This window comes from Trichoplusia ni, chromosome 17, assembly GCF_003590095.1.
Source record: "Trichoplusia ni isolate ovarian cell line Hi5 chromosome 17, tn1, whole genome shotgun sequence".
NCBI classification, from domain to species: domain Eukaryota; kingdom Metazoa; phylum Arthropoda; class Insecta; order Lepidoptera; family Noctuidae; genus Trichoplusia; species Trichoplusia ni.
The window spans coordinates 7,982,853-8,211,756 of record NC_039494.1 but is presented as its reverse complement, the minus strand read 5'-3'; the positions used below and the strand labels follow the sequence as shown (position 1 = coordinate 8,211,756).

Genomic DNA, 228,904 nt, shown 5'->3' with positions numbered 1-228,904 from the left:
TAGGAGAAATATTTGCATGATTCGCACAATCATTTCTGTGTCTGGCTGTGCCAAGATAGGAATCTTGAAGTTACGTGGAGGCCAATGAGCCGAACTCACTATCATGCCATTGGGTCAGTCCATTAATAAGGACATTTATGATTTCTCTGCTGTGACTATAACTACTTGACTGTGGTTGAGGTCACCACGCCAAACCCACTGAGCGCGACGTGTCGAGTTCAATCATCGCGTAGAACAAACATTTGTGTGATCCACGAACGCTTGTCCCGAGTCTGGGTGTCTTTGTGCATGTGACTTGAATGTTTGTGAAATTAGCGACACAAGGATTAAATTTCTTAATGAGTCTTTTATTTAACAGACATACTTTACGACTTTAAAACTACACAATACGTTCTATAACAACAGTTATTGTACAACAGCTATTCTGTAACTTACGAATCGTTTCCACCTCATCATCGCGTTTTAATTGTAGAGTCGTGTGAACAATGGCGCTTATTCCTTTTAACTTGTTACATAGTTAATAGTCTAGACGAAGTTTTTAAACAGGATTTTTTTAACTAAACCCAAAAGAAATACCAGCTTTTTATTTAGTGTGAAAGGAAATTTGCTTTCAGATATTTCAACGTGGTTTAAAAAACGCAGCGGACTCGCAGTGATTTAAGAATTCTAGTTATACTTTATATTTAAAAATCGGTATTAGTTATTCAAAAGTTGTATAAGTATTACTACCAAACAGACAAATCCTAAAAAAAATTGGCTAGTAAAATAGTTCTCTGGTTATAACAGGAACTAGGTTCATTATTTTGAAGTCACCTATTATCTATTGCTATCCTTTTCTAGGAATAGGAAAGCAATATATTTTTTTTGAAATCAACGCCATTGTTTTTCATTATGAATACTATGTCTTGTTGCCTTAGAAAGTATTAAGTTTTCTATACAGTGTACGTATCAGAAGAATATAATTATTATTTCAGATAAATCTTTGTTACATGTATGGTCAAAGAAAAATATTACAATTAAATCATTATTTTAGGGTAATTCACACAAAAAGTGCAGTAGCCAGCAGAGTCTTACTAATCATATTACAAATCATATTGATTCTTATCTACTTGAATTAAGGTTCATAATTAATTTTCCCAGCTGTGGACCTTATACAGGCTGATAATATTTAATTACACTAGCTGACGCAGAAAACATGGTTCAGCCAGGTAAAAAATAAGAATGATCGTATAAGATTGAAAACTTAGGTTTGAATGTATTTTTAACGTAAACAGCAAAAATGGACCAAAAACTAATATTCGGGGACATGAATATAGACGAACGATTCTCAGATCTACCAAATTTCATGTCAATCGGACGAGACGTTTCGAAAAAGTGTAAATACAAAAAACGCGACAAATATAATATCAGAAGCTGAAGGAGAGCTGCAGGCTTCTGTTCTTGAAGTGAGAATTGACCCTTATACTAATTAGTACCAATATTTAAGGTTGCCAATTAATATAATAGGTACATATACAATAAATAAATACCTACAAGAACTGACATACTCCAATAGGGTTGTCAGTCCAGAAATCATGTTTCATATATAATTTTTGAAATATTGTTTTTCTACATTATATTTTGATTCTAAACCATATGACTACTTTCATAAAGACTAGTTTTAAATAATAGAATACATATTTTTTTGTTAAATGCGTCGTTTGTTAGGCATTTTTAATTTTATTGTTATTAATTTGTTCGTTTTAGAGATCAGAAATGTTTTTACAACATTCCTATTATTTTAAAATAACTGTTTACCTGGATACAAGTCACACATCTCCTCGCTAACGCTGACGAATCCCTCAAATGTATTGAACTGACAAGTCAAAGTCACATCACTTGTCGAAGCGGAATGTCATTCACATACATTTGAAGTTTTCCATTCTAATGCGATGTGACATTGTCTAGGCTTCCAGAATCGTTCTGTGGAAGCGAGATGGCATTCTACAGCTTGTATATTGGCATCTCCCTTCCTCAAAAACACAAAAAGAAATCAATCTGTTGACTTTAGAAATCATTATTTTCGTCTACTTTTAAAATACTTTCAAAACTCATCTTACTTGTCTAATCTTGTGTCTTCCATCTCTTTCTGACTGTTTAATTATAGCGGCATCCTTTTTACACTTGTCACTGCAATATATATCCATCTCTTTCTCTCTTACGGTTGTATTATAAAAGCTTCATTGTCACACTCGGCTACTGTATTACGTAGCCTTTTCTTCCTCAAAGGTTCAATATAGTGTCATCTCTGTCTGTCTTACGGCTAGTATTATAGTGGTGTCTCTTTCCTCCATTGGAAGGCGTTTGTTTTGACAGCTGGGTTGGCGGAACTCGCGCTCGCTGCGATAGCAACGCCCGTCCGACGTATGTTGGCTGCGGCACTGTCTGTTAAAGTAAAACATGATATAATATATATATATATATATAGCCACCCTATATGGGCACCCCCGATAAATACGCGTGAGTAAACCGTTACATCATTTAATAATGAATCAGTCTCACGATAGTTATCATAAAAAAATATTGATGATGACTGGGTATGAAAAGAAAAAATCACATTAGTCCCTCAGTTAGATAATTGAAAAGTATGAGACACGTATTTTTTTATTTTTCAGAAAAACTACAATTGACAAAGATTAACTGCTTTAAAGTTTAGGAGAGGGGGCTTGTGACGTAACGATAGAGTACAATTTATACTCAATGGTGACGTCACGCGTAAGATTCATTCACTGTAATTTCTTCAATTTATGTATGTTTGCGGGACAAATTAAAAAATACGTATCCATTATTATACAAAAAACTGCAAGACGGACACTGCGAAAAAAAAATGTCATCATCCCTATTGTGGTACATAAGGCGGCAGTAATGCCTCATTATCAACCTGTCAAACTTTTCGTCAAATGGAAGATTTGACAGTTTACTTATTTATTCATTTAATACAATATGCAGGACTAACGGCTATACAAATCTTGAATAGCTATAATTTAGTTTACAAAAATCCAATTATAAGTCATTACTTTTAGAAACAACAGTACCTACAGTGTGAACCAACAATTTTATTAAAACTACTACATAGCTATTTAGAAATAATCATACTTCACAACTTACATACAACGCCATCTAGCCTCAAACTAAGCATAGTTTGTATTATGAGTGTCTACACAACTGATAAACATACTTATATATTTCTAAATACATATATAATATAGATAAATTACATCCAGACACAGAACAAATGATCGTGCTCATCACACAAACATTTGCCCTGGGCGGGAATCGAACCCACGACCTCCGATATAGCAGTCAGGGTCACTAACCACTAGACCAACAGGCCAGTCAAAAGTTCAAATATTAAGCTACGCAACTAATACGTACCGAGACCATTCCTGACGTTGGCAACCAATCTCATCGCTGGATTCGTCACTATGCCGTTCCTTTTGCCTTTGCTATATGAAAAATAAAAGAATACATATTATAAATTATCTTAACATGGCACTAACGATTCTGAAAATCATATAATTTTAAAGTTCTATAGTAATTGTATTCTAGCGTCGTTGTGATCTAACGATTTGGTCACTGGCTTCTATTACACATAGTAGGCAATTCGAAACCAGTTTATGTTATGTCTAAATTATTCTTCAATAAAGAAAATTGTTTTTATTCTTGCATTTGATTTTAAAATAACAATAATGCGTTCAGTTATAGGATTGGTAATTTGTAATATTAAGAATAGTATTCAAACCTATACTTCATTAGTTGAAGTATTTAAAAAAGGTAAACAAAATTGGTGTGACTTTTTATCTATATACTAATATATAAAGCTGAAGAGTTTGTTTGTTTGTTTGAACGCGCTAATCTCAGGAACTACTGGTCCAAATTGAAAAATTCTTTTTGTGTTGAATAGACCATTTATCGAGGAAGGCTTTAGGCTATAAACCATCACGCTGCGACAAATAGGAGCGAAGATACAATGGAAAATGTGAAAAAAACAGGGCCGGTATAAATCATAACTTATATCTTCTACCCACGGGGACAAAGTCGCGGGCAACAGCTAGTAAATATATAAACGACTGATTCATTTCAGTGGTAAAAAAAAGATTTTTTTTTTGTTTTACATTACTTTTCTGTCGCATTCTATTTTTTAACTTATATCTTAGACTAAAAGAAACAATATAGTTTACCCCTTTTAAAGTAACCTTAACAAAAATGAAATATAGCTAAAATGTCAAATAAATATTATTAAGTACTGGCATTTATTACACTTTTATTAAACTAGATGTATAAATTATTAATATTATGGAATTCGTTACTGACTTATAAAGATATATCCTATCAAATCACATAAAATCAAAACCTTAAACCGTTAATAATAAGCTTTAAACTACGGTTAAAACACGAAGTTTAAAGTCAACTGTTAGTTACCGTGCACCCACCACCAGTTAGCGTAATTAGTTAGCTTGCTAAGCTTCAGTTAATGATATGGGTTAAGTTAACTATGGTATTAGAGCTTATACATATTGAATTTAGTTAATATTGACTGGAGGCTTAAGTAAATAAACACGGCCTAGGCGCAATATATTGGCACTATTAAACCATTGATCTTTAGCCATAAAAAAATAAAAAATAAATGAATAAATAAATGCGGACAACATCACATACATTGTTCTGAACCCAAAGTAAGTTGCTGAAGCACTTGTGTTATGGAATTCAGATACAACGAAGGTACCACAAACACCCAGACCCGAGACAATGTAGAAATAAGAATTCTTACATTGACCCGACCGGGGATCGAACCCGGGACCTCAGACGTCTAGCGACACCTTGAAACCGGTGCGTACGCCACTCGACCACGGAGGTCGTTAGTGCATAAATACTGGTTACATAATAAAAACCTAAACGTCCCGTATGCATTATGCCAAGTCATTATTATTCGGCAGTATTATTATGCTAATACTAGTTTTCAACAACAAAAATATAATAAATGATTTTCTGAATGCCAAATGGGGTAGTTAGTACCTTAACATAATACTGTAACGTTATTTAATTTTAAGATAATCTTAAATATCTGCCTGTTAAGGTATATTTGTCTGAGGTTTCAGAACTATGTAACATACATACAAACAAGTTTTAAGAATGTAGTGCTTGTATTTGCCTACTCTGAACCTAGTTGACAATTTATTATCTTCTTTTCATGTATTGTATATTTTTATATAAGCAGATGATGATGTATGATGCCAGGTCCTATCCGCCAGCCGCGTAGCCAATCCCAGCTGTATTTACATCGAGGTGTAACTGTTAGTGGACTAAACTATATAAGAATTATCAATGCGCAAGAGTTGAAAATTACGGACCTACAAATCTAACTTAGGGGTATTTTTAGGGTTCCGTATCTAAAGGGTAAAAAGAGAACTGTATTACTGAGATACCGTTGTCTGTACGTCTATCTAGACTCTTTTGAAATTTACGCAGATGATATATTTCTGTTACCGCAATAATCAAGATTGAGATTAAACAGCGTTGATATGGTAATAAATAAATTTGTGATAACTTCAAGTCAATTAAGTTATCTCAAATTGTTATCCCTTGATTTGTTATTCTTTAGCATATTTGTACAGAACCCTCAGGGTTGCGACTCCGACTCGCACTTGGCTGGCTTTATCAATGACCATATTTTCATATTTTAATTATTTTTGTCTATTTACTGCAAACTTTTAAATACTTGAATGACAGTTAAGATCTCACTGTCAGTCTACTGTTAATTAACTTACCGACAGTTTGATAAAACATATCCCATTGCGTCTAACTGTTCTAACTCGGCAAAGATACACAGACCTTGGTATAAGTAGACAAAAATATGAAGCACAAATATACCAAGCTATAATATAAACCACTGCAAATTTAATTAAAATCGGTTGAGCAGTTTAGGATTCTGTCGCGGGCATACAACGTGTGGGGTAATCCCACTAATATTATAAAGGCGAAAGTTTGTGAGTGTGTATTAACACATAGGCTACGATTTATTACGAGAAAATATCTTATTTCCGAACCACGCGGACGAAGTCGCGGGTAACAGCTAGTTTTAATATAAATTGAGGTTACTTCTATAGCATACATAAGCGTACGCGAAATTCATGTAAGTATATAGAGATTATACTTCTATTGCTTATTACAAGGGTTTACAGCTATCTACCGACTCCTAATCACATGTTAATCACAGTACGGAACCCAGTCCTCACTACAGTTACACCTCTGAAGCGTGGACTCACGTTTTCTTAAATATCCGGCCTTTCGCGCGCCCGATACTGCCCATTATGCGGTTGCACGCAACGCGACCCATCGCTTTCCACACCTCGCTATGTTACATACATATATACTTTACTTTTGGTGTTATGCTAATGTTTAAATTTGGTATTTGAATATTCGGCTTTGGGTATTCGGTTTTGTAAATATTGTGATAGAAGTAAATTGATACAGACACTTTGATTTTTCTTATCTTAGATGGTCAAAACTTAATAAAATAAAACTAAACTGTTTAAAATACTACTTGTAAAACAGAATTTATCTTCATTTTCCGATAAAATTGGGGGCTTCGAAACAAATTTGACCAGTTTTTTTTTTCATTTTGGTAGGACCTATTTCCTTTTGACATTGAGCACAGCATCTATTGCCACGGTCTCTTGTACAGATTTAAACATGAATATTTATTCATAATAATTGTCAAAGCCTAAAGCTGAATATTCCACCAATATTACATAAGTATACTTTAAGAATATTTAAATAATATAAAACAGTGCTTAACTTTATTTAAAAACCACTTACTTTTACACCATTTACTTAAACATTCTTAATTCCAATAAGTTAGCTTTTAAGGCACACAAATGCATTAATTTCTGAGATTTTTGCTTACATTTAGTTTAACAAGACAACACCAACTATTCAATTTAAGCTGATATTCAGCCTGTATAGAAACTATATGGTTATTAAATAGGCCAAAAGTTTAATTTACCATATCTCTTTTTCTTTCCTATCGTATGGTTGATGTACCACCTGGGACCCAATTCTACTATTTACAACGGCCGATGAATTAATGGAAATTGTTTTAAATTGACACTATTTGTTAATCGTAAGCATTTTTCCAAGACAGTAATCGGAAATTCAGTACGGGCTGGAACATTGACGGTGAATAACATCAATTTCCAATGTTTGCAAAATGCTTAAGAGAATAGGAATATGTAGTTTCAAATTTACTCCAATTGCCATTACTTCATCGGTCATTGTAAATAGCAGAATAGGGGCCCTGGTGTCAGAGTGTAACTCGCTCATAGTCCTCTAACGTGACGCAACGTTAGAGGTTAACATCTTTGTGTAATACCTCCATGAATGAAATACATACATAGGTGCGAACTGGGATTTAAACCTTCTACTTTGACTTGGTTTATCTAAGGGTCAATTAAATGTTTATTCCAAATGTATGGGCATTTAAAAAAGAAAACACCGTTGAGAACAGTGCAGGAAAACATCGGTAGGGGAGCGACACAACTGATAACTTATCAAGAGTCACACTTTTTACAGCTTAAACTCTGACACCAGAGCACAGTATGTATTTAGTATAGTTTACGTGCTTAAATGATAGCTTTTCAAGTTCATAAGTTCATGGTATAGCTATATCTCACCTCTCCCTCTCCTGCGGCGGCTTGCTGTCCCGTCCTAGTATGATCCTCATGTGAGTGTCTCTGTTGAAGTGTGTGTCAGTCAACACCGGCTGTACTGCTGTCAAACTGGGAGGCTGTGATCCTGTGGAGAGATGATCAAGAATTATGAGATAATTTATTGTAAGACAAATAAATGAGGAGAACAGGCCTGATTGGGTAAAGAGAAACGAAAAAGCATTACGTACACCGTGACGGAAGCATTTTTTATTTTTCGTATGTATTTGTAGTTAAACTCTTCCGAAACGGCTAGACCGATTCTTATGAAATATTTTGTGCATATTGGGTATGCTTTAGAATCGGACAATCTAGTTTTTATCCTCTTAAGTGATTCTTTTTTCATTCGCATATAACGTTTCTTTCAACACCATGGCTTACCAAAGTTTGCTAGGGTAGCAAGTATTAAAAAAGCCTTAATACCGGATTGATCGAAAGGTTTTAGTGTGGGAGTCCTTAATTACTGTACAAAGATACTTCTAGTAATAAAAACAAATATATTTTTTTGTCTAATACCAGTATCCGCACTCACCGAACAGCAGATGCGGCTGCGTGGGGCTGGTGAGGTCGCTGACGGGCGTGCGCGGCGGCGACGCGTACAGCGGGCTGGCGGAGCCGCGCCGCGAGCCGCGCGACCACAGCCCCAGCTCCGCGTCGCGCTCGTTGGCCGCGTAACTCCTGCACACACGTATAGTTATGGTTGGCGCTCTTTGGGGGAGGCCTACGTTCAGCAGTGGACGGCAATAGAGAGAGAGTGTGAGAGTAACCGGCACGGATCTTGAGCGCTGACCTTCACCTAGAAGTGATTTTTTGTGTCCCTTTTGCGGTATGAGAGGCGCGGGGCGGACTACAGCGTAGTGACTCTCCCGCAGCGCATCGCGTCGTAGCTGTCATGAGGGATTCGTTGAAATTCGTTCTTTCAAAATCAAGATCAAAAGTTTTTATTTCAAATAGGCCGTTTCTCAGGCACTTTTAAAACGTTACATTACTGACTCTAGTTGCACGGTTCCAAAGTGTCATTCTTATGGAGAAGAACCTACAAGAAACTCCATAAGTTACTCTTTTCAAAATAAAATATTATAGTAACATTTTACATTATAATAAATGTCTGCAAGTTCTTTGCTGCAGTTGCATACACCTCAAGACGACGAGTACGCACAATGGATTGGCGTTTTATTTTACGATGCGCAAAGCGATCCCTACACTTTCGCGGAGCGCTCAAGATTTGTGCCGGTAACTATACATTCACCAATCCATACAGCTATTATAAATGTATGAAACGACGACGACGACAATGACGACCTTTTTTTCTAAAACATTGTTTTTTTTTTTTTAAGATGATGAAATACAAAAATAAATAGTATAAAAAATACAAAGATACACTTTTTGCTTCAAATTTTGAGAGCAATTTTAACGACTAAGCAAAATTTATTTATAGAAATGATACCCCGCGTAAATTTCGTGTTTCTAATATTTGTGTATCTAATATTATTGATTAGAATACCTGAAAGACACTGCAACAATAAAGCGAAATATTAAGACAAGCAGCCCAGCCTGCCCAGCAGTGGGCACACAGACTGGTAGTCCTATACCCACTAACCTTAGCTTGGAGTCCTTCTCGACGGCGTGGTTTTCTGGTATCTCGTTGTGTTCGGGTATGTCGCGTCGGCCGCGCCCACAGCGCGCCACTTGTTGGGCAAACGAGAGAGAGAGGTGCGCGCGGTTTGCCTGGACAAACAATATTATTGAAATTATAATGTGAAAAGAGCGTGCGAATAGGGTATTTGATTAAATCTAATAATATAAAACAGTTTAGCCCATCGGCCCATACCATAGCCCAACCCATAATATATAAAGCTGAAGAGTTTGTTTGAACGCGCTAATATCAGGATCTACTTCAATAGAGCATTCATCGAGGAAGGTTTTAGGCTATATACCATCACGATGCGACTAAAAGGAGCGAAGATACAATGGAAAATGTGAAAAAAAAAACAGGGAAAATTATTCATTTTCGAGGGCTTCCGTTCAAAAATTCCTAACTTATATCTTCTAACCTCGCGGACGAAGTCGCGGGCAACAGCTAGTATATTATAAGTCGTACCTTTTCATGAGTATTATCATTGCCCTCTTGGTGTGAATGCGAGCGCGCCGAACCGCCCGTCATGTTCGACGACGATTTAGTTGAGTTGGAACTGTGCACGCTGCGGCGTTTGTATTCCGGTGAGCCTGGGGGAGAGAGAGAGATAGATAGATACAGTTCTGGTGAGAGAGGGATAGAGTTATGTTAGTTGTAATTTGAGAGAGAGAGGGTTTTCTAACGAGGTGCAAGCGAAAGAGTTTATATTTAAAGACGGTTTTCTGCTTCCAATACACTTTTTTATTATTACTTAAAAACGACTCCAGATGAATGGAATTTTATTCTTGTTTTGCGGAGGTTTTACACCGGAGACCCCCGGAATCCGAACAAGCATTCGTGGTTCACACAAACACTTATCGTACTGGGTTTGGCAAGGTGACCCCAACCATTACTAATCTCCATGGGAGAAAAAATATTTAATTCTTCTACTTTTGTCTTCTTCTGGTGTGTGTTGACACTATAAATAAGTTGTAGTTTTTATGAAATGCATTAAAAAATGTTCAACTTATTTACAATAGGGATGATGACTGAGAAAAGTATGAGACACGCATTATTTCCTTTTTCAGAAAAACTAGAATTGACAAAGATTAACTGCTTTAAAATTTAGGAGAGGCTTGTGACGTAACGATAGAGTAAAATTTATACTCAATGGTGACGTCACGCGTAAGTTTCATTCACAGTAATTTGGTCAATTTATGTTTGCGGGACAAATTAAAAAATACGTATCCATTATTACACAAAATAACTACAAGACGGAAAAAAATTGTCATCATCCCTATTACATCAAAGGATCTCAACAACTACACTTGAAGCAAATTTTGTACACTAGGCACATACCATCACACATCACATATAACTCACCGGCACTGGGCGGGCGGGGCACGGCGTCCTGCGCGAGGGCGGGCGCGGGGGCGGGGCCGGGGGCGGGGCCGGGGGCGGGGCCGGGCGCGGCGGGGGCGGAGGGCGCCGCCCAACGCTCCAGCAGGCGGCAGATGTTCGCGTGGCCCGCTCGCCAAGCTACTTTAGCTGGGGTCCGACCTGTATGTATAAGATAGACGATTTTAATTGCAGTCTGAATAATTGTCGTAATCTGGCAGTAGAAATTCAGTAAAAGAAAGCAGAATTTTAATTTCAGTAAAACTGCTACAATGATGTTGGATGCTGCCCAGGTAATTGGGTTGAGGAGGTCAGATAGGCAGTCGCTTGTTGTAAAACACTGGTACTTAGCTGAATCCGGTTAGACTGGAAGCCGACCCCAACATAGTTGGGAAAAAGACTAGGCTAGGATGAGTAGGATGCAGGTGGCAATGAACCGGTCGCGCTGGAGAACGTTTGGAGGAGCCTATATCAGCAGTGGACTGCTACAGGCTGAGATGATGATGATGATGAATGGACAGAGGAAACAGCTCACCACAATGATCAGCCTGTAGCGGATCAGCTCCATGCTGTAATAACCACAGCACACACTCCTCGTGACCTTCCTGAGCTGCGATACCTGGACAGACAGACAAAAATGCTGTCAGAAACTTATGCAGATATAACTCTGTGCAACGCGCAAACAATGCACATGGCGAAGTTTGATATGTCACACGGACTCGTCAAATAACGAATCTCATTGATTATGATGCGTCACGTAATATGGGTCATCGATCACAGAAGCCATCTCTCATGCGTCACGTCTCTCATGCGTCATGATGGGTTTAGTCAAATATCACATGTGACATGGCATCACTTCTTGGGGTCACATAGTTCTTGGCTCTCATGGGGCACCAAGTCACATCAGTCATGATTGACATGTATAACATAGGTAACATGGATCATGAGTAAACATTGTCTATAAGTCACAAGCTATACAAAACCCATATGCGACACCGTGTGGATTTACATATCACACGGCCCATTTTCTACGCAATGGGTCACATTATTCTTCTAGCATTCACCAAGTGGCGTGGCCCGAACACAATGTAGTTTCATGGGTCTCATGGGAAACATGGGTCATGGGTCATGGGTCACAAGTCACATGGGTCATGGGTCACTCACCAAGCGGCGTAGCCCCTTGCGTACACACGGCGGACGGGTCCGCCCCCCTCCTTAACAACGCGCGCAGCACGTGAGCGCGGCCGCGCCAGGCGGCGGCGTGCAGGGCGGTGCGCAGGCAGCGGTCGCGCCCGTCCACCGCCGCGCCGCCCACCTTCAGCAGCAGGTTCACCATGTCCGTGTGGCCCTGCCAGGCGGACACGTGCAGGGGCGTGCGACCCTGCGGAACAACATTAAACGGACACGTTAAAGCGCGCTCTACACTCTCCCGCGATTCTTGCTGTGAATTCACGCCGTGCGGGAACGGCGCAACGCGTGAACATGAACGCGCGAAACCATCTAAACACGCGTTACGCGGCCTTTCGCGACGCGAGTGTAGAGCGCCCTTTACATATGTGTAACAAGATCAAATTTAAAATTTAAAAATCCTCCGACAATAGAAACGTTTACTCCCCCACAACTTTTAAAAGCAGCCGATTTCGAATATCTTACCTCGCTATCAGTAGTATCAACGTTGACAGAGCAATGTGTGAGCAGATATCGCGCCATGGCCATGCGATTGTCTAACGCCAGCACGTACAGTGTGCTACGCCGGTCCGCGTCTAGAGCGTCGGGGTCCGCCCCGCGGCTGTGGAGGGCTGCCACTGTGTCTATGTGACCTTCTAGAGCTGCCAGTCTGGGGATAGGTAGGTAGAGTTAGATATTTTCGAAAATTTAGAGACAAAAGTATGGTAAAAGGTTGAATAGAGGCAGTCAATGGAATATTGGTAATGTGCATTAAGATACCAATGTTATAAATTTCAATTTACTTAAATAAATAATAACCAAAGTTGTTGTGATTCTATGCTTGGTTATGTACGCACGAGATGCAGGGCAAACTAACAATTTTCTTTTTCTTGTACTTTCTAAATTATTCAATGACTAACAGTGAAGGAGAACATCGTGAGAAAACCTGAATTTCAAATATTAAAACCTGAAATCACCCTGAGCTAGTGTGGTGATCAATGCTGAAACCTTCCATAATAAAAGAGACCTGTGTTCAACAGCTGAACTCATATTAGCTGTTATTTATTACAAAAAACTAAATAAAAAGATAAAGACATTCAAATGGCCAAACGCTATTGCCCAGCAGTGGGCTACGTGGGCACTACAGCCTGGTCTCACCTGAAGGCGGTCTTCCCGTCGTGCGCCCGCTGGTCTACCCTCGCATCCCACTGGTCTACTAGCAGCTCGACCAGTCTACTGTGACCCTCCTGGGCGGCCAGCATGAGGGGGCCCTTGCCATCGTTGTCGGCTTCGTCGACTTTTGCGCCGGCTTCGAGTAGAGCTTCGCATACTTCTATGTGACCTGGTCAGAGGAGATAAAATTATTAACTCCCGCAATTTAGAAATTTATTTTTTGTGTCGCGGGGCGTTTTACAAACTTTCAAGTCACATACACAAAGACACAAAGACTCAGGACAAGCACTTGTCAATCACACAAAAGCTTCTCGAATCGAACCCGCAACCGATGAGGGTTTGGCGTGGTGTCCTCAACCACTCGGCTATCGGTGCAGAGATTGTCGAACTGTTTTTATATGACTGGGTGACTGTGCATGGTTGTGCTGTGCACATATCACTAACAATGTATAACTCGTCATGTGCACTGCACTATGCACAGACGTACAACAGAAAACAGCGAAGCAGTGCGTGCATTTATCATAATTTAACATAATAATGAGACTAGATGGAATGGCCCTTTACTCTCGAATGAAAAATACGTATTCAATATAAGGGCAAACCTGTCTAATGGACTACATATCTATTTATTTTTTTTTGTCAAAGACGCTATTGCGAACTAAAATCAAAAATTAAACCGCGATAAAATCCGTAGAAGTAGTTTCATTTCAGCGAAAATATTATTTTAAAGAATTTTCATATTTTATTGCCCATAAATATACACTTAGACAATACGTTCTTGAAAAGTACTATCAAAGGCAAACTTAACCCAGAGCATTGTAAGCTATGTTAATTGACAAAATATCGCCATCAAACAACTCTTACAAACAATTAACCTACTTTACAATACAAGGACATAATTCTAGCATATTCACCTTCGAAAGCGGCATAATGTAGAGGCGTCCAACCAGAGTTGTCTCGATGGTGTTCGTCTAGACCTCGGTCTAGGAGCTGGCGGACCACTTCAACGTTACCTGGAAAGTATAAAGTTATTAGAACATCTGTTTTTACGACTATTATTGATAACTGATGAAGGATTGAAAAGAAAGCCTCCCACGTTAAGGAACTAAATCCTTGTGTAGCGGCGGGTTTCACAAACATACAAGTCACATGCACACAGACAGCCAGATTCAGGACAAGCATTTTCAATTAATCAAAATTATCATTTTCCATTTGTAGCGGGCGGGCACGCGTACAACAGCGACATTAAAAACGAATTCCTGTTAAAAATCGAGGTTCTCTCGGAATGCCCCTCTTGAGCACGGGCACCTTGAGCGGCGGCCACGCTGAGCACGGTCCTGCCGTCGGCGTCCATGTTGTCGACGCAGGCCCCCCCTCACCTTGAGCGGCGGCCACGCTGAGCACGGTCCTGCCGTCGGCGTCCATGTTGTCGACGCAGGCCCCCCCTCACCTTGAGCGGCGGCCACGCTGAGCACGGTCCTGCCGTCGGCGTCCATGTTGTCGACGCAGGCCCCCCCCCTGAGCGCGCCACGCTGAGCACGGTCCTGCCGTCGGCGTCCATGTTGTCGACGCAGGCCCCCCTCACCTTGAGCGGCGGCCACGCTGAGCACGGTCCTGCCGTCGGCGTCCATGTTGTCGACGCAGGCCCCCCCTCACCTTGAGCGGCGGCCACGCTGAGCACGGTCCTGCCGTCGGCGTCCATGTTGTCGACGCAGCCCCCCCTCACCTTGAGCGGCGGCCACGCTGAGCACGGTCCTGCCGTCGGCGTCCATGTTGTCGACGCAGGCCCCCCCTCACCTTGAGCGGCGGCCACGCTGAGCACGGTCCTGCCGTCGGCGTCCATGTTGTCGACGCAGGCCCCCCCTCACCTTGAGCGGCGGCCACGCTGAGCACGGTCCTGCCGTCGGCGTCCATGTTGTCGACGCAGGCCCCCCCTCACCTTGAGCGGCGGCCACGCTGAGCACGGTCCTGCCGTCGGCGTCCATGTTGTCGACGCAGGCCCCCCCTCACCTTGAGCGGCGGCCACGCTGAGCACGGTCCTGCCGTCGGCGTCCATGTTGTCGACGCAGGCCCCCCCTCACCTTGAGCGGCGGCCACGCTGAGCACGGTCCTGCCGTCGGCGTCCATGTTGTCGACGCAGGCCCCCCCTCACCTTGAGCGGCGGCCACGCTGAGCACGGTCCTGCCGTCGGCGTCCATGTTGTCGACGCAGGCCCCCCTCACCTTGAGCGGCGGCCACGCTGAGCACGGTCCTGCCGTCGGCGTCCATGTTGTCGACGCAGGCCCCCCCTCACCTTGAGCGGCGGCCACGCTGAGCACGGTCCTGCCGTCGGCGTCCATGTTGTCGACGCAGGCCCCCCCTCACCTTGAGCGGCGGCCACGCTGAGCACGGTCCTGCCGTCGGCGTCCATGTTGTCGACGCAGGCCCCCCTCACCTTGAGCGGCGGCCACGCTGAGCACGGTCCTGCCGTCGGCGTCCATGTTGTCGACGCCAGGCCCCCCCTCACCTTGAGCGGCGGCCACGCTGAGCACGGTCCTGCCGTCGGCGTCCATGTTGTCGACGCAGGCCCCCCCTCACCTTGAGCGGCGGCCACGCTGAGCACGGTCCTGCCGTCGGCGTCCATGTTGTCGACGCAGGCCCCCCCTCACCTTGAGCGGCGGCCACGCTGAGCACGGTCCTGCCGTCGGCGTCCATGTTGTCGACGCAGGCCCCCCCTCACCTTGAGCGGCGGCCACGCTGAGCACGGTCCTGCCGTCGGCGTCCATGTTGTCGACGCAGGCCCCCCCTCACCTTGAGCGGCGGCCACGCTGAGCACGGTCCTGCCGTCGGCGTCCATGTTGTCGACGCAGGCCCCCCTCACCTTGAGCGGCGGCCACGCTGAGCACGGTCCTGCCGTCGGCGTCCATGTTGTCGACGCAGGCCCCCCCTCACCTTGAGCGGCGGCCACGCTGAGCACGGTCCTGCCGTCGGCGTCCATGTTGTCGACGCAGGCCCCCCAGAACAGCAGCAGGCGCAGCGCCCGCGCGTGTCCGGCGGCGGCGGCGGCCCACAGCGCGGTGCGGCCGGCCGCGTCCACTGCCTCCACGTCGGCCTCGGCCTCCAGGAGGAGCTCGCAGATCTCACTGGGGACGGGGAACATGGATTTCAGTCTTAACTAATCCTAGCCGACAGTACTGCCAGAAAGGTACTTAAAAAGAAAATAAAAATAACTATATACCTACATAAACGCTATAATATAGTACTCACGTATGTCCCTCAAAAGCCGCGACTAATAAAGGCGTGGCTTTATCCCGGTCAGCCCGCGACACGTCTGCGCCCCGCTCTATTAGTTGTTGCGCACAGCCCAGACCACCTGCGCATAACGCAGCTACCGATAGGGCTGTGCGACCTGCAATAAAGATTGAACTGTTACACTGTTACTATTTAAAATGAAAATGTTGAATATCCTGGATTTGTTTGCACAAGATGCGGGTACGATTCCAACGCAGGCAGTAAAGCCTAGTAGGGCAGATGTCTGCTGAGGCAGCCGGATTGTCCGAAAAGGTTACCGTGGACAGTGGATGGGTGGGTTTTAGTCAGTGAAAGTCTGACATTCCCTTCCACTCAACCCAAAGCGGACGGAATCATGGGATGATTTCCGATCGGAAAAAAGAAAAAAGGCCACCGAAAGCTCGGCGTCTGGAAGCCCGCGCCGGCGGATGCCAGCGGTTGGTGCATGAAGGATTGCGACGCATTGCCATACACCGACATAAAAACGACTCCCGCAGAAACAAATTAAATCCATGTGTTTCACAAACATACAAATCACGTGCTCAACAACACCCAGACTCAGAACAAGCATTCGTGGATCATACAATTGCTTATCATACACGGGGATTGAACCCGCGACACGACACGCATAGTGGGTTTGCTGTGACCTGAAGCATTCAGCTATCAGTGACGTCAGCCGTGTTTGAGGCTGACGAGTACTCGGCCTCGTCGCCTCATACTAGGGTCACAACCGAAGTGCGACCCCCATCGTGCGTCTACGAGTCGATACCCTACCCTACTAAAATAAAAGGTCAAATATCTGTGTTGTATCCTCACCATCATCATCAGCGTGGTCTATCTGGGCGCCGGCGTCGAGTAACGCTCGCACGATCTCGGCGTGTCCCATGTACGCAGCCGCGATCAGAGGGGTGCGACCCTCCGCGTCCGCCCGGTCGGGGTCGGCCCCGGCAGCGAGCAAGCGGGAGACCACCGCCTCGTGGCCGGACCAGGCTGCCGCTCTGAGGGGTGGAGGAGGTAAAGGAATTAGGATTTGATACAATCTACTTCTGCAGGTAGAATTACTGGTATCTATACCAATAATTCTACCTGACCAAGGTTATAGGCGAATAGCTATTGGACTTCAAGGCTATTTTGTGGTTAAAGTATTATATTGTATATTAATTGAATCACTGCTGCAATTCCATGGTGTACAATAAAGAAAATTCATATTCTAGATCTATATTTTTTTATAATATGTCCACTGCTGGGCAAAGACCTCCCAAAAATCCTTCCCTAATTCTCTGGTTTGGGCACATGCCAAACCAGCTCGCCTTTAATATAAAAATAAAAATAAAAATCGTTTTTAAACGTCAAATATCTGCAGTAAAGTTACGACGATTTTTTATGCATTTTCAGTTAATTATCATAAGGTGAGTCACATAATTAAAGAATTTCTACCATTTTAAGTACTAAGCTAAATAGTACCGGAACAATCAAACTTTTATCGAATGTAACTATTTATGTTTAAACTAAAGTGGCATAAAAAAGTGTAGTATTCTCACCTCAAGGCCGTCCTGTTATCAGCATCCACGCAGTCGACATCACACCCGAACTCTAGCAGAACTTCCACCACCTACGACGAAAATAGAAGCGGTATTTAGTAAAGTATTAATAATACTCGATATTGTTCGCGGCTTCACCCGCTTGATGAAAACTGTGTTAAACAAACATGCTATCAGCTTTTGGGTCAAATTTCATATGACTCGGCCCAGCCAACAAACGTACAAACTCAAATATGTTGGCACTCTTGATATTAGTGCGATAATAAAAAACATGAATTCAGTAACATGAAATCAATGAAATGGATCTTTCGGGAGGACAGCATATTATATGCGACAGCGGTTTCAATTTAATCAAGTTTTCTCAGTTAATCTCAGGGGAAAAATACACTTGTTCGCAGAATAAGACTCGTAAACCCCAGTAAAATTGACTTTATAATTTTACTTTATAAATTTATAAAATAGTAACATCTCTAGTTTCTTGCTGGTTGTCCTCCATAAGAATGCCATTTTGGCACTAGAGCGAATGCTGTTATGTTTTGAGCTTGGAAAACGGTCTACTTGAAATGAAAACTTTTGATTTTAATTTTGACTTAATGCTTATCATCACCCCTCCCACCTTCCTGTCGACTGACCTCGGTATGTCCGGCCCAGGCGGCGGCCCGCAGCGGGCTCCAGCCGTCCCCGTCGGCGGCGTCGGGGCGGGCGCCGGCGCGCAGCAGCAGCAGCGCGGCGCCCGCGCGGCCGCCGCGCGCCGCCCCGTGCAGGGCCGTGCCGCCCGACGCGTCCGCCGCCTCCACCAGCTGCGGGTAGCGCTGCGGAACCACGCGGACTCAGTAAGCCAGTAACGGCATTTAACTAATGTGAGTGTCTGGATCGCGACACTGAGGCTAAACATTAATAAAACGGTTGAGTTCCAAGGCAGTTAATCGTCCCCCTGGAACACACCGAACTTAAGTGTTTCGGTGGTTTTCGTTGGTTTCATTGTAGATCCTGGCTTACAGGAGTTGCAATGACGGGCATGTGTGGCGGGCTAAAACGGTTGAGTGAAGAAAAAAATATGACAGCTTAACCTCGATAACCAGAAATTCAACATTTGTGAATTACAATTCATATTTAAATAAAAATCGCAACCTCAAACAGGACTCGAACCTACAACTCAAGGCAATACTTTGTTACTTTTCAAGTATCTTATTGCAAATAAATATAATCCAACTGGCATTCAGTCAGCGCTTCCTGCGTATTTAAATGATAAAAAAATCTTTAAAAATATTGACTAGCTATCACAGTTCATGCGATTTAGATTGGTAAAAGGACGAATAGACATGCATAGAACAGCTTCAATGACATTAACACTCTATGATTGAAAGTTCATCTATATTTTTCCCTACCCTCTCCCCAATTCATCCATACCTTCAACAGTGCAGCCAGCATTTCCTCGTCCCCCTTGGCCGCCAGCTCGTGAACAGCGTTCGGGTCTAACGGCACGGCATCCTCCTGTTCTTCCGCTGTCTCGTTGTTGTTGTCGTTTTCCAGAGGCTGGTCTGATAACTGGAGACAAAGAGCTTATTGAAAATGACGTTTTTTAAGCTGTAAAATGGATTACTTGGAAAAAGTAAAGAGATATGAACATCCTTTTAGTAAGAGTGGTAGAAATAAAAGCAAATCCAAACTATAATTTTTGCTTTTCTCTTAACGTGGACGGGTCTGTTGGTCTAGTGGTTAGTGGACCTGATAACTATATCGGGGGTCTTAGGTTCGATTCCCACCCATGATAAAATGTTCGCGTGATTGTGCATGCGCATCAATTGCGATCACCTGACAAGTTTCGGACCCCACAATTTTTTGTTGGGTCCTTACTCACTCAAGTTGACGCGACAGCAGGGTCGCTACAGACAGAAGACGTGTCTCCTCCTTGTATATCTTTCTGATATTGGAGACGTGGATTCCTTCAAGCTGTGACTCACCATATCCTCTCCATCGGCCTCTGGGGGCACGGAGTCAGCTCGACTCAGCTCTAGCAGCGCGCGCAGCACACGGCGGTCGCGCGGCCAGCGCGTGCTAGTATCACCCGCTATCAACTCGGGCATTATAGTCTCCAACGTCGTTGGTTCCACTGTAGGTGAGGAAATTAAATTAATAAATTTAAAAACCCACGTTTTTAAAATGTCTTTATAATTAAAATTTTATCAAAATCGGTCAAGTCGTTTTAATAGTTGTAAATTGCATTGTCATCGGGTTTGAAACTACCCCGAAATTTTCAGCCTGCTAGCTTATCGGGAAGGGCCTCAAAATTGAGTTGCAAAAATCCAGTTGGAACGACAAACAAACATATAAACAAGAAAGAGGGTGTATAAAAACGTGGGAAAATATAACTCTTCGGGGAAATGAAAAAGGAAATGCTGTGTATACTCTATCCGTTGTAAGAGGGACTTTTTGACAGATCTATAATTGATCAATCGGTAACGAGCATACGTGAGACGTATCGCGGGTTCGAGCCCCGCTTAGGACAAGCGTTTGCTTGAACCCGCCCGCTACATAAAATCGGGATATCCTATGTCTTAGTACAGGTAATAAACTATCTATGTTGCAAGTTTCGTTTAAATCCGTTTAACGGCTTTCGCGTGAAAGAGTAACAACCTTCCATACATACAAACTTTCGCTTTTATAATATTAGTATCATAATGTTTTCTTGTAGATTTAAAATAACTCACCTATAGTCAGCTCATTAAAATGACAATAATATAAATAATGCATCTTCTCAATACTCGACATGAACTGTTCATACACGGCCATTTTTAACCGACTTCCAAAACGAGGAAGTTCTCAATTCGTTTGGTATGTTTCCGTCACACAAGTCACCAAATAAACACAACTTAAAGTTCACTTTTTAACACATAATTCTTAGGCTTCCTATACAGGCAAAAGAGTAGACTTACTAGGTCGTTCCGTTCATTAATTTCTAGATTTGTTTTCCAAAAAATTAAGACACTTAGATTTAACTATACCCATCGTTTTTCGATTTTGACAGGGTCTTTTTTGCACTCTGTTATTAGTATATAAGTTTTATTTCATATTCATAGTAAGTCTTATATTGTTTTAAAATTTAAATATTACATAAAGAGCTATGTATGATTTTATACTTAAATCACTCAACACTTAGATATATTATATTCATTTACAAGTATGTATCTTTAATTTAATCACTCAAATCATTTTCACCAGTCATACACAAGGCGATTTAAACTCTGACACCAGGTTATACATCAACCATACGTTAAAAAAAAACATCAAATTTGATGGCACTTTAAAAACACCTCATAATTCACAAAAACTAAACTACACAACCACACACTTTTTAACCAACTTCAAAAAAAGTCAATACGACCGTTTAATATGCTTTTTATATATTTTCGCGCATACTAGATATATTAAAGTCACATAACCCATATATTCCAACAAAATATTACCTAATAATTTAACACAATTTTGCCTCATAATAAATACTGATTTAAAATTCCATATTTGTCACACGCATAGTGCCCAACTACACAAGTCATACTGATCGGAGGAAGGCATATTCGATTTATTTTTCCTAATAACCAATCATTTATAAAATGGCCGTTATTTGTATGAGGCTAAGGACTATTATTGTTATTGATAAGAGTATTATAGTCATTTGATTGTATTGTCTGTACGTAATTAGCTAATTGTTTTTAAAGTTTACTTATTAGGTAATTGGTGGGTGCTTAATGACGTGGTTTATTATGAATTAAGTTTATGAGAAAAATAAATTTTGATAGTGACTTCCTAAGGCCAACAATCGCAAACGAGGTAGGCTAAAGGGAGAAAAAATAAAGTGAAAGAGATAAGAAAATTATTTAAAATTCGTCAAAACCTGGTTGACGGAGGTGATGTGATGATTTAGTCCGATAAGTGGCGTGCACGTGACCAGAAATAGCGAAACATAGAGAGGTTTAGAAGGATATAGGCAATTGCCCAGCAGTGGGATTTAATAAATTACCTATCTATAAAGAAAAAGGGATATATGCTGCATAGGTGCAATAATTGAATAAGCAATTATGCCCACTACCAGTGTTTGATGAAGTGCTGTAAGTTTAATCTCCGCATTGTGAGTGTAATTTAAACTCCCCCCCCCCCCCCAGTAATCGACTCTGGCAAACCCGCGCGGCAAGTGTTAAGTTTACTCAAATAAAATCTAAATTAATTAACAGGAAAACCCGGGATCAAAAACATACTTTTTTTACAATAAAAACAGCGCAGGATACGATAATAAAATTATATAGAAGTATAACAATCATTTATTACGGGGAACAGCGCTAGGTCAGTCACATTGTTCCGATATGATAAACGTATAGTTTTTGTGCTAAATACTTTATCTAATCTTGTTTCGCATCTATTACTGTTCGTGTATTATTACACATTGTTTTTTCTGAGATAGATTAAGTTCTAAAGGTTGTCTTAATCTGTATTATTGTGGAAGTGTGTCCAAACACCAAACAAGGATAGAAGAAATATCACCACGCCAACGTGTGCGCAACGTGTGCGCAACGTGTGCGCAACGTGTCGCGGATTCGATCTACGCGTAGAACAAGCGTTTATGTGATATACGAATTATTGTCCTAAGTCTGGGTGTCTTTGTGCATATGATTTGAATGTTCGTGAAACTCCCCACGACACGAGAAAATATTTTAATAATTCTTTATTGCGGGATTAATCCCCCTAAATAATATGAAATCGAATTATACTGAACCAACTGTTTCGAAGCATTAAATTATCAATATCCGCCTAGAAAGCGTTATGCTTATATTAAAGTAGCTTCTCTCATATAAAATTCAATTCTCGGGTCGCGGGGGTTTCATAATAACTCAAGTCACATGCACAAAGACACCCAGACTGAGGACAAGCATTAGTGGATCACACAAACGTTTGTCCTACGCGGGGATCGAAACCGTGACACATCACGCACAGTAAGTTTAACGTGGTGACCTCAACCACTCAACTATCCGCGCAGTTAGGTACTTCAAGCCCCTATTAGAATAAATACCTGAATTAAATTATATAATCACTATCTAACTTTGTATCTGTATGTGTATTTATCTCTTTACTACTGCAAACAATCTCCACCACGTGCAAAATAATTCGTGTCAAAATAAAGGTGTGGCGAAACAATAACGTTATAATCAACGTCTGCAATCTGTGCACTAAATAACATAACATTGGTAGCGATAAGTCGTAGTATTAATACATGCATATTATAAAACGTGTTAGCACAGAAGTCATTTTACTGCATAATCACTCCTATGCATAAAAATCTATTTTATTCAACTTTAACTTTAATAACTTTGATTTGCACAAAATGTAAAGAAAGAAAGACTCCCAGAAACAGAAACATACAGGTGTGTCATTATTTTCTTAATAGAATATACTTTATAGCTCAAAACGTATGTATTTTTTTTTCAGCCATTACTTTCCCACTACAGGGCAAGGCCTCCCTTAGATTCTTCCACTCTGTCGGATTTGATAAAGATGTACAGTTACATAGTGCCACAATGGACGGTCTTATCGTTAAAATCGATTAGGGTTGTCTGTAAAAGATCACTTTTAGAAAGACTTAATACAAAAGGAACAACATTCGTGCAAAATATCCGATGATTCCTGGGAAACCCTGAATGTGTGTATGATACTCCAAATACACCTAAAAGACTGGACCATTTTCCATGTTTTTTTCTAGGAATTAGACTGGCAACTTGCGTGAATTAGATCCACAAAATATTCTTATTTTAAAGAAGAATGATATCATTTTATCATACTTTGTTTAATCGCTTAATCGCTCTCAATACCACACACGAACAACGTCGGCTTTGCTAGTAATAATATAACAATGACTATAGAACAATGGCATTTAACCGCAATTAATATTTTTTTCTAATTATTAAACGTCACATTCTGAGTAATTATTTAAAAGTCAAATGACGTTAATTTCAGTGTAATAATGACTTATTTAGAGCATTGGAAAACACATTTTGAGATTTAGTTGACTGGTAACTTGTTGTAACTCTTTGAATTTTAGACTTTACACGGATAGATATAATGTCGAAATTCGTTATTAATTGCGTTGAAACCGTCTGTTTAAATCTTGTGGTATACCTCTTAACAATATAGCCTCTATTTCAATGACAATAAGATCTAAAATTTATACTAGTGTCATTGTTGCATGGTATATTTAACAGGAAACTAACAATGATAAAGAAATGCAACATATATACATATAATATGTATAAGGCAATGCAAGCCTGTCCGAAAGTCGGCTGACGTCACAACTTTGACGTCATAAGGAGTATGAACATTGTCCGTCCGTTATCGAATAGTCCGTGCCTGTTAATGAGATACTTAAATACAGGTTTATCTTGGTGTGTCTAAAAGCAATAAAAAAAATATCGTATAAAAATTGCAGAAAGATGTACCGAAAAAATAAATATGAGTTGGTTATGTTGACAAATTATATACATTCCATTTTATCCTATATAACCATAAACTGCCATTGAAATTTAATATTACTCTCATAACAACAATATTTCCTACTACATTAATTAATTATAACACATCCAAAAATAGCCACATCACACAATATAAAGGGAAAAAACATTAACCATAATATTTCATCAATCAACTTGAATTGTTAATAACGCGTTAATTATTTTCAATACCTAAGGCTTTTTCCGTATTAGAGTTCAAAGTTCAGGAATATGTATAAGGTAAAAATATTAAAAGCTTGCTTTTGCCCGCGGGAAATGATGCCACGGGGACATAAAATCGGGATAAAAACTATCCTATACTGGCTAGACTCACAGGATAATTTTTAAATGAGATTTGTTTTTAGAAATTTATAAATGAAAATAAGTCTCTTCGTTGAGTGTTACCGAACCTATTAAAGGTTCGGTAACACTCAACGAAGAGACATCTCGGTGTAACTTTTGTGAGTGTGTTTGTTATCTTATCAGCCCCAAAAGGCTGGACCGAAGCCGATGAAATTTGGTAAAGAGATAGCTGACACATTAAGTTAACACATAGGCTTCTTTAATGCGACTGCGTTAAAGTAGCCCAGTGCTGGCGAAGCCACGAGCTACAGCTAGTGCTTGGACTGTTGGTCTAGTGGTTAGTGACCCTAACTGCTATAACGAAGGTCGTGGGTTCGATTCTCAAACAGGACGAATATGTTTATGTGATGAGCATAAACTTTATTATTTATACAGTACTATAATATATACATACATGATGTTGAGTCCTTGCTTTCGGATTCGGGATCACATTCCTTTTCATCGGGCTTCGATTCTTGTTTCTGTAACAAATTGTAATTGTGATAATATTACCTAGTTTTCAAAGCTTTTGACTGTATTCATTACGTGCGTAGGTAACATTTTAAAGAGCAATAAAACAGAAAAAGTTTTCATTTTACTGCAACCGGATTGTAATCTCAAAAACCCATTAATTTGTAAACAGATCGCTGTCCGGGTAGGACTGTACAAGCAAATTCAAATACAATGGTTCATGAGATACAGCTTGATGACAGAGGGCCAAACTTCATAGCCAACTTAACGGGGTTCTGTTTACACCATTAAGTACGGAACCCTATCAGCTAGTCTAATAAATTAATATACGTACATCGTCCTCGTTAGCCTGTAGAACGTGTTCCGTATCTCGCCTCAGAGCTGACTCCACATCACATCCGGAGTCCAGCACCCACAGCAGGATCAGCGTGTGCAGGTCTATCTCGTTCTCGGGCTGTTCACTGATGACAAACGTACATACAAATTACAATAACGTACGTGACAAATCATCTTTAAGACTGGGAGGTTGTGATTGATACTCTCACTGGATAATAGGATTACTATATCCCATTTTCCAATGATTTTTCTCATCTCTCTCATACTAAAATAACTCTCTTTATTAAGAAATAGTCAAATATTATTTCAGTGAGCTTTCATTCCAGTGCATTTGCAGACATTCTTCACCAATTCCAGCCCCTACAACTTTTAAAAGGGGCGACCGATTTTTATCGAACACGTCTTAAAACATTTGCTTATAATTCACCTTGAATATAAAATAAGGGAGCTAAGATGCCACGGACACGAAGAAAGACACGTCAAAAATCTTAAAATTGTAGTTTTAGCGCCCGACGCAAAAAGAGAGGTACTCTTCTTGCATCAGGAGGTAAAAATATGAATACTCGAATATTTCGAACGTGCTACTGTCAACATAAAGTTAATTATAATTGATATGCGAATACTTACGTCTTAGTTTTCTTCTGCGACGTCAAATACTGCTCTAAGCTCGTCATATGATACACATAATTGTGTATCTCTAAAGCGCTTAATCTGAAAAAAAAATGTATTGAAATATATTTTTCGTATTATCCGTCACATTTGAGTTGCGGTTTTATACACGGACTTGTAGTACACAAGATGCGGGTTCGATCCTAACGCAGACAAAGTACCAATGTGACTTTAAAATGGGAGTGCTCGACGACCTCCGTGGTCGAGTGGCGTACGCACCGGTTTCAAGGTGTCGCTAGCTCTGAGGTCCCGGGTTCGATCCCCGGGCGGGTCAATGTAAAAATTCACATTTCTACATCGTCTCGGGTCTGGGTGTTTGTGGTACCTTCATTGTATCTGAATTCCATAACACAAGTGCTTTAGCAACTTACTTTGGGTTCAGAACAATGTATGTGATGTTGTCCGCATTTATTTATTTATTTTTTTATATAAATTTATATCTACTTTCATGCGTAGGTGAAGGTCAGCGCTCAAGGTCCGTGCCGGTAACTATATCATGTGATAGTGGTTTCCTAGGTTTAGGCGAATGTTAGATTTTAGTTGGCGACGTTTCGACACCTTTGCTTGTACATATGAATCTGCCCGTGTCCATGATACCTGCAAAGGTGCCGAAACGTCGGGATACGTCGGGTAACGTCGGGTACAATAGGGATGATGACTGGGTATAAAAAGAAAAAATCTCATTAGTCCCTCAGTTAGATAATTGAAAAGTATGAGATAATATTTTTTCCTTTTTCAGAAAAATTAGATTTGACAAAGATTAACTACTTTAAAGTTTAGGAGAGGGGGCTTGTGACGTAACGATATGGTAAAATGTATACTCAATCGTGACGTCACGCGTAAGTTTCATTCACTGTAATTTGGTAAATTTATGTTTGCGGGACAAATTAAAAAATACGTATCCATTATTATAAAAAAAACTACAAGACGGACACTGCAAAAAAATTGTCATCATCCCTCTTAAACTGCGATAATACCCATAAAAGTAGTTTTAGCCCTAGTTCAGACATGCGGCAACCGCGCGTTCACGAATCGCTCTGTTTGAAACCGCAAAATTGTGATGCTATTAGACACCGGAAGTTATATGCGATCCTGTGCGAGGATAACGTCAGTTTGAAAATGGAGGTCAACTCAATAGTAATAGGAATGCGCGGGAGCACCGCGATTTTATTTCCTAGTGGTTGGGTTGCGGTAACCGTCTGGTAAATGTCTGAACAATACTTAATGACACATACAAATAAGACCCGCGCGATTTCTATGCGATTCTAAATTCGCGCGGTTCCCGCCGTTTCTGGACTAGCCTCTATTTGTATACATTATAACTAGCTTTTCGCCCGCGGCTTCGCCTGCATCGAGGTCGGTTATATCGCGTTTACAAGAGAACTCTTCAAAAGTCCGGGATAAAAACTATCCTATGTTCTTTCTCAAGACATAGAGTTGACTCTATCCCTGTACCAAACTTTATTAAAATCAATTCAGTGGTTTAGTCATAAAAGCGTGTCAGACAGACAGACAGAGTTAGTTTCGCATTCATACCTCCTGGCGTCGAGCGTGTAGTACATGGCGAGCGCGGCGTGGCCGTCGTGCGCGCCGCACAGGTAGCGCCGCGTGCAGTGCTTCACGTCCAGCAGCCACGTCGCGAACGAGTGGTGGAACAGCCACAGGAAGCCCGTCGCCCGCTCCATCACCAGGATCCTGGCGGACGGGCATGTACTACATGTGTCAGGAATTCACAGGTTGTTACATTTGTTATACGTTTAAGTTATAACGGTATTTGAAATCTAGACACGTGGTAGCGTGTTAAGCCAAGTTCAAGTAACAGATCACGAGCAACACCATGTGTAAATTGCAAAAAATGCGCAACATTTAATTTTTTTTAAATACTTTTGGCACGAAAGCGAAACAGACAGATCTACTTTTGCATTTATTATATTAGTTTGGATACTATGGTTAATTTATATACAATCATCACATACTTTGTCGAATCAAGACCAATATTTTTTTTTAACCACAATCAACCTAATCTTTAAACATTTCATAAAAACAATTACACAAAACTATGAAAAGACTGTAAAACCTTACCTTCTCAATAAATGCAATCTTCTGTTGAAATCTTCTCTCGTGACGCTGTACTCCTTGGTCAGAAGACACTTGTAGAGCATCTCCTCTGTGACCCCACAGCGAGCTGCCAGCAACACGTCCAGAAGGAGACGGACCTATACGGGAGAAAGAGATGACATTACTCACGAGATTTTTTAAGATACGTATAATTTTATTCGTAATTAAACAGAGGCAGGAATAAACAGCTTTCTTGAAACACCAACAGTTTTTGTTTATTCGTCCCACTGTTTCCCACAGCTGGGCAAAGGCCCAAACCATTCTATAATTCTCTATCCTGGGGCATTTAAAACCAGCCTATGCGGGAATGCGTTAAGATCGTTAAAAGACCGCTTCGACACCGAATGTAAGCACAAATAAAATGATTCTTCTTCCACATCCTCCTACTAATTTCGAAAACGCAACAGTCCCTACAATTTAAAAACTCTCTTACTTGAACGTTCGGTCAATTACTCTATCAATGTCACTGACTTAATGTTCAATTATTTCCATCACTTTTTTTACACACTTCACATTTACACTTCTCTAATTTATTTATTAATACTTCTTACACAAACAAGTACAATGATAGACTTATTGCCAGAGGCATTCTCCACCAGGCTATAAAAATATCTTATCTTTCATTGTATATAAGACCTAATATAAAGTAATAATTAAACCAGTTGCTATACCTTAGTAAACCGCCTTCCGTGGAACAATCTCTGCGCCAGCCACAGATACAGTCCGTTCAGCGTGCCCGGGATCTCGCGGATTTCTCGAAGAGCTATGAAACCATCAGCAACGCCATCTAGTACCTGGTGACGAAACATTATTTATAGTTATTAAAACTTTTACGCACAATTGTGATACATAAGGCGGGCTTTATGTCGCGAGGCATTATCTATCAGTCAGTCAACCCATTTAATGTTAGTGAGCTAAATTTCTCATGAACAGGCGAATTGTTCATTACCGGTGTACTGTTTTTCACTAATATATTTTCGTAAGACATTTTCAAGTAAATTACAAATACTTGGTTTTATGAATATGAATTGTGAAGGAGCATATATAAGTACACGTATAAGACAACTATTGTGAATTCAAAACCCAACTTAGCCAGTATATAGTTGCAAATCAATCACTTATGGGGAAATGATTGCATTGGATGGGGGAATTTGTTTATTTATATTGTCTGTACATGTCAAATTTATTGTTCTCAAGTAAGTGAAATTGTATGTTTTTATTTAGCATAAAGTTTCTTTAAACCTAAACCTAATTCAAAAAGAAACTAATGCGTGATAAACTTAAACCTGAACCCACGACCTTTGAATCAACAGTCCGACTCTTACCACTGAGCTATCACTATTATCGCTCTTGAATATCACTAACCTTCTCCAAATAAAGCAGACATCCATCGCTCTTGATCCTGAGATGGTCGAGAGCCGCAGCCGCCGCCGCCGCGGCTGTGGAATCGCTTGATACCCGCGCCCTGCATACAAAAAAGAAATTCCTCATCATCATCATCATCATTATTATTCTTTGCTCCAGAACAATACATAGAACTTTCCAAAAAACCACGACGGTTTGTATGTAATGCCTCACAAGTATGAAACGTTTATAAAGTCAAACAATCATGACATTTAAAGTGTGTCGGAGGAACTTACGTTTTTGAAATTCTTTTTTCACAACATTTTGTTACCCATCAATGAGCTATAGATATTTTTAAACTCGAGTAGTATTTACAAACCTGAGTCTGGGTTCCGTATCCAATCGCGCCAACACGTAACGCTGGACATCAGCCGACACGTGAGCTCGCTGCAACTCGTCGAGGGTGATCTTGCGAAACCCTAAAAAACAAAATAGTGATATTTAAAACAATATATCTTAATTATTAACGTTATTTAGGCGATCCCACTCTCTCGGGGGAGGAAATGGGTAGTGTCAGACTCTTACTGACTAAACCTGAACCGCCGTGCTACGTTATACGCGTTTTTGTGTCAGTGTATGGCAATGCGTTGCAATCCTATTAATCATACACCGATCGCGGGCACGAGAAAGGGGCGGCCTACGCCCAGCAGAGGGAGAATAAAGACTGTGGATGATGATGATTATGATGATGATTTATTGATTTCGCCTGCTGGTGTAGTTGTCCTGCAGCTGTGAGCAGTTCCCTGGCCTGACCTGTGAACATCCTGGTGAGGGCCCGGCAGTGCTTCCTGGCGGTGCAGACGAGCAGCAGCCAGTGCGGGAACAGGTGCTGGTGGCGCGCCAGCAGGCTGCACACGCTCAGCGAGCCCTCGCACGCGGGCCGCTCCGAGCCTGGGCGGGGGGGGACACTCATCAGAACATTATACTAATCGCCTTCCATTTTTTCCATTTGGTAAACAAAATCAAACTAAGATGGCGTTCGTCTTGACAGAAGATGTTGTCAAGACGAACGCCATCTCAGTCTGCCCGTGACCATGATACCTGGCACCTGCAAAGGTGTCGAAACGTCGGGAACTAAAATCTAAAATTAAACCGCGATAAAATCCGTAAATGTAGTTTCATTTCAATGTCTAACATTCGCGGAAGCCTGAGAAACCACTATACTAATATTATAAAGAGGAAAGATTTTTTTGTTTGACATGAATAGGCTTCGAAACTACTGGTCCGATAAGAAAAATTGTTTCACTGTTGAGAAGCTGTATTATCCTCGCTGAACATAGGCTATAATTTATTTCAAAAATAGGGTTCCGTAAGAAAATTTCGATATTTTATCCCAAGTTGTCATAATTTATATTTTTCTAACCACGCGGACGAAGTTGCGGGCAACAGCTAGTCATTAAATAAATAGATGTATTCTTACCGCCCGTAATACCTTCGTCTATAGCGTCGACCAACAAGAACAGGCACTGTTTGGGCGGGTCGATCTCCAGCAGTGGGAATAACAGGGCCTTCTTGAAGCATTCGTCAGGATTCTTCTCCAAGTTCTGAGGTAGCAACGCCTGAGAAACAATAAAACATTAAACTATATATCAAATCGAAAATGATCTCACGGGAACATAAAATCCAGATAAAAACTATCCCATGTGTTAATCATCGGCCTAGCCTTTCCCCAACTATATTGGGGTCGGCTTCCAGTCTAACTGGATTCAGCTAAGTACCAGTGTTTTACAAGGAGCGACTGCCTATCTGACCTCCTCAACCCAGTTACCTGGGCAACACGATTCCCCTTGGTTAGACTGGTTGTCAGACTTTTCAAGCTTCTGACTACCTGTAACGACTGTCAAAGATGTTGGAATAACAGCCGGGACCCACAATTTAACGTGCATTCCGAAACACGGGAGGAACTAGGAGAATTATCGTATGTGTTAATCTTGGTTATTAACTACCCCTGTATTAAGTTCCGTCTAAATCCGTTCAGTGGTTTTTTCGTGAAAGAGGAACAAATATCGATACATACAAACTTTCGCGTTTATAATATTAGTAGGATATCACAGGCAATCTTCTAAATATATGTAAGTGGAAGCTGTCTGATTGATTTATCAACGCAGGGCCAAAACTATATTTTATAGTGTCAGCAACTAAGAAATATATATTTGGAAATACACCCCCTCTTTGAGAACTTATTCGAACAAAATTCAGTACAGAAGTACTTCGGCGAAAGTAAATTAAACATAAATGTAGTTTTTCGAAAATTATACCCTTTCGGGGTAAAACGGTGATGAAGGCCATTTGAAATTTCTTTGATTTAAAAGGTTTTTCAATCAATTTTGCATGCACATTCTCCAGTAGCACAAAGAGAATACGTGCAAAATATTTTTACAAAAAACTTTGGTTAAAGGGGTGGCAGGGAGAAGTTAGTTTGAAAGTTTTCAATTACAAAATACGAAATTTATGGGTTTTTTAAAATTTACTTTTTGACTGAATACTCTCGCTCCGGCATTTTACACTTATAATGTATAAGTCAGTCAAAATCAATGTACTAATATTCTTAATGAGAAATAAATGTCTTAAACAAGAAAAACAATCTCACCTGTTGTATTTCAGGCTCGGACAACAGCTTATCATAATACGCATTCGCTATCAACGTCCTTGGACTGATCGGGAGACTAGGTATAGGCGGGGGAACATCCTCTTTCTTCTCCAACTTCTCCACCTTCTCCGTGACCTTCTCCGCGTCTTCCCCGTGGAGAATGTTCTGGTATTCGGGCAGTTCTTCCTTGGGTGTAGAAGGCCGGTCTTGCTTCTTGGCCGGAGAAGACTCGGCCGAACGGAGATCGCTTTTGTTCGGATATCTGAAATTGTAGTAGCCGTGTGTATTCGAGGTTTAGTTTTTGATGGGTTATGTGCTTTTTCTAGCATCGTTGTGATAAGAAATAATAATAATAAATGCGGACAACATCATATACATTGTTCTGAACCCAAAGTAAGTTGCTAAAGCATTTAAATAGGATTATGGAATTCAGAAACAACGAAGGTCCCACAAACACCCAGACCCAAGACCATGGAGAAATGTGAATTTTTACATTGACCCGACCGGGGATCAAACCCGGGACCTCAGAGCTAGCGACACCTTGAAACCAGTGCGTACGCCACTCGACCACGGAGGTCGGAAAATGAAATGATATTGGGAGAATTTGGAAAGTAATAGTTATGTAATGTAAAATGTTATTTACAGTAGGTTTGATTAAATGCGGGAGCCACTTATTATATTATTTATTAAGTATTTTTTTAGCACGACTCCCGCACTAACAACTTTTATCCTTGCGTCGAGGGGTCCTCACAAACAATCAAGTCACATGCACAAGGACACCCAGACTCATATTATACTAGCTGACCCAGCAAACGTTGTTTTGCCTAATAAATTATTTCTAGTTGTATGTATTTTTAATGCCACATTATAAAAAAATAGTTCAAAAATTAAAGAACAAAAAATAAGGGTGAACAGCCCTTATCAGTTAGGGGTATGAAAAATAGATAGTAACCAATTCTCAGACCTACTGAATACGCGTATAAAACTTTGTAAAAATCGGCAAAGCCTTTTCGAAGGATTACGGTAACTAACAACGTGGCATGGAAATTTTATATATTAGATATTGATCCACAAAATACCTGAAATTAGCAACAGGAATCCTCGACTTGGGCGGACTGTTCTCAATCTTCTTATCATCGCCGGAGCTATCCTTCTGCTCCGTCGACAGACTCTTCTGTAACGCATTACCCTTCTTTTCCGACAGCGGTTCAGAGGACTGGCGTAGCAAGCGAGAGTTTCTGATCTCTTTCGATTGGCGTTGAGAAATGTTTCTTAGGAATAGGTTTTCGTGGTTCTCGTAGAGGCGAAAGTCGTCGTCAGATATGAAGGGGTTCGTGGGCTTGGCTGATGATCTTGGCATTATTTCTGGGAGCTGTTGGTTAAGGATTTTATATTTGGTGATTTGTTTTTTTAGGTTAAGGTATATTTAAACTTATAGTGTTTAAACAGACTTTGTTCATACCGCTCTTTGGGATATCTTAGAACAGTTTTTTTTTTAATTTGAAAAAAACTGGTTTTTTTATTTATTATTTGGTACACAAATTTTAGGTATATGTTAGTTTGTTTCTGAACATTAATATATCCAATGCATCTGCTAATTATGAGTATAATTTGGTTTGGTCATTATTTAAATGATTGTGAATTATAGTCTTTAGGTAATAAATCTGTTTTTTTTTATCCTATTCTGATTTCTAATACTAGTCCCCTCACATCATCAGCTTTGCTAAGCGGCGCGTCTGCATGTATCTCCGTGTAGTCGTCCCTCTCGCGCACGCGGTCGATGGTGCGCGTGCGACGGGGACAGACGCCGCCATCTTCTTCGTCTGAGCGCTGGTCTGTGGAGCAAAACATCAAGAAATTAAATGAAATCATTTAATGTAAGTAGGATATATCATCACTTTTACATGTCTTTTTTTGAGAAGGCTGGAGTCGACATTTCCTATCTGACAACCCGGAGAAGAAATGTCGAAACAAACTCAAGATCATATCAAAGTTAGTATTAAGTTAAGTTTTGCGTACCTGTGTACAACTTTAATTATTAATGCATGCAGAGTTTGCCTTTAAGTAATTGTGGCACAGTCTCCACTGTACTTGCTTTTTTTACATATGTAGCTAGTGTATACAATTGTTGGTAAACCAATAAAGATAAAATAAATAAATTACAAAAACGTTAAATTTTGGAGGGCAAGAGAGATAACTTGAACTAATATTGCTTACTGCTCTCCTGGTACCAACCCCATGATCCATAGATGCCTCCTTTTCTGTTATCGACCTCAAGACTTATAAAATCCCTGTTGGTATATGACCCTCAAAACGACTAATAAATAACTAATACCTGCAGTTGTTACCACATGAATACAGCCTACTCTTCCAATAACTTATACGAGTGAATACCCGACACATATGAAGAACTGACCTTCGCTATCCAGCAGCGGCTTGGAGCTTTCCTCTCCATCATCGCCGAGTTCACGAAACCGGTTGATCAGTCTCTCCTCGTCAGAGTTTCGCCTGAAAAATGACAGAGTTTCATAATTCGTTTCTAATTGTGGTTTCTTAAAGTAGTATTCTTTATTTCAGTATTAACAAAAGTACTAATGCCAAATTACTTATTATGACTAAACTGTTACAGTATCTGCATTGGCATCGAAGGTAAAACTTTTAATAGGGTATTTGACAAAAAAAACACTATTGAGTGCGATAGAAAGACTTAAAAATATTGGATACGTATTTTTACTGTACCTCGTAAGCAAAAAATTAAGAGGATATAGTGAAATTAACTCGTTCACACTTAAGTTCTTTTTGCCTTTTTAAATATGTGATAAAATGAAAAATACGTATTGAATATTTTTTTTAAATCTGTCTGACGGACTAAACAGAATCAAGTAATATATTTAGGGCCTGTTTTACCACCACCACATAGGTTTCCGTTAAATTACTTGACAGATATTTTTCATACAAAGAATGAGAAATTTCTCAATTTATCTGCTAGATAGCGGATCTGTGATTGTGAAACAGGCGTTTAACGGAATACCCTATTTGTAATACGACTAAACTATCACTACCGTCCTCTTCTCCATAGAATAGGACTTCCTCGCTCAACATCCGTGCCGGTAACTAGACCATTCTAGTTCCCGGCACGGATGTTGAGCGCTGACCTTGACCTGTGCAGAAGTGATTTTTTGTGTCCCTTTTGCGGTATGAAGTGAGGCGCGCGGCGGACTACAGTGCAGTGATTGTCCCGCAGCGCATCGCATCATAGCGGGCATGAGGGAGTCGATCTTTGATGCCGTTGTTCGGCTAATTCAATTGATTGGCGTTTTATTTTGTCATTCCCCACTCTTCCACCGAGCGCTCAAGATCCTTGCCGGTAACTATATGATGATGATGATGTACCTGTGGCTGTGCGGCGTGTGGCCGCCGGCGGGCGACAGCCCCGCGTCGGGCCGGCCGCGCCGCGACGAGTGGCTCAGCAGCTGCATCGCCAGCGAGCGGACGAACTCGCCCGGGCGGAGGCTGCTCTCGGAGGAACTCTGGTAATGGACACGATTTATATTAATGAGTAGTTCTTGAACGCAGTCCCACGCGGTTCAAACCGAAAATGATCAAACGGGAACACAAAATCGGGATAAAAACTATCGTATGTGTTAATCCTGGTTATAAACTATTTGTGTACAAAGTTAGGTCGAAAATCCTTTCAATGGTTTTTTTTTTCAATTTCGTGAAAGAGGTACATACATCCATACATTCTAACTTACGCGTTTATAATGTTAGTAGGATATTTTCCAGGACCTAAGCTCTTATGTGTTACCTGTAAGAAGTGCCTGGCTAGCAGCCGCCTGTTGAGCGCACGCTGCTGCCGGGCCTGCGCGCCCTGGCCGGGCTCGCTCAACTCCTGGCAGAGCGCTGTCTTACCGCTACCGGCATCGCCTGGAACCAAACACAATATGTATGAAGAACATTCCGAGATTTTTTTTGGATGGGTATCATTAAATGACTCCCGCTTTGGGTTGCGCGGGAGGGAGTGCCAGACTTCTACTGACTAAAACCCACTTATGTTCTTTCCTTTGCCGTCCGTGTACCAGGGCTGTGGCCGAAACGTGTTTCGGACGAGCAAAATTTAATGAAGGACAAACATTTACCAATTAACTGACAAAACTCACGAGCTTTGACAAAAATTCTTCTTCCTATGCTTTAATATGGAAGGACTCTTTCCTTTCAAAAACTTAGATCGCCAGAAAAACCTCATGGTAATAACAATAAATCATTTTCTAATCAGGCTACTAAGGCTTATAGATATACCTTACAGACTAACATAGATATTTTATACAACAGTTGTTTGTACATATAGTTTAAAATTATGTTTCTTGTACTCCGACTTAGTGCGTTTATAATGTTCAAACTTACCCAATATAAGCGCCCCGCAGGTCTTGCTGACCGGCCTTTGCTCCAGACAGTGCGCTATCTTCTGGAAGGCCCACTCGCGGCAGAAGAACCTTCTCTTGTCGGTAGATATGCTCGTCTCCGACATCCGGTGAGCGGAGGTCGACTTGCGGACAGGGCGGTCTTTGTCGAGAGCGCGGGAGGCGATCGGGGAAAGAGGTGTGCCTGGAAACAGGGTTAAACATATAAATAGAAAATTGTATATAGGGAGACAAATTATAGATTTGGGGGAGGCCTTTGGCCAGCAGTGGGAATCCATACATAATGTCAAGTGCAAATAAACAAAAAATGGTTCAACCTTCATGGCGTTTTGATGAGCAGGAGTTTATGAGAATGACCATATAGGTACCTATTTTACACTTTATCTATCAGAACAGAATCAACTTAAACAAAATTTTGCATAATGTGACTTTGAATAACAAAAAAAGAAAAGAGATGAAAGCTTGCATAGGCCTTTTCTTCGATAAAAAAAAAAACATTAAATTGTGTCAGAAAGAGAATATGACATAGAAGACAACAATACAAAAAACAAGCCTTGATCAAAAACAAGTCAATCAAAAAGGGAAACCTCCAAATCACTACTTCAAACAAGACTTCGCACCAAACATTATAAGCTCCCAGTTAACTTGAACCGTATAATTGGCATCACGATTAAGGTTTAACCGGCAGACAGACGGCCCGAGAAGCTCGCGCTAACTCAATTAACCCGATTCCCGACTGAATCGGGGATTATAACCGTCTCGCTAACCGCAGAACAAGGAAGTTTGGAATGTGATTATGATTTTAACTTTCACGGTGCTTTATGTCAAACTTGTTAGGGGGATAGTTGTGGAGATACGCGTGAGGAGGGAGAGTTATGGACAGTTTTAGACTACATAAGGCTGACGGGATGAAGTGGTAGTTGCAAAAATGTAGTTATTAACTATTTTGCACTGATGATTGCACGGATAGCTGGTGCACTGCGCAACGTGTCGTGAATTCGATCCCCGCGTGGGTCAAGTATTTGTGTGATACAAGAGTGCTTGTTTATGGATTTAACTTGAATATTTCAGAAACCCCTGCGACACAAGGAATCCATTCTTAAGTGAGGCTTCATAAAAAGCTTTGGCAAAGATAAATAACAATTTAATCATCACTAAAAAAATATACGAATATTCTTTTTTATTTAGGCATTCCCTAGACATAAATTTCTCTCAAAGAACTTATTTTACCGCAAAGAACAAAAAACAATTGGTTATTTAATGTTACCATCAAAATCAAATGGATCCCTCTCCCGTTCTCTATCCCTGTCCCTCTCGCGGCGATGCTCCCTAGCACCGTCCCTGTCTTTCTCGGGGAAGCCGCGATGCCGGTCAGTCGGGGTCCGATCGTGGCCGCGGGCAGTCGCCACATCGTTTAGTGGAAGAGATCTGAAATCAAACGAATGGACCGATTTAGATTCACTTGCAATGGTTATAGTATTACGAGCTTTTTGATCAAGAAAATATATCCGGTGAATTAGAAAAATCTTTAGAGTATTAAAAAAATGATTGCCAATTTTATTTTTTCCGTAGCAATGTTGTTTAACCTGCTTTTTAGTACCTAATTGTAGTAATTGTTATTTATAGCGGCAACAATAAAGCATAATCTAAAAATATACAAATCTCTAGCTATTACGGTTTCTACGATCCATGCTGGGGACAAACGGAAGTACACGCCAAAGCAATAGGGCTCCGTTTTAACCTTTAGTTAAGAAACCCTAAAAAATACACATCCAAAATGATAATCTTAAATATTATCCTAAGATCGAAATGAAATTTAATTGTTCAGATTCGATAATACTGCTTATACTAGTAGCTTCCGTCTCATGAACCCAGGGTCACAGGTCTGTTTCCTACCGTCGAATATTTGTTGACCAAACACTCGTTCGTGCCAAACGAAACTGTTTGTTATTTTGTGGCTTCAAGGTCATATTAGAATGTCCTGTTGGAATTATGAATATTGAAATGAAGGGATTCCGTTTATTTTATTCGTTTTTATAGTCTTCTACAGAAATTTTTCAGGAAAGTAGGAAGGCTTTTTGGCTAGCTATGGGACCACATTAGTTTGTGAGTGTGGAGGCCATGGGATCGATTCCTACCCAGGACAAATGTTTTGTGTAGGGAGCGCTAAAAAAATAACCTTAATTAACAAAGAAGACAACTAAGTAATAATTACCTTAAATTAACTCGATGTTCAGCCTGCCTGACAGCAGAATGCCGATGCTGCTGCTGCCGTATACTGACTTGGTACTGCCTTAGGTACGCTTCCACCTTGCCCTCGCTCGCCTCATTCCGCACCCTCCTCGTCCTTCCCGAGTCCTCCTTGCTCCTCCGCGCTTCCCTATCCCGCGGCTCCTTCTTCTCTTTACCCTCAACGGGAGTACTCATGGCGAAGTTCCCCCCGTTGTTAAAATTCAACGGATCGAAGTCGCTTCGCTGAGAATTCTGGGTCTTCGCTGCTTTCGAATTTTTCGCCCGGTACTGTGATTTTGGGACTACCTGGCTGTATATAGGTATTTGATTCGACATCCTTAACTCTAACTTTGGTTCGAAAATATACTTTTCCTTTGCGTATTTTTTCAAAAATTTCTAATAGAGGTAGGACCCTAATGAGTTACTTTGGTTTCTTGCTAATTGAGACTATGACTACAGGAACGCGGGTTTTTTGTTCTATATTAATAAAATAGGCCTATTTTGATTGGCTGCTTTTTATCACAAGAGTGTTGAGGTTCGTTCAGGTCATTATGCATGACCCTGTTTCGTTTTTAATTTCTGTAAAGTGCCGTTGGCTTTCTTTTGTGACGCCATTTTGCCATTGCGAAGGTTGACGGGAATAGCTGTAACAAAAGAGAGGAAAAGATTAATTTAAATAAGGTGTACAATACATTACCATTTTTTGGACAAGAAATGTGATTAAGGGGAACAATACTTCGGACAACAATTCAACATAGATACCTCGCGAGGGATGTGACTCTACAATAGTTTCTCTAAGTTCATCAAGCCGCACACAGAATTATATTGTTAAAGTGGTTCTATTGGACTTGAATACGCAGCTAAAGCAAAACCAGCCTTAATAACATCTGGAAATTCCACACTCATAATATTATCGTGTGCAAAACAATTCAACTTTCAAACGACTTCTGTTTGAAAGGTCAAAACCCAAGACACGGCCACAAACCCTTGAACTATTGTTCTGAACGTACCTCAACTTTAAATCAAATTATTAATTCTAAAAAGTTTAATACCCATTTAAAAGTTTTGAATTTTATAATGATAGGAGAATTAATTCAAGAATAACTTTTATCTAAAGAATAAATATGGCCTTAAGACATATTTTCTATAGAAAAGCTGTCAAAACGTCAAACATATCCGTCGAATAAAAGTTATCTGGCGATTGAAAAATCAGCCCTTAGTATTATATTGGGATAGCATAAAAATCGCATTCTGTTTCACAATGTCATTGTAAATAATAATTTATAATTTCGACAGATAAATTAGAAGAGGACAGTACAAATCATTTCTCAGCGACGTTAAATAACGTTTTATCAGGTCTCGGGTCTAGTCTGGATGAGGCTAGCACAGGACCGTAGAAATTGGCACGAGAAAGGGGAGGCCTATGCCCAGCAGTGGGAGGATAAAGGCTGTGGATGATGATTATCAGGGATATTGCAAAATTATTAGTATCGCATTACACCAGAAAGTTCACCAAAAGCTCTGTTAACGTCTTAAAGTATATAATTCCAGTATAAATAAACATAATAATATGACATATCGTATATCAAAGAGACCCCACAACATCAAAAGTAGCGCGATGGCTTCAACCGAATGAGCACTTAAGTAGTAATTATCATGTAATATAATAGCTTCTTGTTTCGATTACGATGGCAAATTAAAAGCTTATTGATAATAATTATGAATTTTAATTAAAGACTCATGATATGTCAGTTATAACGACCACCTTTTAAGGATCAGTTGAGGACCGCACACGAGTGGGAATTGAAGTAAATATTATTAATAAGCAGCGAATTATTGAAACTTAAATCTCATCAAATGTTACTTATATAAAGATTTCTTTGAAAACTAAAATGCCCAATCTATCACGTTAACTCCTTAACTTGTAAATTCTCATCATAATCGGTATAGTCGATTGGAGCTTTTAAACGAATGAGTTCCTGTAGTCCTATTTTTTTTTTAAGTTTGGCAGGTCAAACTTTAGACAAACTATCGCGAAGTCTGTGGTACTGCGTTAGAAACGTCCATAAGAATCCAAAAAACACGCTCACGCAATCAATAACGCTGTCAATGCACGCGAGTTAATATGAAAACCAAGTTCTGACATATCTGATTAACTAACTATTAAAAACGAATCCATTACATCTTAGAGAGAGCGAAGCCGCGTGCAAAAGCTAGTGCTCCACATAACATCCTCACATACCCCACATCCAAGAAAGCTTATGAAAGCAAAACAAAAGCAAGTTGATGAGGCGAGCTAACGAGGACGGTGTTGCACTTCCTGACGTATAAACCGGCTCTTTTTATACCTCAAACTATTAAAGACTCATTTCCTAGACCTCTTTCAAAAGTAGATTACGGGTAGATAGGTCATATCTTGGTAATTAAGCTGACGAATTGTGTTTGGGATTGAATTTTATGTGAAGTGGGGTGGACGGTGGACGGATAGCCGAGTAATTGAGGCTACCACGCCGAATCCAGAGGGCGCGTCGTGTTGCGTCTTCTAACCCAGTATAAGACGAGATTTAGTAATCTACAAATGCTGGTCTGGATGCTTTTGTGCATGTGACTGTGTAATATTTGTGAAACCGCGTTAGAGAATTATAATAATGGAAAGTGAACATTCAGATATAACGCCGACAAAAATCGATAAGAGTGGAGCACAGATAGGTACTATAGGCTCTATAAGAAAGACGGCATAGGTTTAATCCGGTAAACTGGAAACAAATCCCAGCTATACTGATAGCTTAGTAAACTGGCTAAAAACGGTAAATGATGTACGAAGTTAATATTTGCGGGGCGAAATTCCACTAGCTGAACGAGTATTGCAGAACTTTACATATTACAAGCATGGACCTTGACTTCTTCTGGCTATCCAGAGTGACGGTGTACCTAGTGTAGGCCCGAAAGCGATTCTATCCGATGTCACAGCCGTTAACATGAGTCTTAAGTAGAGAGTAAAAAGTTTTCATTACGTGACATGCTGCCTTTATACTTGTCAAGTGGGATATGGAGACAAATAGTCATTTAAGAACATCACTTTTCCTAGTACTATTCATGCATACGGCAGTCCAGTCAGCAAACACCAGATTTTCATAAATTAATTCCCCAATTTAAAATTTTAACGCTAAAACCACTCGCCGGGCTCGCAAAGGGTAAAGGGCACTTCCTTCCCAAATTATCGATAACAGGAAACCCTTAATGCATTAGACCCGAAATTTTAATTACTCTTATCAAATTCAAAAGTGACTTTAAACGATGGAGATAAGGTGGATTTTCGCTTGGGGTGAACCGCAGTATTTTTAAAACAAAAGGAGCTTAGTGAATTTATTTTTTTCGAGACTTTGGGGCGCGTAATTGAGATTATAACTTTAAGCCAAGGTTGCTAAGGGTTGCAGATTCGATCACGGTGATAGGCAAAATGAAAAGCATTTTATTTACTTGATATTTTTAGCACGTGCTGGAGAAATTCAGAACGGTCAAACAATTTTTTTTTGGAACCACACCTTTATTACAGACCTAATTTACATAATACTACCACTACTAAAATTAAAAATATAATACTACACTTCACTACCCCATTCATGTTATCACTCCATAAATAAACTAGATTATGACATAAAACGCCGTAACTTGAGTTAAACGGTTATTATGCAGCACCCCGCCTCGCTAACCAGCTGACTTCACTGAAATATTCAGCGACTCTGCTACGCTCGCTGTGTCGGCAAATACTGTCACAATTCTGCGTTAGAATAAATAAAATTCATGTTTGTTTCTACTGTATTTTGAGGTTATATTATATAACGTCCTGACTAGATCATCACACAACTTTCGCAGAGGAAGACTATTTTTTTCATGTCCTTCAAATGGACACCAGTCAAATGGGAGTCGCACTTACGATACCGAGGGTTCGCTAACCAGCTGTCGAACGAGCTTAGTTCCAACTTAAGCCGCTGCACGAATTCGCCCTTGTGTCGATTTCCAGAACACCAACTCCTATGAAACTCGAATTCAGAAACTCGATTCTGTCGGCAGTAACCCTACTGAGCATGAGGTAAAATCATACAAAGTTGTATACTTAAAAGTAGTAGTTTATACTTTAAACTTTAGTAAGTACTAAAGTTTAAAGTATAAACTTTCACTACCCAAAAGTTTTAAAAGACTCGACCGATTTTTACCAAGGCTGTTTAAGAACATACGCACATAATTCACATTTTATACAAAAATAACTAATTCGAAATAGTCCCTTCGAAAGCTGTGTTGCTTAAGATACCCCACTTTTTGCGTAGAAGATTAACAAAAGCTGTTCTGAACTGAAGAAGCCGACCCCAACATAGTTGGGAAAAGGCTAGGCCGATGATGTTCTGAACTCCGATCTACATCACACATTTCCGGTCTGGTTCATCTTCTCTTAGTCCCAATTTCCAGAATTTGGAACATTCAGAGCACATGATACAGAGTCAGATCCCCAACGGGCTTCTCGTTACATAAATAATACCTTACCGACCCGACGCCTCGTACACACATTCAATATTCAGTTAACGAATACTACATAGACCGGTCTCTAACCGTTTTATTAGGGCTTTTAGTAAACTTGTGTTAATTCTGAGCTGTTTTATGTTTAACTTAGTTTTAAGTTGTGGACTAGTTGGGGTGAACAAATTCGTATGTAACTTTGTGTGGGGACTGTTTTAATTGGGAAATTGCTTTAGTATTGTCCTTGTTATACCTAAAGTAATGAAAGGACAGGGATCGAGTTAGAAAACTTTATTAAACAACTTTTTGGTTACCTAATGAGGATTTTTTTCATTTAATTAATTGAATTAAGGAATAGAAAAAGGGGGGCATTGCACCTGCAATAATTTGTTTCTAGTCAGAATATTGTAGTGCAGTTTTTCCCACGTTTTTTATTAACTTACTTTCTTGTTTGTTTGTCGTTTCGGTTGGATTTTAGCAACTCTATTTTGAGGCGCTTCACAATAAGCAACCAGGGTTTAATTTTCAGGGTAGCTTCAAACCCAATGACAATGCATTGATGATGAACTCCAGTAGTAACATTGAACTATATGAAATCCTGGAATGTTCATATCACTTGACACAGCAGAGGTAGGACAAAGGCTGTGGGTGATGATGATGAAAACACCAATGTGAAGTACGAAGTAATTAAAAATTGTATGAACAAAAATCTATTGAAAAAAAGTGTCATTCTAAATACCATAATCCAGTTTTTATAACGCCATTCATCTACATAAGTCAGAAAGCTCACATTACAACATTACACAATAAAGATGATTCACTCAATTACGCGCAGACGTTTTTTATTACCAACATTATAAAAACCATGTCGTGAGTCATATAATAAGGTTATTATGATATAATTGCAGTTTGACGTCCCACGGTACGATTATAATTATCTATCAAGATTGTGTTGCAATAGACGTGGAGGGAATAAAACATGATGGGTTTAAAAGAAACTGCAATTTTAAACTGGGTGTCTTTGTGCATGTGACTTGTACGTGAAACCCCCCGCGACAGCAGGATTCAATTCCTTAAATCGGGAATATTTTTTCCTTTTAATAATTGAATCCTAAACTGGCAGCATTCACGCCTCTTGCAATAGGCTTTTTTCTAGGTACTTATAAGCCAATCATTCATTTAATCAACTCCTAACCCACAGCTGGACATAGGCTTCCCTTAACTTCGCCATAATACAAATGACACTTACACATAATAACCCTTTATATTTGTAAAACAATTTTCAAGTGGACTCAGATATAGCCGCACAAAGAAAGCTACTTATTAAAAAAATGTATAGAAGATTCTCTAGTAATAATTTCCTTATTCTTACGCACTTTCACCTCCCCATAAACTTTTTAAATCGACTCCAACCATGTTTTATAAAGTGTAGCCTAAGAATACTCGCACATCATATAGCCATTCGAAAGCTATGATGACGAAGACAGACACGTCAAACTTATAACATCCCGCTTTTCGGACTAGGGATTAAAAAGAGAAACTATCAACAGCCTGTCACATCAGCCTATCTAACAGTTGAAATCCAGAAAATATGATGTTTTCAGAGGACTACTTGGGTTCAGCATTGAAGAGAATTGATGCCGGAATATAATATCTCTCTTATCTTTCGCCAGGGACTCATCTTGCACCTGAAACGGTAACGGTTACGATAACTTTTAAAGGCTTACCCAAACGGGCAATAAGGTCTAAATTTTGTATAAACTTCAACGAGATTACTAGCAATAGGGTTGCTAACAGAGACTGATAAATAAATACAAGTTGATGATTATGATTTAACGACATATCGTTATTGTTAAGAGGATGCTATAAAAATGTGTCTAGACTAGAGGCCTTGGCAAAGTTCAAATAGGTTACTTAAACACTTAATATTTGTAGTGGCTGACTCTCTAGTAGTGTTAACTGGGATCTAAAAGGACGAAACAGAGGGAAATAATTAGTCTATAAATAACCTGAATAAATCAAATCAATAAGGACAAAGATTGGCACAATCAAATTAAAAAATAAATAATAATAAATGAATGCGGACAACATCACATACATTGTTCTGAACCCAAAGTAAGTTGCTAAAGCACTTGTGTTATGGAATTCAGATACAACGAAGGTACCACAAACACCCAGACCCGAGACAATGTAGAAATGTGAATTTTTACATTGACCCGACCGGGGATCGAACCCGGGACCTCAGAGCTAGCGACACCTTGAAACCGGTGCGTACGCCACTCGACCACGGAGGTCGTCAAAAAGTTTTTATTACATATAGGGCTTTTTGCAGGCCTTTTTTTAAAGGGACAATGATGACTCTAGATGCACAGTTCCAAAATGTCATTCCTATGGAGAAGAACCGGCAAGAAACTCTTCGAACTCCGGCCCAACACACTGAATTCTAACACTGAAACTATTTATTTGTATCCAATCCTGTACTTATGTGGTGCAATAAAGAATATTCTATCTATCTATCTATTATAGAACCCATATTATAATAACTCTGGATCACAAATTGACAACAAACAAACATACGGGTTGACGTCAAAGTATCCAGGAAGGTCGTTAATGTATCATAATAATTATCTCACGGCGGATGTTTGGACGACGTGGAAATTAATTACAATCATCAAACTCGGTGTATTTACTGAAAACTCTGGAAATAGTTCGAGGTGAAATATGGCAAGGTATTTCAGTATTGTAAGCCGTCAAAATAAGGTGACTGTAAGCTGATGCAAGATCTTTAGATTTAAAAGCATCATAATACAGAAAGTTTTGATATACGATATTTTTTTTAAGAAACGACCCTCTCACGTTTCTTAAGCATTCAAGTCACTCACAACTCAGTCATGACCGAATTGGGGATCGAACCCGCAACACGTCGTGCACAGTGGGTTTAGCGCAGTGACCTAAACCTCTCGGCTGACTCTGCAGACAATATGGATCGTGATTGTATAAAAAGACCCCAAGATTGTTTACCTTTTAAGTATCTAAACAAATAGAATGTGTTTAATTCAGTTTTGACTGGACAAATGACTTGCTTTTGAGATCTATGACCAAAACATACTCCAAGATCGGATTTTTCACAATATTTCCTTGTATCAAACACATCGATTACCACAAGACAGAAGAAATACATTCCAAAAAGGTTTTATGCTATCCCAAATGTACCTACATCATTGGTAAATATAAACCCAAAATAATTTACATCAGAACTCGTGCATACGCGCAGATGAAAAACCAAATTGGGAGTGGTTTAATTTGTCAAAAGTGCAAGGCCTATCTTTTACGTAGATATGCATAATAGGTCCAAAATATATAGCCTTAGCCCACCCACAATGACGCATATACTGGTATAATAAGTTGCAATAAAAACTATATTTATACGACTGAGATATTTTTGGGACAGCATCATTATTTTAACCTTTAGGTATTTTAACCCAAATATTTAAACTGTGACGTTATGCGACATTTTCAATCTATGTATCATCGTTTTTGGTAACGACAAAAACTGGTCAAGCACGAGTCGAATTGCAACAATGAAGAGACCTTGCAAATAAGCTCAATTTGACATCAAATTTAGTGATGACTACTCATTGCTCAACCTCGAGTGTTATTTCCATTATTAGTTTTAACAAGAACAGCGGCAACAAAGACACAGCTTTGGAGATAATTTCAACTGTCTAGCTATTAAGGTTCATGATATACAACTAGGTGGCAGACGGCCTGGCACACAGCAGAGTAATAATAGTAATATGATTCCGTTTTCACACTTTGACAACGGAACTCTAGAGGAATTTAGGAACTCTAAATATCAAACTCAGACTTAAGACAGCGATCTAAAATCCAAGTATATTTCCAGTTACATTCACTGGTAACAGGCTCAGATACCAATTTTTTTGAAAACCAAACATTCAGCCGTCGCAACATATCACAGGTCCAGCTCAACCATTAAATGTTAACCAAACATATGTACATAATTTTAGGTATTAAGGCTACAGTCATGACCTTATTCGCGGCCCACGCTCCCATAAATTATGAGGCGGGCTTAAATATTAGACTTTAACAATACAACGCTTAGCCAGGCTGATGTGTCAATTGGCTTAAAGTTCAACATAATTTTACGTTTGTTTATTTTGGGCCCAGTTGCTTTAAAGGGCTTTGGTACTTTAAGTAAATCTTGTACAATTTATTTTTAAACAATTCGAGAAAAAAGTTTAATTATTGTTTCGAAAGTCCCAAAACACTTATTTAGGGTGTTGCGTTCATAAAGTATGGTAAAAGTATCAATCTTGGTAAACTCAATATGGCTTCTGCATCTGACAGCCTTGGGGTAATACATCTTGTGAATATTCTTATACTTTTACTTAATTAAATAATTTATAATTAATTCTGATGTCTGATATTTTGAGGTTAAACTCAAAGTGCAGGAAAAACAAAATCAGATCCAAAAGCATTTGGACAATAAACCACTTCACAAATCAATGTAATACAATCAGTAATAGTTTACCGTTTACAGTAAACCATATTAAGTAATTACCAGATAATAACTAACTCTCAAATAGTCGAGTCCCGCATAATCGATCAAAACACGAAACGAGTGTAATTGATAGTACATGCGGGTACTATCAAGTAGAAAATGGCTCAGTCTTTTTCGTCTTTGTCACAATTTCCTGACGCATTGTTTACTTATAAATAGGCCACCAGCCTGTAGCTGTATTGGTTGGTCGATGATAGCCGGTCTCGATTACTTAATGCTATAAGAACATGTGGTGAAGAGACTACATGTGTATGAACAAGTATAAACTGAGATTCGGGATGAGTGCATCAAGGGACCGACAAGACAAAAAGCGAGTTGGCAAGAGGTGGCTCTTAAGACAGGCAACTCGGAAAATTAGGGATTAGGCTGTCCTAGCCTCAGTTTGATCTTAGCCATAAAGCAAAGTGAAAGAAGAAACACACTCCTGTTAGGTGTGTTTTAATAAGTAAAAGTCTGACACGTTCCTTCCGCTCAAACCAAAGTGGGAAGAGTTATTTAATGATTTCCCTCTCATTGCAATATATGCAAAACTTTCAGATAATTCACGTCGTCCTTCGGGAGACCTTCAATCACTCGCTTAATCTTCTGAAAACGTGTTTTCATAAAACTTATATAAATAAACGCAACTATCTTCAAAAATGTTCATCATACGTTTCGTATCAAATTATCATCGTCGGAACATGGTACATAAACTTTATTACGAGGTATATAAAACTAAAAAATAGTATCTAACCTAAACCTAACTCTTCTTAAAACTAGTCATGCAAGTTACTTAAAACTTGGAACTAAGCTGTGTAAGCAAACAAAATACGTCATATGGCAAAACTGTCCTTGCAAGTCTATCCTAAAATCACCATAAATCGTACCACTAGCTTAACTACGCCTCTCGCCACAATCGCGTATCTATTAACCAGCTACGTCGAATTTCGAAACATGTTTCATTCCAAAAATCTACGCGTCGTTGCTTCCTCAATTTCCCCTGGATACCACCTACCCTCGTTAACATACCAGATATTAGCATCAAAATTACGAGACTTCGGCTCGCCTACGACATTCATACTTTATTTTAGGGCTGCCAAATAAATTCTACTTACTTAACTACCTTCGTAAAAGTTGGGAAGTAAAATTAGGAAGTCAAGTTATTGGAAATATGGTAAGAAGTATTTTTGGGTAGGTAAATTAGAGGAAAATACTTAAAAAAAATATAACAATTAAAAACGTGTCTGATAAAAGCCTCAACTTTTCTAATTCGGATTTCAACATTTCGCAAGGTTTAAAACGAAGGTTTGTTTTTAAAACTAGGTCAATATTCCATAGCACGAGATTTTTTGTGATTTTTAGAAGGATCATTTCCTAAATTCAAAAAATAAATGTTAGACAAAGAAGCATTGGGGAAGCAAAATATAAATCTTACTTATACAACAATCAACATTGCCATGAAAATTGTGTAGTATTTCATCTGAACTTAAGCACAATCTCCATAAATCGAAATCAATTAAGCAATTCAATCCCAAAAATCTGTCTGACCTCAATCTAACATCGAATATAGAATATCTTATTTTATATTAAACAGTTAAACGTTTAGCATCGATAATGCAATAGCTAGCAGTTGTGCATTTGAGCGCATTTCTCTGTTTAGCCCAATTTCCGACTACCGAAATAGATTTGATGTATTAGATGAACAAACATCCCATTTCAGTTTTGTTTTAGTATGGATTTTTTTTGTTTGTTTGATTTATGAATGTACTAGCTTTTCGCCCGCGTCGATGTCGGTTATATCGCGTTTCTAAGAGAACTCTTCAAAAGTCCGGGATAAAAACTATCCTATGTTCTTTCTCAAGGTCAACTCTATCTCTGTACCAAATTTCATAAAAATCAGTTCAGTGGTTTAGACGTGAAAGCGTAACAGACAGACAGACAGAGTTAGTAGGGATACTAGTAATGAAGGGGCGTCAGTCCATCCGTCTGTCTGCCCTTCCGTCTATCTGTGGTATCATAGCTCCTAAACGGATTCAGCGATTTCAATTTACTTAGTTTTATATTAAAACTGAATTATGTGCAAGTGGATACATATTTAATAAAAATCGCTACTAGATCTCAGCCTTTGCAATTCAGCCAAAATTATGTATCATGTGACAAAATGCTGAAAGCTGGGTCTCGTTGGATGCAGGAGGCAATGAACCGGTCGCGCTGGAGAACGTATGGAGAGGCCTATGTCAAGCAGGGGACAGCTATAGGCTGAGATGATGATGATGATGTGAAAAAACTGCTTTTCAATATAAATAGAAGCATTTGACAGCCCTACTAACAAGTATAGTTCGCAAATAAACACATTGCTACGACAACACGTTATAAATATAGTTCGGTATGCGCTCGTAAACCTTACGCGATGGGACCCCACGCGGCGATCCGTTTGCATTCATAATATTATCACCAATAGTTATTGTTTCGTAAAAGTATCGTGAGAGAGATACACTTGTATTGTAAATGATTGGTGTGAAGCGGTAGTATTATATGATATCATAATTCACAACTTTCACACAACGCCATCTAGTAACAAAATACGAGACAACTGATAAACATACTTAACGGGCACCCATCAGCGGACCGACCGTATCAAGCGTCGCTTAACTTGCGATCGATCAACTTGTGCAGTTGTAGCTTAGCCACGAGCTGAGGAGAAAAAAGCTAAACTATTTTATGAAGACATTATGTAATGAACTAAACGTTTTGTGATCGCGTGAAAGGTCCCGGGTTCGACGCCCGCCAAGGACCCCCCGCAGCGACTCCAGAAGACGGATTATGAGTAACGTTGATTGATCGCCTAATTTACATGGGTCTGTCATTATAACCTTGTTAGAATCAACTGGGCTTGAAGGTCGGTAAACGCGTGAATAAATCACATTTAAGTTATTGGTTAATCAAATTGATTTAAGGCCGAAAATGTATTGAGGAAGAATTACGAATAACTGGCGACAGACCGGTTCCTTACTGAGAAAAACAAAAATTAGAAATTAAAAATTTATCTGGATTTTCATCTGCTGTTATAGAGGTAACAGAAATACATAATCTGAAAAAAATCAGCTGTCTAGCTATTACGGTTCTTGAGACGCAAAAGACCTACACATCTTACGATACCTACGTCTAAAGGTAATATTTTTGGGGATCTGGAAGAAGATACCGTCAACCGCCTTGTAGGTATTTGCATTGCACTTTCAGAACACACAAACCATAATAATATTACTTTAAGACTTGGTGGTAGACCCTCAGTACAGAAGGACAATCGGACAGACAGCAGACACTTAGTTACAGAACCCTTTTACTAAGCTCCTTTGGGTACGGACGCTTGAATATCAATAGCAATTGATAAATCTCGCAAAACTCCCTATTTCTCTGACATCGTGAATTCGACAGGCGATTTAAACGCAGGCGGAGCCACGATCAATAACCAGTAACGATAATACAAACAGTCGTACTTTCTACAAAGACGAAAATCTCTGCAGAAATAAACACAAAATCATTAAAGTAAATTAACCCTTTCACAAAAAAAACGATTAAAAATAACGACCCAATTGTAAAGAAAATAGGCCAGCTCTGACCACATTAAGCCTCTCTTTAAATCCCATAGAGGCAGTAATATGAAATTAAAAACACAATAGATCCTGACAATGGAGTAAGCAACAAAGCCATGGGCTTCAATTATGTAAAGGCGCGTTCAGATTGCGCTAGACCTATGACGTAATAAAAGGTTTTTTTTAATTAAAAACGACATTTTCTGTAAGGAATTTAATCCTAATGTTTTGGGGCTATCGCAAACATTCAAGATACCTCGGCTCAGAAAAAAGGATTTTCAGACCACATAAATACTGTCCTAAACGCGATTTAGTTATCCGTATAATTAGAAATGACGCAAGAAGTTCCGACTACGAAGGTGCAGCGTCCAAATTTCGTTGTCCAAATCATGGTGATCTTCTATTATTAACTAGCTGTTGTCGACGACTCTGCTCGTTACAAATTGAAAATGATTTCGCGGTAAAATTGAATGGGGATAAAAACTCAATTAAAGAATAATCGACTACACTGTTAGTTAGCCTAGCAGCATACCAAGTGTAATAGGCATACATACCAGTAATGTAATTTTATCATGTATCTTTTATATCTTCTCTGTATGTATTGCTGTTGGTGTACCTAATAAATAAATAAATAAATAAAAGTGTCGCAGGCAGAGTACTGAAAAGAAAAACATCGTGAGGAAACCTGGACTCCAAATTTTGGCATCCGAAATCGCCAATCCGCAATGAGCTAGCGTGGCGATCAATGCTCAAACCTTCCGTATACGGGAAGAGGCCTGTGCCCAGCAGTGGGACCCATATAGGCTGGTATTAAAATATTTGCAATCATTACTTTTTACAAAATTACATTTTTTTGGAAGAATATTCACACCTCTATTGTATTTTGTACCTGTAAAATTGTGTAAGTTTTGGTTGAATAAATAAATAAATATATTTAAGGGACAATTTCGCGAGACACCATCTAAACGCACCTTTAGGGTTCTCATTTCCATCCTAGATCCGGGTGAGTCACGGTTCAAGGTGATTCCATTATCGTTCACCGGCCTAGCCGTACTTAACGTGGCAACCCTGATGGTTCAATAAAGGTTACTGATTGGACGGCCCTGCGCGATTACGGTTCCGTACCCAAAAGTTAAAAATGGATGCCTATTTCTGGGATTACTCTGTCTGTCCATGTCATCAGGTTGTATCTCATGAATCGTGATGGCAAGTCAATTTTCACAGACGAGTTATTTTGGTGCTAAAAAACAAATAATCGAAATCAAAATTGAAGTAAAGCAACGTGCATAAATTTTGGTTTGATGGGTGATCATATGTATGGACCCCTACCTACACTAGTGGCACAGTACTAACATAACGCGAAAGTTTGTATTTATGAATGTTTGTTACTCGTTTACGCAAAAAACACTGAACAGGTTTAGACGAAACTTTGTAGACAGATCGTTTTTAACCTGGATTAACACATAGTATAGATTATATCCCGATTTCATGTTTCCGTGGGATCATTTTTGATCTGTAGTGGGCCAACAGCTAGTTTACAATATTTAATTGAATAAATTGACTACAGCCTATGAAAGGTCCCTTCAAATACAACACACTCATTAATAATATCGGTTTCTTCTATATTAGGCCTATTCTAAAACAGTGGCTGTTATTCCTATAACATTACATCATAACAACCTGCTAAAATAATACCCATCGCAATAGAAAATCAATTATAAGTCAGTACAAAGAAAAACAAACTCTATTTCACCAAGTTACTGATAAAAATCCCTTGTCACGTTGGGGTTATAAAAAGAGACAATGGTCGTTTGAAAAATAATACTATTCATATTTTGTTCAGAGACTTTGTCCGCGTGGATGTCGATAACGGAAAACATCATCCTCCTAGCCTAATCCCAACTACGTTGTGGTCGGCTGCCAGTCTAACCGGATGCAGCTAGTTACCAGTGTTTTACAAGGAGCGCCTGCCTGTCCGACCTCCTCAACCAAGTTACCTGGGCAAAACTATGGCAATGCTGAGTGGTAATCAAAGCAAAACAGCGGTTAAGGCATAAAAAGGCGTAGTTAGTTTTGAAATCGAAATTTGTCATTATTCCATTCATTAATCCAGATTATAGACTATCTGTGTCTAGTTTCGTCTAAATCCGTTCAGTAGTTTTTGAAAGAGGAGCAACCATACTAACTTTCGCGTTAATATTACTAGGAAGAAGGATCTTTCATCCTCAAATAAATCGATTACCTCAAAGCGAAATTTCCTCCCTACATCCGGAGCTCCATTCTGCACTTACACAAGCTAGGCCACATCGGTACACAGGACCTGAGAGAGTATCGACCACATAAATCACTATCATCAGGGCATAAGCAGGCCCTGACAGCTGTGACGGCGCCGCCTGATTTATAGAGCGGCGTCGACAGCTCAACGACGTTATTATCACATGTTATCAGGGATGCTCGGTTACGTAGAACATGATTATTACACCCGCATACTATTATAGTAGTGATTGTAAATGGGAAGTCAATTTGTTCCGCGTTGATAGCTAAACTACTTTACCATATTTGATGGAATTTGGGCCAAAAAAAGATAAAGGGAAAGTTTGGCGATTAATTACTTTGGCACTTTTTGAACGTCACAATTTTCTTTCATCGATTTTGGAAACGATAACATATAAGATATAAATAATTAAAACGTTGCCGTTGTCATAATCAGCTTGTTTGTAAGAAAAATAACAGATAAACAATTAACTATCGCACACGATTCTAATACTTTTTGCTTGGCAATCAGATCTTGAGGAAAATAATGAATAAAAGCTATTAAAACGAATTAACACATTGCCATCAATTTAGTAGTAAAAATAAATAGTACTTTTCGCAGTATAGTGACCGTTAAAGCATTCTTTCGTTTCCTGTTTTTTCACACTTTATATCAATTCTATTGTACATTATCTTTTTCTTTCAGCACCCACTGCTGTTCTATTTGCAGCTACTTCGCCTACCTGTCTGTTCATACTGGTGCAACTATTATTTTCACCAGTTTCACTCGTGCGTCAAAGGGAAGACAGCGCAGGGTGGCCCATTAGTGACGATGCCTGCCGTACCAGCGGAATTGTCAAAAACACAAGAAAACAATCTTCTAAACAAAACGAAGTTCCTCTCTATCTCAGGTGTAATAATAAATATAATATCCTACCAATACAAAACACGAAAGTATGGATTTTTGTTCCTCTTTGCCGCAAAAACAACTAAACGGATTTAGACGAACCTCATTACACATATAGTCGCCTGAAACCTTCCTATATGTACAGGTACAACGATGATCATCAGCCCTTCTGTTCACAATGTGATCAGGTATTCACGACCGTTTGGTTTTGCTAGTCATCATAGGGCTCACGAAATACAAGACAAGTAGTCTGACTCACTGTCGCCGGATACGATGGAGAGGACTACTTAATATCATTTTCGATATGTAGCGGGCGGGCCCGCGGGCAACAGCTAGAGAGTACACACGTTGCCCTATTTTATGTAAAGGGCCTTAATATTCAATGCCTGGCTGCCCTGGCTGGTCAGTTAACACCATAATATCTGTTCTTGCAACACTCTGTATATTAGAACAAGTGTAGCGTTGGAGTATGAATAAAGCGTAGAACGCAAAAACTACGTCTATCCAATCCATGATAACAACTAACTGTTGCCCGCGACTTCGTCCCCGTGGTTAGAAGATATAAGTTATGATTTCTGTCTACCGTGTTTTTTTCCATATTTTCCATTGAAGCTTCGCTCCAATTAGTCGCAGCGTGATGGTTTATAGCCTAAAATCTTCCTCGATGAATGATCTATTGAACACAAAAAGAATTTTGTGTTGGCTCGATTTGAACCAATAGTTCCTGCGATTAGCGCGTTCAAACCAACAAACTCTTCAGCTTTATACATTAGTATAGATAATATAATTTACAGAAGTTAATCAGCATTTCTATCTGGCGAGATGACCTCAACCACTCGGCTATCCATTTTGAATCGAAACATTGTTAGGCAAAAAACATACTTGTAAATTACTTTAATGTTATACTTTGCTAAACAAACATTAGGTACCTAACCTTAATTAAACAATTACAGCATACCTTTTAACTAACCATTTATGACAATATGAAGCAAGACGTCAATCAATTAAGTGCCGCCCACACAGGCACGGCGATGGCGCCTCGATACATTATGCCTGGGTCTAGACATTACTGTGATTAGAACCTAGGTTGAATACCTATTAAATAGCAATTATTTACACATGAACCGAGGTAAGACTTTATGTTAGAAGTACCTTTTTTACAACATTCCAGATGGAAATCATCAATTGATTTGTGATGATAAAATTAATCTATTTGTACTTTATCAATAGGCACACTATAGATAAAGAGGATCTGGAAGTGGTGTCATAATAGATGTGATGGCCCAAGGCGTACTTTTATCAAGCAATATAAATACATATAATCACAAACATTCAAGCCACATGCACGAAAACGCCTAAACTCAAAACATTTACGGATCACACAGTGTCATATGCGAGGATCAAACGACCTCTCGACACGTTGCTCTTATTGGGTTCGGCGTGGTGACTTCTACCACTATACTATTCGTGCATCTATATGTGTTGCACAGTGAGTTGTACATAACAGTATGAAAGTAAACCTAGTCACATTCATACTCAAAGTGCTCGCCCTAAAAACGTCCATAATTCCTGGAACAATGATAAATTCATTGCTCCCGACGGAAGCTGTTCGTCTTCTGAATGAGATGAAAGTAGTTTCCTTAATTTAGAATGTATGTTACACTCCTCTTTGTGGTAAAAGAAGATGTGGGTATGAACGGAGGGCCTTAGTTCAAAATCAAAAAGTAAAATGGATGGCTGTGTGGAAACACGGATTATCGATTTAAATAGGTTACACAATTAAAATTGTTATAGGATAAATTTTGATTTTAAAAGCAAAATTTACTAATATGACAATAATATATGCATTAATTAGTTTAATGGTTGAGAAAATAATGTAGAATTTCCTGTTAAATTAGGTAAGATTAAAAAAAAGAACTGTTAAGCATCAGTGTAGCAAGTGCGCCTGCATGCAATTGCTAAACTGATGCATTTTTATCCTTGGTTTGCCTGGACTTTTATTTGTAGCTTAAACTCGAGGCCAATAAAAAAAGTTCTCACGATGTAAATCTTTTCGATCAATACAATATCTTCATTTCCCTCAACGTGACATCCGATTCTTTTCACTTTTTATTCATTTCATTATTACAATTTTACAACACTTTTGTCCTCTAAAAAGGTGTAAATCATCCACGAAGGACCTTGACACACATTCCCAATTTTCCTCGGGAGCGACCTTCAAAATCCAAGACAAAATGGTGGACTCAATTCCCGGACACAAGTTGTACAAGCGGGGGGTATTTAAGACCCCTGGTCACGTCCCAACAACCGTGTTGCCACGTTCCGAAATCATACTAAAACTTGGGAAAAAAGGTTCCAATGAGAGTCGATCTCACAACAGTGAGGGTTCCGTTCTAATATAAAAACGCTGACGATAAATAAAATAGCAGCAATATACACCGTGATTTTTAGTCGTCTTACAAAAGCAGCCCAGTTCATGTATCCGACGTAAAATACCCCTAGGCACGATTATTATTTTTTTACGTACGTAATACGTAGTACGTATAATTAATTGTTTTAGCGGTAACATAAAATAATTTCTTAAAATTTTAACTGTCTATTGGAGATGACAGATAGATGGCCAAACAGCGGATCCGTAGTGTTGGGTTGCGAAAAAGGGTTGCGTATTAACCCACTAAGTACGGATCCCTAAAACCGGGAAAATATTAAGTTTTTGCCAAGAAAACAAAGTTGGGGACGTGATCCAGCATAAAAAATGTTATTTGGACGATGTTATTTAAATTGCGTAAGGTTTTCTATTAAAGCCTTTGTTATCTTAACGTCGTATACTGATAGATAGGTTTTCTTTCGTTTTGGGAAGGCATGATCCACCTTGTTCTGAGAAATGAGGTTTTCTGTTTTGAGTAAAACCTTCACCGAAGATTTTTTGGCGAGCACAGCGATTTGTAAAAAAAAGGGTTAATTAACATACAAAGGTGTTCATCTAAATGATCGAAGCATGTGTAAGTTTGTATGATCGGGGCAAATATTAAAAACGATAATGAAAGCGAAAGATTCTAAAGTTACACATATAGGCATATTTACTTCATCTAACTCCAAACTTGGCAAAGCGTTCGCTGAGACTAGATAACATATATGTTTCTAGACACATATACAACAAAAATACACGCAGCACAAATGAGTGATAATCATACGAACATTTGCCCTAGGCAGGAATCGAATCACTACATTAGAATGCTAATAAACGATTAAAGCCATAACATCTCATTGTATTTTAACATAGACTGTCACAATAATTAACGTCTCTAATACGTAACACTTCAAGCAAAATATAACCAACACAAAAGATCCCATACCCAAAAACAATATGAAATCAATACATCAAATCATCCATAAACAATACTTTGTTAGCTCCAAAAACTTGGAAACTTTCGTCCCAAAAGGCAAGAACAAGTGATACAAACAAATCAATACTGAACCCTCTTCTTAGGGGTCGTTACAGAAAATTGGCAGCGAAACGAACTTATCTTGGGCCCTGACATCATAATTATAGTTCTCTGGAGGGTCCTTGTATATTAATTGCTCAAATACAAAGCCCTCAAGCTCTCTGTGAAAGTATTGCTATCATTTTAAGTTCGAAAGTTCCAAAATAATAAAGACTTACATCATAATTGATGTTAACATTACAAACTTTGAAGCTTCGTTGAAAATTTATGAGGTAGATAAATGTGGAACTTACATTTATTAAGAGAAAAAGAACATCTATTGCGAAGTCGGAAAAATGTTCAGGTACGAGTCGGATGCACGACTCTGAGACATGTACAAATAGGCTAAATAAAGAACAAAAAATGCTTTGCACTCAAGTTTATAAGCGTATCAACGGATTCTTGTGAAGCGCAACAAAAATCACTGACAACTTCGTATCTAGTTATGACGGCTGAACAGACAGGAGGCGAGAATACAGACAGAAAGATAGACAGCGGATCCTTAGTAATAGGGTTCCGTTTTCACTTTTTGGATACAGGACACAGTAAGCTCCCCAAGGGACACCACACATCCTTACAAGAGATTTTTTTTATTTTATTTAGTCTGCTTTAGCTCCCACTGCTAGGCAAAGGCCTCCCCCTTACTCTTCTACACTTCTCTATTTTGTGCAAGTTCCGGCCACGTGCGCCCCGCGTATTTGACTACAGAATTTATTGTTACAAAAATTTTGGACATTTTTTTAAACACAATATTTAACTGCATTTGGTAAGGCTAGGAGTGGCGCTCAGAAAATGATAATTTCAGCAATAGATCAATAATTAACACTTCAATCTAATAGGTTACGTATGTAGCAGACTTTACAAGAGGCTGTCACAAACCCGCATTGCATCTGCAATGCAGCTCACGAACATCGACGGCTTTATCTCAAAGAAACTTATCTAAAAGTTCTTTGAGATAAAAAGATACATCATAAGCCAAGAAAATGAGAATGTCTTCGTAAAACAAATCTGAGTTTATCCTACTTATATTATTTAAGCGAAAGTTTTTAAAGATGTATGGATGTTTGTTACCGTGCATGCTCAAACGACTAGACCAATTAAAATGAAATTTCGTATGGATAGCTGACACTTCGGATAACAAATGGACTTTTATTTGGCCACGTCAGAATGACGGTTTAGTCATTGCAGCACTGATATCAAATGTTCAGACGCGGGAAAACGCTAGTAGTTTATTCACAAAAAAAAAAAAAAAACAAGTGAGACCGAATTCTGCTAATCCTTACCCAGTAAAATCTTTAAGAGCCTCAATAAAATAGGCAATGAATACTAAAATTGGTGCAGATCTGGCAGATCACCAAATTCGCTAAATTATACAGGATTCATATCATAAAATTGTATGTTGTTTATTATCTTCCGAAGCATAAAATCTACATGAGTCAGTATCCGGATGAATAGAAATTATTTATCTTCGTAAGCTGAACACACCGATTTTTTTATTTGAATACTGTATGCAAGGTATTTTCAAGCAAATTTAAGATGGCGTCTTTGTGAAAACATCGACAGAAGGACCTTTGATAGCATTTTAAATTCAAGCGATTTTTTAGTATCCGAAAGAGATAATCTAAATAAGGATCTTCACAGATAAGAATAAATACTACATATTCCACTACATATACCCAAGTACTTCTAGTTCTATTCCATAGATTAGTTTCATCGTTTACTAAAATACATGCATTTCCACCTCTATACCTATTAAAACCATCGCCAAATACAATCAACAGCTTTACACCCAGACACAAACAACTGAAATCACACTAATTACTTTAACAAGAACACAGAAACAAATCTTTAAACATTACTCTCAGAACAAACCTAAATCTGAATCTATCCTTCAAATATTCCAAGTCTGCTGTCATTATTCGGACAGCTCTAATATTTTAGTGACCGATTTCGGACGAAATAGGACACTGGGCTTTTAGTTGATGGCTTCCATCGCTATTGGTCCATATCGGAGATACGAAGACAAAACGAACACTGTCTTAGGAATGGTACTACTAAAAATGGACTCTTATGTGTAGCTTTTAATTAAAGCTTTTATAATGATAAGAAGGATCTAGAACTTTATATGGCTGTATTAACTTTATTAGCACTTAAGTCTACGAATTTTAGATTTATGTGTTCAAAATATGTAATTATAAATTTAAAATAACCTAATGAGTATGTTTCATTTTGGCAGCAAGACATATCGTAACTGTTACAATTTTCCTTTCCAACTAAACATAATTGAATATGTTTGTTATAAGTAAAAAACTATTCATTAATTCATTTGTCCATTCCGTTGACATTCGAATGTTAGACCAGTGCAAATAACCCATCAAATACGAGTTGGACTCGCAATATTGAGGGTTCCGTAAAAATAGCCTAAAAAGAACCAAATCGATTTTTCACTAAACATATTTATGGCCGCAACAATCGTAGCTTAGCCTCGACCTTCATTTTTAGCGGCGACAAAAAATGCGATGCCAAACACGCAGTCTTATGACAGACAACGGTGCCTCAGTAATGAGGTTCCATTCCCTTACGGAACCCTAACAACCCCGAATATCAAGAAAATATTTACAACAGCAAGAGCCTTTAGCTACTGTTATGTATTATGTACTCAAATTGAACGTCACTCAAGGATAAACTTGTTTGCTACTCTGTCGATAAATGTCACCTAAATAAACAAGAGTGGGGAAAAGGATGGTCATATATCAGCAACTTTATCTGCAGCGTCACTTAAGGGTAGTGAATTTATATAGTGTTGGACAACTGTTGGCATGAATCCAAGTTTCATAGAGGGTATTTGTCAGACCTCTATTATTGTAGCCTGGATTGAGAAGAACAAGAAAGGGTAAAATACCCTGTCTAAAGGCACGAATTGAGTGGAAACAAAAAAAATAAAAGACAATGGCGGTTTTTGATAAGAGAGGTATGCTCAAATTGACTTATCGAAATGACCGAATCATGGTCAAAAAAAAATTACAGTCAAAGACTAACACACACTGAAACAAAAAACAGTGGTGAGCGTTCTTGAAACTAATAATTGACAGCAAACGTCGACCATTTGCACTCTAATTACTTTGCAAGACGCTAAATAGATAGCTTTTATTTTGTAAAGAAAATCCAGTCTATAATACAGGCCTTGATGTTTGTTGCGCTAGGGGACACGTTTTGGCTTTGACTTTCCTCACAACATTACGATATGAAGTTCAATGTTTACCAAAAAATATTCTCAAACGGACCAAACATTTTGGAATGGGAATGTTGATAAAAGTTTAGTATTTAACCAAAGCATTCAATTTAGTCAAACATCTTTAATAAAGCTGGTGGACCAACTAAAACATTTTTTATAATAACATACTTTAAGAAATTCTAATTTAAATTAAACCTATTTAAGGAACCTGTCTGAAAAGAAAAATAATACTATCAAAATAGTTATTATAATGTGGTGTCTTCCAAGTGCGAGGCCTTTGCCCCGTTGTCAGACAGGAACAAGCTATTATTACGAATCAATCTACAATATTTGATCCGCAGTGACCTAGCGATTCCTCGAATGAGCTAAATTTAGATACACAGGCGTTGATAAATAATACTGATGTAATGTGAGTCATAGCTTTATTGTCAATAAAGACATCGGTAACAAAAAATATTGGAACAAAATTGTCGAAGCTTTGCAGCTTTCGGTAATGATAAATACGTTCCGAAAACTCAATACTTTTGTTGCATTCTACATGTATTCTTAGGGGGGTAAAACTTATAATAAGATCATAATATGGACCGTGTCGGGCACAGCAAATAAATAAGTTTAGGAGAGAGGAAGCTTATTATTGATCATTTCATCCTTTACCTTACTGCTGCTTTTAGCGATAAGATCGCCCATTTTGACACCATGTAACTATTCATTTGTATAAAATCCTGTACTTGTGTGGTGTGCAATAAAGAATATTCTATCTACCTTAATACTTTATCGATAGCTTACGTGGACTAGTCATGTAGACAAATTACTTTTCCCTGAGCGCTAACGCTGACGAATACCTCAAATGAAGTGACAAGTCAAAGTCACGTCACTTTGAAAAAGTAATTTAATTCCCAAACATTTTAAGTTTCCTTTTCTTATGCCATGTTGCTATCTCTAGAACCTCACATGACTATAAGCTGCTGTGCTACTAAATAAAACACTAATTTTGAGCTTCATACGTTAACAAACCTCCATCAACTTTCCTATGTCTTGTTTCCATTCTTTATAGTTAAAACCACAACAACGAGAAACTCCAGCGACCCAGTTCCTATTGTCACATGTATCGGAAGTATCGATTCTCGAAGTTAGGCACAGATATAGGACGAGACACGAGGCTTTTAGCGGATGCTCTGTTTCTATAAATCGGGACAGTTCCATACGTAGAATATAGAAGACAAAGGAAGTGGCACTCAGTCAACACCGCTCCGATATTCAAATTCAAAAGTTTTCATTTTAAATAGTTCGTTTTCCAGGCACTTTTAAAACGTTACAATAATAACTCTAGTTACAAGGATCCAAAGTGTCATTCTTATGGAGGAGAACCGGCAAGGAACTCCGTACAACTATTAAAATATTAATATCAACCATTGCATCTGACACTTTGGTCAGAGTAAAACTGAGTCCCAAGAATACAAAAACTTGTTGCGATAGCGTTCATGTGAAACGACATTGAGATGAATGAACCAACGATTAATATTTTACGTTTACGATAGACGATCACGAGCTACGAGAATCAAACAGTGCTTCAGTTTGGTGACACTGGTTTCAGTTCAGTTTAGGGGCACTTCCCCTACTTGACTATATTCCATGGTCCTATCGCTGAGTTTCAGGTCCAATGAAGATGGGAAGCCTTTCGATCGACTATTGTATGTTTTCGAGAGCAACATGGAGATTCTTGCAAGCCTTTTGTTGAAAACAGATGTGCTTGTTAAAGATATTCTTGTATGACGTATAGCCAGTCACCTATAAACCTTGATAAAGTTTGAAAGACAAATTAGTTCGATATAGTATCGAAGTGATTGAATGTTTGGGAAAGATATTTCTCGAATATAAGTTTGATGGCTAAAGAGATTTTTTGATATTGTTATACAGATGTTTAAAGATTACGACTAATTAAGTAAGTCTTAGGTAAGAAAACTTAACAATTAATGGAAATAAATCACTGTTTTGGATACAAATAATAATAATTAAAAAGTTTCGTGTTAGACGGTCAAGGGTCTCATAGCCATTCACTTGTCAAAAAATATCATTATACGCTGTCTAGGCATTTATTCACAAAAGTATGATGCAAATACAAAATACATTTTATTCTGACTTAGTAGCTAGTAGCTTGTAGCCAGGAAGTTATGCCACGCGGTTTGCTTCGGGGAACACGTTAGACCACAGTTCCTGAGTTTTATCTCTCGTCGGTTAGGGTGAAGTGCTATCGAACTACGGAAGCGAGTACTCGTAAGCTTACTTCCATATTATAGCATGTCAGCAATTCAAGTTAATCAAATTGAAGGGATATATGGTTTTGATGAAATCATGGTCATGGGGTACCACTATATGTTCAAAGAAGTCTCAATGCCGCAATTCTACAATGTACAATCAAAAGTATATTCTAATATAATCTGGGTTAACGTTAATGCATGCTGTTTTTCTCTGTCGCTTGCAAGTTATCATCATTAAATAAGATGCTACAGTAAAAAGAAAATGTATCGTTGGCAAAGAGGTACGCAAGTGTCCTATCTAGGAACATTTTATAATCCACTCGACTATCTAAATACACATCGTTGTAGACAAATCCAAGTTACTTTGCCTCTTGTACAAAGGGCTTTAGACATTCATGAATGAGCCCGATACCACAAATAATAGTTGAGTATTGAGTAATAACGTTATTTTGAGCCGCTTTACTGCATCGGCGAACAGTTCAGCTGAATGTAATTGGTGCCAAGTATTGGGCCAAATGCTCTATATATTACAACATTCTGATACAGATTTCCTAACTATGTTACGTATGATTTTGAACTAAGATTTATCGTCAGTAAGAAGGTAGATTAGAGGAACTCGTGGCTCTTCGTTAAATACTGGTACTTAGCTGACTCAATCAGAGCTGATTTGTCATGTAAGCAATACAAAATATTGAAAATTGAGATAACAAAAGAATCAATGGAAACTGAAACTGCACGAGCAACGAAACCGGGCAACAATATTGAAAACCAAGGCAAGGATAAATGGCCGCTAATTAAATGAAACCAATGCCATTCCAAAAATATCACTTGTACTTGGTGATTGTCCATAATTAGACTCCAGTTTGGTTCATTCTGCGTTGGGTGGTTGTGGTAGGCTTCCCAACTCAAGCAGCGACTGCCTATCTGACCTCCTCAACCCTGTTACCTGGGCAACACAATACCCCTTAGTTAGACTGGTTTATCAGACTTTCGAGCTTCTGACTGCCTCTGTAGCGACTGTTAAAGATGTATGAATAATAGCCGAGAGCCACAATTTAACGTGCTTTCCGAAACACAGAGGAACTCGTTATTACAAAGATGGTCACCCATCTACGGACGAACCACATAAAGGGTCGCTTAACCAGTAATCGATTCACTTACGCAGTTATAGCTTAGCCACGAGCTCCTCATAAATATCATCTTAAATATTACTTGTATATTTGAAAGTTCAGACTACCGCATAGAATAGTTATTAATATTCCTTAGACGAAACGATGAAAATCTACTTCATTATACGTAATATCGATTCAAAACGTGATATGCTGATTAAAATTAACCATTAGTAATTCGCGACTAAGTATTTGTTGTTTGTTAGGGTGTCTACACATGGATAAAATTATGAAAAATACTTTAAATATGGGACAAAGGAATTTAATCCTTGGGTCGTGGGACATTTGAAGACACTAAGATTCAGATCAGGCATTTAAATTAGTAGTAAATATACATAAAATCATATTTACAACATTTTCGCAGAAGGTCTATCTTTATCTTTTTCAATGACCAATACTGGTGTCAATATACGAAAAATATTATATGATTAGATAGTACCTTATCATTTAAGATTTGATAATATTACTAAGGCAACGACCGTGATTTGAGATAAAAATCGAAAATAACTGAATGGCATTCATTCTACACAGTTGGAAAATATAAAGACAGATCTAAACGTTTACTGATTTTACAAAATGATTTATTTATAAGAAAGCAAAAGAGATCACAGACACAATCTTTTGCAAAATAAGTTTATCTTTAATCTGGATAGATCGAAAAGGCTTTTCGACAGATACCCCACTACTATTTAAACACAGTTTTATTTTGCAGCGTTTATTAATGTATTCATGTACTAGCTGTTGCCCGCGACTTCGTCCGCGTGGTTAGAAGATATAAGTTATAATTTATACCTGCCTTCTATCTATCTTGTAGGATTCAGTCAGCGTTTGCAATGTAAGCGCAAAAAATGTGTTTTTTTACGACCTCAAATTAGAAACCTCAAAAATTGTAGCATATGTGTTATTCTGATGTATAAGCTATATTGTGGTAAAGTTTCATTCAATTCAGTAGTTTTTACGTGAAAGAGTAACAAACATCCATACATCCATACTTACAAACTTTATAATAGTAGTAGGAAGTAATTAGTTTGTATAATCTAGTAGAACATGTGTCAGCGTGATAGTAAGCAATAGAGCTTCTTTTGGCGTTCTTTATTCAAAGCTTGATAACTTAAAAAGCGGCGAAAGGCGGGCGAAACGGGGTGCTGTCTATACCAAAAATGATCCTTTAACGTTCGAAAAGTACAACGTTGTAGCCTAGATCAAATAAATAGATTTTGATTATTCCCAATACCTAAACTGATAATAATTTGTAGTATATGATGAATAAAGTATATATTTAAAACTATCAAGTGTGCAGCAAGCCTAAAACAACATCATTAGTATTTCAAGTGGAGTGTGATCAGGGTCTTTCCTGCATCACCACCTTATATGTACTTCCTGACTGAATAGGCGCGAGTGTTAATGCAATTTTAGTTCAAAAACATTGTTGGACTATGACTAAGCTAGGGTTTGAAAATTTATGACCTTATTCTGATGTGGTATCTGCTGATACATCCCTTGAGTGATGTAGAATAAGGAAAGTAATTATATAGGGGGTCACATAGTGTATGTTGATGACAAAAGACAACTAATTTGTCCAATAGTTGCAAATTAAAATTGCTAATTCGGTAAGTTATTACATTATTATAGACTGCTCGTATAGTCGAGTGATTGACACGCCAAACCCATTGTACGCGACGCGGCTTTGATCCCCGTGTAGAATAGAATAGAATAGAATATTCTTTATTGTACACCATGGAATTGCAGCAGTGATTCATAATTCATACAGTGTTATGAACAAGTATTTTCGTGATCTTGTCTGAACGCTTGTTCCGATTCTGGGTGTCTTTGTGCATGTGACTTGACTGTTTCTGTCCCCACGCGGCATAAGGATTAAATTATATAATGCGGAAACTGTTTAAAAAAGAACTTCATGAGATCAGAAAAATACTGTCACATTGTAAATAGGTCGTCATTCGATTTGTATTACTAACTGTACAGAGTACAGTCATACCCTACACATCGCTTCACATCGTGAACATGCATCCTCATTCACATCTATGTTAGCAGACATGAGGTTCATATTACCCCGTTTCTAAAAACTCGAATATACAGGATATAAAACCCGGATAAAACATTCAACAAGCAACAAAGTTTTCAATTGAAAACTGTTGCGTTATACCCGGGTATTGAAACCCGGTGGTAAAGTTATGAAGCCGGTTTTTCATACAGTTTGCATACGTTCTCTTATCGGTACGGTAAACTGATATGCAATGTATTTTTTATTAACTCAGTAAAAATATTTCGATGGATTCGTATGGATTTAATATTGTCGGGTTCGGAATTTTTTGAGTATTTTTTATTTTTTGCTTTTTACCCAGCATTCGTTAGTAGTTCCGTAACTAATTTTTTTATTTACGATACCTTTCTATGGAGGCTCTACAAAATATTTGAAACAAGGATATATGAAATAAGGATATATGAAATCTGTACTATTCAATATGACCAAAATAAAATGGTACTGTAAAAGGGTTTATTGAAACTCTTTCTGACATAGATGGTCACCTATTCACGGAACTACCGTGTCAAGCTTAGCTTAACACTAATTGAGCTAAGCTTGTAGTGATCGATCAACTTATGCAGATGTAGCTTAGCCACGACTCATCTCAAATTAAATCTATCTAATGGAATACGGAGAGTATTTGGATATTTCTAGCTTCATCGTCCACACATACAAAAATCATATCTTTATCCAAAACATTTCCTTGAATTATATTATATGTTGTTTACTTACAACATATTTCCTACCAAGAAACCCAGCTTGGAATTCTTTACATTACAGAGCGATGTCTAAGAAAAACGATCGTTAAGACAACGGTATAGCAATGAGTCGCTAACTAGGTGTCAGTTACAAATATGCACACAGGTAATTGTCTTAAAGGAATGTGAGAAATAATGCCTAGATATTATGCGTCAATTTGGTTTACTTTTACCGTTGCATCCTTGACGAATTTTATAAGTAAAATGACAAGTTCTGTAGAAATTGCACTTTGTTATCTGCCTATAGATATGTAATGTGTCAAATCAACCATCACTTAAAATATTGTAATTTTCATCGACAAAGCAATGATTGCTGTCCAAATCTGATTTACAAATAGTCCTTCCGTTCTCTTTTTATTTAGCTGATGTACAACCTGGAGTTAGAAATTAAAGCGTCAGATGCGTAAAATGTTTTCCTTCACAGGTTTTAAGCAACTGATAATTTACTTTGTAATATCTAAAGGACATAATCGCGCTAAGAAACAGTTAATTTTAATAATAAATTGATTAATAAACAATAACACAGAAAACACTCAGACACAGATCAATGATCCAGATCATCGCCAAAACCTTAAGTGGGAATCGAACCCACGACCTCTAGTATAGCAGTCAGTCACTTACCACTAGACCAAACATCCAGCAAATTAAATTATAAACACCTTTCGTCGACTAGGGATTCTGTACTATTGAAAACTGAAATCCCTCCAAAACCTTTAATATGACATGAGACCTTTCATATTCAGAGTTTACGTCAAATCAAGGTCGAGACCTTCTCAATGTCAAAAGGGATCCTGACCTTCGTCTATCTTTTATTTAAATATCAAATACCCTGATACTGGGAATCGTCCAAATTAAATATGAGTTGTAAAAGGATGGTGATATATGAAACCTTATATGATAATATATTAAAGCTTATAACTAATGTGTATAGAGTTAATTAAAACCTTAGCCGGGCTTGGAAAATAGTCTAACTCGGCTAGACTCGTCTCTCGGGGGAGGTAGCGAGTAGTGTCAGACTCTTACTGACTAAACCTGAACCGCCGTGCTACGTCATCAGCGTTTTTGTGTCGGTGTATGGCAATGTGTTGCAATTCTACAAACACTAATCCAGGAATACTCAACCTACTGCACACCGGTCTTTTGCCATTAGCCCACATCAATCATTTTAAATTTGCCTCGTATTGTGTATTTTTTAAGACGATTATAATTTTGTACTTGCAGCCCTGAAGGCCTAAGTTCAAAGTACTTATGAAGCCTCTAAAAAGAATGAATAAGGCTGCTGTTACCGTAATTAGCACGGAATTATGTTCACCAGCTGACCCACATCCAACCGTGACACTCACAAATAATGAGACTTTCTATTGAAGAAAAAATCCAAAATCGTTTTAGTTGCTCCTAACATTAATTCCTCCCTGACGTGACTACCTCAGAAACTTTACCTCTTTATAATATCAGTGTATGATGATACCTTGTCATATTACACAAATACGGAAGTCTAATATGAAAATGTGATGCGTTGTCTGTCAAACACACCTTGTTCGAGAAGGCATTATAAGGAAAATGAATGTATGAAAATATTACGGGGAAGTATGAAAAAAATTACAAAAGGAATATGCAAATATATTGCTTTAGAGATTTATCAGGTATTCATTATATTCAAGTAACTTTACAATATAATAAAAATTTCAATGCTCCCTAAGATATAACTTGAAGAGACTTCAAGTCGCTAAGTCGCTGGTAAAAACCACTTAGGTTCACAATCGTTTGACCATACGTTTTGAACACCCACTTAATTATAAGTAGGATAGTGATGAACTTAACTCTTATAGAGATCTGACACGTGCCAAATCTTGACCTTTCACCTCTAGACATATAGCCGAGACGAGGGTGCTGCAAGACCTTTGTGTCGATGGCTGATGACGTCAAAAGGTTATCAACGTTTATCTATCGTTAGATTAGAGACAGATAACTTGGTATAATCTTTTGAGAAAGTATTGATGGTAGGAAATGGATTTTGGATTTATTAAGTCATTGACTCGAGCTTTGCTTATTACTGCTGGATGTGAGGACGGACCTCCTATAGTGTTGAAGAATATACGTTGAATAATACTATCATACTACTCATTATGATTAAAAATAAAAAAAATGATGAATATTTGAACTTTGTGCCTAACGGAATGATAAAACTGATGAATATGATGAGTGAGGATCAAAAGTTAAAAAAAAAAACCATCGGTTAATTAGTAAAAGTTCAAATATTAGACACGTATTTTTTACCTTCATCTAAGTAACGTAAATTGACAAAGATAACCTGATTTCAAATTTCGAAGAAGTGGCTTATGACGTAACGATATCGCAAAATTTACAGAGAAGTGACGTCACGCGTTAGCTGCATTCACTATAATTGAAACAATTTATATTTACGGGACAAAAGATCAAATAAATATCCATTATTAATTATCAAACTAAACGAAGGATATAGAAAAATCCGTGCTAGATTCAGATTTATTTATTACGGATCATAGGTACAAAATACAAAGGTCAAGAATAGAGTTAAAAAGCTATTTATATTACAGAAGAGATTCTGCACCGAACCTCTCTAACGTCAATGACATATACACAGGACAAGTCTACGCTGAGTCTAGACATAAAATCAGATGAAAATAACGAGACACCAGGGTAAAGACCTATCAAGGTTATATCTAACGTTTAATAACTAGAGGCAATGTCGTCCCCTTCAGACCGAGTCCAGACTGAGTCTAGACCGAGTTCGATTACATTGCGGCTGAATCGGATTCTCGGATTTTTTTTTTAATTTTTTTTTTTTTCAATGGAACGGTGATGGTTTCTCTACTCAGTTTTCGTCTCCCTCTAGCTAGGGCTGCGTTTTTATTTAAACACTATATCTTTGATTTCGGAAACCATCTCAAGGATTTAAAGGCATGAAGTTTCACAAAACATTTGACTTATATTATTATTTGGTGAATTTTGAGCCCCATGCCCGTCCTTAATTTCACGCTCAGGTGAAAATTGGGAGACTAGTTCAAAATCAAGATCTACAAATGAAAAAAAAACATTCGAAATGAAAGGTCACATAGCTGGTTTTTCACACTGCATCAAAACGGTATGTTTATCTTAAAATTATCTCAGGAAACAATTGTAAATCAGAATTATCAATTATCGAGAATGCCAAAAACCGTTCTACATTCTACGTAAAATGAAACTGACTAAACATAATCCACTGTTCATACCCAATTAATATTCACAATAATCCTAGCTCAAAATTATTCCGCTCCGAGACAAATCCTTAACAGATGTTTAAACATTGTCATAATGTGGATTACGAAACAAACAGCTGTCATAATTATCAATATGGCGTCGCAATTGATACTTAGCCGAATTTACACGAGTATACACGAATGTACATGAAGTTTATACAACGTTATTAAATGATGTAACGGTTTACTCACGCGTATAGATCGGGAGTGCCCGACTAGTTTCGGACCCAACCGGAGTCCTTAATCATGAGCTGACGCGGCATCTGCTGTCATTACAATGTGAAGAGATCAGAGCTCTTAAGTCTGGTGAAGAAGTGAACGTGGTCAGATATTTCTGTGTTATATTTGAATGGTCCACATTCAAAGGATTTATAAAACTCCTTTGCATGTCTGTCTATCATGAAAAAGTTACCCATGAACCTGATAATCTAGATAGATAAAATGTTCACGCTTTACGCTATATATGAAGCAAACTTATTTTGCATCTTAGTAAGTTTATTCAAGTATCCATCATCATAGTTTCGTTTGTCAAGAAATCATAAGAGAGTCGTTTAATAGAATCGCATTTACAATAAATAAATAAAATACTAGCAGCTTACTAATTCATAGCAATATTTAAAAGAAACCCAAAAAAAATACCTTGTCTGATTGCCGTCCAAAATAGAAAAAAATATATATCTAAAAATAGAACCTATTAGTTAAACAAATACCATGAAAAACGGCTGAAATATTCCAAGTCGCACACAACCTTGAACTTAACAAAAACGGCTATTACAATAAAAACTGAACCTGCAACCCTAGACGATTGCGTAATGTATTGATTGGCAGACGGGGGGTTGAAATGGCGGGGTCGAAACGTGGGGTTGAAACAAGGGGTGTTTTAGGGTTGACTGTTGACGTAGTTTGTACAGCGCGGTCGCATAGTGCCCGTAAAATGAATTTAGGAAAGAAAATTCGGTTAGTTATCTTCAACAAATATACTTACTTCAACACATTTATAACGGTAAAAAAAAACACAAATACTACATTTTAGTCTTAAATTTTAAATAGCTGACGAATTTAGTATCCATCTATGCGTGCCTTTATGGGTATTGAACCTCCAAGAGATTGTACAGCAGTATCCAAGCACTCTGGTAGATTAGGGATGACTCAATGTCCTTTACCACTTTGGGAAAGGCGGAGAGGCATTGCCGACTCTTAACGTGTGATTTGACATTTTTTAATGCTAGAAGCCACAATAAGCATAGCTAACTACAGGGCTACAGAACAGTGATTTCATCATTATGTCGGGAAGGTATCAAAAATATTCAAGTCACATGGATAAGATACCCAGCCTCAGAAAACAAGTATGCGGAGAACTCCAGATGCTTTGTACTACGCGGGGATGGAAACCACGGCACATTGCGAACAGTGGGTTTGGCGTTGTGATCTATACCACTCAGCTATCCGTGCACTGTGCAGTCGAATTATAATTATAAACCTGACAACCCTAGGTTTTGCAGACGGATCGCGCTATGAATGAAGCCGTACGCTCATACAACCCCCTGTGGGGTGACCATGGGGTGATATGGGGTAGATCTAGGGTCGCTAGACGCGTCACTGCGTATCGTTCGATTACATCAATACATTTTCATTTTTAGTTGTACTCTTTTCCAAGATTTAAGGAAGGTATGATATTGAAATTTTATGGTCAAACTTTACCAATTTCGGACGGGCTTTGGGAGCAGAAGCGAGACCTTTAAGAGCTGGTTTTATGAAATCAACATTTCTTATAGTAGGCCGTTTTTAAGGCACCTTTAAAATGTTACAGTAAAGAAGCCACTTAAGTGGGTTAGTATTAGTATTTGCCATTTATGTAAACTCATCTACCAACTTCTATGAAATTAATATAAAAATATTATTATTGAAGTCGCCGGGACTGTCTGGGTTAGTTTATGACTAAGAGTTTCGTAGCTCAAACATTTAAAACCAAATTTACTACATTTACAATTCACATATGTATTTTGAAACTTTCGGATTCCAGTGTCGTAAATCCGGCTCATACTTAAATGGCTTTTATTTATTAAGAAGATTGTTAATTGGTACCTCAGGCGTGGAGAAGTGATGATCTGCGCAAGATGACTGGCACGAGCTGGATGCGAGGAGAAGATAGATATCGATGGCTTGCAATTGGAGAGGCCTATGTCCAGCAGTCGACGAATATGGGCTGATGGTAATGATCATCTTTCAAATAATTTTATCCTAATCTGGTTCTCAGCCCATTTTAATCACAACAATAACTTATCATAATCACTCCAATCTATATTGTTGACACATCTAGTTTATAACAACCACATCCAGCTATCTACATCTATGTAGCCCACAACCGACCCCTCTTCAATATGAATTATGGCGTAAATATTAAATATTTCCGCGTCGTTTGCAATTAAGGGGACGAACGTCCAAATTACGATTCAATTATATTTTGCGTCATTTTAACATATCCTGTTTAATATATTTTGTATTTTATATTTAAAGGACTTTAAAACTGAGGTTGTCCATTCGTCTGTATTTCCTTATTTTTCATTATATGTCTATTTGTTGTTTTAGAACTTTAGACTAGATGAACAACTTTGTTGATTCTTTTTTAATTTACTTGACATAGTTGTAATTTTGTCCGAATAAATATGCTCAAGTTTGGCTCAGAATTTTTTAATTGAAGTCGCCAGAATTTTGCACTTTTTTTGTATGTTTATGTACCCATTTAGCTACTTTGCTGTAGTTGTGTTATTTCTAGTTAAAATAATTAACAAAATCGGTACATTTAGTCCAAAGTTCTGAGATAACAAACATGAAAAAAAGCCGTCGAATTGAGAACCTCCTTTTGGAAGTCGGTTTTAAATAAAAAAAAAAACTTTATTAGAAAAGATCTAAAATACTATTCATAAAAATAATCGTTTCACGATACAATGACACAGTTATTTTAATTATAATTACGAGTCAATAGTTCAAATTGATACGTCACTGAAATATTTGGCGATCAATCAAGAATGAACGAGCACAGCAGTTCAATGGCCATACAGTACTCATTACATACAATTATGTATTACGTAATGTGTGTATGGAACTGGGAAAGTCAAGGTCATACAAATATTAGGTTATTTTTTATCTAGTCTATGTATCACGGCTGTGCAAAGGCGTCAACCAAGTCCTTCCAGAATACTCTAACCAGAGCCACTTCGAAACAGCCCTCGCTATTTAATCAAATTTTATCAGAATCGGTACAGCCATTTTTGTTGTTGTACATCGCATTATCATCGGGTTGGAAGGTACCCTGAAAATTTCAGCCTGGTAGCTTATCGGGAAGTGCCTCAAAATTGAGTTGCAAAAATCCAACCCGAACGACAAACAAACAAGAAAGTGAGTGTATAAAAACGTGCGAAAAACGATTTTTTTTTATTACACTAAAACTAATTTATTTGAGTTGAAGAAAAAACAGACGGGAAGATTTTTTGACCAAAAAGTCCAGTAGTCAACGTCAAAATCAGCGTCATCACAAGTTTTTTTTTAATATTTAGTAGGTATTTAAAGTTAAAAAAATTTGATTATTCTCTAAGTTTTTTATAGTTTATTTATTAAAGAACATTAATAAATCTAATTACACATTAAAATTCACTGTAAAAAAAATATAACCTTGAACAATTACTCATTGAAATTGTTCTTTGAATATACGTGACACAATACACACACAATGTATTGTATAAAAAAAAATGATTAAATATTGATTAACCGATAAATATCAAGTTTTCATACTTGATAGACAATTTCAGAATCGCAACTCGCGTTATGGGAATTTCAGCAAATTTTCATATATGGACCGTTATTTCGCCATACTAAACATAGGCAGCGTGGCCGAGCGGTCTAAGGCGCTGGTTTTAGGCACCAGTCCGAAAGGGCGTGGGTTCGAATCCCACCGCTGTCAGAAACTTTTTGAGGTTTTCCATTGTTTTTGGTAAAAGTTGTCAATAATTAAAATAATTACTTCAGATATTTAATTAGTGGAGGAACGTTACAGTATTATTAATCAATTGAATTGATAGATTTTACATGTAGCTAATTATCGTTTTTGATTAGAGATTACTATTAAAATTTTATAATTGTCAATAAATTAATTATCCAATATGATATCTTACTGCAGACTTGAGTAAACCAGTAACATGAGTATGGCGCTGTAACTCATTGTTGGGCACAAATTTTCGACCGTAATAACTTACAACGTTTATTAATCAGGATCCTATCACAGTTCCTGCGATAGGGCTTGGTGGTAAACGGAGAGACAGAATCGGTATTAGGGTTAAGTTTTTACGCTCACACAGTTTTTACACGATCGGTACCTATCATTTAAATCTGTTTCTGACTCCATTGAATGAACCCAATCAATCTAACTGCAGAATGCTTACGTAAGTAAGGTTTAAAGACGTCATCATATTCGATAAAATATGACATTAATATAAAGTGACTGTTAACCCGGCTCAAGAATCTTAAGGCGGGTCCACACGATATAGACTTTAAGTTTGAGTTTGTACAAATATCTTTGAAAACTTCTTAACTGCTAAGTCTTGGTAAAAAAAATTATGACAAATGTTTTTGCAGACTAGACTTTTTAATTACACCGACCTTAAAACGAATCCCACATTAAGGAATTTAATCCTTGCTTCGCGAGGAGTTTTACAAACATTCAAGTCACATGCACACAGACACCTTGACTCAGTTCAAGCTTAATTGTACTACATTCTGTCAAACACATTTCCTTCTTTTTTCTTTCTATACATTGCCCAGCACTTACCAAATTCGGTTATTTCGCGACGTTGCACGGCGTTTCAGGTTTAGTCAGTAAGAGTTTGACACATAGCACTCGCGTAAAAACAGGGGTATATTCGGGTCTAAAATATTCCGTAAGTTCCGTGTAAGTAATACGTGTATAACCAAGGGTTGGCACACAAAGGTCGTGGGTTCAAATCGAACCCTCGTAAAACGAGAAGGGTTAGGTTGGCGAAAGGGACACGTGTTTTTTGACTTGTCAAGTTTGCGTTTTGGATTAGTAGTGCTTTTATTATATTTTTCTAGTTCGATCTTTGGTGAAAAAGCGGTTTTATTTTAAGTAAGCTATTTTGGAATCCATAAAGATTATTTGACTTTACCACTATCCCAAGCAGCATAACATTCTCTGGACAAGGACAAAGTTTTTCTCCGTGCCACAAAACAATACTACCTACTAATTACTAGAAATATTGCTCAAAACAAGTTCCATGCGAGTTCCAAGGAGATTTTCAGACAAACACCGTCTGCTATAAGTAATATAACATACAGCATACCGCCTCAAATCACACCTACCCGCATTTCCGTGCTATTGGCGCCGACCGACTGACCACGTACTTCCATACCCCACGTTCCCGACGTACGTCTACCGTAAAACCAATTTATTCCGTTCGCTTCGTGATTCCGAGCAAATAGCAATACAGCTGGGTCCAGACAGCTCGGCAGTTATTACCTAACTTGCGGATACAATGCGGCAACAAGCCGAATGTACAAATTTTCTTTATCTCACGTAACTTTAAGTCGTATGACCGTTGCACTGTCGAATCTTTAAATTCATGTGTCTATTGGAGGTAATAATCACTTGCTTAAAGGGGTGTGTTAAAACCATGTCAGTGGCCTTACCTGACTGTACAACAACCATAAGAAAAGAATGAGAAAAAGAACGTAACTTAATCGAGATTGGCCTTCCTAATCCTTTCCTATTCTTCGAAAACGAAGCCCCGCTTTTAATTTTCGTACTATCCATATGGCCCAGGATCGATATAAAATTTGTCGATGTCAATAAATATCAGTATCAGTACGCTGTAAATAACGCAAAATGTTTGCTATTGCTTTGTTCTCGCAAATTGGAGGTACGTAATATCCCTACGACTGTCCGCATTCGCTGTCGAGTACTAGTTTAATTGGTGCAGAGCATCCCTGAATAACACTTGAGCCCGTCCGTGCTTTGAGCAGTCGATGTGTGTATTTTAAATATATTCATGTACTCGTATTTTTTTTTATTATTATCAGCTGTAGTACAGGCACCTAGGAGTGGCAGACAAAATGGTTGACTATGAGAATATAATCCTCCAAGAATTTCTAGAAACTCCTGTCTACTACATTATTTGGATATTGTTCTTTTACAAAATAAGATAATTAATATAATAGGGAGATTGACGGGCGATCCTATCGTCGCGTCAGCTAGTCGAGCTTTCTCAATAAATTCGCGAGTATAAACCGTTTTAAATAAATAATTAAAAATTAATGAAAACGTATAATGGATTCAATCAACTATGCTTTACAATACCACAGGTGTTGTCTAATGATTCTACCTAACCTTAGTTAAAACTGGCTTTTCAACAAATTCAGTTACCCACAAAAATTCAGAAAACGACTACCGATCTTATATCCACAACACAGATTACAGTATTATCATACTCTAAAAGCATTGTCCAAAAACTAAACTTCTCCATTTCAAATCCTAATTCGAATAGTTAAATGGCTGCTTCGTAGATAAGGTTTTTTATAAATATTAGGACAAAGTTAACTTATACAGGATGGACGCGATGCGAATTGAATTAGATGATGTAATCCATTGTATAAAACATTATAACTGTTACAAACACCTTTGTTAGTCATAGACCATAGTAGGCATGTGTTATTGCAAGCCTACCACTTGTTAAAGTGAGACTGCAGGTGTGGAAAAGAGATATTACTCTACGTCCTGTAGTGTTAGGTCTTGCTTCCACAACTGGTTGGGATAGACATAGCAATAGAATTTATTATGCATAAATTATTATCAACACAAGTTAGATTTTTAGCGTTAGCCTTTTATTCCTGCGATCTGCGATTTGGATAAAAATAATATTATTTCCTTCGAGATTAAAAAAAAATATTTCAATAAATTCGATTTGTTGAAACAAATAGCAAACCTGCATTTACAAACTTTCAAGTGACAAGACCATAACTCAGACTCGGAGCAAGCATTTGTCGAACTTAATAACGCTTGTCCTGCGCGAGAAGCTGACCCCCGAACACATCGCTCACAGTGGGTTTGGCGTAATGACTTTTACCAATCGGCCATCCATACAGTCTAATTGTCCAAATTATTAAACATCTAAATTCCAAATGAAAAACCAAGAAAAATCCACCCAGATCTGGAGACACAAACATACAACCACGTGACAAAAATGGCGGAAATAAGATGTGAATCAGTCAACAACATCCCAAGGTTACATAGCGTGCAATCGCGCAATATTTACGATACAATGATAGCAGTCACGGCACTGATAAGAGGTCATTGCTACTATGTGAGTCGCGATGTACCGAGAACGCTGAGAGACTTTAGCGAGTTGTGAATTATGTAGGTAATCATTGTAGTCAAGTTTTGTTTAGTAGTTAAATGTTATTTTACTTATTTTTATTAATTACTCACTCGCTCTTGCCCGCGACTTTGTCCGAGTGTTTTTTTATTTTCGTTTTCTTTTGGAAATATTGAGATTTTTGTCCACATGGGCACGCCACACGGAATGGTTTTGAAGTTTTAATTATGATTAGAAACTTTAGAACACAAATAATTCATTTTATCTAACTCAGAATATTTATCCTACCGGGAACTAAAGAGAGGGGAGTTTTCAATGAAGATTGTTTTCGAATAAATATTTTACAAATGTTTCACGACTATCAATAGAGCACTTTCATGCTGAATTTTATTTGAATCCTTTTTAAACGGCAATTTTATATACTGCACTCTCTCTTTCCTCTCTAAAAAGGACTTTCAAAAATCCTTCCTTAGTATTTTTTTTAATTCCTCATCTTAGGAAATTAAATCCTCGAACGAGAAATTTCACTAACATCCAAATACGAAAGCTCACCCAGACTAAACAACCCTTCGTTAACACAAATGCTTGTGTACGCGTGGATCGAACCGTGTCGACACGTCGCACACAGAAAATATTTAGTGACCTATACCACAGGGATACCTAAGCTCTACTATTGCTAACTAATACATAATGACAATCAGCCTATTGTGTTAATAGTAATTAGAATTGAGGTGACATTCTTGATAGCATGCCAAAAAGCAAAGGCAATGAGGTAAGCTGGACTAATGTTAGGAATCTGAGAAGCATTCATTATAATTATTAATCGGTATTCCACAGCAACTGTGTTTAAAGTGTCGTTGTAATTGGCTTTAATAAAGGAGAGATATTTTGCCTTTGTTTTCATGGTTGAAAAAACTATGTTAATTTATCAAGTCATTAAAATATTCTTTCGACTTACTTGCTAACTTCACAAAATAGTCAATGTCGATAAAGATCTTATGGACGTGGACTATCATCATCTTTTCTTTAATGTGTGCTTCTAGAATGTTAAAATGACTTCAGTAATCGAGAAAAAATTGACAACTACAGAAGATCCAAATGAGTAAATAAAAAACACACAAACTTCTTCAGCACAGTGTAGGACTAAAACGAACGAAGAACTACGGAGTACGGACAGACATTTACCTGGGGAGATATTACGTTATTGCCGCAGTAGTTGTAGACTTAAAATTAAAGAAACTACCAAACAAAGACAGATTAAAAGCCAGGATACCATAAAAACGGTAGATATTTGTTTTCCAATAATTACCGACTAGACGCAGGGAGCTTTATTCCTAGTTTTTACTTGCCGTGTCTGGAAAATTGTCTCAAAATTGAGGTGAACGGCAAGAGACGAGTCTTGGGGTTTTCAAAGATAATTGGGTAAATAAGAACTAATAGGATTTTTGCAGTATTATATGAAGTATCGAAAGAGCATTTTTATAACAAGTTGGTTCTATTAATTGCCTACTTTTGCTGCTAACTTTGCCAATAACTTCACCTCGTGGCGTCAGTTATTAATGTGAAATTAAGCATATAATATGGAAAAGTAGCTTAGTAGCATATTATACACTCTCAAGAACTTTCGCCATTGTGAAATTTATATGTAATACAAACTCTTTTGACCGTGTCCTACAAAGTCCAAGTCAAAGAACCTTTTTCTCAAATGTGAAATCATGCAAGAGAGAGATGCAAGCAAAAGCATGATGATTTTGAAGCAAATGCAGAAGACGTTGATCAACGGTTCAGGTTTAGTAAGTCCCGCGGTCGGTGTATGAAGGATTGTAACGCATTGCCATACACCGACACAAAAGCACATATAACGTAGCACGGCGGTTCAGGTTTAGTCACTAAGAGTCTGACACTACCTGTACCCTCCCCCGAGGAAACGGGTGTCCAATAGGATTTCCCCGCCATTTTTGACACTAACCGCTCCCTTGCCCAATAAAGTGGATGTCGATGATAATTCCCCTACCAAAAGATAGGTACGATGACCCTTGACGTCTGGTAAATATTAACTATTGTCTCAAAACAAAACATTAACTTAATCATACATGAGGAAGTTTACCTTTTAAACTGTAATAAGTGCAGTTACCCATTAACTATCTGACCGATCATTATACATAATTATATTATCATTACAACTCATTATTAAATCGTTTGTTTGTGTTTTAATTGTAAACAATAGTTATTGTGATAAAATATTACGTGTATTGTTAACTTAGCTGTTAAGACGATGTTGTGGGAAAAAGAACCGGTTAAGTGCGTTCCGAACTCGAAATAATGAGGGTTCCGTAGAAATCGGATGAAGAAAATGATTTTTTTTCAAAAAAATGGTATCCCTTTAATAGAACTTTGTGATCATACGAACCATTACTTACAAACTAAATACGTTTCTAGTATTCGTTGTTAGGGCATCATCATCAATACATCACATCTGTGGTCTCAGCTGTCTTGGTTCGTGGGATACAGCCTGACAACCGGAGAACGTACCGACGGATAGACAGCTGAACCTCAGTACCTAATAGGGTTCCGTTTTTCCTTCTAGCTATGGACCCCTAAAAATGTTGAAGCAAAGCGTTCGAGTGGAAAGAGGCTTAATATAATACAATAGCTAATGGGAAAAGGTTTTGAATAAAACGTATGTAGTTTTTTTTTTTATTGGAGATACCAAGACACAGACAATTCTAAATGTTCCTCGCAACTTCGCCCACGAATTTATCGTAAAGCTAATGCAGCTTTTTAAGCCTCGGTTCATGTAGTCGGAAGTTCTGAAGTAGCATACATAAAGTCAATTCATAGAGGAATCGTGAACGTCCTCTTTTTTCGATTCGATGAATAGAAATACATTAATACGGTTAACGTACAACCTGGTGTCAGTTTTAAACCACCCGTAGATCTCTAATCTAGTTTAACACACCCTTGAAAAAATCTCAGATAAGCCGGTTTCTACAACTTTTCCTTCACCGCCTTAGTAATTCACAGATTTATTGAGTAAAATCTATACTTCTATATCTATACTAATATATAAAGCTGAAGAGTTTGTTTGTTTGAACGCGCTAATCTCAGGAACTACTGGTCCAAATTGAAAAATTATTTTTGTGTTGAATAGACCATTCATCGCGGAAGGCTTTAGGCTATAAACGCTGCGACAAATATGAGCGAAGTTACAATGGAAAATGTGAAAAAAAAAACAGGGCAGGTATAAATCATAACTTATATATTCTACCCACGGGGACGAAGTCGCGGGCAACAGCTAGTGTGAAAATATAAGCCCTCTCGCGATCATTTCTATCGTATGACACACGTGCCTCTGACGCACCCTAATGGCGCTGGTTATGCTACACAATAAAAACGCTGACTAGTCGATTATGCCCCTGTATTCTGTAATATACAGTGTTTGGCTGATTGTTTATTTAATAACGGTTTTTCTCGCTAACGAATAACGCTTTTACGTTAAATTCCTTTTAAAAAGAATGAAATAAATCAATTCAATTTGATCTGATTTGAATCACACGTTTTTATCGAAGGTGCCCGACTAGTCTGTTGCAAACTGAGTTCCGACTCGCGACCTTGCCGAAGAGTCAACTCATCATGTGCGCGACTAATCGGACGATCTCAATAAATACCCGTTAATAAACTATCATCGTATTTAAATAAAAATTTTTCAAAAACAAAACAAAACCATGTGACAAACTCATGAATGCAGACAATTATAATAATTTACTCTCACACTTTCACTGTTAATATAAAAATAAGAGTTTAACTAGATAATTAAATGTTATATAAAACATGTTATGTTAATTATGAGTAAAAGTTGTTGATTGTTTTTACTGTACTCTGAATATTTAATACACATATACTTAACACTAGCTGTTGCCCGCGACTTCGTCCCCGTGGGTAGAAGATATAAGTTATGATTTATACCTGCCCTATTTTTTTCACATTTTCCTTTGTATCTTCGCTCCTATTAGTCGCAGCGTGATAGTTTATACCCTAAAGCCTTCCTCGATGAATGGTCTATTCAACACAAAAATAATTTTTCAATTTGGACCAGTAGTTCCTGAGATTAGCGCGTTCAAACAAACAAACTCTTCAGCTTTATATATTAGTAAGTATATATTAGTAAGTAAGTAAGTATAGAGTATAGATATAGATTATAACATTATCAAGATGAAGAGTTTGTTTGTTCGAAAGGGTTATTCTCAGGAAATACTGGTCTGATTTGAAAAACTATTTCAGCATTGGATAAACAATTTATTGAGGAAGGCTATAGGACATAAAGAGATTATCAGAGTTACCATAATGGGAACAATTTGTTTAAAACAATATGGACAAACAATTCTTAATATTAATAAGTTTAATAACATCTCTGCTCTTTTAACGCTGAAAGCAGAACTTGGTTTGCGAGACAGTACACTGCAGTACAGTATTTGCAACAATTTTGTTTTATATAACATGTTGACATTACAGGTATTTGCGGATAGAGTAGTGTATTACAACTAGTAACTTATAACTTCAAAGCTAATAGTTACTAAGTCTAGTATACACAGTCTTTATAACTTGAATGCACTTAGTATAACAATGATCAAGTTTCATATTGCCTTAGTAATATAATATTCTTTGTTTTATAGTAAACTTGTCTTAAAACAGTTTCTTATTAACAAGGCATACTATAGCATAAATGAATATCTTAATGACAGATTATAGCATATTAGTAATTCAATCCTTATTATGACATATATTAATTTAATAATACTATAGACTTGACATGTACTTTAATTAATATATAATTTTAATACTTATTTTTCTATACTGTGATGTAATTAATTATTTAAAATTTTGATTGTACGTAAAATTTTATCTATGGTGCATATTGTATACTATAAATTACAAATTAATCTAATATTCTTCATGTTTGAAAAGTTGTCAAAAAATATGACTGAAGTTGCATGCCGAATGGCTGAGTATAGTGATACGCACAACCTGTAAAACACCCCTGTAATACCTATATTCGCAATAAATAAGTTTGAGTTTGAGTAAAGTTTCTATATGAACAGCAATGAAAATACTGTGTGGCAGTTTGACACCATAGGATAAGGTAGGAAAAATTTGCTCACTGGGTCAAATTGGTTTCAAAATCCCTGTGAGTAGAGTATTTTAAAGATTCTTCTTGCCATTTATGAAATTTGTGTAAATATGGCTGATCTATATATTAGTATAAAGAACATTTTTGTAACCCGTATTTGCAAATAAAGGTATATTCAATTCTCTTTGATTCTAATACTATACACCAGCTCTAGCAGACCTTATATGCCATAAGGTCTGCTGGTGTATTTGTAGCTTATTTGTAAAGAAACTAAGTTTAAATAAAAATGCACTACATACCATTTTTACAGTGCCATAATCTTTATTATTATAAAACTACAACAAAGATTGCTAAGTCATTTAGAACCATTGATTTATTTATAATATAATTTGTATTTGTATCAAAAGACAAACCAAGACTTTATACCTTTTTTAGTATGTATCTAAACAAAAGGAGTATTCTTGCCTGCCATAGCATAGCCAAGGCTAAAATCTAGGCAGAAATTTAGAGTTTTCTCATCATATGGATGACATTCAAGGACACTTAATATTATTAAAGGTAATAAGACTGAGAATTATTAATAGTTAATACAATAGATAGTAAAATCTAAACAATCAATGTTATGGTTTATAGCATGACTTAGATATCAATATTATTGCTAAGCCTATGTTTCTTAACAACTATAAGTAACTCACTTGGCTTAAGTTGTAATATATTTTCATAAATATTAAAACATTTATTATTATTGAAAGAAATCCTTACTTTGAAAGCTATATAAATTAAAAAGGTAAAGTTTGTGGTATTTTAGGGATCTCAGAAACTACTAAACTAATTTTGAAAAAAATGTTTTTCCAATAAAACCTTACTATTTCAAGAATTGGTGTTAAATTTGTTGTGTAAATGTATCTCTTCAACTTAAATAGAATTAATATACATTTCATTTGAATACAGCAAACAGATTTAATAAATAATTTAGAATAAATACAATCTTTTTTTAACTAAAAACTCTTGCATGAAAAACGATTCTATCTTATTGAGTCTAACAGTAAACTAAAAGCAATGTTCCAATACATTTGACCAAAAAGTTTTAAACACAAGCCAACGAACGAGCTATAAATAACCACAGAAATAAAACTAAATGAATGCTTTCACAGCAACTTAGCGCGTTAATTGACGATAATTGAACCGCCGAACATCCAAAATTGCCTCTCATACAAATAAACAAAAAATATATATTGTAACCGCATGAGTCACTCGGAAAGACAGCTTGTACACAGATGGTAGTCTTTCCGACTCTTTCGAGGCAAGAAAATAATTACTTTGAATTCTAAACGTAAACATTAGAAATCTAACTTACTTGAAAACTCAGCAGCTTTCCGCCGAAGGGAATACGTCAAAATCCTTCAAAAAACCACCGTTTCACACTCACAAAACAATCGAAACACAACAACTATGAAGTTATCACACATCACACCCACGATTACAACCTTTCACGTCCATTTTGTGGGATAATTTTAATTAATTATTTACATTTGAAATCACATGTTAGAAAACACTGGTTTCCTACAAGTGTATTTTTGTTTTTTTTTGCTAAAATAAAAAGGGCACCATTCATCACTCGCGACGTCCGTCGACGAGAATATTGATTGATCGTTACATGTAATGAACGGAACGATAATAATAAGAGTTTTTACAAAATGCGAGAACAGGCAAAGTGGCGAATACCAAACGCGAAGGGCGAAAAGCTTAGAAAAGTTGAATGAAATGAAATCCTGGGTACCTAGATGTCCCATAAATTTTCTACTGAACTGCAAGCAAGCAATGGTAGATTTATTTTCGTTGAAATGACGTCCTTTTGTAAATTGTTGCCATACAAACAAAAATTAGTTTAGAATGTCATCTATTGAAATTAAAACGTATTCTACCATGGTGATAGAACTTGACGTAGTTTATTTCAATATTTTTTTAGAATTTGATCAGTTTGGTTTTCACTACATTTTGCATTTCTACCAGATTGGTAGAATCTACTCTAACCAGTCAATAAAAATGGCGCCCTTGTTGCCAAACAAAAAACCTCAAAAAAGAAAGCTTTATGCGTTTCGTTTCATGCAGCGTTATCAATTAAGCGCTGAACTTAAAATCTGAATTACGATCAAATAATATTGCTTGTTTATAAATAAAATTGTAACAGTTCTCTACAATATACAAAAGTTAGTAGAAATCTATAAAGATTGAATTCAGTGCCAAGTTCTCTATTCATGATTAGAGATATTCAATAGTTATTCCATTATTTACTACCTCTACGCTTTACTTTTATAACTTTTGAGAGCTTGCAAGAGGCTGTACCTCCTGCAAGCTCTGCAAGGGTTTATGAAAATATTTCAGCGTTTATAACTGAAGTAATTTCACAATGAGATAGTATGCTAGAGGAGATTGTATGTTCATTATTATTTTTTTCTTTTTCTAGAGATTTAGAGAACTGGAATTTGTAGGGTAACATGATTCATCCCATTGCACATAGTCATAGTTTATTATTTCTTTAAATGATTTAAAATAAAACATACATTTTTTGTAATGTATGTGTCACTCTCCATCTTAGTTAGGAAGCGGTATATGGTCATAAAATGCTAATGGTTCTCAGCGCTACAGATGCCAGAATGAAAAATCTAGTTTTAATACCAAATATGGTATTTGAATTGGAAACTTTTTTTCTGAGTATTGATCACTTAAGGTAGTAGAGTAATTGATTTATTGATTGATTTACTGTTTCAATTAAGTTAGAGCAAGTAAAATATTGTATTTCTTGCACATTTTTGCAGCCTATTGTGTGTTCATCATATAAATATTATTTTAATACATTCAGTTTTCCTACAGAAACTTAATATTTAAATAAGTAATAATAGTTTGAGTAAAAGATACAATAGAAATGGACTAATGCATGATAGAATGTAAGACAAGAGACCATAGGATTATTGTTAGAATATAGCATTAAGTTTTTAGTACCTACGGTGACAAATTCATCAAAAAATAAAACAAGTGAAACCATCTGAATACGACTTTAATGCGAAACTTATGCTTAAATTAGTATTTACACGCACTTCATGGTCCAAAAACACAAAAACCAGCCGAAAAGAGGTTATAATTATCTTGTTGAAACTGTGGCCTCCTTCCTCGCCGCATCTTGCAATAACTGCGTGTCGACTTCATCAGCCGGCAGCTGCACGTAGCGGACCACGGAACCACGGATAAAACAATTCTTTACGGATAACATGTGAGGATACTTCTCCGGATCAATCACGCTTATTTCAGAAAGTTTTATGTTCAAATACTGGTCGACAGAATGCAAAGTGCCGCATATACTAAGGTCGTTTTTCAGTTCTACGACCACATCTTTACCCACGAGAGACTTGAAGAAGGAATAAAATAACATTTTGGCTGTTTATTTTGATGAACAAAAATATTAACCGCCTTAGCTTGGCTTGCAAACGTCAATTATTGAAGCCAATGTCAAATTGTCAATAGTTCAGAAATTTAAAGGAAGCAAAAAACGTATTGTTCACTACATTGTCTACCATAAGAAGATGAATAAAAATATTCTTGATAAAAGATGTTTGAACAGCTAAATATTTAATTCCAATTTACTTATTTTATTTCCTTTTTATTGGAATTTTCGTAGTTTTTAAGAATTCCGTTAAAGTTATGAAGTTGTTGATAGATTGCAATTTATAACTAGCTGTCTGTCCAGCTGTCATATTTTATTTTTATTACCTGTGATTGTCTGTGATGGCGTCTGCATAATTCGCTGTCGGCGTCAATATTAATTATTTTTCAGTTTCATTTTATTTAAAATAAGCTCAATTGATTTTGTAGTTTAACTAGTTTTTACGTTCAGTAGGGATTAATGTGTATTGTCCAAGTTGTGAAGTTTTAGTACTTAACCTAGAAATTTACTAACAAAAATGACTACCGAGCAAGAAAATACGGAAATTGTAAGTAAAACAAATGAAACTTTTATTTTTTTTGAGAAAATATTTCTCAAGAATTGCTAACAATGAAGTTTAAGTTATAGTGATTGTGTTTTAAGATTAATTACAAAAATATAATAAACACTATCAGCATTGTCGCCGGTCATTTCTGTAATCGATTTAATAGCTTTTTTGCTCCATTTTTATAATAGTCCATAAATTACTTGGATCACGCATTATCGTCTTTCATAAATGTACAAAAAATTATCACTCACTTGTTTCTTTTTTTCTTCACGTTATTCAATCATAGCTCTGCCTGTCCACTGCAAATATTTTTGCCCAACTTGTTGCATGTACAATCCTAAAAAACATGGACATTTGATCTACAAATACGTTTTTTTCTTAAATAAAGGGCCCTTTTAAATAAATATATTGGATATAAGAAAAGATTTATGAGTCAATACCTTTTATTTTTCAGGACTGGGGAAATGAGCGGCTGAGTAGAGCTCAAAGAGCAGTTGAAGCCAACACTTACGATGTGGATTCTTGGTCGCTCCTCATCCGTGAGGCCCAAACAAGGCCCATCAATGAAGTACGAGTCATGTACGAGAAGTTAATAACCGCATTCCCGACCACGGGACGGTACTGGAAGATATTTATAGAGCAAGAGGTTTGTTTTTTTTAATGTATATATAAAATTAAAAGCCTGTCTGCCAGAAAGATTAATTTTTACTGTAAATAAAGTTTCAAGCTCTTTGTGTGCTCTTTTTTTTTTCTGAGCCCGTTGCTAAGTATTGTTTGAAGAATATTATGTTAATGCACTGCAATATTAATTCTATAAATATGTACAAATGATTAGCAATCTTCTATTGAGAATGTTTTTGATTACCTGTTTTATCCTTCATGGAAAGCCACATTTTCGAAAGTGTCTCGGTCTATGGCTAATAGCGGCCAAATTTGGTCTAAAAAGTGCAAATCTAATAATTTGTTTTATTTTTTCAGATGAAGGCTAGAAATTTCGAAAGAGTTGAAAAGGTTAGTAAATTAATAGCGTAAGTTATAAGTAAGATTTATCTGTGCTAGTTTTAAGTATTTTGGATGCAATAAATCTGTGATATAAAGTAACACAGGCGTGCGAAGTTTTTGAAAAATATGTGCAATTTGTATAAATAATGTAAAGTTCCCTTTTAGATATTTTTTAGATATCCTTTTACCACATTGTGATTTATTACTCAAGCAATTGAATTTTTACAAGAAACAGCCATTTTTAACTGGGAATGAGAAGGTCGGGTGATGGGCAAAGATCGTCACCTACTGGACGTCGGGAGAAAGACATCGTCGTCGAGATCGTCCTCGCAGAAGGTGGTGTAACGATCTTGACAGTTATGCCGGGCACACGTGGCCAAAAATAGTAAACAAAAGGGGGAGGCCTTTGCCCAGCTGTGGTCTAAAATAACCCTTTAATTAAGAAGTTTTAGGTTTATACGGCTTATCGGCAGCCGATTAGCCTATGTATCCTCGTAGACTCAACATTCCACTTCATTTCTATACGTCTTTCATCATTGATTGTATTCTTCTCCATTATCAGCGCGGCTATATTACCTTAAAAAGTTTCGAAACGACGAAACATAAATTTAAAATAAGTTACCATAAGATAAACCGGTTAATTTTTTAAAGAAAATATACTTTTTGCACATGTTTTTCAAAAATATTTGTTTAAAGTGTTGCTAGATCTCAAATCTGAAGGCTGTTGATATAATTGTCTCGAAGGCAGCTCTAGTTTGTACGTGCAGCGTGTATTTAAATAAAAAAGGAATTCAGAAATTTAATCTTTTTTTTCGGTTAGGGCTAATGTGTTCAGACATGATGGAGGCGAGTTTTTGATGTGGATGTTGCCAGCTTTTGTTAAATCTACCAAAATCGTAGATATTCTTGTAACTTAATAGCATAAAATTATAATTTCAATTAACTATCCATAAAGAAAGCTCACTTTTGACATGTATTAAACCCTACTAAATGAAATCCTCTAGAAATATAATTATAAGTACATATTTATTCTACTATGTTTGTTTAGAAAGTGCATTTTATGAGTTGTTTTACCTAAAGTATCTTATGGCTCTATTCTAATACATACTTTTAATAACTATAGATAATAATCTGTGGTTTCAAAAGATACCTTCAATGAAAGAATTAGTAACTCCATTATTGTCGGTCTAACCAGGGCCCCAATTCTGCTATTTACAATGGTCGGTGAATGAATGGAAATTGGAGCTATTCGTATTATTTTAAGCATATTTCCAAGAAAACTTGGAAATTCAGTACAGGCTGGAACACTCACGGTCAATACAATGAATTTCCAATTACTGTGTGGGCATAATGCTTAAGAGAATAGGAATAATTTAAAATTTCATCCACTTGCCATTCATTCATCGGCCATTTTAAAGAGCAGAAGGAGTTGAAGTTGTTTGAGGTTGGAGCGGAGTTCAATTCAAAGTTATTGGTGGATAGTTCTCCACTGCGCTACCTCGCTCCGAATCAATTGACAGGCAGCCTAAAATAATATGCCTATTAAAATTTTATCATTAAACAAACAAGTAAAGGTAGAATAAGTAATAAGTTAAAAAAGAAATAGAGCAAAAAAAAAAAACAATATTTCCTTAAAAAATAGGTATAATGCTTCTAATTTAATGTAATGATTAATTGCAAAGACACATTGGAAAAATACTTTATAACTCGTTTATCAGGTAAGTTCCTTTTATACCGAGCAAAATGACCGCAGGTGAGTTTAAAATTACTTTTTATGATCCAAAAATTAATACATTTATCGAACCTTACCGGGCTTGGTGGCAGGTTGGCAGTACAAGCTAGTTCTAGTCCTCTCATGGGCCTTATTAAAAACCGACTACCGGCTGTATGGTTGGTTCGAATAAGGCCTTATCTTAAAACAGTCAACATCTTTTCTGCGCGGAAGCACTTTAACATTAAATTATAAATTACTAAAATTATCAATAAGGCCTTGCAAGCATATAGCCGGTAGCCGGTTGTTATGAGAGCATTAGAACTAGTTTAAGCACATCAGAGATACAGTTTAACTCTCAAATTGACTGATATATCGCCGCGAGCATTAATAATTCCGCCGGATAAATTAACTAGACTTATCTGTCTTTGTCAGTTGTGGTTTTTAAGTAAATCTTCGCTATATGAGGAGAGGTATACAATGTACTCTTTTATTTTACACACTTCTGTTTTTATAAGATTCTTACCTACTATTTAAGGGTTTTAGGGCGTGTTCCCACTTAGGCGTGATAATAATTTCAGCCTTACATATCCCACTGCTTGCCAAAAGCCACCTAATATATGGAAGGGATTCATCACATATATTATCGTGCTATTTTAAATGCCATGCAAATTCGTGACTGGTTTACTTAAACTAAAACCCTGGAAATGAGGTAAAAATAATTAGTAACCACTTATCTCTCATTATATTTGTGTGTATGCCACTTAATTCCTCTATTTTCGTATGAGTTTGGCTGACACAGAAGATTAAAAAAAGTTCAATTACAAACTGATGATATTTCTAAATATCATGCCGGAAAACGTTAGTTGAGTCCTCTAGTGATTGAAGTATTCTTGTTTCTTTGCATCATATCTTGGTTGGTTGGAAGATTATGCGTCCAGCATATCGGCAATTTACAAATTTTCTATGAGAAGAATTGAATAAATAACTAAATAGTCAATAGTTTGGATACAGTTTGAAACAACATTAATAAATTCGTCACTACCCAGTGGGAATACGCCTTTTATTACCTAACTTTATATCAAAAAACTTTGTTAATATAAATATAAGTCTACCATATGATTGGTTGTTTCCGTCGCTCAGCTGTTCCAGAGATGTCTCATGAAGATCCTGAACATTGAGCTGTGGAGGCTGTATCTCAACTATGTGAAGGAGACCAAGTGTATGCTGCCTACTTACAAGTGCGTATACATCCAGACAAGTCTTTGTAAATTGTTGTGTGGTTAAATATCATATGTAACGCGTCAAAGAAAAATCTTTCCTAAAGAAAACCAGACTATTCTGAAAATTGAGCTCAAAGCTGTTATCATCTGATCAAGTTTGTGTGGGAGGACCACAGTGTGATACTAAAATACACAGAGGCTTAATTAGACATTCAATTATTGTATGTTTTTTTTTAAAGAACGGTTTACTTAATCAAGATTACAGTCACAGACGCACACACAGAAATATGTATTTTGTGAAAAAAAAATGATACAATTTGTCTTATCTAAATAATAAACAAACAATTTAATAGTGTTTTCTAAACGGAAGAAAATAGTCTGTTTTGTCTAAAACTCAATGACATTTTTAACCAAAAACTTATGAGCAAATTTTTAGGGAAGCTCAGAAACTGAGTTGCAATACTTATTATACTCAAAAATATATGTTTTTCAGGGAGAAAATGGCCCAAGCCTACGACTTCGCGCTGGATAAAATTGGTCTGGACATCCACGCGTACCCGATATGGAACGACTACATCACCTTCCTCAAGAGTGTGGAGGCAGTCGGCTCCTACGCTGAGAACCAGAAGATTTCTGCTGTCAGGAAGGTAAGGATCTCCAAATGAAAGGATTTTTTTTTATTGTAACTGTTTCTTTTCTTTGTATTATTTAAAAAACTGAGATATTGAATGATTATTCATAGATATTTTTTTTGTTCTGTTTATTATTTTAATGTAAGTTTTTTACCTATAGCATATTAAGCAAAAAAAAATATGTGTACACTAGTGTCCTATTGCATGCCTATTTAGGTGAATTGTGCAGAGCTTAACAATATTAAAATATTAATGCAATAAAGATTTATTATTATTTATTTAAAGACACAAAAAGAGCCCGAGGTTTACTATGTTTTTTTTCCTTCAGGTATATCAAAGAGCGGTTATAACGCCCATTATAGGTATAGAAACACTATGGAAAGATTACATTGCTTTTGAGCAAAGTATTAACACTATTATTGGTGAGTAGTCCACTATTAAGTTCACGCTAATGTATTATGTTTTAATTTTTCATTATATTTTCATGGGCAAATCGTCAAATGATGATGTGAGTTGAGCGGAAGGAAGTGTTAGACTTTTAATAACTTAAACCCACCCATGTTCCTTCCGACTAACTACGACTAATCCCGCTAGTGCATTTTGCATCATACTAATATGTGTATGTTTGTGACCTCTTCATACTGACAAGTAAGTCAGTATGATGTTGTGTAATACAATACATTTTCAGATAAAATGCAAACTAAATCGCGGTGCACTAATAAAATATCACTCATTTTCTACTCTCTTAAAAGGACATCTTAATGATAAGTAAGTTTACGGTTAACTTTATTTTCCACCCAAACAGCTGAGCGTATGGCGATGGAACGCTCCCGAGAGTATATGAACGCTCGTCGCGTTGCCAAAGAGTTGGAGACGGTCACTCGAGGGTTGAACAGGAACATGCCAGCAACACCACCGACTGCAGATAGAGAGGAGATGAAGCAGGTAAGGCAATCTTAAAGAACGAATTCTTGGCTCTGACAGTGATGAGGAAAGAAGTCTTTAATTATACATCGGTCACTGGTTACTGCCAAAAATATCTCGTCAAATTTTTGTATCTCGAGTTTATAAAGAAAAGTATGTTGGCCTTATAAAAAACATAGTTCACCGGTAAATATAAGGCCTTTTAAACAACGACAAACGAATAGAATTAATAGCTTTTACGAGTCTATTTGACATAGGTCTCAAATCTTTCCCAAATTGACTAAACAAACATTCTTGTATCGTTTCATTAGTTATTGTTAACATTTCTAGGTGGAACTATGGAAGAAGTACATAACGTGGGAGCGTTCGAACCCTCTCCGGTCTGAGGACACGGCGCTGGTGGCCCGCCGCGTGATGTTCGCCATCGAGCAGGGCCTGCTGTGTCTGGCTCATCACCCCGACGTGTGGCACCAGGCCGCGCAGTTCCTCGATCACTCCGCCAAGCTGCTGCAGGAGAAGGGGGTGAGTAGATCATTCCAGGGGGGGGGGGGATACCATGGCCTGCCTCCCACCAAGAGGGTGGACTCCGGTTTCTTTCCAGAGGAAGAGTGTGTCCGTGAGGATTCCGTCAGTGGACTTATTAAGCGTTTATTCAAAAATATAGTTGTTTATAGTCGCGTGCTATTATCAAACTGTGTTTTTTGACGACAACACACCCAGATGGTTCATCTTTTTTTAAGTACTCAAACCAATGAAAACATACCAAGATTTATCATCATTTTTAAGTACCAATGTCAATAATTGAGTGTTTTTTTAAACACGACTCCCGCGGTAAGCATTTTAATCCTTGTGCGGGGGTTCTACTCAGAACAAGTATTCGTTGATCACAAAACTGCTTGTCCTACGCGGGGATCTAACCCGCGACACGACGCGCTCAATGGGTTTGACGTGATGACGTCAACCAATGAGTTATTCGTACAGTCATTAGCGTTATTAGACAAAAGAAATGTGTACACACACTAAGCCATACCTTCCCTACCCAGGACTCGAACGCGGCCCGCCTGTTCTCGGACGAAGCGGCCGCGGTGTACGAGCGCGCGACCAGCGGCCCTCTCAAACACTCCACTTTGTTACACTTCGCGCACGCCGACTACGAGGAGAGCAGGCTTCATTATAACAAGGTATGTGGATGACTAGGGCCTTGTTGAAACCAAGCGTGTAGTAATTTGACAGTAAACGAGCGTCAATGTACTTGTACAAGCTAAGAAAAGTTACAGGCCTATGCAAGATTTAAGAATTGGTTTTCACTTGTTATGTTAAAGTCAGCGCTTCTTTTGCGTCAGGGGTTAAAAATTAAACGTATGCAAAAAATATGAGAAAGAAAACCAGTGTATTCAAAATATATCGACTAACAGGCTGAACGACATTTATTTTTATTCAAGAGTTCTAATAAATCTTTGTAAATCCTCAGGTACACCAAGTGTACACCCGCTACTTAGACATGGAGGATATCGACCCGACGCTCGCCTACGTGCAGTACATGAAGTTCGCGCGCAGGGCTGAGGGCATCAAGTCAGCCAGGACTGTCTTCAAGAGGGCCAGAGAGGATCCTAGGTAAGATATTGTCTCATAGTCAAGCATGGCTCTCTTACTTACGAGTTTAGATAACAGGTCATTTGACCTTTCCCATTTACGGCCAAGGCTATGGCCTTATAAAAACCATTGCGTGTGGTCTCGGCAGCGATGATTGAAAACAATAGATTTTTTATAAGTAAAGCGATTCAAAATTAATATTACTGCCTAGATTCTATTCTCAATATCTAACTGAGAACGAAAGAGCGAAATTAAAAAAATGAAAATTTAAGCAATACACGTCAAAATTTATAATTCCACCCAGTTTCGAAAATTTAACTTAACTTCCTGAGAGATGAATTTCCTATTATGACCACGATTTCTCTTTCTTGATCGTGTCCTGATAAAGAAAGAAGATTAGATCGTTCTACATTCATTGTATTCTCTTCTAGATCTCGCTACCACGTCTTCGTGGCCGCGGCCCTCATGGAGTACTACTGCTCCAAAGACAAGAACATTGCCTTCAGGATATTTGAGTTGGGCCTTAAAAAGTTCTCTCACATACCTGAATATGTACTCTGCTATATCGATTACCTGTCGCATTTGAATGGTAAGTGTTTTTGTGGATGGCCTTATTAAAACCAAACATAATTGCCATTGTCATTTGTGATTTTGTCATTTTTAAAAAACGACTCCCGCGCTAAAGAATTCAATCCTTGTATCGCGGGGGGTTTACAAACATACATAACTCACATGCACAAAGACACCCAGACACCTGAACATAATTATCAGGTGCTTGTGATCTCCAATCGTCTGCTAAACCTGTAAGATTTAAAGCTGTGATAGCCTAGTTGTAAGATCACAGGACTGTAAGTCAAAGGTATCGAGTTCAATCCATCCAGTATTGTCTGATATTGGCGCCTTTAAACTAAAAAACAAACTCTTAAGAAGAATTCATCTATTTCCTTATCTATATCATCTCATACTTAACTATTTCCTATTATAATAATTTTCGCGAGAAGGTTTTTAATGATTAATTAATAACGGTTTAATTACCTCATGATTAAGGACGAAACTAGTCGGGCACTTCCGATAAATACACCTAAGTAAATCGTTCCATTCAAAATTCACATTTCTACATTGTCTCGGGTCTGGGTGTTTGTGGTACCTTCGTTGTATCTGAATTCCATAACACAAGTGCTTTAGCAACTTACTTTGGGTTCAGAACAATGTATGTGATGCTGTCCGCATTTATTTATTATTTAATATCTATATCCCTCCACAGAGGACAACAACACTCGCGTCCTATTCGAGCGAGTCCTCTCCTCTGGCAGTCTGAAGCCCGAGAGCTCCGTGGACATCTGGAACAGGTTCCTGGAGTTCGAGTCCAACATAGGAGACCTGGTCAGCATCGTCAAGGTCGAGAAGAGAAGACAGGCCGTGCTGGAGAAGGTGAGAGGAATCGGAAGATGACGTATTTTCCCACGTTTTTATAAACTCACTTTCTTATTTGGATATGGCTGTAAAGAGTGTTTCTTGTGAGGCCGATAGAAAGTTATGGAAGAAGATGACATTGTGCCGAACCCAAATAAAATATTTGGGATAAGGGCAGGGGAATGATGATGACTTTATTTTTCGTTTGTCGTTCCGGTTGGATTTTTGCAACTGAATTTTGAGGCACTTCCCGATATGCTAGCAGGCTGAAATTTTCAAGGTAGCTGCAAACCCGTTGACAATGCAATTTACATCTATAAAAACTGACAGTTTGATAAAATTGTGGGTATTTAAATTTTTTTAATCTATTAATTTTATTTTTGACAAATATCGCCATTTGATTTTCAAATATACAAACATGAATATTTGTAATGACTCCAATAGATCAAAGAGTTCGAAGGCAAGGAGACGGCGCAGCTGGTGGACAGATACAAGTTCCTGGACCTGTACCCCTGCAGCATCGCGGAGCTCAAGTCCATCGGGTACACGGAGGTCAGATTATTATCTATATTACACCTTTTAATTCACAGAATAACTTCATGGGAAGAGTCCCGGACCTTTATAATGGGGGACACAGGTCCAACGTGCAGAGGCCTTGTTGAGGCCGTGATGGGGTATCTACCGGATTCCAATAAAGCCTAGTCTATAAAATAACAGACATAAAGGCAAGTTAGGTAGCAAAACTATTTTAGTTTGTGGAAAAAAAACTAATTCCAGCTGTTGCTATTATTATGTTAACTGTAAATTTTGTTCATAAACTGTGAAAAACGGCACATCACATTAGTTTACAATATTAATTATTTTTAACGAAATGATCATTAACGAATAAATCATTTTTTTTATTACATAAACTGCAACGAAGGAGTCCTAATTTAGTTTTTGTATAAAGAATAATTGGTACTGGTATAATGACTAAAATAATACCAGCCTATAAAAGTGTCCAAATACTGGAAAAAAGACTCTTATCAATCTGAGGATAGCGCATTGTCTACCACGCTAGCTCACTCAACAAAACAATCATACCCTTAATTTATCAAATTTTCTAATAAATAAATATAACTAGCTTTTGCTCGCGGCTTCGCCCACCTACAGCAGATCTGTTAAAGCTGCATACACAAACACAGAATCACATACAAACACATACTTTCGCATTTATAATATTCTCGTAATTGTTACGTTCAGGTAGCATCCATGTCCAACAAGTCGTGGGCGCTGGGAGGTCCATTAGCTGGCATATCGCCAGAGCTAGCCGCCGTCATACTGGGACAGAAGTGAGTTTATTCCTATGTTATTATAATAGTTATCTAGCTAGATATTCCCCGCTGTTTCACCCGCTAGATCCAGTTTTTATGGATAACGACCTGTTTTTCCTGAATTTTCTTTGCTATAAACCTCTCGGAACCCGAGACCTTTCCAACGAATGCAAAACCGTGGAAATCGGTTCGTGCGTTTTGGAGTTATAGCGTCAGAAAGAAAAACCGATTTATTTTCAAATAGTAGAAATACAGGCGTGAGATAAAGCCTGTTACTCGCTAATAATGAAACTTTCCTCTTGCCAAACCTTTGGAAAGAGGTGATGGAGGCCTTTGCCCAGCTGTGGCGCAACATAGGCTTATAATATTACTTTACTTTTCAGGGATAACGATCCCAACAAGGACATAGCAAGACCTGACACGAGTCAGATGATACCGTACAAGCCTAAGGTCAATCCCTTGCCCGGAGAACATCCTATACCAGGTATGTTTGTTTCATTATTAATCTAGACAAGTTCCAAGCAGCACAGTATGGAATATTTCAAAGAATCATTTGGAGTCACTTTTGTGTCCCTTATTACTCATAAACTATTTCTTATATACATACATATCAAATTAAGCCTTGCAAGATACATAAATATGCATTACGATATGACTTCACATTTCATAAACACATCTCAAACGGTTATTTGGTTATTAAGCCTCATTCAACGAGACTTAAAAAAAACGTTCCGTTAAAACTCGGCGTTGGCGCTTATATAACGCTTTAATAAAGAGCCAACTATATTATATGATTGTGATATTAGTAATGTTTATGATAAGCATACACATAGTATGTTTTCAAAGTCAAAGATTTATTTGCTTAAAATATGGTGTTCACTATACAGAGGTGTTACATATAAATACAAAATTCAGCATATTTTATCATAATTAAATGACATGCAAATATTTACTCAGATCTAATTAAATAACATTATTTAAGCAATTCCAGGAGGAGCAATGATGGGCATGTGTATCAGGCTAACTTATTGCCTATGCTTAACAGAATTATCAGAAAATTACATATTAAAACAGTTGCTGGAATTTAGAACTGCAACTATGTGCATAATAATTCAATCTTTGAAACCCTAGTTCACATAAATACTTAGACCTTTGTTTAGTCCTAGCTACCGCATTAGGTTAAGTAACCTGTAATGGTAGATTAGTGTGATAATTAGATAAATAAATTTTAATTCAAATTAATATATAAATACCTTTGTATTATACTTAATATTAACATCTTTATCTATTATCTTTATATAATTCCCGCTGCCCCGCAGGCGGCTCGTTCCCGATGCCGGCGGCGGCGGCGCACGTGTGCACGCTGATGCCGCCGCCGTCGTGCTTCCGCGGGCCCTTCGTGGCCGTCGACCGCCTCATGCAGCTCTTCAACAGGATCTCACTGCCCGACAAACGTGAGGAAACATTCTATTCTATTGTAAACATCAACTACCACAACATTATGTACAGACAAATGACATTTTATATAGAAAAATATGATTTGTTGGTCTAAAACATAGTTGTTATTGAATTGATGCTAAACTAATCTAAAATCTAAATAGAACAGCCTATTACTTTCATTCAGAATTCATATATGATTTTAATCTGTGATCATTTATTTTATTGGTCATTCAACTTACTAACTCTAACTTACTACTCAACAATATTAGTATCGCTTATTTTTCAATTACTTGACTGACAAATCAACTTTATTCATATTTATTTCAAATATAAATTTCTATGATATACACTCAGTTGCTCTCCCGACCTTTTCAAAAGCCTTCCTCATCGCTTCATACTCCTCCTAACCCTCTAATATGATTCCCACTATAGTCTAATACATATATTCTACTAAGTATAATGTATACTACCCAGCGCCAGCCCCCACGCAGGAGAACGGCTGCGACACGAAGCTGTTCGACCTGGCGCGCTCTGTGCACTGGATCGTGGACGACGACGGGATCACCACTGTGGCCAGCAAGGTATATATATATTTATATAAAACGACTCCCGCCGTAAGGAATTTAATCCTTGTGTCGCGGGGGGTTTTACAAACATACAAATCACATGCACAAGACACCCAGACTCAGGACAAGCATTCGTGGATCACACAAATGGTTGTCCTTCGCGGGGATTGAACCCACGACACGTTGCTTATAGTGGGTTTGGTGTGGTGACCTCAACCACTCGGCTATCCGTGTGGTCAAAATAGTGTATCCTATAGGTCGCACGCCTGGGAAAAGTCCTTCCCAGGAATTAGATTGCACGTATAGTGGTTGAGGTCATCTAGCCAAACTCACTGAGCGCGATGTGTCGCGGTTTCGATCATTTTTGTTATGTTATTGTGTTGTTGTGAGTCTGGGTGTCTTTGTGCGTGTCATTTGAATGTTTGTGAAATCCCCTGCGATACAGGAATAAAAATTCTAAGTACGTTAATTAAACTTGAAAGTAGTCAAACGTTTCAGTCTATAGAATATCATTTTTACTATTTAAAAGAGATAATCCCATAAACGTTACAAGGCGGTTCGGGTTAAATCAGTAAATTCCCCCTCCTAGGATCAGAAGATTCTCCCACCTTAGCAGAAACAAGGCTAGTATTTGTGTAGGATAATATTTAATGTTAAAAATATTATTCATTTCTCAGGCACGTCGACGGAAAATCGGCGAGGACTCGGATGACGACGAACTGGGAGTAGCGCCGCCCGTCAACGACATCTACCGGCAGAGACAGCAGAAACGCGTCAAGTGATCATACACGACCATACAACTCATACAAACCTCGAATCAGACTAACAACGTCGGCCAATACATCAGACTTATAAGTATTGATGATGGCAAGTCATTTGTTACTCAATAATAAAGGCTATTGTTTTTGTACTCACCAGGTGGCGCCACTGTAGAGGAAGGTCATAGCTTTCAACTGCAATCCAACTTCAAAAGGCCGATTGCAGTTTAAGAGCAGTCGGTGTATCGGATTTGCGGGCAATGGTTTGCAAGGCCCAAATTCTGCTATTTACAATGAACGATGAATGAATGAAAATTGACTTATATAAAAAAAATGTATTCTCTAAAGCATTTTTTTTTACAAAATAATTGGAAATTCAGTACGGGACGGCACACTCAAGGCCAATACAATTAATTTCCAATTATTGTCTTGACAAAATGCTTAAGAAAATGGGAATCATTTCAAATTTATTCCTATTTCCATTCCTTCATCGGCCATTGTAAATAGCAGGATTGAGGCCCTGTTCTATTGCAGTTGTTGTTAAATATGCAATTTGCTCTTGGGTTGCAGTTGAAATGCGATCTATCTGTCTAGAGAATAACGACGCTGATAACACTAAATCGTTGCTTAATATTGGTTTGGTTCAATAGTACTATATTAATTATTAAAAAAGAACTAAAAAATTCTCCATTAAGCCTAAAGGTTATGTATATGTCTTCTTACTTAATAAAGATAAGAGAAAATCCATTTTATAAATATGCATTTTGTGCTAAACAGAATCGTTGCCTATCTATCATAGACGGTATTTTGCCCCTGAAAACGAGATACCTCTTCGCAAATAGGATATTCAACAAAAAGAATTCTGTATAGTCCGTCATGCTATGGCTACAATAACGAGAAAAGCCATTAATTATCGCGATTATGGACTTTAACCGTAGGTGTAAACATGACTTACGCGATATTTTGACAACGCCATTAACATTTTCCCGTTTAGCGTTTGGCGATACCTCAAGCGGCAGTATATTATAAAAATGCAATAATAGGGATCATGACTGGGTATAAAAAGAAAAAAAAATAGTCCCTCAGTTAGATAATTGAAAAGTATGAGACACGTATTTTTCCTTTTTCAGAAAAACTAGAATTGACAAAGATAACTGCTTCAAAGTTTAGGAGAGGAACGATAGAGTAAAATTTATACTCAATCGTGACGTCACGGGTAAGTTTCATTCACAGTAATTTGGTCAATTTATGTTTGCGGGACAAATTAAAAAATACGTGTCCATTATTATACAAAAAACTACAAGACGGACACGGCAAAAAAAAATTGTCATCATCCCTATTGTTGCACTAATGTGCATTCACATTAGCCATTATTGTGGTCCCAGCAACAGACTGATTTCTGAAATAGTGTGTACATATTTTATCTTTTATCTCGTAAACAAAAAATGAATGTAAACAGTGATTTTAAATCTTGTGTGTCACTTACCAGTACGCTTTTTACTAGCAAGTGATGTTACTAGCCCCCACTACCATATTATATTTCATAATCTTAAGTGTTTTTAATCTTTGTTACTTTTCAATAATGTGAAAGATACGTATTAATATTTTTGAAAATCTGTCTGACGGACTAAACAGATTTATATTATAAGATTTAGGGCCGATTTTTCAATCGCCAGATAACTTTTATTCGACGAATATATTTGACGTTTTGCCAGCTTTTGTATAGAAAATATGTCAAACGGCCATATTTATTGCTCAGTTAAAAGTTATCTGACGATTGAAAAATCGGGCCTTAGTCGAATACCCTATTGTAGTACTATCTCGCTTTCTCTAGCAACAGTCTTGCTTTGAGGGCCAATCTTAACTGGACGAGTAACGGCCGTAATAGCAAGAAACTTTAACGCGGCGACTGTTTTGCCTTCAAACGACTGTGAACTTTGTTCTAACGTAGATAAGATACAAAACTATTTGTAATGTAAAGACGTTGCCGGATGCTCCTCTTAAGGTTTGAACAGACCTTAAAAGGTCGTGTTAGACCTCTACTCTAGAAATATAAATGTTTTTGTAACCTTCGGAAATGATTACTCAATAAATTACTTAAATAAGGACTCGACATGTAACCATGTATTTTGTATGGAATAAAGAAAATCTTTGTAATGAAATTATTGTGAAAAATTTGTTGTTTTATTTTACTTGGCATTTGAACTGTCCTCTGACAAGAAAAACGCTTAATTATCCTGTTGTTAGGAAGCTTATTAAGTACCACTAATTATAAAAAAAAAATGGATAGTAGGATAATATCAAGTTCCATTTACTTTAATTAAGCAAGAATCCTTTCTATTACGAGCAGTTCAAAGTAGGTCTCTCTGAATATAATATAATTTTAACAAAATAAAAAAAAAATTCGGAGGAGAAATCATCGAATGACTCCTTTCGCTTTGAGTTGAGCGGAAGGGAGTGTCAGACGTCTACAGACTAAAAACCAACCCATGTTCCTTCCTTTGCCCTTCGTCTACCAGGGTCACATTAACCCTTTCGGAAAATCCCGCTCATCCGGCAGGGGATAAAATAGCTTCACTGTATTCATTGTACCTGATGCAAAGATCTTAGTTAATTATTTGTGGGAATGATCTACCAGGGATAAGATAAATAGAGAAGAAAGGGTAAAAGCCTAGCTTTTATGCATTTTGAATTCTTTACAGGAATAATAACATTACTTGTCTTTGATGATCAATTGTAATTATTGAGCAAAATAACGCCAACATGAATACACCTAATCAATACCGTTGACGTTTACGGTCCAGTACGTTTCAATTCACGCATTTTTAATTTGGATGAACGGCAATGATGTTTGTAAAAAAATGTAACATAATTTTAAAATCAAATGCTCCACTTTTTCTTTACTGCATATTTTAATTCTTAGTAAATTTATGAAATGAAACTAATTTTAGTTTTTTCATAAAGCAGCTGATCGAAACAAAGCATCGTTATTATGTCACATTTTCACAAACGTCAGAAATCTTGACAGATTACCTTTCTTCATATTTTCATACGGACGGAACGTAGTCCCGTCAAAAATGGCCTCTTTACTCAATGTTTTGCTGCGAAAATCCGCAAATGCAGGCCAAACAACGGCTCTGTTAAAGAATTTACCAGCTGTTTACAATGTGAAGTGAGTTATTGTAACTTTAAAGTATAAATAACGGCACAAAACGTAGTGTTGTTGTAGTAATCAAATTATGTAACATTTGAGGTTAAAAAGCTATCTTACGCCTGTATTTCGTTAATTAAATAAGTTTATGATGATGTCCCGTACTTCATTATTCAAAATTACCGACGCTGTCCTAAAGATATAAAAAAATACCGTTGTGACACTTACATGGTTGCCTCTCGAAAATAAACAACACATCTTTCCTTAACTAATACTCGTTGATGTTTAGAAGTAGGACTAAAAAGCTAGATAATTGATTTTAAATTAAAACTTGTCCGTAAATGTAGATATATATGTTAGAAATATATAGGTTGCTGAAACAAGATTTCACAACCTTTTTTCAAGTTATGAGCTTTCATCTCAAACAATATTTTATTATTGTATCTTTTGCTGAATTGTCACAAAGTAAATTGAATTAATATACTGTAACAACTTCAAAACATTGTGGATTGCAAATAAATGATATGAATATTAATTCAGTCTAGCTTACAGTTCTTTGTGTATCATGTTCTGATGATCTGCAGCAACCAGCGCGGTGCCCATCGATGGATGCCGGACCAGGAGTATGTGAAGCAGTTCGAGGGAGCCGTCATGTACCCTGATGAGGTCACCTCCCTGCTGAAACACCCTCCTTACCATAGTAAGTAAATGTAATGTGTAAAATAAGTGTAAGTATATAAAAAAACGCAATAAAGTTGAGCAAATGTATTCATTTATTAAGCACAGTCAACAGTAAGGATGAACAAAGGATATTATTAGGTAAATTTGAGAAATAAGTCTTATATTATAATTTTTTGGTTTATGGCCAAGTTTTTTCAATAACTTACCTTAAATGGTAGAATTGAAAACTAAGGGGTTTTAATGAGTATAACAAATTTTGTTTATTATTAGGTAATCTTCAATTTGCCAAACATGTAATCAATTCTGCATAAAAACTTCAAGTGTATATCATACCTGTGATTCTCGCAGGCTTTTGTTATATATAGTGTGCTTATTTATAAGTAGTACCCGCATATAAAACACCATTGACACTATTAGTTGTTTAATACGTGTTTGTATAAAAGTACACCAAGATTTAGATACCCTATTATAAGAAAAGAAAAGTAACCTAAAACCTAATCCAATGGAGAATAATTCTCTTCTCCCCTTCACAGGTGTGATTGCTCCCGGTGAGAAGAAGGTCCGTAACATGGTGCTGAACTTCGGTCCCCAGCATCCCGCTGCCCACGGTGTGCTGCGTCTGGTACTCGAGTTGGACGGGGAGGTAAATATACACTATAGTTAGCAAGGCTACCCAGTCAGCTTCAGAAGTATGTGAGAGGCATGGGCTTAGACAAAACACAAAATAAAAATGGCGTCTTCCGTGTATACCGCTCACATGCCTCAAAAGGTGGCTACCACTTGATTATCGCAACTCAATTTTGAGGCACTTCCTGATAAGCTAGCAGGCTGAAATTTTCAGGGTAGTTTCAAACCCGATGACAATGCAATTTAAAACTATAAACATAGCTGGACCGATTTTGCAAAAAAATTGAATGGAGAGACATTTAAAAACGTGGGGTTTCAGATTTTTCGAAGAGAAAACCTCTTAGCGGCGCTGAGCACTTTTTTTTGTATGGGTGAAAACATCTAAACTAAATAAATTCTGAATTCTACCACATAAATGATAGAACTTTTATAATGATAATTAAAATCATTTCTTACAAAATTATTCCATAACACTTCCAAAATATAAAAAATACACAACGTTAATATTGAAGTTTTCACTTCTGCCGGCACTCCCGGAGTGCAAGCCGTGGTTTTTTTTAACCCTGTTCTCTTTCCCCAGACTGTCCGCGCTGCCGACCCCCACATCGGCCTCCTGCACCGTGGCACGGAGAAGCTCATTGAGTACAAGACCTTCACCCAAGCCCTGCCCTACTTCGACCGGCTGGACTACGTGTCCATGATGTGCAACGAGCAGTGCTACAGTCTCGCTGTTGAGAAGCTGCTCAACATTGATATACCGCTCCGAGCCAAGTATATTAGGAGTAAGTGATCATGATCAGAACCGAGTATTTGACTAAAGCCCGATCTTTCAATCGTCAGATAACTTTTATTTGTTACGGTAAAAGGGCCTATTTTTCGGCGTGGACGTTTTGACAGCTTTTGTATAGAGAATATGTCAAATAGCCATATTTATTCCTGAGATAAAAGTAAACTGACGATTGAGAAATCGGTCCTAAATCTAATATTATAAATCTTTATAGTCCGTCAGACAGATGTCCAAAGTCTCGTAAAATCTTAAAATCTCGTGTGACGTCACTTACCAGTACTCTTTTTACTTGCAAATGATGTTTTTGGCATCAACTACCAAACTTAGTGGTTTTTACCTCCCTTACTTTTTCAATATTTTTTTGGAAATCTACCTGACGGACTGTGCTGATTTATATTATAAGATTTAGTTAAATACCCTATAAAATACTAACCAAGTGCCGATTTTCATCAAATGTGTCTAAGAACACTCGCAAATAATTCACATTTAATTCAAAACAAAATAAATTGAGATTGTTCAATCTGTCGGGAGCTATAATGCCACAGACAGCCAGACTCGTACAAGCTTATAACACGCCTCCTTTTGCATCGTTGGCTAAAAACCAAGTATTTTTTTTTATCTAAATTTAATTCTGATATATCCACCAATTTCTCCCCAGCTCTCTTCGCCGAAATAACACGTATACTGAACCACATAATGGCTGTCGGCACTCACGCCCTGGACGTGGGCGCGCTCACTCCCTTCTTCTGGCTGTTCGAGGAGCGAGAGAAGATGATGGAGTTCTACGAGAGAGTCAGCGGCGCCAGGATGCACGCCGCCTACATCAGGCCAGGGGGAGTGTCTCTGGTGAGTGGAGATTTATAGGAAATTTATTACTCAAAATTGGCTTAACTATTATGAAGATAAGTTCATTTCAAAGATATTTCATCTTTGAAATGAAACTACTTTTACGGATTTTATCGCGGTTTAATTTTAGATTTTAGTTCCCGACGTTTCGAAACCTTTGCAGGTATCATGGTCACGGGCAGACTCGGGAACTAAAAGTAGTTTCATTTCCATGTCTAACATTCGCGTAAACCTAAGAAACCACTTTGCAATATCTGTTTTTAAACGGTTTTATTTAGCTCACCCAGTTTGTTTTATTATATTTCGGAGGTCACAAGAGGTCCTTAGCGAGTTATCATAAATTTAGCCAGCCTAGAAATCTTAAAAAATTTACCACTCCGAAAAGAAGTGTCGAATTGTCAGACTCAACTGTCTTAATTTTATTCTTTATGAATTGCGAAAGACGTTGCACGGTGGTTCAGATTTAGTCAGCAAGAGTCTGACACTACTTATTTGCTCCCCTGGGGGGGGTGTCAGGTGTCGCGGAGGTTTTTGAAAACATTCAAGTCACATGCACAAAGACACCCAGACGCAGGACAAGCATTCGTGGATCACACAACTGCAGTCCTACGCGGGGATTGAACGCGGTTCGGCGTCGCAACCTAATACCACTCGCTCTGTGAGAAAAATCATTTAAATAGAAACAGCAGCATAGTCTTATAGATTTAACCGACCTTTAAAAGAGTTACTCATTTCGGCCGTATATATCCTTTTGGGAGTAAATCTTTTTAAGCGCGATTAGATTGGACGACCCCATGCAACGGAAGTTAGTTACGGCAATATGGCTCCATATTTCTGTGCCATCCTTGTTTTAAATATATTAGATTTTTTCAATAGATGATTTACAAACAAATCCATAAAAAAAATGAAAAATGTTTTACTTCAATCGCGTGTCACAATTATATACCCGCTTTCTTTTTATCACGTTCATTCGCGCCTTATTTATTCAATCACCCATCTACTTTCAGGACATGCCAATAGGTCTGATGGACGATATATACGAGTTCGCGTACAAGTTCGCCGAGCGCCTGGACGAGGTTGAGGACGTGCTCACCACGAACAGGATCTGGGTGCAGAGGACCAAGGACATAGGAGTGGTCACCGCGCAGGACGCACTCAATTATGGCTTCAGGTTGGGATTAACATCATTATTTATTTTGCCTTCAAAATTCTGTTGAAAAGTTCGTACCACGATACATGCAATCCTACACTCAATTTGAATGTAAGTTTGTTTCTCTTTCACGCGAAAAAAACTTAAATTATCTAATTATCTGTTATAATCGACTTAAAAAATACAGGACTATGCGCATATGAAGCTACGCGAATATGAAGGCGCAGGAGATCGCCAATATGATATATATAAATAATAAATAAATTCATTGATAGACAAATATGTTTAAATATTTATAATTTAACTTAACAATAAAAAGGAAACAATCTTGGTATCTCTTTCTATACAAACACATACTAAATAAATAAAGACAGATATATTTCAGAATTAATTTGGTATTCTTTATTGTTATTTTACATTGGTTTTTACATTTTAGGCACAAAGACACATTTATTTTTTATACCATTTTCATAAGATCCTAAATGAATGGAATTTTTAATCTGCTTCTCTTGAATTTCGAAGTGGTTTCGGTTAATGATGCTTTTTAATTGATTGAATTGTATATTTCCATGTTACTGTTAGTTTTGGCAGATTTTTTGACCTGCCTTAAGCCCACCCCCCTTGGGTATGCTGGTGTTGGTGGTTACTCCCACCAGAAAGTTGATCGAAGGGTGATAAGATCCCAAGATGAATGCTGATGAATTATGTTTCCCCCAGTGGTGTGATGCTCCGCGGGTCTGGTATCAAGTGGGACCTCCGCAAGTCGCAGCCCTACGACGCGTACCACCTCGTCGACTTCGACGTCCCCATCGGGACCAACGGGGACTGCTACGACAGGTATGCTACTTTAAGTTATTCAAGTGACATTCCTAAAGATTACTATGTTTTATCACAACTTTTTCAATATTATAGATAGAAAAATGTGCTGAATTATAATCAAAATTCATTTGTTAAAATTAGGCTACCATTTGGTAGCCTAATTTTGCACTCTCTGCACTTTTTAAATGTCAAATTACATTAGACAGGAATCAGTTTTGCCCTAACTTCACCGTTTCCTAGATGCTTACGACTCTTGCATTCAGGAATTTGATCCTTGTGTCGCGGGGAGTTTCACAAACATACAATTCACATGCACAAAGACACCCACACTTGTCTGATTCACGAATACTTGAGACAAGCACTCGTGGATCACACAAATGCTTGTCTGCACAACACTTCAAGCACAGTGGGTTTGGCGTTTGGTGACCTCAACCACTCGGCTATCCGTTCAGTCACAATCTGAAGCTGGTTTTAAGTCTATCTCTCAGGACGTTTGGTACCTCTTCATTCCACCATCACGTATTCCTGTCTAGCAAATCTTTACCATTTGATTCCCCACACATATCTCTTGCTCTTTCTCTTATGTACTCTACCATCTCACTCCAGCATTCACAGATGTTCCTTCCATCTTCCTCATTCAGGTACTTATGCCGTGTGGAAGAGATGCGCCAGTCGCTTCGCATCATCGACCAGTGCCTGAACCAGATGCCGGCCGGAGAGGTGAAGACTGACGACGCCAAGCTCACGCCGCCCTCGCGCGAGGAGATGAAGGTACGTGACATCATCATGTGCATGGAGGATTGCAACGCATTGCCATACACCGACACAAAAACGCGGATGACGTAGCGCGCCGGTCCAGGTTTAGTCGGTAAGAGTCTGACACTACCCATTTCCTCCTCCGAGGGAGTGGGTGTGCACGAGGATTCCCCGCCTTACCGAAAAGGGCCCCTTATCATCAGCGTGGTGATGGAAGGTGAAAGGTGATGTCTTCGTGTTGTACATTATTTGTTGAAACTATTGATTTTCAGTATGGTAAATGCTTGTTATGTCGGTAATTGTTATAAAAATTACTCATATTGATCTTAAAATGTCATTGGTATAAAAATTACACTGTACAGTCAAAAATGTTCTTAAGATGCTCATATATGTTTACGATTATTATTATATATTACCTTGTAAATACCTAAATTACAATTTCCCGCGTGATTATAAAGATATAATTACTATCAGGAACTTACAACCTAAATGTAACATTTCTTTGTTATAACTTTCCAGAACAGTTGTCTGTCAAATAATTTACAGTAAAATAATAAATTGCGTTGTAGATTATATTATTTTCTAATTGGATTAAACTCCTATAAACGTGTTAAAATTCATTAAAATGTGTTTAGTACTATCGGAATCATTTGCGCACAAACAACGCGTAAAATATGTGTATTAAAATATTTTGTCTTTCCCTCCCCAGACATCAATGGAGGCCCTGATCCACCACTTCAAGCTGTTCACTCAGGGCTACCAGGTCCCTCCCGGCGCCACCTACACGGCCGTGGAGGCGCCCAAGGGAGAGTTCGGGATCTATCTCGTGTCTGACGGAGGGTCCAAGCCTTACAGGTACTGTAGACAAGGTTTTATAACGGCTATGGTTGACTACGTTTTTAAATCGGATCTTATTCTAAATTGTTTGAATGAATCATAAACCAAGACAACTACGCAAATAAATAAATATATTCAACTAGCTGTTTCCCGCGGTTCCACCCGCGAAATAACGAAAATTTACCGGGGAAGTACCTGGTAATTTTTCGGTATTCTCCTTAAGAAACATCATCATCATTTTTTTGTCTTCTCCCCATTTTTTCGAAATTTCTCACCGTTCAAACCTTCCCTGGACTTTCACGAATATTTCAAGGTTAAAATAAGCCAAATCGGTTCAGCCGTTCTCGAGTTATAGCGAGACTAACGAACAGCAAGATTATCAAGAAGAAAAGCTTTCTTTATGCAAAGATGTCATTATATGATCAAAATTTGATAGAAGATCAAATGGTTATTTGATAAAGGCTGTTTAAAAAAAACATTGCACCATTCGTCCACACTTGCTCTAAATACCTACAAGCGTTGTAGCATGAAATATGTAGTTTCAAATACCAATCAAACATGCTATCTGTAACAATATCTTGTAACATATACTAAAAAAATGACCAACTCCACAGATGCAAGATCAAGGCCCCTGGCTTCGCTCACTTGGCAGCGCTCGAGAAGATCGGCAAGAACTCCATGTTGGCAGACATTGTGGCCATCATCGGGACCCTGGACGTGGTCTTCGGGGAGATTGACCGATAAACAAACTAACAAAAAACCGGAAATACCGTAAAACACCCAAGAAATTAAAAGTTCAAGAAACCGGATCTTAAAATGATGATGTTATCCGAGGCAATTTGGCCATTTCCGGTTTTTACGGTTTTCGTGTATCGGTAAACACCGGTTATTAGTTAAGCGCAACATTGATAGTATAAATCTCAGTGTAGATTTCCTTTGTACATTTTAATTTTAAGCAATAAATTATTGTAAAATAATTTTGAAGCTTATTCGTGTAAATAACCGGTTATTTTCAATATCCCTTTATTTTAACGTTTGTGATGCATTGTACAGGAAAAGTAAAAAAAAATATAAAATCGAAAATTTTTGAGTTTTTTGATTTACTTTACGAAATTAGGAAAATTGTTCAGATGGGAAAGAAAAATGGAATGAGACTTTTGCCCAGTTGTGGGCATAGATGGGAGATATTAATCCAAACTGATGTTCAATCTTATTTGTTAGTAAATAAACACCAATTTGCTTAGCTGATATATCTTGCTGCTATATAGAAGCCAGATGGTTAAGTAGTCAAGTCACTGGCCCTGACTGTTAAACCGGAGGTCGTGGGTTCGATTCCCACCCAGGACATACTTGAGTAATCATAGATGGGTACTGTGATAGGCTGTTTGTATCAATTTAAGCCCATGGGTTTGAGATCTGTACTGTTGTTCAATTTGGTTCAAAATCAGATTTGCGACGAATATCCCAACTCCAGTTAGACAAGAATGTCAAACTTAATCATAAATTGAATTTTTTTCAAAAATCAATCCATTTTGCTACGAATTAAACTTGAGCAAACTTTCATCTCAATCGGAAACCGGGAAGTGGGTCTTTAACTTGCAAGATTTGTTTACAGACAAAGGGACAGGTGAAACTTGAGTCAAAACAAACGAGAGAAATTTATAAATGAAATAAAACGAATTCTATATTTTCAAACTTCATATTTATTGAATGTAACACATAAGCGATCCCTCGCAGTCACAACTATATACATAGGTAACTACAGGCAAAAACGAAAATACAACAATTTACCTACACAAGGTCTCTCTTATAATAGCTACTGGGTCATTATGACCCATAACTAAAAAATCTAACTTAATTTCCACAATTATTGCGAAAAAAAGGGTGCTATGGCATTTTTACGCGTTTTATGAGATACAGTCAAGTGACAAATAGATAGCCGAAACTACCCTTTCGGCAGGGAACCGTGAAAATTATATTCCATGTGTTAAAGTTTATACAAATAACAAATGAGTTATGTGTATAAAAATACTCGTTTGCATAATTCTAAGCACGGAAATGGATAATTTAATCAGCTCGGGAGACATATTTACAGATGTTACAAGACAATAGAACCAGAACATATACATAAATATACAATTAATTTATGATTTTTATGTCTACCATCCGAGATAAGATAATTTGTGTAACTTTAGAATGTAGTCACGGAAACTCCTAAGTGTTATATAGCCATATGTCTGTCGAATTGAAGATATGGGATCTTCAAATAAATAAAAGTAATCATGACCGAAATTTATGATAAATTGATTGAAGCCGTAACAAAAACAAATATTTCTCTTTAAAAAAAAAATAAGAAAGTTTGTTGCTATGAGTTTGTGTGTCTGTCTGTGGCACTTTAGCACTAAAACAGATCAACGATTGGATGTTCTGTTTCTTTCTTCTTAATTTTATCTTGTATACTTTAAAGTTAAAAATAATTATTTTAAAACTATTTAATCTCATTCAGAATATGAGACAGTGACTTTCGAAAATTGGTTAAAAACAGGAAATATTTCATATCTTTAAAATTATTAGACATGATTCAATTTTGACATTATCCCACAAATATATTTAAATTAAAACCACAATAGGGAGACACAATTTAAACTTTTACTAAAAACTTAAATACACTTTATTTCCTTAGTTTTAACTTCTTTTTGAAAAAAGGATTAATGGGAGAGGGCGTTGAAGGTTTCAAGTTGGTCTTGCTTGGTTTTCTAGAGCTGTCAAAGGGAATATTAGGGCTTTGCCTAACGCTCTTATAATAGTCAAACGGTTGTTGCATAGAATTGTTTTTTAGCACAAACTTGACTTTCTTAGGCGTATCAAAATGGTTATTTTTATCTGAATTTTCTATTTTTTTCGTCTGTTTTTGAAATGTTTTGACCTTGTTCACTAAGACTGTTGGTTGTTTGACATTTTTTGATTTCTCTGCTAGAGTTTTTGGATTTTTGTTTTGGACTAATTTCGGGGTAACTATTTCTTTTTTGTTTATATTATTTTGTTTTTCTGGGATATTGTTAACTGTAGGTTTCGGTACTTGCGGGCTGAGTTTATTTTGATTACTTTTTTTGAGTTTTGCTTTGTCTTTTTTCTCGACATTTCCATTTTGTAAGGTCTTCTTTTCGATTTTTCCATTGACTACTTTTTTGAGGTTATTTTCTAGCTTATTCACTACTTGGGGTTTCTCTGCGACTTTTAGTCGTTCCTGTTCGGCGGCCTCTTTGATGTTGGTGTCGGGTTTGCGTCTTTTCTTGTCGCCGGCGTCCATCGCTTTGTTTTTGCGTTTCTTCTCGTTTTTAGCTGGAGTTTGTTTTAGTTTTTTGGGTTCAGGCTCTGCCGGTTCCACGATCCAATCGCCATTCTGAAAAGGGATACATATTATGTAAATGAAACATGGTTATCTATAGGCATATTTTTAATACTTTCTATTCGTTTTCATAAAGAAATGTAAGTAAGATAACGGCTGAAGCCGTTTCCATCAAGCCAAATAAAAAGTACCGGGAATAACGTAGCTTGGATGTCTCTTAAAAAAAATCTAATTCGCAATTTTATATTAATTTATTCTTGTGAATTATGTGTGTGTTTGTCACTAGAGCCAGCGGGGCAAAATGAAAACTGTCTTCGAATTATGAGTCAAATCTCAAATTAAAGTGTCAATACAGTTTCGTTTAATTACAGCCCATTCACGAGATCGCTTGCGTATGGTCTGCGCGACTAGCTGGGCCGCCTAGCATTAAGCCTGGTGTTGTGTACTCCAGTAGTCGTATACTCACAGCTTGTGTGCTAAGTTTCTCTCGGACGCGGAGTGTTTCTTCCACGATGCTGGCTCCAGCGCGACTTTTAGCCAGCAGGCGCTTGCGGTGTTTGCGGCTTAGACCTGGGTGATTATAGATAATAGTTTAGTTTCGTGTTTAATAAAAATAATACATTTTAATAAGGTAGTTAAGACTTGAAACATGTATTATCCAGAGATAAATTGAGAACTTTAAAGTTTATGCAGGAAGGCAAATATTTAGGTTCTGGAAGGAGTTTGTGAATGAAAGTACTAAAGAGATATTATCACTGTAATTTTTTTTTTAAGTCTCTACGAGCTACTAAACTCTGACACCAGGTAGTACGAAACGAAGAATCACATTTGTTTGATCCACAAATGTTTGTTCCGAGTCTGAAAATCTTGAATGTTTGGTAAACCCCCACTACCAACAAAATTGAATCCCATATATAGCATCTTTTCAATAAGATAAAGCTATTTGCTTGATTACTCACCTCTCAACGCCAGTTCATCAGAGTTTGCGACGAGTTTCTTCTCGAGCGCATGCAAGGCTGCAGCAGACCTGTTCCTCCTGACCCTCGCCGGAGGAGAAGGCTCCTCGTCCTCTGTGTGAGTCTGGACGCGGAGAGGATACTCGTTACGGGATAGCTGCTCGAATCTGGATAAAGAAATTTAAATTTTTATTGTAACTATCGTGAGACGGATTCATTATTAATGATGCACAATCATTATTTAATCATGAGCCGCTGTCTCAGCTCATGATTGGACAGAGGTTGGGTCTGAAACTAGTCGGGCGATACGATAAATACGTGTGAATAAACCGTTGCATCATTTAATAATGGAAAATTTTATGTTATTTTATGAAGTGGACGGTTTTTTATCGTGGGGTTTGTGAGTGATGGTTATAGCAAGTAATAGGGATGACGACTGGGTATAAAAGGAAAAAATCTAATTAGTCCCTCAGTTAGATAATTGAAAAGTATGAGACACGTATTTTTTCCTTTTTCAGAAAAACTAGAATTGACAAAGATTGACTGCTTTGAAGTTTAGGAGAGGGGGCTTGTGACGTAACGATATGGTAAAATTTATACACAATCGTGACGTCACGCGTAAGTTTAATTCACTGTAATTTGGTCAATTTTTGGTTGCGGGACGAATAAAAAAAATACGTATTCATTATTATACAGAAAACTACAAGACGGACACTGCAAATAAAAATTGTCATCATCCTTATTGTAGACATTCCCGTACCTTCTGTTGGAATTTTATTAAACTGAAGGATGACTTCAATATGGTTGAGAAAATGTTAGAGCTTGAATTATTTATATCACAATTACAATATGTATTACACAATTATAGTATGATTCCTGCGTATAGGACAAGCATTTATTTGATCCACTAATGCTCTTGTGTAAGTCTGGATGTGTAGATGCATGTGATTTGAGTATTTATAAAATCCCTACAACAAAAGAACAAAATTCCTTAGTAAATGACTCCCTTTTGTAATAAGTAAATAAATACCTTTCCAAGCATATCCTCAGCGTCTTATGTCTGCCTGATGCTGCAGTGGGCAGTAAGCTTCGTATGAGGGTCGCCAGCTCTTCTGCAGGTACCGGCAGTGTCGGCAGTACCACGTCTACTCGGCCGGCGCGAGGGTCTAATGCTGTGGGAGTACTGAAATAGAAGAGGTAAAGTTAGGTTTTTCTTTAAATCGTATGGTTGATGTACAACCTGGTGTCAGAGTTTAAATAGTAATCGTTTTAAAAGTTTAGAATCATTATTGTGAAGTTTTATGAGTGCCTGGAAACGGCGCATTTGAAATAAATTGATTTTGATTTTGAAATCACTGAATTGGATTTACACAATCTTGACAAATTGTGAGTTTCCTCACGATGCCTTTTGAAAGTGATTATTACTTTTAATACGTTCGAAAATTCGAAGAGACATTAGTGCGTGAGATTAGAACCTACGACCTCTGTCTTGGCATTCCAACAACCGTATCACTAGGCTAGGTTAGGCTAAAGTTTAAATTGTGGTATCGTGATCCCTGGTAAACGGAAAGGGTTAAGTTACGTCAAATACCACTTTTCTGGCGGCAAAAGAGAATAAGGAACGAAGAATCACTCAGGTTGTTTAAACCGGTAAGAGGCGGAGCAACCTTTCGCCTTCCGCTGGGCGAAGGAAGTCGAAGATATCCAGCGGACCAAGACAAACTCCAACATCCCTTAGTTCCTCAGAGCAACAGGAGACCGTGTAAATTATTATAGCAATATTTATCACCTTTCATCTTCATCATCTGTTACTTCAACGCCATTCTGTTCATCATCGTCTTCATCATCAGACACCAGTTCCAAGGATTCCGGACCGCCTTCGGGACATCCCATCTGTTGGTTACGAAAGTGATTGGCATAATGTAAACTAAAACTTCACAGAAAATTAGTTAAAGGTGAGCTCTATTGATAACAGGATCGTTACTTTTTAGTTTTTTCTAGAGAGATTTACAGAAATAAGACGAATTTAAATAAATGCGGACAACATCACATACATTGTTCTGAATCCAAAGTAAGTTGCTAAAGCACTTGTGTTATGGAATTCAGATACAACGAAGGTACCACAAACACCCAGACCTGAGACAATGTAGAAATGTGAATTTTTACATTGACCCGCCCGGGGATCGAACCCGGGACCTCAGAGCTAGCGACACCTTGAAACCGGTGCGTACGCCACTCGACCACGGAGTTTCAAAGCATTCATTAACCTTAGGGTTAAAACAGAATACTATTACTAAGTCTATTATTGTGTCTTTTTCTGCTCGTTTGTCTATCAGCAGATAAACCACAACAAATAATAGAAACATAAAAAAATTAAATCAAGTTATATTAAGTCATTGTGAGTCATATTAAGGAGAAGTATAGTCATAAACATGTGTGACCTTTATTTTTTGCAAATTTGTTTTTTTTTTAAACTAATTTTACGAAATTCAGTGTCTGGTATCTCACTTGCATTTGACAGGTATTCTTATTACTTGCTATTATAGCGGGGGACAGAAATACATCAAATAATATATGTACTATTTGTATAAGGGAACCCTTACAAGAACCATTAGTTTAGATCCTAAATTAACTCTATTTATTGTACCCTTCGTGTACGGAACCCTCACAACAGTCATTAGTTAAGATCCTGACCTTCTGCCAAGCCCTCGTGGCCTCCTGGTACATGACCCCGGGCTGGCTCTGTCGCAGCAGCGCGCTCAGCAGACGCCGCGCGGCCTGACGCAGGGAGGGGGTCGCGCCCGACACCAGGTACTGCAGCAGAGGCTGTAGCAGGGAGCACAGGCTGCTGCCCGGGATACTGCCGCCTGATACCTGGGGGAGGGGATACAGGGTCATCCGGGTTAGAATGTCGGGAGAGCCAGAATCACGTCAACGCAATGCGTTGCAATCCTTCATACATCCAGAATCATGGCTTGAGTCTTAATTATAGATGCACCATTGTTGCAATTTACTTGGGGGTAAGTGCTTACGGTTGGATGGTAAGTACTTGGTGTTGGATGGTAAGTACTTACGGTTGGATGGTAAGTACTTGGTGTTGGATGGTAAGTACTTGGTGTTGGATGGTAAGTACTTACGGTTGGATGGTAAGTACTTGGTGTTGGATGGTAAGTACTTACGGTTGGATGGTAAGTACTTGGTGTTGGATGGTAAGTACTTACGGTTGGATGGTAAGTACTTGGGGTTGGATGGTAGTGGACGCTTAACACATCACTTGCTAGCTAAAAGCGTACTGGTATGTGACGTCACACGAGATTTTAAATCACTGTATCACCTTCAGTTTTAGTTTACGAGATAAAAGAAAAAATACGTAACCATCTTTTTTGGTACTCTGTCCAACGGACGAAACAGGTTTTTTTGTCAAATACCCTATTGTTTTTATGGTACATATATTATATTGTTAGTGATATAAATTAGTTATTTCACTGACCTTGGCAATCTCTTCAAGATAACAGTCAACGAAATGCAGTAGCATTGACGTGGCGTTGCGCGCGTAGTGTGGAGTCTTCACAGCAAATATACCTGGACAACAAATATAGTCAAACAAATTAATATACAATATTCCACAACTTATACAAAACGCTATCTAGTATCAAACTAAGCATAGCTTGTATTATGAGTACTTGATAACTGATAAACATACTTATATATTTCTAAACTTATACATACATACTTATTATAGGTAAATTACACCGACACACACATTATAATTTGTTCTGGTTGGAAATCGTACCCACCTGCTGTCACACTAGACCAATTTATTTTATTATTTTATTCATAATCGCCTTGGGAGTTCGATTCTTGCCAGCTCATGATTAAGGACTTCAAACGAGTCCAGAATGCACGAAAGTTATTAAAAAATATTTTTTCTTGAGCTGATAACCTAATTTTGATTTAGTTTATTATTTATTTAATGAAAGGCACATGATAAAAACATTTAATTTGGTGCAATGTCCCACAAAACTATCGACAAAGTTTGTCTGTTGGATCTTGTTAAACATAGATATGTATTTATCTTATAAAAGGTGCATTGGTCATGTGTGTCCTTCTATGAAAATAGATTCTAGATGTTCTTCAAAAATTACATTGAAGTGCTTCGTGTATCACAATTTTTTAAATATTGGTATCAAGGGCTTGAGAAATAGAACATGTACACTGATACATGATTGATAAATTTGATAAACAAATGTGTTGGTGGGTTTATAATTGTTTATTGACTGGCTTATCTTCTTATATATAAAAACTAGCTTTTCGCTCGCGGCTTCGCCCGCGTCGAGTTTGGTAATATCGCGTTTCCAAAAGAACTCTTCAAAAGTCCGGGATAAAAACTATCCTATGTTCTTTCTCAAGGTTAACTCTATCTCTGTACCAAATTTTATTAAAACCAGTTCAGTGGTTTAGACTACTTTAGAAGTGAAAGCGTAACAGACAGACAGAGTTACTTTCGCATTTATACTATTAGTAGGGATGAATTGCTGTTTGTTAGTCTCGCTAAAACTGGAGAACCACTGAACCGATTTGGCTTATTTTAGTCTTGATATATTCGCAGCAGTCCAGCGAAGGTTTGAACGGTGAGAAATTATGGAAAAATTGCGGAAAAGACAAAAAGAAACATTATACATTATAATGTTTCTTATTGAGAAAACCGGGGATCGAGTACTACGCGCGGGTGAAGCCGCGGGAAACGGCTAGTTAGTAATATTATTCTCACCATTACTGTCAGACAGTGTTTTAGCGTAGAGCTGACAGCTTTTCAGACTCCAGTCACAGCGCGCCAGGCAGCGGAGACTCGCGCGGAGGTAGCGACGGACCAACTGCGGACAACCATATATTATATAGCTTTCATATCAAACAGTAGCTGTCAACCGTGCTATTATGTAACTTGACTATATGGATAGCCAAGTGGTAAAGACCAGCACGCCAAACCGACTGGTTACGTGTGAGGGTTCAATCCACAAATGTACCAAGCTGTTCCAAGTCTTTTTTTTTCAGATGGGTAATTGTCAAATAATGCCCTCCATTTTGGATTGAGCGGAAGAGAGTGTCAGACTTCTACTGACTAAAATCCACCCATGGTCCTTCCTTCCTTTGCCTTTCGTGTACCGGGACGGGGGTACACGAAAGTGTTGTCCTTTTCGGACAACCCCTCTGCTGCTCCAACATCAGCCCTAATAAGCTACATAAGGCTTGTGCCGGGTCTCATTGTGCGTATTTCTTGCATGTTTGCGGGTCATAAATGCTTTCGCTCAAAGAGATTGGCATGTTGACCTATACCACTTCACTATTCATGCTCTCAAATCTTTCACACTGGGAGATGAGACCAGAACTCACCATCAAAAACTTGTCAGTACGATGCTGGTCCAGGCCATACCACTCGCTGGCCAACACGCGCAGTCCAGCATGGAACATCAGCAGCGCGGCCTGGAGCTGCTCCGGGGGAAACAGGTCCAGGACACCTGCTATGTTCTCACATAACTCCTCCTGAGAAGATAAGGTATAATTGTAAAATTGAAACATAACTTTTGACGACCTCCGTGGTCGAGTGGCGTTTGCACCGGTTTCAAAATGTCGCTAGCTCTGAGGTCCCGGGTTCGATCCCCGGTCGGGTCAATGTAAAAAATTCACATTTCTACATTGTTTCGGGTCTGGGTGTTGGTGGTGCCTTCGTTGTATCTGAATTCCATAACACAAGTGCTTTAAATAGCAACTTACTTTGGGTTCAGAACAATGTATGTGATGTTGTCCGCATTTATTTATTTATTTAATTTTGAGGGGTTTTCACTTTTGTACATAGATACATGGCAGTCCAATACAAGAATGAATAAACATAACTATAACATCATAAAGCTAACATAATCTATCCAACAAACGACGCCTTATGAAACTACATATATAACTTCTTGGCCACATTAGATGAAGGTGGAGCTTATATTTGAGCAGATAATATGAAACAGACCTAAATTGTTTTAAGGAGACCTAGAACCATCCTGAAACCGGACACATTCCCAGCTTACAACTTGTTCATTACTAAAAGAATGAGGAATGAGTAATTTTTTTCATGGTTTACAAACATATTTTACCTGTATAAGTGGCTTGTCTGACATCCATACAGCATAGAACAATCCTTTCCACACTCTAATAAAGTCATCCTCTTTGAATTCTAAAAACAAAACATTTTACTTATTGATATAACTAAAAAATAAACATACAACACCTCATATCAGGCAACAAATATCTGTCAACACTTCACATTATCTTATACAGGGTGCTTGATAACTTAGGTGCAACTAGTTACTATGCTCATTTTGTTTAGGTAGTTAACTAAAGGTAAACAATCTTGGTGTGTCTTATTGTCTAAAAACTTAGTTTAAAAATAAAAATTGACTAAAAACAAACGTACAACAACAATAAAGATTACCAAATGAAATATACCACTGAAATATATAAGTTGTTTATTTATCTATATATTTGTATACTTATTTAAGTAATATATATGAAAATGGGTGACATCCGTGACTCAACACCAAGGCTCAGTTGAAAATCAGCATCAGGCACTAGTTGCCTGGCATTAATGCTAAACTGAGGCCTTTTTTTTAGTGCAGCTGCAGGGTACCATTTTTTTTATAAATGTTATACTTAATTTTTATGCTGTACCAATTAAAAACCTTTTCTTCCTTTCATTTAATATGTTTGTATAAAAAGGCACACCAAGATTGTTTACCTTTAGTTATCCACCTAAACATATGGAGTATAGTGCAACATTTAAAAGTGCCTGGAAAATGGCCTATTTGAACTAGAAACTTTTGATTTTGATACTAGACAGTTTCAACCAGTATCCATTGACTAGCAAATGTAACTGCTTTAACATTGAGTTTAAATTGGCCAATTATAATACAGGACTTTGACTGTCCAACCTCAAATACTTGACAGAAATGTTCAGTGATATTCGTCTGAGTAAATATAGCATGAATACAGTTTAGAATTTTATGAAAATAATTATAGTTGTGGTTTAAAATATGTAATTTGATAATGATTCACTGTAAAATTACTGGATAAAATAGTAAACACGAATACTAAATTACTTAATAAGAGGTAACTAGCCATTGCCCGCGACTTCGTCCGCGTGGTTAGAAGATATAAGTTACAATTTATATATATATTTATATATATTTTTTCCACATTTGCCATTATATCTTCGCTCCTATTAGTCGCAGCGTGATGATTTATAGCCTAAAACTTTCCTCGATGAATGGTCTATTTAACGCAAAAATATTTTTTCAATTTGAATCAGTAGTTCCTGAGATTAGCGCGTTCAAACAAACAAACAAACTCTTCAGCTTTATATATTAGTATAGATTAGTAGGTATTCCAGAAAATCAATAGAAAAAGTATTTCGCAATTTTTGTGTTTGTACGGAATTCTCAGTAGATATAAAATCAGTAGTTTAACATTGTACAATAAAAACAACGTGTATTATTACAAATCAAGTGCGTCACAATTTGAGGTTAAGTACTGACTTTAAAACCAAACATAAAAGGTTTTGGCCGGAAAACAACTAAATTGTCAACGTATAATAATTATTTCATTTAATACATACCATAACCCTTCTCAAAACAGTTTAACAGCCATTTTTTTAACGTTTTAAGCACACGGTCGCGCGTTTTCTTTTCGTTGCCCGATAATAAACGCGCGAACTTAAATTCTTGCGCTACAATCAAGACATGCTCCTTCTTCGGCTTAATATTCTGTTTCTTTTTAGTTTTATCCTTCTTTTCTTTCTTTTTCTCTGGGATTTTCATGTTTGGTTCAATGTATTTTTAAAAACAATCGACCACCATGCGTGATATTATCACGTTTTGACGTTGATTTTATAAAACGTTTGACATTTTGATGTCGTTTAGTGTTGCGAAAACTTACTAATAGAATAAAATAGTCGATGAAAATACAACCTTCCGCACTAAAGAATTAATAAATCAATACTCATTTCCAATATGTATTTATTTTCAATAATAAGTTTCGGGGGTCTTTCAAATTTTCCTAATTTAATGTTAGCCTCCAGTGTAGAAATTCAGTGCATACCTGTCTAGAATTAAGGAGCTCGTGGCTAAGCTATAACTGCGTAAGTTGATAAATCATAGGTTTTAAAGCTAAGTTCGACGTAATTAGTGTGTAGATGGATGATCATGTTTGTCATAACCAGCTCCCCCGTGTTTAGGAAGGCACGTTGAATCATGCGTCCCGGCTGCTATTTATACATGTTACGGGTAGTCCGAAGTTAGTAAGTCTGACTAATCGTGTTTCCCAAGTAAAAAGGATTGAGGAGGTCAGATAGGCAGTCGCTCCCTGCAAAACACTAGTACTTAGCTGCATCTGGTTAGACTGACAGACTTAGCGCCTGTTTCACAATCACTGATTAGCCGCTATCTAGCAGATAAAATGAAACAAAATATCTTTGTTTGAAAACATCTGGTATTTAACGGGAACTTATGTGGCGGTAACAGGCCTGGTAGTATTGTATTGAAATAACCTTAACTAAAATACTTCGGAGTTTTAAAAAACTCTTCGTTTTCGCAGTAGGTTAATAAAAAAACACGATAAAAATATAACATTTTATTACATTCCATATAAGAATAATTCCGTAGGCACTTAGTAGAGCAAATGTTACTATAAATATTATAACAAAATAACAATACAAACATTATTTACAATCAATCATAAAACATTAAGAAAAAATATAAAATTTCATAAAATCAAACAATTAATTAATCTCCATTATTTCCTTTAGTTGGAAACAATACATGGTTGGTTTTTAGCTTATTTTCCACATACATTATTCGTTAAATAATAGGAATCTTCACAAATTTATAACAGAAAGGAACCTAGTCATATTAAGGGAAAATGACGGCAACCTTAGAATAGTGAACAAAATTCTGTCCAGGTCTGTTAGCTATTTGCAAGGATTATACATATAATTTTGCAAAAAAAAAACAAAGGTCGCAAAAAATATGTAAAAGTTACAAAGAAGACAAAATGATTGACAGTAAAAATGGATAAAACAGCGTGAGGTTCTTAATGAGTGTATTTAATTGCTAAACGATTAAAACCATGTATTATCCCCGACCTTAAAATAAACCAATGTAGGTCCAACGAGACAAGTATAGTATTATAAACTAGAACCTGTAGACTGTTTACAATATCTCCTCGCGCTAACGCTGACGAATCGCTCAAATGTATTGAACTGACAAGTCAAAGTCACGTCACGTCATTCCCATGCACAGGATTTTTTCCATACGTTGTAATGCAATGGAAAAGCTTCTAGTCCCTCTGACCTCTACTGTTAACATGAAGTCACTAATCAATTAGACGTTAGACGTTCCTTTGCTATCGTTACTTTCGTAAGATGTCTGTCGTTAAACGTTCCTTGGTACAGGTAAGTGGTCAATACTAAAGTTGTCAACTTTTTGATCGATCTTTACTTTTAGTACTAAATTGATTCGAATCCTTATTGTTTAACGTTATTGCAGTTGTGGAAGCGTGACAGCGCTATACAAGGCGTAAAGCGACGTCCTCCTTTAACAAGAACAATAATGTTATTAGGAGCAGAGATTTTGAAAGTTTATTGTAATTATATTCTTGCTTCGTTGACCTTAATTTTACAATAATCTTTAATATTGGAATGTCTGATCGCTGCATGAAGCTAAAGCGTAACAACGCGCCAATTGTTTTAAATCTAGATCTTACATTGGCCTCGACGCACCTTTCACGTATCCGATGCTAGTGTAAGTAATATTGATATGAAAATAACAATTAGAATTAGTTAATACATTAATTTTAGTTCATAATCTATTTAAATATAGCTTTCGTACGTTTGAGGCTTTCTGTAAAACTGATCTCTGCAATCATTCGTTGATTATGACTGATTGTGATTACACAATTGATATGACGACAAAATCGATTGATCAGTCTTCCAGAAACATTCAAAACACCTCCCATGAATGTGTTATTATAAATCAGTAATTTTAAATTAAAAGTTAGACGAAATAAGCTTTAATTTTATATGATGAGAAAAAATAATATTGAATTGAATGCGGTGGCAGACACAAACTCATAAAAATTGGGTATTTTAGAACTTTTTAATACTTAAAAGAAACGGCTACATTCATGATCCAACTATACGGCAATTGTCAGAATATACTCTGTCCAGACACTGTGAAGAATAACGTCGTGAGAAAATCGGCGCAGCTGAGATATGTCAAGACTGTGTTTAGTCTACGGGCTGTTTAAGCTCTGCCACCAGGTGGACATCAACCATACAGTAAAAATTATTATTTTGTCGCTTAAGTCAGTGATAATTAAGTGCATGATCTCCACAAATGTATATGCGTCTATGGTAATCTTGACACATTAAGTTCCAAAAAACATCATCTTGACATAAAGCAATATTAAAAATCAGTTTTTTTCAATAGCAATGTATTGAAAATTAACTCCATCAAAATGTCTTTAAGCAATTTGGGCTACACAGAATTTCTCACTTAGTTCTCAAGTAACGATGTTAATAATACTTAAAAGCTGCAACGGTTTACTCACGCGTATTTATCGGGATAGCCCGTGTTGTGTCAGACCTATTTCTCATTCATATACGGTAGCGGGGTCGCAATACCACAAGTTACTTCAGATTCCTTAAAAGAATGAGTATTGAAAAATGTTTACTAATTTAAAAACCACACAAACATGACTTATATTTAAGACTGTCTGTGTGTCTGTCGAATAAATAACACAATATTATGGAAACTAAAACTAGAATCTAAATGTATGGAGCTGTTTAAACATGTGCCTGAAAACTAAGACCTTTTTTACACAAGGCTTCACAAGTCTTCGATACCCGGCCACCTTATCATCAAAGCATATAAGCAGTTAGTAGACACAGGAAGACAAAAAGTCGTCAGGTATTTCAGACTTATATTGCCTCGTGTGCAAAAAGCCTAATATAACAATACAATAGGTCATTCTTTTGTTCAGTAACTTAAATAACATTAAGTTATTACAAAATTACGTTTCACCGACGCGAAACACCTAAAAGCCTGTACTTTAATAATCGCCTAAAGTTTAATTAGGAAAATCGACTAACAGACTAGCAGCCGCACTATTTTAGCTATAACTTCTCTCTTATAAAATTCACAGACATTTAAAGCTAATATTTCTGTAGCAAATAACAAATTAGGAAAGTGGCTAGACTTGTGTACATGAGGCTATATTTAGACTGAGAAACATGTACGATTTGCAATTGCTTTTTCTTATCGTATGGTTGATGTACACCCTGGTGTCAGAGTGTAACCCGCCCGTAGTCCTCTGACGTGACGCAACACACCCTTGAAACATTCTCAGCTGTGTCGCGCCTCGCGATGTTTTCCTTCAACGTTTTTAGCAAGTGATAATTACTTTGTAATACACACATGAATTGGTAAAGATTTTGAGGCTGGATTCGAACCCAAACCTTTTAAATTGGTAATCCAACAATCATGTTTTTACACAATCAATGCGTTTGATAGCGTTGAGATTAAAGCTTTGGTAACTTTTAAAAAAATTGCTAATTTAGTATTAAACTCATCTATTTTAAGTAAAAACAATGTGTATAACGCGTATTTAGTTGAAAAACAAATAGTAAACCTGTTAAACCAATTATTTTTAACCAGACGTTATGGCAACACTTGGTTAGTGGCCCCTAGACGATCGACTACGCCTGCCATGCAAGCCGATGTTTCATAACACATGTTGCAAGTCTAGCATTCGCCTCATAATCTTGTGAGAAATAATTAAATAACACTTATCTTTTGAGCAAATTGAAGATCATGTTATAATTGCCCACAAAAATATACAAAGCTAGCCACAATCCAATAAAACTATCATTTAAACTGCTTTTTAAATCTAAAGCGTTTTATAAATATCTAAAGGGCCCCGAGACAGTCAAACAGGTTTGACGACAAACACGTATCTTTTGGGTTTGACTTAAAATAGTTTTATAGATGCGTTTATAAATATTTGTTGAAGATTACGGTCACCCAAGTAAGTGGATTACCACCTAAGATTGAAAGTCATTTGAACGTCATAGTCTCATAAGGTCGATTTTCGCTAGCAAAAATGTAATATAAGCTACTAATGTCAACCTTATCGCTATTTTAATAATCGACCTTGTTTGCACTGGTTTGACAGCTCGGAGTAGCTTCGAATAAACCTCAGACGTTTTTTTACAAAGATTTTATGTTTGGGTCAAACATGTTTGCCTGTCTCGGTAACCTGATAAAATTTGACCTGATCGTTCCTTTCTCACTAGCCACTTACATCCAGTGCCATAAAGTGCCACCTAGTGCCAGTATGGTACTAGTCGTCGTCCCCAAACATGGATAGTGGGTCCTCGAATACGGGGGCACTTGATTTAGGGGTCTCTTTCACTGTCGACCGCGACGATTGGGGTTTAATTTCTGTGAGAAAAATAAAACATCGTGGTGTAATTAATGAAAATTATAAGATTCTTTTGTGAATAGGCTCGATTCTTTAATAGGATATCGCATCCCTATGCTTCGCTGGAATTATAACATTCATGTAAGTACGACATTAATTGAAGTTATTCGTGCAGCGAAAAATTTGTAATCAATGAAATCGATTTAAAAATCGACTAAAAAGTAAACCTTCCCATCCCTATTAAATCTCACCTTAACTCAAATTTAAATCAATTTTCATTTATTTTGGCTGTCTTTTTGCCTGTGAATTGAATATTTAAGAAATTGCTTGCGAAAAAAGAATTAAATTGTAAATAGTTCTTTTAAGCTTTGACGAGAAATATTTTGGACTTTAAAAGTTTGTAAAAATAACTCACCAACAACTTTCTTCGTCTTAACACCAAACAAGTCATCATCATCATCATCTTCATCACCAAACAGATTTCCTTTGACTTTTATATCTTTTTTAACTTCTTTTACTTTTACCTTTTCCTTTTTACTTCCAAATAATTCTTCATCACTATCGGAATCAAAGATAGTTTGTTTCTTCACCGTTTTTCCTTTAAACATTTCATCATCATCATCGTCGTCGTCAAAAAGTGATGATTTCGGTTCTGTTTTATCAGTTTTATCGTAAACTTGTCCTAGAGTGCTTACGCCTGGATTTAGATCTACGTTTGAGTTTATATTTTCAGATTTGTCTGGATTTGGGTCTGATTTTTCAACTGGACTATCAAATATGTCTTCGTCGTTTAAGATGTAAACAACTTTGGATTTGATATCTCTAGAATAAGTTGGTTTTATTTCATCCTGTTTAGGCGTTTCAACCTGTATTTCAGCCTGTGTTTCAGTCTGGATAGGCTTGTTATCTAAATCTTCAATTTGATTGCTAGATTCGGAATTTTTCCCATCAATTTGATCAAGATTTTCACTTTTTGGAATTTCGGGCTGATTTTTAGTATGTTTGGGTGCATCATCTATGGAACTTGAGTTGTCAGTGGAATCATCTCCAAAGTCTATTCCAGATTTTCTGACAGCTTCTTTCCTAGCTCTTCTTGTCGATGGTCGCCGTTTGACCTGGATTCTAGGTCTTTCTTTAGACAGTTTATTATCTAACACTTCGGAATCTGGATTTCCATCAAAGCTGACAGATCTAGGCAAATCTAGATCTTGTTTTTCTACCTTCTTGTCTAGATTTTGGGTCTGACTTTGGGCCTGGCCATCAGTTTGATCGTTGATTTTAGTCTTTTTAGGTGAAGCTCCAGGCAGTAATGCATTCACATTAATATTTAGACCTACTTTCAGTTTGCCTACTTTTTTAGGTTCAGATTTTTCAGTCAGATCTTTCTCTTCAGATTTCAGATCTTCCGGCTTTAGTTCTTTTTTGACTATAATTTTAGATTTGTCTTGAAATATATCATCTGTATCTTTAATCATGTCTTCAACTGGATTTCCTTTTTGAAAAGGTATTTTATCTTTTTTGGATTCAAAAAGATTAGCTTCTGAAACGGAATCTATTTTTTCATCTGTATCTAGTAAGACTGTGCCTAGATTTTCTATTGTCGAGTCTAGTTTTTCATGAATAGGTATTTTATTTTCTGGTACTTCACTGGTAGAAATTGGTAGCTTTGGCGGTTCAATGGTAGTTTCTGGTAGATTCAATAATACATCACCGATATTGAAATTATTATTCGGTATGGTAGTTTCGACATTTTTAACCGTGGTAGAATTTGGTAGATTTTGTTGCGGTATTTTCGGTTTAGGTAGCGTACTGAATATATCATCATCTAAATGACCGGCTTTAAAGTCATCATCCGGTGGTTCATCAGTGAAGATGCCAAAAAGTCGATCCTGTGCCGGTTTGAAGTCGGGCGGCTTCTCATCAGATATCACATCATCTTTCTTGAAGAAAAGGCTTTCATCATCAGAGTCATCATCGAATAGTGCGTTGACGTTTTTGCTTTTTTTGGGTTCCTTCGGTTTTTCAAAAATCGGTGGTTCGCTTAAGATTTCCGAAAATATATTTGCTGTAACACTTGTTGGTATAATTTCATTATTTCCAGTTTGGGTTTTTGGCTTTTTGAAAATACCATCTTCTATGGGTTCTGAATCTTTTATATCTTTTTGGGCAATATTCAAAATATCATTAAAAGTAAAATCATCAAGATTTTCCTTTGTATCGTTGATTTCTTTTTCGCCTTTCAAATTATCTTTTTCTGTAGTTCCTTTTATATCTTCTACACTCGATGTTGTATCTTTTAAAAGATCTTTTTCTGTAATATTTTTTAAAGCTTCCGTTGCTGTATTTGCTTTCATATCTCTTATATTATCTTTACCTAGATTTTCTGTAGCATTTATAATATCATCTTTAGCTGTAGTCGCTTTTGTATCTTTCAAAATGTCTTTTGGTGTAGTAGTTTTTATATCTTTTAAATTGTCTTTTGTTGCATCTTTTACATTATCTTTAGCTGCACTTTCAATCGCATTTTTATAAGGATCTTTAACTATCTTTTCTCCTTTTAGATTTTCAGACATATCTTTACCTTTTTCAACGTTGTTTCTTTCTTTAAACATGTCTATGTCTAGATCGTTATCAAATATACTTTGCTGGTTGATATTCTGAATTTTATCATCTTTCGGTGATTCGGATTGATCACCGAAATTTTCATCACTCAAGTCATCATCTGAAGAACTGGCTTCCATCATTTTATTTAAGAGACCAGATATTTTAAACGGACTTTCTTCGGTAGTTTTTGGTAGATTTGTATTATTAACTAAATTTTCTACTAAATTTGGATTTTTAGTTACTGATTCATTTATTGTATTATTATTAATTTTGTTATCAATTTTGTTTTTAACTTCATCACTATTAGATTTTTTATTTTCATCATCATGGATTTTAACAGTACTTTTGACTTTAGTTTCACTGAAGATATGATCATCATCTTCATCATCATCACCGAATAGTGATGTGCTTTTGAAAGTTGTCGCTTTATCCTTTTTAATTTCATATTCTGTATTTACAACTTTAGTATCATGTATTGTCATTATTTTAGTATCTCTTAATTGATTCGTTGATTTTACATCATTAAATAAATCATCGTTTTCATCAAAAAGACTATTATTCGGTTCTCTAAGTTTCGAATTTTCTTTTACAATAGATTTTTCAGTTTTAACAGGTTTTTCAACATTTTTGCTAACATTCTCAGAAAATAATTCATCTTCGCTATCAAATAGGGCTTCTCTCTTCTTATTGCTGCTAGACGCTTCATTTTTAATCACTTTCGGCGCAGCAATTTCGGCAAATAAGTCATCATCATCATCAAAAATACTTTTTGTGTTATTCGTGGGCATTTTAACGACATTCGTAGTAAATATATCATCTATATCATCAAAAAGATTATCATTAAACAAATCTATCTTTTCCTTTCCAACATTATCATTTTTAACTTTTTTCATTTCATTTTTCTTAACAATCTCTTTCTGTACATCTTTAACAATATTAATTTTATCTTTCGCTATCTTTTTAGGTTCAGATCTAGCGAAAAGATCATCAAATATATCTTTTTCGGTTTTATTTTTTTCACTAGGCTGTGTCCCTTCAGTTTTGAAGTCACTTCCGCTTTCCTCACCGGAAGTGGAGGGTTTACGTTGATTACGTTTCAAAATGGCGGCTCCAATGGATTCCGTATCGTTTTTGCCGAACAGAGAGATGCCACCAACTGGCTTCTGTAGGAGAAGAAATATTAATAAAATTAGTTTTAGCAAAATTTAGACTCGGTCACGGAAAGGTCACGATATACTCTTTGAGTGAGAAGGTCGTGGGTTCGATTCCCACTTTGGACAAATGTTTGTATCATGAGCTTGAAATCAATCACTTACAACTTTCTTAATTAAGTCATCAATGTTTTATTTCAGAGTTTCAGAACAAATAGTTTTGTTCTGTGTCTGGGTGTAATTTATCTATAATATGTATGTATTTAGAAATATATAAGTAAGTTTATCAGTTGTCTAGTACTCATAATACAAGCTTTGCTTAGTTTGAGACTAGATGGCGTTGTGTGAGAGTTGTAGGATATTATTATACATACCTTGACACCTTTCTCTGCTTGTGTCTCAGTGTTCTGGTTGGCAGCTTCAGGTTGTCGCTCACTCTTAAACATGTTGGGCGTGGGCCCAGCGTCGAACAAAGACGTGGGCTTCACTTGATCCGATGATGGCTGAAAAGAATAAAAATTAATAGATTTAAAAAATCGAAACACCCACGTTTTTAAATGTCACTCCATAAAATTTTGATTAAAATTGGCTCAGCTGTTTTTATGGTTGTAAATTGCATTGTCAACGGGTTTGAAGCTACCATGAAAATTTCAGCTAGCTTATCGGGAAGTGCTACAAAATTGAGTTGCAAAAATCCAACCAGAACGACAAACAAGATTTTATTTATTTTTTGTAAATATGGTTTGGGATGTGCCCAACAGTGAGATGCTTTACTCCCGTGTTACCGGGAAGACGTACAGACATACTTTTTACCAACCGCGTCGAAAACAGCTTAACCTTAGGCCGTTTTAAAGGCTCTTTTAAAACGTTACAATATTGATTCTAGTTGTGCGGTTCCAAAGTGTCATTCTTATGGAGAAGAACTGGCTAGAAACTACCTAAATATATACTAGCTGATCCGTCGAAGGCTGTTTTGCCTTAAAAAATATTTCTAGATAAATTCTAGTGAAGACAAAAACTAAGTGTATGCCACATTATAACAAAAAAAAATATTGTGAGCAACCCTTATCACTTAGGGGTATGAAAAATAGATGTTAGTCGATTCTCAGACCGCATATAAAATTTGGTAAAAATCGGTAAAGCCGTTTCGGAGGAGTACGGTAACTAACATCGTGACACGGGAATTTTATATATTAGAAGAAGTAGATAATATCATACCTTGGCAAAATCGCTGAAGATATCCCCTTCATCATCAGGTTCATCATCGCGGAAGTGGAACAGGTCGTTGTCCTGGGGCTTGGAGTACGCCGGGCGGTGGAGGTCCGCGAAGATGTCTGATGATGTACTGTCCCCGCTGGCGGAGCGGGACAGCGGTGGGGGGGATTCGGGGAATACTGTGCCTGTGGGGTAAATGGTATATTTATAATAAAAATATATTTGGTTATACATATCTTTATTTTAAGCTAATTAAAAGTCGGCTAAGTGCTTTTAAGAACGGGAAAATGTATTACAACCACCTCAAAGATTAATTTTATTATCTTTTCTTTGACTTTTTAATTTCACTGGTCACGAGATATAGCCTGCTGACAAACTGACAGCGTAGTCTTGGTGATCCGGCTTTACAATTTAATAGACAGAGACAAATACTTACTGACGACGGGATCTTGTGGTCTGTATAACTTTTTAATTGTTGGCTTGGCTGGTTCTTCGTAAACTGGTTCCTGGTCGACCTATTAAATAAAAGTTATTATGTACATAAGTATCAGTGGTAAAAATCGATAATGACCCCACGGGAACAATGAATCGGAATTATCTATACTAATATATAAAGCTGAAGAGTTTGTTTGTTTGAACGCGCTAATCTCAGGAACTACTGGTTCGATTTGAAAAAATATTGTGTTGAATAGACCATTTATCACGGAAGGCTATAGGCTATATAACATCACGCTGCGACTAATAGGAGCGAAGATACAATGGAAAATGTGGAAAAAACGGGGAAAATTATAACCACGTGAACGAAGTCGCGGGCAACAGCTAGTTATTAATAAAGACCCGGCGAATAAAAATGACAACAATATATATAACGTTTTATATTAAAATTGTATATTGCGGTGTGCAAATTTGATTAAAATTGGTAAAGTAGTTTAAGAATGAATCGCGGACAAAGAATGTGGCGCGTGATATATGTGAAATAAAAAAAGAAAAGTTGCCAGCGACTTCGCTGGTTACCAAGCGAACATGATCCCACGGAAACAATCAATCGAGATAAAAACTATCCTATGGGTTAATCCTGGTTATAAACTATCTGTGTACTTTATATCATCAAAATACGTTCAGTGGTTTTTGAGTGAAAGAGTAACAATCATGCATACTTATAAACTTTCGCGTTTTTAATATTGGTAGGAATGACTAAATTTCATTTCAATATATACCAACTATACTAAGCCTAGCCTAGTAATTGTTATTTATATAATAATACTAGCTGACCCAGCAAACGTCGTTTTGCCGAATATTTTTTGTTCTAGTTGTATGTATTTTTAATGCCAAATTATAAAAACAAACAATTTCATCCAAAATATAAAATATATTTTTTTAGTGTGAACAACCCTTATCACTTAGGGGTATCAATAATAGATGTTAGCCGATTCTCATACCTACTGAATACGCATATAAAATTTGTTAAAAATCGGTTAAGCCGTTTCGGAGGAGTACGGTAACTAACATCGTGACACGGGAATTTTATATATTAGATTGCTTTTACATATCTTCAATTATTTACTATAAACTAGTATATTAGTAGTTCAATTACATTCTAATATTGCACATCACAACGTAACATTTTGAGATAAAAGTCCTATTAAGCATTATTAATTAAATCTTTTTTTTTTATCAATTATTCTCTTTGTTTACCTAAATAAGTGTCTATGACATATATCTTTATTTTATTTTATTTATTTTCAAAAACCGACTCCCGCAGTAAGGAATTTAATCCTTGTGTCGCGGCAGGTTTGACAAACATACAAATCACATGCACAAGACACCCAGACTCAAGACAAGCATTCGTGGATCACACAAATGCTTGTCCCACGCGGGGATCGAACCCGCGACACGTCGAGCAAAGTAGGTTTGGCGTGATGACCTCAACCGCTCGGCTATCCGTGCAGTCATCTTTTTGGGCATTGATCACTGCGGGCGATATCATATTCGGTTATTTGGATACCATACCTTAGCGGGTTCTTTCCCGCCGAGTCTCCTAGCTATCTCTGTGGCTACATCAGCTGGCGACGGCTTCGGCAGGGACCCTGGCTCCGAGGGGAGTTCGGAACTGGCTTCCGATATCTAGAAACATAGATTAGAATATTCTTTATTGTACACCATGGAATTACAGCAGTGATTCTTAATACATACAATGTTAGGGTACAATGGCGGTCGTATACAATTAGAACATAATGGTTTTTTTATGTATATATATTTTTGTGACCATGATACCTGCAAAGGTTTCCAAACGTCGGGAACAAAAATCTAAAATTAAACCGCGAAAAAATTCGTAGAAGTAGTTTCATTTCAATATATATATTTTTTTTATGTTAACAACACACGATTCCCACAGTAAGGTATTTAATCCTTGTGTGGCAAACAGTTTTGCAGGTATCATAGTCACGGGCAGACTGAGATGGCGTTCGTCTTGACAGAAGACTAAGATTTCAGTGAGCTGATACTGCGTAGGTCGGACCACAAATAATTAATTAAAATATGAAAGTAGAACGAGCAACATCTTCTGTCAAAACGAACGCCATCTCAGTCTGCCCGTGACTATGATACCTGCAAAGGTTTCGAAACGTCGGGAATTGAAATCTAAAATTGAACCGCGATAAAATCCGTAACACTAGTTTTACTTGAAAAGCCAAGTATGTATATAGATACATACCGTAGTATGTGTATCAGCGACATGCACCCTGCTGGGCGAGTCCTCACGCTCGGAGTGCGAGTACTGCTCGCTGTCCGGCGCGACCTTCGAGGTACTGCTGTCGCTGTCACTGTCTTCAAGTAGCAGACCTTGGGCAGGACAGATTTATAACAATATTTATTTTGGATAAAACGACTCCAGCATTTGGGAATTTAATCCTCATTCAAAAAATATTAAAGTCGCATGCACAAAGACACCCAGACCCAGAAAAAGCGTTCGTTGATCACACAAATACTCGTCCTGCGCGGGGATTGAATCCGCGATACGTCGCTCCCTGTGGGTTTGGCGTGGTGACCTCCACCACTTGGCTATCTGTGCAGTCAAAAGTTATTAAAATTAGATTAAACTGTCGTGATGGTCAGCGGTTCAGGTCAAGAGACTTAGAGTCTGTCACTACCCACTTTCTTCCTAGAGGACGCGGGTGCAACAGAAGATTCCTGCGACTGACCCATAAAGTGTGGAAACAAAGAAGGAAGAAAAAATAATTTATTCGCGGTTAAGACGCATATAGGACACAAAACAGGCAAGCAATACATACAAAAGAAAAGAACAAGGTAGGAGAAATAATTAATAGATTAAAAAAAATCTAAAGACCCACTTTTTTAAATATCCTAAAAATAAGAACTGGATGTTAAATAAGAAATCACTCCATTCAAATTTTATAGTTGTAAATTGCATTGTCATCGGGTTTGAAGCTACCTTGCAAATGTCAGCTTATGGAAAAGTGGGAAAATATAAGTCTACACTTGCGATAGTGCAAATGTTGTAGTACCTGCATGCCACTTGTTCTTCCAAGGTTGAGATCCGATGATGTAGGGGAGCGGGCGGTCCGCGTACATGTCGCGAGGTTTCAACACCAACCTGTGGGCAACACTCATGTTTTAATATATTATCTTTGATCACATCATCCCAATAGTTTTCAACAAGATTAAATATAATGGAAAAATTTAAACCTTAAAGTAGACTCGAACAAGCGTTTGCCTGGAGACGTGATATGATAAAATGGACAAATTTATACTCTCGGTCAGTGACTTCGGTTTTAGTTGGTTGTTCTTAGTTGGAGTTCGAATCATGTCTGATTTCCACTGTCAGCCAGACACAGAACAAATGATCGTTATTACATGATGTAACAGTTTACTCACACGTATTTATCGGGGTACCCTGACTAGTTTCGACCTGGGTTGGGTGATTAAGGACTCCGGTTGGGTCCGAAACTAATCAGGCACTAATTATGAATACGAGTGAGTAAACCGTTACACCATTTAATAATGAATCATTCTTACGATAGTTACTATCAAAATACAAATGATCGTGCTCAATTGTTCATCACACCATTATCCTGAGTGGAGATCAAACCCACGGCTTTCAGTATAGCAGTCAGGGTCACTAACCACTGGACCAACAGGCCAGTACAAGGGGGTATGGAGTCATACCTGGCAGGCATCTCATCAGCGGAGTCGGTATCGGTGTCGCTATCGTGTAGGATGGCGAGAGCCTCGTGAGCGCCCTCTAGCGCCCACACGCCGCGCTTTAAGGACGAGAGCTCATCTGTCACGGAGGGGGGCGGGGACTCCTGGAGGGGGGAGGGGCATACAAAATATAATATTGATAACATAAATATGAGATGAGTAGAATAACAGAAATAATATTGCATTTGCATGTCTGTCATCATCATTGGCCTAGCCTTTTCCCAACTGTGTTGGGGTCGGCTACCAGTCCAACCGGTTTCAGCTAAGTACCAGTGTTTAACAAGGAGCGACTGCCTATCTAACCTCCTCAACCCAGTTACCTGGGCAACACGATACCCCTTGGTTAGACTGGTTTTCAGACTTTTCAAGCTTCTGACTATCTGTAACGACTGTCAAAGATGTAGGAATAACAACATGTCTTTAAAGTACAAAATGTCTATTAAACATGGCAGTAATATTGAAACTATAAAATGTTTTATGTAAATAAATAATTTTATATATTATTATATTTGTAATTTTTTTCATTCACGGGATAACTTCATGTGAAGAGAATCGGTCCTTTTTAAAGGCTTGCACGGGGACACAGGTCTAATATGCAGAGGCCATGTTGAGAACTTTGATCTAAAATGTTATTGAGTATCTACCATAATTATTATATTATTATGTATTAGTATTTTTACCTCAATTTACTGAAAGTACTCTCTAAAGGACTCAAGTATTTAATCAAAAAAAGTTTTGAACCCTCGGTCAGTGACCCAGAGACTGGGGTCATTGACCGGAAGTTCAGATCTATCCATTACATTTACTACACATCTTATACGTTTTTCGAGGTTGATTATTTTTAAATACAGGTCTAGGTTTTTTATAATTTTCAATTTCCAATTTTCTTTTTTTCGTATAGTATAGGATCTTATGTAAGAGACCGTTGCCCAGTAGTGGGACCAAATAATAATTAAATTTAAAGAAAACATATAATGAATTTTTTTGTTAACACTGCCATATATCTAAATTATCCATTACACACGAAAGATTTCAAGTTAACTAAAACTCCAGTTAAATTTAATGCGTACCTTGACAGCTGGGTCAGTTGTGACCACATCATCATCATCGTAAACTCGGCTTTCAATGAATTGACTACTGCTTAGTGCCATAAACCTGGAAAAAATAATATAAGAAATATAAAACTTACAACTTTAACTCTGAGTTATTGATGCAGCACACGAGACAAAGAGATAATTCTTGTACGTTTTTATTACATTCCTTAATAAATGGAATATCTAAAATTTGAATTCTTAAAGTCAGTCCATTGGTTTCTGAGATAAGTGTGTTCAAACAAACAAACTCTTCTGCTTTGTAATATAAAAATACATTTGTTAGTAAAGATAGATTATAGCCGACGCATTTACTCAGTACAATACAGTTTTACGCAAAAAGATTTTTCCTACACGAGGATCAAACCCGCATCACATCGCACGCAGTACTAATGACTTAGACCTCTCGGATATCCAAGTATTAAAATTCAATACCAATCTTTCATCAATATAGGTTTAGCGGTTACATTATGAAAGTATAACACAGACAAAACAGAATAAATTTCACATTTATAACAATAGTATGGACATGAAAGTATCCGTCTGTCTGTCACACCTTAACAACTAAACGACACGTCCCATTTTGATGAAATCGGTGATGAGATACTTTCACATTAACAAAGAGAATAGGACTCGTATGTAGACTGCACGGATAGCCGAGCGGTTGAGGTCACCACGCCAAACCAATGCGTGGGACATGTCGCGGGTTCGAACCCCGTTTAGGACAAGCATTTGTGTGATCCACGAATGCTTGTTCTGAGAGTGGGTGTCTTTGTAACCTTTCGACCTAATCTTAAGACTTAAATCCTATCCTATTCTCAACAACCTTTGATACTTACGACGGGCTACTTATTGACGGGCCTGTTGGTCTAGTGGTTAGTGACCCTGACTGCTATACCGGAGGTCGTGGGTTCGATTCCCGCCCAGGACAAATGTTGTGTGATGAGCATGATCATTTGTTCTGGTGTCTGGGTGTAATTTATCTATAATATGTATGTATTTAGAAATATATAAGTAAGTTTATCAGTTGTCTGGTTACCATAACACAAGCTCTGCTTAGCTTGGGATCAGATAACCGTGTGTGAGTTGTCCCAGGATACTATTATTATTATACTTGGTGCAAACTAAGTTAGAGGCGAAAGTAAAACCCCAAATATATAATTGAAAGTAATTTTAGACAATGAAATAAGTAAAACAAATGATTGCGCAACCATTTCACAATTAGAGTGAAATTCATCTAATTACAATTTCTAATTAATGCGATTTGCGAATCAGTTGGTGTGACGAACAGACGGCTATCTCGGACTTAAGGGGTCTTGAAACGAATTTTAAATTAAGCTTAAAATTATGGATCAAAATTGTGTAAAATTTTCAGGCTTACCGCGAGAGCTGGTTCTATATAGCATGTGGCGACAGTAATTGTATCTATTACTGTGATGTGGGCTAGGACAGAGAATCGTGGAAGGATTTAGGGGAGACCTTTGCCCAACAGTGTGGCACAGTGGGTTAGATAAAAAGCAAATCGTAAGCTATGTTGGTATCGGTTTCCAGTCTGACCGACAGCTGAGCCCCGTACGTTACAGAGCGACTGTCTATCTGACAACACAACACATGTTACTGGGCCACATAGTATCACATAGTAAGAACGAATTTGAAGTGATTTGATTGGAATTTCACAAGGTTTGTTCACATTAAAAGTCATGAAAATACTGCCCTATTTTCATAATATCGTCCCTACAGGGGTAAAAATGAGGTAGGAAAGTGAATACGTACGCCCGTGTACGCTTACAAAGCCGAAGAGTGATAATTTGTTTGAACGTGTTAATCTCAAAAACTACACATAAAATTATTTAATGTTGTATAGCCCAGGAAGGACACATAATATATCATCATTGGCCTAGCCTTTTCCCAACTATGATGGGGTCGGCTACCAGTCTAACCGGTTTCAGCTAAGTACCAGTGTTTTACAAGGAGCGACTGCCTATCTGACCTCCTCAACACAGTTACTTGGTTAGACTGGTTGTCAGACTTTTTCAAGCTTCTGACTACCTAACACCTAAACCTAACCTAACCTAACACGGAGGAACTCGTTATGACAAAGATGGTCACCCATCTACGGACCAACCGCGTCAAGCATAGCTTAACCTGTGATCGATTCACTTATGCGGTTATAGCTTAGCCACGGGCTCCTCATACATACACATAATATATCATCACGCTTTATTCAATATAGGGAGAGCAGTATTAAAAAACTATAAAAATTCCTAAATTAAGTTAGGAATTATAATTCACTTTGTTGTTCAACTTGCAATGAATTTGCAAGAAGTACTTTAAAATAAATAAACTTACTGATTATTAACATTCTGTAGTCTAACACTCGCGTCGTTTAAAGCCGTAGCCATTTTTTCTAATTGGGAATTGGTGTCATGACATTTTGAGAGCAGCCTCTGAAACAAAGAAACACAATTATTGTAACACCAGGCTGTTGGCCGCGGGCTCGCCTGCTACAAATCGAAATCGATCCCACGGCAACAAACAATCAGGATGAAACTGACTGTACGGAAAGCACCCACTGTGGGCGTCGTGTCGCGGGTTCAGTCCCCGCGTAGGACAAGCTTTTAGGTGATGCTTGTTCTAAGTAGATAAAAAAGCACTGATGTTTAGTAGTGGGGGCTAAAAACATCACTTGCTAGTAAAAATCGTGCTGGTAAGTGACGTCACACGAGATTTTAAATCACTGTTTCATCTAATATATAAAACTCCCGTGTCACGATGTTAGGTACCGTACTCCTCCGAAACGGCTTTACCGATTTTTACCAAATTTTATATGCGGTCTGAGAATCGACTAACATCTATTTTTCATATCCCTAAGTGTTAAGGGTTGCTCACACAAAAAAAAATATTTTTAGAAAGAAATTTTTTGTTTTTATTTTTTTTTATAATGTGGCATCAAAAAATACATACAACTAGAAATAATTTATTAAGCAAAACAACGTTTGCTGGGTCAGCTAGTATTATGTAAAAATAATTATCCAATTTTTTTTGAAAATCCGTCTGACAGACAAAAAGTTTTTTTAAAGCGAAATTTTAAATAAAGTTTTTAGTAAGCCTTTCCCCAGCAGTGGGATTAAAAACAAAGAAAAGCGACGTACCGTATCCACACACGTCCACCGCATAAGAAATAGAACAACTAAACGTTCTGACAGCTTTAGCATTATTTAATCACTGATTAGTTACATCAGACATATTCTAAATAACTCGCCATTCAATAATTAACAATTATTATAAACAAAATATTAGTTAAGATGAAGAACAATAGATTATTCTATAGCATTGTTTACTAAATATAAGAGTTTTGTTTGTATTGCATAATTGTTGAGCTATCGAAAACTATGCGGTTAATTAAATCATTATGAGATCGGATTTATTTTATATTGGTTAAGGCGAAACTGAGGGTTCAGTAAAATTATTTTTTTTTTAATCCTTGTATCGGAGGGCTTAACAAACATTCTGTTAGTATGTATCAAAATAGGTTTTAATGTCTTGTAGCTATGGTCAGTCTGCACTGAATAACCAAACGTGTTTGCATTAGAGGTTATGGGCCCAGTACAGGCCAATCTATGTTTGTCTCTGTTATGTTGATTGTCAAGTCAAATATAGTTCATGGAAAATATCCAACGTGTTTTAATAGGTTATGGGCCCAGTTGGGCATTTATCAGTTATTTTGTTGTTAAAATAGATAATTTGCGCTTGTTGACTGGCGAAACCATGAACTCGAACTATATCGCTAGTGTACCAAAACTAAAGGGCAGGCAAAACTACGATAAATGTGGTGCCCGTTATGAAAGAAAATGGCGGATAAATGCGTTTCCAATGTCTTTTATAAACGGAAGGTTTAGTTAGAAGGGTTGGTACACAGATAGCGGTGCCAGTGCACATATGACTGTTAACAAGGACGGGATTGCAAATATGAAACTATCACCGTGTTTTAATGGGTTGATTGTTCAGGAGATGTGGAGATCGTGTCAGACTTGCAATGTCATATAACTATGAAAAATGTGCTATGCGTGCCTGTTTTGACTACAAACTTGTAATCAGTTAGCGAGCTTATCAGGAATGGTAACCAGGTTATATTTTAAAAAAAAAATAGTTTTAATAGGTTGCGATAGCTGACTTAACTGATGGGGTTTACAAGTTGAGGTTACAATCGTCAAGTTACATGTTGGCAGGTGCTGAAATTACAGGAAGATTGTGGCACAGAAGTGGCTTGCACATATAAATAGCCAAGATATGGAGTGAATCTGAAAGGATAGAGATTGTGTAATCCTTCAAAAGATACTGTTATCACCAGCAGATGTTATTTTGATAGAAAGCGAGACAGGTGATAATGCAAACAGCCAGGAGGCAATATTGGTTCCAGATGACGAGAGTAATGTGCAAACACCAGAGATCAGCGTGGAGAAGGAGAACAGAGATTCAGTGGGGGCATCCTGTGTTCCAGTATTTGATTATCATAGTGATAGCTCTTCAGATTCTTCAGTATACACTGATGGTGAAGAAACACACATTACATGTATATCTTAGTCAGGAGCCAGAGCCTTATGATAGACAGAAGACGCAAGGAAAGCAGCCTGATCGGTATGGTTTCAGCAACTTGTGTGTATCCAGTACTGTTCCAGTTTCTCAGGAGATTTCAATCTCACAGGCTCTGAAAAGGCCTGAGAAGGAGCAGTAGAGACGTGCTTTGGCTGAGAAGTTGCAATCATTTGAAGATAATGATGCCTGGGAGCTTGTCAAAAACCCTAGTGATGTATTTGTAGTATGGGAATGAGTATAACTCTACTGTTTTTCTAAATGGTGTACTAATGACATGTAAAGCATTTTAAGTTTATTTATATAGTGGGTGTTGTACTATGTCAGTAATGTTTTGATTATTTTGATAAGTGGGGGTGTTAGTATGTATCAAAATAGGTTTTAATGTCTTGTAGCTATGTAATCTATGTTTGTCTCTGTTATGTTGATTGTCAAGTCAAATATAGTTCATGGAAAATATCCAACGTGTTTTAATACATTCAAGTCACATGCACACAGACACCCAGACTCAGGACAAGCATTCGTGGATCACACAAACGCTTGTCCTATGCGTGGATCGAACTCTCGACACGTTGCGCTCAGTGGGTTTGGCGTGGTAATATGTGTATTTGGCTATGCAAGTCAAAAAGGGTAATATGTTGCTAAACAAAAATAAACTTCCAGAATATTTTTGATTTTGATTTTGGCTATTGGTTTCTATGCTACAGCAGTGACAGAAACACACCTATTGTAAAAAAAAAATACTACTTTGCTATAACGGTTCGTGAGATACAGCCTGGGGACCGACGGACTTTTCACCAAACTTTGGTTAAGGGATTATCTAAGGATTCACAGAACGGATTATGGAAATACTTTTACCAATATTAAACCCTGTTATGTGTAACTGTTGTTGTCAATTTATTAAGGCAAAAAGCTAGCTGGCTAGCCTTGCTAAGTGGGCACGGGTTAGCTAACCATGCCAGTCAGACCAGCGGGATTGTCCAAAAGAGTTACCGCGGCCCCGGTATACAAAGGGAATAAGAAATATGAGTTTCCAAGACTTCCATTTAAGAAAGCGTAGTGATACGTTAAATTCAAAAAAAGATTTTTTTCGTTTTGCAATTTGAGATTGTCTGATTTATCAGTGATTGGTATTTTGCTTCTATATATACGGAAAATTGGAATGAAATCATTTATTCTGTAGGATATATCATCACTTTTACAAAGATGTCTTTTTTGAGAAAGCTGGTTTCGAAATTCCCTATCTGACTACCCTGAGTAGAAATTATGATTATTTTTATTTATTTATCTGTATTTTACACAGATAAGTATGTTATAAGTTAAGAACCACAAAACTGTTACAAAGGTTTGACTGAGGGATTAAAGAGTCCCTCAAAATTACAATTAAATAAATAAATAAATGCGGACAGCATCACCCACATTCTTCTGAACTCAAAGTAAGTTGCTAAAGCACTTGTGGTATGTAATTCAGATACAACAAAGGTACCACAAACACCCAGACCCCAGACAATGTAGAAATGTTAATTTTTACAGTAACCCGACCGGGGATCGAACCCGGGACCTCATCCTCGACCACGAAAGTCGTCGATGAAAGGAACTCATAATTAACTTACACTCGTACATATAAAAAAAATCTACATAATAAAACATTAATTTGCGTTAGACCTGATGTGTATTCTGTAGTATAGTTAAGAGCTGCTCATCTCCAGCCAGACTCCATTGAGGAGCTAGCTTCCGCAACGCCTCCGTGCCGGGGTCATCCATGCTGATGACTTGAATACCGCTACTAACTAACTCTGAAACAAAAGGTTAATAATTTAATTATATTACTGAAATTGTTGACCGAGTGCCTCCTAAAACTATAGTGGTGAACATTTTAAGACTAATTATGCAGAGGGAGTCTACCTTGAAATGGGCCATGAAAACAAAAGAATTTTTTTGTACCCACACATTAATAATATTATTACTTAAAGAAAATTATTAGAAAATTAGGGAAAAAATAAAAGAAAATCATTACTTAATTATTGTAAGTTCTCATGTAAGTGGCAAAAGTAATTTTTGAGAAATAAAGAAAGATCTTTAAAGCAAAGAAAATTAGTTAATATATGTCCAAACAACATAGGGAATCTTAGTATAGGGTCCGGGGTTTCATTTACAATAGTAAAATGTTGATTAGACAAAATGCATGTTTTTAGCCTGATTTTTTTCTTTGGGGACATTGTATTTTGTCCAATGTAGTCTTCAAAAAGTGCTACTATGTAGGTTAATTTTAATAAATGGCTTTTGATTTTGCTTCGGTTAGGATTGGCTTCACAGTAAGACATACATTAGGCTGAATAAGTATGACTTGGTTTTGAATAATAAAAATCCTAAGGTAATAAACTCATTACTGCAATCATATTAATTAATAAACAGTAATAAAGAAAATAGACCTGAGCTTAAAGTTACTTTTTGACAAAAACTACAGGCATCAGCGAGAAATTATAATTAAGTTAACTATATATTTTGATACATATTCAAATTTATAAACGTCAATGTTAAAAATTTGCAAGACCAGTTATGAAAACTAACATTAAATCACCTGATTATATTTTTTAAGACAAACAAGGATTAACTAGGATTTTGATCTAAAATAAAACTTTTTTCGACACTGTATACTTTCTTGTTGATCCTACAAATACGATATTCTGTCTAATACAAGAGACAGAGTTAAAAACTCCATAGAAAAGTATCCACAAAGAAAAAACAACAAATATTTAAAAGGTCAAAAAAATTATCAGTTCGGGACTTATTTATTGCCGAAATGACCGTCTAAAGTCGTAGGCGGACCAAAGCAAGCACTAGAGATAAAATAACAAGCGATTGCGGTTCCCACATCAATAGACATGATCAAAATGATCAAATTACCAAATCACTTTGTATATTTACATATTCAACTTGAAAAACTTACGATATTTCCGTTGTAACGAACTTTTACATCACTAATATACACTTTGATAGTCTATTTTTGTTTTAAACTTCGTATAATTAAAATAAATAAGGTCTTCTTATTTATTTTCAACCAAATTAGACTGACGAGAGCGCGATCAACAAAAAATATTATGACATTGATGTGTGACAGTGACAGTTGTAGTGTTGCTAGTTAAACATTTCAATTACCGCTTAAGTTGTTGTGCCTTTTTTAATATGGTATAATACCCGTAAATTACTAGTATCTATCTTTTAGTACTTACCATCTATCTTTTGCTATTTACGCTTGAAAAAGGCAAATTGCGTTAGTAATTAAAGTCGATTATGTACATTAGATATAATAGCTTTATTTGTTTGCTTTTAATATTGCTAATTTCAGCTAGAACGTTTTCTTGTATGCTCCTTAGGAACTCACTGCATTGTCTTTATACTAGTTTGATACTCTATATCATACTAAGGTGTTAAAACCATTATAAGACATAATAATATTAAGGATATGCTAGGGTAAGTGATTAAGAAAATACAAATGAAAAATATTATGTTACTTTCAAGCACAAACATTATTATTATTCAGTATTTCTAGCCTTAATTAAAAGGCTAGAGAAATACAAGGACAAGATTTCTCTCTCATTGTTCCAAAAACAAATATTGTAATTATTATTTTGCTGTTAATTAAAAATACATATCAATGTAAAAGACTATGTCAACGTATTTTACGTTTTAAATATTGCACTATTATTTTATTAATTAACACCTCCACTCGATACCCGCTTTTCTCACTACCACCAAAGTTTATTTACACTTGCAACATCAGAATTTACAGTTACACTTTTTCTACTTTCACGAAAACTCAAGTAGGTATGAATTCATACAGCCAATTAGCTTTTTATTACTTCCCGTATTAATGTTTATTTAAATTTTAATAATATCATTTGTGATATTATAATGAGGATATCTCAGTTAACAAATAACATTTAAATTTAATGGAGAATAAACCGAGTTTGATTTATGTTTATTATTTGCGTTAAAAGAAATTTTGCTTGTGTTTTCGCGCTTATGGCATTTTTTTATTAACGCTTATTGTTCCTGTTATAGTAATTGATCACATTATTCGATATTAGGTGTAGATAAATATTATGTGAATAATGCAAATGCAATTTTAAGTACGTTGCACAATCTTGGTCTTTGTTTAAACATCCGAAGTCTACCCTCGGATTTTGCCAGTTAGCCAAGGGGAGCCAGTATATCGCGGTAGTTTGCATTGCGTCCCCGTGGTCTCAGTTACAAGGGAAGGGTGAAGCACTCCGGTGGTTTTAGCCGGTAAGAGTCCGGCACACCTCTCCGCCTTCCCCAGGGCGGAGAAAGTCCATGAGGATTTCCCCGGAAAAAAAAAGGGGAGCCAGTATGTTAGGAGATAAAACTGTCAGACAGAATACAGAACAATATACTGCGCTCCAAAAGCTCAAATAGCTGACGTTGATTCAATTCACATGCACAAAGAGACAAGTACCTAACGCAGGAGAAATATTTGTGGATCACACAAATGCTTGTCCTACGCGTTGCTCGAACCCGCGAATCCTTGTGACATCTTCAGCGTGGCACCCTGTACCGTTCAGTTATCTGCGTAGTACGACAACTTAATAATATGTTTATTAGGTATTTGTATTCCTAAATTTTTCCATAGCTGGTGAATCATATAAAAATGATAACAGGAAGTGTTATTCTATTCCGTTGCGTATTAACACGTGTCACGGATAATATGAAATCACTTTATATATTGCGCCTATTATACAGACTCCTGCTATATAGGTACTCGTAACTTGCTATTGTTGCGGTAGTGGAAAAGAGACGTCGATACTCCTTGTAGTGCGCTTTCTCGCTCGCACTTCTGAAACAAAAGACTAATAAAAGGGAGACACTTTTGGTGTTTTTTTTTGTATCGCATGGTTAATGTATAACCAGGGCCCCGATTCTGATACCTTTACATTTATCTTTACAATGGCCGATGAATGAAAGGCAATTGAATTAAATTTGAAATTTTTCCTTTTCTCTTAATTATTTTGCCAATACAATAATTTGAACTTAATTAACCTTGAGTGTACCGTCCCGCACTGAATATCCAATTATTGTGTAGAAAAATCTATAAGACAATACGAAAAGTGTAAATTTTACATTTAATTAAAGTACAAAATGCATCTAATTCAATAGACTTAAAGTTATAGAGGATACAAAGCAATCAAAGATTTTGAAAGTCTTGGAAACCAATTTATTCAGAGAACTCCAAGAAATCGCGGAATAACAGAAATTTGAAACATGGGAATCGTAAATAGTAAGGATTTCATATCTAGTAGAAAAGTGGATGAAGCAACAAGCAATTCCAGGAGGAGCAATGATGGGCATGTGTATCAGGCTAACTTATTGCCTATGCATATCAGAATTATCAGAAAATTACATATTAAAACAGTTGCTGGAATTTAGACCTGCAACTTTGTGCATAATAATTCAATCTTTGAAACCCTAGTTCACATAAATACTTAGACCTTTGTATAGTCCTAGCTACCGCATTAGGTAAAGTAACCGGTAATGGTAGATAAGTGTAATAATTAAATAAATAAATTTTCATTCATTCATCGGCCATTGTAAATAGCAGAATTGGCGCCCTGGTGACAGAGTTTAAACTGTCTGTAGTCTTCTGACGTGACGCAACACACTCTTGAAACATTCGCAGGCGTTTCTTTTTTCCTCACGTGTTTTTCGTTACCGTTTTAGCAAAGATAAATTACTTAATAATTCACATGAATTTCAGAAAACGTCTCGGGCAAAAAACGTATTAAGTACCATTGAACTATTTAAATCATGTGTCGCGGTTGGTTTCACAAATAAGTAGGTAAGTCACATGCACAAAGACACCCAGACTCAGGACAAGCTTTCGTGGATCACAGAAACGCTTGTCAACCACTCGGCTATCAGTTCAATTAGTAGTAGGCCTCCTTATTCGTCGTATTAATCATTTTATTCTAGGAAAAATTGGGATGATAATCTAACAACCATTTTCATAGTTATAACGAGCATGTCTTTGTTATTTTATTTATAGGTACGTTGGCTAGTTATAAGAAACCTCTTTGGAGGATATAAATGCCTATTATCTCTTTATTTTTTTAGGATTCCGTATCTTAAGCCGTAGCTTAAACTCCGATGTCTATCTGTGTGTTACCAAGCTGTATCTCATGAACCATTATATAAAACAATACTATAATATTTCACAACTATCCCGTATAGTTGTAACCAAGCAAAGCTTGCATTATGAGTACTAGAGAACTGACAAACATACTTACATATTTCTAGATGAATTACACACACAGAGCAAATCACCGTGATCATCACACAAACATTTATCCTTGGTGGGAATCGAACCCACGACCTCCGGTATACCAATCAGGGTCACTAACCAAATAACCACCAGACCAACAGGCCAGTCAATTATAGTTGGCCAGTTTAAATTTTTGCTGGTGATGTATTTAAATTATTTGTATGGAAACCTCAATGTAGCGAGTCCACCTCGCACTTGACTGGTTTTACAAATATTGGTGCTGAACCCTAAATGATCGACAAACAGATATGGAATCTGGGTCACAAGGATATTACTCTGAGGCCTAACACTAACGGTCTAACTCTCCAATTTATAGGGATTTGGGCAAAACCTTTACCGAGCTACAAAGAGCTAAGAAAAAATACAAAAAAAAGCAAAGAATTTTCATTTCCAAATGACATTTGACACAAAAATATATGTTTGGACCGACTGACAGATTTCCAAAAAATATTCCATACTTACGTATTTTTTATATTATTTCGTAAACAGAAATGGAGAGGTTACAGTGATTTAAAATCTCGTGTGACGTCACTTACCAGTACCCTTTTTACTAGCAAGTGATGTATGTTTAGTAGGTTACTAGTCCCCACTTTAAGTGCTATTAACTTAATCTTTCTAACTTTTTTATGATGTGATAAATTAATGATAGGTAAATAAGTATTCAATATTTTCATGAAAGCTGTCTGATAGACTACTTAGATTTTTTTTTTCCAATCGTGATAGATTATATAGCGTATATAGATTTTTTTTTTGTCAAATACCCCATTCACCCTATCTCTGTCCACTGCTGGACATAGGCCTCTCCCAAGTTGCCCCACCGCTGCCCCGATTCTGCTATTTTACAATGAATTTAATTTGAAATTATTCCTATTCTCTTAAACATTTTGCCTATACAATAGTTGGAATTTAATTGTATTGACCTTGTGTGTGTCACCGTCCCGTACCGAATTTACAATTATAGTGTAGAAAAGGGCTCTTTAATTCATCGATCGTTGTAAACACCAGAATTGGTGACCCGGTCCTCCGGGTACCATATCCAATCCAAGCTAGCTACCTTTTATTAAGAATCGGTTCATTGGCCGTCCTACACTGCGTTTGCTGATTAATTTGAAACTGTTAAAAACCGTCCGTTTTAAAGAGCACCTTTTGACATGTCTTGAAGTGAGGAGTTGCAAAGATGATAAGACTTCAAAATGAAAAGAACATGTTGCATGTATAAATTACGGTAAATTTTTCGACCTGTCAAAAGTGCCTTTTTATAACGGACGGAGTATAATTCAATCAATCTATAATGAGATCTATAAGTTAAGCCAATATGTTCGCAAGTCTCCCACGAAGACTACAGACACGTTTACTATAAACGTTGTATCGAAACGTTATTTTTATGGTCTATGGCACAAGATATAGCGATTTTATCATATTTATTTTCCCTTATTAACTTCCCTTATATTTAAACCCAATTTGTTTATTAACCTGACAAAGATTATTGTGATTTTTTTATGTTTACTATTTGTTAAATTATTTTAAAGGTTAAGGAAAAAAAATTGTATGCCAACCAAAGCGAAACATAGAGATGCAATGTTCAATTAAACCAACTGCAATGCCTACTAACTAATAAATAACCTGAATCTGAATCTTTCTAAACCTACATCATCATCATCATCATCATCATCAGCCGATATTCGTCCACTGCTGGACATAGGCCTCCCCAATTGCATCATCGAGATCTATCTCTTAGTCATCAAAAACTAATCAACATAAACTAAAAATAAAGAGGACACCGTGATTAAAAACGACGTGTGACGTCACTTACCAGTACGCTTTTTACTAGCAAGAGATGTCACTAGCTCCCACTACCATAAATTGCAAAATTTTAAGTGCTTTTAATCTTCCTAACGATGTGATAATATGAAAAATACATCTATACTTTATACTAATATATAAAGCTGAAGAGTTTGTTTGTTTGTTTGAACGCGCTAATCTCAGGAACTACTGCTTCAAATTGAAAAAATCTTTTTGTGTTCAATAGATCATCAATCGAGGAAGGTTTTAGGCTATAAACCATCACGCTGCGACAAATAGGAGCGAAGATACAATAGAAAATGTGGAAAAAACAGGGTATATATAAATCATAACTTATATCTTCTAACCACGCGGACGAAGTCGCGGGCAACAGCTAGTATTCAATATGTTTGGAAAATTTGTTTGGCAGATTAATTAGATTTTTATAGTCAAATACTCTATTTTGAAGTACTACATATTTCCAATATAATTGGTAATTATTAATTGCTATAGGTACAATCACTTCTTTGTTTGTTTGTTGTCCCGGTTGGACTTTTGCAAGTCAATTTGAGGCACTTCCCGATAATCTGGCAAGCTGAAATTTTCAAGGTAGATTCGACCCCGATGATAATGCAATTTACAAATAATTTTGATAAAATTTAATAGCCACATTTAGAACGCGGGTTTTTAGATTGCTTATAGGTATGTAATTTTTTTTTATTCATCGTCCTTTATTCTAGTTTGGAGTAGTTAGTTTCTTTAATTCAATTGTTTATCTTCACTTAATCGCTCTCGATCTCGCTCCCGCCTATAACTTACTATGCTTGGAGAAAGTTACATGGATTGTACAGTACCGTCGGATTAGCTGTACAGGAGGATATACGCCGCCATTTTGAAACGGCGCCATAACCAAAATGTCGTGTGTCGTAAATATAACCAGGGAATGTTGACAGAATAAAAATGTTTTGAAAGAAAGTGCGGATATTAAAATATTACTTATTGGTTGTTTATAAAGAAAAGTTAATTTCTTCAATGATATGTTTTATAAGCTTGTTTATTTGTAGGTTAGGTTTGACAATTGCAGACGTAATTTTTACTGTATAAGGACCACGTTTGATTCTTTACAGAGAGGTAAAATATTACCCTATTACTTAAGACTTTATTTCATGGACCAAGACAGGCAGACTTCTCTTTTTTTTACAGATTTTGTATTTCTATTGCCACTAAAACAAATCCTAAAAATAGAATAAATTGTATTTTTGCTTGTTTTCAATAGTTCCTTTGATATAAAGTAAAACTGTTGTCTATTACTGAAGCACCATTGTCTATCTGTCTTTCACCGTGTCTGATGAACAACACATACAATTAAATTGAAATCGAGGTTAAGCAACGGTTGGTACGGTCATAAATTTGTGTTTTTTATTTTGTAAATTCGTATTTCTTAAACCTATTATTAAACATTTAAGTTGCAACTTCTTTTCACACTTTATAAATATTGATACTGAACCCGTCATAGTCACACTGTTTTTTTTTTATGTTCCCAATGATAAACTACGTATCTTTTATTTCACTTTGGTCGTATAATGATAATTAATTAGCTTTTAGTTAAAATTAATATTTAATTAGTAATGACGAATACAGCGAAATTACTTTATTAGTTGATTAGACTACTTAAATGAAGAATTTTAATGGATTAATATAGCGGGCGTAACGGTGGCTCAGTGGTTCTATGTACGGATATTATGTACGAAGTAACAGGTTCAAATCCATATCTGCCACTCTGGGCTAATAACATTTCTATACAAATATTATAAACGCGAATGTTTGTATTTATGCATGTATATTTGGTCCTCTTTTACGCAAAAACTACTGAACGGATTTAGATGCAACTTGGTATACAGATAATTTATAGCTTGGATTTTATCCACGGGCTGTGTTTTTTAAGACCAAAGATATTCTAAGCTTAAGAACTAAACAATAAGGCTTCACAAATTAAAACTTTCTGTTTATAAGTAGCAATATATGAATTAACTATGACTCGGCAATTTGCTAATTGAAAATTAACTGATAATCAAATACCTATTGCTAAGGCTTTCATATTTAAAGAAATGGAAATTAATAAGTTTATAATTAAAGTAAAAGTTGTTTTATAACCTTCTTCCAAAGGTTACTCAGCGCTTAATAGCTACAAAACAGTTGTAAGTTGGTTGTGCAACTGTCTACAACACTTTGTTTAGGAGATTGTTTTGTAGCTGTTTTCCTGCTATTTTATTGAGATATTTATCAACTCTTATATCTAATCATCATCAGCCTAGCCTTTTCCCTACTATGTTGGGGTCGGCTACCAGTCCAACCGGTTTCAGCTAAGTACCAGTGTTTTACAAGGAGCGACTGCCTATCTGATCTCCTCAACCCAGTTACCTGGACAACACGATACCTCTTGGTTAGACTGGTTGTCAGACTTTTTCAAGCTTCTGACTACCTGTAATGACTGTCAAAGATGTAGGAATATCAGCCGGGACCCACAATTTAACGTGCCTTCCGAAACACGGAGGAATTCGTTATGACAAAGATGGTCATCATCTACGGACCAACCGCGTCAACCTTAACCTGTGATCGATTCACTTATGCGGTTATAGCTTAGCCTCTAGCTAATTCTTATATCTAATCATCAGTAATTAATTATTATCTTTGACTAAAAGCTATTGAATTATGATTAAACGAAACAGTGAACTATAAGAGATGACACTCTTTTGTCACAAAAAAGCACCAGTGTGATATTTATGTTATTTTGTCATTGATTCATATAATAACGATACATTGTTGTTATACCGGTAACTGATATAAATTTTCTTTTGAAAATAAGATTGTTGGAATCATAACTTTGAGGGCTGTCAATTTTCTTTTGAAAATAGTTTTTCTTTAGTCTACCTGTAGGATAACCTTCAGACGTGAATTGACTTGTCCGTTCAATACATTTGAGTGATTCGTCAGCGTTAGCGAGGAGACATGTAACTTGAATAAAGACCAGGTACTGGCATACTCATAGTTAAAGAGGTCGGTGTGAGACTCAGACTGACTCAAACTACTAATAGTCTTAGGGTTCCGTACCGAGAAGGTAAAACGAGACTCTATTGCTACGACTCCGTCAGGCAACTGGCTGTATCTCATGAATCGTGACATTTACTTACACAATTGAAATTTTCTCGGATAATCTATTTATATTACTACAATAATTAAAACTAAAAATACATTAGAGAATAAAACAATATATGAAAGGTACAACAACAAACAAGATTTTATTAAAAATATTGCCAATAATGCTACAGAACCCTTCATACGTAAGCCGGACTCGCACTTGACCGCGTAAAATTATTGAGTTGTATCGTTCAACAACTTTCTTATATCTATGTTAATTATAAGAACAATGTACGCAATAACATTCCCATGCTATCACTTTTTCTTTGAAACCATAGACTCTTGGTGTACGGTCAATAGAAATTGAAATGAATTCAGGTCATTTTTTTAAAAGATGGCCGACTATTTGATATTCATTATTTAACGATGTTTCGAATTTGTAATGTGGAAGCTATTTATTCATTTTTTTTGAAATTAGTAAAAGAGACAAAATTAATATGTCATAGAACAATATGCAGTGATAGTTTATCAGTTGTCTAGTTCTCATAATACAAGCTTTGTAACTAGATGGCGTTGCGGATTGTTATCTTACGCAAAAATTCTTGTTTCACTTCATTTCAATAAAATTTTATATAATTATACGGTTCATTGTTTCACAAACAATCAAGTCACATGCACAAAGACACTCAAACTCAGGACAAGTTTTTGCTCAAAATCCACGCTTTCGTGGATCACACAAATGCTTGTCCTACTCGGGGATTGAACTCACGACGTCATGTTCAGTGGGTTTGGCGTACCTACCTGATCTATACCACTCGAAAATCCGTGCCGTCATAAAAACTTTACGTTCAATAAGGAAAAATCTGTTGAGTTTCCCCAAGAGTTAACTTAAAATTTCTTAAAATTTAGCTACTTAAATACCATTGCACAATAAAAACATATTTAGTTATTACAACCATAAATACTCATTAACTGCTTCCGATCCACCGCGAATACCGCGATTTTAAAAACCACAAACAATAATTGTTAATTGACCAATGACCAAGACTTTCTACCGCCAAAAAAAGTAGGTAACTGTCAAAAAATGGCGGCAAAAATGAAAAAGAATTTTAGGGTTCAATACCCAAAGAGTTTGAAATTGGGTTCCCGTTTTACTGTCACTGTTGTATCTTATGAAATTTTCACAGATATATTAATTATTATTATGTTGCCCCTGCAACAATAAACAAAGTCAGATATTGGTCAGACTTGCTACACTAAGGTTTCCGGACACATTTAAAGATAAAGAAAAACATATCGGTAAGGTGAGAAATGAATCAGCATTAACCCTCTGGGTGTCCCAAAAATATTAATAGATTAAAAAAACTATAAACCAACTATTTTAAACGTCACTCCATTAAAATTTTATAAAAACTGGTCAAGCCGTTTTGATTGTTGTAAATTGCATTGAGATCGGGTCTGAAGCTATCCTGAAAATCTCAGAATGCTAGCTTATCGGGTAGTCTCAAAAATAAGTTACAAAAATCCAAAAGGAACGACAAACAAGAAAAGTTAGTGTATAAAAACGTGGGGAAAAACGGAACCAATAAATAACTAAGCGTAATAATTAAGCTATCAAACAATACATATGAACTGTAGGGAACCCTTGGCGCGACTCCGACTCGCACTTGCCTTGTTTTTTATTTTATTACAAAGTGAATAAGTCTTTAATTGGTTGTTTTGTCAATTTGTATTTTCCTCATCTGCGTCTATTCTTAGCGCAACGGAATTTACAAGATATTGACATAAATTGTTTTCATGACATAATTATGAGTCATATATTTGAAGGTGAGTTATAAATATTATGAATTATTCAATTAGTTTTGTGGTGCTATATTTGAAGGTAGTTAAATCAATACTAACTTAATTTAGATCTAAATTGGTTGAATTTCTTATGTGAACTAATTATAAACCAATAAATTATACAAAAAAATATATGTGTGTAATACCACTATGATTACTTAGATCATAAAATTCCTATTCAAATCAGGAAATATATGTATGTAAAATAAACACGTTTTTTAACAATACATTACCACAATTTCCTTTGCAAAAAGAAAGTTCTGAACCTTTATTTATGGCCGTAGTCCCCAATTAAAAGAGTTGCCAGTTAATTAACATAAATATCTAACACGATTATAACCTGCAAACGGAAACAATAAGTCGGATTGTTATTGGAATACTAATTAAACTAATTCTCAAACGGGAAACGATATTTATTTAATTTTGTTATCTACCTACTTTAGAAATAAAATAAGTTGACACCATTTTATGAAGTCTATTCAAAATAGTTGAAGAATGCGATGCCCTGGTCTAAAATCATGGTAAGGAGCTCTATCATCTAAAAAAAAAAACTTTTGTTTTCTTTTTTAAAACTGACCGTTGGTGCTGTGAACCGTGGAGCCGAAGCCTGACGGAATTGTACGAAGTCGCACGAGTGCACGATGAAAGTTGAATTTTAGAGTTGTCAGAGCTCGAGTTTTGCCGGATTGTAGGGTAAATTGGTGGGAAATAAATTATCGTGGACTTTTTGAACACATGTTTTAGTTATTATTTTAATGTTTAACTATATCGGATATTGCAAATGTACTCCTTGTAAATACATCCAATAGATTTGTTTTGTTTCCTTGTTTTTTGTGTATTGTAAATTATTTGTAGAAATAATTACCTTTATTCAATGTTATTTTTAAAACAAAATATCCATAGATATCTAGCTCAAGTCTGCCTTCTTCTCCTTATTCCAACTACTTAACTTATGCTTACGACTAAACATGATAATGTCGTGCTAATGAACAATATATTTTAAAAAATAAGTTACCCCTAACTCATTACTGTCCTCTTTTTAATAAAAAAAAAATTCAATATAAAAGATAACAATAAATACATTAAATACCAATCTAATTAATCTAAACAAGGCCTCGCAAATCTATTTAAAAATTACAAAAGGCCGAACTAGTGCAACAAAATAATTATTCAAAAGTCAAGGCAACTGCAAACAAAATTCACTTTTCTTACCCATTTCAAAACAAAATGCAAATAATATTCAAAATTCATTTCGCAAGCGGACTTTTCGAAACGCGACTAGCAACACCGGTTATCTTTTTTTTTGACCAGCCAGTTTCACAGTGACGTTCGTCGGGAAGGTACGCGTCGCGCTCGCTCCGTGATACGTGATACTTTTACGTGGTTCCATAGAAAACCGGTTGGAAAGTGCCCGAGGTGTGGCGTGGGCGAACAGTGCCGCGTTCAACCATAAAATACTCTTGTTACAGTTCCGAAACTAAACTTTTTGTGTTTGAAAATTAACTTTTACAGTGTTTGTGAGTAATCGGATCCCCGCTATCAATCAAGGTAATCAAAATACAGATAATACGTTCTTTTGTTATCATTTCGTTTCTAAGTAACGAACCTCTTTACACCGAAATCGTAGGCTGGCATAATACCGGTCGACTTTGCCGGTTTTTTTATTACTTTTTTAAATCTATGCTAATTTAAGATGGCAACCGACTTTTGAAGTGATTGATCAAACATTATATTTCGTCGTAGTCATAACTTTGGAATGTCTTTGTTTCATGATTTAGTCGTCTTATTACTTGCTTGTAATAATTAAATGTAATGAAACTCAAATAATCTTACTAATCATTTTGGAAGAACAGAAATGCGTAAGTAAGGTTTACTTTATGTAAGATCTTCAATTTTATCGACTCGCGTAGGTAGGTAATAAATAAGTTTCTAAGCAGGAAGATTCTAATTTTGGATGATCTTAAACCGTACTTCCGTATCCTTATCTCATTTTAGACTAATAGAAATACCATTTGGGTGTGTCATACGAAGTTTCTCAGTAATCCTGCTGCAATTCTAGTTCAAAAGTTCTTTACCAAATGGAGTTTCGTGGTAAATTGGTGAAAGTTTCCAGTTTGCTATAGTCTATAATACCGTACGGTCGTTTTATAGTGTACTTTCTGTGGGTACCTACGTGCTTAGTCAGCGGCAAACTTGTATAACTAAATGCTTACGTGTTTCAACAGAAAATTGCAAATCGAATGTTTGTGAATAGGTACCTAGCTCATCTGAGGGTTTGACTTGAACGTTTGCGTATCTAACAAGTTTTAATTATAGATATAATTTGCATAGTAGTGAGATTTTATATTGAGTTTTGATTGAATATTATTTGGTAGATGATTTTATACGGTTGAACGAGTTTAACTTCTTTCTTGCTACACTATTTTAGTGTTTACAAAGAGTCTGTTGGCTGTCTCTTCGTAGAAACATTTCTTAATAAAAATACCACGCTACTAGATTGCTGCTACTGAATTCCGAATAAAATTTTACCCTTTCCCTGTTTTTAGGGTTCCACACTTACCGGGTAAAAACTGAATTACCCAGGCTCCGTTGTTCCTTACCTGGTTGATTCTTATGAACCGTGATAGCTAGGCAGTAGTATTTTTATGGATGATTTAATTCTTCCGCCGCTATAACAGCTAGGTAAGTAGGTACCTACTAAATATAAAATAAGATGTTAAGGTGGGTGACAAATTGAAGGAGGTTAACCACCCTGTGTTTCTTTATCTTTGGCCATTTTACCGAACTTTCAGTTTTGCTAGACCGAGTCACTTTTTACTTGGATTTTGAGTTTGAAGTAGGTAGTTATAAAATAGTACTATCTGTACCTATATCGCCGGAAACGCTAAGAAATAAGTTGCGTACAGTTATAATGAACGCCATTGCGCGATCATAGTTATGACATTATTCTGACTCTTAGGCTTTTCCTGTTCAATATTACGTCTGTATTAATAAATTTAATATGCGAGAATGTTGTTTTATTTGTATTTTGGTAGTTGAGGTGTCTATTGCATTTAACTTAATTGAAAAAGAATAGAAGATTGAAAACCGGACAAGTGCGAGTCGGTTACGTTTACGAATTCTTCTGTGTATGAAACGGTCAAAAAAGACGACAAGATTTTTGTTCAGGTCATCTCTTGAATATGTTTTTTGTCCCGTGTTCTAGCATTTTATGTAATATTGGCAACAACATTTTATGAAAACTTCGTCTAATTATAACAGCTCATGAGACTTTTTAGACAAGTCTACGTAACAGAGTCTCGTTTTCCCTAAGGTTGCGGATCCCTAAAAACTTTCTAGACTCAAAAGAGTTTCTTACCTAACCTAGCAACTGTGTTTAGTTAATAAAGCTATCTAACTTTCTATCCCTTTCTGTCCTTTGGGAGTTACTTCGCAGAATCAATAGAGAAGTTTAAACGAAAATATTAAATCTACTGGATATTTTTAGAACTATGAATTATCAAGTCCTAAGACAAGCAAGTACCTACTAATGTATTATTTTTCAAGGTAGTATGTACTTTAATTGTCACATCGCTGAGGAATATCTGGATATTGGACTTCGGAATAGTCCGCGGTGAGCTAGCGTGGTGATTAATTATTTCCTTGCCTATATGGAAAGGGGCCTGGCCAGCATTGGCACATGTAAAGGCTGATAGTATATTTTAATACTGCATCACAAATGTATAATAATTAGTAAGAAATGTATCCTATCCTACTATTATTATAAACGCGAAAGTTTGTAAGTATGTTATTCTTTCACGTAAATATCATTGAGTCGAAATTTGGTATTCTGATAGTTTATAACCTGGATTAACACAAAGGATAGTTTTTATCCCCATTTTGTGTTATCGAGGGATTATTTTGCGGATTATTGCGAGCTTAGATGTGGGCAACAAGATTTACATTATATTTGTAGTGGAAACGTCACCTGACATGATGCTAATTCAAAATTAAAATTATGACAACTCCCGATTCGAAAATGTCTTCTTGTAGCGTCTATTCTTTTTGTTATATACGACCAGTACCTTTTGTTATGTAGGAGCTAGTATTTTATACTTATTCTTGAAGTAAAAGTCATAGTGATCAGAATTAATTAAAGGACTTGGTGTGTCAAAAACTGTAGCCATTTCTCTGAGCGATATCTTTAACGCTTATGATTTTTTTTTTTTTAAGAATATGAAATAGGCATAAGAAATTTAGTTACAGAATACATAATTAATATGTCAACTTGAAAACACGTGTTATTTTATATGCGATAAAAGATTCTTTAAAATCATCTATGGTATTTATCTATTTTTTTTTTGGAAATGAAGCACTTTACATTTTTATTTATTTATCACTTGTCAAGTGTAGCTTATAACAACCCCTGTTGCAAGGCCCACGGATTTATTTTCCTATACTCGAATTCTGTTTATTCTTTGGATACGGGACCCTGATAGCTAAAATACCTTTATAAAATTAGATGTCAGAACGTAAAGCTTCATATTTAAGTAAAAAGATAATAAACAGCGTGCTCCAGATAGCTTACGAAAAAATATGAGTAACGCCTCATTTTCTCTTCGTGTGAAAATCCCGCCTTACACAAGGTTTTATGTAATGTTAACTTAAAAAACTGGTTTAGTACGAGTTTTAGATTAACTCACATAGGGTTCCGTACCATTATTTAAATGAACAGGCAAAAATTTAAGTTATAGATTTCGCATATTCTCAGTATTTTCCTTCTTTTTTTAATTGTTTTTAATTTAAATACAACGGCGACAGAAGCAATAGATATATTTATGGAAATATCAACTGCCGGCCCCTGTTCATGAGATAATAGCCTGGTGACAGATGTCAAGACCTTGGTGCCGTTTTACCATTTTCGTACGGAACTATAAAACATGAGTCTATTTAACTTTGCAGTAATATAAATTCAGGTGCATTTAAACTTGCGAATATAGACTAGGTACATAATAATATTTGTGATACAAGAAAACGAATAAATTTTACGTAAACATTGTGTAAAGTAACCAGTATATCCAGTTTACCTAAGCAATAAATTCTGACGTTAAATGCTTCACCGACCAAAAGAAAGATGGTCACTTTGAACGGGTAAAACCCATGTAAAACCTCTTTCATGTGGCAAAGTGTTTTTAGGTTAGTTTTTAATAGTTTTAAAACTGTTTTGGGTGAAACCACATCGGAAGGTTAATTTGAGTCGACTCTTTATTTCTAAGAGTTTCCAATCTAACACTAAAGTGTATCAACGTTTTGAATCTTACTTACGAATGTCTTTTCGAATATTATTCGCATGAATAGTTATTATAAGATATAATATAAGTTATTATAAGATATTTTTTAAGTGCGTCAGATAGAGATTAAAAAATATAATACATGTACTTTTGATTTTGTCTGATCAATTAAACAAAATACTGAAACGATTTGCTTTAAAGTTTCGGAGAGACGAAACGACTTCGTAAAATCTATACTACAAAAGTGACGTCACGCTTAAGTTTCATTTACTACAAATTAATGTACTTATGATATGTTTGCGGGATCAATTTAGATTTTTAGCGGGCGGAGCTGGTGGCAACAGCTAGTTCAACTATAAAAGTCGCTCTAATATTAATCAGAATTATAATATATAACCTTGTGCATAAAAACTTGGCCATTGACCTATTGATCAAAGAATGACCATTGCGTAAGATTGCATTAAAATAATAACGAGAAAACTAACCATGCTTTTATTATTCATTCAAATGTAGTTTTTATCGGATAATTCTTATTAGCACGGATTAAAATACAAAGACAAATGAAAAATCTTTATTTATTGAATGATTCAACGGTTTACTCTTGCGTATTTATCGGGATTGCCAGACTAGTTTCGGACCCAACCGGAGTCCTTAATCAATAGCTGCCATCGTTGCATCATTTAATAATGAATCATTTTCGGGATAGTTACTACCAAAGCATCTTTATTTACTCAAAATGTGGTACAAGAGTTGAAAGCAAATAGTCTCACACACTTGTGAAATGCACGGCATGCAATATGCAAGTCGAATAAGAAGTTTTCTTTATCTGTGGTAGGTACATACAGATAAGAACATACAGACAAATCAAGATTTTTGTAGGAGTAAGTTTACGATGTCATTAATAGAATATAATAATTATGTTGTAAGTTGTGTGTTGCTAATACGAGTAAGAAATTACGATATTTCTATCTTTATAGGCTGCTCTTTAAATTAGCATTTAAGCCGTCATTAAAATCCTTAGGAAATCTTATAAACTGTAAAACCATTTTTTTTATGATTTTAAAAGGATTTATATGACAGCCGCATTGCTTATTAAAAAAGTTGACAGTCAAAGATAAGAAACTGGTATTTATTTGCTTTTTATAGTCAGTGATTATCACGTCAATTGTCAACTATTCCAGGGGTCGACAAACCTCTTTGGATGTGAAGTTGCAACTCTGGTTTTAAATGCGAATATTTTTTAATGATATGTAGTTGTATAAAATTAAATCATTCAAAAATCGTTATTTATTAAATTTTGTTGGATTTTTATATTATTATATTTTAACAAAAAATCATAATTTGTGAGTACTATTTATTGATTGCAAGTGTATTTGTGGCTCTTTAAAACTTTGAAATATAGGTTCGACTCATCCGACTCAAAAGGTTGCTAACCCAAGCTCTTTATACATTCAGACGCAAGACAAAATCTGATCAACAACGAAATAAAATCCCACTGAGTGGGAGAGAGAGGATCGATAATCTGAGCGAGAGGTCCGATATCCTAGGAAGATTTAAAAATAATACAGGAAACCAGTTTTGGTTGAAACGTTTGAGATGTCCAGTTGTAGAGATTTGAATGTCGGGTGAAAATATAAAACTTGTTTCTAAAACTGGTCCGCCATTTTATAAGTTCTATTTTGTCTATGGATGATTTTTGTTGAATAGATTAGAGTATGATTATTTTCTAGTGACATGGCGAAATAGGTTTTGAAAACAAAATGTAATTTGTTTTGACTTGTTCGTTTCAAATTTACATAATTTAGTTTCGTGATATCATACTAATTGTGAAAATATTGTTAATAAAAGTTAAAATATTTTAAAATGTAACCCAAAAGTTTCATAAAAAATAGAATGCATTAAACAAATTGAGAACTAGGTACGAAAAATCAGGTTTTGTATTACAAACGACGTTTCATAAAAACTTACAAGTGACATTTCTTATTTAACCCTAGCTAGGCAGAAAATTGTCTACAAAATGCAGATTAACTTGTCTAGAATAAGTACTAAAACAAACTTCTTTCTACAAGGTTACAACAAAATAAGATTCCCTTAATTCTCCCCAAGACCCCAACAAATCACAATAACACACGAAATGACATAACCCAGACATTTACGGTCATAATGCCGAAAAAACAGTGTCACGAACACATTAGTTAAGAAAAAAAAAAGAAAAAATACATTCTTCCCGCCTTATCTCTGCTACCGGGCGTCACTAAAAAAAGGTGCGTTTGAAAAAGGAACAAGGACGAAAAAATGGCGGCGTATAGCGTTCGCGCCAAGTCTTAATTGGCTCTGTACGTTTTTAGTTTTAATTATGTAATTTAAGTTACTTTGCTCGTGAAATAGTTTTCGTGTAAAATTATTTCCAGTTTTAAAGCTTCGCGGGCTTAATTAAAAATATAATATTCATTGGTGCTTTTGGAAGTGGGTTTTTTTTATACTGGACTGTAAAAAAGCTTTTTTTACGTAATGAAATTGACTAGCGGTTGCCAGCGGTTCTGCCCACGTATTATAACCTCAACTCAATATGAAATTCTATTAAAATCGGTTAATCGCTTAGACCGAAAAACGTGATCTAGATAAATAAATCGTTAAAATATGTGAGTTTTAATAATCCGTTGTGTTACACAGCTTGTGTTTTAAGCTCAAACGTCTGTATTTTTTTTGCATGTTACCTCTGAACTTCGGACTGTAAGAGGTGATTTAGTTTATTATTTTTCCATTTAACGAGAAATATACATATTATGTCATTTAGTCCGATAATAGTTTATTCAATATGGGCGCCGTAGTTTTCTATTTGAAGTCGGTTGCAAGTCCGTGGTTGCAAGTTGTCTTTAAAAAAATATATTTAACTGCTGGATAGGCCACAACACGACCTAACCTATTTAACTTCATATGGATTTTATATAAATACAGATTATTCGGTGGAAATCTATTCAAATTACAATTTAATGTCATGTAAATATTTGCCAATTAGTACCAATTGTCAAATTTGCGGCATCGCTATTTGAATGCTGGCCAAAATTCGTACTATAAGCTCGGAGTACAAGCCTGTTGCAGTTGTAGAGAGGGATAGTGCATTACATGTATATAGCGGCCTCGCTTTTCCACAACAAGAATGATGTTCTGAGTTTGATAGTACAGGCCGTGGCTTTATGAAATATGGACTTATTTCAATATAATTTTATTGTTTAATGTATTCCAATGTAAATAATAAACAGGGGATTAACTTAATATCGGTTGTTAATGTTTGTTGGCGTATGTTGTGGTAATTATTAAAGTACACAAACATGCTGCCCATGCCCATTTTTTGCTGAAAAAATGTGTGGTTAATTAATACATTTTTAACCGAACTAGAAATGGATTATATTCTCAATTCGTTTCATTTTTTTGCGTTTGTTACCAAAGAAGTTCGGAGTGGATGAACTGATTTTGTTTTTAACGGAATATTACGAGGGTCAGAAGCTAGAATTTCTGTCGACCAATCTTACTACTGTGTGTCGTGTTGCCCTGGTAACTGGGTTGAGGAGGTCAGACAGGCAGTCGCTCCTTGTAAAGCACTGGTACTTAGGCATCCGGTTAGACTGGAAGCCGACCCCAACATAGTTGGGAAAAGGTAGCTATGAGCTATGTTTCAGCTAGAGCTTTGCATATAAATATTTCAAACTAATGCTTTAATGCAAAAGTTTACACAAGAACTACATTAAAAATAATACGTTAGCCAACCAAAAATGTACTTCCTGCAACCTACAAATCATTATTACACACTCCCGTTGACGTTTTTACAACATTTTTCTTGTTTGCAACACTAATAAAACAAAAGTTATCGCATAAATCATGCCTATCCCGTTTTGACGTTCTCTTGGGAGTCTTACGGACCCCTAAAAGTTTCCACATTAAAAGGTTGTGCAACAGGTTAAATTATAGGAAGGTCTTATGAAAATATTTTTTTTAGAAAAACATTTTTGTATATTTCTGAAGTTCGTAAGCTTCGGGGCGTGTTACAAAATTAAAAATAAAATTCGTTGTTTATTTGTTTTGTAAAAAGGTTATGTAGGGAGTAATTGAGTTTTTGGGAATAGGTACTCACTCTAAAGGGTATGGATGGAAGTCTCTTAAAAAAAATTATCTGTCTGTCTGTCATTATGGAGTTTCTTGCCGGTTCTTCTCCATAAGAATGACATCGCAACTAGAGTCATTATTATAACGTTTTTTGCCTGGAGAACGGCCTACTTGTAATAAAAGCTTTTAATTTTTGATTTTGATTTTTGAAAACTGTTGAGATACGGAGACAGACTAAGAACCTTTAAAGATACTTTCACCTTTATATTTTTATCTTATCCTTTACAAGGCTTTTTCCTCGGCTTCGTTCATATTGATGTTGGTTAAAGCTGCAATAACATTCCTTTTCTTGATGTGTAGTCAATTCAAAATATACCTATGTGTAAACGAAGGTGTTAGGTAACTCCATGCCAAATTTTATCTATATTGGTCTAGCCGTTTGAGAGTGAGAGCGTGACAAACAGACTTACTGCCACACAAACTTTCGACTTTGTCAGTGGGATTGCAATTGGTATTATAATCATGATATTAAAAAAATGAATTCTACCGTAACAGCTTTTAAAAACCTACCTCAATGAAAAACAGAATCAGTGTTAACTACCTCCATAAATTTTCTTTCCCGCCAATAATCAGTGTTGCCAGAACAATAAAGTTTCCCACGTGTGTGGTAAATAAAGTAAAACGTAGACATGGAAAGTGATTGTCTATTTTCGTTCCGCCTTATTGTTTTATGTGTAATAGTTTATGTAATTATGTTTTTTTTTTAACGTAATATAGATTTTATCTTTACGGCTCTTGGATTTTGAGGTTATGTTGCTTTTCGTAAGTTGATGTAAAATCTTGTGTCAAGAGTTAAAACTCCGCAGTAATACTGGCTTAACATACTCTTGAAACATTTTCAGGTTTGTCTTCCTAACGATGTTTTCCTTCTCCGTTTTTAGCAAGTAATAATTTCTTTGTAATTCTCACATGAATTAGTAGACATGGTTTATTTAATTGCTTCCCTACCTTAATATTAATAATATTCCGCAACTCCCACAACGCCATCAAGTCTCAAACTAAGCTTAGCCTGTATTATGAGTACTAGACAACTGATAAACATACTTTAAATATATTTTTAAATTCATACAAAATGTCGATAAATAACACCAGGACACAGTACAAATGATCATGCTTATCACACAAACATTTGTCCTAGTTCGGAATCGAACTCACGACCTCCGGTACAGCAGTCAGGGCAACTAACCACTAGACCAACAGGCCACTCAATATTGTAGAGGGTTGACCCTCGTAAGAGGTTTTGACAGAATAAGTTATAACTTACGATGTTCGTTTGTTTTTCATTCGATATACGGGTTTACATCAAAGTATCCTGATTTTCTGCTTAAAAGGTTGAGATTATTATTATGATTATTTGATGGAACTATTTGCTTATAACAATTTTGCTCGGAGGTAAATAAAAAAGAAGATTATGAAAAATATAATATATTCTTACAAACTCTAATTGTTATTTATGGCAAAATTTTATCCAACATACAAGAAAAAAACCCCTCATGACATAAAACTCATTTCTACAAGCTTTCATTGAGTTCCACCTGTCCCTTTGTCTGTAATCAAATCTTGCAAGTTAAAGACCCACTTCCCGGTTTCCGATTTAGATGACATTTTGCATGTTTATGTATATTGTGTGACGTAGATAATATTATGATGACATGGAGCTGGGCCCCGATTCTGCTATTCTACAATGGCCGATGAATGAATGGCAATTGGATTAAAATCTGAAAATATTCCATTTTTCTTAAACATTTTGCCTGTATAATAATTGGAAGTTAATTGTATTGACTTTGAGTATGCCATCCCTTACTGGATTTACAATTATTGTGTAGAAAAATGCTTAAGAGTATACGAAAATTGTAATCTTAAGCCAAATTTCATTCATTCATCGGCCATTTTAAATAGCAGAATTGGGGCCCTGATCTGATGCTGGAGCTTCAAGATATCCGATTTTTTATGGTGCCTTTATATTTAATCAAATTCGCATTAATTTGTCTTAACTACTTTGGGGTCGCCAAAGTAAGGAAGCAAGACCAACAAAACCTTGTTTCGTTAAAAACACAACTTTTTGCGATTTCATTTCAATTATGAAACAAGTAATTTGAAATTCTTTATTACCTGACAAAGAAACTTACAGTTATAGTTTTATAGAAACGTCATTAATTTGTAGAAGCTACGTTTTCCACTCGGCTTGGCCTGCAAAGAGACGGGTGTATAAACTGTTGGAACAAAGTTCGAAAGTAATTAGAGATGGGACAGACTCCCGCCATTTGCGGGATTAGGGTTGTGCAAATCCCGTTTAGATTTAATCTAATGCGAGATAAGATAGAAAGTAATAGCATGTTGTACTCGGTCGAGTGGTTGGTATGGTGACTGTCAAACTGTGTCAGGTTCGAATCTCGGGTGAGGTAAAATAAACCAGACCAGGTACACTAGCATGGTTCCGTACCACTTATCTTTAAAACGGCAATAATAGAGTTTGTTAGATGGGAGTCTTTTCCTATTTTTTTTCTGTTTTCGTATTTGTTTTTAAAGCGGCAATCGAAATACACTATCTATAGAAATTTCTACTACCTATCACCAGTTCATAAAATATGGCCTAGTTTTTTTATTATCTTACGTAACCCTTAAAACTCCAAAGTCAAACAAACCTTACTCAAATCTTTAGTAAAATCTTTGATAACACATTCATCACTCAACGGGCAAACGTCAAAAAGTTTCCCCAATTTTTTTCCACAAAAAATGGACGTCGTATTTAATTTCGCAATTTTCAAGTGCCAACCCTAGACTGCACGTGTAGCTATGATAAATGATGGTTAGAAACTAGAAAACATTTCTCGTTTTTTTTATTTTGTTTTTAAAGATACCTTTCTGTGTATTTCGTCTGTTTAATTTAATATTAAGATATGGTTTTGACTTTACCTGAACAATGAAAAAAAAAATGGTCAATTTTGACAGTTCAAAATGGCGTAACAATCTTAGTAAGGAGTGACGTCATATGGATTTCGTTTTATATTATTCAAATAATATCATTATTTTTTATTTCGATCTTTCTTTTTATGTCTAGAAAGGAAGTAAAATGGTATAGGCAAAGGCGAAAGAAAACATTGTTCGGAAACCTTAAATCAAAAAATAAGAATCTGTCATCTTACGCAGTGAGCTAGCGTGGTGATCAATGCTCAAACCTTCCCTATATGAAAAGAGGGCAGTACCCAGCCGTGGGACAATTAAATCATTTCATCATTAGCCTAGCCTTTTCCCAACTATGTTGGGGTCTGTTACCAGTCTTACCGGTTTCAGCTAAGTACCCATGTTTTACGAGGAGCGACTGCCTATCTGACCTCCTCAACCCAGTTACCTGGGCAACACGACACCCCTTGGTTAGACTGGTTGTCAGATTTTTCAAGCTTCCGACTACCTGTAACGACTGTCAAAGATGTAAGAATAACAGCCGGGATCCACAATTTAACGTGCCTTCCGAAACACGGAGGAACTCGTTACGACAAAGACAGTCACCCATCTACGGACCAACCGCGTCAAGCATAACTTAACCTGTGATCGTTTCACTTATGCAGTTATAGCTTAGCCACGAGGCTCCTCAACAATTAAATCATTCAATATTCATATCGAAAAGGCACCTTTCGTGTGTGTGGTCCATATTAACACAGGGTGCATGATTTGCATAACTGCTTAAATATCAATACTCATTATCTGAATACTGTTTTGGGCGGTAATGAGGAATGTAATTAGTTGTTTTGTGTAACTGTCCTTTCTATTTGGGATTTGTAAGGCTAATTAACGCGATCGAACGCTTTAGAAATAATTAGTTTCGGTATTCGGTCGGTGTGTACTTAAATAATCCTACTTCTGACTAATTCCTACTAATGTTATAAACGTGAATGTTTGTATGTATGGATGTTTGTTCCTCTTTCACGCAAAAACCACTGAACGGATTAAGACGATACTTGGTACAAGGATAGTTTATAATCAGGAATAACACATAAGATAGTTGTTATCTCGATTTTATGTTCCCGTGGTATCATTTTCGATTTTTAGTGTTATATTCGAATGTGATGTAAATGTGAATGCAAGGCATACTTCATCCTAGCCTTTCCCCAGCTATGTTGGGGTCGGCTTCCAGTCTAACCGGATTCAGCTGAGTACCAGTGTTTTACAAGGAGTGAATGCCTATCTGACCTCACCAACCCAGTTACCTGGGCAACACGACACCCCTTAATAAGACTGATTGTCGGATTTTCCAGCTTCTGACTTCTGACTACCCGTAGCGACTGTCAAAGATGTATAAACAACAGTTCTCACCCACAATATAACGTTAATTCCTTTGTTAAACTGAAATTTCAGGGAATTAACAATATACTAATTAGTAAACAAATTGTTATGTATAAACTGTGATATTTAATCCAGTTTCCATTGTTGTGGTTGTTTTGATGTTGCGTTGAATGTACTATTTAATATTTTGACATGTTTTAAGCTTGTGTATTGACAAAATAGTGTTTAAACCACAAATGATAGGTTGCCGATAGCGGTGTCTAGATAATCTAACTAATTAATTTAGTGTTTGTGAATGACATTTTAGTAATTAGGTATTATTGAGATTTCAATTTATCTACTATCTATAAGCACCTACGTAATTAAAAGCAAATGATTCGATGAGACTTTTAAGCAAATACATTTGAAACTATTGTATTGTAAGTGTTCTTCTTTTCGGATGGGAGATCATTTTGATTCCTTTCGTTTTGGGTTGAGCAGAAGGGAGTTCCTTCCTTTGCTTTTCGTGTACCGGGGCCACGGTAACCCTTTCGGACAATGTCGCTACCTCAGTAGATTCTATAATATGCTGTTTCATGTAATTTTGAAAATTATTTTGGCTCTTATAATCGTTAAAGCTCGACAGCTGAAATTTTCACAGATGATGTATTCACATTGCCGCTATAACATCAAACCAAGAAATATATACAGGTAATCTGTATCAAGGATTATAACAACACACATTCTTTCATAATTTATCATTCTTTTCAAGTTAAAACTACGTTTTTTTTGCTAGCCAAGTCTTAATTGTACCAAGAAAGTAACAAAGCGAGCTTTGTAAAGGAAAGAACTGGAAAAAGGTTTAATTGCGATAATTTACGAAGCGAAGTTAAATGTTCGGCGGGGAAATGGTGGCAAAGGTGTTTGTTAACACGTTTTTTTTTGTAGGCAATGTGAATTAGGTTAATACAAGCTTCCATTTGTCTCGCTGTTGTTTGGTGAAATTGCTTATAGGAACCATGTTTTGACTGAACGATAAGTCTTTTACGTTTCTGTATTTTTGTACAAAAGGGTGAAAAGTTATTCCGCGTAATGCACGGAACCCTTCGTGTGAGATTTTGGCTTGTTCTTAGCCGGTAAGTATTGTGTGATTGCCGCTTTGCCTGCCTGGATGTTGGTTATAGCTGCAAAAACAAGACCTTCCTTTTAAGAAGTCGGATCCAAGGTTTCAGCTAACTCCATACCAAATGTTATCGAAATTGATCCAGCCGTTTAGGCGAGGAGGGGTAACAAACTTACACACTTACCACCGCATTTATGATTTGTATTATTGTGACAAACACGCCATTAAAAACTCCCTTCATTGATAAATCTCTTAAAATCTGAAAATGATGCTACAAAATAAATGTGTGTGCCTAAAACTTTTGACGGTATAAATAAAACAGCTAATGTAAAGACATTGTCTGCCCGAGGCTGTGGAAAATTACGACAGGCTTTTATATGTATAATATATGTACCCACTTATAATTATATACATACATACTAGTAGTTTACCTCGGGCCCGCCTACTACAAATCGAAAATGATCCCACGGGAACATAAGACCAGAATAAAAACTATCCTAAGTGTTAATCCTGGTTATAAACTATCTACCAAGTTTGTCAAGTGTACCAAGTTTCGTCTAAATCCGTTCAGTGGTTTTTGCGTGAAAGAGTAACAAACATCGTTAGCCGTTGCAACATTTAATAAATTTATAACTATCTTTACGATAGTTACTAAGTTAAGAAGTCTATATTTTTCTTCCTCCAAATAAATATGGAATATTTCCGAAAGCCTTCGACAAAATTATAATATGTTAATACAATCGTCATAGCTGTCTAATCTGAACGTGACGTCACAAGATGGCGGACGTCTAATACATCATACGTGAAGATTACCTTTGTATGTATTTGACGTCATACCAATGTTTCTGTATTACATATCAGCGAAGATAAAGCATTGATCGCGCAATTTTTGCTGTTCTTTTCAGCTTGTACTGTTTTATGAAGCCAGTAATGATGCAGACTTTGTTTCAATTCTGTTTGTATCACATTAATAATTGTTTGTTACATTTTTACGCTTAAATGGCTGAGCTGAATTTGATAAACCTGGTTAAAATCCATAAGTAGATAATTTTGTAGTGTACTGTCATGTAATGTAAAATACATATGTGTGCATCACTCACTAAAAAATTCTTGTATGCTATAGTAGCATTTATCTTTAAAATACCTTTTAAAATTAACTTAACCGCAATAATCACACAACATGCTCTGTCAATATGTTACTTAGCGAATTATTTTCAATTTCTTTAATTGATTACAGTTATATAAAAGCAGATAACACTCCTGGCTTATACTTAGAATCAACAGTAAAATTATTTTCAGGATTACAATCAAAGTAGTATAATGTATATTATATTAGGTGTGTAAAAGAGATGCCACTCTACGCCATGTAATGCGCTGTCTTGCTCACATAATACCAAGAACTACTTAAAGTGTTGACAGTAGACAGTGAAGCCGCCATTTTGTCTTAATACTGCGAAGTGTCTCTGTTTCATCTTAATTCCATTATGACTACATCACTTAGCGTCTGTGTGCGGTGTCGGAGAATTAATTATTCTAAAATCATTATTTATGAATGAATTAATACTACGGTAAATGAAGATATAAGAAGATTGTAAGACAAAGTGTTTGATTCGCAAATTGTGAATGTAGTTTATTTATTTAAAAAAAACGATCCCGCAGTATGGAATTTAATCCTTGTGTTGCGCGGGGTTTTCAACTATACAAATCACATGGCAACATGCGATACCCAGACTTAGATCACGCATTCATGGATCACACAAATGCTTGTCCTATGCGAGGATCGAACCCGCGACACGTCGCGCACTGTGTGTTTGGTCTCAACCAATCGGCTCTCCGTGCAGTCAACAGTTATGATTGTGTGTTTTTGTTTCTAAACTGTTGAACCGATTTTGATTAATTTTCTAAATTACCTAAAAAGTTATTCATGTATCGAATTTATTATTTTGTATTTAGTTTATATATCTCTCTATTTAAAATCCAATAACTCCAACTACTTCCCATTGAAATAGTACAAAAACTAAATTAAAAAGCTCAAACAGTTACACAAAATAAACAACGCACGATAAATCGTTGAATATTTATTACTGGTAACACTGTGAGCGGGCATTTTAGAAGCATCTGTCAATGACACGCGGGAACTGAATTCCTTTTTTAAAAATCCCTTTCCTGTTCGCTTGGTGTAGACGTCAGCTGTTTGGCGGGAAATGGAAAAATAAAAGAATTTTGAAGATCTTCTTTATTCGATTCAAGTTTTGAATGTTAGTTTTTAATATGTATGGAAAATGGTTTAGTTTCAGTTTGGTTATAAGAAGACTAGCTGTTGCCCGCGACTTCGTCCCCGTGGGTAGAAGGTATATCACGCTGCAACTAAAAGGAGCTAAGATACAATGAAAAATGTGAAAAAAAAACAGGGCAGGTATAAATCATAACTTATATCTTCTACCCACGGGGACGAAGTAGCGGGCAACAGCTAGTCAGGGTATAAGAAGCTTTATTAAAATTGACAAACAACCCAACAGTCCCACAAACTTTGAAGTAATTTTTATGTTACGAGATATTTTAACAACATAATTTTCTTTTACCCACATACAAAACTAGTCTTACAAATACATAGATATTTAACCCTAACTAATTCCGTGTATTATTAACAATTTAGCAATATCATTCATTCTCTTATATAAGGAGAGCCATCTTATTTTCCCAAGCTTTTACTAAATTAAACACATACCGCTGAGTATGTATCAGACAAAGTTGACATTGCATTACAACTTGTCTGTATGTGTCTGTCACTGAACTCTTAAACGGCTGGACCGATTTATTTATTTAGATTTAGATGTTTTTATCCTTTTGGGTGACTTAAATAGCTTTAAATATAATATCTGTCTGGTTTGTATTCTCTATAAATATTCATCCTTCATGTGAGTTTATTTATGATCAATACTCCTCTCAACACCCCCCCCCCTCTCGGCTATATTTAATTAGCACTGGACTTAAAATCATGTTCAATTATTAATTACTGTTTTAATGAGCTTGTTTGTATAAAGGTGTTGATACACTAGAGTGTTTACTTGTAAAGGTGTTACAAACTGATGAGCGAATATTATTTCCCATCTTTCTCTAATTTGATTAGTGTGAACAGAAACTGATAGATCCTATGCTGTTGTTTTAATTAAATTTTCAAAAATCGCCTTTTCCTAGTCTCAGTTCTTTGTCCTTTTTAGTCTAGATCAAACTAATTAGTTGTGGACATAGACAACCTCCTTTGATTTCGTATCGAATACAACTTACGCTCACCAGAAATGTATGCAGAAACACTTACATAATACGCCCAGATTGAGCCCAGTTATAAGACAGTAAGGTGACCTTGAGCCAATTTATCAGTTAGCACTTGTTGTGTGATTATCTACAGTATATCTATCCCAGTATAGGTAGAAAAGCAAAATAACGTTCGTACGAATGCCCTCTGCTCTGTTCGGCGCCACGCTCACAGTGAGTGAACACTCACCTGCTTCATTGTTTCTGTTTAAATATCGGAGCTCACACATCGGCAGCGCTCGTGCACGCGCTTGACCAGCGTCGATCGGCTCGTGAAACGGTGATACACCAGAATATATGTGGTACTAGCTGTTGCCCGCGACTTCGTCCGCATGGTTAGAAGATATAAGTTATGATTTATACATGCCCTGTTTTTTCCACAATTTCCATTGTATCTTCGCTCCTATAAGTCGCAGCGTGATGGTATATAGCCTCAAAGAATTTTTCAATTTGACACAGTAGTTCCTGAGATTAGCGCGTTCAAACAAACAAACTCTTCAGCTTTATATATTATGGATGTATAGATACACCCTAGTGTGTCATGGCCTTACTACCTGACTACTGATGCGTTCATCGCGCTTTTAATATACGATAATAAAATGATGCTGGCTTGTAGAGAAGCAATGTATAATGAGTTTGTGTGGGAGTACATTATTTATTGTTTAAGGTACAAGATTAATTATGTTTTAATGAACCTCTGTAAATGATGACGGAACATTAAATTTAAGCAATGTTTTTATTAAATAGTTTTGATTTTTTGTATGCAAGAACAAAAATTGGCTAAGTGATGCTTTTTAAATGTGTAATTACTTTCTTTTTGTTGAATACGTCCATAAAATCTCAAAAATATCTCATTGTGCAATTAAATTAAATATAAAGTAATCATCTTAACTTGTATTTAATTCCTTTGCCTCAAAAAAAAAAACAACTTTATAAAGGGTAAACGTCAGTTGCCGGTAAAACGCAAAATGGCGCCATATTTTGAGGTTATTTTTAAATTAATCATGATTACTTCGGGTTAAAGGGAAAATGAAAGTAAATTGTTGTTTAAAATTCAATGGTCTGTGTGATTAAGAAAGATATTTAGTTAATGGAACCCATTTTAAGAGATATTATTTATTTTGAAGACAGTTTTCCCCATGGAACTTAAATTAATAGGAGGTAGATTTGGACATCAAATGAGCCTATAATAAATTTCCCACAGCTGGGCAAAGGCCTTGCTATATAGAGATGAATTGAATATTGATCACCACGCAGCTCGCTACGCGACGTGCGATTCAAAATTGCAATTATTAAAATCAACTCATTACGATATTTAATCTTCACCTTTTTCAGCAGTGTCTAGTATTAAATAAAAACAAATATATGACTTTCAAAATTGTGGTACTTTTAACATATTACATTGGTACTTTGTCTGCGCTAGGATCGAGTCTGCGACCCCATGAAAATAAATCCTTATATGAAACAACCAAACCGCGACAATAATTTAGTAAATATTTATACAGTATATTATTCACGACCGCCCGACCAGTTTCGAACCCAACCGGAGTCCTTAATCTCTATATTTATTTACCATTTATATGTGAATGATTCGATGTTGCCTAGGTAGCTGGGTTGAAGAGGTCAGATAGGCAGTCGCTCATTGTAAAACACTGGTACTTAGCTGAATCCGGTTAGACTGGAAGCCGACCCCAACATAGTTGGGAAAAGGCTAGGCCGATGATGATGGGAATTATTCACTATTACTTGTTCTATATTCGTAAGGACTGTATATTATCCAATACGGAGTAAAGGAATGTTCTATTAATGCGGTGATCGCGTGCACATTATCAACCGATCTCCATCTAACCCAATTCAAATTTATAGCAATGGAAATAATTATAATTATTACGCTGTTGTTATTATCCTTAGGTGATGAATGTTAATGTGACGTCATTTTGTGTATTTATAATAATAATAACTGTTACCCGCGGTCCCGCCAGCTTCAAATCGAAAATGATCCCACAGGAACATGAAATCGGAAGAAAAAGGTTTTTGCGTAAAAGAGAAACATACCTCTAAACTTTCGCGTTTATTATATTAACTAGGATAATAATCCCTACTTTAATATTATAAATTCGAAAGTAACTCTGTCTGTCTGTTACTTTACGTCTAAACCACTGAACTGATTTTAATTAAATTTGGCACAGAGATAGAGTTGACCTTGAGAAAGAACATAGGATAGTTTTTATCCCGGACTGATGTGAACAGATCACGGACTTTTGAAGAGTTCTCTTGGAAACGCGATATAACCGACCTCGACGCGGGCGAAAAGCTAGTAGCCTATAAACGTCCAACGGCTGAGAATATATCGGTAAGACCTAGACAAAAAAACTATTACCAAGATATATTTTTTTTTGTCTGTTTGCTTGTTGCGGTTAATCTCTGAAATGGCTGGATCAATTTTGACGGGACTTACTGGCGAAAGCTTAGTAACAAGGTTTAACTTAGCCAAATATTATTGACAAAATTAATCAACTTTGGTTCCATTCCACGCGGATGAAGTCGCGTCTACAGCCAGTTAGTTCATGTTAAGAGTCGTTGTCAGGTGACATATTGTATAAAGGTCTGTTTATTTTTTCTGGTGCTACACAAATCTGTTTATGTACTCTGAATCTGTTCACATCAGTCTCTCATGACAATTGTGTTATAACAATGGCGGTGCATCGACCAGTGACGGCCGGCCTACTTAATGTTGCCACAAAAAAAAAAACATTAAATTACGTGTGCTGTGAAAACAATATTAAAATGTGTGTTACCTGTGTGTCATGGGAACTTTTTGTTATTATGGCCTATTATAGCTGTTTTATTAAGGTGTCAAAAACGAATCGATATTGTTTTTGAGGTATGGAGTTGTTATCCGTTTAGACTTCTCCGGATTTTTTCTAGCTTCGAGGCACTTGTACTATGCAATAAGGCTTAGTATACAATCAATGTTTTTTTTAAAGATGAAATAGTTGATCGTTTGTGTACACGGGATGGTTTGGTATAGATTTATGTTTATAACCAATTAATACTACTGCGATTTCTCTTCCATAACTTAAAGAGCTTTATTTTTGATAATTGGGACCTATATTGTCCAAGATTTGATAGTAGACCCCCCCTTGACAACCAACCACTCCCTCTTTAAGTAACATTCTGGCCATATTGCTTAAAGACGTGGCGCCCCCTAACCTAGTCACAAATTGAAACCTTACAACAATAAAATAAAGTTCATTTTACCTTACCATTGCGTTGTTTTACCGTATTACCTTTAACTTTCACCATTCACTGAATTAAACATTGCTACTGTCTTGTATTCGCTATTTAAACTTAACAGTTAGATGACGTCACGGACTCGCGGAAAACGAACGAAATACTGACATTGTAACACATTTAAAAAGTATTTATTGTTGTTTTTAATCTTTAACATCTGTTTAAAAAAATAAGCAATTCAAAACTTGCGACGATTAGGGTTCTGTACAAAAGGGGTAAAGAAAAACGCTTGGATGAACCATAAATTTTAAGGTACCCACAAATTTATTTTATACTTAACAAAACCTTAAAACGTTGCTTAATTTCAATCAACATTGTCAGAAGGTATCTACTTGTTGTTATTGCAACAACAATCTGTGACAATATCTACTGTTTGGTTACCCATCACGAGACACACAGTCTCAGTGACTGGGTACCGTTGTTAAAGTCTGGGTACAGGGTAACTATGACATATTTGCAATATAGAGAATAGACAAGTAAAATCGCATTAGAATACGAAACTTCAAATGTATGTGAATGACATTGCTTTTCGGCAAGTGACGTGACTTTGACTTGTCAGTTCAATACATAGGAGACATTTTTAAGAGATTTTTGTCTAAGGACATTGCTAGACAATCACCAGAAAATCGCAATAGATCTGAAATCAGAAATCACAGTTTTAATTAATTACTAAACAAATAATAAAAACAATTTCAAGATAGACATTTTATTTCGAAAAATTTCCTAATAAAATAGGACTTGCGCCACTTGCGTTTGCCTTGCCGCCATGTTTGCGCGGGAACTAACTGTATTCGCCGTTAGCGCGGGTTAAAGACCTTTGCCGCCATTTTGTTTTTGCATGTTACGTAACCTTTATTGCCCTCGCAATAGAGTTCAAATTTTATTGTCAGGACATCATTAATTTTGTTAACCTTTGTTTGCAAATTGCTTTGTAGGTTATGTTTTAAAAAATGTGATTAGAATTGTGAATGTTGGGGTTCTTTATGTGGTTTAAGTATTTTTTGTAGAATTTAACATAATTTTGTTTTATTTCGGTCAAGCTGAGTAATAGAAAAGTCAAGGGCGAGTTGGACTAGCGACAGAAGGGGGTCCGTACAAATAATATGTATAAAAAAATGTTTGCAAAAAAATAGTTTCCATCACATTTATGACTACCTGTCATTGCTTAATCAGATTATTTATTATTATAGCGACAATAGATATAGATACATCGTCTGTAAAAATTTAAACTGTCGGGGTAACTCGGTTCATGAGATACAGCCTGGTTTATAGTCAGACCGAGAGCGGAGTCTTAGTAAATAGGGTTCCGTTTTCTACTTATTTGGGTAAATTCGGGAAAAATATTCTTCAGTAATAATACTTATTTAGACTTCAGTAGGTAAATAAATCTTTACTTAACATACTTTTCCTGACTGTTGTTATTTAAAAAGGAAAACACCATGATAGTTTTAACTTAAAAAAAACCATGTTTAACAAAAAACTGACCTACATAAACTACAGTTATTAAGACAAATGACAGTTATTTTTTGGTACTCAGCTGATTAAAACTTCATTTTCAGAGGTAGGTATTTAGATCATAAATGTGTTGCTAAACGCAAAAAATACGATCACCATTCAACGACCTGAGATCGATCAAAAGAGTTCATGAAAAAATGTTCCTATTTGGATTTTAATTAAGTTGCTATGTGATTAATTTTCTTTAAGATATTAATAATTTTCAGGTAGAAATAAGACTTGAGATACAGTCGTTGGATCTATGTTATAAAGAGTTCCTCCATGTTTCGGAAAGCATGTTACAGGTAGTTAGAAGCTGGAAAGTATTAACTACCTACCTTTGGTGTCGCCCAGGTAACTGGGTCGAGGAGGTCAGATAGGCAGTCGCTCCTTGTAAAACACTGGTACTTAGCTGAATCCGGTTAGACTGGAAGCCGACCCCAACATAGTTGGGAAAAGGCTAGGATGATGTGTCCTGTATAGAATATTTCTGGGTAACAGAGGTTGTCAGCAATGTTATGACATAACGACTGTCAAAGGTCGACATATGACAGCTGTAGGTCATTAAGATATAATGGAGGGGATGATGACGTAGCATTTTTTCTAATACACGTCATAAAAATTAATAAAAATATTAAAAACGTGTTTTAGGTTGACGTGATTTAAAACCAAACCCTGTTAGTAAAACTTCGCTGTCTGTCTATCTGTTACCATGGTTGCATCTCATGAACTTTGATAGTTAGACAATAAAAAATAACATTAAATACGAAAAACAGTATATGAGATAAAAGTTAGTGGGTCGTTGTGAGTGGTTGCCGCTTTGATGATAAAACTGTACGGCACCCTTCGTTTACGTATCCAACTCGTTCTTATCCGATTTTAACCTAACGTAAAATTATCTAATGACGTCACAACATAAACTTCATTAATTTAAAAATAATTAAGATCATACTTTAACATATTTTGAAGTAACGATTTTAACTTATTCAGCTTCGCTTAACTTTTAGCTAACTAAAGTTCACGGAGTCCAAGTAATTCAATTTACTTGATAATCTTAAGGCTTTTAAGATAAATTAAACGATATGTTTTTTTGCTTTTACGTAACTAACTTATCCTACTAATATTATAAACGCGAAAGTTTTTATGTATAGATGTTTGTATTGTGCCACTTTCATGCATAAACCACTGAACGGATTTAGACGAAACTTGGTACACTGATAGTTTACAAACAGGATTAACACATAGGATAGTTTTTGTCCCGATTTTATGGGCATCATATCTCAAAACGTACTGAGCTTAATTAATTTTGTTTGTTTGTATTAAAAGCGAATTTTCTGCGAATGTTTTTAGACTTGTCTGATGCAAAACGGTCGAGCCGTTTAATAGTTGTAGGGGCTTCTAATTATTCGAAAACCAATTTTGATCACTATGCAAAATTTTACCTCGTTGTCTTATTCTTTAAATTGTATTTATTTCGCGAAGTGTAACATCTTTGTACTTTCCACGCTGTACAATAATAATCTATACTTCTATATCTATATCTATACTAATATATAAAGCTGAAGAGTTTGTTTGTTTGTTTGAACGCGCTAATCTCAGAAACTACTGGTCCGAATTAAAAAAATCTTTTTGTTTTGTATAGACCATTCGTCGAGGAAGGCTTTAGGATATAAACCATCACGCTGCGACTAATAGGAGCGAAGATACAATGGAAAATGTGAAAAAAACAGGGCCGGTATAAATCATAACTTATATCTTCTACCCACGGGGACGAAGTCGCGGGCAACAGCTAGTATTTCATAAACCCAAATCGTAATTATCCGTGTGATCGTGTATCGGTATTGTGTCGCATCGTGTACAAAGTGCTTTATCTCTAACTGAATCTTTTATTTCGCTAATGGCGGCCTTCCATTAGCTAGCTGCGGGTGTCAATAAACATAGTTATTGGTTTTATTACTCACTCATGTGCTAGGAAAGTTATTCTCTTTGTTATATATATATTTGTTAGTGTCACACCATAGTTTTGTAAAAATATGTAGGTAAAATTGGTAAAAAAGGAGTTTAAAGTGAATCCAGACTTATTTAAGTATGCTTTAGTATAAAACCATGGAATATTGAAAGAATACCACCATTTATTAACTGTTCAAATTTGAAGTGTCTAATCAGATCAGAAATTGGAGTAATCAATGTTGAAACATAGAAATCTATAACATAGGAGTAATTATTTTTCTCCTTCTTTCTTTCTCTTTCGACCCTGGGCGACATGCTGAACATCGATACAGCCTGTGTCCAGGAAAACTTGTAAAAAAATCTCATTCATCAAATTGATGTCCGTATCAAGTAATCTTACACTGAATATTTAATTTCAAAACACAGCATATAATGTAAAAAAATCAACTGCCTAGCAATCACAGTTCATAAAGCAGCCTAAATAGAAACCCATTTTTACCTGATTCGAACAAAACACCCAACGGATTTAACAACATCAAAATCACTTACAAATAGTTGTTGAAACATAACAATTTTACACGTCTTCAAAAAGCTCCAACTTTCTAACCCGCATCCAGACATATTAAAAGCCCATCTGAATCTCTTTAACTGGGAAACGACGAGTGTACAAGCATTCATTAACAATAATAACACCATTGTAAGTCTTTCTAAGTCAAGATATCAATGGCGTTATTTAGTACCCCATGTCATAAATCATTAGATGAAATTAGAGTGATGTGATTTGCTATAATAAAGGAATGGTTTACAGTCGCAGTGACAGGTCAGGATTAAGGACTCCGGTTGGGGCCGAAACTAGTCGGGTGATTTAGTAAAATAACGTGTCAGTAAACCGTTGCATCGTTTAAATGTGAATAATTCTCATGCTATTTATTGAAAGATGTAATTTGTTTAATTTTTTTTCACAATCACATTGGTTATGTTTAACAAAATCATTACCAAAAAATACACAAAGAAACTAAATTGAAATGGCTGTATTCGGGAGCTATAATGCCCCAGACAGACAAATAGATACACAGATACTTCGAACTTTGAACATCCTCTTTCTGCGTCGGGGGTTAAGAATAACCAATCATGCTACGTTTGAGATAAACATAGTTATAAAAGGAAACCTAAAATATACTTATTTTAATTAATATTCGCTGAAAGACTTAAAAAATACAATTTCCAATCTATCCTTTCCCGCGGAAATATAATAAACAAGAATTTTTAATCCAAAAAGGGTTCCCGAAAAAGGTTCGATTAGAAAATTAAAAAGGAACCCGAATATTGTTCCTATCTTTACAGATTATTTTATTAACGGCCGATCAGTTCTTCGGTGTTTTTTTTTTAATTTAAATTTTAGCAAAAAAAAAAGTACTTGTATTTTTTCACATCAAAGGCAGATGTTTCAAAATAAGTTTAAGTTGTAAATGTAAACCTAATAATTATTAGAAGTCATTAGCAAAATTTTGTTCAGATTTTTTTTGTCTGAAATCGATCTTATTACTGATATAGCAATAAAGAAGTATTTATTTTAAAGTAATGCTAATATGCTCGGTTGTACTTTATAGTATTTTGTACCCAAAATGATAAACGGGATCTTATTACTAAGACTGTCTGTCCGAGTGTCACGACGCTGTATCTAATGAACCATAATATCATAATATAATTGTCACAAATGATGTATTTCTGTTGCCGTTAACAACAAATAATAAAATAATGAAAGATCTATTTTTGGGGATTTCCAAGTAACAGACAAGATTTTTCCTTATAAGTGGTACGGAACCACTCGTGCGCGAAACCCGAAAAAATGCTCGGAGTAGCTAAATTTCATGAAAATCGTTTAACTATAATATAATCATTATTCAACAAACGGACAGACATGATTTTATCGTTTTAACGTGAATTAGAAACATTACTTAAACAGGAATCCCACTAATTACGAAACATCCGCAAATCTTAATTACTCTTTTAAAATTCTACAAGTTTTTTAGTAAGGCAACACTGCGCCAAGGTCGTTTCGCGTCGCCATTCACGTCCTACTTGAAACTAACTTCAAAGAGTTAAAACAATTCCTATTTTAAGACAGCTGACTGATTTTCATCAAACATGTCTAAGAACATTGAGGAGCTCGTGGCTAAGCTATAACCACATAAGTGATTCGATCACAGGTTAAGCTATGCTTGACGCGGTTGGTCCGTAGATGGGTGACCATCTTTGTCATAACGAGTTCCTCCGTGTTTCGGAAGGCACGTTAAATTGTGGGTCCCGGCTGTTATTCATACATCTTTGACAGTCGTTACAGGTAGTCAGAAGCTTGAAAAAGTCTGACAGCCAGTCTAACCAAGGGGTATCGTGTTGCCCAGGTAACTGTGTTGAGGAGGTCAGATAGGCAGTCGCTTCTTGTAAAACACTGGTACTTAGCTGAAACCGGTTAGACTGGAAGCCGACCCCATCATAGTTGGGAAAAGGCTAGGCCAATCATGATGTCTAAGAACATTCGCACATAATTCACCTTTAATACAAAACAAATCAAATTGAAATCGCTCAATCATTTCGGGAGCTATGATGCCACAGACAGACACATCCAACGAAAACCCCTATTTTAGAGTCAGGGGTTAAAATGGCTCAAGCAGTTAACGCGAAAAAGTCTAACAAACACTCATACATTCTCAAAAACTTTCGCGTTTATAATATTAATATGGTTTTTTTTGTGTGAAATGTCACATGGAAGTTTTAAATACTAATACTTAACTACCTTACATATTTGACCACATTATATGATAAATAAGTATTGCTAAAGTTCTTAAACCGTAGTTTAACCAGTCAAGACGACTAACCGTTACTTTAATTAGTTAACATTAGCTCGGTATTGCGAACTTTAACGATGCTGAAAGTGGTTCAAGTTTAAACCTTTTTGTTTCACTGTTTTGGGATGGCAACACTGTGTTCCATGTTCAAATGTTTGAATTAACGGTTTTGTAGAGACAGTTGTGGATAAGGGTCCTATTTGTTAAGTGAAACTTAGAGGGGTCTTATATTTGAGTCTTTGTTAAGTTTGACAGAAAATGCCTAGATTATATTGTTCTTTTTTTCTGACAATGTGATTTTTAAAGCTTTTCTATCTGTTTTAAAACAAGTAGTAGCAGTATTAATTAGTCTGGCATAAAACATTTGATCTTGCCCATAATGCCCATAACTCAAACGTGACAAATGTAGATGACGAAGCAAGATTTTTTTTGTTCTCGGTGAGAATCAAACCCGGAGGGAAAGTAAGGAGGAAAGTATTGTTAAATTCATATTCAAAAACAGCGTATTTGCATTTAGATAATATTACATAATAAGTCATTATAAGTATTTAGCCCGACTTCTATATATAGATAACAGATAAAAAAATCAAAATATTTGCACTAATACGATAAAAGGACAGTTAGCCAATTGGTTGAGGTCCACTCCAAGCTCACTGAGCGCGACGTGTCCTTTTCTAATTAGCGAGTCCACGTTTCATGACATAAAATAACTTAACAAAATTAATTAATTACTTTTCAATCCGATTTCGGGACAATTTTATCTCAGTCTTAAGAATTACATAATACAATTGTGTATCTTATATAGACGAATAAAGATTATAATATTTGCCATCCAGGTGTCCTTCACCTTAAGAGTTAAGTATTTTTTTTTTTAATAAATGCGGACAACGTCACATACATTGTTCTGAACCCAAAGTAAGTTGCTAAAGCACTTGTGTTATGGAATTCAGAGACAATGAAGGCACCACAAACACCCAGACCCGGGAAAATGTAGAAATGTGAATTTTTACATTGAGCAAACCGGGGATCGAACCCGGGACCTCAGAGCTAGCGACACCTTGAAACCGGTGCGTACGCCACTCGACCACGGAGGTCGTCTAGTAGTATTATGCCCCTGAATTTAAATCTAGATTCCAAATATTGAATACGTAATTGCCAACCCGCAGTGAGTTAGCGTGGTGAATGCTCAAAAACCCTTCCTTTACACCGGACCTATGCCCAGCCGTGGGATATAGGCTAGTTATAATACAATCTTGCGATTACCGCTATGTTAAATATGCCAGTTCTGTAGGTCACTGACACTCTAGATAAGAGATAAGATAACAGCTCGTCATTGTAAACGTTGAAAGACTCGATTTACGATGTTATCAGATGACACCAATACTTTGGCGAAACTCTCAATTGAGCTATAGAAAAATATTGACATGTTTTGAGGCATGGTTTTTGCAGATGCGTGCGCTTAAAATGAGCCTTGAAGTTTTTATTTCAAATAGCAAGTTTTCCGGGCACTTTTCAAATCGAACAGTAATTTATTAAGTTCGTCGTGGGAGGATTTGGGGGAGGCTTTTGCCCAGCTGTGGGGCACAGTTCGATAGGAAAAAAAAAGTACATCAAAATTATATTCTGAAAAGACCGTTTCTAGCTACAAGGATAAGGTAAGATCTCCCAAAAGATTTTCCCACTGTTGGACAAAAACCTCTTCTTTTCTTATTCAGAGAAGGTAGTGTGGTGAGCATTGATCACCACGCTAGCTCACTACGATCGATAAGTAATTCCAATATTTAAAATTGAAAGCTTTCTTAAAATGTTTTTTTTCACCGCTTGTCAGTCAAGTATTTAATATAATAATGATTAAATTGAAGGCGCAGACACATCATTAAGCCTCCTGACCTATAGGTTTATTATTTTTTGTGGCAACATTCTAACAAGATGGCGGCTGACCCTAATTGCGCGGGAAACATTATGTGCCAAGGAATAGTTAATATCAGTTGATTGTGGGTAGTTTGAAGTTCTTGTTTAATATGCAAGGAAATTAGATACATTTATAGGAAAGTTGTTTTTTTTCCTTTAGTTATCAAGTGGCACCATCTTACTTAATATTATAAACGCGTAAGTTTGTATGCATGGATGTTTGGTCCTCTTTCATGAAAATCTAATAAGGATTTAGAAGAAACTTGGTGCACAGATAGGTTATAACCTAGATTAACACATAGGATAGTTTTTATCCCGATTTTATGCTGCCGTGCTGTCATTTTGTATTTCGATCGATTTGTAGATGGCCGCCCGCTTGCAACGGCTAGTCTAACATAATATGTATTTGTGATCGATTGATTACAAGCTAATTTTGAACAAGAAATGTATTTCCTTAACAAAGTTTTTAAAGCATAATCCTAGTCTACTTTCAAAAAATAATGTACTCCATAGGTTATTAATAGTATTATTAATATTTGATAGCAGTTAACTCACGCGTATTTATCGGGATAGCCCGACTAGTTCCGGACCCAACCGGAGTCCTTAATCATGATTAAATAATTATGAGTTTCTACCAAAAAGCAACAAAATTATCTAACTAATTATTAACTAGTCGGGCGATCAAGATACGTGTGAGTAAACCGTTACATCATTTAATAACAAAATTATCTTCGAAAAACAAATGTCTTTAAATAAAAAATTGAACCTTGCTCCTTTTTACCTAATAATAAAATCGTGATCTCGCGTATATATTTAAAGATGAAACAAGAAACCTCCTTTTAAAGGCGGTTGAAAAAGTAACATAAACAACGCATTCAACAATCTAAGTTCTCGATCAGCGATCCTCGCCTTTCACTTGGCAAGGGCAGGCTTACTGCAACCGTGTCCTACTCAGCTAGCGTCCACCATTGATGGACCCACTGCAGGCCTCTCAAATGTCACGGAAGTAACTCTTAAATATCTAGACAAGTCGCGTTATTAGGCCTTATCCTATTTCCAAAAGGGTATTTGCCTAAAAACCGTATGTATTAGTATAGTGTATTTAAATGTTGGTGAATCTAATAAATAAATAAAATAACTGTTTAGTCTGACAGACAGATTTCCAAAAATATTGGATACGTATTTTTTTCTTTTATTTCGTTAACAAAAAAAATAAGGAGATTCAGTGATTTAAAATCTCATGTGACGTCACTTACCGTAGTACGCTTTTACTAGCAAGTGATGCTTTAGCCCCAAAAACCATACTTTGGTAATTTTTTATCTTCCTTACTATTGAAATTGTCATAAAATCAAAAATCAATATTTTTTGGAAATTGCCTCGACGGACTTAACAGTTTTTTTTCGTCAAATTCCCTATTATGTTAACATAACACACAAAAGCTAACGTATGTGTATTTAAAATTAAAAAAGTTTTAAATCAATGGCTATACCTAGGTTCCCACTTATCAGCTAGACCTAGTTACCTACAAAACCTAGGTGCACAATAATAAAACGCAAATGTAGGAGAAATGTCGTAAATTTGTAGCTAGATATGAAATTATGACTTATGGCCTGTATGTAGGTCATATGCACTAGTGTATACTGCGGTTTTGCTTGCCGACTTTATAATAAATCATACTTATATTGTTAATGAGAAAATATGTGTGTTGTTGTCTTTACGCCTAAACCGCTGGACCGATGCTGAGGGATTTTTTACGTGTGTGCGATTAACCGCGATGTGTAAACCTTCGCGCCTGAACAACCGGGCTGATTTTGATGAAATTTGGTATTGAAGTAGCTCAAATTACGGATTATCTTGTAGGCTTTAATCTGACTTCGTTAAAGGAGGGTTATATATTAACAAAAGCTAGTACGTAATAAAAAGCAAAGAAATAAGTACTTTTGTAAAACAAAACTGCACGGATTTGTGCACATAAACTATTAAATATGACATTTTTTTTAAATTAACTTAAAAACAGGATTGCAATCGTATAGAACATTATCAAAAGAAGACTATAAATTATTTCTAGTTGTATGTATTTTTAATGCACACTTTTTTTGTGTGAGCAACCCTTATCACTTAGGGGTATGAAAAATAGATGTCAGCCGATTCTCAGACCTACTGAATACCTATATAAAATTTGGTGAAAATCTGTAAAGCCGTTTCGGAGGAGTACGGTAACTAACATCTTGACACGGGAATTTTATATATTAGAAGATAATAAATTTCGAAGAGCTTCGTGTATATGACGTAAAAAGTAAAAGTCAAAATAAAAACCTTTGTTTTTTAATAAGTATTTATTTCGGAACTACATGTGGTTCACAGTGATTGTGGTTCTCAAGATACAAATACATCGTAACCAGATGGTATGAAGGGATATAATTTAATTATAATTAGAAACGACTTGGTATAAAAATCAAATGGTTATACATTGGACATACGTCTATACGTCCCACTGCTGGGCACAGGCCTCTTATCGTATAGGGAAGGTTTGAGCATTGATCACCACGCTAGCTCACTGCGGGTGATTACAGATTCCAATATTTAGAATCTAAGTTTCCTCGCGATGCTTTCCTTCACCGTTAGTCAGTGGTGTTTTACAATAATTAAGAAGGTACATATAACTTTAAAGAAGTGACATGGTTACTTCTTTAAAGTTGGGATCGAACTTGCACGTTTAGGTTTACAAATCCATGGATAGAACCATAAGGTCGTCATGACAATTAAACATTACTACATTTTAAATTCACCTGCTTCCGCGCTGTCTGTTCGACTCGCACGCCCGCCGCGTCAGCTCATGATTAAGGACTCCGGTTGGGTCCGAAACTAGTCGGGCGATCCCGATAAATACGCGTGAGTAAACCATTGCATCATTTAATAATGAATTATTCTTACGATAGTATTATAATAAATGCGGACAACATCACATACATCGTTCTGAACCCAAAGTAAGTTGCTACAGCACTTGTGTTATGGAATTCCGATACAACGAAGGTACCACAAACACCCAAACCCGAGACAATGTAGAAATGTGAATTTTTACATTGACCAGATTGGGGATCGAACCCGGGACCTAAGAGCTAGCGACAACTTGAAACCGGTGCGTACGCCACTCACGGAGGTCGTCAATTATAGAACATTTCTTGATTTCTCAAAGCTGGACTTAACCAAAAAAGACACGAAGGGTTATTCCCATAGAAACTTGACAGTTAAGTAACGGGTAACCGGACATTAGTTACAGATGAGCGCATAACTTAATACTGTCATACAAAACGCATTAAGACGAGCTCAGATTTGTGTAGACAACTGTACTTTAAGAGCACTGCGGTTAGGCTAAAGTGACTCAGAGACGAACTTATCTATAATATGAAGCTAAAGAGTTTGGTTGTTTGTACGCACGCAGTAATCTTAGGAAGTACTGGTCTGATTTGAAAAAAAAAACAGTGTTAGATAGTCCACTTTTTGCGGGAAGCTGTAGAATATAACCGTCTCACTATGATTAGGAGCAGTAATGAAATATGTTAAAGGAATTCAATCCTTGTGTTGCTAGAGTTTCAAAAAATCAAGTCACATGCACAAAGACACCCAGACTCAGGACAAGCATTCGTGGATCACACAAGCGTTCCGTCGCGTTGTTGCTCAACTGTTTTGGCGTGGTGACCTCAACCACTCAGCTATCAGAACTTTTAACATTTAAATATAATATCAAGCGGTTTGATCTGTCAAATTACGAAAAAATCCTAATCTGGTTCTCAATATTTTTTTTGTAACAAAAACTTCAAAAAAACAAGCTTTTTTTAAACTAATATTTGAAAATACGTACAAACAACTTTAAGGTCTATTGTAAAGTCAAAATTGAGGTCAAAACAATAAAATCGATCATCACGCTTGCACCTGTAGGAGCAAATTATCGGGGGCAGGCTTTATCGATACCCCGTACCACGAACTTAGAACTTCAACGTCGTATCGCTGTGTGAAAGGGACGACGCTCTATAAATTGTATCGCGTTGTCTCGCTTCAACAACTGCTATAATATACCTTTAAAATTTCATAGTGCAAGTACTGATAGGGAATTGAAATTAGGTTTCTAATGCAGTATTGTTTTAACCAACCTCTTTGCATGCCTATTAACAAGTGTTATAGAGTTATTTAATTAATAATTTCTTTGTCTTAAAGTTGATATTGAAAACTGTTATTTTATTTAGTGATTTTGCTTTTGTTAGGCAGACGCTTTTTTGTAAGTTCATTTTTTTATTATTAATGTTTAGTTTTCGTAGAAACTGCCATCTAGATACACATTACATTATCATATCAAACCAAGTTTTTAATTTGTGAATTTCGTGTGTGAGTAAAATCGTAATTAACCAATATAATAATGTATTTTAAAGAATCAAACGTAGATATACCTTAAATACTTCTAATGATTATGTTGGTGGTAGCTTTCAGTCTCACCGACAGCTGAGCCCCGTATGTTACCTCGCGACTGTCTATCTGACAACACAACACATGTTACTGTAACACAGTATCACATAGTAAGACTGCGCGTCAGAATTGTGTCCGCTTTAAGAAGAACTTTTTGACAGGTATTGAATTGTTTAAAAAGATCCGATTCGATTCAAAGTTTAATGAGATTTTGGACGAAATTTCCCCCTTTCAAATCGAAATAGCATCGTGGTTGTTGTGACTTTTTGGTCAATGTTGTGAACTGTCAAGAGGTTTGTCTTCAAACGAACGGAGTAGGCGTCTTTCCAAGATCAGTGTATGCTAGTAAGGAACACCAACTTCAGAATCTATAATTTTCAATAATTGTGATTACAAATGCGTATAAAAAGTAAACATTTTGGAAATTATTTCGTCTGTATATGAACTATAAAATGTGACGAAGATAAACAGCTTTAAAGTAGAACTTGTGACGTAACGACTAAGCAAATTTAAAAAAAATGACGTCTCTCGTAAGTTCTATTCACTGGTACTTGATCAATTTACATTGTATGTAATGTAAATTGACGTTTTCAATATTATAAAATGATGTAACGGTTTACTCACGCGTATTTATCGGGATCGCCCGACTAGTTCCGGACCCAACTGGAGTCCTTAATCATCATTATCAGCCCATATTCCTTCACTACTGGACATAGACCTCCCCAATTGAAAAACTTAAAAAAAAATCATCAAACAACTATTAGAATTACATAAAACTAGATTTTCGACATCCCTATTTACACATCCAAGGACCAGTCTGAAAGCCAAAATATCTCTTAAAACGGAAGGAAAACTTCAACCCATCTTCATCCAAACCTCGCCAAACCATTGCCTAACCTATCAATCAAACTATTCATAACACCGCGGCGGCGGCCATGTTGTTCCGTCATTGTTGGTGGTGCGTTGCTTAGCAGCCATTGATCGGGATCACTGACCCTGCTGTAATTGTGTATTATAACACCTGTACTATTCAAAGAATTGTGGTAACCCCTTTTTTTTCAGTCGGGTATATACCCTACCCGACGATAAATACTCCAACACATATGTGTTGGAGTATTTATTAAGTTTAATGGTTTTGATTTTTTTTTTAAATCATGATTAAAAGTCTAACTAAGGGGTATCGTGTTGCCCAGGTAACTGGGTTGAGGAGGTCAGATAGGCAATGAATCTGTTGCAAATCTTAAATATTTAATTTTATAATAAATATAATTTTTACTTATATTTATGAAAGATGACATTTTCTATTAATTAAAACATGTTCAGCATTAAATCATTACACAGCCTTGATGCTTACCAAAAATTGAGAAATTAATTAATTAAATGTCAAAAAAATGTCAAAGATTTAATAATTAATACTATTACAAATTGTATTACAAACATTAATGATTATTGATGACAATTTGAATATTCAACCTTTGTTCAAGTCACTGCTCATTTTTAACCGACGAAAAAAAGAGATTGCCAAATTCATGTATTGCTTTGGTTCCATACATAAATGCTCGCAGAACGCATTGATAGCAAAATGTTATGACCGTTCGACAGTCAAATCAAAGTTCATAAGTTTGAATCAACGCACCAATGTCTTTTCAAATTAATTTGCGTATTACAAAGCACTTATTGTATAAAACGACTCCCACATTAAGGAATTTAATTCTTTTGTCGCGCGGGCTTCACAAACATTCAAGTCACATGCACACAGACACCCAGACTTAGGACAAGCATTCGTGGATCACACAAATGCTTGTCCTACGCGGGGATCGAAACCACGACACCTCGTGTCCTGTGGGTTTGGCGTTTGTAACACCAACCATCGGCTGTCCGTGCAGTCATATATGTTTTCATCGACGCGACGTCCAAAATACATTTTGATTTTTATGTATAAGCACAAAAACCTTCACGAAATATTTAAATCCAAAGTGGAATATACTTTCAAGTCAATTTTGAGTGGTGAATCAACCACGCCACGTACAGTCGGTAAAAGTCTGTTGTAATTTAAGCGCAACAGACCGTAGCGGTGCGTAACCATGGAAACGAGTTGCTATTGATGGAAACATACGGCTATGTAACATGGACGGTACTGCGACGTTTTCAGTTATGTAATAAAAAATATTTTTTAATATTGCGTACAAAAAACCACATGATAAATCATCTTTAACGAAGTTTTAAACAATGAGGTGTAGGAATTGATGTCTCTTTTGACAATTGGATTTCCATATCCCATTTTCTCATCACCAACTTTCTTATCAAACGAAGTTAAGAACTCCAAAGTCTTTAATATTCACATTCAGTGCACTTTGTTTGAATTAATGAAAGCCTTCAAGAAATCAAAAATCTTACTACAGGACAGAGAGATTATTTGAGTCATATTTCCAGATATAAATATTCGGTCATATTTTCCAACTTTCACACCATTATTTTATCTTTATCAAACATGTCGAAGAACACTCGCACATAGCTGTCGAACGGATTGTGCGAGTTCAATCTATTTATTTTCTGTATTTTGTATCTTTAAAAAACCTATCGAAAACCGACACACCATCTCATCCTCTAGTCTACAACCTTGCTAGTCGTGCCGTGCCCGTCCAGAACAATCTCCCGTATGTTTCCAACCATCACGTATTATTACCAGTTCTTTTGTAACAGCAAATATTATCAATACCCACCGTTACTCCAGACCGTCTATTTTACATAAAAACTTGTCATTTTATTGTCAATCACATTTCACTTGTTTTTTTGTTAAAAATTCGCCATTATTGTGGAAAATTAACTTAGAAGTGTCGTGGTGTTGTGTGTGTGGTATGAATTGGAATTATAACTAACATTTATATCAGCTCTGAAGGTCTCTTATCGTATGGTTGATGTATAACCTGGTGTCAGAGTGTTACCCGCCCGTAGACCTCTGATTGACGCAACACACTCTTGAAACATTCTCCGGTGTGTCGCGCCTCACGATGTCTTCCTTCACCGTTTTTAACGACTGATAAGTTGCTAGGACAGTAGTACCTATGATTTGACAGAACAGTTTTGGAAATTCATTTTCAATACACAGCTTTCTTATTTTTTTCATAGGAGGAATCTGACTAATATTATAAACGCGAAAGTTAGTAATTGCGAATGGATGTTTGTTACTCTTTCCCGCAAAAACCACTAGTCTGATTGGGACGAAATTTGGGACACAGATAGTTTACAACCTGGATTACCACATAGTATACTTTTTATTCCTGGTTTCATGTTTCCGTGGAATCATTTTCGATTTATAGCGAGCAGAGCCGCTCGCAACAGCTAGTATTATAAATACCGCCCAACTAAAGGGAAAGGAAACGGTCAGCTACTTACCTATCTTATAAATAGGAAATAAGCTAATTGCTTTAATAACAACATTTTATTATTGAATAAACAGACTTAAGTCTAACAAGTACTTATCATGCGTAAGTTTGATATTAAAAGCAATTCTATAACAAGGGATTTAAGGTTTAATATTAAAATTCGTTCTTAAATTGAAGTGCATCGTATTAAGAATACAGAGTTTATAATACTATAGACAGGGCTTGTTGAATTAAAGTAGAATAAAAATGGTAAATAAGTTAATAATTGATAAGAAATAAGTGTAAAAATGTGAAAGCGCATAATACAAATTAAATTATCAAAGCCTTCCCTGTATTCAAAGAGGCCTGCTTAATAGCCTAATATTTTGTCAAATATTATAGTTATATTTAATTTACATTAAAAACTTCACCTTATACACACATTTTTACTTTTTGTTTGTCGTTCCAGGTTTATTTATGCAACTCAATTTTGAGGCACTTCCCGATAAGCTAGCTAGCAGGCTGAAATTTTCAGTGTAGTTTCAAACCCGATGACAATGCAACTTACAACTATAAAATCGGCTGGACCGATATTGATAAAATTTTAATAGAGTGACATTTAAAAAAGAGGGTTTTTTGATTTTTTTAATCTATTATTTTATTAAATCGTCTTTGTTTTTAGATTTATTATTTACACGCTGATATTATTATATTAATAAACGTTCTATACATTTGTAACTCTGTGGCGGCATGAAGTATAAATAAATACAAATACAGTCTGCGTCTGCGCATCCTTAGTTATTTTGGATTCAGTTCACCGGTTTGGGACAAAGCAAGGTTATTTCAGTCAACATACAGACAGTTTGTAACTTTAACTGAAAGTTTTTATTTTAGGTTTGAAATTACAAACGCGGTATTAAAACTTATTTCAAGACTTGTATTAAAATATTTTATAGTTTCAACTGTCCCTTTGTCTGTAATGTGTCACTTATATAAATGGGCAAATAATATCACTTATCAAATTCTAAACCGAGTGACCAGTTGCTTAACCTCTATTTTGTTTTTGATACTTGTTGTTATAGCGGCAACAAAAATACATCTCCAGTAAACTGTGTAGTTGACAAATTTCTGAGATATAGCCTGGTGACATACGGACATGAAAAAACTTAGCATTACAATCTGCAAAAAAAAAAAATCTCTGAACAACTTAAAAATACATAACTGCCCTTCTCTTTAAAGTCGGTTAAGTTAAATGCCTTCATTTCTCATGGCCGGGACCCATTTACATTGATTCACGATCCTTAATTAACTAACTGACACATCGTGACGTCACTGCCGCATCCGGTGACGTAAACAAGTGGGGCATACTTGTATAGTAATTAAAAATGCATCATACAGTAGTGGGAATGTCGGTTTGATTCTTGTTTGACATAATTATTGTTGAGGTATTAAATCAAGCTTTTATAAAGCCATTTTTACTTTGGGATCAAAATACCTACTCGAAATGTGTGTATTTAGCGGAACAACAGGACAGGTGAAACTAAATAAAAGTTTGTGAATCTACAATATTAAATCAAAATGGGTTTAATAATAAAGAGATTATAGCGACATAAATAAAAACAAACATAAATTAACATTCGAAAAACATAACAGTCTTTTGGTCGGCAGTCGCGTAAAAATCAAAATACCTATATAAAACCAACCATCTTAAACAAACAAACAAACAGACACATGTACCGTCAACAGCCGCAGTAATCGACGTATCGATTTATTTTGCTATCGCTACGCCACATGTTCGTGAGAACGGGGAGCACAAACAAACATAAAAGTCTAGAGTCAATGCACTTGTGTCGAAGGGAGTTGGGGCGACAGAGGTGTTTTAATAATAAAATCGGACTAATATATTATAGAGACAAAAGTTTGTGTGTATGTTTGTTGCTTTATGTCGGAACGACTAGACCGCTTTTGATGAAATTACAACGTAATTATATATATAAAGATGCAAAATTTCGATCTGGTTGAATGCAAACTTATTGCTGTTGTTTTTTTTTTGTAAGTTTAAAAGTGCGGGAAATCTATACTTTTCTTAATAATCTTAATAACTTATTTTTAGTTTATCTTATTCATAAAATCTAAAGAAAAAATATTACTAAACCGACCCCAGCATAAACTATGAATACATACGAACTTATATTCGTAAAATATAAGGAAAAAATCTCCCTCCAAAAATAGCGGCCATTTTTCAAAATTGTATTCATATACCAATTTATAAAAACACCGATAAAAGTCAGGTGTTTATGTTTAGAAAGAGATGCAAATACGAGAATTCCTTAGTGAGAAAGAGATGGGTATATAGCTAGTTGGACAATGCTTAAAGTGTGTTTGGTTTTGGGTTCCGTATCTAAAAGGTAAAACCCTATTACTAAGATTCCACTGTCGGTTTAAGTCGGTTAGTTGTGACTAGGCTGTATCTCCTAAACAGTTATAGATAGACAGTGCATTTTTTTTTTGTATTATATTCTTTTGCGTCTATGACAGAAAATACTAATTACAGGATAAAGGAAATATTTCTAGGAACTCACTATAAATTAAATATGAGTTTTTGCCCATTTTATGCCATAGGGAACCTTTCATGCGATTCCGACTCGTACTTGACTTTTTTTACACGATGCGAGGGTGAATCTACCTGACCGTTTGAAATTAACCACCTGTAGTATTTTTTTTGATAAGGGTTGGTTTTGACGTTAAATAAACCTACTTGGTTATTTTGTTGCTATAGTAACTGTGAAAAATATTTAAAGCTCAAATGAGTAAAATGTCTTAAATCTCTGTGTTAAATTACATCAAAATGCGTTCAGCAGTTATTGCGTAGTAGCACAAGCATCTATACATTCCCATTAACTTTCGCGTTTGCAATATCAGTGTGGTTTTTAAGATCCTTAAGCTTGTTTAGGAAGTTTTTTAGATATAATCTTGGTCAATCGGTCTGACTTTACCAGTAACGTAATTATCGTAATACAGTTAAAAACACAAACAAATTAATATCACCTACATTCAAAACTGATCGTTCAAAAACCCTTTTTGACCTCACAACATTACATAATAATCCTTTCTACAAAAAGAAAACGAAACTAACCTAGAACTTTTTGTTACAGAGTGAGGGAGAGAGCAACACAAACTCCACAAGTGCGAGAGGGACAAAGTATCTGGATCAAACCGGTTAATAGTGTCCGTTTGAAGCATCGCCTAGTATGCTGGTTCGAAAATCGAATGCTTAAAAGTGTTTTGTGATTGGTTCGAATTGAGAAAGTGATTGACAAGATGGCCGTTGTTCCCGCGTTTTTTGGACTGCTTCTTGCTGTCATTGTATCAGGTAAGTTTTGAATATTTAAATTTAGTTTCGATACACATTTGTGACTTGAACTCGTTTATGAATTGCTAGCTGTTGCCCGCGACTTCGTCCGCGTGGTTAGAAGATATAAGTATAATCTATACCTGCCTTCTATCTATCTTGTAGGATTCAGTCAGCGTTTGCAATGTAAGCGCAAAAAATGTGTTTTTTTTACGACCTCACATTAGAAACCTCAAAAATTGTAGCCTATGTGTTATTCTGATGTATAAGCTATATTGTGGTAAAGTTTCATTCAAATCCATTCAGTAGTTTTTAGGTGAAAGAGTAACAAACATCCATACATCCATACTTACAAACTTTCGCCTTTATAATAGTAGTAGGATTACTTATAACTACGGATTATTACAAGTTTTTCTTTATTTTTTAATCGCCTTTTTGGCGCTTGAAGCGTATATAGAGTAAAAGCGACTGCCTTTATTTTTGGAAGACATCATTTTGTCGTTTTCTCTCCTTAAAGTAAAACATTATAGTTTCTACAAACAAGTTCATTTGCAAGAGCGCTTGCGCTGAACGCTCAATTCTATTGAACTATCCAAGTCACGTTACCTGTCAAAAAAGAATGAAATTCCGATACATTTGAAGTTTTTTCATCGTTGTCTAATTTCCTAGCGCTGGGCACAGGCCTCTTCCTATATAGGGAAGGTTTGAGCATTGATCACCACGCTATCTCATTACAATTCGGCAATTATCGATTCCAATATTTGGTGTCCAGATTTCCATCACGATGTTTTCCTTCACCGTTTGCCAGTAGTATCATGGAATAATTAAGAAAATACATAAAACTTTAAAACATCACATCCCTGACCGAAACTTTACCTCTTGTAATCCATGCATAGAACTGGGCTATTATAACACACCTCTTTAAGTGTTTTAAAAGTATTGAGTCAGTTCAAACAACCTGTCCGGTTGTCCAGATCAGTACGCATCAAGCCTGAATGCCACAATTAATTAGGAAATTGTATAAAATTCACAAAGGTAGATTAAACACGTTATGGCGCAATGGGGATTAACCCATGACACATCGGATTAAAATGTGCAAAACAAGAAATGAAGGAATGACTCATTTCCCACCCTTACGAGTGGAAATATGAACTTACATAGCTGTGTTTAGCTAGTGGAATACATGTTTGAGGTTCAATTAGAGTTAGTTTTAAGCAACTAAATGTTGGTCGGATTCTGGATGAGACTGGCACAGGACCGTAGAAATTGACCGTAGACACAGGCTGTGTATGTGAAAATGTTACTTTAGTTTTCAATTCGCATACATAAATATAATGATTTTTGTCTTAAATCATTTAAAATTTTGCTTTATGAAGACGGTGCCGTCCGCTTTTATTGTATTGTTGACAATTTTTTCCGGATAGTAGAACATGGTGAGGCGCGACACACCTGAGAATGTTTCAAGTGTGTGTTGCGTCACGTCAGAGGACTACGGGCGGGTTACACTCTGACACCAGGTTGTACATCAACCATACGATAAGAAGGCTGATGACTACTAGATATTTTTTTCCGACTCCCGCTCTAAAGAATTCAATCCTATCGCGGGATTTTTACAAACATTTAAGTCACATGCACAAAGACACCCAGACTCAGGACATGCATTCGTGGATCACACAAATGCTTGTCCTGCGCGAAGATCTGTACAAATCGGTTATCCGTGCAATCGGATTACGGATGGATGTTGCATTTTGTTTACATATATTGACAATAGCAATGTTTGTGTGTTTATGTCTCATAACATCATTGTTGTTTGACACCCACGGTTTAAAATTGAGAGATGTTGACCGAGTTTTTAAAGTAACATAACAGTTATTGTTTTGTTGTTAGTTCAGTTAGACATATTGATATTAATTGTTCATTATTACATTACTTGGGAAAATGTTAAGTCAGAAATCTGTTTTCATAGTTTAGTGTTTACAAATATCGAGTTATATAATGTCGTTCGATTCCCAAGATAATTGTTTATGTAATGAGTGAAATATTTGATCTGTGTCTGGGTTTAATAAATCTATGTTATGTATGTATTTAGAAATATATAAGTAAGTTTATCATTTGTCCAGTACGTACTCATAATACAAGCTTTGCTAAATTTGATACTAGATGGCGTTGTGTTAATATGTGGAAGAAACCATATTATAATACCTAAACAACTTTTCTCGACACAATATCTAAAAATACACAAAAATAAATATCAGAATGGAAATTCCATGTTTATTTGACACGTGCTGAATATTAAGAACACATAAAACAAGAATTTACAATAGGCTGTATGAGTTTATGGCCTTCGCCTGCCGAATGCGAATGGTGAAGAAATAAATAATACAAAACGCTTACATTATGGTGTTTCGGTAAATATTTCTGGTAAAGAAATGTGAAAGGTTTCCTCACAAATATATTTGTTCTTTTGTCGATATTTCTGTAGTTTTTGCATTGAAGTTAAATACTATTTACGTGTAAAGTTACGTAATTGAATAGGATTCAAAAGAAGAGGTATATGTACGAATTTAAATAAATAGTTTTCAACGACTTTCACTGCTAAATGCAAACGCAAAACCGTAACTAATTCTGGACTCTGGAATGAGAAATCGCCCGCAGTGAGCTAGCGTGGTGATCAATGATCAAATGTTCTAAATAGGAAGAGGCCTGCGCCCAGTAGTAATACCATTTATATTATTTAATTTATTTACCATTTATATACACAGATAACTTTATATAACACTTGATAAGAAAGAGGTGTACAAAGGTACTGCTTATTTCTTAAGAAATCTCTTCCAGCAGACCTGCGATAGCACAAATAATGAGAAAAATAGGCAACAGTGTACAAGTATTATGTGACAAATACAATTAAAACAGATATAAAAGAGAAAGCATAGACTGAAAAATATTACAAAAAACATAAAATAAATAAAAACCAATAAATAACAAACAAGAATCATAAAGAAATGAAAATTTTCGTCCGTCAATTAGATAATTCTAAATCAGAGGGTGGCCTTTGCTTTCCAGTGGCATAGAAAAATGAAATAGATATTTCAAAATTTGTACTTTATCTTTGCTTTTACCTGAACAAATTAAAATAACCTTAGTAATTATTAATTATTATTCATTAAACTACAAGAAGGACGTTAAAACAATAGTTATGATCCGTATTACAGGCCGGTTATATATTTTTTTAAACACGTGAATAATAAACGTCTCTGACGACCATAACCTACGATCAATTTTTTTTTGACTCAAACCAATAACAAATACCTAGAAAAATGGTTTCGTAGCACTTTATTATCCAATGAAAAATCTTTAGTAACCATTCCTTAATTAATAAGTTAACTAATTTGTTTATTTAACTGTTCTGTTATCTTTATAACTATAATCTCTGTCATCGACAAGCCGGCAAACATTCCCTTCCGCCGGTGAACCATTCACAATGATTGTTACTTTTTTTGGGTATAGGGTTGGCACCGACGGATTCTTAAGGGTCGAAATTTTGTTAAATTTCTTCCCTTAATTAATACCAATTACTCTTTTAAGTAATACCAATTAATTAAGAGAGTAATTGGTATTAATAAATAAATATTTTAATAGTATTTTATGCCGTAGTTTATATACAAAAATCTAAATCAGTAATTAATACAACATGATTGGTGTATGTTATATATTAAATATACATTAAAAGTTTTTTATTTTTTTCTATTCTAATGCGATGTAACATTGTCTAGACTAGTCTGGACCCTCAGTTTCAAGAGCTTAATGTTTGTAATGATTGATGGCTTGTCAAATAAAGATAATACCGTTATAGTGTTAATTGTCATACTAATCAGTCTGCATATCAATATGTGACCAAAACTAGTCATGCCCTAAGATATAATTCCTTTCAGATTGATAATGTTCAAAATTTAAAGATACCATCTTCCAGCTATGATTAATTTGAATGTCTTTGATTCACCAAAATAAACATGTCTATTTAACTTTAAATTTATTTTTACAAAATCAAGTCTCATGCGTAAAGACACCCACAGTCAGGACAAGTATTCGTGGATCACATAGACGCTTGCCGTACGCGGGGATCGCCGTTGGGTTCGGTGTCGTGACCTCAACCACTCGGTTATCCGTGCAGTCCAGGGCAGATTACAAAAGCCAAAGCAATTTATAATTCAATAAACTATAATGAACTATTAAATAACTTGCACGTGCCAGCCCTACATTTTTCCCGCGCAGACACCGGTGTGTTTACAAAGTCAGTTTTAACTTATAAAGTAAACATCTACGAAGTAAGATACAGGTTGTATATTTGTTCAAAATACTTGTTTTCTTACGCTATTTGTTCACTTTGATAATTCTTGAGCATTTCTTTTGTCTATTCATTTTTAGGGTTACTTAGACAAAGGGTTAAAACGGAAACCTATTATTGAAGTGTTTTTGCATCCAGTTTGAACCTACTTTCATAGTGTACCGCTTTCTTATAACATTAAAAAATGTATTTAAGTTAATATCTAAAGAAAAGAAAATCGTTTAAAACTGTTTCTTCACGCGATAATTAAAATTAGTTACATTATAAAACCCGTTGCAATTACGTCCACAAATATCGTTTCAAATATAAAACAATTGGAATATTTTCATTTGATACGCGGAATTTTGATAAATTATTAATCTATTTTTGAATTGGTTATTTTGTGAATATTTTGAGGAAACCGACACACCTGAGAATGTTTCAAGGGTGTGTTGCGTCACGTCAGAGGACTACGGGCGGGATACACTCTGACACCAGGTTGTACATCAACCATACTCGCGTTTCTACTAGCGAATGTTAATCTACTTTATAAGCTATCTGTGTACCACATTTCATGCAAATCTGTTCAGATTTTTTTGCGTGAAAGAGTACCAAACACTATACTTGCAAACTTGCGAGGTTATAGAAGTAGGATGCAGGACGGACAACTTAAATAAAGAAAAAATCATCGATCAGAATGTTTATAGTGTAGAAGTTTAACCAACTTACAAAAAAGACATGATCTCAATTCACAAAAATCTCCATACAAATACAAAACACACCTTATTTCACCTTTGACGCACGAGTTAAAAGTGAACATCCCGTATCTATCTGACCCTGACATTGCCAGGTTATTTATTATAAACATCATGAAACAAACCAGACACGTTAACATACTTCCTTTTAACGTGGTTAAACTTAAACTTACTATTTGATAGATTCATAGGTTAAGTAACCTTGTAGGTCATGTTTTAAAAAGATACATATAAATGGTGTTCTGTTGAGTATCCTTGCAGTTTTATGAAAGGACTAGCTGATGTCCGCGGGTCCAACGGCGGTACAACGCCATCTAATCTCGTATAGCCGAGTGGTTGAGGTCACTACGCCAACCCAAAGACGACCTCCGTGGTCGAGTGGCGTACGCACCGTTTTCAAGGTGTCGCTAGCTCTGAGGTCCCGGGTTCGATCCCCGGTCGGGTCAATGTAAAAATTCACATTTCTACATTGCCTCGGGTCTGGGTGTTTGTGGTACCTTCGTTGTATCTGAATTCCATAACACAAGTGCTTGAGCAACTTACTTTGGGTTCGGAACAATTGTATGTGATGTTGTCCGCATTCATTAAAAAAAAAAAAAAAAAAAACCCCACTGAGCACGACGTGTCGTGAATTCGATCCTCGCGTAGGACAAGCATTTGTGTGACACAAGGATTAAATCCCTTACTGCAGGAGTCGTTTTAAAGAAATTAAGCAAAGCTTGTATTATGAGTACTAAGCAACTGATAAATATACTTAAATATTTCTAAATACTTACCAACGTATAAGGCTTAGACAAATGACTCCAAGAGACGGAACAAATGATCATGGCAGCAGTCAGACACTGACTATGAGTCACTTCTCCCATTTACAACTAGTATTTTACAAAAAAAAAAAAACGTTTTTATACAGTTACAATACAAATAAACCGTTTATTTGTGTACAAAAAACTACCAAGTTAGCACAAAAAATGTAGTTCAGAAAACTGTGTTTTTTTCTCGCAAAAAATTGTGTGAAAAATGTCGGTTTAATTAACTAAGATTGGTCGTTTTTTTTCTTTAGCTATGTTGTGTTTGGCTTCCAGTCTCACCGACAGCTGAGCCCCGTATGTTACAGAGCGACTGTCTATCTAACAATAAGATGTAGGTGTTACCCTAGCTGGAACGCTGTTTGTGTATCTGTAACCACTAACCAGGCATCTCGTAAACTGTGATTGGTTGAATGGAATGTACAAAAATGATTTATTTTTATGTATTCAACTAGCGATACGGTATCTGCCACCAGTCAAGGCATCTTTTAAAGCCTGGTACTTAGACAGATGACCCAATCATTATAAAAATGACGAGCCTGTTGGTCTAGTGGTTAGTGACCCTGACTGCTATACCGGAGGTCGTGGGTTCGATTCCCACCTAGGACATATGTTTGTTCTCATTTGTTCTGTGTCTGGGTGATTTATCTATATTATGTATGTATTTAGAAATATATAAGTATGTTTATCAGTTGTCTAGTACTCATCATACAAGCTCTGCTTAGTTTGAGACTAGATGGCGTTGTGTGAAAGTTGTGGAATATTATATATTATAAATAGATTTTTCTGCAATCTACTAGTACGGAACACTTAAAGTCCAAAAGGCGTCTTGACCGGTTCTCATATATAAAAAATAAGGGACTATCATGCTTAAACCTTACGTTACCGATTTCTAAATCAAAATAATTGCAACTAAATGACTTATAAATTCATTTCAATGATTATAAAGTTTAAAATCCTATATTTCACATTCATAAAGGTTTTTATATAAGATTAATCTATCAATAAGTCTATAGTATAGCAGTCTGGATGCCTCATAATGGGATGCTGAGTCACAACCAATCGCGTGACCGTTCGATTCTTTGTTTGCTCATATTGAGTCACTACAATGTGGTCATCTGGTCACATTGAACAATCAGTGGTCAATTTAAGCGAAAGTTTAAGAGTTGAGTAAACGACGTTCGCGAAGCAAGGAGTTAATGTTCAATGAAAATGTATGAATGTGTATTAGTTTTGGTGACACATGAAACGTTGCTTTGCATTTGAATTTTTGATGGTTTAAAATAAAAGAAGAAAAGTTGAGGGGGTGGGTGGTGGTTAGTATTGATAGTACTTGTTGCGTGAAGCCATTTTGGACAAAAAATTGAATGGGGATGTGAATATACAAACTCTCCTGTCACGGTCTACGTAATTGACCTTCTCCAAAACGGCGTGACCAATTCTCATGCAATTTTGTGTGCATATTGGGTAGGTTTGAGAATCGGACGAAATTAGTTTTTTCACAATCTTTTTCCTTATGGCAAAACATTGTTAACTGCTGGGTCAACAAGTACACATATCAGATATACATAATTCCTACACAAATTCCACAACTTTCACACAACGCCATCTAGTCTCAAAATAAGCAAAGCTTGAATTATGAGTACTAGACACCTGATAAACATACAAATAGACAAATTACACCCAGACATTGAACAAAATGATCATCCTCATCACACAAATATAAGTCCTGGGTGGGAATCGAACTCACAACCTCTAGTATACCAGTCACCGCCACTAACCACTAGCCCAGCCACCATCATCAAATAAAACCTTTTAACGACTTCATTTCGCATTGCCTAATGTCTAAAATGCTATAGGTGCAATAGAAGGCTATAAAAGTTATAAACCATTGGAACAATGGTGCAGTGGATGAGTCAGCCACAGTTATTGCCTGCAATCACGGAACTGATTCACCGGGGAGCCACTCAAGGGTCAACTTATACTGGTTTTGAACTTCCTTTAATACATTTTGTTTTTAAACGAGTTCACGCAAAGAAACTATTGTTTGTATGTTGTTTTGGGTTTCACAGACATTCAAGTCACATGCACAAAGACGCCCAGACTCAGAAAGTCAGAACAAGCATTTATGGATCATACAAATGCTTGCTTTGCGCGAGGATTGAACCTGTGTCGCGTCGCGCGCTGTGCGGTTTGCGTGGTGACTTATAACCGTGGAGTTGCATAATTAGGTACATCAACATTAATATTATGAACTGATTAAGCCCTGTTGTTTGGCCTGCATTTTCTTTAGGCATTATTTAGCAAAAATGTTTGAATATCGGTCGGCTAGTTAAGCATTCAAATTGTACTAAATACCACTGAACGAAATTAGACGAAACTTGGTACATAGATTGTTTAAAACCAGGATTAACACATAGTATAAGTTTACATACCGATTTTATGTTTCCGTGGGATCATTTTCGATTAGTAGAGGGCGGGACTGCGAGCAACAACTAGTTTTCAATAAAATTGCTTTCCTGCCTTTTCATTCGTTGAAGCTTAAAGAAGAAAGCAGGAGTAACCAACATAAACTTTCACCTTCGTAACTTTTAATAAAACAGACCTCTGCTTATTCCCAAGGAATGCAGTCGTTATAATAGTGAGTCACAGAGGTATAAACATTTTCTATGATGACAGGTGAGTCAGACCTGAGTAGTGGACTCTTGGACTTGGTCACTTCATAAATAACACTATAATATTGCTAGTTATTAAAAATAGTTATTATAACTAGCTGTGTCCTGCGGTTTTACTCGCTTCGTCTCAGTAGAGTAATATACATATATATATACTTATATACTAATATATAAAGCTGAAGAGATTGTTTGTTTGTTTGTTTGTTTGAACGCGCTAATCTCAGGAAACACTGGTTTAAATTGAAAAAATATTCTTGTGTTGAATAGACAATTCATCGAGGAAGGTTTTAGGCTATATACCATCACGGTGCGACTAATGGGAGCGAAGATACAATGGAAAATTTGGAAAAAATCAGGGAAAATTGTTTATCTTTAAGGATTCCGTTTAAAACTTCCTATAACTTATATCAGGGCAACAGCTAGTAATATAATAATGCAAGTTATTCAAATAGTTGTTATAACTCGCTGTGTCCTGCGGTTTTACTCGCTTATGTTATTGCTTTGTTAGATTGCCGTATTTAAGGGGTAAAGAGGGTTCGATTACTAAGGCTATGATGTTTGTCTGTCGCTTAATTGTATCTCATGAACCTGAATGATTTGAAATTAGGATGTATTTCGTATGTTGTTATGAAAGAAAACATAAGTTTTTAGCGTCTTTTAATAAAACGGTACTTCAAAATCCTTTCATGGCCGTTTTTGACTTGCTTTTGATTTTCATGTTCTTGTTTTAGTTTCTCACTGCTGGGCTTAGTTTCCTCTTTTGAGTCTAGACTGTTTTTCTTCCGAGGCATGTCTGAAATTTATTTCTTTTATTTTTTTATTTTTGAAGAAACTGTTTTACACCCAAAATGCTTGAACATACATTCAAACATTACAAGGTCAATAAAAGCTCATAGACCCAAAAAACATCAAAAATAATTCCGTTACCAATTCACAAACCCTTTCCACCCCCATTTTATATAAAACCTTTCACCAAAAAATTAATAGCCGATCGGGATTCGAACCCAGACCCTTCCATACATCATTCCTCGCAGCCGGTAGCAGTGACATATGTGATATGACGTCACGTGACAAATACGTGACAAAAAATGTAGGATTGAAAATATGACACCTATTTTTCGTGAATGATTGGGGCGTTACGTGTTTCGAGATCCAATTTTCTATGACAAAAGATATTTTTGAGTACAGGGGCCGTTTACTACTCGTAAGTGTAAAAGAGACAACGCTATTTAATGATAAGTACTCTGTCTCGCTTTTACAATACAGTGTTTAGACGTTGTGATGCTTTGTACTAATGTTTCTTAAAGGGTTCACGATTTTGGACTTAATTATCTTAATTTGTGTAATTGGTTTAATTGCCGTGTGAAACATAAATGAAAAAATCTCTCTAGTTTATTTTCTTACTAGCTGTTGCCCGCGACTTCGTCCCCGTTGTTAGAAGATATAAGTTATGATTTATACCTGCCCTGTTTTTTTCACATTTTCCGTTGTATCTTCGCTCCTATTAGTCGCAGCGTGATGGTTTATAGCCTAAAGCCTTCCTCGATGAATGGTCTATTCAACAAAAAAAAAAAATCAATTTGGACCATTAGTTCCTGAGATTAGCGCGTTCAAACAAACTCTTCAGCTTTATTTAGTATAGATAGATTGAAATGAAGTTCAATTTACGTAGGACATGACGTACTATTAGTGTTATCCACGAACACTTATTCTGAGTGAGTGTGTCATTGTTTATATGACTTTAATGTTTCTGAAAACCCCACGATACAAGGTTTCAACTTCTAGTCCTTGAGAAGATTTTTAATGCTCAAAAACTTGTTATTTTCATTTTAATTAAGTAAAAGTATTTAATCCTATTTTGCTGCAACCTTTTTCATTAAATCTTCACCGTAACACGTTAGTTTTATATCCTTCACTTTACTTTAAATTGCAACTAAGTTTCTTATCTCTTTTAAGTTGTTTCGAGAGCAAAAAGCTAACTAATTCATTTAGGTACATTAAAATACAGTCGACATCAGACTTATTGACTGTGTGCGATGGAATTTTCTTCTTCGTTAAATAAAAACCAGTTTGTTTTCATTGTTCACACGGTACGAGAAATTTTCTCTTGTGTTTTCTTGATAGTATGTACAAAGATTGGTTATGTTACTAAGGGGTATCGTGTTGTCCAGGTAACTGGGTTGAGGAGGTCAGATAGGCAGTCGCTCCTTGTAAAACAGCTGAATCTTACCCCTATCCTACATATCCTCCCTATCCTATATCATTTGCCACTGAGATTTTTCCATATAGTTTTAAGTTGAATTTTAATCCCAGTGTTTTATATGGAGCGGTGCCCATTTGACATCCTTAAATAATCCTCAATTCGGTATCCTTAAGTATTCTAAATTCGCTATCTTTAAGTAAAACTGGTTGTCAGACTTTCTAGATTGAAAGTAACTGTATCAACTGTCAAAGATGTACCAATGGCAGCCGAATCCCGAAAATTTAGAGAAAATGCAGAGAAATTATTTCTCTGCATTTTTAAAGGCACGTTATTATTAGTTGTTTCGTATATTATGTTCACCCATCCACAGACCGGCCGCGTCGAGCATAGCTTAACCTTCGATCGATCATACCGTAGATAGATAGAATACTCTTTATTGTACACCATAAGGAAAAACAATTTAGGTCAATACAAACAAATATGATGAGTACAAAAGGCAGTCTTATCGCTAAAAAGCAATCTCTTCCAGACCATTTAGTTGTTACGTAAATGGTCACCAATCCACAGACCGGCCGCGTCAACATAGCTTAACCTTCGATCGATCATTCCTGAGCCACGAGCACTCCCAAAATATCAACAAAATATGCCTCCACTTTCAAAACTTCCCCGTACCGTATTACAATGGATCCTCGCGACTACGTGCAGTCTCGCCGTCATTACAGGGGGCGCCACTTCACACCTCACTAAATACAAAGCAATTTGACTTGACTAATAAATGCCCCACCATTTGTTTCCGAGGGGAAAAATGGCGCGAAAGAAAAGGCTATTGCTAGAGGAGAATGGGCTTCGAAAAGCCTGGATGTAAAGAGTCTATGGGAAGATATTGCGATGGTAGCATTTGTTTTTATAGGGTAAATAACCAAAGTAGGTAATACTGGTCGATTTCAATTACTCTTTAAAATAAAAAACTCAAAATCAAAATCCATTTGTTCAAGTAAATCTACAAAGTAACTCTTGGGACGTCAAATAATCATTATAGACTAGCTTTTCGTCGCTTCGCCCGCGTCGAGGTAAGCTATATCGCGTTTCCAAGAGAACTCTTCAAAAGTCCGGGATAAAAACTATCCTATGTTCTTCCTCAAGGTCAACTCTATCTCTGTACCAAATTTCATTAAAATCCGTTTTGTGGTTTAGACGTGAAAGCGTAACAGACAGACAGATAGAGTTACTTTCGCATTTATAATATTAGAAGGGATTGGAATATTAGAAGTTGGAAAATAATATTTTTTGTAATTGTTACTCAAAACATGAATGGAATTCATTTAGTAAGACTGCAATGTTTGCCGGTCTGTCAGTATAGAGTTTATTTTAAAAATTCAATTCAATTCAATTATACTTTTTCTGTTGTAACTTAAGCGACCGTCAACTAGGCCACGAACGTGATGGGTGAGCTGAATTCACATCTTTATAGTAACCTCAAACGCTTAGGTAAGATACAAACTTAGTAAGTGTTAATATGGCGTAGTAATCTTTAGGTATGTAAATTGAATGTCATTAAAGAGTTTTATACAAAAGGTCCATTTTGATAAAACATAGCTATCATAATGGTATGTAATAATAAATAAATAATAAATGCGGACAACATCACATACATTTTTCTGAACCCAAAGTAAGTTGCTAAAGCACTTGTGTTATGGAATTCAGATACAACGAAGGTACCACAAACACCCAGACCCGAGACAATGTAGAAATGTGAATTTTTACATTGACCCGACCGGGGATCGAACCCGGGACCTCAGAGATAGCGACACCTTGAAACCGGTGCGTACGCCACTCGACCACGGAGGTCGTCAAAATGTAATTGACCTATGGCAGCGTAAAAGCCTCTTTCCTTATCTACAGGATGATCGGGCATCGGTCACCATGCTAGCTCTTCGAATCCAGATTTCCTTACCATGTTTCCATACACCGTTTGTGAATTGTGACTTAGGCTAAAAAGAGCATGAATATAACTATAAAAATCACATTGGTACTTAGCCTGTGATGGGGTTCGGAACTACCATACATAAAACCAGAATTGTTAAGGAACTCCGTAACCGAAATATAGGACACGACCTGTTCCCGCGACTTCGTCCGCGTGGTTAGAAGATATAAGTTATGATTTATATCTACCTTGTTTTTTCCACATTTTCCATTGTATTTTCCTCCCTCCCTATTAGTCGTTAGTAGTTAAAATGGTCTATTCAAGTATTCAACACAAAAATAATTTTTCAATTTGAACCAGTAGTTCCAGAGATTAGCGCGTTCAAACAAACAAACTCTTCAGCTTTATATATAAGTATAGATACTAGTATAGATTTGAAATAACGAACTATAAGTATCCTAAATTAGAACCGATGTAAAAGTTACCTATAAATTCTTACTAAGGTAGAATTTTAATAGAAAATGTTTCAACAAGTCCTAGTCAGTGGAGTCTTTTACCTAAGAACGACTCCTTCTAAATCCTATTTACATAGAACCGTAATTCCTCCACGACAGTCAAAACTCAATGAAAGCTTGTTAAAACTTAACCTTCTGACAGTAGTCTTATATCGTAACATATGAAACTCAATTAGACGTAAAGACAATACTACATCTGTCAACTTAATTATACAAAAGGGTTAACACTTGTTACTCAACAGATTACAGAATATAATTGTTTAATATAATTATACAATAATCGTTTATTTATTTCATCATCATCATCCTAGCCTTTCCCAACTATGTTGGTGTCGGCTTCCAGTCTAACCGGATTCAGCTAAGTACCAGTGTTTTACAAGGAGCGACTGCCTATCTGACCACCTCAACCCAGTTACCTGGGCAACACGATACCCCGTAGTCAACGACTGTCACAGAAGGGTAAATAACAGCAGGGACCAGTTTTATAAATTTAACGAAAAAATACAAAATTATCTATTTTAATTAAACTGTTTCACACAAAAATACCGAACGAAATTGAACAAAGGCGACAAAAATAGTTTAAAAAAACTAGGATTAAGTTCCAGTCTAGATAGATACAAAAAGAGGTCAACAAATACACCAAGCACAGCTGTAACAAAATTCAATTTTCAATCCGTAAATTGAATTTTAAACCACAGTTAGTGAGAGAGAGTTAGAGTTAACTAACCAGTTAAACTGTAGCGTTCTTATCGTGCAGTTAACGCGTAACAAACGGTTAAATTTGCACAATTTGCGGGCCCGCGATAAATCCTTACACTTGGGTTTTCATCATCTACTGTTGAAGATGCGTAGTGGTGTTACGATATATTTATCGATATTTTTTGTTTTAAAACTATTCACAAAATAATGATAAAAATACGGTCAAGGGTCGCAAATTATAGAGATGTCTGGAAGAGAAAGGCCCATCTCAGGGCAAGAGGCCTTTGCCCAGCAGTGGGATCTGAAACAGGCTTTATAAAAAGTGAGAGTCAAGCTTGCGAAATTAGGGGTCCTGTATTAATAACCAAAAAAAAAAAATCGTTTTGTAATCAATGTGGATATGCATCAGATTTATCACCATACCAAACGTTGCTTAACCTCAATTTTTATTAGGTCACATACTGACAGACACTGAATTGTGTCATTTTTTTCTAGCTTATTGTGACCCAATGATTTCTATCCTAAAACCTTTCATTATTCTCCGCCTGGACCAGGGATCGGTATTCCCTTACTATTCCTTTTCGTATAGATTCCTTAAAAATGTGGACATACTTACACTCACATATGTACATCTGTCAACTAAACATCTATAGTTTCGGATACAACCGCCGCGTCAGCTCATGATTAAGGACTCCGGTTGGGTCCAAAACTAGTCAGGCACTCCCGATAAATACGCGTGAGTAAACCGTTGCATCATTTAATAATGAATCATTTTCACGATAGTTACTATCAAAATATAAATCTGTGAAATTGTGTCGATTATGGAATGTCATACAGATTTTTGTTCAGTAAATATACAATGTATATATTCTGTGAGGTACAAATTTTTATGTGTCGTAAAATCAATTCGCTACAAAACACAATAGTAATTGTATTTTATAGTAATTGTCTGTGACGTCCGCCATTTTGGATTTTTCAATGTTCGAATTTCAGTTTCGAGAAGCTGGATTATGGATTTACGTTTATACGTTTTCCTTTTGTCTGAAAAGAGACTTTTTCTGCTATCGTAGCTCCTAAATTGATGGATCGATTTCGATAAGGTTTATTTTTTTTTAAACTTTATTTAATTAATTTATCTCTTTTTATGACTGTTTATTTTTCCCTAATAAGGCATGCAGTTTTTATTGATTAACTCACTTATTATATGAATGCAATAAAATAACACATTCTATAAGTACACTCGGAAAATGTTATATTAAAATATACATACACTTTTGCCACTTATTTATTTCGATACGTTTCTATATCGATGAGTGTCCCATCCCTAAACCCAGTAGAGTTGTAAACTAGATTTCCACAATTCCTAACTGAACTGAAGTCTGCACTAGTTTTCAATTACTTTCCGTAATTAATGCAACAATTACTAACTTTGAAATTGTATGCGCATATGAAAATTTCCCAAAGGTTTTCACGGGAATTCAGAGATATGTGCAATTCATATTTTTTATAACGTTATTATTTAAGACCTTGGGAGTAGTTTTGGATCCTACCGGTATCCTTAATCATGAGATTACGAGGAGGGGATATGGCTCTCAAATAAGTAACTTAATTATCTGGCAAAATGTCACTCCATTCAAGTTTTATCTAAATCGGTCTAACCGTTTTCATAGTTGTAAATTGCATTGTCATCGGGTTTGAAGCTGCCCTGAAAATTGCAGCCTGCTAGCTTATCGGGAAGTGCTTCAAAATTGACTTGCAAAAGTCCAACCGGAACGACAAACAAACAAGAAAGTGAGTGTATAAAAACGTGGGAAAAAAGTGTATCACCGTTTCACGAGCCGAACATTTGGTCGAGCGCGTGTACGAGCGCGGCTGATGTGTGAGCTCCGATATTTAAATAGAGACAATGAAGTGTTACAGGTGAGGGTTCACTCGCTGTGAGCGTGGCGCCGAACAGAGCAGAGAGCATTCGTACGAACGTCACAAAGACTTATAGTGTATTAACACCATAACAAAAGCTCCAATCATAGTTTCATTGAAGACAGCGCCATCTGTCGTCCGATTCCAGAAACCCTGACCTGCCCCACACCAAGATCTCCTGACCTTCAGACTTCTTCAGGGTTCACATCCAATGAGTTTAATAACCTCACCTGTTGAGGATTGGACCGAAGCCAGAATATAATGAATTGCCTTCAGTAAGAGGTTTCATTATCTATTCTGGAATCTTGCCAGAAGTTGCCAGCCTGTAAAACTTTATGGCGTATAGGTTATCCGTTTTCATATTTGTGCTATTCCAAAACATTATGCCATACCTTTTGCAAAAAAATCTCTCTTAACAGTTTGACAAATAACTGTAAAAAAAACATCTGAAAACCAGTCTCATTATGGGATACTGTGTTACCCGATTTTGCAAACGCATGCAAATTTTCAGGTTAATCAAATCAAAATGGGTTGAAATTTACCATTCACGGATTAAAATGTCTACAAAAAAAGAGACAGGTGAAACCAAAAATACAAGCTTGTACTTATTCGTTACTTCACATCTAAAAATAACCTTAATCTCAAAAACATTCTTCCGAAATACGCAAACAAAGGGAATTAAATTTCGAAAATGGCGCCTGTCATCAAACGTCAGAAAGGCGCGCCATTTTAAATATTCGTCGGCAAAGGCACGACTCTATACAGCCGTAAGAATAAATTCGGCTTGCGAGTTAGTCGCGAGTCGCGACGGCTGCTATTTGGAGCATAGCGGCATGCCACAGACAGATGCACAGGGCTGTCAATTATGAGAATTAATAACTTTTGTTTAAGCATGTGAAATTAATTTTGAACTTATTTAATAGCTTTTAAACAAATGTGACCTACTTTTAAAGATATGTGGTGATATTTGAGACTTATTCATTAAATACTTAGCTGAGTGTTAGGCACGAGATTCAATCAATAATATAAGGTATGTAGAGCTAGCTGCGGTTAGTTCTTGTCTAGGTGGCCAATTCACAAAATCTCCGAAAAATTGATCACATTTTAAATAATCGACCTCGTTTGTCATACCTTAATATTTGTGACATTTTTCGTTCAATTGCTACAACTATCTTTCGGCGTAACCATAACAAAGTATTTTTTTAGAGAAAACATCATCTTTTTTTCCGATCGGTTAACTTGTGACAGCCCTTAATATAACAAGCACGTAACATGAGTTGCGACACACGCGACCGTTGTGAGTGAGATTGATAAAATAGTTACAAACGTTTTATAAAGCCTTATTTCGTGCTACCGTGTAACTGGCTTGATGGTCCAACGGAATAAACGTTGCCTGATAAAATTATTGGTGTGAGATCAAATCTGAATATTGAATTGATCTTTTTCAATGTTTGTTTGGTAAAGTTTATTGCTATTAGATTTTTCCCAACTATATTGGGGTCGGCTTAGGGTCGGAGTCTAATTGGATTCAGCTAAGTAGGTACCAGTATTTTACAAGGAGCGACTGAATATCTGACCTTCTCAAACCAGTTACCTGGGCAACACAACACGGTATGCCTTAGTTAGACTTGGTGGTCAGACTTTCAAGCTTCTGACTACCTGTAACGACTGTTAAAGATGTGTGAATAGCAGCCGGGACCCACAATTTAACGTGCCTTCCGAGACACGGAGGAACTCGTTATGACAAGGATGGTCACCCATCTACGGACTAATCGCGTCAAGCGTAGCTTAAACTGTGATCGATTCACGATATAACTGCAAAAGTGCAAAAGAAAATATCGTAAAAACCTGTATTACAAATATAATCTAGATTCTCCCGCAATGAGCTAGCTTAGTGATCAATACTCAAACCTTCCTTATGTGGAAGATGCCTGTGCCCAACAGTGGGATTTGAACCAAGACCCCTCAATTATAATCCTACAGTAATTTGCCAATGACAATGACCTTAAAACAATATACTTTTATTTTGACATTGACAACAAAACTGCATTGTTCAAAACTATGACAAATCGACAATAGTAGTGACCGATTCGATGCACGTTTGATTCCTGGGTCATGCAACAATAGAATAACTGTTAACCACCTATTTTAAGGTTACGATGGCTTGCGATCAAATACAAAATAATTTCATTATAATAAGTTTACTGAGGCGGTATTTGTTTTTCCTACAGAACGGTCAAATCACATGTATTTCGGGATCGCCTGACTAGTTTCGTACCTATTTTCAATGATACCTTCGACTAGCAAATCCGCCGCCCCGCTTTAGCTAACGACAGCCTCTGGTTGAGAATGAAACTAGTCGGGGTTAACCCCGATAATAACGCCTAAGTAAACCAATCTTAAAGCACTTTTTTTTCTGGAAACGGCTCCCGCACTATGGAATTCAATCCTTGTGTCGCGGGGAGTTTGTCAAAAATTCATCAAGTCATATGCACCCCAAACTCAGAACAAGCAAGATATAAATATTATATTGTTTAAATTAAAGACCTATCTTGATTTCGACTCATCTATACTTCTATACTAATATATAAAGCTGAAGAGTTTGTTTGTTTGTTTGTTTGAACGCGCTAATCTCAGGTTCAAATTGAAAAATTATTTTTGTGTTCAATAGACCATTCATCGAGGAAGGTTTTAGGCTATATACCATCACGCTACGCACTACGCATCACCAAAACGGGGAAAAATATTCATCTTCTAGCTAGGACTTCCGTTGAAAAAATCCTAACTTATATCTTCTAACCACGCGGACGAAGTCAGGGGCAACAGCTAGTTCAGTATAAAATTTAAACGATCATTATCGTTTATACTTATGGGTTTAATTTAATTTCAAATTTATTTATTTATTTTATTTTCAAAACAACACGTATAAAAGCTTCCAACCAGCTGAGTGGATATAAACACTGTCTGTAATTATATTCAAAATGCACCGATATCCATATTTAGGACCGACTCAAGTGCGCTACAAGTTTGCTGGAGGCGCGCCAAACATGTCCCGAAATACACGTATTGGAGATATTTTGGAAAGGGATTGAAGAGAAACCTCTTTTTGAAGGTCAAATTTCATGTGTTTGGATATAAGTTACATGTCTCCTCGCTAACGCTGACGAATCTCTCAAATATATTGAACTGACAAGTCAAAGTCACGTCACTTGTCGAAAACACTTACAAGTCAAATTCAGAATTTCCTCATTTTTTGAGTCGGTTAAAGCACTAAAAACTTCTCCTGAATGTAAGAAATACTTTTCCGGAAACCGCATCCAAATTACTTCAGGCAAACGCAAGATAATCGCGGACATACATACAGTCAGGTCAAACTGAGAAACTCATTTTTTGGAGTCGGTTAAAAGGAACGTCATTTCAGTTAATTTGAAGTTTTAAATTCTAATGTGATTTTATTAATTCGCGGCTTCCTCTATAGTTATTTTGACTGTGTTTATTAAGCATAAGGTTAACAGATAATTACCAAAGATATTGTAACGCATACAAGCCGTAACAGGAAAAATATATGCCCTTGACAGATCAGTCACGTGACTATTCAAACAAAATGTCATTCCCATACATATTTTAAGCATTTTCTATGAATTCTAGAACTAATGTCGTTTTGTTAGATTGGTTGGGTTTTAAAGCTCAGTATTCTGCTAAAATAAATTGCCTCCGGAAGGTATACATTATGTTAAGATTTCTCTGAAGTGGTTTCCGACCTTTTGATCGGACTGAGTCATTTGTTGAGCGGTATCTTAGGCAGCTAGATGTATCCTGCGAACATGAGTGTTCCGTGCAAATAACCTGAAGGGAAAGAAATCCCCAGAAATATATGTTATGGTGCATTTATGATCGTATAAAACGTTGCTTAACTCGATTTTAATTTTAATATAGCAGAAATAGTATTCAATCTGTGAATATTTAAACTTCCCAGTTGTTACGGTTTGTAAGATACCGCCTGGTCACAAACGGACATACAGTGGATTCTAACAATGCCTTATCGTACGGGACTTTTAAAACTTAAACAAAAAATTCTCAAGATTCTCTTTTATAAATACTTTTCTCTTGAAGAGAATTTTACGAAACTTTTCTCCAAGAATATTCGCGTCTCAGACAGACTTGCACTCTTATATATATATGTATATACAGTATGTATATAAAACTGTCTGCGGTTCAAGGTCGTCGTCCTCGCAGTCGTTGCACCCAGACTACTATCAAAGGTTCACAAAGGGTTTAAAAACTAAATGTACAGTCTGCAACGAAAATCTAGCTAAAATAGTTGGGTCAAATTAAATTATTAAAAAGCAGTTTTTGAAATCATACTATGGACTAATCGAGTTAAAAAGTTGTTATTTCATATTTGCTAAGCGTGATTTTTCTTTTATTTTTTGAGAAGTCTTGCGGTTCGATATATGGATTTGTATTCGCGAGGTGCAGGTTTGATACCAACGCAGGCAAAATACCAATGTGACTTATATCTACTTTCTGCCCCCCCCCCCCCATCCATTATTATAGTGCTTTTTAACTTCCTTTCTTTTTAATAATGTGATCTAATGAAAAATATGTATCTAATTTATTTCTGAAATCTGTCTGATTAAACAGATTTCTTCGTCTAACCCTATCAAAACTATATGCTAGTAGCAATATAATCTATGATAGTCGAGTATTGGAAGGTAGATAGATACATAGGTATATATATAGTCTATGTATCGAAGTCTTTAATTGAAAGTCTTTCATAATATACACATCGTTATTGACACCGGCATCGCTCGCGACGGTATATCATTATTTTGACTGTTAAGTTTCTATTTAAAATGTTGAATATTTCGTGATATTTAACTTTCTTTGACAAACGCATTGAATATATTTAAAAAGATTTTATCTTGCTATTGTTTCTTTGGGACCAAGTATTCGTCAATATGAATTGAGCGAGTACGAATTTAAGAGTTGTGTCGTTTTATAGTACAACTCCTGCAACTATCTTCCAGCTCCAGCATTAGATCAGGTCCATGTCATCATATAAGGCATTACTAGATTTGGCATAAAATCTAATAATTCCTTTAAACAGATTTCCAAAAACATCGCTTTAGTATTTTCGAACAAAAATTATAAAAAATACGAATAAAAGATTTGAAAAACAAAGCTTTTCTTATCTTAATAATTATTTGATGTACTTACATTTTAAAGACTGTTGAATTGTGTGAGCGTGATAGCACTACACAGCGTAGATTGGCATCTCTTTCACACCTACTATAATACTACGAGTTGATGGTAGGCTCTCTTTACTCGCAAACAGCTTTCGAAAGCTTCTAGGTACTTGAGCGTGATGCTGTAGGCTTTTAACGCTTGTCTCGTGTGAAACGAAATCATTTATTCTGCAAGTGGGATATATCACTTTTATATGCCTTTTTTGAGAACGCTGGAGTCGACATTTCCTATCTGACTACCCTGAGAAGAAATGTCGAAACAAACTCAGGAGTCGCAGTCTGTTAAATTCCAGACAATTTTAAAATGCGAGTAGAAACTAATATAGAGTATTTCTTGTGACTGGTCTTTTGAGGAAAGTACCAGATCGATCTGAAAAAGCCTGTGGGCAGCAAGCGGTACTCACATATCGACCATCTCATGAAGCTCAACCATTTTTGAGCATCACAACCTGACACACAAGACAACCACTAGTGGCACAAGCTTTTCTTAATTTCCTGTCCTTATCCCAATTATATTTATTTGGGGTCGCCGCAACGTGTCTTCTTCTTCCATACCTTTCTGACGTCATCTCACAAGAAACGCTCTTTGCAGCCACATCGTCGTTCACATAATCCATCCATCGTTTCCTAGGTCGTCCTCTTCCCCTATATCCATCCACATCCATACTCAACACCTTCCTCACCACATGACTCTCATTCCTCCGCATAACATGCCCATACCATGACAACCGTTTAGGCGAACAAAAAGTTGAGAATATAATTTTGATTGTAAATTCGCGTATCTAATGGCCCTACACTCAGAACAATGCCCGAGTGACAGGCAGCTACAGAAATGCGGCTCGCGGACGGCGTATGAATAGTTAATTTAATATTATAATTACAATATGGACACATTGGCAGGTACTTGACTCATATATATTATTCCCTTGACCCTTACCAAGGTCTAAGAGAGTTTTGATAACTAAATAAGGTATAGTTATGTGGTGAAAGTTTATGTCCCGTTTTTGTCGGGATTGCTTGACCAGTGTTGGTTCTAAAAAGAGTATTTAATCATGAGCCGATATAAATTCGTTTCTTGAAAGTTATTGTCAAAATACCGTTTTGTTATAAGTATAAGAAATCTGGCATCTGACTATCCGTTACGCTAAACATGTAAGTATGTGGTGGTAAATGACAGCTGGACTGAAAAACTAATACATTGTGCTGTCCTAAACAAGACGGAACTCTTTATGACATAATCCGTCACGACTCCACGCACTGACCACGTCAAGCGTTGCTTACCATACATTAAGAGGCTGTTTCTTAGCCATGAACTTCACATCAGCCTTACATTTAAGAAATTTCTAATTTTAAACTCAAAATATGAACTTGCCAAGGTTAAAATGCTAGTTTATCATCAATTTGCGTAACATTCACGAAGACTCCTAGACTCAGGACAAGCATTCGCGGATCGCACACACTTGTCCCACTCAGGGATCTAAACTGCAACCCGTCGCGCACATTAGGTTTGGCGTGGTGCCCTCAACCACTCGGCTATTCGTGCTAGTCGCTTGTTTCATGGCCCCACACACAAACCGCTACTTTGCATAAGAATAGGTTTCTAAAAACGTGAACCATTGTTGCAAATACCTGTATCGATAAACGAATCATGTGTTTGGATTATAATGAGGCATCCGAGGAATTAAATTTTAAACGGACTTCGGTTGATATTAGCTAACTTTTGTAGTTTCGCTTGTCCCTTTGTCTGTAATCAAATCTTGCAAGATTTTGTTCTAGAGTTTCGTACCGTATGGGTAAAAACGGACCCTTATTACTGAGGTTCCGTCTGCCTGTCTGTTCGTCACCAGGCTGTATCTCATTAATCTTGATACCTTGATAGTGAAAATTTTCACCGTATTTCTGCTATGTTCAATTTCTTTATTTGAAGTTAATATTAAGCTTCAAATTAAAACATTTTGATTTTGACTTTTATTTTAACTATTTTACTAACAATATTTTATTTTTGTTTACAGGTAAACTTCAATAAACGAGACACGTAATTTTCTTAGAATTGGTAAGATAAACAAAAGTGAATAAACAAAAAAACATACGTACGAATATTTCTGCTTCTGGCCTCAACATGACAAACAGCACGAAAACTAACTTCAAAATAAATGCCGTTAATCATTTGCTATTGATATTAAGTCGTCTCATTTTATCATCATCTGCCCATATTCGTCCCCAGCTGGACATAGGCCTCCCCAATAGCACGCCATCGAGATCTATCTTCGGCTGCTCGCATCCAGCTTCTCACTTAGCCAACTATAATTATAATAGCTTTTAATGAAAGATAGTTATTGTGGATGCAAGATAGCATATGATAACTTATATTGGCGTCTCCCTTTCACAACATTAGTTCTGGCAGCCAAGACAATGTCTAATCGCCTTATACACAACTTCAAATGTATATGAATGACATTCCTCTTCGACAAGTAACGTGACTTTGAATTGTCATTTCAATACATTCGTCAGAGTTAGCGAGGAGACATGTAACTCAAAAGGGTCAACTTTAAGACCCTATAATCCAAGGCTCATACATAAATTAACGTTTAAATTATGTATAAAATTAATAACGGACCCTAATTAACGAGACATTAATTAATTGTATCACTTTAAATATTTACAGCTATCAGAAAGTCATTAATTATATTCAAGAGATGAAATCAAAATGGCTGATAACTCCGAAGCGTAGATTTTAATTAAAAGATTTCGGTGCGAATTCGTGTAGTTTAAATTGCACAAAAACAAATGCTTGTGAAGATTTTTGCTTGTTAATTAAATGCCGTGGTGGACTGTGAGTTTTCATTTGGATGCATGTTTCGTCAAAAGCTAGGATTAAACTGTAGTAATAGCCACCCCATTACTATGTGTTTTTGAATACGTCATTTGTATTCTAATGATATGAACAGCCTACAATATACATACTATAACTAGCCAGTAACCAGTATTATTCCTTCAGAAGGATTTCCAAAAAAATGAGAATGAATAGGGTTCAGTAATTTTTTATTAATTATATTTACATGTCATTTTTAATTAACTAACCTTGCTTGACTTTTTTTGCTGGCTACCGTGAGAAGAAATATCGAAGTAAACTCAGGGGTCATCGCCTATGTTAAACATCATCTTAGCTTTTTCCCAACTATGTTGGGGTCGGCTGCTAGTCTAACTGGATTCAGCTAAGTACCAGTGTTTTACAAGGAGCGACTGCTTATCTGACCTGCTCAACCCAGTTACATGGGCAACACGATACCCCTTAGTAAGATGGAGTCTATCTTTAATAAATAAATTTAATGATGTTTATCTAAACCTGAAACCTAACTCAGTCTGAATTTCTTGTCTGAAATTCGTCTGACGCAAGTTCCTGCATAGTTTAAGGGTCTTACTTCAACCGGGAACCGAAGTCCGTACCTAATTATGCGCGCAAGTAAACCGAAGCTTGTGTGTCATGAATATTCTGATGCAACTCGCTGCTTTTATTAGTCTCGTATGAAGTTTTGGCGGGAAAATTCATTATGGCGTTAAGATATAAAATGCGAAATATTTTTGACATATGCTTGGCTAAATTTTCATAAGCTTTTATTTATTTTCACCTGTCCCTTTGTCTGTAATCATTCTGCAAGTTAAAGACCCACTTCCCGGTTTCCGATTGAGATGACATTTTGCATGCGTATGTATATTGTGTGACAATGTAGTATTATGGTGACATGGAGCTGATGTAATGCTGGAGCTGGAAGATTGCTATAGGAGCTCCGTTATAGAACGAGATAAACCCATCAAGTATGGCTTTGTCTTGATATATCCTTTCATCTCAAAAATAAAAAAATAAAAATTTTTTTTATAACTAAACCGGTCACGTGCGAGTCGAAGTCCCGACGGTTAGGGTTCAGTTCAAAATAGGCCAGAAGCAAACAATTAAAAATAAACTGGTCACTTCTTGATTCATAATAACCTGCCGATGTTGACGCTGCGCCAGCTCATGATTAAGGACTAAACGTGGATTCGATCTCCGCGTTGAACAAGCATTTCTGTTATCCACGAATGCTTGTTCTGAGTCTGGGTGTCTTTGTGCATGTGACTTGACTGTATGTGAATGTCCCCGCGACACGAGGAATTAAATTCCTTAGTGCGGGAGTTTTGTTTCCGAGAAACGTAGTTCGTTTATCCCTATTAATACGCGAAAGTAAACCGTTATTAAATAAATCATGATCTATAATCATTTTGTTATCTTAACTTACCGCTTATGACAAGTTTAACCAACAATATTAATCAAATCGAACTTATTTCAAGGTTTAACCGCCGCTGGCTTTGAGCTGATAACTGTTAATGTTGTGATGCAAACTTTGACATTCATATTAATGACATTAGTTTTGGTGAAGCTGTATTTTCTTACATGTACGTCGTGAAAGTTTATTATAATGAATTTTATTTTTAAGGATCTATATATGTACCTACACTAAAGCTGTATTTTGATAATAGTGTGAATTTCGTTAATTCTAGTCTTCTTTTTAAAAATTGACTAAGATATGTCTATCGATTTTTGATGGTTTTAAAAACTTTTAAATCACGTGCACTAAGATACCCAGACTCGGGACAAGCATTCGTTGATCACACAGTTTGTCTAAGCTTTTTAACTTAAAAAAGAGCTTCTGTTTGGTACCTTACAACTTCGGACTTGATGAATCGATTATGTTGGTTATTTTTTCATTTAACGTGGAATAGCTGTCATAATAGAAAAATAATTTAATCGAGCTTGGTTAAATGGTTTTTTATGTCTATGTATCTATGTTTTTGTACATCATCATCATCCGCAGCCTTTATCCTCCCACTGCTGGGCATAGGCCTCCCCTTTCTCGTGCCAATTTCTACGGTCCTGTGCTAGCCTCATGTTTTTGTTGCTATACCAATATTCTTCGCCCTTTGAAAAGTGATTTTTACTTTGTTAAACGAACTTCATAAAAACTTTTAGTAACATTTTCGTTACTTTAAACTAGCTAAACTAACCCTCAAACCACCCAAACACACGAAAGGCAAAGAAACAACAAAAACGAAAAAAAAGGTATTTTTACAATAAAAGGGAAGGGTCGATCTGACCACCTGTCGCGGCATGTGGGTTAAGATTACAATACAAAGCAAATTAACCTCTATTCTTTATTCTTTAAGGTTGAAAATCGCTTGTGTTCGAAAGTGAATTTTAATACTACCTGCCCAATCTTTTGTGGCAGAAAAAAAAACAAGAAATTTTTAATATGAATAAGCTTTTTCGTAGTTTATTATAGGAAGGTATTTTCTAGTGATATTAGCTTATGGCTAGGGGGATTAAGGCTGGCCGTGCATGAGGCAACGTGAATCAAAAAAGTATATATTAAGCCTTCTTCTGGCATTTTTTAAGATAATGTTTTAAGTTACTTTAAATGTCTGTTTCACCACCGCCACATAAGTTCCCGTTAAATTACTTGACAGATTTTTTACATACAAAGATTGACAATTTTTTTTTATAATCTGCCAGATAGCGGCTGGTCTGTGATTGTGAAACAGGTTTTAAGAATTTTAGTTTCTAAATTTGAAACAAACGTTTTTGCTTATAAATAGTATGTAAAAGAAAGAAGAAGAAAAAAAAATCCTTAAAGGGTTTTTAAGAAAAGAGGTTATTACGAAACTCTGACACCAGGTTGTACATCAACCATACGGAAAGAGGATACATTCACAGCCATTCCAATAATAATTATTTACAACTTACGCAATCAATAAATACACATCCGGGGTACATTTATACCCCATTCAAGGGAATTTAAATAAACGAGACATTTGAGGGTTAACCGTGTATTTTACTATAAAAAAAACCGTTATCTGTCGATCTCATTTCCCCTATTTCATGGTTCGATTGTGGTCGTTCGCGCTTGACCGTTTTGGTACTCTTGGTACCCTTTGGTCTTTGGTTGAAGGAATATAATGTTTTTACATGTCTATGGATTGCCTAATGTCCATGGGTATCCAGATCAGACGCTTTTTCGGTTTAAAAGTATCTAAATTTCTGTTTTTGTTTAAACTATTTCTTTAATAAATTATATCAAAATCGCTTCAGCAGTTTAGTCATAAAAGCGGAAGAGAGCTGCCAGCACTTTTATTGTACACGTATAAACTCTATTTATGGCCTTTGAATATTACTCAAATGAAGTGTTAAAAACGACTTATTTACTGCATTACACTTTTACATTTACTGACATAATAAAAAAAACAATTGTCAACCAAAACAAATTAAACCTGCGCATACAAAATACAAAACTTACAGCAATTACTACCCAAAAATGTCAAGTTTAAAACGCGGGAATTGTGACAGCTGTCAGAGAGGCAAGATGGCCGCCGTCAACTCATTAGTGAGGCAAAGGATTACGCATTACGCCTTAGGGACGGGCTTTGTGCAACTACGGTTCGGACCGCAGTATTTCGTGTTCAAATCGACCAGTTTAAAGACCTATTTTAAAAGCTATTTATTCGTTACAGATAGGACTCCCGTTGGAAACTGGAATTGCCGGCCTATATCGGACAAATTATTTGAGGCAAATGGATAATTGTAATTGTCCGTTGTGAAAATAGGTTTACGAGTAAATTGGAATTGGAAAGCAGCTATTTCCGGAATTCGGAATTAAATTGTTGTTTCAATTCATGGATGGAATGTTCTTTTTTATATTTTTCTAGGCAGTGATAATAATATTATTTTTAATGGGCTACTAAGTAAGTCTTTTCGGACAAAGTTACATTGTACGGCATCTTGTTCTTGATTCGCCCACCATTTTGAGTATAGAAATCCTCAATCTTGGAATGACATTCCTTTTCGCCAAGCGATGTGACTTTTTACCGCTCGGAGAAATTCTAGTGATCCTAGATTCGTTGCCTCTTCCATTTTTTCATACAACTCTATATCTGTGTTCTGTGTCCGATGCCATAGACCTATAAACTTACAGATACGGATAAGGCAATCAGCGCTCGACAGTAATGAATGAAGATGACAAACATTCGTTATGCAACACATATATGACCAGATTGCTGAAGACAACTGATTCTGTATTGATTCACTCACGGAATAATTGATTGCGTAGCCGTGAAGAAATGAGTTCCTTCCCCGAAATCATTTTTGGGGTTCCGTAATAAAAGGGAGAAAATGGAAATCTATTACCAAAGCTCTGCTGTCTGTCAGTTTGTCACCATGCTGCATCGTATAAGTTGTGATAGTCAGAATTTTTTAGATGTAATAGCTTTTGCCGCTTACAAAAAGTAATCAAAATAGAATTCAAAGTTAAGCAATGGTTGCTACGGTTTAAATTGGGTGGCCAATTGCTTTTGTATTTTTTCTTGCCCTTAATTGTCGCGAGTCCAACTAGCACTTGGTCCGGTTTAATTAAAATACCTATACTGGTACGACAAGAAAGAGGCAAAGTTTGTGATGATGTGATTAATAATCTCAAGAACAACTAAACCCATTTTGAAAATACTTTTACCAATTGAAAGCCACGGCATTCTTTAGCAGTGATTTGACCTTTACATTACCTAAATTTATTTTATAGTTTTTTCATATACTTATTGTGAATACATATGGAAGATTTATGTTGTAATACGTTCTCACATATTGTTGTATTGTCGTGTTGCGAATGTCTGTCTGTCTGTCTATTGGGCACAAGGACAATGTATTAGTATACCTAAGTATTATTATTAATAGAATTTATTAATTGAAATCAAGATCAATTTGATTCGATGTATAGAATACTTTATATGGTTATGTGCTCTAAGGGTATAAACTTGGTCCTGTTACTAACCGATCCCGCTGTCTGTACGTCTTTACCAGGCTATATCTCATGAACTGTCATTGATAGACTGCTAATTTTCAGAAATGATATATTTTCTTAGTCGTTATAACAGCAAATAATAAAATAGATTTTTATCAAACATGTCTAGGAACAATCGCACATAATGTAAAATAAACTAAATTGAAATCGCTCAATCCGTTCAGGAGCTACGATGCCACAGATAGACCGACAACTTATAACACTCCTCTTTTACAAAATGTTCATGCTTGGATTTGAACCTACACCCTTTCACTTAGCAATCCAGTAATCACAACCAGTAAGCTCTCAACAACTGGTCTATTAACAAATATTTTCGTCCATTTGTAACTGTTAGATAGATACGAAACCAGGGACTGAAAGGGGTTACGGTATAAGGTTACGCTACCGGTATAAAATAAGTGTACCTTAAAAAAATAAAAGTTAGGGTATACCGCTATTTAACCTTTATGCGATATCGGTACCGAAAAATATAGCGTTGACAGTTGCGGGACGTGGGCGAGGGGTGCGAGGCACCGAAAAGGGTGGTCAAGGCCAAGGCACGACCGTGCGCGCCGGCAACAATCCTGTTTTCTTCGTCTTTCCATCTTTTTCATACCTTTATTTAGTAACGGCTAAGTACTGCTAGCGAAATATACCTTTTTATATTGGCAGTGGCGTAGCGTGGGTGGGGCGGAGGGGGCGGCCCGCCCCGGGCGGCAGCCCGCGGGGGCGGCAAAATGTCGCCGTTGAAGCGGGTTGAGATCTGATCTATGATTCATTCATTTCATTACACAGTATAATTTTCCATTTTTATATAAAATTTTGCGCACAAAGGATTTTTTAAAATTTATTTAAAAGAAAAATTGCTAAATTACTGACAGAGCTCTTTATAAGGTTTGTTTGTTTACATACGAACGGCAACATCGCATCACGCCGCGCCGCCCGCCCGCCGCGCCGGCGAGGCAACGCGCGCGAACCGAGTTGATCTGAATCTGAAATCTTTTGTTTTACGAGTCGGCCCGTGTCGATGCCTCTCTTTCGCACTCATTGAATTAGTACTACGCATTCATTTGTAGGTACTTTGTTTGTTTTAGTGCATCGTGAAGTGCCATTACGCAATCACGCATTACTCGTATGTTTGTTTTGCGAGAGTTTTGGATACGGAACGAAAGTCGTTTTGATTGTGTTTCGATCTTTTAAATACTATTGAATCTTCTAAAACTAAACATTTAGATCTTTACCCAATCTTTGAATTAGTTTTTGAAAATGAAAAGAGTCAAAGAAAGCGGTGCGGAATTCCGCAAAAAAAGGGCTAAGAAAGCAGCAGATGCGAAAAAGTCTCAAGGTGCATTACTGAAATATTTCAGTTCTAGTTCTGGTTCGAAAGCCACGTTAACGTCTTCGGTGGCATCCTGCAGCAGTGGAAGTGATTCCAGTGTAAGTAGATATATGATTCCTCCATCTAGAATCGTGTGTGGCCTAGAATTACTCCAGTTATTTTAGACATTTTATTGGCTGGGTCGCTCGCAATAAATTGCAAGGTTCTTTATCTAAAGTAAAAAATCAAAATGTGTATGTATGTGCGTTTGTTTTTAGTTGTCAGCTCTATAGCCTAAGCCGCTAAACAAAATAAGATGAAATTTTGTATTGGGAATGTTTTGTAAATGTCTAGGAATATTTTCTTTGTTTTTTGATCACTTGATTATTTATGGTAGGTAACATAATTTTTCATTTAGCCGCGCCGTCACCAAAACCACTTTTGTTTTGTGATAGTTAAAATACTTATTTGAAATTCTAACGTGTCTTCTAGCCAATATTCATGGGAATACATAACTTATTTTACAGGCACAAGAAGAAGACGTGCCTGGCGTCGCAGTTGGAAGTAGTTCTGGTCCCACCACAGAGCAGGGTCAAGACGAAGTCGACTCACCAGATGTGCCTCAAGCATCTAGTCATAAGCCTGCAGAAAAAGTGAATGTTGCCAAAGAAGACATAATTGAAATCGTGCCTTCTGCTCCTGCCGAAGTCAAAGATGTGAATCTCGACGATGTAGGTTGCTGGCCTTCTCCTATGACCGACGAAGTCAGAACGCTTCTAGTACGTCGCGGGTCTGACTCAGTACAGCACATCGATTCCAAATTTGCCGATGTTGTTCGCTCAGGGACTTCAACGAAAGGCGGTACCCCGAAAACTAACCAAAGAGTGGTTCTACAAACCATTATCTAATGGCGAAAAGGTTCTCCGAACATGGCTGGTGTACTCGCCTCTGAAGCAGTCTTTGTATTGTTTTTCTTGCAAGCTGTTTGGCAATTCCGGCTCGAACTTCGCATCTGAAGAAGGATTCAACAAATGGTGGAAGCTAAATCCAAGAATCGGAGACCATGAAAATAACCTGGGCCATGAACAGAGTTTCTTGAAATGGAAGGAGTTGGAAGTTTGCCTGAACTGTAAAGCAACCATCGATCAGAAACAACAAGAAGTTTTCGAAAGTGAGGAGAAGAAATGGAGGGATGTATTGTACAGGTTGCTGAATATTATCCAGTTCTTAGCCAAACAGAATCTGGCTTCAGAGGACATCGAGAAGACATTCGAGGAGATGATAGTGGCAATCGCGGGAACTTTCTAGAGTTAGTGCACCTCCTAGCTGAATACGATCCTCTTCTAATGGAACACCTGACAAGATAAAGCTGGGAGCAAGAGTGTCAGTTTCATATCTGTCTCCAGAAACCCAGAATGAATTTATAAATTTACTGGGACAGCAAGTTCGATCCACCATCATCCGTCGTATTCAAAAAGCTAAATATTATTGCGTAATCTTCGACAGTACACCAGACATCTCCACAATGACCAAATGAGCCAAGTTCTGCGATACGTACATATCGAAGGAGAAAAAGTCGCTGTGGTAGAATCTTTCATTGACTTCTTCCAACCAAAAGGAAAAAATGCAGAAGATCTCAGCAACGATATAATCGCGAAGATAACATCAGACGGACTGGACATACAGAATCTGAGAGGACAGGCTTATGACAATGCTGCCACAATGTCAGGGATCCACAATGGAGTTCAAGCCCGGATTAAGCACTAAATCCGAAAGCTCTATTCGTTGCATGCACAAACCACTCACTAAACTTGGCTGGGGTACACACTGCTTCTGAATCAGTGATTCGGTGACGTTTTTTGGAATTCTAGAGAAGCTATTTGCCTTCTTTTCTGCATCAACTGTTAGATGGAACGCTTTGGTTGCCGTCACAGGTCAGCAGTGAAACGAGTCACTGAAACGCGTTGGAGCGCTAGACATGTAGCTGTCAAGATGCTTAAAAATAAGTTTGAGGGAGTTCTTGAGGTACTGGAACAATTAACAGATTCATCTCAAACTTCCGAAACAAGATCGGGAGCCAGTCTTCTCCTGACAGCCATGCAGTCATTTAACTTCCTAACTTTTCTTGGCTTTGGGCTGCAGTGCTACCTGAAGTAGATGACGCACAGATTTACCTGCAGCAACGAGGACTAGTGTGGATAAGTGTGCTCAGAAACTCTGCGCTTTGAAAAACCCTCTTAGTGGAAAGTAGAGACCGTTTAGTGCAAGAAGCAATTGACTTTGCTAAGACTCTTTGCGAAAAACTCGGAATCGAACTCAAAACGAGAAGAATTCGCAGGAAAAAACGCATGCATGGCGATGAATCTTCTGCAGATGCAGCTTTGTCTCACGAGCAGGAAATCCGTCGAGAGGTGTTCGCATCATTGGACAAGATCATTCAAGAAATGACGACTCGATTCCAGCAAATTCAAGAAATATCGGACAAGTTCGGATTTTTGATGCCAGCAAAACTTTTGGACAGCAAGTTCGAGTGTGATCTTTCCCATGTATTAGAAGACATCGACAAGGACGAGTTTCAGATGGAGCGGAAGCGTCTCCAGCAATTTATTGCCTGTTCTGAATCAGAGGAAGATATAAGTGGTAAAGGACCACTGGAGCTCCTCCAGTTCATTCAAAAACTGAATCTCGGAATTTCGGTTCCAAATATAGTCATCTTGATTCGTATATATTTGACTTTGGCGATTAGTGTGGCAAGCTGTGAGAGAAGTTTTTCGAAGTTGAAGCTAATAAAAAATTACCTCAGATCTACTATGAGCTCCGCTAGATTATCAAACTTGGCTATATTGTCGATTGAACAAGAATTGGCTGCTAATATTGATTTTGACAAAGTTATTTCTGACTTCGCTGCTCATAAGGCTCGTAGAATCCGCTTGTAAAACCGCTCATCCAATTTTTTCTTCAATAAAAAGTATCTCATTGCCTGTGCAATTTAATTTTAATTAAGCACCTATAGAATGGGGGCGGCAAAGTGGGTCTCCCGCCCCAGGCGCCAAAATGGCACGCTACGCCACTGTATATTGGTACCCAAAAATTAAGGTACCGAAATAAAATTAGGTATCCAAATATAGCGGTAACAATTTTTTTACGGTATGACGTCATACCGTTATTTAAACATACCGTAATTTTCGGGTTATTCAGTCCCTGCTACGAAACAACAAAAACAATGGTTATT

At 36.5% G+C, this 228,904-nt stretch overlaps 7 protein-coding genes and 1 non-coding gene across 13 annotated transcripts in view; 4 read left to right on the top strand and 4 right to left on the bottom strand.

Moving 5' to 3' along the window:
- Window positions 1-329: 329 nt before the first annotated feature.
- Window positions 330-86,555, bottom strand: LOC113502617 (ankyrin repeat domain-containing protein 50). The gene is made up of 40 exons (XM_026884267.1): window positions 84,952-86,555; window positions 39,012-39,672; window positions 38,064-38,224; window positions 36,780-36,980; window positions 36,184-36,302; window positions 35,769-35,905; window positions 34,792-34,883; window positions 34,086-34,210; window positions 33,455-33,747; window positions 32,376-32,637; window positions 31,206-31,344; window positions 30,539-30,676; window positions 30,105-30,204; window positions 29,747-29,846; window positions 29,053-29,175; window positions 28,346-28,479; window positions 27,800-27,958; window positions 26,222-26,305; window positions 25,593-25,719; window positions 25,203-25,269; window positions 19,874-20,022; window positions 19,320-19,457; window positions 18,542-18,721; window positions 17,910-17,980; window positions 17,185-17,366; window positions 16,345-16,486; window positions 16,030-16,220; window positions 14,013-14,111; window positions 13,084-13,267; window positions 12,412-12,595; window positions 11,923-12,139; window positions 11,294-11,377; window positions 10,744-10,920; window positions 9,847-9,971; window positions 9,346-9,473; window positions 8,278-8,423; window positions 7,713-7,833; window positions 6,306-6,392; window positions 3,415-3,485; window positions 330-2,424 (listed from the first exon to the last, which is right to left on the bottom strand). The coding sequence occupies exons 2-40, from the start codon at window positions 39,362-39,364 to the stop codon at window positions 2,309-2,311; spliced, it is 5,706 nt and encodes a 1,901-aa protein (XP_026740068.1). The 5' UTR covers window positions 39,365-39,672; window positions 84,952-86,555; the 3' UTR covers window positions 330-2,308.
- Trnal-uag lies at window positions 74,966-75,045 on the top strand. Its single transcript has one exon. It is a non-coding gene; the product is annotated as a tRNA-Leu (tRNA).
- An 81-nt stretch (window positions 86,556-86,636) lies between the features above and the next one.
- Window positions 86,637-87,105, bottom strand: LOC113502616 (U6 snRNA-associated Sm-like protein LSm2). Its single transcript, XM_026884266.1, has one exon. The coding sequence runs from the start codon at window positions 87,022-87,024 to the stop codon at window positions 86,737-86,739; it is 288 nt and encodes a 95-aa protein (XP_026740067.1). The 5' UTR covers window positions 87,025-87,105; the 3' UTR covers window positions 86,637-86,736.
- Window positions 87,106-87,350: 245 nt separating this feature from the next.
- Window positions 87,351-100,506, top strand: LOC113502731 (protein suppressor of forked). Its single transcript, XM_026884391.1, has 18 exons — window positions 87,351-87,583; window positions 88,038-88,229; window positions 88,562-88,594; window positions 91,440-91,537; window positions 92,013-92,166; window positions 92,480-92,573; window positions 92,957-93,096; window positions 93,406-93,597; window positions 94,119-94,256; window positions 94,547-94,689; window positions 95,100-95,257; window positions 95,933-96,099; window positions 96,526-96,633; window positions 97,324-97,412; window positions 97,778-97,878; window positions 98,714-98,848; window positions 99,309-99,415; window positions 100,078-100,506. The coding sequence occupies exons 1-18, from the start codon at window positions 87,554-87,556 to the stop codon at window positions 100,180-100,182; spliced, it is 2,184 nt and encodes a 727-aa protein (XP_026740192.1). The 5' UTR covers window positions 87,351-87,553; the 3' UTR covers window positions 100,183-100,506.
- Window positions 100,507-103,192: 2,686 nt separating this feature from the next.
- LOC113502730 (NADH-ubiquinone oxidoreductase 49 kDa subunit) lies at window positions 103,193-110,897 on the top strand. Its single transcript, XM_026884390.1, has 10 exons — window positions 103,193-103,330; window positions 103,894-104,009; window positions 104,524-104,633; window positions 105,198-105,399; window positions 106,063-106,250; window positions 107,258-107,421; window positions 108,118-108,237; window positions 108,861-108,990; window positions 109,685-109,830; window positions 110,427-110,897. Exons 1-10 carry the CDS (start codon window positions 103,236-103,238, stop codon window positions 110,554-110,556), a joined length of 1,401 nt encoding a protein of 466 aa, XP_026740191.1. The 5' UTR covers window positions 103,193-103,235; the 3' UTR covers window positions 110,557-110,897.
- A 600-nt stretch (window positions 110,898-111,497) lies between these two features.
- Window positions 111,498-122,118, bottom strand: LOC113502729 (ribosomal RNA processing protein 1 homolog). The gene is made up of 11 exons (XM_026884389.1): window positions 121,775-122,118; window positions 120,258-120,337; window positions 119,509-119,658; window positions 118,889-118,991; window positions 117,608-117,699; window positions 116,812-116,991; window positions 115,907-116,010; window positions 115,148-115,300; window positions 114,121-114,284; window positions 113,628-113,731; window positions 111,498-113,215 (listed from the first exon to the last, which is right to left on the bottom strand). The coding sequence occupies exons 1-11, from the start codon at window positions 121,974-121,976 to the stop codon at window positions 112,484-112,486; spliced, it is 2,064 nt and encodes a 687-aa protein (XP_026740190.1). The 5' UTR covers window positions 121,977-122,118; the 3' UTR covers window positions 111,498-112,483.
- A 3,445-nt stretch (window positions 122,119-125,563) lies between these two features.
- On the bottom strand, window positions 125,564-144,731 carry LOC113502322 (WASH complex subunit 2C). Of its 2 annotated transcripts, XM_026883845.1 has the most exons (13): window positions 144,462-144,731; window positions 143,177-143,307; window positions 139,268-139,365; window positions 136,898-136,982; window positions 135,792-135,931; window positions 135,131-135,219; window positions 134,320-134,447; window positions 133,617-133,730; window positions 132,043-132,121; window positions 131,610-131,791; window positions 130,766-130,894; window positions 127,052-130,403; window positions 125,564-126,656 (listed from the first exon to the last, which is right to left on the bottom strand). In XM_026883845.1, exons 2-13 carry the CDS (start codon window positions 143,273-143,275, stop codon window positions 126,556-126,558), a joined length of 4,596 nt encoding a protein of 1,531 aa, XP_026739646.1. In that variant the 5' UTR covers window positions 143,276-143,307; window positions 144,462-144,731; the 3' UTR covers window positions 125,564-126,555. The 2 variants fall into 2 exon arrangements, with proteins under 2 accessions (XP_026739646.1, XP_026739648.1); XM_026883847.1 differs by lacking the exons at window positions 143,177-143,307; window positions 144,462-144,731 and adding an exon at window positions 140,071-140,393.
- An 11,187-nt stretch (window positions 144,732-155,918) lies between these two features.
- LOC113502553 (fasciclin-3) overlaps window positions 155,919-228,904 on the top strand; it is a 157,554-nt gene continuing 84,568 nt past the window's right edge. For 4 of the 5 annotated variants that reach the window (XM_026884167.1, XM_026884166.1, XM_026884165.1 and 1 more), the window contains exons 1-2: window positions 155,919-156,161; window positions 195,229-195,446. In XM_026884167.1, coding sequence (XP_026739968.1) covers window positions 195,395-195,446 — 52 coding nt within the window. In that variant the 5' untranslated portion in view covers window positions 155,919-156,161; window positions 195,229-195,394. The remainder of the gene's footprint in view (window positions 156,162-195,228; window positions 195,447-228,904) is intronic. The other variant, XM_026884169.1, reaches the window with a different exon arrangement.

What these genes read in the sequence shown, in the direction of transcription:
- LOC113502617 (XM_026884267.1), bottom strand. Translation starts at nt 39,364, where the DNA reads ATGTCGAATCAAATACCTATATACAGCCAGGTAGTCCCAAAATCACAG. An exon ending in TTGATACTACTGATAGCGAG is followed by an intron (nt 12,140 to 12,411) that starts GTAAGATATTCG and finishes GTTGTTCCGCAG; the next exon opens with GGTCGCACGCCCCTGCACGT. An exon ending in GGCCGGATATTTAAGAAAAC is followed by an intron (nt 3,486 to 6,305) that starts GTGAGTCCACGC and finishes TTTTTCATATAG; the next exon opens with CAAAGGCAAAAGGAACGGCA.
- LOC113502616 (XM_026884266.1), bottom strand. Translation starts at nt 87,024, where the DNA reads ATGTTATTTTATTCCTTCTTCAAGTCTCTCGTGGGTAAAGATGTGGTC.
- LOC113502731 (XM_026884391.1), top strand. Translation starts at nt 87,554, where the DNA reads ATGACTACCGAGCAAGAAAATACGGAAATT. An exon ending in GACAGGCCGTGCTGGAGAAG is followed by an intron (nt 96,100 to 96,525) that starts GTGAGAGGAATC and finishes TGACTCCAATAG; the next exon opens with ATCAAAGAGTTCGAAGGCAA. An exon ending in TCACCACTGTGGCCAGCAAG is followed by an intron (nt 99,416 to 100,077) that starts GTATATATATAT and finishes TTCATTTCTCAG; the next exon opens with GCACGTCGACGGAAAATCGG.
- LOC113502730 (XM_026884390.1), top strand. Translation starts at nt 103,236, where the DNA reads ATGGCCTCTTTACTCAATGTTTTGCTGCGAAAATCCGCAAATGCAGGC. An exon ending in GGCCAGGGGGAGTGTCTCTG is followed by an intron (nt 106,251 to 107,257) that starts GTGAGTGGAGAT and finishes ATCTACTTTCAG; the next exon opens with GACATGCCAATAGGTCTGAT. An exon ending in CCTCGCGCGAGGAGATGAAG is followed by an intron (nt 108,991 to 109,684) that starts GTACGTGACATC and finishes TTCCCTCCCCAG; the next exon opens with ACATCAATGGAGGCCCTGAT.
- LOC113502729 (XM_026884389.1), bottom strand. Translation starts at nt 121,976, where the DNA reads ATGAAAATCCCAGAGAAAAAGAAAGAAAAGAAGGATAAAACTAAAAAG. An exon ending in GTACTGACAAGTTTTTGATG is followed by an intron (nt 118,992 to 119,508) that starts GTGAGTTCTGGT and finishes GGTTGTCCGCAG; the next exon opens with TTGGTCCGTCGCTACCTCCG. An exon ending in CTGAGGATATGCTTGGAAAG is followed by an intron (nt 114,285 to 115,147) that starts GTATTTATTTAC and finishes TTCTTTATCCAG; the next exon opens with ATTCGAGCAGCTATCCCGTA.
- LOC113502322 (XM_026883845.1), bottom strand. Translation starts at nt 143,275, where the DNA reads ATGGATGACCCCGGCACGGAGGCGTTGCGGAAGCTAGCTCCTCAATGG. An exon ending in GAAGAACAAGTGGCATGCAG is followed by an intron (nt 134,448 to 135,130) that starts GTACTACAACAT and finishes GTCCTGCCCAAG; the next exon opens with GTCTGCTACTTGAAGACAGT. An exon ending in TCTTCAGCGATTTTGCCAAG is followed by an intron (nt 130,895 to 131,609) that starts GTATGATATTAT and finishes TATTCTTTTCAG; the next exon opens with CCATCATCGGATCAAGTGAA.